Source organism: Periplaneta americana, chromosome 16, assembly GCF_040183065.1.
Source record: "Periplaneta americana isolate PAMFEO1 chromosome 16, P.americana_PAMFEO1_priV1, whole genome shotgun sequence".
NCBI classification, from domain to species: Eukaryota; Metazoa; Arthropoda; class Insecta; order Blattodea; family Blattidae; genus Periplaneta; species Periplaneta americana.
In genome coordinates, this window is record NC_091132.1 from 160,402,335 (window position 1) to 160,690,692 (window position 288,358).

Here is a 288,358-nt window from a genome sequence, read left to right on the forward strand (position 1 = left end):
TGACATAATTATGAATATTAAATCCAGACGTTTGAAATGGGCAGGGCATGTAGCACGTATGGGCGAACCAAGAAATGCATATAGAGTGTTAGTGGGGAGGGCGGAGGGAAAAAAGACCTTTGTGGAGGCCGAGACGTAGATGGGAGGATAATATTAAAATGGATTTGAGGGAGGTGGGTTATGATTGTAGAGACTGGATTAATTTTGCTCAGGATAGGGACCAATGGCGGGCTTATGTGAGGGTGGTAAAGAAAATCCGGGTTCCTTGAAAGTCATAAGTAAGAAGAAGCATGTAAATAACCTGCGTGATAACCGTCCCTTTGTAAACACTCGTCACAACAGTAATCATAAAAATTAATTAATTTATTTAATCAATATAAAGTCTACAACAAACAAAAATAGCAAGGAGAAATTCGCTAACATAAAATATATTATAAACTGATTAGAAGCAGGCTAGTGAAAATTACTGGATAATTACCTCATAGGTATAGCCCAAAAATATATCAAAGTTTCATTCTATTGCAGGCGATAGTTTTTAATAGTTCTACTACTGAGGCACAACTCGTTTATCTTCTATTCAACAAATTTATAGAATAATTTCAGTTTTACTTTACACTGTAAAACTGTGGATATATATTTTTAATGATACCTACCAATGGGCAGCGATAAAAAGGTGCATGAATGCAATTATTCACTACATCAGCAAAACAAGCAGTAACTAGAATAGTGTGAGATATGCGTCTCTATATTGTGTTATTTACAAACACTTCATGCTCTGCGATGTAGCTCACAGAATTTTCATTAATATTATCATCACATTAGCATTTATTTTCATTAAAAAATTCAGCGCATGTCAGAATATAATGAATAAAAAAATTATAAAGTTCACCTCTCACTACTATATCAAAATGTTACAAAGATATCTCTCTCCAGATAGGAAATATTATTATGCAAATGATGATAACGTTACAAGGGAAAGTCAAGAGGCGGACGTGACGAAACTTATAGTTGAATGTAAGTGCGATGATAAAATGAAATGCAATGTGGCTACTTGTAAGAACAAAAAGGAATGATGATTTGAAAATTAACTTAGAACTTCAAGAAACATTAAACGGTTCTCAGCAGTAAGAAATAATTATAATTAATATTATATAATTCTGAAGCACACGAAGAAGAAATAGCTTCTCAAAATATCCAAAAGGTGCTCAGCAGCAGATACAAAATATGAGAAAAAATTCTTGCAGACATATCAAAGGAACGAGTTCTATCGTGTGTGCAAACGAATTACTGGAAGATACTGGGTATGTTAAAAATATTTTCCCGCAGAGAATGGATTTCAATTATTTCTTCCCAAACGCACTTATATGCACGTTCAGTTCGAGATGGCCCTACTGTACGAAAATATCCCTCAAGCATCGCAATTTCAATGGCTCAATGGCTTTTCGTAAGAAGACGTAAGACTAATCCTTGTAAAATTGTATCACTCTACAAAATATTTCCCAGAAACATTGCAAGTGAAGGACTAATCGCCGGAATGCGTTCGTGAATGTCTTATGAGGTTTCCCGACTGTACGAAAGATTTTCCACAAACATTGCATTTGAATGGTTTCTCGCCAGAATGCGTCCGTGAATGCATTGAGAGTTTCCCAGAGTCCACAAAACATTTCCCACAATCATTACATTTGAATGGCTTTTCGCCAGAATGCGATCTTGAATGTATTGTAAGAGCGTAGGACTGTGCATAAGACTTGCCACAAACATCGCATTGAAATGGCTTCTCGCCTGAATGGATACGGGCATGTACTGTAAGAGAACCGGACTGAACAAAACACTTACCGCATATTTCGCAGTTAAATGGCTTCTCGCCAGAATGTGATCGTGAATGCTTCGTGAGCAATCCCTCATCTACAAAGCATTTCCCACAAACATCGCATTCAAACGGTTTCTCGTCAGAATGTGTTCGGGAATGTTTTGTGAGTTTTCCAGACTCTACAAAACATTTCCCGCAAATATCACATTTAAATGGTTTTTCGCCAGAATGTGATCTTGAATGCTTTGTGAGGTCATATGACCTTGCAAAAGACTTCCCACAAACATCGCATTTGTATGGTTTCTGACCAGAATGAGTACGTGCATGTACTGTCAATGTGCTGGAGTTTACGAAACCTTTCTCACAAACATCACATTTAAATGGCTTCTCGCCAGAATGTGAACGGATATGAACTGTGAGGGACCCAGAATGTGTAAAACACTTACCACAAAAATTGCAAGTGAACGGCTTCTCACCAGAATGAGTACGGGCATGTACGGAGAGAGCACTAGACTGAACAAAAGATTTTCCACAAACATTGCATTTGAATGGCTTCTCCCCAGAATGTCTACGGGCATGCACTATAAGAGCACTCACATCTCCAAAACACTTCCCACAATCTTTGCATTTGAATGGTCTCACGCCAGAGTGTGTACGAGCATGCACTGTGAGAGCACCAGACCCTACAAAGCACTTCCCACAAACATCACATTTGTATGCCCTCACGCCAGAATGTATACGGGCATGAACTGTGCGAGAACTGGAGTCTACAAAGCATTTCCCACAAACATCACATTTGTATGGTCTCACGCCAGAATGTCTACGAGTATGCACTTTGAGAGCAGTGCTATCAATAAATGATTTTCCACAAATATCGCATTTGAATCGTTTCTCGTCATGATGCCGAAGTACATGGACTTTAACAGCCCCTGATTGCGAAAAACATTTCCCACAAATATCGCATGTGAATGGCTTCTCTCCGGTATGCGTATGTTCATGCATTTCGAGATGACCTAATCGTAAAAATTTTTTCCCACAGGTATTGCATTCGAATCTCCTTTCGGATGTAGGGGATCGAATATCTATTTTATGGCTTTCGAGAGGCTGTGACAACTTCAAAGAACTTTCGTAAGTATGATGTGATTGTGACTCCAAATTTATGTCCCTTTGGAGAAACTGATCGTGAGTCAGGGGTACAGGTGTGCCTATTCCGACAGGATTCTCTGCTGGGGACAAACAATTTTCAGGTCTTGTGCATTTCACCTGTTCTGTCCCATTTCCGTCCTGGTCCAACGTGCTGTAATCAAAAGATCCCGTTAGTCAAAATTACGACCATCACTACAATAAAGACAATCAATATCGTCACGAAACAAGTGCACTGTCTTATGTTATGAAAAGTTAAAAAATATATGAACTTTCATAGAAAATACAGACTGGACTGTTCTCAATAGAGGTGGGGGAAAATATAACGTAACGGTTATTTTCCTTACTTGGAACTGTTCCAAAACGTAAAAGCACCTTGAAATACTACGTTCCAAAATAACGCTAGTACGAAATACTTGCGGTTACAAAATACTCGTTTCACTTTGGAACTACATAATTACAACGCCTGTTCCACAGAACGGAATGTTCGGCATTGTTGAAAGCAGTGGCGCTAACTTTTAGAAAACACATGCTGGGTCCTAACATTTGAGGTATATATTAAATAAATGGCAAAATTATGACAACACGATAAATTGAGTGGGCTCGGATCCCACTAGCCACTGTTTGAAAGCAGAACTGGGATTTGTTTGTGACACTGAAATAAATGTTGGAATATAAGGTGAAAGATAAATAGTAAAGATATAAAAAGCTCTTTTCAAAATGTACACATTATCTTGAAACTAATGTTATTGAGTATAGATTCTATCAAACAATTATTAACATAATGCCAGTGTTAGAATATAATAGATACACTGTGAATTTTATCAAGGGAGATGAAAATATATATATTATGTTTTATTTATTAATATTTTACATTTCTAGTTTCATTAGAAATTCTTGAAATTAAACTAAATTCTGTTGAAACATAACTATTGTCGAAGTTTTTTATTTACAAAAATACAACGATAAATTTTCATATTTCATTACAATGAGATTATTACTCTTCATGACGGTATTAATATGAATTTCAGCATGGCCGAAATGATTATAGACTCTATTTACTAATTTTTAGAGCAATTGAACACTACTGTAAACTTGAGCTGAGCAGAAGAGAAAGAATACTGTAGGTTAGATTTTATTTAGCATAGGGATCCACTTCGATTTCGTGGCCAACAAAATGTAAAATTGCATTACAGTTCCTGATTCGAACAAACCTGATCTATGAATTCAATTTGGCAATAGAAAACATTTATTTTCCACGAATTCACATCTCGGCTCACTATGACATCATACTGAATCATATGGCATACAGGGAAGTATGTGATCATTTAGCGTTATAAATACCACTGTTATATTACATACTTCTCATACGTGCACTATTGTTCCATCAGATACTAGTCAACAGTTCGGTTCCAAGATACTACTGCGCATCTTGTAGTTACACACAAGTTACTTATGGTGCTGTTATTTCGGAACTGTTATTTGGAACCTAGTATTTTCAAGGAAATGGAACAGGTGGAACTGTTACGAGAAAATAACTTTTCCCATCTCTAGTTCACAAGTCAGAAGCTCCCCGAATTAAAACAAAACAGATACAATGAGAAGTACCTGATTGTGAAAATGAAGGTAAGTATGACAATAAATTTAGATGTGAGGACAGTCTACTGTGGAAATAAAATACATTTCATTCAATATTTATAAATTTATTCTGCTTCCCCTTTACATGTGGGCATGTACAGACTACTGATTCCACATACTGAATATTGATAATCATAATTGTACCGACTGTATCCTAAAGTATCAAATAGTGCAAATAAGAAAATATCAATACTGAAACGAAAGAACCAGTGGTAGCTAGGTAGAACATATTTTATTTATATATAACTTAACTTACGAAAAAAATACATACATATCACATCATGAGATATACCTATGTTTATGTAAATAAGCGCATTCCTACATTTTAATTGAAGGATTCCCTGGGAACGATGTAACCAACAAATCTACTATTCATGTTTTAGGAGGAAGGAAAACAATTTCAGGAACATTTTTATTAGGTCCATATTTACTAGCAGAAACACTCGACTATTTAGTACAAAAGTTTATTCAGCAACTGAATGTAAAAATTTATTATTATAAATTTATTTATTTAATTATTTATTCGAATGACAAGTACATAGATAACTTATCTTGACCTAAACACAACCTCAAGATTAAAACAATACAGCTTGATGCAAATTAAAATTAAATCCAATAAAGTGACTAAACAAAATCCTTAAACAACTAAAAACTAAGAACTAAACAGAGGCATGAGTCTTCTCGCGTCCCAGTATCTGGCACATTCTGTCAGTGATTTTAGAGCTGGGCAGCGTTGGAGATGATCCTTATTCATCGCTTGAAGGTCACAAAGGGTACAGGTGGGATATTATTATAAATTAATGCCAGAAAATTACTTTCTATACTTACGTCACATATTTCAATAATTTAATGTTATATGCTTTTACCGCAGACTTTATCAGTTCTAATTCTATCTGCGTCACTTACTCTGCAGCATACAAAGTCTGATGAATTTCCGAAACCACGCAAACATTCGCAAATTCAAACGAAACACTTAAAGTAAAAAGACTAGGAAGAAAGGAAGAAATAAGGTGAAAAAAAGAAAGCTAGGAAGAAAGGCAGAATTAAGGTGATAAAGAAGGCTATGAAGAAAGGAAGAATTAAGGTGATAAAGAAGGCTATGAAGAAGGGAAGAATTAAGGTGAAAAAGAAGGCTACGAAGAAAGGAAGAAATAAGGTGAAAAAAGAAGGCTATGAAGAAAGGAAGAATTAAGGTGATAAAGAAGGCTATGAAGAAGGGAAGAAATAAGATGAAAAAGAAGGCTAATAAGAAAGGAAGAAATAAGATGAAAAAAGAAAGCTAGGAAGAAAGGAAGAATTAAGGTGATAAAGAAGGCTATGAAGAAAGGAAGAATTAAGGTGATACAGAATGCCTCGTATTAAGATTAATCTTGTTTTATTCTATGCACTGTTCTGATCGAAATGTCAAATTCTTGAAGGCTATGAAGAAGGGAAGAAATAAGGTGAAAAAGAAAGCTACGAAGAAAGGAAGAAATAAGGTGAAAAAAGAAGGCTATGAAGAAAGGAAGAATTAAGGTGATAAAGAAGGCTATGAAGAAAGGACGAATTAAGGTGATAAAGAAGGCTATGAAGAAAGGAAGAATTAAGGTGATAAAGAAGGCTATGAAGAAAGGAAGAATTAAGGTGATAAAGAAAGCTATGAAGAAAGGAAGAATTAAGGTGAAAAAGAAGGCTACGAAGAAAGGAAGAAATAAGGTGAAAAAAGAAAGCTAGGAAGAAAGGAAGAATTAAGGTGATAAAGAAGGCTATGAAGAAAGGAAGAATTTAGGTGATAAAGAAGGCTATGAAAAAGGGAAGAATTAAGGTGAAAAAGAAGGCTATGAAGAAAGGAAGAATTAAGGTGATAAAGAAGACTATGAAGAAAGGAAGAATTAAGGTGAAAAAGAAGGCTACGAAGAAAGGAAGATATAAGGTGAAAACAGAAAGCTAAGAAGAAAGGAAGAATTAAGGTGATAAAGAAGGCTATGAAGAAAGGAAGAATTTAGGTGATAAAGAAGGCTATGAAAAAAGGAAGGCTATGAAGAAGGGAAGAAATAATTTAAAAAAGAAGTCTATGAAGAAAGGAAGAAATAAGGTAAAAAAGAAGGCTACGAAGAAAGGAAGAAATAAGGTGGAAAAAGAAGGCTACGAAGAAAGGAAGAATTCAGGTGATAAAGAAAGCTATGAAGAAAGGAAGAGTTAAGGTGATAAAGAAGGCTATGACGAAAGGGAAGAAATAAGGTGATAAAGAAGGCTACGAAGAAAGGAAGAAATAAGGTGAAAAAAGCAGGCTATGAAGAAAGGAAGAATTAAGGTGATAAAGAAGGCTATGAAAAAAGGAAGGCTATGAAGAAGGGAAGAAATAAGGTGAAAAAGAAGGCTATGAAGAAAGGAAGAATTAAGGTGATAAAGAAGGCTATGAAGAAGGGAAGAAATAAGGTGAAAAAGAAGGCTACGAAGAAAGGAAGAAATAAGGTGAAAAAAGAAGGCTATGAAGAAAGGAAAAATTAAGGTGATAAAGAAGGCTATAAAAAAAGGAAGGCTATGAAGAAGGGAAGAAATAAGGTGAAAAAAGGCTACGAAGCAAGGGAGACATAAGGTGAAAAAGAAGGCTACGAAGAAAGGTAGAAATAAGGTGAAAAAAGAAGGCTACGAAGAAAGGAAGAATTAAGGTGATAAAGAAGGCTATGAAAAAAGGAAGGCTATGAAGAAGGGAAGAAATAAGGTGAAAAAGAAGGCTACGAAGAAAGGAAGAAATAAGGTGAAAAAGAAGGCTACGAAGAAAGGAAGAAATAAGGTGAAAAAAGAAGGCTACGAAGAAAGGAAGAAATAAGGTGAAAAAAGAAGGCTAAGAAGAAAGGAAGGCTATGAAGAAGGGAAGAAATAAGATGAAAAAGAAAGCTACGAAGGAAGAAATAAGGTGAAAAAACAAGGCTAAGAAGAAAGGAAGAAATATGGTGAAAAAGAAGGCTACGAAGAAAGGAAAAAATAACGTGAAAAAAGAAGGCTATGAAGAAAGGAAGAAATAAAGTGTAAAAAGAAGGCTATGAAGAAAGGAAGAAATAAGGTGAAAAAAGAAGGCTAAGAAGAAAGGAAGAAATAAGGTGAGAAAAGAAGGCTAAGAAGAAAGGAAGAAATAAGGTGAAAAAAGAAGGCTAAGAAGAAAGGAAGAAATAAGGTGAAAAAAGAAGGCTACGAAGAAAGGAAGAAATAAGGTGAAAAAAGAAAAGAAGGCTATGAAGAAAGGAAGAATTAAGGTGATAAAGAAGGCTATGAAGAAGGGAAGAAATAAGGTGAAAAAGAAGGTGAAAAAGGAGGCTACGAAGAAAGGAAGAAATAAGGTGAAAAAAGGCTATGAAGAAAGGAAGAATTAAGGTGATAAAGAAGGCTATGAAAAAAGGAAGGCTATGAAGAAGGGAAGAAATAAGGTGAAAAAGAAGAAGTCTTAAGACCAGTACTAAATCAAAATAGTTCTCTTCTAACTAATGTAGTCACTATCTATATCTTTCTGGCTGGAGGCTATTTGGACATATTCATAAACAAAAGTAGGAGGAATTCACCCTAAATTATTTTCACATAATACGATTGCTTATATATAGGAATGCAAGACTGTTCTTTTCGCATTTTGTCTTCAAATTATGAAAGAAATAAAACAAAATCTCTGGCGGTCATTGCCTTAATAACTTCCTCCTTTCACGATCTCCATGATCATTTTGATTAAACAGACGAATCATTCCATGTTGTTACAGATTGCAAATGAACGTAAGTGACAATTTTAATGAAGCAGTGAAAGAAAGAAGACAATGTGAAGATTCTCAGACCACACTCACCTATTGATCAAAATCTCATTCTCCTCTGCCGTATCTTCCAGTTTCTGCTCTTCCTTTACTGTGTCAACATCACAAAACTTTTCCTAAAATATAGAGACAATAGAACAGAAGTGTTCACGAATAGTGCATTACCTTTTCATGATATAGGCATGCATTTAAATCCTACTGAGTCCAAGTACAAAATTGAATACCAAAAGGCCCTCCTTGAAATTCTTATTTCATAAGGTCTTTCTGTTTTTAATACACTGAAGTCTGAACTATTATAAGAAAAAAATGCAAGAAAATGTATCTTTATCGAGATATTAATTTAACGAAATCTAACGCATTTCAACAGTGTCTAAGAATTTTATTGTCTGGCCCAAAATTTAACATTAAACCAAGCTTGGCATTAAACATTGGACTAAATTGTAAAATCGAAATGAAAATGTACCCCTGAGCACTACATCAAAGCACACTCATTCTAAGAACATGTCCCTTAAATTAGTAAGTGCTGAATGTAGTACAATTCAATAAAATACATATGAAGATAAAATAATATAGTTGAAATTTAGTGTATACTGATATCAAGGAGAAGTAATTTTTCATAGAAAATATTAATGGCATCGTCATATGCTAAAATTTTTCTGGGTTCAGTCATACAGTAAAGTTAAGTGTTCACTACATCCTATCACACTCATCGCACGAATCATGATTTTACCGCAGACTTTATCAATTGTTATCTAACTGCGTTTATTACATCTATTATTGCAGTATTGCATGCATCGGCTACCGGTAAAACCGTCCATGTTTCTCAGATGAGCAATTTTTCTGATGCGTGCGATCATGACCTTCTTTAATAAATCAATTTTAATTGTTTAACTGTTACCATCATGTTGTGCCATGTTCAGTGTCACTCCAAAATGGCAGACGGAAAAGTTATTTCGCTTGTAGAAAACTGCGAAGAATTATATAATTTGAGGCATTCCCATTACAGTAATCAAGTCGTTTCTTACATATGTATTATGTAACCAATATCTCTTTCGTTTATTCCTCTTCAATTAAGAAGCATGAAACAATTACAAATTCTTATTCGCTAACAGTCTTAGCCTAACAATCACGATTATTAGATATTACCTGTATTCAGCAATGTCAATACAGTACGTTACATGTTTTAAACAGCTGATAGGAATCTGATGAGACAATGAGAGAGAGCCGTTACAGTGAATGCACTCCACTTAAAATATTGGTTGCGTGTGATTCGTCTAAGGAGTGTAATACGATGTAGTGAACGCTTACCTTTACAGTGATAACTGTGTGTAACGAAAAGAATATAATATTAATATTGAAAGAGGAAGAAGAACCAGCGCACTTCATGGGCTCCACTTACCTCAGCTTTACACTCTGTCGCAACAAAATTACATGGCACTGCAGGTTCCTCAATTTTAGTCTCTGATGTGAAATCATAGCTGTGGTCCAAGCATTCCGTCTTTATTCCAGTCACGTGGAGATCCAATATATGCCCTTCCTACAGAAAACAGAGACATAATGCATATGTAACATAACAGCTTGTGAGAATGTGGAACCAAATGCTATATGCTGCTCTGCAAGCTAAACATTGTTGGCTAATTAATGCACACGTAAAATACAGTAAAACCTTTCTAAAATCTACACTCTATAAAAAGTAAACCTGCACAAAGGAAAAATAAATTTGGGAACGGAATCATTTTCTATGTAAGATAATACTTTAAAACGGAAAATTGCCTCACGCGAAAACGGAATCATTTTTGGGCAACATTTAGATTTAAAAAAAAACCTGACTAAAACGGATAATTTTAAGAGTAACTGTTGCTAAATTCTTTCAAACCATTTTTAATTTTTCGATAATACTGTACGAAGCATGGCATAATTTTTTGTGACTGTACATGAAATGATCTGGAAGACTTTCGCTATTCTTTGTCAGGCGTTGGGGGTGTAGCTTCTCTAACCATGTAACTATTCTGTGCTTATTGTCAAGGACCCGGGCAGGTTACTGACCTCCTGAACTCTTACTTCTTCCAACTCTCTTGCATTTTTTTTTTTTTTTTCATTTATTCTCAGTTCTGTGGTAACAAGACAATTCAGTGATAAAGAACAGTGCCAGTAGAATAAAATTGCAAATAATATTGAAGTGTAGTGTCAATTTAGTTTCACATTACTGTTTATTTATTCTGAGTTTTGTGTTAATAGACCAATACAGTGTTAAATAACAGTGCGAATAATGTAAAACTGTGCGATTTAATAAAAAGACTAGATGATCATTTCTATCATGGAAGAGTGGCTTCATAATTTTAATAGAGCAATGAAACGTCAAGGTCGTAAGGTCATTCTGTTTTCAGACAATGGTACCTGCCATCCAAGCACTGATTTGTCTAACGTGAAGTTAATCTATTTTCCATCAAACACAACTTTAGTTACACAACCGATGGATTAAGGCGCAATTTACACTCTGAATTGATGCAGGACGCGAAGGAAATCCTACAAAGTTCCCTTCAATAAAAGTCACGGCAATACACTTTAAAAGAAATGAGGGGGCCAATAAACTAGGGTGCAGAGAGAGAGGCTGCAATTACATAAGTTAATAATTATGAAAATAAAATTCACTTTGCATGTAGTAACGTTTATCTTCCTACAGTGAGCACATTGTAGTAGTCTATTCTCAGTTTTACCAAAACTCAACCCTTTGTAAAACGAAAATCTGTGAAAACGGAAAAAGAATTCTGGAACGATCGCGTTTGTTGAGGGAGGTTTTACTATACATTAGTCTGAATATATCGATAGTAAAATAACAACAATGCGCTATTTATAAATATTCATCTACAATTTTCATCGCATCTTTTCAAATGCATTTCATGTGACAATTGAGGTAAAATGAATTTAAATAACTACCAATGCGATCTCGTGTGAACCACTGCTTTGGAGCATGTGCAACGTAATGTATCTGAAACTTAAAAGATCCAGGCTGGTGTTTTTTTTTTTTTTCTGAACTGTACTTCAATGCAAGTAAACGTTTCAAACAGAATCAATGATAACATGGCCACATCTTTATCTGGCACAGGCGCAAACAGAAGAAAAATAAGTGTATATTATAGAGGGTGATTCACGAGGATTTAACGTCATTATGGAGCTTATGTCCGAAGACATTCTGAGCAAAAAATGACATATAAATATGGATCCTATTCTCAATATTTACAGAGTTACGTTTCGTTATTTGAACGCATTGCTGTGAACGCGTGATCTTGGTCAGTGAGCAGTCAGCAGCCAGCGCGAGTGCTATGGAAATCAATGCAATTACATAGAGCGACAAGTGCTATTCACAAGTGTGCAGCCAAGTGTATTGAAGCGGATGGCGACATTTTTTACAATGTGTTGTAAACTCTCCAAGACTGTAAATTAGGATGCAAAATTGAACTGTAAATAATTAAGACGATGGAAGTGGTGTGATTTGTAATAATTGTTGTGATAACTGCGTATCAATAATGTAATTTTCTATAGTCCCATCACTCTAATTTCTGGCAGCCAATCACGTTGCAGGTCGGCTACATTTAAACGTGTGCGTCTTGTTATTCGCTGATGAAGTTGTTAAGCATTTCCTAAGGCTGCATAAATACTTCATATATAATCGCTCTCCATTTTGGGTCTTTCATTGGCGTTCGCAGAAAGCACACGAGGACGTTATTTGCTGCTCAATTATTTGCTGAATTACTGTATGTTTCATTTATTATCATAGGAGCTACGACATGATAATGTTTAACGGTGTGGCAAATAGATCCCTCGTCTGGTAGCTCGGCAACGAAAGAACAAAAATGGCGAACGATACTACCTATCTAGACTTTATAGAGCCTTGACTTCCTAAGACGTAAGCAAAGAGGAAGAGTCACGCCAGGAATAACAGCGTCGCGACTATAGTTAAAAATAGAAAAAAGATATCTGTATGAAAGAACTAAGGAGTTCACAGGACATTTTTAGCTTCATAATACTTGCCAATTAAAGATATGATACTTCTGAATGGATCATTCTCTATTTGTATTAATCTTATACCTTCAAACTAAAGAAAAAACGTATTTTACAAACAATTTTAAATTACTATAACTCTGAAAATATTGAGAATAGGAACTATATTTATATAACATATTTTGCTCAAAATGTTTTCAGAAATAAGCTCCGTAAGTGGCGTGAATCACTCTGTATACAATTCCGTTAACCCCTGTTATATTTGCCTTATTATGAATTATTACTCTTCAATCGTGAAATTTTGTTCCTTCTTTCAAAACCACTTTTTCTTTTCTTTTGGATTTTTCCCTTCAAATATCCTTTCCAAAAATGTCTAATGGTTACCAAATAGTGTTCAGATCACATACTATGCCTCACGCTGCACTGCTGTGGAACAAGTTAGCATGCCTGACCATGAACTGAGCATGCCTAGGTTCAAATCCTAGTTGGGAGAAGTTACTTAGTTCAGGTTTTTTCCAGGGTTTTCTCTCAACCAATTATGAGCAAATGCGGGTAAATTTTGGCGTTGGGCCCTGACTCATTTCGCTGGCATTATAACCTTCATTTCAGAAGCTAGATAACCATAGCAGTTGGTAAAGAGTCATAAAATAACCTATTAAAATGTGTATCAACTGCTCTTAAATAAGAGAAGCAGAGTGCTAGTACGTATTCTGTCAAGGAGTGTAAAATACTTCATTATTGCCACTATTTCATGTGGAAATACTTAATTAGTACATTTGTATTAACATGAATTTATATTGCATCTAAATCACAAACCTAGCCAGCAAAGTGAGACAAGGTAACGGATTTGGAATGTTAAAATCACCTCAGCTAATCTTGAGTAATTATTAGAAAATACAATTAAATAATAATAATAATAATAATAATATTAATAATAATAATTCTTTATTTAAACTGACAGAGTTAAGGCCATAGGGCCTTCTCTTATACTCTACCAGGTCACAAAGTATACAGGCAGTTCAAATTTAACAAAAAGTTAAAGAACAGAATACTAACATATTACAAATAATAATAATAATAATAATAATAATAATAATAATAATAATAATAATAATAATAATAATAATAATAATAATAATAGCATAATAAAATCGACACTAAACAACATGAAAATAACACCATAATAGGAAAAAAAAAGAAAGTAAAATACATTGGAATATAGTGAAAGCAACTCATTTAGTACAAATTGTTAATATGGAAAAACGTAAGGAAGAATATATCAAAATGGAATGTAATAAAATAATAATAAAAAAGAAAAGAAATACGAAAATTAAATAAAATTCACGATAAAAAGGCTATGATAATAAATTCATCAGCTGATAAAGAGAACAAAACGGGGAAAGGAAGGAAACAGAAATATATAGCCTATATTTTTACAAAACTATGGCAGAGAAAAGGGCTTATAACTGAAAGGAATCTAATTCAAAAAGTGCAATTTTAATTTATTTTTGAAACTAGACAATGTCCGACAGTCTCTGACATGTTGTGGTAGAGAGTTCCAGATATGAGCTGCAGAGACGGTGAAAGATGACGAGTAGGATTTTCTGTGTTTAGGAATGGACAGTGTGATATGGTGTCGTGAGTGAGTATCTATTTCGTGATATGAGGACAAATGTTGAAAACGAGAAGCTAGGTAGCTAGGGTTAGAGGTTTGAAGAATATTGAAGAGTAAAGTGAGAGAGTGTATAGTTCTTCGCTCTTTGAGACGGACCCAGGACAGCATATTTAGTGAAGGTGTGATACGGTCAGATCTACGGATGTTGCAAAAAAATCGAACACATGCATTATGAACACACTGTAGTCTGTCAGTCAGTCTCATGTTAAGGTCAGTGTAGAGAGTGTCACAGTAATCAAAATGAGGCATCAAGAGCGACTGCACTAAATTCTTCTTGAGAAGCAACGGAAGGAAATTTCGAATTCTTTTTAGTGTGTGAGTTTTCATAAAAATTATTTTACATATGTGTGTGATTTGAGTATTCCAACTTAAGTTTTTGTCCATATAAATTCCTAGATTTTTTACTCTATCACTGTAAGGATAATAGTTTCACTCATTATCTTGTGTAAAGAAATTATTGTAGATAGATGTAGTTTTAGTAATAGGTCACTGACATATTGACAAGGGTTCATCTATGTTCGTTACGATGGTGCTATACTGGGGCTATATCAGGTCTACCACACGTATTTGAGAGCTATGCAAGTAGCTACTTACTTGTAATAAAATATACTTTTTCATCTTACATACTATAATCATTAAAATATAGTAAGGCATTAACAAATTAAGAGGATTTAAGAAAACTGAATCTTGATAATCAATTTAAACCAGCACTCAATGTCAGCTCTTAAAATTTTATGAAAGAGTAAAAACAGAAGCAGCAGGTAACATAGAAAATGAAGCCAAACATGACAAATTACTCGAGATTTGAAATTTCTTCATCTATACACTGATAGTCTATCTGGTAAATACTGTATGCCCTTATATCATATCTCTAATATTATACATGTCGGATATACAAATTAGAACCAGAGACTTTCAATTTACCTCTGATAAAGGCTTCTTCTCATCTGTATCAGTGTTATCACTTGTTAGTATAGCCAACGGATCGACCTCAGTTTCCATCTTGATCAAATCCATCACGACTGTAAAAGACATTTCAGTATTGACACATATCTGGAGAATGTAAGCTGCTGAAAGAGACTTATTCACAGTGTTACATATATATGTACAAAATATTATTTAGCTCAAACTTTAGAATTCGTTCTGAACTTACTATATATCACACTAACATACATACAGTATCTTTGGTATTCGTGAGTATGTCGGTATGAATTCGATTATGCACATTTCTCATGTTCAAAATAATATCCCAATCCTGCATAAACTCTCTAGGCAAGGTTTGGTTTTGTGGTGCGTGAGACTATAATGCACCACCACCACCACCGCCAACCCCACCACACCTACTACTACTACTACTACTACTACTACTACTACTACTACTACTACTACTACTAATAATAATAATATTGAACTGCCCCCATTGAGGGCAACCCTTACGGATTCAGTATATCCTAAAAAAAATTAATATACATATGTAAATATAGATAGGCCTATTACATTTTAAAGAAGGGAAACAAAGAAAAGGGCGTGAAAAATTACAATTGCTATTAATGTGGCACCATGTGATTAATTAGGATTTGGCAGGATTTTTTTAACACAATTATCACAATGTCATCCCTCAGAGATGTTGGCAGAGCAAACTGGAGTCGAAATTCTTCGAAAAAAGCTCGTATAGTCCCTCGAGCACCTATGAATAACTCAACGTGAATTAAGTCATATTTCAGCTTGAAATAGTTGACTGTAGGCTCATAGATGGACTTCTTCTCAAGATGGACCTCGGCTGACTGATGACATTCTATTTCAAAACGTATCGTGCGGTCCACAATGATGTCCTGTTTAGTGTCAGCATTGTACGCTAAAATATCTACTCGTCTCGTTGACCCATTTTCAGCTAGACAGGATATTTCTTCTTCTACTATCCAGCCCTTATTTCTTAATGCGGCAGCAATTTTGGATCTTATATGATGTCTAGAGTTCGCATCTCAAAATAACGGCGCGCAGGATGTTTAGGGCCTGGAAGTTTATTTCCGATTTACTATTAGTAATACGTCATCTTGTTCATTTAATTAATCATTACCAGAGAAAGGTATTGGCACCACGTCTTCATTATGAGCTATGAGTAAGCCTCAATATTGTCCTCTGCGTTTCAATCAACAGATTTCAAACTAACCTAACCTAAAACCTAATCTGTCACAGATTCGTAGGTGAAACGAGGATTGAGCGGATTCCGACGATTTTGCAATACAAAATGTTCGAATTATAAAGCGAATTTGATGGAATTTTTTGTGGAGATGCATTTTAAAACTTAAGCATTCTATTGGTAATTGTTACAAGTAAAATAACTGTAGAGATATGTGGCAAATTACCTGTGAAATGAAACGTCCAACGTAATGTGAGTGCAAACGTTCTGTTTTCTAGTCAGTGAAACGATTTTAGTCACATGAAACACACGATACGATGTAATGTGAAGAACGCTGAACTGTTATTAATTCAATACGCACTGAAAAACACTCCGCTGGAGCATATAATACTACAATAAACACATAAATTTCACAACTGAACTTTCTTTCGAAGCCCGCCATTATGATACACAATGACGTCCTTCAACTGCCAACGTAAAAAACAAAAAATCACTACTTCACGACAGCCACACTCAATCGCTTGCGTTTTCGATCAAATTCGTGCATGCACCGCTTTCCGGATCAATAAAGTTGAGGCTCTGATTCACAGTCAAATGACGGAAATTGTTAACATCCAGGCCTTCATATCCCTTCCAGCATTCCGTCATTATTGTGGTTTGAGCGGCGACATGTTTCCGAATAACACCAAGAAAAGTATCTTTGTCCCTCTTATTATTCGGACAAATCTCCAATCGCACTTCCTTCGTCTCACGATCTATCATGCCCAAAACCCGAGAACCCTCCACAATACGACCACCAGCCTAAAATTTCCTACGTCCAATCTTGCATTCATCAATTTCTACTATATGATTCGGCCCTCCAATTCTAGGTTCGTTCTTCTAACGGCGATCCACATTGTCTGAAAGAAAATAACACTTATAGCAAATAAAAGCCTACAAAAACCTAAACTAACCTAACCTAACGCATCATAAAAGTCTAAACTAACCTAACCTATTTCACTAAACTCCAAAACTAACCTAACCTGTCAATAAAACCTAAACTATCCTAACCCAACATTGCACAGTTTCGTATATGCAAAGCATAACAAAAGCCTAAACTAACCTAACCCAACTTCTCAACAAAATACTAAACTAACCCAACCTAACCTGTCACAGATTTGCCTACACAAAGCATAAAAAAGCTAAAACTATCTAACACATAACAAAAACCTAAAATAACCTAACTTAATCTAAACCCTAAACAAACCTAACCTAACCAAAACCCTAAACTAACTTAACCTAACCAAATTTCTAACCTAACCTAACATAAACAAACCTAACTAAAACCCTAAACTAACCTAACCTAACCAAAACCCTAAACTAACCTAACCTAACCAAAATCGCAACCTAACCTAATCTAAAGAAAACCCTAACCTAACCTCACCTAACCTATCCTAAACCCTAAACTAACCTAACCCAACCAAAATCCTAAACTAACCTAACCAAATTTCTAACCTAACCTAACATAAACCTAACTAAAACCCTAAACTAACCTAACCAAAATCCTAAACTAACCTAACCTAACCAAAACCCTAAACTAACCTAACCAAAATCGTAACCTAATCTAAACTAACCTAACCTAAAGAAAACCCTAACATAACCTCACCTAACCTATCCTAACCAAAACCCTAAACTAACCTAACCTAACCAAAATCCTAAACTAACCTAACCTAACCTCATCAAAACCCTAAACTAACCTAACCTAAAACCCTAAACTAACCTAACCTAACCAAAACCCTAAACTAACCTAACCTAACCAAAATTCTAACCCAACCTAACCTAACCTAACCTAACCTAACCAAAATCCAAAACTAACCTAACCTAAACCCTAAACTAACCTAACCTGTCACAGATAATTATGCTTCGTATCATAAAAGTCTAAACTAACCTAACCTGTCACTAAAATCCTAAACTAACCTAACCTGTCACTAAAATCCTAAACTAACCTACTTGTCACTAAATCCTAAACTAACCTAATACGTAACGCATCATAAAAACCTAAGATAACGTAACCTGTCACTAAAATCCTACACTAACCTTATCTAACCTAACCTAACCTAACCAAAACCCTAAACTAACCTAACCTGTCACAGATAATTATGCAACGCATTATAAAAGTCTAAACTAACCTAATATGTCACTTAAATCCTAAACTAACCTAACCTGTCACTAAAATCCTAAACTAACCTAACCTGTCACTAAAATCCTAAACTAACCTAACCTATCACAAATCCTAAACTAACCTAACCTGTCACAAATAATTACGTAACGCACCATAAAAACCTAAGCTAACCTAACCTGTCAATAAAATCCTACACTAACCTTATCTATCCTAATATTATTTCAATGTACCGAAGTACATATGATATTTCCATGCAGATATTCTGCGTCATCATACGATACGTTCCATTATTCTTTCATCGTTATCTATCCTAAGCTAACCTGTCAGTAAAATCCTAAACTAACCTAACCTGTCAGTAAAATCCTAAATTAACCCAATCTGCCATAACAGTTCATTTTCTTACCTCTACACACTTCCCTCAAGTATGAAAACCAATCCGTGATCGTTGATTCCGCTACATCTGGTACATTAGTCTCATCGCACTCCCTTATTGTTTGGGAGTACGAAAACTCCCCACAAAGTGGACACTCCATATTTGCGGGAAGCAGACCTTTCTCCCGGCACCACTGTTGCGCTTCATTTTCACTATTAATAATGCTCAGCTTTCTAATATTAATACGATCCCCTACTGCAGCCATTTCCACAACTACGAATTCCCGCTCGAACATTAGAAACTAGCGCGAAACATTCGTTATGTTATATCGATAGCTATGAATTTATACATTTTAAATACCCGCGTAACCATCCCGCTGCAATATTGCAAACTAGCGCGGAACGTTCGTAATGCCTCGTAAGTTATGTTGGTATGACATGTAAGATGGCTGGAAGTGCAGGAAGAGAATACGCTCAATCCTCGTTCAACCAAATTCTGGTTGGAAGTTTCCGTGCCGTGTGCTGTAGAAAAGCCCAAATAAGTTCAATGATAATTATACCGAAGGCAAAAACTTTCATATTTACTGATACATACTTATACCTGTTTTTGACGTATGAAAATGAACACGTAAGCAATGTAACTTCCACATACAGAACTGAGTCGATAGATGTCCAGTGTCCAGAATGTAGAATACACGAGTTCAGTCTTGAAGATCAAATATGCCGTGACCACGGACACCAAGCATAAAATATTGAAACCCAAATAAAAACTCCTGTTTTTTCTTTTTATTTATTAGACAATTTTTGTACATTGGTACTATCAATTGTGCTTAAATAATTAACATTTCAACAATATGAGACTTGTGGAGAGGGTGGCGTCCATTAACGTTCCTCAAATAAAAAATAAAAAAAAAAAACTCCTGTATAAGCTGCACTCTACCTATGAACAACCATAATATACTGTACGTTCTGTCGATGATAATGTAGTGTAGATCTATCACATACATAAGTGAAATATTATGGAGAATATCGAGGAGCCATGTCTAATATGAACGCAACATAGATGATATGAATATTAATTTTATGACAGCAAGCAAAAAAAAAGTAATAAAATTTGCAACCACAGATGCCTAGGCCTATAATATAAGATTTTTTAGAAGCATTCTGCCTGTTCATTGCACATAAATGAAAAGTCTGGAACCATATAAATATCTTCCATATGCTTGATTTTCGAATATTATAGGTGTTACCAGTATTTGTAAGACCAAATGAAGACATTTAAAAAGAGTCCTTGCCAAAAATGTCGATTTTTCAGGAAACAAAAAAACAATCCCCAAGCCCATGTAAATTATAACATTGAAATAAAAAAGGTAGACTCTTTCTTCAGGATATAAGAATCAGATATATGATAAACACATTTAAGTATTTAGATATTAGAGACCTATTATTGAATGTGGGAGCATGTGGGCTATTTTTATATTGAAAATAATGTAAATGAAGATTGTGATAATATTAATTCAATATTTAACATTGTATTGTAATATTAGTAAATTATCAAGAAATCACAACATATATTAATAACTTTCTTCTCCACTGCTGTTATCGGACCCTTTAATATCTACAACATGTGTATTGGTAGTTTCCGTTTCTGAAACAGGTTGGAGACTTTCAAAGAATCGGCGAATTTCTGGAGACAATAGTCCATACAGTTTTTTCAGGTCCTCCATTTTTCATTGCTTTATCTTCAAGGGTTCATTGTAAAGAGTGGCAAACATTAGTTCTTGAGGTACTGATACCCTTTTATGGATATGCACTGATCTCCATGGCCCCGAATAACTGTTCCTTACTCCTACATGTGGGGAGTCTCTGTTAACCTTATACATTCTCAGTTGCTTTAGCTTCAGTTGACATCTACAAGACTGAGCAAAATAGGGCTCCATTGTAGTCTTCATGATGTTGAGAAAATCTGGTGTATGAACCCTCTTCACTCAAAAGGTTTTGGATGAACTCTGCAGCTAGCTATTATATCATCCCACTGATTTGGAGTTTGCACAAAGACAGTTCGTTTTTTCTTTGCAATTAAGAAAAAGTCCTGATCATTTGACAAAAATGCGTGGCCCCTTATGAGGAACAAGTGAGTATCTCGTTTGAACATTCGAAAACAGTGTACTAGCATGTACAAGAATTACACCATACCAAAATTTTTATTTTAGTCTGGACAGCCGTCTGATATTATAATTAGGACTCATTTTTTAGATCATTTCTTTCTTTTAGGTGACCAAAGAGCAAAGACATGAATTCATTTTGTCCCTTCTTACCAACTGTTTCATGATAGTTAAACAATGTTACCTCATCATTTGACAAATCATGTACTCCAAAACAATAATGCTAAAGCTGACGAGAGTTGTAGATTACATTGGATCTTAGATATGGGACAGGCAAATCCTGGACGTAATCGAAACTCAATACTGTAGCTATGCCTCTACGAGCTCTTTGTCTGTATGATCGTTTCATGTCATACAGTAGAAAGCCTCTGTTTGAAAGATGTATTTGTTTCTGGTCTATGAGTTTGACATTTTTCATCATTGCCTTCACAAGCTTCTATCTGTTGGATCATGGTATCACATATAAGGTTCAGGTATCAGATCTAGGTAGTACCAAGGAAATATTAAATTTTTCTGTCAAAATATACCAGTAGATATGGTAGGATACTTGAATGTGATGTAACTCCATAAAGATATTGTGCATTTCTTTAACTGAAAGCGTTTCCAGCACGTACAATTTATGAGGATTTCTCCGTATAGAGTAATGGGACTGCCGGGGTTTTAATGAACTAATATGATGCATAATCAGCATTTCAATTTTCTTTCGAACTGCCTTGGGGCGATCAGTGTGTTTATCTCTGGAGTCAGGAGGAGATTTCTGATAGTTCAGCAATGATGCCTATACAGTACGAAGATGCTCTTTTGTTATTTTTTATTTATTTATTTATGTCTATAACAGGGCAAAGCCCCAATTACAATAGACAGTACAGATATTTGTTAAAATAAACATAGAATTGCATATAACATGAAAAAAAAAAGAGATAAAACAGATACAAATGCAAGATACAAGTGTAATTACCGTACAAATAATAATTTAAAAAAAAAACAAAGAAATAGATACTACCTAAATAAAAGACACATACCTACAGAGATATAAATAAAAAATACCAAATAAAAGTAAATTAGAAGAGTTAAGTATAGATATCATAGCCAAAAATGTAAAATTTAGCTATAATTGGCAAATTACAGATTAAATATAACACTATGTTAATATATTCAATATACAGTATTATATAGTAGGCCTAATAGGCTTAATTTATTTAAGAAATTCACTACTACAGAAATGTGCTCCAATTAGTAAGATATCTGATTATAACTATAACATGCAACTAGAATTTAACATATCATAAAACCTTTGCTGTATATAACTTTTTCTTGTACATATTGTACGATAACGAGAAATCTAAATCTTGTTTATTTGATAGATGATTGTACGTTCGAAGCATTAATAAAAGTGGAGACATTTTATGAGATTATATTTTTGATGTCTGTAAATAAAAGAGAGATCACTTTCTCAAATTTGATTTACCAATATTGAAACTAATTAGCTGCAGAAGATCAGGGTTGTCCATTAAACCATTTATGGTTTTATCCCATGCCAGCTCATAAACACATTGCAACAAACAGGCACATCTTTGGATATACCATCTGAACTTATTCTCACCTTATAATACAAGCTGCCACATATTTCCCTACGTGATTAGTATGTTATTTTTCCTGTACTTGAATTTTCTTAATAAAATCTTCCTGTCTGCCCTTTCGTTTTCTTTTCTAAAAATTTAATCCACTTCCACCATTACTAGCCATGATGTACAAGAGACTAAAATGGAATGCTCAATGCCTGTTCATTGTTGCAATGTGAAACATTTAAATATCTATTCAATTTAACGCAATGCTGCCAATAATAATTACATAATGCATAATGTACCCAATCAATCCAGTGCTGAAAACATTTCACAAAAGAACAACCCATGTCAGCTAACATGGGTAATTTTTGTTTGAAAGCAGAATGGCATGGACTATTTTTGTAGAATCGGTGTTTTTTCTTATGGCCACTGCACCTGACACAGGTCGTTTTTGGCTTTTAAACACATTTCAGATTGTGGCAAAAATACGCCTTCACGAGATGGTGCTCTTAAGTCATTTTCATTAAAAATTGACAAGGGCTGTTTTTTGTAATAATGTCATGCTCTACCAGTGACACATTCGATTCTAGCCTTCAGCTATCTCAAAAGCCGCCATTTTGGATGGAAATTTGAAATGGAAAGAGGATCATGTAGGTACTCAAAATCATGTGAAATTTTCTGAAAAAATCAAAGCCGCAATCCGTTTTGAGATATCTCTAATCATTTTCAAGTTAGGTATTTAAAGATAACTGTCATAATGACACAAACATTAGTTTATGCAACTACAGACATTTTTATAAACGTTTTTTGGTCCAAGTAATGTTTTGAACTCTATATGTAATTTAGTTAATAATTTATTCCATAAAATATAATGTTGTGATGGAATTAATCAGAATCTTATTGGAATGATAAATAGGCCTAATAGAGTACTAATTCAATTTAATGATAAATTGATTATGGTACAGTACTAAGGAGGCTTTGGAAAAGTTATTTTTTCCTGCTTTACCATTTAATTAACCTGTGACAGTTTCATAGGATTGTTGTGATTATTTGAAGCTTTCTTATAACAAATTTCTTGATTTTTATGATGGCATTATCGAAAGAGGGAAGAATTGATATCATTCTTCATTCTGGTGGGTTTAGCCACAGAAATGTTGCAGGAGACTGGACGAACAGTTCCCTGGACATTGGATTGGTTGGCGTGGACCAGTACAATGGCCAGCCAGGCCTCCAGATTTAACACTCCTTGATTTTTTCTTTTGGGGTTACATAAAGAGCTTGGTATATGAAGAGAAAATTGAGAATGTGGAACACTTGGAGAACCATATCATTGAAGCTTGTGCTAAAGTCACCCTGGAAATGCTACAAAATCTTCTCTGCAGAGGGCACGCCATTAGAGGGAACCCAAGAGGTGGAACATAAACTGAGACGATTCGATCCGACACCAGGATGGGAATCCAGTGTGGCTTAGTGGATAAAGCATCAGCACATAGAGCTGAAAACCCGGGTTCAAATCCCGGTGCCGGAGAGAATTTTTCTCCATTCCACTATTTCATTGTACGATGACGCAGAATATCTGCATGGAAACATATATACTTCGGTACATTAAATAATATATATATTGTATACTATAAATTTAATTCAGTTCATTATAACAAATTATGTTAATTCGAAATATTCCACTATAACTGCAGATTTATCACATTTATGGCACACGTAACCAGAATCATTACTAGAAAACTACTTATACTACTACTTATACATATGTTCTCTGCAATACCTTAGCCATCAGCTAAAGTCATCACAAGTTACGGTAAGTGACAGACAGACAAGAGAGATTAATCAAGATTCAAGAAAGCGAGGGCTTGAGAGATTGAAGACACTATCACCCAAAAAGAAGAAGTTTGATGTTGGTACAATTACAGACAGTACTACTGACTCAGAAAGACAGTTGAAAGCACGGTTAGACAAATTAGAGGAAGATAATAAACAAATGCAGACTCAAATGAATAGGTTAAAACTTAAAAATAAGTTGCTGACCTTGGCTTTGAGCAGGAAAAGTAAACATATACAGCAACTTGAGAACAAAATCAATGCAAATGTATAAGAGAGAGATTCCCTTGTTTTGAGAAAAAAATTTACAGATAATCAGATCAAGAACTCGTTGGGGACAAAAAAGATGTCAAAATGGACAAGAGAAGATATAAGCAGAGCCTTGACACTCCACTCAATATCGAGGAAATGCTACACGTATTTAAGACAAAGTGTAGGAATCCCCTTACCATCACTGTCAACTCTAAGGTGCTGGGTTTCCAATATGCAGGCCTGGCATATTAAGTGATGTTTTATTTATAATGCAAACTCTATGCAAGAATTTGAGAAAAAATTAACTTCTGTGTATCCTGAGGTTTGATAAAATGAATGTGGATGCAAGAGTGTGCTATGGCCAAGATGACAACAAAGTTTATGGGCCCCACAGCCAGACACAAGTTGTAATGGTTCGAGCGCTATACAGTAATTGGAAGCAGCCAATATTTTTTGATTCTGACATTCCAATGACAGGATCACTGCTAAAACAAATCATTTTAGAAGTGCAAAAGGTGGGTTTTGTTATTGTGGGAGTTCTAAGTGACATGGGTGGGAAAAACAAGAGAGTCTGCAAGAAATTGGAAGTAGATTACAAGAAAAGTTGTTCTGATAATCCCAGTGATGACACCAACCGCATCTGGGTTTTCCAAGATGTGCCACACATGATAAAATTATTGAGAAACCACTTCATTGACGATGGGTTTACTTTGCCCAGTGGAAAGGTAATTAACAAAACCATTATCGAGAATATTTTATCTATGGATGGAGGTGAAATAAGAATATGCCCAAAACTGAAATATAACCATGTCCTGCATGTGAATTATTTTCAAATCACGTTGCAAAGGCCATTAGTTACCTTTTGTCCAATGAACATGAAACATCAGAATATTTTAAACTTGTTAATGATGTTTTTGATATTTTCAATTCTAGGATTCCAGACAATGAACAAATTGCCGTTTCAAGTGGTTTTGGCAAACATTTTGAAGACCAAGAGAATATTCTAAGGAAATTTCATACCATGTGTGAAAAAATGAGAGTTGGCAAGAACACTTCATTGCTTCCTTTTCAGAAAGGTTTTATGATGTTCATTAGATATTTATTAGGTTGTTTTTCTAACCTCAGAAAATTGTATGGGCTAAGCTACATCTTATCTGCTAGATTGAACCAAGACTGCCTTGAAAATCTTTTCTCTCAAAAAAGAGCATTGGGGCGCATTTACGATCATCCCCTTCCAGTAGAATTTACAAACCGTTTGAGGCTGCTTATAATGAGCCACAACATTTCAGACATTCGGTCAATTCCTCAGCTGCTGAACTAGAAGCAGACACAAATGACTATCTTACTTCTAACCTTTTTGCAGGACTTCTACCAGACCCAGACATGACAGAGATATTGGAAATGATAGAAAATGATTCTGAAATTTCAGAAATTACTGTTGAAAACCTTCATGAAGTAAGAGTCACACAAAATGTTTCTGAATTTCCCTGTTGAGGTCTACGATATTTGGCTGGGTATATTGCCTTTCGCTGTTGTGAAGTAGATAGATCATTAGGGGATCCTGCAGACCAATTAATTAGTGTTACACCAGATGCATTACCGGTACATCAGGGCTGGATAGAAAAACTATGCAGAACACATCACAATTGCCAACCACACCTACAGAGACATCTACACAGACATGGAAATGCTGCACATCCAACCAAAAAGCCAGAAACTCAACACACTAGAACAATATGAAATATACAGACATACGAAAACACACCCCAACGATATTCTCAACACACAACTCAATTTCAAAACACATATACTCTTTGACTCTACACTACGAACGCAACCTCACAGGAAACAAGAGGCGCCAAGACCAACAACGACCAGTTCTGAAGATGATCCAAAATAGGTCGAAACATGTTAACAAGGTACGTTAAAATTTAACACAAGTAAGTTCTTATCATACATATTCCGAAGAAAAACTGTCTTGAGGAGGTCTGCTCAAACTATCAGATGAATGGCTATGCAAGTGAAACAGTTTGAAGTAGTGTTTGTAAGTGTGCATGGTGATAAATTAAACTGCTGCAACGTCATTAAGGGCATGTGTAACTTTTTCGCACAGAAGTTCTCACTTGTACATTCATTACTAATTAAAATATACACAAAGGACATTTATCCGCATTCGTTTGCTGAATACGGCAGTGAAGACTGAGCAGCGGAACTACAAAAAAAGAAGGCGCGTAAATGGCAAGCTTCTTCTAGGCGCTGACAAGAGAGAATTCATTCAAATCTTCAGAGGGGAGGAAAAGGTATGTAATATAAATACCTAAATAATAAATACTGTGTTTCAAAATATTCAGCCTATTTTCAAAAATAATTAAGTGTTCACGACTTGACATATTCATAGTCAATGAATGGCATGAGGTGGCTAGCTTTATTCTCTGACCAACTTCACCCCGTGGAGTCATGGTAATATTAAATCAGGCTGAAAGGGCTCTAGGGCCAATATGGGTCCAAAGATGTCAAACATAATATGTTTGTAACATTTAATACGGTTTATAGATTTAAGTGGGTTATGTTAATAATCAACTTAATGTTTATTATATCGAGTGTTTGAAAATCTATGATTAATCATATAGTAGTATACAGGGAGATTCACGAGGAAAGGTAAAAAATTTAGGATACGATACCTTAGGCCATTTTGAGTGAAAAAGTTCATATGAACATAGGTCCGTTTTCGAACGATGGCGGAGATAGGTGCATTTTTTGGTAAAATGTCTCACCCCAATGTGAATCAGAAGTTACCATATGCTGGTGACGTGAGACAAGGTCTCTGATGAATGACGTAACATTGGAATCTCATTGTAAGCGATGTAGACAAGAAAAGAGAAACAAATCGGGTGGTGGGGCATTACAAATGTCACAACAAATACACTATCACTTACCGGTTCACAGCAGTTCTGTCAGCTATCTGCAGTACAGTAGTTATACAGGTACAGTTATCGAAAGTGTTAAGTTCTGTTTTCCAAGATGCCTTATAAATTTTCGACTGCAGAATACGACGATATTGTGTATGTTTATGGTTTGAGCGATGGAAGTTCCTTGCGTGCCATCACTGAATATGAAAGATGCTTTCCGAACAGAAAGGTACCATATCGAAGAGTATTTACTGTCTATGGAGTTGGATGAAAGACATGGTATAGCAAAGGAACTGGGAAATGAGAGAGGTGCTGATCGACCGTATTTTGGATCGCTCCCGAGGGATTCACGCCCGAGCGCAACAGTGCATTGAAGCACAAGGAGGTACCTTTGAAAATTTGCGAAAACATCGACTCCGACTTCCAGAATATTAGGTATGTATGCATTATTTATAATGCAAACTCAATGCAAGAACTTGACAAAAAATGAACATTTATGTATCCTGAGGTTTGATAAAATGAACGTAGATGCAAGAGTGTGCTATGGCCAAGATGAGAACAAAGTTTATGTATCCCACAGCCAGGCACACGTTGTAATGGTTCGAGCGCAATGCAGTAATTGGAAGCAACCAATATTTTTTTGATTCTGACATTCCAATGACAGGATCACTGCTAAAACAAATCATTTTAGAAGTGCAAAATGTGGGTTTTGTTATTGTGGGAGTTCTAAGTGACATGGGTGGGAAAAACAAGAGAGTCTGGAAGGATTTGGAAGTAGATTATAAGAAAAGTTGTTTTGATAATCCCAGTGACGCCATTAAGCGCATCTGGGCTTTCCAAGATGTGCCACACATGATAAAATTATTCAGAAACCACTTCATTGAAGATGCTTTTACTTTGCCCAGTGAGAAGATAATTAACAAAACCATTATTTAAGAATATTTTATCTAGGGAAGGAGGTGAAATAAGAATATGCTCCAAAACTGAAACATAACCATCTAATGGTATCAGGTAGAGTCCGACAGCATGTCCGTCCTGGATGTGAATTATTTTCAAACCACGTTGCAAAGGCCATTAGTTACCTCTTGCCCAATGAACATGAAACATCAGAATATTTTAAACTTGTTAATTATGTTTTTGATATTTTCAATTCTAGGATTCCAGACAATGAACAAATTGCCGTTTCAAGTGGTTTTGGCAAACATTTTGAAGACCAAGAGAATATTCTAAGGAAATTTCATACCATGTGTGAAAAAATGAGAGTTGGCAAGAACACTTCATTGCTTCCTTTTCAGAAAGGTTTTATGATGTTCATTAGATATTTATTAGGTTGTTTTTCTGACCTCAGAAAATTGTCTGGGCTAAGCTACATCTTAACTGCTAGAATGAACCAAGACTGCCTTGAAAATCTTTTCTCTCAAATAAGGGCATTGGGAAGCATTTACGACCATCCCCTTCCAGTAGAATTTAAAAACCGTTAGAGGCTGCTTATAATGAGCCACAACATTTCAGACATTTCGTTCAATTCCTCAGCTGTTGAACTAGAAGCAGACACGAATGACTGTCTTACTTCTAACCTTTTTGCAGGACTTCTACCAGACATGACAGAGGCATTGGCAATGATAGAAAGCGATTCTGAAATTTCAGAGATTACTGTTAAAAACCTTCCTGAAGAGTCACACAAAATGTTTCTGAATTTCCCAGCTGAGGTCTACGATATTTGGCTGGCTATATTGCTTTTTGCTGTCGTGAAGTAGATAGATCATTAGGGGATCCTACAGGCCAATTAATTAGTGTTACACCAGATGCATTACCGGTACATCAGGGCTGGATAGAGGTGGCTAGCTTTATTCTCCGACCATCTTCACCCCGTGGAGTCATGGTAATTTTAAATGAGGCTGAAAGGGCTCTAGGGCCAATCTGGGTCCAAAGATGTCAAGCATAATATGAGGAATGCCTGGCTATTCGTGAGTCAGCTAAAGCTGCAGACAACACCTGAAGCCACGAAGAATTACCAAATCAAAAGAGGACTCAAAGAAAACGTGACCTGCGAAGAAATAACTACAATCTTCAGCACGAAAGCATTCAAAGTGGGTATCCCCTATGAACACCTAACCAGGGTCAACGTAGGGAATTTCTGGCCAGCAAGAATAGCCGTCAGACGCTTCCGATTTCGCCCTTTCGTACCTAATGGGATTATGAAGATTAATCCCTCGAATAACATACAAAACGAGTCCTTAAAAAGAAGGAACCAAAAGGGAAAAGGCTCACCAGGATACCTAAAAATCATGTTATGAAACATAGAAGGAATAAAAAGTGCAATGAGCACGAGCCCGGGAAACTTCCTAAAAGGGTACGACATAGCAATCCTAACGGAAACATTCTTAATCGAAAACTGGCAACAACCAGAGTTTTACAGAATATACCTCAAGGCTAGACAGGGCAAAAAACGTAGACCATACAGGGGATAACTATCCTCCTAAAACCGCACTTGAGGCCAATTATAGCAACTAAGAAACACACACTACTAATAGAACCAGAACATCTTGCAATAGTAGCCGCATATTTCCAACCGAATATGATAGCAATCGAAATAATGGACGAGCGAGGCCAAACGATCACCCAGAAAAACCAGGTCAAACCAGTAATCATCGCGGGACGTCTAAACTGCAGAACAGACACTCAAAACTATAAAACAAAGGTAGTGCTGGAAAAACTGCAAGAGGGCTTCACCTTACTAAACAAACCTACGATACCTACATACATCTCTCACAACGGGAAGAGCGCAATAGATTTGCTCTCACAAAAGGACCTATAACAGGAAACATAACTACGTCATGGACAGCAAACCACGCAGCAATGAGGAAGCATATACCTCTAGAAATAAATATCCAAGATGAATGGGAGAAGACACAGGAAAAGACAAACACAACCCCTCATAAGGAAGCTAGACATCGGGAAAGTAGAAGCCAAGATTGTGAATGCATATAGAAACTCTAATAGAAAACGCGAGGCTGGAGGAAGCCACTCAAAACTGAGGCGAAATACTCAAACAAGTCGCCAGTCTCCGTCTCAAAAGAAGAGGAAAACCGTGGTTCAATTGGGAGTGTTACAGGCTAAGGAGAGACACCTTAGATACCTTGCAACAGCTGAGACAGAATGCAAAAAACGCCTCTCTACTCCTCACATACGCTGAAAAAAGGAAGCACTATAAGAAAATAATAAAAGAAAAGCTCATTAAGGGCAGGATGTTAGTGGAGGAAACTAGGAATGACCCACATCTACCACTCCGCCCAAAGAAGCAAACACATACATACTACTTTATCATGAAAATATGGGAATCACACTTCAGCAACATACTCAACAAAGAAGGACCAACAGATGCCGGATAGGAATCACAAGAACTCACATCGCCAATAGCTACAGACTGGATGCCCCTGACCACGGAGGAAGTCGGATATGCCATCGGTAACTCCAAAAACATGAAAGCCATGGATCCAGACAGAATATACAATGAATACGTAAAAGACCAGCACACCTGTTAGCTCCGGTCCGGACAAAGTTATACAACAAATGCATAGAAACAGCCTCCATACCTGAACAATGGAGAAAATCAACTGTAAAGGTATTATATAAAGAGAAAGGAGACCCCCAAAGACCATAACAAATACAGAGGCATCGCACTGGAAAAATGCCCTTTCAAAATTTTCACCAAAATAATAACAGGAAGAATAAGTGAGGAAATAGAAGAGCACCTGCCAGAAAACCCGTTAGGGTTCAGGAAAGGAAGATCAACCCTAAATGCAATAGAACTCTTCTTAAGGCGTATCTGGGAAGCCTTGGAGGAAAAAGAGAAATATTACACTGTTTTTATAGACTTCACAAAGGCCTTCGACCTACTAGACAGACAACTAGTGAGAGCAAAACTAAAGGAGACACTAGGGGACAACAACATATGGACAAACATCATCAATACACTACAGCAGACATCTCAATAGGGCCTTCTCGGAGCACTTCTTCCTCTATCTCTTTTTTAATGTAAGAGTGGAACAAGATGTGGGAGCAGTTCATGTATCTCCGGATGAAGTTACTGACTGCGACGTTTGAATAGACATCTACCACTACAATGTTGTCTCCATCTCCGAGGAAAGAATGACCTTTTTCACCGCATATGTATGAAGAAATGAAAGCTTTCATAGGGAAAGTGAAATTTTGGGAGTCGCAAGTTTCATTGGGTAAACTGTTACTATTTTATTAATTTAAAATTGTTAGCTAATTTGAATCAAGACCAGTGTAACAAATATAATGAAGTACTGAAGAACTTGAGAAAAGAATTTGAGACCAGATTTATGTTTTGAATAGTTCTAATTTAAAATAATTGTGAATTCTGAGATGTTTTGGTTATTGTTAATTATTGAAAACATTACGAAACATATTATTTAACTATTATTGTAATTAATATATTAATATTGGCGTATCATAAGAATACGTACCTTGACATCCAACAAGTTTAATTGTAATTTAATTATTATTATTTAATTGAATTTTACTTTATTAAATATAGTATTAACTTAAAAAAAGAGAGATACCAAAAACTATTTACTAGAAATGAAGTATTGTTGTAGTTTAGTCAACTGTCCAAAGAAAGATCTGAACCCCAGAAATGATACCAACCAGGCAACACTTATGAGAAAACTAAGCCAGGAGATAATGGGGTAGGACAGCCAGTTCCTTGTGCTTAAATAATTACGTAAAATGTATGGTTCTTCATGCTTCAGATGTTTTCTTTTTACTCATTAATATATAGTTATAAAATGAATTTATTATTATTATTATTATTATTATTATTATTATTATTATTATTACTACTACTACAAACTACTTAAGAAATTTTATTCTTTCCGAAAACAACCGTCTGTTGTGACAGTACAACTCAAAAGTGCAGCTTTGTGGAATTTCTCCCGCGACAGTTGCAATTGAGCTCGATCATGCATGCGACATAAATCAGCGATTGGCTATCTTCGGGTATTGCACTTATCTCTTCAGCTGACTACGCTATCTAGACTTGCTCTCTGTAACAACTTTTATGCATTGGCCTTGAGACGCCTGCACTACAGAGTTGGAATGAAATACGCGTCTCAGATAACCTTGCCTGTCAGAACAGATAACCCAAACAAATGGAGGCCTACAGGGCGACCCACTAAGCCCCTATACTAGCAACCGAAGAAACCCTTAGGATTACCCAAAGAGGGGGAATATTCTCATGCGCATACGTGGACGATATCGTAATAGGCTCAAAGGTCATAACAAAACTGCAGGAGATAATAAACGAGTGGAAAAATGGTGCTCCAAGAACGAACTAGAAATCAATATATCAAAAAGATACAATGATCTTCAGAAACGGAGGAAGAGCCCCCAGCATCGGTGGAGATACACATAAATGAAAATAAACTGAAAATAGTACCAGAATTCAAGTATCTAGGCGTCACGCTGCAAACGAGTGCAAAGTGCTTCAAGACACAGATCACAGGAAAGGCAACCCAAGCAATAATGACAATGCATGAAATAAGAAACATCAGATCCCTCAACCTAGAAACGACAATGCTATTATTGAGAGTAAAAATTCTGCCAATACTGACATACGGCATAGAAATCATCCGGATACACTTGACAATACAGAACCTATCCACCCTGGAAAGTGTGAAAGCAAGATATGTCTTACTATGATCAAAATCAATGGAAAAATAAGCTAATAGAAAATTTGTTAGAAACAGCGTAGGTGTAACTAAAGTGAATTTATATTACAGTGATACTTTACTTAACAGACACTTCCCAATAACGGACTACTCTCAATGGCGGACATTTTAAAATTCCCCTGCAAAATAACATTGGCCCTTATGATAAAATTCTTTCAAATAGCGGAAATTCTCAATAACGGACGCGGACACTGAAATGTATCTCCCAACAACAATTAAAACTTCCAAATAACAGACAGCGTGAAAGAAAAAAAAGAAAAAGACGGTTGTAAATTAAACGAAATTCTAACGCAATTCTTTGCAACAATCATTATTGTGCGTTTGAACGTTCTTGTACTTTATTGAAGGTAAGCAGCACAGTTGTTAGTTGTGATACTGTAAGTGAGCAGTCCGTACTTTCTTAGTTTGTCAAGTTGAGTGTTCGGAAGTACAGTCACATTAAAAATGTCACAAAAACGTTAATGTTTGTCACTAAAAGAGAAAGTGGATATTGTAAAGCATAGTGAGAAGGAGAAATTAAGTGTTCGTGAGCTGGCCACAAAGTTTAATGTGAGAAAAACTCAGGTTAGTGATGATTATTTCATTTACTGCTACGATTTCTCTCTGGATGAAAACTGTAAACAATCTCACAGTCTCACTGTCTACTGTACTGCACCGTAAAATATAGTGTTGAATATGTATGAGAAATTCTAATGTATTGTATACATACTAACGATTTTCTACATAGCGGATACTTCTCAATAACAGACATTAAATTTTTCCCCGGCGGTGTCCGCTATTGGGAAGTTTCACTGTATTACTATCTTAAAGTTTAAAAGTGTTTATGGTATCAACATTAGTTTTTCTTTAAAATCTGTGGCAACAAACCCTGACCTAATGAATTGTACAACATATATAACAGTTAGGAACACTTTCACAATCCTTATGCATACATAGAATGAGACTGCGTTATGTGCCGACTGAGGGTGGCTACATACTGGAAGAACCCAGTCAACAGGGCCATATACTGAAAGTGCAGAAATCTTCTTCCTGTTAATTTCAAGGATGGTTTGTAAATATGTGGCTGTGTGTGTTCGTTGTGGAAATTGTGTGGTAATGTTTTTCTCTTCTGCCTTTCACCTCTGGAATTCGTTACCTAATGACGTCAGGGACTGCCGGACTTTATCACAATTCAAAATTAAATTCGAAAATTTTGTCTTAGTTAATGTTTTTAGGTATTGCTAGAAGTATTCATTTGTTTTTTTTTTTTCCTTTTTTATTGTAGATTAAAATTCCAAGTTTCTTGTTTATGTTAGTTAATTAGTTAGGAAACAATTAATTATGATACTTAATCACTCATTTAAAGTTTGTGTTACTGCAACCTGTGTATATTTTTGTGTGGCTTTACTTTGTTTATAATGTTTTTTTCTCTCTCTCTGTCTGTACATATTTCTTGTGTAGCTTTATTTTGTATATAGTGTATTTTTTTCCCGTTTATTTCTATTATTGTATTTGTACTCCTGGTGTTGTGGAAGAGAAGGTCTAATGGCCTTAACTACAGCAGAATAAATAAATAAATAAAAGAAAATCAGACAAGTTACTAAAATCGAACCTTAGAGGATAAGAGCATTAATAAGAAATTTTCTATGCACAAGCCAGAATTATACAGCCACTGACAGGCATAATTTTTATAAGTAATTTCCTATGATTATCAGTTTTAAATACAATATCGGTTTATTCTTTCAGAAAATATATGAATACTAACTAGAAATACAAACTTTACACAAGGCGATTTAATCTCAGTTTTTCTGATTCTGACTGCTGCACTTCCCCGATAAAAAGCGAGGGTCAGGCAGCGCGTAAATAAAACATTCTTGCTGTATTTTTGTACAAAAACTCCCAAATTTCCAGCTGAAATATACTTAGACGATAAATATAAAATATTAACGCTGAAATACGTGTAAACACGCATACCGTTTTAGCTTCTCCTCCTACGTGAAACATATTGCGCACATATTCCATTTGAAAGTTATTCCGCCTATCTAAAGAAACATATATTTAGACTTCCCGATCCCAGAAAATACCAGTTTAGGTGGGCGTGCATCTTCAGCTGACGAGAATCTCAGAAACACTTTCCACATATCTCGAACTTCAAAAGTCTTTCGCCTATGTGAATGTGAGCATGTCTGCTGAAAAATGCTGATACTGAGATACACTTTCCACTCACCTATTACCTCGCTTTACATGCAAACTTACTAAAGACTTTACTAATAAGCAAAAATGTATTTAAAAATACCCTTAAGGACTTACTAATAAACGGTAGTATATTTAAACACACTATTTAAAGGATGTGATATTTTGTTATTGAAGTGTTGTATCAGTGAAGAAGTGTGTTGTGTCAGTGAAGCTTTGTAGTTTATAATGGCAGTGCAAAGTATTTGAACAGCGAAACGTTCTTGAAGTGTTGGTGAAATCAGGATAGAATCAGTGAAATGTGTCATAGTTCCAGTTCAGTGGTTGTCAGCGAAATGAATGTAGTGCTGAAAGGTATTTGTGAAGGTATGAATATATCATATTCGTGGGTTTTAGTTCGAACTTGGGGTTAAGATCCAAATTAGATTTAATTTAAATGTTATTTTAAGTAACCGTGCTTAATTTAAATGAGGATGCTCCCTGTTATTATTATTATTATTAATAGTATTAATAATTAGTATTAGTATTATAATTAATTTATTATTAATAGTATTTTTTATTAATTGTTTATTATTATTTATCATTATTGAGTGTAATTAGTTACCAATGCCACCAGGTATATACCCATTTGCAGTGTGAATAAATAAATACATACATACATACATTATTTCACAGGCCTTCCGCCTGTGTGAATTATTGTTATTATTATCATTTTTATAATTATAAATAATTAATTATTAATTGTATTTTTTATTCATTGTTTATTATTTATCATTATTGAGTGTAATTAGTTACCAATGCCACCGGGTATATACCCATTTGCATTGTGAATGAATAAATACATACATACATTATTCCACAGCCCTTCCGCCTATGTGAATTATTATTATTACTAATTAATTATTAATTGTATTTTTTATTCATTGTTTATTATTTATCATTATTGAGCGTAATTATTTACCAATGTCACCAGGTATAGGCCCATTTGCAGTGTGAATAAATAAATACATACATACATTATTTCACAGCCCTTCCGCCTGTGTGAATAATTATTATTATTATTATTATTATTATTATTATTATTATTATTATTATTAATTGTATTTTTATTCATTGTTTATTATTTATCATTATTGAGTGTAATTAGTTACCAATGCCACCGGGTATATACCCATTTGCAGTGTGAACGAATAAATAAATGAATACATATATATATATATATATATATATATATATATACATACATACATTATTTCACAGCCCTTCCGCCTGTGTGAATGCGAACATGTTCCTTTAAGTGTCCCAGTGGTAAGAAACACTTTCCACACACATTTGAATATCTTTTACGGTGTGTGTTTGCGTAAGTTTTTAAAAATCTGTTAATCCTAAGAAAAACTGTAAACACATCTCGCATTTGAATGGCCTTTGTGAATGCGATCATGTTAGGAAATATTTACCTAATCTTAGGAACATGTGTCACTTCAGTGACCTTTTCCCTGTGAAAATACGTATTCCTTCAATTATAAAGATTGTGAGAAACACTTTTGTGTATATGTGCATGAATGTTTAATAGTGATGGTGCTGAGAAACACTTTCCACACACCTCGCATTTGAATGGCCTTTCGTCAGTGTGCAAGCGTTCATGTCTGCTTAATACTGACGAGTCTGAAAAACACTTCCCACACACTTTACATTTGAATGGCTTTTCACCTGTGTGAATGCGCAAATGTCGCTTTAAATGTGCTAACACTGAGAAACAGTTTCCACAGACATCGCACTTGAATGGCCTTTCGCCGGTGTGAATGCGTTCATGCCGCTTTAAATGTACCATTTCTGAAAAACACTTTTCACATATCTCACACTTGAATGGCCGTTCGCCTGTGTGAATTCGGACATGTCCCTTTAAGGGTCCTGATTCAGAGAAACACTTTCCACACACCTGGCATTTGAACGGCCTTTCGCCTGTGTGCATGCGAGCATGACGATTTAATTTCCAAGATGATGGGAAACACTTCCCACACACCTCACATTTCAATGGCCTTTCGCGAGTGTGAATTTTTACATGTTGGTTTAAGTGTCCCAAATGTGAGAAACACTTTTCACACTCGTCGCATTTAAATGTCTTTTCCTCTCTGTGAATGTCTTTATGTTTGTTTAAATTTGCCGAATCTGAGAGACACTTTCCACAGACGTCGCATGTGAACGACTTTTTTATTGCATGTATACGAAAATGAACTTTAAAAGATTCCGGTGTTAAAAAAACCTTGTCGCATATATTACACTTAATATCGCTAACGTTTGAACAGTCTGGTGTGTTGCTACCACATTGTGTGAATTTCTCTTCTTTACTATCAATGCTGGTGCACTCTGGTGACACATTCTTCTCAACATTATCCACAATCCTGAAATGAATATAAATATTTATTGGTCTCCACAATAATCAATGTGGTGACATTAATAAAAACACACACATACGAGCAGGTGAATTGGAAAACTGTGCTTATCTATCATAGATCATTTTCTGCTTACCATGAAGAAGATGACACAGGACAAAAATAAGTGTTTAATGAAGAGGATCCTCTTCCGATGTCAAATTACAAATTAAACGTATTGTCTTCAGAAGTTTCATAAATATTTTATTAAAAGATATAGCGTTATTTGAAATTATATTTTGGAAAGGGACAGTTTTAACAAGGTTATTTTACGCTTTATCAACATCTTAGGTTATTTAGTATCTAAATGAGATGAAGATGATAAGTCGGTGAAATGAGTCCGTGGTCCAGCACCGAAAGTTACCCAGTATTTGCTCATATTGGGTTGAGGTAAAACCCCGGAAAAAACATCAACCAAATAACTTGCCCCGACCGGGAATCGAACCCGGGCCACCTGGTTTCGTGGCCAGACGCGCTGACTGTTACTCGACAAGTGTGGACCAGTTTTAATAATAAGCTCGTCGGATTAAGTTAGTTTTGAAACAGAAAAATCAGTTTCAAATTATATTTAATTTGATTTTGATAATGTTACACAGAAAACACGTAAATAAGAATGGAACCTATTAAACAACTCTTGTCAACCTATGCGGTTTTCTCCTGGCCTAGTTGCCTGATCTGAGATGTTGATACAGTCGTAAAATAACCCAATAAAAAAAAAGTTCCCTGATAAGTGACGCTATCATGGTATCATTTGTGGGGTTGAGACCAGTCTTCGACAGTTGAGAAAACAACGAACAGCATTAAAATAAGTTCTACTTCATTGTCCTATTCACCTTCATTCAACGAATTTGCATCCATCTTTAGTTTCTGTGACTGCAAACTCTATCTGATTTTAAAGTAGGAGGCATGTAGAACTTGCATAGGTTCTGGGAATATTCAAACTTATAATGAAATTGTAATTTGTGTCTGAACAAGTTGTATTTTATTTCATGTTCGGTACCATATGACTTGTTATAAACTTTCTAAAGTTTTTTTAGCGTTTAGGCTACAATCAAGATACAGCCATTTACTTTTATCTCTAGTATGACAGATCTTGAGCTGGGTGAAGTTTCTTAATAAATTCTTTAACCACATTTCTCTCTGTTTCCTTTAGGAGAAAAGCACAGTACTTCAATTTTTCTTGCATTAAATTTTGGACACGGTATTTAGATATCCCCAACATAGGCAAGAACGTTTTGGCAAATATCTGTGTTGGCCCTTGCTTAATACTAACGTAGTTAGTACTTGTTTGGCCATATTTTACGGGAACTATTTTGAACTTTTCTCGAGATGTTCTCTGTGGAATACCGTGAGGAGTGTACTTGAAAATATAACAGTCTTCATCCACTTTGTTCGAATTCACATAAAAAGCATAACAGAAGTGTCCAATATACTGCATATCTAGAGTTCCACCCGTGAATGTGTTTACCGTCCGCATTTTGTACTATGTTCTAGTGACGAGACATTATCATATTCTTTGTTTGTTAAGAGTTTACTTCCAAACCTATCTCCTTACTCGCTTCAAGTAAAATTCCCGTGTTTTCCCTAATCATTTGTGGATATTCTTTTAAGATATTCACGTCATCCGCATAAACAAGCAGCTGATGTAACAAGTTCAATTCAAAATCCTGTTTACCTGGAGTTTACTAACGGCATATTCCACAGAAAAGTTAAAAAGTAAATGTGACAGTGCTTTAGACTGCAGTGAACTGGGAAAGCATCAGACAGAAACTGGCCTATATAGACTCTGTCGTACGTTTTACTGAGACATATTTTAATTAATCGAACTAGCTTCCTGGGAATTTACAATTTAATAAGAATATTATATAGAACTTGCCTCTTAATCCAGTCATATCCCTTCTGAAATTTATGAATAACTGACGTACTGTTCCCTTATACCTCCATTTATTCGCTAATATATGTCGGATACAAAAAAATTATGAACAATAGTCGATCTACTACGCCTAAAACACATTGATGATCCCAAATAATTTCATCTAGAGAAAGACTTAATCTTCTCAAAAGAATATTGGACAAAATGTTGTATGACATCAATAAAAGTGCTATTCCTCGAAAGTTACTAGTTAGTCTTTTCGCCATTGTTAAAGACAGGTACAATTATGGACTCTTTCTATTAGTCGGGTACAATTATTTCCTTTTCCCAAATAGCAAGTACAAGCTTATAAATTTCAAGAGCTAATGCGTTTTCACCCTCATGTATTAATTTTGCTGGAATTTGACCTATACCTGGAGACTTGTATTTCTTCACTTTTCTATCGCAATTTCAACTTCAGAAACTATGGGTTCGAGTAGAAATGTCTCAGAATGATGTATTTATATATTGTCTCAATCATATTATCTATTTGGCGTATGTACATTTAGTTGTTGTCCAAAACAGTTTTTTCATCTGCTTAAAATGGAATGAGAATCTGCAAGCAAGTCACCATTCCCATTCTTGACCGGCTTTACCCTCACCTGATGATTTTCGTTAAATTCATTTATGTCCTTATATAAAACCCTAATGTGTTCATTCAAGTAATCTATACCTTGTTTCTAAATGTACAGCTGTTTACCATCTTTCATTGAAATAATTATCTCTATGCGCCGGACTTGATTCTGTAAGAATTTCAATTTTGTGTATTTCCTTCTTTCTACTATCACTGCAAAATCATCAACACATGGTTTTTTTCTCTTAGATTCATAGTAACCTATGCTCTGCTCAGCTGCAATTTTGATATCATCCATGATATTTTCCCACACGCTAGTAATATCTAATTCCTGCTCAACTTCGTCGGAATTTCCTAAAGTGGCACTCTATTTGAAAATTCAACCTTGTTTAGTTTCCTTTTCTTTTGATTTTGAAATGCTGAATCTCCTAAGATTTACTTGTTGCTGTACTCGTTTGACTACTCATAGTCTTCCTCTCAATTTTCCAATTACCAAATAAAGATCAAAAACACAATCTGAGCCTCTGAAGGATGCAAAGTCTACTCAGTACGTCTTCGTTTATCTATCAAAATGTGATCTATTTGGTTGTATGTCAATTCATCTGGGGAAGTCGAAGCATATGTATGAATATCATTATGCGGGAATGTACTTTTGTCAATTAAGTTTTTTGATGAGGCAAAGATGACTAACATAACTCCCTTATCATCACTAGTTACGTGTAAGCTCTCTTTTCCAAGAGTCAGTTTAAAAATATTCTCCTGTCCTACTTTAGCACTGAAATCCCCCAATAAAATTTTCATGTGATATCCTGATTCAAAGTGTGTTCCAATTCCTCATAGAAGCTATCCTTCATATGATCGTCTTTCTCTTCTATAGGGGCGTGAGCATTTATAATAATGATATCGTACCACATATCCGTAAGTATTAAATTCGATAACCTGTCACAGATAAATTTCACCATTTTTACAGCTCATTTTGTTCTTTTATTAATAAAGAATCTTGTTCCTAATTGATTGTTCTTTACTTCTTCATTGTACAGCAATGACTACTGAACATGAATTAAAAAATATATATATGTTTTCCCGTAATATATTAAAAAGCAAGAAATAGACAGGGTTCTTCATAAGTAAGAAATAATTCAAATAAAACTAAAATTAATTCATTTAAAAAAAATGCTCGGACAGAACATATTTAATATTTTGAAGAGAAAATTTTACAAAATTTTCAGCCATTATTGTGCAGCATGTGCCATCATCGACTATATTTTTAAATGGCAACATTTTTTTTTTTTCTGAAAGGTCATCTCATTTAGTCACTTATTTAGTTTCATACAAAACGTATCGTTGACATGGGAACAGTTTCATTGTTCAATGTATTTTGTATGAAGAAAACTTTCATCTGTGACATAAGTCTAAAATAAAATGTTTTCAGCAGAAACTGAAAGGATTAAAATTCTGATGATGATGATGATGATGATGATGATGATGACGATAGGAGTTGGCAACAAAAGACATATGCAACAAGAGGTATGCATATCTTTTAATGAAACTCATCCAGAACAGCAACCTATTTCACAAGCAACCGAGTGTAAAATAGAAAAAAAATTCAATGAACATGGACATGTCAGGGATATAAAAAGGCTTAGATGACCGTCCACAAACGATGATGTGCAACTTAATGTTTTACTTTCAATTCAAGACAAACTACATGCTTCTCTCAAAGAATTAGAAACTGCATTTGATATCTCGAAAGCAACTGCCTGGAGAATATTGCATCGACATAAATACCATCCTTATAAAGTCCATCCAATGCAGTAGTTGATGAAAGATGACTTATATAGAATGTCAGTTCTGTGAGACAATGATTGATCTCTGCGATAGCAATCGACTTTGTATGAAAATATGTCTTTTTCTGATGAAGCTTCATTCTCTCTCAAGGAAAAGTAAACAGACAAAATTGCTGGTATTGGTTAACCAAGAATTCACACTGGATGGTAGAAACAAAGACACAACATCCTCAAAAAGTAAATGTGTAGACAGGAATCGTGGGAACAAGAATTATAGATCCTTATTTCTTTGACGAGACACGAGAGACTGCTATTTGGAATTCTTGTGTGAAGTTCTAATACCATCCCTTACTGTCTTGTATCCAATTTATGAATATCCAGACGTTCCTAATGATTCAATTTGGTATCAACAAGATAGTGTTTTCCCTCATTATGCTGTCCATGTTCGAGAATATCTGGAAGATGTTTTTCCAAATAGATAGATCGGAAGAGGATTTATACAGTGACCTCAGGATCACCAGATCTCTCTCCACTTGATTACTTTTTATGGGTATTTTTGAAATGTAGAGTCTTTGATACGAGGTCTGCTAATATGAAAGAGTTAAAAATAAGAATCAGGAAAGAATGCAGAGATATATCACCAGCAGTGACTGAAAATGTTCAACAAGAATTCACTGCCTGATTGTAAATGTGGAGCATTTTGAACACCTTATTAAATTATTAGAATTTCAGTCATTGCAGTAGTTGGTCAAATTGTAGAGAAAATACGTGAAACAAGCCACTCTTCCCATAGCAACCAAACGTTTTGTATAAAACAAATGAAACAAAATAAGATATCAATCTTTCAGAAAAAAAAATTTATGTTGCCATTTAAAAATATTGTAGATGATGTCACATTATGTATAATAATGGCTGAAAATTTTGTTTCCTTTTTTTTTTAATTTTCCTTTAAAATATTAAATCTGACGCATCCGAGCATTTTCTAAAAAATGAGTTAATTTCAGTTTTATTTGCATTGTTCCTTACTTATGAAAAATTCTGTTTATAAAAAAAAATTATACAGTTCCTAGTTTTAGTGCTGTTCCTAATAAGTCATTTATTCTTTTATTGCAAATAAAGTTCTCTGATTTTTCTTTATAATTTCTTTACAATTTAAACTAATGTCAAATAATCCGCAATTGTTTACATATACGTAACTAGATTTTATAACATTTTATTCCAACAAAATAATCTATACGGTATGTGACTAAAAATTAAAAGATGTCCAGGAAAATGCCAGATATGTTTTCATTGTTATACTAGAGCTCTCCTTGTAGCAGTGTCTAAATCTATTTCCTGCACGCTGAATTTGATAAAATATTACACACTATTCCTAAGTGTGTGGAAGGGCATGGTATTGAAATTAAAGACACAGGAGCCATGCTAGCACAATGGATGTAAATTCAAGGAGAAAATTATGGAAATATTGGTGACACTAACAATTCGCGAAACAGATGCGAAAACAAAAATGTAGAGACGCAGTAGGTGGGACATTTGAAAATATACTAAAAAATACACTCACCTATCAGGAAACACTTCATCGCCCTCTGAAGATACTTGGACTTTCTCTTCCTGCTGAACACTGCTCAGGTCGAGAAAATCTTCCTAGAAAAGTCAGCAAATAAGGATGAGATGACCATCTGGATCATAGGTTCCTGAAGATTACTTATGAACCAGTCACTAGAGAAAACTGTTAAAATATCTTGAAAATGCGTAGGATTTACAGTATGGACTAGTGGAAACTGGATGTGATCACTGGGAGAGCTGTATGACCACCCGGCCCACCTAAAATACTTACTTTACTTATACATAAAATTCTTCGTGCGTGAATGAAAAACATAGCCATATTTCTTGAATGTGATGGGGTTTTCAGTGTCGCCAACACTTCTCTCATAATACTACACACCTAATGTAACCTTTCACATAATACAACACACCTAACCAAACCTAATTTAACTAGTCACATAATATACACATAATCTAACCTACCTATCCTGTCACATATTACTAAACACCTGTAGTAACATCTCTTCACGTTTAGCATCATTTCGCTTGCAAATGTTGAAGAAGTGGAATGCGATGGCGACTGACTCTTGTTTTGATTCTTCATAATTACATTAATACATTCAGTTCGTTAAGGGTGTGTTTTGTGCATTAATCAATGTTAATGCAATATAATTATATATACATATACTTATTTGTTTGATATACAACCTAAAACTATCATAATTGGTGACTTTAACGTCCACTCCCAACTTTGGGGCTACGATAATGTAAACCAACCTGGAAAAATGATCATGGACCTCCTAAATACTACAACCACAGAACTTGTCTACAGAAAAGAAGATTCCCCCTACTTTCATTCATTATTCTGGTTCTGGTACAAATCTAGACTTATTACAAGTAACATCAGATATCCATCACGAAACCAAGAAAAAAATAATTGAAGACCCTGGATCTGGCCATAGAATCATCACTGCCTCTATTCATCTCCACCAAAACCGAAGAAAAGAACCCTACAATAACAAAACAACAATGAACTTTAAGAAAGCGAATTGGAAACTATTTACAACAGAACTCGACGAACACCTCAAGGTCAACACACCACTAATGGAAAATACAAACTCAGATAGATTGAACAAATATTTCTGTGAATATCTTCTTAAAATTGCAAAAAAGCACATTCCACGAGGCAAATCAAAAAATACACCCCATTCTGGACAGAAAAACTGAATTTATTGAAACAAGATAGAGATAAAGCAAGAATCAAAGCAGAACATAGCAGAACACCATACGATACTCAACATTGGAGGAAGAAGACTGCCATTCTTAAAAAAGCAATCATAACAGCAAAAAAGAAATGTTTCAATAAATTTATTGAAAATATTAATTACAGAACCGATAGCGCTAAAACATATAAATTTCTGAAGAATATTTCCAATACACAAGAAAATACTAGCCAGCCTATTATTCATAATAACAAAACACTAACAGATAGTAGAGATATAGCAAACGCATTTAATAAACAGTACTCAAACTCTCACAGATTACATCCCAATACCAAAAAAACTGACAAATTTATCAAAAGAGAATTACATAAAAATAATAAAAACAATATTACTAGTACAAAACCTGAAATATTTCATCAAAATTTTACATCCAAAGAATTAACTCTAGCTTTACAAAATTTAAAAACCAAGAAATCTCCTAGCCTCGATAACATTCATTCCGAATTTTTTAAACATCTGGGGGAAAAAGCCAAGTCTGTACTTTTATCCATTTTCAATTTATCATGGAACACCTTAGTTCCTGCAGCTTGGAAAAAAGCAATCATTGTACCAATTCACAAAAAAGGGAAACCTGCTCATGATGTTAATAGTTATCGACCAATAGCACAATTAAGCATGATAGCAAAAACCATGGAGTCCATGATCTCCAACAGATTAACTTGGTATTTAGAATCCCAAAATCTTTTATTGTTCAAGAATTAAAACAGAAAATCAATATCCCGAATTTAAAAGAAAACCTACAAATTAAACCAAACCCTTTAACTCTATTAAATATGGAATATAATCTAAATTTAACAGAAGAAATACTGAAATCAGAAGTAAACACTGAAATACTAAAACAATTGTCTTTAGAGACAATTAATATTAGATACCCTCCACAAAACTGGCTTCATTTATACACTGACTGATCCTTGATCTCCAGAGAACAAGGTGCCGGTGCAGGTGTTACATGCTGTCTCTTCTCACTTTATAGATCTCTTGGGTATGGAACAACAAGTTTTGATGGAGAAATCATTGCAATACTAAGAGAAAGTCTCAGGAAACTTCTATGCCACATCAGTAAATTTAAAAATGCAGTTATATTGTCAGACTCCAAAGTAGCTATTCTATCAATAGTCCCTAAACACACACCTTCATCTCAAACAGCAGAAATAACTAAAATGCTCTCTCAATTAATATCACTCAATAAAAGAATTGTATTCCAATGGATACCATCCCATTGTGGAATCCTGGGAAAAGAGAATGCGGATGCTTTAGCAAACAAGGGCAGCACTGCTACTTACAGATCTGTTACTAAATCTACATATTACTCTGTGAAAAGATTTATTAAATCTACATACTTAGACTTCAACAAACAACATTTGATAACACAATCCCAAGGGAAAAAATGGAACTCTCTGCATCAAAATCCACAGTTAATTCCCGATTTACCACGAAAATCGTCTGTAGCTGCATTTAGATTGGCAAAAGGCCATGATTGTTTGGCCAAACACCTGCATAGAATTGGAATATATCAGTCCCCTAACTGTCCATTGTGCAACTCAAACCAAGAAATGGATTCGGAACACCTCAAAATCTGTCCTTCAGTGGCTGGTCATGATAATATCTTTAAAAAATATTGGAGTGCAAGAGGTCAAATGACTTTACTGTCAAACGCCTAGCATTAGTAAACAACAACATATATACATATGAGCCGTTCAGAGCAAAAGTGGTGTAAGTCAAAATTGGGTAATGAGGTTTAAAGTAAAATTTCTGTAAAATACAGCGCAAAGTAGCAGTTAATATGTCCTTCGTGCTATCCACTGACTACTAACAGTTTAAATAATTTGAATACTAATTGCTACTTTGAGCTGTATTTTACAGAATGTTTACTTTAATCCTCATTACCCATTTCTGACTTACACCACTTCTGCTCTGAATGGCTCATATAGTGCAATAAAAATTGAATTGTGTTGTGCTTGTAATAAAAGTGTTGAAAATTGCTTTAAAGTGCCGCATTGGCAATGATAAAAGTGTGCAATATTCGTTCAGTGGTGGGTGGATGCTCTATCTTGAATCGTACGTTTCCCATGTCAGAAACCTAACTTTTCAAACCAAATAAATCCAGTCTGATTTTTCAGTAAGGTTGTAATGACTTCTATACAAAATCGAATTGACTCCCACAAACTGTCCTCAAATTACATCCTTCAAGTATTATTTAAATTCAGACGATTTGCCTGTACTGAAAGACATTGGAATCAAGTTTAAACCTTGAAAATATGTGCATGAAATGTGTAATTAATCTGAAAAGTTATCAGAATTTCCTACAACATTTGATGCATATGAACAGTAAAAATGTATTTACTGACATATTAATAAATTTCACAGTATGCATCATTGTTCAAAGTTTCATTTTCTCAAAATGCAGATTCCTGGGCCTTATTCAGCATAACTACAAAATAATGTGTAATACAGATAGCTCCAGCTTACTGAAAAGATTCACATCTCAAAATAGATTGAAGGGTGGAACCTGAAATTTGTAGTCATTGTGGAAGTTTGTAAAATATTAAGAAACAATAGTTTCGTGAGAGACAAAGAAAGTTAGAGCAGACGAAAGTCTGTAGTAAATGGTGTTAATGCTGATTTTATAACCGAAAGTACAGAAAATTATAAAAAATATTCTGAATGAGGAATATTTATTATGAATGAAGTTGCGAGGGAACAGCAGAAGAGCTACTCAACAATATGGCGTATTTTCACAGATTTGTTTGGAACAAAATAAACCCAACTCTGTTACAAAGCACCAGCAGCATCTTTTGTGTAAAATTACTTCTTGACACAGAAAACTTCTAAGTCCCTCGTGAGTTTTGAATAAACATATATCAGTTTGAACCTATCGTGAATTTCTAGCACAGTAATTGCTACACCAGCACCACAAAAACAACTTGGAGAGTTTAAATGAAATCCTGTCCCTAGGCATAATAACCTTCTCCATACATTCGAGATAATTCTCTGTTACTTACGATTAATACATATTTGCGAAGTATTATACTACACTGCTCAAAAAAGTCTAAGGGACAATTAGAACTTGCGCCACATTTCTTTTTATACTACATTTCTGATTATGACATAGGTAAAATACTTATTCCTTGGCGTTGCCAAGACAACAATTCGAACAAATTAATCATTTCTTTTATAGATTTTTATAGATATTATACCGTTGGTCTTCATGTTTGGTTCTCAGATGTAACATTTTTTAAGATATCCTCTTATTTTCTTACTGGAATCATAGAAAGTCATTTTATTTAATCATGGAACATCGTCATTTCACAACTTCTGAAATCCTCGGAGCTGTTGGAATGATAAAAGGTGGTCAAAGCCAGGCTCATGTTGAAAGTGTTGAACACATCACGGAGTGTTATTTTTTTTTATTTTATTTATTTTTTGTGTTATTTTACGACGCTGTATCAACATCTAGGTCATTTAGCGTCTGAATGAAAAGAAGGTGATAATGCCGGTAAAATGAGTCCGGGGTCCAGCACTGAAAGTTACCCAGCATTTGCTCGTCGGAGTGTATTAACTGATTATGGCTACGTTACCAAATCCCAGGTGAGGTAAGGAACGTCATCAAGGCTGAGGAAGGAAAACAACAGCACGGCAGGAACGATTTCTGGTTCTGCGCACTAAGCGTCAGTGGACTATCACTGTCTGGCATTTGTATCTGTCCTCCAGTACACTCATGGAGTTGTTGTAAGTGACAGAACTATAAGAAACCGACTTCATGAAGCATCACTCTTCTCTCGACACCCTCTCAGAGTACAGTAGAACCCCGATTTTCCGTCACTCTATTAACCAATTGGTGGATTATCCGACTCTCTTTCTCTCTCGCTTTTTTTTTTTTTTTTTTTTTTTTTTTTTTTTTTTTGCTGCAGAAAATAATTAGTGCGAATTTCTTCTACAAAATGTTTTTTACAAACTTTTACCCTGATACAGTATGGTCTACTTTTCAAGGGACCTAAATTCTATGCAAAATGCCTTCCACAGGTGTCAAATTTTCTTTGTTTTGTTACGAAAATTAATGCAAGTAATTGAGTGGTTTGAGAAAAAAGAAACTGCGGTTCATCTCGCATCAGAGTACAAAACAGAAATTACAACTGTGCACGATTTAATTAAAAACAAATATAAAGTGTAATAAGTATGTAAATCTACAACATGAGGCCTGGACTATTCTTATATTTTCACAGACAGTCGTCACAAGGTGTTTCCTTGGCTCTTGCAAATCCGTCATTGAAAATCAGACTTAAATTAGTGAACTTCTGATCCACTACCTGCGATATTAAAAACACATGGAGGAAATTAGGAAACTGTATTATGCACTTAATTTATGAAAATGTTACATGGTACGGATTATCCGATTTTTTCGGTTAACCATTCACACCACATCCTTCATTACCACGGATAATAGAGGTTCTACTGTACCAGCCTTTCGGAGAAACAATCAGGCAGCGAGTCTAACATGGGCAGAACAAGATGTCAATTGGGGTTATAAAGAATGGGCTTTCTGATGAGTCTAGATTCTGCTTTCACCCCAATGGAAGCATATCAGGATTTGACATCAACCTGAGTCAGCAGAAAGTCTTTGTCATGTTCAGGAAGTCCATAGCTGCGGAGGTGGTGTTGGCAGAAGTAATGAACAGAAGAACACGGCTCGTTTTCCAGGAAGGGACAATGAATCATAATGTGTACTTAAATTCTGTCCTGCAACCAATTGTGAGACCATTTGCTAATGCCCTGGAAGAAAGTTTCATTCTTCTCTCGCTAGTGGTTTTATATTTTATTTTATCAGTCTTAGTATTTATTTTATTATTGTAAATATTTTTGTTTTATCACTATTATTATTATTATTATTAATATTATTATTATTAATGAATTATTTTGTATTACAAACTTTGTACTGTATCATTTCTGTCACTATTATTATTATTATTATTATTATTATTATTATTATTGTTACTATTATTTGTATCACCAGCATTATTATTTGATCCCTGTAAAATTTATGTAGACTACTGGACTGTACCCGAGCACGAGCATATGCTCATTTCGGGTATCTATTCATATGTATTCATTTCACATGTAAATTGTAAATAAATTTGAATTTATGCATGACAATGCCCATGCTCATACTGCTCAAGCGATTTGTGAATGGTTTCAGCAAGGGGAGATTTCTGTACTGTCTTTGTCTGCTCAGTCCCTGGATCTTAATGCCGTAGAATATGCATGGGGTCAACTTCAGAGGGCTGTAACACCACGTATGGAGAATATAGAGAACGCTGGAAACTTCTATACTGCTCTAATTCAGACTTGGGATAATCTTCTGCAAGCAGACATTGAACATCTGATTTCAAGCATGCTGAGTCGATGCGAAGCAGTGTTAGATTCACGAAGAGGTGATACTCGTTACTAGCAATTTGATTGATTTCAATCTGTATGGAATTATTCAGTGTTTTCCTGTCAAAATGTTTATAATATTATACTCAACATGCAGCATTTCAGTTATTGTTTAGTTTTCAACATAAAAAATAAAAATAATCATTTAAATGTACTTGATTTATTTGCTAGCAAAAGTAATTTATTTCTCATATCAAGTAATATGCATTTCACTCCTATGAATAATAAACTGAAGCAAATAATGTACTTGTCCCTTAGATTTTTTTGAGCAGTGTATTTCAAATCTAAAAATTAAAGGCGTCCAAGTTTAGAAACATTGGAAACAAGAAAACAGTTAATATTGCATACTGTTAATGGATTTGACATAATTAAAATTGCACTACCTGTATATCTGTATACTCATAGTGAACAACTTACATCAACTTCAGATTTCACGACTGGAAACATAGTAGGCACTGGAGTGTCTTCAACTTTTATCTCTGATTTGATTTCATAACTCTGGTCCACACATTCTGTCTCTTCCAGATGGGATAAATTCACTTCCTACAAAACAGAGAGATCATGAATGATTTTAATTAATAGTTTTAAACTTTACTTCATTAGTAACAGTCGTTAATCTGATTGTACATGGTCGTTATCGGCTAACTCAACACAGGCAACAAAATAGAAAAGAAAATTGAAGACAAAAAGGGAACAAGAGCTTAGGGGCATAAGAATGACTGATAATGGGCCAGAAGAATGTAAGTTACATACTAAACAATGTATGCAATTGCCTTTTCGAATATGATATATTCTTAATCTTTACTCAGAATAACAAATAGCCTATAAGCCTATTATCCTCTGGCACTTTTAAACAAATAAAAAAAAACAGAGAGACTTTTCACTTTACCTGCGATGAAGCCTTATTGTCTTCTATTTTGTATGTGTTATGTGCTTCTAAGTCCAACGGATCTATTTTAAGTTCCATCTTGATTACATCCATCACAACTGAAAAAAGAGGTTATGTATAGAGTGATTTACAGATGCTGCGTTGAAAAACTTTCATTACAAGTTGCTATGATCTAATTCGCATGACACTTCTCCATACTCATCTTCTTTCACAACAGCCCTACCAAGACCCTGGAATTCGCTATCTGCTAAGAGTATGCTGAAAAGTAATGCCTCCTCCTTTTTTGTCGCAGTGAATATAGTTAAAAATATTAATGATAGTACATTGTATTCAGTGAACTTTCTGTTTTCAGTGACGCAAGTTTCGTATCTCTGCTAGTAGAGAACTCTGAATTATAGCCTGAAACATGGCGGCGTGTACCAGCACTATGTCAGTGCATGTGAAGCAGCGAGCAATGATCGAGTTTCAACAGCAGAAAATGTGCCCCCGATAGACATTCATTGGAGATTGAAGGCCGTTTATCGTGATCAATGTGTCGACATCAGTACGCGCGACGTTGGTCTGCTCGTGCTCGTAATGAACCTGGTGCAACTTATACTTGTGTGACAAAGGACGCAGTGGAAGACACTTATTGCAACTGATGACGCTTATTGGAATCATGTCAATGAACTCATTACAGCGAATCGTAGAATAACGCAGGAACACCAATCAATCCAGTGTGGTATATCAAGGAAGTGTGTGCAGGCAATAATTGCAGAACTGGGATTCCGGAAAATTTGCGCACGATGGATGCCTCGAATGCTCCTTTCTCACATGAAACAGAAGAGATTGGACATTTGCCAACAACTGCTTCCACGCTAAGAATGGGAAGGCGATGAATTCTTAAAGAACATTGTCACAGGTGACAAAATCTAGGTACATCACTTCGATTCCGGAAACAAGAGGTCATCAATGCAGTTCCGCCACAAAGGATCACCAGCGAATAGGGATTATAAAGAATGGACACTTCGCGTCGGTACCTTTGATGTAGCCGGACTGATTTCAATGACCTGCAAGCCAGCTAAAGCGTCAGATTATGCTTTCTCCCTAGAGTTGGCGCTGACATCACACCAGCTAGCAGTCGACACAGCGGAAATATAACATACATAATTAATACATCTAGGTACATTATGTACTCAAATAAAATAAATGGGATCCATAGAATAATAAATCCTTCATTAACTGCAATGTCTAGACTCTAGAGTTCCTTTATAATCAGAGTTGAGCCCAACAACAATTAAAATATATAATGATTTGATAGCGCTGAAAATGGAAAAACAAAACTCTTACGAGAAGTAAAACCATATACCTATATTATATTATTATACAAATATTAAACGAATTCGATACTTAATTTTATAATGTATTATATTATTTTATAATATAATGTATTATATCTGAAGTATAAAATATTATTATTACAACTAGTTTGTCACTGAGAAATAAGGAAAAGCTGTTAACTTGAATTTATTTGAAGCAAAGCGTTACTGGATTATGCAATAAGGTAGGCGATTTTTGGATCCTGTGCCTTAACTCTATTTTCAATTATTATCTTAGCGTAGGCTCGATTACACTAACCTCTAGCGCTTGAAAGTGGAACTAGCCGCTGGCGCACAGATAAACAAAACACAGGAACATTCGCTCAGTGTCCATTCTTTATAATCCCTATTCACTGGGATCACCTGCACCAAAAAGTTATTACTTGTCAATTTACAAACTTTCTAATTGTCATTTATACAGGTGGCTTCAAGTAATGTAAACTATAACCTACAAATAATGCATCCTACTTATAAATTAGAATGAACTGTAAAATTCTGAAACGGAAGTAGGACTGAAGTGATAAATACAACGAAAGTAAAAATTGGCAATACACGCAATCACAATTACCTCTATGAAGTATTAAAATGAAAACAGAGCAAATTCCTTTTTCAGAATGTAGAGTACAGGATTCCAGCAAGACGAACAGCTTGCTCTGCGATCAAGGGAGCCGTGAACACGGCCATCAATCTAGAAGTATACTACGAAACCTACATAGATCCAATAATAATAATAATAATAATAATGATAGAGGAAGTGTGCCTGTTCTAGGTTTAATTACATTGGACAACAAAATTTTTTTTTCAATGTTTCCTGCACTTCATGAGTCAATTCTTCCTAATTTTGGGTTGAGAAAAACGAATATGATAATAAAAATTTTTTCTTAGCTCTAGTTTCTGTGATATACAATATGTGGAAGTATTTCAGTTTAACTGATTAAGAGAAAACAACACATTTTAATTACATATGCCAACAACATTGAAAGTGCATTTAATTTTTTTTTAAATGGCAGTTACATTCTAAGAGTTCTAAATTTATGGAAGAATACCTGGCAGATGGTTGGGTCTGAAGAGAATCATGTGTGGCTGCATGAGATCGTCGTCTTTTAGATTGCCTCTTTTGAGTTCCGGAGCATCCCTACGCAAAGACCAGCAGTAATCCGCAAGCATTATTTCATTCCAACGGCCCTTATATCTTTGTTTCACAACAGAAATATCGTGATGGAACCTTCCTCCGTGTTCATCACTGAAAGCTCCACAACTAGGAGGGAAAAAGTGTAGGTGGGAATGGAGAAAATGGATTTTAATGGACATGTTGCATCCGAGTTGATGGTATTTTTGCAGGAGCACCGTCACCAACTGAGCGTAGTTATCATCTCTTTTTAACAATCCATGAATAACTCCCTTGAAGACTTCTCAATCTTCCTTTTCTTTCCCCTCCAAAACTTGGTCAAATGCAGGATCCTTTAAAAGTTCTCGAATTTGTGGCCCGTCAAAAATACCTTCTTTGACTTTGGCATCACTTAATTTCGGAAATTTCTCTCTTACATACTTAAAGGCCTATCCTTCTTGGTTCATACCTGTGATACAATTTTTTATCAAACCCAGCTTAATATGAAGGGGTGGAAGAAGAACATCTTTTGGGTCCACGAGAGGCTCGGCAACAACATTTTTCTCGCTAGGTTATGATTTCTAGCAGGCCAGTCTGCTTGAATATAATGTGATTTCCTATCCCTGCTGTCCCACATACATAAAAAGCAGCAATATTTTGTGTACCCCAGTTGCATTCCTAAGAGTACAGCAATGACTTTTAGATCACCACAGATTTTAAAGTTGTGTTCATGATATTCAATTGATTTGAAGAGGGCTGTCATATTGCATAAGTCTCCTTCATGTGACCTCCATGACCAAAAGGAATAGAAGTAATACAGCTTTCAAACTAAGCTTGGAGGAGTCTATGAATAGCCTCCATTCAGTTGGATCATGGTTCAAATTCAAACATTTCATCAAGCCATTAATGTCGCAGCAAACAAGATTGTTTTTCTTCTAAAAAATTGGGAAGCAGATCCCTGTGACATTGTCTGTACTGTGAGACCCTGCCACCACGTTCGAGAAGATTCCATTGCTGTAGTCTAGACCCTAGAATTTCTGCCTTCTCCTTTGACAGGTCAAAGTCTCTAATGAGATCACTCAATTCCGCTTGACTCAGTCTGTGCGGTTTATCATCTTTTTTCCTCAAAATCAGGGTCATGGGATGTGGAAGGCTTGTTGGGTTCTTCTTCTTGTTCCACACAGTCTTCATTTTCTACTTCAAACACCAATTTTCGTGGCATTTTTACAAATTTTACACTTTAAAAACACTTCCGAACCAGAAATGCTGCATTAATTACAGCAGAAATAATATGTAATTCACAGTCACAGCAACAATATCTATGTTTGTAACTGACAAACAGCTGAAGAACATTCGTGTTTTGTTGACAGGTGTGCCAACTCCCAAAACAAAATTTCCCCCAAACTGAAAATGTTGAGTCTAAAAACTGAAATGTCACTTTATCTCCAAAGCAACAGCTGATCTGTCATTTTTATGGTGATTTTGAATTCAGTAGGTGGAAATACATAAGAATTAGCTATTTTTGAGCCCGAAACATTTTCATTGTTGACCAGTGTTATTATAGAAATGCAAAATATTTAACAATGGTTTTAATTTCTACAATAAAATATAGTCTACTTCATTCTTGAATACACTCTTTTAACAAATGTTAGGCTAATATGTGAGTCTGGTGTATGGAGACATGTTTTACTGACTGTATAATTATTCCATATTTAATTTGCACTTCAGTTACTCGTACTAAGTTCTTCATACTTGTATTGTACAATCACTGATGAACTATTAAGTTATTTAAATTAAATAAATAACGACTTCACAATAATCAGGTTCTATAACACCATAATTCAAATTGTTAAAAGTGATGTCGCTATTTATTTAATTTAAATAACCTAGTATCGGTAGTTCATCACTACATTGTCTAACATTTACTAATTATATAATATTATAATACTTGTGTTATATTGTAATTGTAACTTTAATTGTATTCAGGGTATTCTAGTTTTAATCTCCTGGAAGAGGAAAAGAAAATACGTTATTTCTACTAGGCTACATACTAAATAATTTATTTAAAATTTCTAAATAATTTTGAAATCTCTGTCTTCCTTTCCTTGCTGTCTATCTTATATTTTATTTTATACTCTATTTTACAAAATACAGTTATATTTTATCTGACCTAGACTAAATCTGGGGCAATTCCTAATGAAAAAATAGGAGTACCGGTAATTGCTGGTCCATTTACTTCAAAACAGTAATATAGGCTATTGACAGATATGAAATGAAGAAAACGAAAGAGCTGGTTTGAGACATAATGGCAGGGCATGAAACTAGTAATATTCCGGAAGAAACTGTAATAGAAATGACACATGAACACAACACACAACAATGTAGTATACAAATACAATGTGAAATTGGTACTGAGGTGTTCAGAAATTATTCTTCATTGCCCATGCTCCAGTCTGTTAGTGATTCAGATTCCGGTGGTGATGATGTGGCTGACAGCTTTCAGCACTGATATGTATGTAAGTTAACACATTAATAATAATAATCCGTGACGCTACAGCCCGTGAAGGGTCTAGACCGACCAGCCGGCTGCTCACCTCACGCCCACATGTCGAAGCAGAGGTGGACGATCATCCAACCAGAATGGAGGTATCGTGTGGTTAGCACGATGATCCCCCCAGCCGTTATAGCTGGCATACGCAACCGGATTTCGCTACCTATCGTAGCTCCCCAAGTGCATCACGATGCTGGGTGGCACTGGTCCCATACACTGGCCGAAATTTCATGATAAAGTTTCTTCCCCCATGAGGACTCGAACCAGCGGGCATTCCGTAACGCGAGTCCTAGGCAGGATGCCTTAGACCATGACGCCACAGCGCAGGACTAACATATTAATACTGTAATATATTTTTTCACTTAATATTATGATTGAGTGTTAAGTCAATTAGAGTATTTTGAAACCAGCTTAATTTCCACTAGTTTCTGGAAAAACGCGTCTTATTGAATTCTTGACACAAAATTCTTGACTCCTATAAATGTACAACAATTTATCCAACTTGTAAATTGAATAATTTCAAGGGAAAAATTGTTCCGGGGCCGGGTATCGATCCCGGGACCTCTGGTTGAACGTACCAGCGCTCTACCACTGAGCTACCCGGGAACTCCACCCGACACCGTCTCAACTTTTCCCTTTATATCCACACAACTCGCGTGGGCTGACGAAACGCCAGAGACCCACAACAAGTGCACACACTCTCTGTGTGACTTGGAATTGTGGTTTTCTGTTGACGTACACAGTAACGTATATATTATGCAAATCTAGTCTTTCAGGTGAAGCTCCCTGTAAAGCAGATTTGAATAATTTCAAGGGAAAAATTGTTCCGGGGCATAATATATACGTTACTGTGTACGTTAACAGAAAACCACAATTCCAAGTCACACAGAGATTGTGTGCACTCGTTGTGGATCTCTGGCGTTTCGTCAGCCCACGCGAGTTGTGTGGATATAAAGGGAAAAGTTGAGATGTTATCGGGTGGAGTTCCCGGGTAGCTCAGTGGTAGCTGGTACGTTCAACCAAGAGGTCCCGGGATCGATACCCGGCCCCGGAACAATTTTTCCCTTGAAATTATTCAAATCTGCTTTACAAGGAGCTTCACCTGAAAGACTAGATTTGCAACTTGTAAATTGTTTATAAGCCACATAGCGCCAGGCGTTTCTAGTAAAAGTAGACGTTATTTTGCATTAATTTTTGTCTTTATGACTAAATTATCCCTTGCCATATGTATGATTTCTTAGTCCAAAATAATTAATTTACTGAAAGAAGGATGTAATGTGATACAAAAATATGTATCAGTTTTAAGTGTTTTAACATTTTTCACTTCCACGAAGCAAACATATTCATCACTAGACATTTCCCTGCAGTGATCGCATTTGCACCAGCTCTGCCTGTTGTTATAACACTATCTAATTCACTTTCGGTATCATAATTTTCAGAATCAAATTTTTACGATTCAGACTGATAAGGTTTTAAGTCATAGAAAGCCATTTCATATACGTGAAAGAAATGTTAATCCCATGAGTAATAATGTGCTTTCAAGACAAGGCAGTGAGCGAAGGAGCATTATGACGTCAGTGACTTTTGTTTGCGTGTATAGCGCACACCCCGTTTCACCAATTGACCTCACACTTGAACAGAAGATCATTGTATTTCATAATAAATCATAATCTACTCCAACTAAATTTCGATTTTTATCTAGTGATCCCTTTAATACTGTAGAAAGATACAGATTATGACGTACAGCTGGAAAAAACGACACTTTTCTAGTTCCGACATTAACCAATGGAGAACACTTGTATCATTTTTCTGTTCGGCCAGTCTGTAGCCTATATCCACAGTGCTGCAATCCTCTGCGCTGAAAAATTATTATTAGCCATCACACAAATCGTATTTCAAGATAACAACAAATCTTGATACATGAGTCGTAGCTATAGCAGAACATATTATCAGCTCCAAAATGTTAAATAATGCCGCTCTTTTGATCGATTCATGAAAAGCAATACAAGCGATCGCCTAAAGGAATGGTTCCCAAAGTGTGCTACGGCGATCCCTGGGGATCCGCTAACAATTATCGGGGGATCTGCAGTTGGTATATACACATTTTGAACAGGATCGGATTTCGGTATAGTGCCGCCCCTATGCAGTGCTAACATTTGCTGACGCCCAACTACCACAGTTTATAAGCAACTATTATACAGGTCATGTTTAGTTTAAATTAGTTTTAAATGAAATTCTACAATTCACAACGCAATAAATTACTGGAATCAAAATACCTGCAACTTACTTGTAAATTATAGAGATTTCCTTCGCACTTTCTTCGGAGACGCTAAATAACCTAGATGTTGATACAGCGTCGTAAAATAACCCAATGAAATTTAAAAAAAAAAAAAGCATTGCTGATCACATCGAAGTCGATCTGACGAGGCACATCAGACTAGATGCAAAGAAACATATTCCAACTTATTCATAGTTGAAACAAAATTGATTTGTGAAAGGCAGGCTATTCTACATTTTTAAGCATTAGTTTTGATAATATAATAATAATAATAATAATAATAATAATAATAATAATAAACATTTCAAGCAAGAATCACCTTTACTTTTTAACTTTGCTCTAGAGTATGCCATTAGGAAAGTCCAGGATAACAGAGAGGGTTTGGAATTGAACAGGTTACATCAGCTGCTTGTCTATGCGGATGACGTGAATATGTTAGGAAATATCCACAAACGATTAGGGAAAACACGGGAATCATACTGGAAGCAAGTAAAGAGATAGGTTTGGAAGTAAATCCCGAAAAGACAAAGTATATGATTATGTCTCGTGACGAGAATATTGTACGAAATGGAAATATAAAAATTGAAAATTTATCGTTTGAAGAGGTGGAAAAATTCAAATACCTGGGAGCAACAGTAACAAATATAAATGATTCTCGGGAGGAAATTAAACACTGAATAAATATGGGAAATGCCTGTTATTATTCGGTTGAGAAGCTTCTATCATCCAGTCTGTTGTCAAAAAATCTGAATGTTAGAAACAGTTATATTACCGGTTGTTCTTTATGGTTGTGAAACTTTGACTCTCACTTTGAGAGAGGAACATGGGTTAAGGGTGTTTGAGAATAAGGTCTTTAGGAAAATATTTGGGGCTAAGAGGGATGAAGTTACAGGAGAATGGAGAAAGTTACACAACACAGAACTGTACGCATTGTATTCTTCATCTGACATAATTAGGAACATTAAATCCAGACGTTTGAGAGGGTCATGGCATGTAGCACGTAATGGGCGAATCCATAAATGCATATAGAGTGTTATTAGGGAGGCCGGAGGGAAAAAGATCTTTGGGGAGGCTGAGACATAGATGGGAAGATATTAAAATGGATTTGAGGGAGGTGGGATATGATGATAGAGAATGGATTAATCTTGCTAAGGATGGGACCCATGGCGGGCTTATGTGAGGGTGGCAATGAACCTCCGGGTTCCTTAAAAGCCAGTAAGTAATAAATATGTCTACACCCTAGGGTAGCGAATTTCCGAGTAACTGTAACTTTCATTCCTAAATATGTCTACATCCCACATTAGCAAATTTGCAAATAACTGTAATATTCATTTCTAAAGATGTCTACACGCCACCATATCGAACGTCTGCGTGACCGTGTGTATGAATTTAGCCAAGCAAGAAAACTTTCTCGCTTCTCGTCGATTCCGTAACTCTTTGCTGCCGCGACATATAAGAATATCAGGAATGCAGAGCGAAAAATTAAAAAAAAAAAAAAAAAAAAAAGAATTGTATTTGTATTTTTATTTCTATCGCATTTGACATGCAATGTCCCATATACTGTACCTTTTTACCTTATCCTTAAACGTGAAACATATTCGCAGATATCACATGTGAAAGGCATTTCGCGTGTGGGAAGAACCTTACTTTTTTTTTTCTTTTTTAACACTTTCCGATTCCGTATCTCTTTCCACATACGTAGCACTTAAATATTCTCCCTCTCGAATGTAAGCGAGCATGATTGAGTTGACGGCAATTCCAGAAACACTTTCCCCAAATATCATATTTGAATGTCCCTTACACTATGTGTAGGCGGAGATGACTGTAGAAATGTCCCGCTTGTAAAAGCCAGCTTCTACAGGCATCGCATTTGAATGCCTTTAACCTGTGTGAATGCGTACATGTTTCTTTACGTGTCCCAGTTGTGAGAAACACTTTCCACACGTATCGCACTTGAATGGCTTTTCACCTGTGTGAGTACGTACATGTCGCTTTAAATGTCCTAATTGTGAGAAATACTTTCTACAGTCTTCGCATTTGAATGGTCTTTCGCCCGTATGTACGCGTACATGCCTTTGAATGGCCTTTCGCCAGTGTGCATACGTGCATGTATGATTAAATGTCCCGAAACTGAGAAACACTTTCCACACACTTCGCATTTGAATGGTCTCTCGCCTGTGTGTATACGTGCATGTATGTTTAAATGCCCTGAAACTGAGAAACACTTTCCACACACATCGCATTTGAATGGCATTTGGCCTGTGTGCATGCGTGCATGTCGCTTTAAATGTCCTAATTGTGAGAAATCCTTTCTACAGTACTCGCATTTGAATGGCCTTTCGCCTGTATGTACGCGTGCATGCCTGTTCAAAGCTGCCGATGATGAGAAACACTTTCTACACTCCGTGCATTTGAATGGTCTTTCGCCTGTATGCATACGTCTATGTATGGTTAAATGACCTGAAACTGAAAAACACTTTCCACACACATCGCATTTGAATCGCATTTGGCCTGTGTGTGTGCGTGCATGTCTGTTTAAATATGCCCATGCTGTAAAACACATTCCACACTCGTTGCATTTGAATGTATATTCGCTTTTGTGTATGCGTGCATGTCTCCTAAAATCCCATGATCTTCTGAAAGACTTCCCACACACTTCGCAACGAAATAGCATCCCACCTGTGTGTAGGAGCGCATGCCTCTTCAAACCACTCAATTTCAAGAAACACTTTCCACAGACATCGCATTTGAATGATTTTTTCCTTTTATGTATATGAAAATGAATGTTCAAAGATTCTCGTGTTAGAACCTCGTTGGATGTATTACACTTGATAGAATTAAGGCTTACGTCACTAATGTTTGAACATCCAGGTCTGTTGTTATCACACTGTGTCAATTTTTCATCTTCATTATTAATGCGGACATGTTCTTGTGACACATTCTTCTTAACATTATGCACAACGCTGAAACGAATATAAGAATTTGTTGGTCTCTACTATACAGAGTATTTAAAAAAAAGTATCGAATATTTTAGGAGGTGATAGTATGCATCAAAACAAGCCAAAAATATTCAATAAACATGTGTCTTACAGCACATTTTTTCTGAAATCTGAACACTTATTTATAGGAGGTGTTCAATGTGCCGTCCATTTATGGCAATGAATTTTTCTGACCTACAATACAGCAGATTACCAGATAATCATACCATAGTTGAACCCCTGGCATGGAATACTGAAAACAAAAGTTTGGTTGCAGATATGAGCAGGGTTCAGCAGAGATGGTGTTGTGAATTTTCGTAATCAGCATCTGTGGGCTGAAGGAAATTCTCATACAGTTGAAGAAATAAGGCATCAGCACCCATTCTCAATCAATGTATCGGCACACGTTCTTAACGATAGGTTAAGGGTCATACATGCTACAACAGATATTAACTGGGGCTCGTTATCGAGACTTTCTTATTAACGTATTGCTGCCTTGCTGGAGTATGTGCTATGTCAGCAAAGACTACAGATGTGGTTCCTGCATGATGGCACAGCAGCACATTTTTTCCGCAATGAGCGTGAACATCTGACGCTGACATTTCAGGACCCCTGGATTGACTGGGGAGGCCCCACACCTTGGCCTGCTCGTTCCCCAAACGTAAATCCCCTAGACTTTTGGTTATCAAGAAATGGCATGAAATCGGAATACTTATTCATAGGAGGTGTTCAATGTCCCGTCCATTTATGGCAATGAATTTTTCTGACCTACAATACGGCAGATTACCAGATAATCGTACTGTAGTTGACATTCCTGGCATGGAATACTGAAAACAAAAGTTTGGTTGCGGATATGAGCGGGGTTCAGCACAGAAGTGTTGTGAATTTTCGTAATCAGGATGTGTGGGCTGATGAAAATTCCCATACAGTTGAAGAAATAAGGCATCAGTATCGATTCTCAATCAATGTATGGGCAGGTGTTTTTGACGATAGATTAAGGCCATACGTCCTACCACAGAGATTAACTGGGGCTCATTATTAAGACTTTCTTATTAACGTATTGTCTGACTTGTTTGAGTATGTGCTATGTCAGCAAAGACTACGAATGTGGTTCATGCATGATGGCACACCAGCACATTTTTTCCGCAATGAGCGTGAACACCTGACGCTGACATATCAGGACCACTGGATTGATTGGGGAGGCCTCACACCTTGGCCTGCTCGTTCCCCAAACCTAAATCCTCTAGACTTTTGGTTATCAAGAACAACCAGGTCAATTTCAAAGAGTGCGTGATTCCTTACGCCGAAGGGCAGAGGAATGCACTGCCATGAATGGACGTCACATTAAGCACCTCCTATGAACAAGTGTTCAGATCTCAGAAAGTATGTGTTGTAGGACCCATGTTTATTAGACATTATTCTCTTCTTTTGATGCATGCTACCACCTTCTAAAATATTGGATAGGCTACTTTTTTTTACACCCTGTATAATCAATGTGATGAAAAGGAAACATATACACGTACGCATGTTTGCGTGCACGCGCAAAGACACACATTAAAGCACATGTGGGAACATATGGCAATGAGCTGGCATACGTGTTGGCAAAACAAGAGGTATGAAGAAATGACACTGAGTTGTACTATAACAAAATTGCCAAAAAAGCGCCGTACTCTAGCAATTGGAAGAGGAGGGCACCACATATGGTAGAATGAATGAAGCACGACAATGAAAGGTGGAACAACAAAAACATTCTTCCCAAATGTAATAAACAGACTAAAAACTCATACATATCACTCCTAATATCGCAGCAATTATAAGAGTACATGAGAAAACAAGGGCCTATCTAAAGAATTTTAAAATAATTGAAAATTCCATTTGTGTTTGTGATATAGGTGAAGACAGAGTTGAACATTTATTCGAATGTCCTATCCTAGAGAACAAAAAGCAAAATCTGAAAATAAGAGTATTCGAAAGAATGGCCAGTGGACAAAAGTGTATTAGTACAAAATTATTTAAAACCTTTTATGCATTTTATCAATTAAAATCATTTTGAAGAACTTTAAAAACAGATACTTCAAATCTAACACAGTGAATTAAATATCTAAGTCATCAGAAACAATATTAGTCAGAAACCCAGCACTAGTGTGTAAATGTGTAGATATATATATATATATATATATATATATATATATATATATTTTAAATTTAGTACACATATTCGGCATGCTTCGTTACTCGTGTGTAACACTACATGCCTATCTAAACATTTAACAATCATTATTAAATACTTAGCCTAGCCTAACATGTCCTTTCGTTCTCTATAATTATATGATTCAGTTTCTCAAAGTCTATTGAATTAACAAATTGTATGAAACTGTTTCTATAGTTCTTTATTAACATATTTTTTGATACTGGCCAGTTTTCCCATTTTAGAGCACTATTCACTAGTTTCAGGAAAATGGAGAAAGTTACACAACACAGAACTGCAAGCATTGTATTCTTCACCTGACATAATTAGGAACATTAAATCCAGACGTTTGAGATGGGCAGGACATGTAGCACGTATGGGGGAATGCAGAAATGCATATAGAGTGTTAGTTGGGAGGTCGGAGGGAAAAAGATCTTTAGGGAGGCCGAGACGTAGAAGGGAAGATAATATTAAAATGGATTTGAGGGAAGTGGGATATGATGATAGAGAATGGTTTAATCTTGCTCAGGATAGGGACCAATGGCGGGCTTATGTGAGGGCGGCAATGAACCTCTGGGTTCCTTAAAAGCCAGTAAGTAAGTTATTGCAAAAAAGGTAGTCAAAGTTGATATTGGTCTCAGGAGATTACAGATGTATTTTATGTATATCCCGATAAATACTGACAACGAGTAAAGCCATCTGCAATTAATATCATGCAGGTTGAGCCAGCGAACGAGACGGACGTATTGTGTACTGCTCCGCACCAGTCATGGGTCCTCAGAACAACTCGTCTAGCACTGTATGCTGCAAGCGCTGTAAAGCTAAGCTGGTGAATGGTTTGAAATGTTCTGATTGCGAAAACAGTTACCATCCTAGTTGTGCAAAGTCAATTAATTCTATTCAATTTATTGATGAAGAAACCATAAAGTGCTGCAAAAATAGTGAAGCTAGTGAAACTGTAAGTATACTTGAACACAGTTCAGAAAATTCAGTGGATTTTGACGAAGATTTCCAGAATGCTCTATCAGAGCTTTCTGATTCTGATAATAAAATTGATGTGCGCATTTTCAATTACGTGATTAAACAAAAGGACGAAATAATTAAGCAGAAGGACATAATTATTAGTGAGCTTCAAGACAAAATCAAGTTGTTAGTGAAACAAGCGGAAATGCCTGCAAAATCAAAGATTGTTTACGTAATTACTAATAGTAGTGAATTCGACGACTTTGATCAGTGCACGTCAGCAAATAAAGAACAAACTAATATTATTAAACTTGATAAATTGGAAAGTGTTGCTTCTACGAGTGCGAACTTAAATAATGTATGCACATCTATCGAGTCGGGAAATGAGTTAACTGATAAATCGAGGTTAAAAACATGTGAGGTTATACGAAATGACGAATGTAAGATACAAGATAGTTCAGAACAATCTATATCTGTTCGGACCAATACAAATTTGTATAGTGATATAGTTAAAGGAGCTCTAGATCGACCTAATACTGATAAAGTTGTTCATAGTCATGTAAGAGATGACTATAATAATTCGAGCAATGAGTGGAATACTGTTCAACCGAAGAAACGTACAAATTCTCGTGTTCAAATAGTGGGTAATAATAAGTGTAGTGGCATAAAAACAGTACCTAAATGTGTTGATCTACATGTATATAGAATAGACCCTGACATTACCGTAACTGATATAAAGAGAATGTTAATTTCAAAATTTCCAGAAGTAATATGTGAACAATTGTTCGGAAGAAATACAAAACAATATTCTTCCTTTAAGGTCACAATTTATGAGAGTAATTTTAGAAATGCCATGAATCCTTCAATATGGCCGTATGGCGCATGTATCGGCAAGTTTTTTCACATTCGTCAGAGGTTGCCTCCAAAAGAGTGATATTTGACCCGGATTTATTGTTACTTAATATTCGTGGTATTTCTTCAAATAAGATTAACGATATTGAGATTGATTTTTTATCTGATGCCAGTAATTTAAAATTCTTATGTTTCACTGAAGTTTGGGTCACTTCAGATTCCATTCAATCATGTAATTTTAATAACTTTACCTTGTCTACTTTTTACTGTCGGGATGAAGTTTTACATGGTGGAGTTGCTATTTGGACTAAGTTGGGACTGGACACATGTGTTATCGATTTAAATGCTTTTTGCATTGATAAACATATTGAAATTTGTGGTCTAAAATGGTTAATTAATGGTGTTTCTTATATTATTTTGGTTTGTTATAGATCACCTAGTGGTAAACTTAATATATTCTTCGATGGTATTTACAATGTTTTACATAGTTTATATACACCAACTGTAAATATCATTTTATGTGGAGATTTTAACTTGAATTGTTATCAGCCCTCAAAAGATTTTATTGATTTTAGTAACTTATCTGTCTTTGGCCTTACGCATAGAGTTCAATGGCCTACGCGTGTTTCCGAAAATAGCGCTACTACGATCGATAACATTTTTACCAAGGTTGATGCTAGGGACACCTGCTGTGTCATTGACAATACGTTTTCTGATCATCGTACTATTTTATATGAATTTTATTGTAATGATGTATTTAGAAATAATTCTGTATATCCTAAAAGAATTTTTAATTTAACCAATTGTGAGAAATTTTTAAATATGGTGGCTGGAGAGGATTGGATAGATGTCTTTGAACTATCACATTTCTATCATAAATTTAGTTATTTTTATAATGTATTATTTTAACATATGTTTTCCTGTCAAATTCTGTAAATCTTCTGAATCCCCTAGATACTGGGTTAACAACGAAGTTAAATATTCAAGCATGTATCTTAAGAAATTATTTTTTCTATCTAAAGTTTATCCGGAATGTGATATTGTTTATAAAAATGCTAAGCGTAACCATAGAATATTGGTTAATAACACCAAACGACATTACTACAGTAATATGTTGGATAATGCACTGAATAAAGGTAGTATGGCTTGGAAAATAATCAGAAAGGTAACAAATCGTCAAAATATACATGAAAATATTTCTCTGAAAATTGATGATGTTATCACGAAAAATCCTCAAGATATAGTTGATAATTTCAACAAAATTTTTAAAGATGCACCAGCACAAGTTATCTCTCACTTAAATGGTTCTAATTTTGAACACAATGCTAGTAATTTTAAGTTTACTGACAAATCCATGTATTTGAGTGAGTTTTCAGAGTCCGAAGTTCATAAAATTATAAAAACTAAACTCAAACGTAAATTCTCATCCGGCCCTGATGAGTTTCCTTCTATGTTAATTATTACAGGTAGTGAGTTTATAATTAAACCACTTACATACCTTATTAACATGTCTTTTTGTTCAGGTATATTTCCAAATGAATTAAAACTTAATAAAGTTATTCCAGTCTTTAAAAAATCTGATAAATTGAAAGTGGAAAATTATAGACCCATTGCAATTGGTAATACTATTTCTAAGGTTTTTGAATATTGCATGCTAGACAGACTACTCAAGTACCTGGATCGTTTTAATATTTTAGTCAATAATCAGCTTGGTTTCAGACCCTCAAAGTCCACCAATACTGCAATCTATAGCGTATTCAATGAAATTACGTCTGCTCTTGATAATGGTAAGCCTCCTGTTGGAATTTTTTGCGATCTTAGCAGAGCTTTCGACTGTGTGAATCATAACCTTCTTCTGGTTAAGCTTGAAAGATATGGTATTCGAGGGATAGTTTTAAAATGGTTTGCCTCTTATCTTCAAAACAGATATCAATATGTGGAAATACTACACAAGGATCATAAAATAAATAATTTTACACATAAATATAGATCCAAGAATGTACATATTGATGTGGGTGTTCCTCAGGGCTCTGTTCTGGGCCCTGTATTGTTTCTTTTATATGTAAACGATTTACCCATGTATGTAAGAAATCATTTTATGTGTATGTATGCTGATGATACTTCTGTCATTGTAAAAGATGGAGAGGAACTGGATTTAGAGACAACCTGTTGTGACCTGTTAAAAGATCTCAAAACATGGTTTGATAGCAATCTGCTTCACTTAAATGTTAATAAGACCGGATATATTTACTTTCACAATTCTCAAAAGAGAAATTTGAAGGACATCAATATTTCTATTCAAGATCAATACTTATGTAAATGGGAAACTACTAAATTCTTGGGCGTTACATTTGATGATTGTTTGTCTTGGAGACCCCATTGCACAAGTTTAATTTCTAAGCTCAATAGCATTTGTTATCAAATCAGAATTTTGAGGACGATAATAAATCACGATGTATTAATGTCTTATTATTTCGCACACGTCGAGTCAAGGCTTTCATATGGTATTTGTTTTTGGGGATCTGGAACCATGCTGAATGATATATTTATTGCTCAAAAGCGTATTGTCAGATGCATAGCGGGTGTTGACAGTAGGACCTCTTGTAGGGAACATTTTTACAATATAATATTCTTACTGTTTATGGTTTATAAATTTTTAATGTTTTACTACTAATTTATAAAAATCTGTCTGATTTTCATCAAAATTGTGATTTCCATACCTACGACACTCGTAACAAAAATAGTTTAACTATTCCAGTTCACCACCTTGCAAACACTAGTAGAACATATATGGTCTTTGGTATTAAAATATACAACAGTTTGCCTGATGACATCAAATATACAAAAAATTCTCTGAAATTTAAGAATTATATAAAAACGAAATTAATAAAATTGTGTCCCTACAGTCTTGAGGATGCACGCATGGGCCGTTGAAATGAATAATGTTTTTTTTTTTATATTTGACTTATTTTACATTAAATTGTAATTGTATATATTTGACCATGTCTATGCATACATTATGCCATCGACAATAAAGTTCTATCTATCATATCTGCCAACAAACTTATTGCCACATCCAAGTCGTGACTACTGAGCAATGCAGTTATTAGTGTAGCAGACGGGGAAGGATGAAGGCAAGTGTCCAGCGCCTTAAATCTGGGCCAAATCAAATAAGGGAGTAGACCCCCACAGAAAATCCTTGGTCCTCCTAAGTAAGGGGGTTGTACGTTGGACTAACAACTCAACTATGTAAAAAAATGTATAGTTACAAATATATCACAAAATAAGCGTCAGGTGGAAGCATTGTGTGAAATCGACATCAGAGTGCTCCATTGGAGTTAAATCGCTCGCTTGAACTCGGTCGAGTGTAGCACCCTCGACTGAGATACAATCGGTCGTGATATGCTCGTAATAAATAGAAGCACAGTACAAGGTTATCTCACCGACATGTCTTATCTTATATGGAAGGCGACAGATAAGATACACATATTTTTGCTTACACGGTAAAAATAAGGCTTTATTTTCTGCGTTTATGACAAACGTCTAATGGAATGTACCAAAACAGTAACATGGAATTATAAATAATATAGTATGAAAAACTTCCATATACAGTTATAACTGTTAATTAATAATTATTCAATATTTGATTTACCACATATATAATATGATAGGACCTATCATATTATATATGTGGTAAATCTTCCGCCTATATACTGTGACAATGTAGAAATGTTATACAAAATATTACTGATATAGCGGTAGATTAATAATAATATTATTAGTACAGAGATAACGTCACAGAAAATATAACAAAACGAATAATCATGCTGCACAACTGTTACAGACGCAAAGATTGATACACTATTTGTTAGAGATTATTATTATTACTAGAAAACTTGATACGGTTCTTGCATTATCATGATTGTGTTCTCCGTTTATAATAATTACATTCACATCCAATAAGATCTATCAGCTGTGGCAAAAACAAAATCACTGCTATGTGTAAAAAAAAAAAAAAAAAAAAAAAAAAAAACATTTATCTACAACATTTATATTACATTTTAAAGCAAGTTTTGTAGTTGTACTACGGAGAGGTTAGTTAAACACTGCAAAGTTTTGAAATGATAAACATCTATGATGTTACTACACAGTTCATCACTGTAACAAGAACGAATGTCTAACGCTTGGCTTATACCATTCAAGGATTTATCGCTCGTAACAATTTTACCCATCATGCATGTGCCCTACCTATCGGATTATGCTATGAACTACTTGGCGCTCAAGTGAAAACGTCTGATGCAGACCTCTGGTTAATTTTTTTTTATTTTATTGGGTTATTTTACGACGCTGTATCAACATCTAGGTTATTTAGCGTCTGAATGAAATGAAGGTGATAATGCCGGTGAAATGAGTCCAGGATCCAGCACCGAAAGTTACCCAGCAATTGCTCATATTGGGTTGAGGGAAAACCCCGGAAAAAACCTCAACCAGGTAACTTGCCCCGACCAGGATTCCAACCCGGGCCACCTGGTTTCGCGGCCAGACGCGCTGACCGTTACTCCACAGGTGTGGACCCTCTGGTTGACATGCTCCATAATGTCCTTTAATTAATCGATTGTAATGGAAAAAACTGCATCTGTAAATCACTGGAAATCCTTTAACAAAACCTAGTTCACAGCACACCACCTTTTTTACCACTCTCGACTTGTTTGATAGCATTAACGTCCTTACCTTACAGTATCGAAAGTTCCCTTTTTTGCTCTTAATCCATAGTTGTTGTTTGCCAAAGCTCAAGACGTAATTTAATCCATTTCCTTGCGGGTGTCTCAGTGGGTATGTTGTAAGTTATATTGATATATCAGCTTCTATATACTTAATTGTTGTGGAACTTATTAGATGGGTTTTTATTCATTACAGGGTTTGGATCCTTGCAAATAGTACACTGGGGTGATGAACATATGTTTATGATGTTAGAGTCTTAGAGTCTTTTAATATAACGTTTCAGGGTTTATCTTGACTGCTATCATGTAGTTCTCTGAATTTTGCCTCAAATATATAATTAATCCCCAATCTTACATTATGAAAGGGAACATTTGTTTGGGGGCTCTCTATAATTTTTTTATCTTTTTTTGCCAAGGAGTCTGCTATCACATGTCCTTGGATTTTAGGTATCCATTGAAATGTCATTTTTTTTTTTTTTTTTTTAGAATTTTAACAGTATTCTGAATTTCATTAATTTTTTTCACTTTTAGACTCAATTTACATAAAATTACTTGTACGATTGATTTGGAATCATTTAAAATCATCATCTAGTTCAAAATTTTATGTGAGTTGGGAGTTATCTAAGAGCTAGAAACTAAAGAATTTGTTCTAAAATCCAGCACCTGGATTACCATTTTTGTCTGTAAGTGATCCATCTCTGTAAATATGAATCCACTCTGTTTCAGGGCATCCTGTTTGAATACCTTCAATGCAGTTTGGTTTGCATCTCGTTTACCTCGCATATTTTGTGTTCATTCAAATTCAAATCTAACTGTAAAATATAATAGTGCATGATTTGGAAGTGGGAGTATTTATAATTTATTTGGAAGTTCTATATCATATTTCTTTTGGATTCTTTTAATCTTTTTAGAAAGATTCTTCTTGAGATTCCAGATAAGGTTTTTTATCCTAATAAGATACCCAATAGTCATTGTTTGAAAGTGTCCCTACTAGTTACTCAAACAGTGTAATACTTGGTTTTTCTATTTCTTTCATAATGGCGATATAATGGTTAACTATCTGCATGGTTGTCATTGGAGTAGATATATCACCTGTTATTAATCTTAATTACTATTTCTAATTCTTGTCAATGTTGCTGTAAGAAAGAACTCTGCTTCCTCTTTTCTTAGAATTCCAGTTCTTTGTTGTAAAATGCACTGTTCACAGTAAATGAAAACAGGATTGGTTTCCAATGATATTACTGGTTGCCAGCAAGTTTCTCCCAACAGTCAGGACCGGATTTAGGTATAGTGCCGTCCCTAGGCAGTGCCAAGATTTCCCGCCCCTCAACTAACACAAGCAGCTATTTAGTTTAAATTAGTTTTAAATGAAATGTTAAAATTCAGAAAACAATAAATTACCAGTACTAGAATCAAAATACATGCATCTTATTTGTGAATTATAAAGATTTCCTTCGCACTTTCTTCACAAAAAAAAAAGCATTCATGATGTCATCAAAGTCGATGTGAAGCACATCAGACTCGATGCAAAGAAATATACTCATACCTATTCAGTGTTGAAACAAAATTGATTTGTAAAAGGCTAGCTGTGGTTTATTTTTAAGCATGGTTTTGTTGGTGATATAATATTACGAGTATTTCTTACTTCGATAGAAAGTATAAAATAAATTGAAACACAAAGTCCAACTCTTTGCTGAAGAAACCTTTCATATCGAATTCTCTAGTGCACATGCTGGAAAGTGATTAAATAGTATTTTTGACGATATATTATATTGCAAATGTAACTGAGAGTTCTGGTTACTATTCAGAGCTATAATATAATAAACACATCCAATGTGATTTTCAAAAATGCATTCTTGTTTACACAAGCACTTAAATTTAAGCACCTTCATAGTATAAGAACGTGGTACTGGCATTACAATATAACTATGCAGCTGCACACTTTTCTTTTACACTCGCCACGACCACGACAGTGCAATAACAATATCCGACTTCCACAAGGTGTTCAAGAACAAACTTCAGAAAAGATTTACCAACAAGTCTTTTAAAAACAAATTTCACTGTAAAATGCAAACGGAAAAAAGGGAAAACAAATAGGAAGAGAAAGAGAGAGAAACTGCCACCCCATTGAAAATTGCCACCCTAGAAAACTGCCTAGACTGCCTAGACCTAAATCCGGCATTGCCAACAGTCTCTGTTTAATGTATGTGATTGTACATTAAAAGAGATCATGGATCCCAAAGGACAGCAAAAGAATAAAGCAGTAAAAATAGATGTTACTTGTCATGTTAGGGGAGACTGTTGTACCTTTAGTATAGTGTACCTCTGAACATTTTTTTTATTTTTTTATTTTTGCTGCTACCTAGAGGACTCAAACTGAAGTAGATTGTAGAGAAAGGCGCTAAGTAGCTCTGATCGTAGTTTCAGTTTGATTTATTACAAAGTGTGAGTTCTGTGCACAAAAGAATTTTTTTTAGTACCAAAAGTAAACATTTCGTTCATTGATATATGATTTCTACCACAAAACCAAATTGTATTTGTTACTATCCATCAAGTACAGTGTGTTCCCTACCATCTGGTGAGTAATAACATATTTTAATATCCATGATTTATTCGAATCTCTAGTTTTGGTATCCATATTTGTTTAAACGTGCACCCTCTTGTACCTTTGAACACACAATATCTTGTACTATGGAACATGTTCCAAGGTACATGATACTATCGGTCTTTGTTTTTCTTTTATTTTAAGATCATGTCACGAAGTAAGTCTGAAGTTAAGAGAATCACAATTGATCCGGATTCCTTGAAGAAAGCTGTTGAAGCAGTTATTGCTCCTCCAGGAATTAAAATCTCAATCAGAAAAACCTGCTCTGGTTTAGGATTGAAAATACATTTTAAATATGATTGTCAGTTCTTACAGCTATATTCCCACCTATATTCCATGTGTTCCAACCTACAAGAGGGTATGTTCCAAAGTACATGAACCTGTTGTACCTTTGAACATATTACATATCCATTTTATTTTTTTCCATGCTTAATAGATCTGTAAAAAAGGAAAATACATACAGAATGTTGTAAAGGAATCTTCAATAATTATTTCAAGCATTTTTTCATTTAAAAATTTCATTTCCCAAAATTCAACAAAATAAAATGTGAAAAGTGTTTAAAGGTACAACAGTCTCCCCAATGATAATTTTAGTGAATCATATTATTTCTGCACAAAAACCTATGGAGCCGACAATATAATTAACCACACAAATATAGTATATACAACACAGTGTCATACATTATAAAATGTATGTCCTTCGTCATTAAATGAAGCTGTAAAAAACTGGAAGAAAAGCAAAACCACCACAATACACTCACCTCTCAGAGATCACTTCATCCCCCTCTGAAGATACTTCCACTTTCTGTTCCTCCTGAACTCTGTCCAGATAGAACAACTCTTGCTGAAAAAAAAAAAAATCGAAGAGAGCTCTAATTCACAGCTTGAAATCAATTTCAACCTCAAAAATATGTGCATGTGATTCATACAGATTCTGCAAAATGCGTAACCACAAATTGCTACACTGCTGTAAATAAACGTTAAAGTTTACATATTGAAACATTAATTACTTCGTATACATCATTGGTGAAAGTTTTATTTCCTGGAAATGCAGAATCTCTAATACGACTTATTCTTTTCATGTAAGGGAGCAGAATTTAAGGGGAGACTGTACTTCTATATATTACAACGTTAAATTTCTCGATTTTGGGTGCACTTTTCTCCGAAGTTATAAAAGATGCAAATGTAAAAAAAAATACGGCATATGTAAAAAAAACACACGCACGCACGCGCGCGCGCACACACACACACTCGGTTGAATAAATTTTCAATTCCACTGAGCGGTTGACAAGAAAAAGTGTTTTTCATTGATAACATTTCTTGCATTAAGAATTACTACGAATTAATTTTTTTATTTTTGCTGAAGATAGAAATAATCTTAATTCTTTTAACCTACTGTGTAAAATGCCATCACATTGATATTGTATATTAATTTCAACCTTCTGGATACAATATTTTCTGAGAAAAGTGCACCAATGTCACAAAAATAAGAAAGTGCAAAAAATGATGTCAATCATATCATGCAATGTTAAATTCCTCAATTCCTTCAGGCTGAAGAAGCACTTTCTGAAAGAAACGGATTTCACAGGTCGATTTATTGCTACAGAAACAGAAGGAATCCGTTTCAAACAGCATTTATTCTGAGGATGGACTGAACTCATTTTGATTCAACATTCCTCAATGTGCTTACAAAGGTAGGAGATCGACACTGTATTTACATATTAAAATAGTGGAAGTGTAAAATGGAAGATATCAGCGCGAAGATTGAATATCTGATACGGGATAGTGAGCAAATGAAAGAGGAATTTAACGTTCTTCAAGGTGGAAGAAGAGGATCATGAATACGAAGTGGATACTTATGAGACTGTATGTAACGTGTGCAATAAGATTTTTGGTATCGATGTGAGATTAGGCCATACTGAACAGACTTACAGAATTGGGAAAGGATGATTCAGACCTATTTTAATAACATTCGTAAGCATGAGAAGAAGAGAAATAATTTTAACAAAATTAAGGAACATGAAAGTAAGGGTTGTTGAAAGAAGCAGACGCAAATCACTAATACTGTTCATGAAAGCAGCTAGAAATAAGGGACATTTTACTAAAATATATGAAGACAAGCTGAAAGTCAACAGGAGGTACTATGACCTGGAGTTTTGTAAGGAGAACGTAAATCATCCGGAATTTGGATTAAATAACATGGCAGAGAAACATCAGAGGCAGATGGACAAACACGCGCAGCGGGAATCGAAAGCAGAAGAGGAGAATGAAATCAAGCGAACAGAGCAACCGTCTTCAAAGGACAACATTGGAGTGACTGTAGAATATGTCGTGAACCAGGGGATGTGCAAGGTAGAAACTAAAGAGAATAAAAATTTCGCAAAACACAATATGGAAAATCAAGAAATGTTGGAGAAGCAATGGTTTGGTTTAATACAGAGTAAAGGGATGAAACAACTGTTACAATCCGAACGTGACGGGAAGCATGGAACGAAAAATGATGAATCAAGAGTCGGAGCAAGAAAGCAATACACACAGAAAGAAGGCATCGAACCAAGAAGCAAAAAACAGAACACCAAGCAAAATTTTACCAAGCTAGCAGGCAATGAGAAGCACACTTCAAATAAGAGTAGAATAAAGGATACAGCTGCAGAGAAGTATGTGAAAGATAAGAAAAAGAAAGGTTTCATTTGTGTAATAATGAATGAGTCTAGTGAAGAAGGGTGAGCTATTGACGGACATGAAACAAGTGAGGGGATAATAGACGAAAGAAGAAGGGAAGAAGGGAAGGGAATCCAGAGTTGGGAATAATAGGAGAATCTTCTAAGGTGAAAATGGAGAGTATAAGGAAAGGAGTCTTTGCGAGTGCAAGTCCGAGTGTAAGTTACGAAAGAGAGTGCGACGAAGAAAGGAAAGAAGTCGAGAATATAACAGACAACGAGAGCGCAAAGGATCCAAGTCCAGCAAACGTAGGAGATATTGATAGGGCACTAAAGATATGCGAAAAATTAGAGGAAACTTGTATAAAAGTTCACAGAGTTATGTGATAGTTGAAGAAACAAGTAAGAGTAAACAAAGACGTGTAAAGTGTAATAAGTGAACTAGAGGAGAAATTTTAGTTTGTGGTATTGGATGCGGTCAAAAATGTGAGGATTAGATCATTTAGTGTATCTGAAGTGGAACTGTGAATAAGTAGTGAAGTGTTAATGAGAAGATGAATAGAATAAATCAGTGAGAAGAAAAGCAATAAAGGTAGTGAGACTAATAAGAGTTAGAAATAGTAAGTAAATAATATTTAGGGTTGCACGTATTCGAGAGAGGAAGAATATGGGAAGTGGAGGAGGTATAAAGTGAGTGCAAGTAGTGAGAGTGAACCATAACAGTTATCCTATAAAGTGAAAAACAGTGATAAGTGAATTGAACAAGTATAGGCAACCAACAAAAAAAACTCAGTGCGCAGAAACCAGCAGGCATGACTGTCTCGCACAGATGATGTATGCTCCCATTCCTAGCATGCTCTCGAGCCTACTGCAGGGGGGTAAGAGGGGTATAGCATGTGCGACGCGAGGAGTTCGAGCTGAGTTTTGCTTGTAGGATACCTACAATAGCAAGGAAGTATTACAAACATTAGAACATTGGAACAATAAATGAGACAAATAAATATAATACAGTAATGTAGATGATAAAGTAGAAAAAATAGTGAATACTAGTCAGAGATAAAAAAAAAGCTTTAAGATAAACAAAAAAATTAGAGATAACAGTAATGAAAGATGACAATGATAGTAGTAGAGATGGATGAGTAGATGTAGACGAGAATGTTTGTAAATAAGAGAAAGGTAGTATTGCATAGTATTTGGGGATGGGATTGAGGGAAGATAAAGAATGTGAAGAGTTGAAAATGCTGTACATCAGAAAGGATGAAGAAATAGACAGAAATAAGGTTTAACTTTATGTAATTGGAAGATATGGGGAGATATAGATGACAGGAGAAATATATTAGGATATGTGATTGAATGTAATAAAGGGTAGTGGTGGACCGTATGCAGAAATGTGAGGGAAACCACTATATGAAAGCCATATGATGATCATGAATATGAATATTAAAATAGCAGATGGAGGAAGACAAATTAGAAAATTTTAATTTTCATGGTATAAGAAATATCCCTGGCTAACAAGGTGATATGAGACAAATAAGTTACACTGCCTTATCTGTATTCTGTTTGGGAGTGAAAGTGAGTGGTCATCATCTTCTTGTGGGGTCTATATCACAAAATATTTTGATAGAAAAGCTGATAAAGATGTACTCTATAAAAGTATACAAGGTAAGCCGATTTTTTCAGCCTAGCCAGTATTTACACGTTAGCTTCGCCACTGTCATTAACACTATTAGAAATTGTTACTGGTAATAGCTCTGATAAATTTAAAATGGACTGCCAGTATATCTGTATATTGATAGTGAATCACTTACATCAACTTCAGATTTGACCATAGGTAGGCTAATAGGCACTGACGTGTTGTCTTCAACCTTTATCTCTGTTTTAATATCATAACTCTGGTCCACACATTCTGTCTTCATGGCCGCCACTTCCAGATGCGATAAATTCCATTCCTACAAAACATAAAGACATCATGAATAATTTTATTGAGTTATTTTAAATTTGACGTCATGTCCGTCAATCTGGTTCTGCATGACAGTTAATTAACTCCCTGAACTCAGGCGACAAATTAAAAAAAAAAAAAAAAAGAAAATTTAACAGAGAACAGGATTGAGCCCTTAGCCACACAGGAAACTATTGGTAATAGGCGAGGTGTTCTTTCTGGAAAAATGTACACACTGTAATATATGTAAATGAACCTCACCTCTATTCTACACCATGGGTGCAATTTTTTTTTTTCGAACAATATTATATATTGTGATATGTCCCACAGGGGTCTAATTTAGGTCCTCTCTTCTTCTTACTATTTATCGATGATCTACCAAAACATATACAACATTCCAATTGCTTATTATACGCAGATGATGTTAAATTATTTAAAGAAATTACAAATGAATCTGACTCAGCTGAGCTACAACAAGATATTAATAGTATTTTTAGGTGGAGCATTGTTAACAAACTCAACTTTAATATTAAAAAATGCTCACACATTACCTTCACTCGTAATACTAACTCTCTGGATTACACGTATAGCATAAATAACACAAAATTAGAAAGGGTCACTTCAGTAAATGATTTAGGAATGGTAATCTCTCATGACCTATCCTTTTTAACACATATAAAAGAAATTGCGAATAGAGCCTTCAAACTGGTAGGTTTCATCTACAGAAACTCAAAAGATTTCAGGAATGTTGAAACTGTCTTAAAAATATATAATAGTTTAATACGAAGTAAATTAGAGTACGCATCTATAGTTTGGAACCCTCACGATCACTCGCAATCGGTCATTCTAGAGAGAGTACAGAATAAAATCCTAAAACTGCTATATGTGAAAAAACATTCATGTTACAACATATTCCAATCTTATGAATCCATGCTGGTTGAATTTAATGTGCCATCTCTCAGTAGTTGCAGGATAAGAGCACAACAACTGTATTTGTTCAAAACCATAAATGGCTTAATAGACAACCCTGATCTTCTACATATAATTAGTTTCAATATTGGCAAATCAAATTTGAGAAAGCGATCTCTCTTTTATTTACAGACAACAAAAACACTATCTCATAAAATGTCTCCACTTTTATTAATGCTTCGAACTTACAATCATCTATCAAATAAACAGGATTTAGATTTTTCGTTATCGTACAATATGTACAAGAAAAAGTATTGTAAAGCATTACTTGAAACACATGTCTGTGTTGGTGAGTTTTTTTAATAAATTAATTGAGCCTATTGGGCCTGCTGTGTAGTGCTGTATACTGAATTTATTAACATGGTGTTGTATTTGCTCTGCAATTTGCCAATTATAGCTACGTCTACATTTTGCATTTTTGGCTGTGATGTCTGTACTTGGCTCTTTTTGATTTGTTTTTATTTGGTGTTTTTCATTTATATCTGTATGTGTCTTTTATTTAGGTGGTATCTATTTTTTTTTTCTCTTTTCCATTTTTAATTTGTAATTACACTTGTATCTGTTTTACCTCTTTTTTCGTGTTGTATGCAATTCTATGTTTTTTTTATCTGTACTGTCTATTGTAATTGGGGCTTTTCCCTGTTATGGACATAAATAGATAGATAAATAAATAAATAAATAAATAAATAAATAAATTACTCAGGGCAGTACCAAATTCGAATTATAAAGCACATTAGAAGGACCAAATCCTGAAAGTGTTGAAGTTCATGGCTGTTAAACGTACAACATGCAAATATTTTCACTTTTATAAACCACATGAAAATATTGAGCTATATCTGAACATTATACTGGTATTCATAGTCGACACTTTCGATTAAAGTAGCATTGAGAGACCTCACGTGCCTGCTTTCTAAGCAGATTCCATAATAACATTGGGTTTAAAATGATTTTGATTTTCGTTGACTACCTGTATTTTGAGATAAGATTTATCCGGATGTTCATATAATCATTACTATTTTGATAACATATATTTTCAGGTGGAGAAGTTCAAATATCTTGGAGCAACAGTAACAAATATAAATGATACTCGGGAGGAAATTAAACACAGAATAAATATGGGAAATGCCTGTTATTATTCTGTTGAGAAAATTTTATCATCCAGTATGCTGTCAAAAAATCTGAAAGTTAGAATTTATAAAACAGTTATATTACCGGTTGTTCTTTATGGTTGTGAAACTTGGACTCTCACTTTGAGAGAGGAACATAGGTTAAGGGTGTGTGAGAATAAGGCGCTTAGGGGCTAAGAGGGATGAAGTTACAGGAGAATGGAGAAAGTTACACAACACAGATCTGCACGCCTTGTATTCTTCACCTGACATAATTAGGAACATTAAATCCAGACATTTGAGATGGGCAGGGCATGTAGCACGTATGGGAGAATCCAGAAATGCATATAGAGTGTTAGTTGGGAGGCCGGAGGGAAAAAGACCTTTAGGGAGGCCAAGACGTAGATGCGAAGATAATATTAAAATGGATTTGAGGGAGGTGGGGTATGATGATAGAGAATGGATTAATCTTGCTCAGGATAGGGACCTATGGCAGGCTTATGGGAGGGCAGAATTGAACCTCCGGGTTCCTTAAAAGTCAGTAAGTAAGTAAGTACCTATATTTTCATGCCGGTAAGCAATACATCTGATATGACTGCTTCTGCTGAGATACTGTCTCTAGTTCATGTGCAATCATAACCTCACCATGAAAAGAGATCTCATACCATTAGGCCTAATTTGTTTTGCGTTGTAGAAAAATTTTTTCATTCAAAATATTCCTGAAGAGCAGACAATAATGGAAACAAGAAGGAAAATTTCAGTATACGGATTCCTCACTGACAATTATATCTTAAAATACTAAAAAGAACAGATCTGTCTGCGTTTGTCAACTGTGCATCATCATGTTTACGGAAAGGCACTTTTCAATGCCAATAATTTATTTTGTGTGCACAAGGTTGGAATTTTGAAGTAAGAGAGAAAGGACGGATTCCGTGTTCTGAAATTTATCCACAAAACCTAACTTAACGATTTAAATCAATCAAAAAGATATGTACAAAACCTAACCTAACTATATAAATTAATGGATCAGCTACGTACTGTACAAAACCTAACCTTAGTAAGTATACTTACTTACTTACAAATGGCTTTTAAGGAACCCGAAGGTTCATTGCCGCCCTCACATAAGCCCGCCAGCGGTCCCTATCCTGTGCAAGATTAATCCAGTCTCTATCATCATACCCCACCTCCCTCAAATCCATTTTAATATTATCCTCCCATCTACGTCTCGGCCTCCCTAAAGGTCTTTTTCCCTCCGGTCTCCCAACTAACACTCTATATGCATTTCTGGATTCGCCCATACGTGCTACATGCCCTGCCCATCTCAAACGTCTGGATTTAATGTTCCTAATTATGTCAGGTGAAGAATACAATGCGTGCAGTTCTGTGTTGTGTAACTTTCTCCATTCTCCTGTAACTTCATCCCGCTTAGCCCCAAATATTTTCCTTAGCACCTTATTCTCAAACACCCTGAACCTATGTTCCTCTCTCAGAGTGAGAGTCCAAGTTTCACAACCATACAGAAGAACCGGTAATATAACTGTTTTATAAATTCTAACTTTCAGATTTTTGGACAGCAGACTGGATGATAAGAGCTTCTCAACTGAATAATAACACGCATTTCCCATATTTATTCTGCGTTTAATTTCCTCCCGAGTGTCATTTATATTTGTTACTGTTGCTCCAAGATATTTGAATTTTTCCACCTCTTCGAAGGATAAATCTCCAATTTTTATATTTCCATTTCGTACAATAGGGATACGTAACAAGCTGTTTTTTACGGTGATGGGTTGTTAGCCCTTCGCCCAACCCCCAAGCTGGAGGACCACCCCTTATCGGCTGTCCACGACTGCTTATTCAATATATTCGCAGCTACCCTCCATATCTGGAGGCCGTCTCCTCTATCCGCAACCTGAGGACGCGCCATGCCGTGGTGATAGGGACCCACAATACATGGCCTTAGTAAGTATATAACTACAAAAATTTCACCAGCAGTATCACTGCCTATTTAATAAAATATTATATATCAGAACTGACTGAAATAATCTAAACTATCAACAACAAAAACGAAAAACTGAAACAAAACAACTTTAAAAATATATTTTCTTTCTCGCACAGTCAATTAGGCTCCCAACTCAAATCACATGGGCTATAATCTGTGGGTTACACATTAATTTGTTATTGTTTGTTCACTTGTTTTGAAAGGCATTGTGGAACTTCTGTTACCAACTAAATTATAACTCACTAGGATGGTATCACAGTCTAATACTTACAGTCACGCAACTCATACGTATAAAATATGCCAACATTTGACAGCTGGCGCGACAGTAGCCCTCTAGTGGCAGGCAAGTTAACAGTGTGCACACGACATTATGATAACACATCAGAAAACGGGTTTTGCGTAATTTATTTTATATTTTTATGCTATACAGTAAGTGTATATGTTCTTATTAATTTTACTTTAGAATCCTAGAAGAATTTCACACGCAGTTAATCTACAAGTTTCAGAAGCTGGGAATAAACGTAATTCTTTCTGCTCCTTACAACTGAATCTTGGCCCTGATCACGTATAATGCTTCGAAATAATATAATTGTTCGTACGTGGACGGTTAATTCAATTAATTCCTAAATATATTTATGAATCATTGGAACTCTATATTTACTGTGAGAAGAGTCAAAATTAGTAGCTTCAAAATTGTAGGCCATATCTCGTACTAGTGGTGAACTCCTCTCCCTATTTCCTGAGAAATTAACTATTTTCCATACCACAAATTGGGGTAAACTCGGTCGCTGAGGTAAACTTGAAAATAAAAAAGAGGAGGATTTAAACCTTAATATGGCATTGATTTATGAAGTTCATTATTTTTCCATTTCTTAAGAACCGGTATTTCCTTTATTATTTTGAGTCACAAATAGTGCTGATATTATGGTGTAAATTTTTATGGCAAGTTTACCGCATTTTACATTACATTTCCAGTTTTCACACATAAGCTTAATTTTAACTTAACCTGCCTATATAATACATAATTTACATGCACTTACTGTTAATATGACGTAGGTGAAAACAAATAAATGAACACACAATTTTGTTCAAAAAATTGTAACTTCAATATTAACTCCGAAAATGTAGGCCTAATTTTATTTTCAGAGCAGAAGTGGTGTAAGTCAAAAATGGGTAATGAGGGTTAAAGTAAACATTCTGTAAAATACAGCGCAAAGTAGCAGTTAATATTGAATTTATTTAAACTATTAGTAGTCACTGAATAGCACGAAGGATATATTAATTGCTACTTTGCGCTGTATTTTACAGAATTTTTACTTTAACCCTCATTACCTAATTTTGACTTACACCATTTCTGCTCTGAACGGCTCAAATAATCACTGGGAATGTAAAATCAACACCAATAACAGTTAACAGTCATGCAAATTATTACAGAAAAGATTGCTTTTTATATTAAATTTAAAAAGGCTCTTTTATTTCTTGAGAACTTAATACGTCTGCCACATGAATCTACAGCAACTCACCAGAAATTTTATCGACACAGTCCGGATTTATTCAAGAAGTGAATATTTCGCAAAAGGATTACAATACTCCATGAATTCTTGAAAAATTAACACCATGATCCCTACTTGAATGCAATATAACATTCAACTTCTGAAAAATATAAAGAAATAAACACGAATACAAAAATTATGAAATTACTTGCATTAAAAACTCTAGATACATTATCCAAAATCGGAATGGTTACACATTTACACATATGATCTCTGCAAAAAAAATAATATACTGTAACAGGTATCTACTTTGACATACAAATAGGTAACTGATAACTAATAAATGTTTTATAGAACACAATATGTAGGCTACCTACAACGTGGATTATTGGTTATGACTGATTTATGATTTTCTCTTAGTCTTTAGGGAATCTGAAAAACGACAAATTCGGAGATTTAAACTTGTTACTGCAATTTTCGTCATTGCACACATTGCCTTTGTTCCGACGCATGATTAAAACGTTTATAACATCTCGCATCCCTTTAAAGCACGTGCTGGCTGAACGAGATTGTATCAACCCTATTACCAGTGCCTTGCCTGCCGCTTGGGCGCTAGTGTCGCGAATGTTGGCAAAAAAAGTGTTGAAGTTGCGCGACTGTAAGTATTAGACTGTGATGGTATTCAAAGTCGACACTTTCGATTGTACATCCACATTTGTATTGTGCAATGTTATGAAACAGTACCACTGATAGGGGTCCCAACTATATTTCCTATACATACAAGTACAAAATGCTTATAACTCATTGTCTTAATTTTTATATCTCCACCAGTATCAATGTTGTCATTTATGACAAAAATAATTCGATTAATGCTTGCTCACTCTTGCATTTGGTCTTTAATACTGAAATCTACATTTATTCCTTCTAAGCTCCTTCAGCTCTTTCACTAAACTGTCACTGTTTTATTTGTAAATAAGTAGATACTTGTCAATATGTTCAATGATATTTTTTAAACTATGATTTTTTTAACGATGCTCGCAACTGCTGAGGTTATATCAGTGTCACAGGTGTGCCAGAATTTTGTCCCTCAGGAGTTCTTTTATATGCCAGTAAATCTACTGACATGAGTCTGTCGCATTTCAGCACACTTAACTGAGCACACTTAACTGCCATCGACCTGGCAGGGATCGAACACACCTCAGGCAGAGAAGACAAGCACTATACCGACTGCGCCACCTAGACCGATATATTATATTCCATCAATGCCGATTAACAAACAGAAATGAGTTTACGGTTGTGGGACATCACAGAGCATCTTGGTTAACTTTATTATTAAATCTTAGAAATTATAATTATTCAAAACAAAATGTATGTTGCTTGTATAACCAAGATACAGAGCATAAGCTCACTGACATGAAATTCGAAATTGATCTAACTTAAGTTTACTACAGAGGTGTCAAACAGAACTACAGCTGTCTTGCGATATTTTACTCAACTATTTAGGTGACTATTGATTTAAGATAATCCTCTACTTGTAAACTTATAAATCCTATTACTTAAAGACAGGAAAAATGTCTTATGTTTCACAAAACATAAGAAAGACATAGTGGCAAGACCAGCAACTTCGGACTTCTACAGTTTAATTGTGTAATAAAAATAACAATAATAATCTTCGGAAAACGTATTATGTGTCTTTCTCGTGTTAAATTTTACATTACCTAGTTAACATGTTTCAGCCTGTTATCGGCCACCTTCAGAACTGGTTGTTGCTGGTCTTGGCGTCTTTCGTTTGTTCTTGCTGTGGGGGTGTGTTTGTGTAGTGTAACGTGGAGTCAAAGAGTGTGTGTGTTCTGAAATTGAGTTGTGTGTTGAGAATTTCATTTGGATGTGTTTTTGTGTGCCTATATATTTCGTATTGTTCTAGTATAATGTACGTATAAGATGTATAATAAAGACAAGACGAATCAAGATGTATAATAATAATCTATGGGGCAAAGTTCCTAATAGTGCCAATGCCTAAGCGCTGACAGCTAGCCTTATGTGAACTTACCCATAGAAGAGGTGGAAGATTCTATAAAAAGTGCTGAGGTTAAGGTGTAGTCAGAAAATTGATAGCCTGTGCAGTTCAAGCTCGTTTTTGAGAGTAATGAACCATCATAAACCATTGAGTCATATGCTGGTTTTATACTCACCTTATTCGTAATTGCTGTCTGTTTTTTCCATCGTGCTTTTGCCATAGTCTGTGGTGTATTTCTTTGGTTTTTAATGGTGACTTATCGTACATTGGAAATACACGACTTATCCTCTTTACAAATTCCCTACATTGTTAACCATGTGGTATGTTGATGAACTGTATTAACAGGGATTATTTAAGTGACAGCTCTCAACATTTAAGTAATACAAAATATGGCAAATAATATTATTACATCATATCTCTATTTATTAAGTCAATAAAATAATTCAATTTTTTTATTTAAATTTTACGTCTCACAGATTCATTCCATTCCAGTAAATTAATCTCAATGGCAGCTTTTTTAAATTTTATTAGGCACTAGTAGGTGTTTGAAGAAGAGAGTCTGAAGTGGAGAAAACATAGGGGGCATTACCTCTCCAACAAATACAAAATTACATTCTGATTTAGACTAACGAAGCAATTTCTACTCACCTTACAACTATTCCAGGAAGTGGCATTTAACCTTGCATCGTCCAATCAATGTGAACAAATACCTAATATTAAGTGAAATAGTTTCAAGTCAAACTTTCAAATCGGTTTATAGTGCAATGCTACAGTGTGTGACTATAAATAGAACGATTCTCTGATCACACGTCGGCAATTGCATGTAAGGTAATGTAACATAAAAAAACGTACTGGAATTAAATGTGAAAGGATAAAGTACGTACGGAACAGGTCAAGCAAGATAAAGAATAGATAAAATAATAACAAAAAGGAGATAATGGAGAGACATAGGGAGCTAAAAGATAGACTAGAGTGCAAAAACCACTCATTTTCATGTGACAACAAAAGCAGCATATGTAAGGCAACTGAGTATTATGGTTAATTACCTTTTCGAGACCTGATTATACTAAAAACTGTTCCTCTGCAATTCTCGATCATGATGCCAGGTCAGGACCATTCCCACAGAATAGCAAAACTTCATATGAAAATTTCATCCTACATGGAATGGACACTCGAACCAACATGTATTTCATATCAACAGTCCAAACCATGGTGACTGAAGGTAAGCGCTCACTTACTGGAACAGATTCAAACGGCGCATTCGGAGTTTTATTCTTTGCATTGTTTTAAATGGAGTATCGCTCACTTGGCAGTATAGCCTCTGTCCACATGACCGGATTCCCATCGCGAATTCTGGGCAGAAAATTCTAAACGGAATTCCTTACGGTCAAAGCTTGAAATAAAGAATATCATGGCAAATATATCGATTGCAAGGCTCCAATCGCGATAATATTGAAGGTACAATGAAATGAATAACGCGAACCTTATTTTATTATGTTCAACAGTATGAAGAGCTCTACAATAGATCTATATGAAATTAGAATTACATATGAGGTTAGTTGAGGACGCTAGAGTTTTCGTCCAGAGCCAGCCTGACTATCAAAGCTAGGCTCTGGACGAAAACTCGAGCGTGCCAACTAACCTCACTGTAGCAATATGGAGAAAGAACATGATGAGACTGGAAAAATACTAAATTAACCAGGTAGGCCTACGTACATCATAGTTTATTTCAATTACAGAGCTATTCATTTTATTTCCAGGTTCAGTTCAAACACTCCAATGAAATAATCCGCTCTAACTGCAAATTACAACACTATTTTATTTTTAATTCGGAAATGCGGATAAGTGAACGATACTATAATAAAAAACCGGAACGCAAAGAACGAATTTTTTTCCGGTAAGTGGGCGATTACCTTTATATCATACAGCTATGGCGTGGGACTCTAATTTAGTCTACTGAATGTGAAGTGTGAAAGATATTTTTCACTAGCACTGTTAGAGAAAAACATGAACAAAGCACATTCTAAGTCTATGCAATTTACCTCTGATAAAGTGTTATTCCCTCCGATTTCATAAATGTTATCCTGTGGTCGTAGGCACAATGGGTCAACTTCAGGTTCCTTCTTGATCACATCCATCACAACTGAAAGGAAAGGTTGCATAATTGAGAAAAACTGAGCAGAAAGAAAAAAATTAATTCAATTTGCGGTTGAACAAGCGTTGAGCCACTGCCATCGTGATCTAGCACTGCCATCGTGGTCTAGATCACGATGGCAGTGGTTGAGCTCCCATTGTGTCTACCATCTTACATATCGTACCAACATAACTTACGTGACATTATTTTCACGCTAGTTTCCAATGTTTAGCGGGAATTTTAAAATATATATTTTGTCCACATAGTTCTTATTATGATGTACTGGTTTGCAGTTATGTTTCATATATATATATATATATATATATATATATATATATATATATATATATATATATATATATATATATATATATTTCCACCAAGACAGTTCTTATTGTGATGTACAGGTTTGCAGTTAAGTTTTCGTACTACCAAACAATAAGGGAGTGTCAATCATTGTGGATCGGTTTTCATACCCCAGGGCGGTATGTAGAGGTAAGATTAGATTAGGTTAAGTTAGTTTTGGCTTTTGTTATCCTTGGATATACGAATATGTGACAGGTTAGCTTAGTTTAGACTTTCATTATGCGTTGCATATACGAAACTGTTACAGGTTAGGTTAGGGTGGTTTAGGATTTTTTATGCCGTCTGTGACAGGTTAGGTTTGTTTAGGCATCCTCGAATTTACGAATATGTGACGAGTTAGATTAGGTTAGGTAAAGTTACGTTAGGTTAGTTAGGCTTCTATTATACCTTGCATATAGAGGTTAGGTTAGGGTACTTTTGGCTTTTTTATGTCTTGCATATACGAATCCGTGACGGTCTATGTTAGGTTAGTTTAGGCTTTTATTATGTCTTGCATAAACGAATCTGTGCCAGCTTAGGTTAGTTTAGACTTGTATTATGCCTCGCATATACGAAACTGTGACAGGTTAGGTTACGTTAGTTTAGGCTTTTGTTGTTCTTGCATATACGAATCTGTGACGAGTTAGGTTAGGTTAGTTTAGGCTCTTATTATGCCTTGCATATACGAAAATGTGACAGGTTAGGTTAGGGTAGTTTAGTATTTTGTTATGTCCTGCATACATGAATCTTGTAACAGATTAGTTTAGGTTTGTTTAAGCTTTTGTTTACTAAGTTTTTTTTTTTTTCAAAGAGTCTGGATGCCGTTACAAGAACCAACCTAGGATTGCAGGGCCGAAACATGTGAAAATTGTTAAATATAAGATTGGGCTTAGAAAATTTTAGGCTGGTGGTCGTGTTATTGAGGGCTCTTGGGATTTGGATAAGCTCTTAAGCTATGGTTCCGCTACGGCTATCATCGCTGAGCGAAAAATGCTGACGATGATTGCTCAGTGCTCAACGTCGACTATGCGGTTTCCTTTAACAGCGAACATCGCCGTCTTTGCTGTAGAAAATAATCGATTTCTAAGAAACGACAATCAATCGATCGAGGACATCGCAGATTAATATTGTCTCCAGCTGTTTAACAAAGAACTTGAGAGTTTACAAATTCTAAAATGGCTTTAAGAAAGGAAAAAATAATGACTGTATTACTTCTTGCGGAAGAAGATGATCGAATGAAATGTATGTGCACCAATAGACAGTGACTACAAACCAATGATATGTTCAAAAACCAGATATACATAAGGATGTTTCAGTGCGCTAATGTATATATTTATTGATCAAATTAAATTCAAAGAATATTTTATATTTAGCATAGAGCAGTTTAATTTTATTTTATCTTTAATTGAAAGTGATGTGAAGAGAAATCCTACCTCATTTGTTGAAAAACCAATATGTCCAGCAGAGAAATTGTCTCTTACTTTAAGATAAATGCAATTATTATGTTAGAACAATTATTCATGTTTATTAAATTCTATAATTTTTAGAAATATGTAATCTCCCTCCGTCTGCTTGTTATAAATATAATACTCGAGAGGTCCAGGAGCAATAGTAGGGAACTGACAACTTCACAGTAATACCACAGTCTAGTATATAGCCTACAGTCACGAAGCTCAATACGTAGTAAATATGCAAACATTAGATGCTCACCACTAGGATCGATAATATCGCCTCATTACAGGCAATGCAAAATAGTACCGGCACAGTCTATTGTTTCCAGCACCCTCAAAACTCAAGCTTCGTGACTGTATATAGTAGACTGTGGTAATATCGTCCTGGGTATCTCGCATGTTATGTTGGTAATTATTAACAAGTGAGATAGGGCTACAACAGTGCAACGAATTTTATACGGAATTGAAAATCTTTCTGGCTGCGAACTAAAACTACGTGTATATCAATATATGTACCTACATCTCACAGAAGTCAGTGAACGGAAAGAATATTGTGCCCTCTTTGCTATAGTTTTTCTGGAAATATATCTTTATTTTACGAGCTAGCAAACCATGGCAACAAAATAAATTACGCTGTTCATTATCAATTTTAGTGGTTACAATATTCAAGCTACCGCCAAGCGATTCAACTGGAATCTAGTGACAAGACACACTTAATTTGAATTGTAAAATAGTCTCAAGTAGGCTAATAAATTATGAAGGTTGAAATTTCATGCAAAAGATACTCTTGATACCCCATTCATACGTCCCTGCTTTAAAAACACTCAGTTCAACATTTTTATAAACTCTGTCATTAAAAAGTTCATTTTTAATATTGTTTTTCTAATGTATTCGCATATTTTGAAAACAAGATACTTTACCACTCTTCTCTATAATTTCACTAACTTCCTTCCATAACATGTCTTTTTATGGGCATCTCTATATCCTTTCGAACCCATATCATACAGGGCAGGATGACTGGAAACAAATTTAATTAAAATATCGTCATTTATTGTTGAGAAGTTTCTAAATACACGTTTTGAAGCCATATTTCTTTATTGTCATTCTTTTGTTTTCTAAATGAACGACGATCATCGCTCTCAATTTGAAGCTAAATCAATCCAGAGCGATGAACGCCAACGCACATCGCTGCAGCCAGCGATGAACGTCATGTGAACCTCGTAAAGAAACCAGCTCCATATATTTACTCGTAGAGCTAATCGAGCGGAATTGTTCGCTCGACGACGATCGCCGTAGCGGAACCATAGCATTATAGAAGACGTGAAGGCACTCTATCCCGGCAGTGTATGATAGTGATCTCAACATTTTAGTATAGAGCTCAATCGTCGCCTTTGGCTCAATACTGTACGATGATAGCCATTGAGTGGAGCAACAGTCTAGTACATAGTCATGAAGCTGGAGATGATTTTTTTTTTTTTTTTGCATATCTCGTGATACAATGCTCGAAGCGGTTAGCAACTGAGAGTACTAGGAACAATAGACTGTGCGATAGTAGCGATCTTAGTGGCTAGCAACTAAAATTCAACTGTCATTGGTTGCATATTCCCTAGTATTGAGCTTCGTAACTGTACGTATGTACCACAGATTACATGTATGCACTAGATTGTGGTGGGGCGCCCTACAAAACTTGTTTTGATTTTTTGTTTTTCATGTTGGCAGTTCGAGTGTGTCGTGTAACGTAATGGCGGGGTTTGAAATAATGTTACATTGTGATAGGCTATTTGTGTGTTTATTCTATTATTATTTGTTCTAGTTGAGTGTTTTACAGCGGCTGTTTAATTAATAAAAGTTCTGTGTTCTTCACATTATATCGCATAGTATGTTTCATATCCCCACGTTCGTTTTCTTCACTACAAAACTACAACGTTTCCACTTACATTACGACGGAAGTCTGATTTTACAGGTAATCTGCTATTTATTTCCAAAATTATTTTCTTCACCTAAAATAATTACCAATAGATTCAAAGTTTTAAAATACATTTCCACAAAAAAAAAGTCTCTTAGAAATTCGACCATTTCACTTCCAAAAGCAACGGAAGTAGCTCAACGCCCGTTATTCCCAATTTGCTATGACATGCCTTCTTATAACATAAATTTCCAAACCTATCTGTAACTAGTAATAATGCTACACGTCCATATGTTCATGTTTAGTATGGGTATAATTATGGCGAAAAATCTACTACATTTAGTTTATGTAGGTCCTACAGACAATATAGTCTACTGTAGATATAGTATTTAAATCACAATGTCTTTACTATTTTTGGGGCTAATTAAAATGTCTGTTCTAATACATTCATATCATAGCTGCCACGTTTCTCTGCGCTAGAACAACAGAGTCAGTTACGCTTATATGGTATGCAATGAAACATTATGGAGTTTTTTTGTGGAAGGTAAGGTCCAACTCCGGTATCTCCCCACCGTTGTTTACGAGATAATCTCGTAAGCAACGCTCCCCACACAACTCACGGAACTGATGTCTGACTTGCATTGATTAAATGAGAGGATAGAAAAGTAACATGAGGCTGAATATTATGTGACAAGGTTAATGGATTGAATGAGGGTGTATTCAAGTGACGTGAGGCCAAGGAATGTGAAAAGGTTTTAATGATTTAAATAGTCCGTACGTTCTCACTACCGTCCGTAGTGCAAGGAGATTTAAAAAGTTATATTTACTTACCGTACGCATACCTGTTTTCATTCCTCAGTGTTAAAACTTTAGCCACTTTTAATATTACAGCACAGACCAATATTTTATATTCCTAACAATGTAACTTGATATATTAAGAAATAAAATCGCACAATGAGCAAGCGTAATGCAACTTCGTAATTCATATTACTTAATGTTCAGTAAGACGTGGATCTGGAATGCCGTGCTACATTTTCTTGACGAATTCTCAAAAGCCTTTAACCAAAGACGTTATAATTGTATACTACACTCACACAGAGCGCTGGTGTGCTGTCCAAAATTGAAACCAGTCTGCGCATGTTTACGCCGCCATGCTACTGGTAGAAATAGAGCGGTAAACACGATTGTCATACTTGTCCTTTGTTTTCTCTCGGGTGTTTTTAGTGAACAGTGTGAAAGTAATGGCAATAGAATTTTGAAAGATGATATATTATCGCCGCGGACTCATGCTTAACATGTCGGCATCATACAATAACGTGCGGTGTGCTTTTAAAACATAATTTTGCCGCCCGATTGTTGCTCTGTAGGTTTCACTCTATGCGTCACGTTGTCACGTCTACTTCCACGATAAGAATAAGCACTAGTTTGTTATGTTGGCTTTCTTAACTCTTAATAATAACTCTTTAATAATAATTTTTAATCACATACCTTAATGTTCGTCCTCAGCACAAGACATTGCAACCTCGGTTTTAGTCCACATGGATTAGACAAGTAAGTGTCATTTAATAATGGAAGAAATTGAAAACAATAATACAATTAAATTTGAAAGACCTGCCGAATGTTAGTGCATGAGGCCGCTCAAAAACCTGCCGAATGTAACCATGAGAGCGTGGCGATAATACCATCCCTGTTTAATTTTCCAAGCCATTTGCAAAAGGTACGATATAATATTATCTCTGTTGTAACAATATTAATATAATTAAAATCAATCAGTAGTTTACGACAATAAAGAATACTTATCAGACTGTAGAGAAATCACACTGAGTGAATTATTTAGACTTACACATCATATGTTACAATATTAGTGGAAAGATAAATTTTTGTTTTTATTATGTAAATGAATTTATCTGCAAGATTATAAACTTTCATTCAAGATCCATATATGGATAAATAAATATACAGATAAATAAATAAATAAATAGCTATAATAGCTAAGCCTTCTTTGTGAACTTATGATTCAGAGTTCACCTATAAATAACTCTTTTACATTTTGCCGGACATATATTTTATTAACAAAAGCAAGGAATGGCATCTTATTATTATTATTACATATGTGCATACAAATTATGTACCATCACTCCGCAAGCAATGATAATATATCTATTTTATTTATTTAAAATAAAAATACAATATGTAAAAAATCCACACATAAAAAATGTGGTTTTTTTATCTTGCATAAAGTGATTGTTTAGTTTTTAGGTCTTCAAATTACCTATTGTTTGCAATGTATTAGGTACCGATACTTTTTATAATTGATAGCATTCCCTTTATTAATTGAAGATTTTTTTTATTGATCGATCAGCGCATTTAGCGCTATACAGATCAATTGAAGAATGAATTCAATGTAATTTGGCTACCTTCGCACATTATATTTTGTCAGATTACTTATGTCCTGTGGCCTAGAAGTATCGGTAATATAATTTTCGATTCTCTAAAACTTAACAACAGGTCTATACTGATCATCACATATTTATTTCACTTAAGAATTTGATTATAATAAGAACTTGTGTAATCAAGGTGCATACATTTATGTCTTGTGATCTAAGAGTAATGTATGTTAATATAATTTTAGATTCTCTGAAACCTAACAATATGCTGATTAACGTAAAATTATACAAGCTATAATGTGTATTGTGTAGGCCTATTTATGGATGTATGAGTATGTTTTCTATAAATTGCTGCGTACGTATTTTCTTTTCTTTAATGTTCTAACGCATATCAATGAAACTTTGAATATGTTTATTTCGTCCTAATTTTACATTAAATGTCGAAAATGGCCATAATCTGTCAATTTTAGATCATCACAGCGTTAATTTGCGTGATTTACGTATTGCTATTGTGCGTCTGCTCTCCAACAATATGGCGGCAAGCGCAGCGTTCAATTTGCCCCTGTTTCCTTGTTTCGCGCAGCCGAGACTGTAGGGGCTTGCCTTTAACAGATAACTTGAACCACTCCGATTGTAGTTTTTGTGTCCAAGGAAAAAAAATAAATAAAAAGATTTCTATAAAAATAATTACTATTTTAGAAACCAATTTTCTTGAGTCTGCAACAAAGATAATGCCTTCAAATTAGTTTCTTTTGAGCCTAAGACTACCAGAAATGAAATGCCATATCAGTTATTTGCTGTTGAAATACTTCGTTGCAGGGATGTGACAAACGGTTATTTTCTTGTAACTGTTATAACTGTCTCCGTTACTTTTGTTCAGTAGTTATAAATAACGGTTACAATTTCCTGCCGGAGACAAAATAGCAGAAGTTATATTTAACGGTTAAATAACTAGCAGAGGCACACAAGCAGTTAGTTATCCACGAACAAGTTATATTTGGATGTTAAATAACTTATACGGTTAAATAACTAGCAGAGGCATAGAAGCAGTTAGTTACCCACGAACAAGTTATATTTGAATGTTAAATAACTTACTGTTAAATAACTTACATAATGATTGAAAACGTTGACAAGTACATTATTTTGTAACAGAAATACTGTACCATAAAATATTGGTTTGATTGAACTTCAAAAGTAAAAATATTAACAGAGAGGACAGTAGTGAAGATTTCAACACTCGTAACAAACACATAATAATAATAATAATAATAATAATAATAATAATAATAATAATAATAATCATCATCATCAATACGCCACAGAACCGACGTTATTTAACAAACACAATCATGAATCATATTATACCTCAAATATTATGTACATTATGAATTTATTTATTATAATAAATACGCATATAGCGTAGATCAGTGATTTTCAACCAGAGGTCCGCGGCCACCTGAGTATCCGCACAGCTATTAATGGGGGATCGCGAACAAAATAATAATAATAATAATAATAATAATAATCATCATCATCATCATCATCAATACGCCACAGAACCGACTGCTATTTAACAAACACAATCATGAATCATAATATACCTCAAATATTATGTACATTATGAATTTATTTATTATAATAAATACGCATATAGCTTAGATCAGTGATTTTCAATCAGAGGTCCGCGGCCACCTGAGTATCCGCACAGCTATTAATGGGGGATCCCGAACAAAATAATAATAATAATAATAATAATAATAATAATAATAATAATAATAATAATAGTAAAAATAATAATAATCATCATCATCACCAATACGCCACAGAACCGACTGTTATTTAACAAACACAATCATGAATTATATTATACCTCAAATATTATATATATTATGAATTTATTTATTATAATAAATACGCATGTAGCGTAGATCAGTGATTTTCAACCAGAGGTCCGCGGCCACCTGAGTATCCGCACAGCTATTAATGGGGGATCGCGAACAAAATAATAATAATAATAATAATAATAATAATAATAATAATAATAAATAACTCTTGATCTTCAAAATAGCTCCACCGATGCGATGATTTCTCAAACAGAATAGCACAAACTGGAACCTGTCCCTTATTTCACAGATTTGCCGATAGTTTAATTGTCATTAAACTGGACAAGTGGGAGATTGTAAGCTACTTCTTTCACAAGTGACAATGTCATTCATTACAAGTCTCTTACAGCTTCCTCACTGCTAATGGTGATGTAATTCGTGATTTATTTTGGCTTTGGCTGTAGTGAATGACAAAAGGGCAATTTTTTCCTATTAAATTATCCACGAAATCTCGGAAATCATAATAAGCTGTAGAGAGTCTCCAACAAGTAGTGCAAAAGCCACTAAATTTCTGTATTTTCAATCGATCGCTTTAGCAGAATGCAGAATAATAGCTCATTACCTAAATTAGAAAAATGCGTTTGATTGATTTTTTCCTTGCGAGTTATTTTAACAAAGATCTTGTAACCAATATAAATATTTAACAAAGGGCTCGCGCGAGCCTTTGCGAGTGCCCTCCAGCACATCCCTGGCTGTGGTACAATGTTGGTGACTTCAGAACGGGGGGATAGTAACTGAATAGTATGGATTCGTGTCACATAGTTTCATTTTAATATTAGACAGGTTTTCTGAAATGTACCTTGTTATCAGTTTACTTTTTGTATTTATTCAGTGCTAACATATATTTTTTAAATTTTCTTTTGAGATTTAGGAAGCCAAAGCCTCTCCCTGACCTACCCACTTGCTTACGCCCGTGAAAGCATTGTAAAAGGATAAGATATGACGACTTTATAGAAGTGTAGACAAAGTCTAAGAAATTATTTAAAGTAGTTTTATCGGTACCTATATAAACAAGCTCCAATTTTCTCCCCCCCTCCCACGATATTGAAAGGCTAGATCCACCTATGAAATTAGTAGGCCCCTAATGCGACAAATCATGCAATAATAGTTTATTTTAAATATTTGAAAACTTTATATTATTACGAAGGACATCAATAGCTTATGATCAGGGAACGGATTTATATGGACTGAAAATATATGAAATATGTAAATATATATGTAGTTATTTTTACCAAAATATGGAATTAAATATGGATTTTTACCAAAATATGGAATTAAATATGGACTTAAAATTATAAAAAAATGACTATGTACGTTAAATATTGGTACATTTTAATCAAACTAAACAAAAAATATAATGGACGTACCTTATCTTCCAATGTAGTTTCAACAAAACACAATTTTTATTGTCTGTTACCATAACAATAGGTTACAAACATTTCTTTCAAGTGCTGAAAAGTGAATCTTCTTCTATTGTCTCTGAGGATAGATTTATACTGACTAAAAGAGCGTTCGACGTCACAAGAAGTAACTGGTACATAATTCAATTTCACAATGTCTGCTGGGGATAAGTCCAAGTTAATCTTCACTGTTGATTCACCACTCATCACAGCAACAACCTTTTGTAGTTCTTCATATCCAGGGTTTTTTGAAAGTACAGTGTCCACCTTAGCTCTTACTGCATCTGCAACTTTACCTCTACCACGATTCAGTTGTTCCACAGTACTATTTATAATTTCAAAACTTTCAGATAGTGAAAGGTGCCTATTTTGGAGACTTTTGAGCGTTTTTATGATGCATGAAAATGTATGCTGAATGTGAGCTAAGTCATTCTTCACACTTATGTCACAGGTAACTGTTTTCGCAGTATCAATTGAGACTGCATCTTCAGAGTCCAATGCAAGGAGAACATTGTTAATAGAGTCTATATGTTCGGCATAATATTCAACTGCTTCTAGCCATGTACCCCATCTAGTTAAAATTGGCTTTGGTGGCAATGGAATTTCAGGGTACATTTCTTTCAACACGTTAACTCTACTGGGAGCTTTGAGAAATACTTTTTTCACTGATGAAATCAACAAATCTACTTTAGGGAAATTGTCTCTGACCACTTCTGCCACACGATGAAATGCATGCGCCACACAAGTAAAATGAGTCAATTTAGGATATACAACAGATAATGCTTGTCCAGCTTTGACCATATAAGGGGCAGCATCGCTAATAAAGAATAACACATTATCGTACATAATACCCTTTGGCCACAGGATACCCATAGCTTCGTTGAACAGTTTAACTATAGTTTTGTTATTGCACTTTTCTAGAACATCACAATGTAAAAGAATTCGTTCAGAATATTGTTCACTTAACAAACCGATAACTACATTACCAACAAGTCTACCTTCTTTGTCGGGAGTCTCATCAATGGAAACCCAAATTGAACTATCTTTAATTTCATCTCTTATCTTCTGTATTGTCTCATCGTAGATGGATGGAGCATACGTCTTCCTAAGTGTTGACTCATCCGGGATTGTATGTTGAGTATATTTTTCAAGGAATTCCCTGAAGACCTTATTCTTTAGTTTGTAGAGAGGAATATCAGCAGAGATGAGAGAACGGCACAGGTCGATGTTAAACTCAGATCTTACATTCGATGTTGTTGGTTGTGTTAAAAACAATTGTCTCTGCTTGGAATTTAGTTGTTTGTTGGCCTGATGTTTACTAGTTGTAATGTGTTGTTGCACCAGGAACTTTTGTGTAGATGATACTGCACACTGACACAAATTACAAAATAATATTTTATTGTCAGTTGATAAACCATCTTCTTTAAATTCTGAAATGTAACTTGTTAGTTTTGATTTTAAATTGACTGAATGACGTACTTTTGGCATATTTACCGTCTTTATAGTATGATTTACAAAACTGAACCTATGTGTACTCTGACTGGCATTTAACTGTTGAGCTGCACAACTGAAGTCTGTTAAAAATTTTAAATTAAATTAATACAGTTTTGTAACTTACTTTCCCATTGTTGATAGGACTGCTAATTTTCAAATAACTCTGATGTTAAAGGGATTACTGAACATGTGTTTAAATCTCTATTGTTGAAATGTATTTTTAAAAGTTAATGGAATTTTGTTTTGTTTTATTGTTAAACCTAATATAATATGGACTGTTTTATATGAAATATGGAAAATATATGGAAATTAACGAAAATATGTACTAAACTCTAAAATATGGAAAAATATGGAAAATAAAAGTAGGATTTTTCAACCCTACACATTGTGAAACATAAAGATAATGCAAAATATAAATTATATTAGCTTTATAAGTAAATATGTATTTACATATAAATCCTTTCCCTGCTTATGATATATAACAAACTAAATTGATTTATTCATCATGACTAGCTTTTGTGATGGTTTAGCTTGCATATACACATTCCACTTCTGGTAGAAATATTTTATTAAGAGAATAGCCCTTTTTAATACATTTTCTTACAGATTTAATAACAGTAACATTGTGAAATATCACATTTTCGGCTCTGATCAAAACCGTGCTCTGAATGCTGTGCTTTAGGGAACGGACTTAGTTGATATTTTTGAAACCAGATGGTGAAACACATTAGTAATGCCGCGCTATCTCGTGGACCGGTTGAATACTACGTAATGACGTTATTTTAACTATTTTCTTTTGCAGAAGTTAAATCCAAAGACGTTAAATCCAGACGAAAGTAACAGTGTAACAGCGAGTAACTAGTTATTTCGTGTCCAAGTTATTTTTGTAACCGTTACAATTACAATTAAGTTAAGTAACTGTTACAAAGTAACTGCTACGTTATTTTTCGCCCATCCCTACTTCGTTGGCAAGAACACTAACTAAAATCTTATAATGTTTTATTTCACTGCCTGTATTAAAAATCTCTGCTTTCTTAACACTAATAATACCTGAACTAAAAATCAACATCTCATGCACGGATCGTTATGGGTAGTGTGCGAATTTTCAATAATTTAAGTGGAGGGATTCAGCTGATATCTTATTTGTAATATCATGGAAGAGGAAAAAAACTGATAAGCTGTGAAAACTTATAACGCATATACGGGTAACGAATTTAATAAAGATTTAAATGTAATAAATGTATTTTTCATCTCACCAGGGAAACTCGGTGCTGGACCCCGGACTCATTTCACCGGCATTATCACCTTCATCTCATTCCGACGCTAAATAACCAAAGATATTGATAAAGCGTAGTAAATAACCTACTAAAATAAAAATAAAATAAAATAAAAATAACAATTCATCTCACCAGAATGTTCCGTATTGTCGGCATAAAGTCCAATTTTGGTGATTTTGAGTTATTTATACCACTATAAGGTATTTTTTCTGCTCAATCGGTTGGTAAAATCCATTAAGTCCTGAAATAATAACTAAACGGGCTACCGAAGAATTCTCATTTTTACAATAGTCGCGACGCTGTTATTCCCGGCGTGACTCCTCCTCTTTGCTTACGCCTTAGGAAGTGAAGGCTCTATAAAGTCTAGGTAGGTAGTATCGTTCGCCATTTTTGTTCTATTGTTGCCGAACTACCATACGAGGAATCTATTTGCCACACCGTCAAGCATTATCATATCGTAGCTCCTATGATAATAAATCAAACGCACTGTAATTCAGCAAATAATTGTGAGGCAAATAACGTCCTCCTGTGCTTTCTGCGAACGCCAACGAAAGAGCCAAAATGGCGGGCGATTATATTAAGTATTTATCGAGCCTTAAGAAATGAATAACGTCTTCATGAGCGAATCACAAGACGCACACGTTTCAATGTAGCCGACCTGCAACGCGATTGGCTGCCGGAAATTAGAGCGACGGGACTATAAGTCACAAATCAAGAGATGTTTGACAGAAGAAATCCATTATTGGACTTCGTGTAAATTCCCAAATTCTTTGTTAAACAGCTGGAGACAATCGATATTAATCTGTGATGCCCTCTATCGACTCATTGTCGAAAATTGTTGAAAATTTTAGGCTGGCAGTCGTGTTATTGAGGGCTCTTGGGATATGGGTAAGCTCTTAAGCTATGGTTCCGCTATGGCGATCATCGCCGAGCGAGCAATGCTGACGATCATCGCTCAATGCTCAACGTCGGCTATGCGGTTTCTAAACAGCGAACATCGCCGTCTTTGCTGTAGAAAATAATCGGTTTCTAAGAAACTACAACACTGTTCTTGGTTAATTCCATTTGTGACTTACACGACATTTGACACAGTTGAAGGAAGTGAAAATGTAACTACATAAATTGTATTTAATTAAAATTTTATTTCAAGGTCTTAAACTATTCATCAAAAAGTTATTTTTTGCTCATATGGATAGAAATGGTTAATATAATATGTGAAGAACATTATAAGAAAAAACAGATTGTGACTTACGCTACATGAAAAAGACAGGTAGTTCTGCGTCAACATAAACTTTTCTGAAAATCACGCTACATGAAAAAGAAAGGTAGTTCTGCGCCACCATAAACTATTCTGAAAATCACGCTACATGAAAAAGACAGTTCTGCGCCAAAATAAACTTTTCTGGAAATCACGCTACATGAAAAAGACAGGTAGTTCTGCGTCAACTTAACTTTTCTGAAAATCACGCTACATGAAAAAGACAGGTAGTTCTGCACCAACATAAACTATTCTGAAAATCACGCTACATGAAAAAGACAGTTCTGCGCCAAAATAAACTTTTCTGGAAATCACGCTACATGAAAAAGACAGGTAGTTCTGGTTCAACATAAACTTTTCTGAAAATCACGCTACATGAAAAAGACAGTTCTGCGCCAACATAAACTATTTTGAAAATCACGCTACATGAAAGACAGGTAGTTCTGCGCCGACATAAACTATTCTGAAAATCACGCTACATGAAAAAGACAGGTAGTTCTGCTTCAACATAAACTTTTCTGAAAATCACGCTACATGAAAAAGACAGGTAGTTCTGCTTCAACATAAACTTTTCTGAAAAACATGCTACATGAAAAAGACAGGTAGTTCTGCGCCAACATAAACTCTTCTGAAAATAACGCTACATGAAAAAGACAGTTCTGCGCCAAAATAAACTTTTCTGGAAATCACGCTACATGAAAAAGATAGGTAGTTCTGCTTCAACATAAACTTTTCTGAAAATCACGTTACATGAAAAAGACAGGTAGTTCTGCTTCAACATAAACTTTTCTGAAAATCATGCTACATGAAAAAGACAGGTAGTTCTGCGCCAACATAAACTCTTCTGAAAATCACGCTACATGAAAAAGACAGTTCTGCGCCAAAATAAACTTTTCTGGAAATCACGCTACATGAAAAAGACAGGTAATTCTACGTCAACATAAACTATTCTGAAAATCAAGCTACATGAAAAAGACAGGTAGTTCTGCTTCAACATAAACTTTTCTGAAAATCATGCTACATGAAAAAGACAGGTAGTTCTGCGCCAACATAAACTCTTCTGAAAATCACGCTACATGAAAAGGACAGTTCTGCGCCAAAATTAACTTTCCTGGAAATCACGCTACATGAAAAAGACAGGTAATTCTGCGTCAACATAAACTATTCTGAAAATCACGCTACATGAAAAAGACAGGTAGTTCTGCGTCAACATAAACTTTTCTGAAAATCTGCTCTACTACTATAGTTACATGGATGATGATGTGATATATCAGTGGTTATAATTAAACTGACGATGATCAGCCTGGTACAGCACGAACTGTAATCATCGTAGAAGTATGAAACTTCGTAGATATGCTAATTAAGTAATGAGCTTGCGAATTATAAAAAAAATAGTTCCATATCTTGCCACCAGGTGAAAATATGGTGCTGTAAGCAGTCAGAGTGTGGCATGGCTTTATTTATTTTATTGGGTTATTTTACGACGCTGTATCAACATCTAAGTTATTTAGCGTCTGAATGAAATGAAGGTGATAATGCCCGTGAAATGAGTCCGGGGTCCAGCACCGAAAGTTACCCAGCATTTGCTCGTATTGGGTTGAGGGAAAACCCCGGAAAAAACCTCAACCAGGTAACTTGCCCCGACAGGGATTCGAACCCGGGCCACCTGGTTTCGCAGCCAGACGCGCTGACCGTTACTGCACAGGCGTAGACTGTGGCATAGAGGCAGGAAAGATCAATCACATGATAACGGTGGTTCTGGCAAGTTTATTAAAAACTATGATTACAAACACTGTTCAACATGGCCTCCCACCTCAGCAACATGTTGCATCCGTAACACGACAGTTTCTTGCAACGTATCTGGTGAAATCAGAGCGACATGTTATATGCTAGCCTTTAGATCAGGCAGAGTTCGGATATGTCCCTGATAGGCACGATCTTTCAAATATCCCCACAACCAAAAGTCACATGGATTTAGGTCGGGGTATCTTGAAGGCCACACATCTGAAATTGCCTAGAGATGATGTGGTTGTTACTGAAAGTTTCTCGCAGCAAATCTTTCACCTGGCGAGCGACATGTGGTGTTGACCCATCTTGCATGAAAGTAATGGTGTGGTGACAGTTGCGTCCTTGCAAAGCTGGAATCACAATTTGCACAAGCAAGTCCCTATAACGTGCAGATGTCACTGTTCACCTAACAGGCCCGCGAGGTGTTCATGTGTTTGATCTTTTCTGCCTCTTTCCTACGCTCATACCATGTTTGAATGCTTACAGCTCCATATTTTCACCTGGTTGCAAGACTTGGAACTAATTATTTTTTACTAATTCGCGAGCGTATCGCTTAATTAGCATATCTACGAGGTTTCACACTCCTACGATCATTACTGTTAGTGCTGTGCCATGCTGGACACGGTCAATTTAATTATAACCACCTGATATGTTAAAGTACAAGACACAGACTGTGTAGTGTGTACATACACACCATGTTCTGCTTAGAGGGATCGAGAAATAAATGCTCACCATTTAAAATCTGATTAAGATATTGTTTTGCTTTACATCTCACAAGGTGCAGAAACTGTCCAAGTTTATGTACCAATGGTTTAAAAACAGTTTTTTTTATAACTTACAAATAAATGGTGTGGATTGCACCAATTTCAATATTCTGCCCCACCTCATAAGGCTAAAGTCTAGATAGAGGTGGTTCGAACTCCATGTTGCTAATTTCATATCAACTAGTAACAGGCCTTGTGGCATGGCTTACCCGACCTCAAACCTTTGGACTTGAAAATGCGTGCAGAGCTCGAGGGAAATGTCTGCAAGTAAAGGCACTTCACTGTCAAAGATTGAAGTGGTGCTTGGAGGCAGGAATGGCAGAATTTCTAATTTAAAACATCCGTATTGCAATAACTCATTGGCCGAAAGTTTTTGAGCATTAGCGTAAATAAGGTGGGCAATTCTGATAACAAGTGATGTGCTGTGTGTGAATAATGTGTAGGTATTACATATTAAAAACGAATTTATAATCTATCTTCAACGATATATATTATTATCGTCCATAAAATTGCAGATATTAGTATTCTATGAGTAAAATAAGTGTAAAAATAATAAAATATACAATTTTCTGGAAATAATGTACGTCCAACTAAAACTGAATTTGTATTGTTACTGTCTCAATGTCTAAAATTGTGTATTGTGTAAACACTTATTTTTTTTAAATCTGTGATAACAAACCCTGGCCTAATGAACTTTGCAATATATGGCGAGGAAACACTTTCACAATATTTTCACTCATGAATCAAGGTATATATAAAATAAGGTTGAGTACCGGCTATCTGAGTGCGACTGCGTACAGCGAGAATCCAGACGTCAAGGCTGTGTAATGGATGTGTAGGTAGGTACATGTAGTTAGACTGAGGGGCGATTTGTCAACAAATGGCTGTATGTACGTGCGTTACTAGATGCGTTCATTGTGTCGAATTGTGTGCTAATTGTTACTGTTCTTCCATTAAAAGAAAATATCAAACAAGAAATTGAGAGTGTCACCGCAATAGCAGTCTAACCTTCCTCATTAAAAAAAATTAAATATTGAGCCTTATGTTGATTTTGACGTGAACTATCTTCCTACGAAGTGGAATAGACCAATCCATCATTATGTAGCTTGTTAGGAAGTATGTAATTTTTTCCCTAAAATAATATCACTTATAAATATATACAACTTTAACTTGTTTTTTCTACATTAAAAAAGTGGCTTAGACCATTGTAGAGCTGACTCCCTCAATATCAAAATATCACAGCTGATGTGCTTATGAGAGTTAACAGGAAATATCCTATGCTGATGCCGGGAAAGTAATGCTCCTGTGAAGGCATTATTTTCAAATGTTCTTGCCTACTGTAATCAGTTTTAATTACAATATCATTTTCGGTTTCAGTAAATATATAAACAGTAAAATAAAAATTCTAAGCTTACGCACAGTAACTCTTATCACACTTTTTCCAGTTGCAGCTGCAGGACTTCCCTAATACGGAGCCGCACTCAAGAGGTTCATAACTAAAAAAATCCTCAATGTACAGAATGTGCCAGAATTCACCATCGGATAGTTTATATTGAAATAAAGCATTAGGCTGAGAGGGATATTTTTTCGTTTCATATACTGTTTGTGGCAATAGTTTGTCACTTTTCCGATAGAGTGAGTGAAGTTTCATGTTTTGGTTACAAGTCAGATCTTTTCCGGCACGCGCGTTTGTTAGTTGATTGTCGTCTATATGAAACATTGTGCTGTAAGCAATATACAGGTTGTTTCCGAGGTGATGTTACAAACTTTCAGGGATGATGACGAAGGGCACATGCACCAATTTGAGAGGAACCATGGTCCGGAAATGACTGAGTCGAAAGGTATAAGCAAAATTTGTTGTGTGGAAATGGAATTGTAATTTGGCACCACGTGCCCTCCTCCCCTTAACCTTTGGAACAATCGTGGAAAGATGGCATGGGTCAGATGTCTCCTACGTGGGTACTTGTCCCGATACAATCTGTGAGCTTGTCTACTGTTACCATCGGCTCATCCGTATTCGAAAATTAGGTCTGCTTATTCCGCTCTCGTGTACTCCTTCATTTTACTAGGATTGATAGACTGGACACTGCAACTTGTACACATACACTGCTGTCTACAAATGTACATATCAGGACCGACCATGTCCGTTACACATTACGCTATCTGCATTGCTTTAGTGTAGTTTCCTGTCCCCATCCCTCAGACAGCGCACTGAATGGAATACTGTAAGTATACAACGTAAACAACGTCAGATGAATACAGTATGTGTAAGATGTACAGATAAATACACATTAAGAAGGTATACAGAGGAATGAAATTATTTCATTTCCACCCAACTATTTTTGCTTGTACCTTTCGATTCGCTCATTTCCGGATCAGGGTTCCTTATCTCAAATTGATACATGTGCGCTTCGCCATTATCCCTGAAAGTTTGTAATGCCACCTCGGAAACATTCTGTATACAATTGAGGAATGTTGCATCGGTAGTGTGTGGGTTCATGAAAAACAACGAACTGGTGAAACATACGAAGAAATCAGAGAAAACTTATTTCACCTCTTTAAATAAAGCAGCTCCAATTGAAGCCAATCTTCGGAAACTCTATGTTGTTTTTTAGTTGGTTATTTAAAGACGCTGTATCAACTACGAGGTTATTTAGCGTCGATTAGATTGGTGATAGCGAGATGGTATTTGGCGAGATGAAGCCGAGAATTCCCCATAGATTACATGGCATTCACCTTACGGTTCGGGAAAACCTCGGAAAAAACCCAACCAGGTAATCAGCCCAAATAGGGATCGAACCCGCGGCCCGAGGGCAACTTCAGATCGGCAGGCAGGCGCCTTAACCGACTGAGCCACGCCGGTGGCTTTCTATTTATTCAGTTGAAGAAGCGAAGAGAGAGATTTTTCGAATCTTCAATACGATTACTCCCAAAATGTTCAGGTGGGCAAGCAAACGCACATGAGCATGCCGCAATGTTAGGCGTTTGACGATGACAACTTAAGTTTTTTTTTTTCCTTTTTTTTGCATATTTGCATCCATTAATACTGGCGAGTTCAATACATAACGTTTTTAAGTAGCTTGTGGTATTACTGTATTATTTAATGAACTAATATATTACAAACCCGATCATGACTTATGGCCCATTCGGTACATATGTATTACAAATGTCCTAAATTTCCAGCACAATATTAAAAAGACAATAAATATAAATTAGCGTTGGTCTAAGTGTAAACACATATGCCTTATTAGCCTATCCTTCCTCGTGAAACATTTCCCACAGATATCACATTTGAAAGGCCCTTCGGCTGTGTGTAGGAGTTTATGTCTTCTTAGACTTCCCACTTCCACATAATTTTTTCCACATTCACTGCATTTAAAAGATGGTCTCTCGCCAGTGTGTAGGCGGCAATGACTCTTGAGGTTACCCGATTCTGCGAAACACTTTCCACAGATATCGCACTTAAACGGCCTTTCGCCAGTGTGTATGCGTGCATGCCTATTTAAAACTGCCTTTAATGAGAAACACATACCACATACGTCGCATTTAAATGGTCTCTCACCAGTATGAAGGCGGGCATGAATCTTGAGATATCCATGTACCGGGAAAAACTTCCCACAGACATTGCATTTGAATGGCCTTTCGCCTGTGTGTTTGCGTACGTGTTTCTTTAAAACTTTCGAATCTAAGAAACACTTTTCACAGAAATTACATCTGAATGGCCTTTCGCCTGTGTGTAAACGTGCATGTCTGTTTAAAACTGCCGAATCTGAGAAACACTTACTACACACCTCGCATTTGAATGGACTATCCTCTGTATGCATGCGTGTATGTACCTTCAAATTCCATGATCTTGTGAAAGACTTCCCACAGACATCGCATTTGAATAACTTTTTGCTTGTATGTATGTGAAAGTGAAGTTTCAGAGATTCCGGTGTTACAAAAACCTCGTTGCATATAGTACACTTGGTAGGATTATAGCTTATGTCACTAATATTTGAATAGTCTTGTCTGTTGCTACCACACTGTGTCAATATGCCTTCTTCATGATCAGTGCCGTTATGTTCTTGTGGAACATTCTTCTCAACATTATCCACAATGCTGAAACAAATATAAAAATTTATCGGTTTCCTTCAAAATATAGTAAGCATTATACAGAATGTAACTGAATGACTTTCAAAATTTAGGGGGATATATTTATTTATTCTGGTAGAGTTAAGGCCATGAGGCCTTCTCTTCCACACTACCAGAAGTAAAGTACATAATGAAACAATGACAAAAATAGGAAAGCCATACTTAAATATAAAAATAATTTTCATGCACATTAATAAGCTTACATGGGCTATAATGAAATATTAACTGAACATGATACATAATTAAGTGATTTACAATTCATATCCTAATTCTACTTCATGATAGACCTAAATGACAACTTATATACACACAGAATAACCTATAAAAATCGGCTAACACTCACAAATCAATTTCATGTAAAAGTGTGTAATTCTTAATTTAAATAGATTAACCGTTCGGCAAGGAGTTCCATAGGCGACAAACTGACACCATGAAAGAGGATGAATAGAAAGAGGTACGGTGACGAGGAATGGATAATAAGGCCTGATGTTGATTCTGTAACGTTGTAAGATATTCAAAGCGGATATAAAGGGTGATATGGTGAAGAGATTTTTTCCTACGAACCCATAACCTGAAATGAGAATTGGAGTATCTATCAAGCATTGTGAGATGTTACTTTCCCTGTTCCTTGTGATGGGAACTTTCTACTCATTCAGTAGGTTAAATAAAACATCAGAGTAGTCTGAAGTACTTCACTGACTCACATTTATAATAAATGTTCAAACTGAAGACCACCAATTTCGTTACATAGCGTGCAATGATGAATCATGTTTTGTCTTACTCTCTGGTAGATTCCACGATCCCCTCTCGATATCGAAAACTATAAATGTGAGCTTAGAAGGGAAGTATCACATCCTGCATGCCGAAACCTGGCTCGAAACTTTAGTGACATAACTGACATGCTACGAGAAGAACACGTGCAAAACATTATCTGCCTGTTTCCACCGCAAGGCCCCGAAATTGAAGCTGGAATCCTTTTGTGGTCGGACGCTGGACATCCCTGTCTCATTGGCGAGTGGAGTAGAATGCGTGTATGTATGTATGTATGCATTTATGTATGTATTTTATTTCGTCCTAATGATCATACAGGATGATGTTGGACACGTCAAAGAAATTAAAACTAGAAACAGTTCTAAAACTAATACATATTTGCAAAATAATACTGATATATACAGAGTGAGTCAGAACTTTCTCCGCACTAGTGGAATAAGCGACAGCATGCTAGATACGGAGAATGGAGTGGTACCACTGGCTACGCTAGTGGAATAAACGAGAGCGCGCTAGGTACGGAGAATGAATATGACATCATTATGAAGCGAAAATCCTAAATTTGGCAATAATATAAAAATAATATTGAAATACCAATATACTTACCTACTCTACAGAAGATGTTGAAAATGTCTTTCATTTTCTTGAAGACATAGGTCTACCCACTTCATCGTATTTTCAAAAGCCTTATTCAAAGTTTCCTTTGTCACTGAATTGAAAAAGTTTGTTTGTTATTACATATTTTAATCCATCGATCGTCGTAGGATTGGTCTGGTACACTTCAGATCTCCCCAGAAGAAATAGTCAGGAGACGTTAGTTCGGGGGATCGCAGCTGGCACAATTATTATTCCGCGAAAACCTCTTCTAAAAATTGCAGAGATCGATTAGATGTATGAGCTTCACACCATGTTATTCAAAGAAACAGCTATTTAATTAAATTTCATTTAATTGTGCAGTAAAAGGAAACAATATGTCTGAGCAATAAACTTCAGAGTTTACTTTGTCTTTAAAAAATGTCCTAAAGGCCTAATGTGTGCTCATGATATGGACACCATACCCCAATTTTCTGGGATGCAATGGTGTTTAATGTATTGCATAATGGTTTTCGTAGGATCAGACCCGTGTATTCTGGGAATTTACGTAACCTGAAAGATGAAAGCAAGCTTCGTTTGAAAAGAATTTCCTGTTTAACACGTCAGCACCATGACGACAAATAAATCTTTGAAACCAAACACAATAATTTAGTCTTTTCTAATTATCTGTGGGTTTTAGTTCATGCACGACCGATACCTTGAAAGACTGTAATCCTAGGTCATCCTTTAATGCTCTACACTTATGTCACTTTACTGTGTCAATTTTCTAACCGATTTGTTAAGGCTTTTTAATATTTGATTAGAAATATTTAACAGTTTTTCTTTCATTAAAACTGTGGATCTCCCACACCGTGGAGCATCTTGCACGGAGCCTGTCTGGAGAGATTTATTTAACAGATCACGCACTGTATCCCGATGAGGTAAATTAGAGTTTGAGAAACGTTCTCTAAATTTATGTTTCACTTTTTTAGTGTATTTGTCACCTTCTCGAAAAATATATTCCATTAAAAAACTCATTATTTAAATGAAAACATTTTACAGAATGAATGCACTTGCTGGCTGCAGGGTTTGTGTATAACCTTGACGAGGATGTGCTGGTATTGTTTGAGTGGCTACCTGCTAAGGCTAGGGAGAAATACCAATCTACACCAGAATATAAGAGTGTCTGCCACTGCGGAAAAAGTTCTGACTCTCTGTGTATAACAACATAGTGTATAATACTGACAAATGATTGAACACTACCACTAAAATTGTCAAATCTTCACACAATAAACCTAAAATTAATAATTATCTATGAAACCTTTATCATCCACTATTAATAAATATATACGTACAACTTAACAACATTTAATAACTGTAAATACTAACATTCAAGATATTCTTGTACTGAATAAAAACAACCATCCATAAGAAATTTCTTTAATTCTTTTTTTAATTTAACCTCAGCATTTAAGTGTTTAATAGACCTGGATAATTTATTAAATAGAAGACAGAAGTGACTGGTATCGAATGAATGTTGAAACAATTCTTTTTATACATAGGTTTTTTATGTTCTGTGGGATGTGTCGATATATTTTCTACCTATTTCTTCCATAAATACAGTTGTCGCTCTGATGTAACGCGACGGAAATTCCTGCGAATGTATGATATTGAATGGCACTTTTTACCACCTTCATTCAGCCAGAATTGCACAGCTTTCCTCTTGTAGTCCATGCTGACACCTACATTTCCAATTTTTACAGGGCTTGCGACACAGCCTTAACTAGGCGATTTGCAGGGAGACTAACTGTTCGTATCACTGGCTTCTGGGGATTCACTGTCTGACTCAAATATCGAACTCAGGCCTGCAACATTATTTGTGGCAGGAGCAAGGCTCTTCCGATCGATATCATTATCACTTGCTTCACATACATCGAGAGTTTTCCTCATACCGGTTCACTCTTATACAACTACTTATTTTCAGTCAGTTCAGTAATAAACTGGGCTATTTTCTTTTCTTTCGTGTTTATGTTCCCCAAAGACGAAACACCATTTTTACGGAAAGTGGCGAACTCGAGTATATTAATCGGATTTACGTCTTGCTCCGTGGAACTCACTGTGACAGTTCTAATTTTTACACAACCCTCAACATCGTACTGGATACATTTAACATTAACCCTGTAGCCGTTGGCTTGTATTACTGACCTTGACTCATGTGCTTTCGTTCGCTGCTGGTTGCCACCGCTCCACTGGCTTGCACACAGGAAGGGCTGTTCATTCCAACCTGTAGCGACTAGTATCCACTTGCCTATTGCTTATATGCATAATTCCGGGTTTATTTCGGGACCTTGCAGTGGAAACAGGCGGCTAATATTTTTCACATGGTCTTCTCGTAGCACATCAGTTATTTCACCGAAGTTTCGAGGCAAGTTTCGGCATTCAGGGTGTGATACTTCCCCTGTTAGCAAGCCAATTTACTGTTTCTACTGGTGTTGCATATGGAATAACCTTCACATACCTCTACAGTAAAAAGTCAAGAAGCCACCGGTGTGGCTCAGTCGGTTAAGCCGCTTGCCTGCAGGTTGCGCTCGGCCGCAGGTTCGACCCCCGCTGGGACTGATTACCTGGTTGGGTTTTTTCCGAGGTTTTCCATAACCGTAAGGTGAATATCAGGTAATCTATGGCGAATCCTCGGCCTCATGTTGCCAAATATCATCTCGCTATTACCTACTTCATCGACGCTGCATAACCTCGTAATTGAGACAGCGTCGTTCAATAATCAACTAAAAAGAACAAATCGGGGGGGGGGTTAGGAGAGCGCACAGGCCAAGGGACTGGACATACCGTTCCAATTACTCATTTGCCTGAATATACTATGATATGAGGACCAGGCGCTTTAAGTGTGATAGATCAGCATTATGCTGGTGTCACACACTAACATGCAATTGCAAGGGAATGTCCTCGAGAAGTTTAGGCAAGGTATGCTGTACAAAATACAATTCTCATTTTTGGTCATTAGTTCATGGTGAAAAATTCTTCACCACATCACTCTACATCTCTTCAAATTTTGAAAAAAAAAATCTTTCAGTCACATCATGTATGTATGGTCCCTACGAGACACACACATACATAAATATATCGAAGGATCCAGATTGCAACATCAGGTAATAACACAGGGGAATCAAAAAAGCGTTTTTCTTCATGCTTTGTCTTTTAGACCTGTTCTTGGGGTTATTTAGGTGCCGATTCACAAAATGGCATTGAATAGTAACAACTCTAGTTTCTTACATATTGTTGTATTTATGTAATTAATACAATAGGTTACAATTCAGCATATGTCTCCCCTTTATAAGGTTGTAACTATCTCTTTCGGGCAGGAAGCTGTTTGGACTAGAGATACAAGTAGAAGGAATAAATTATATATATATATATATATATCGTCGTTGTTCCTGCAATAACTCCTATGTGACATATTTATCGATTTTCAGATTTTTGCTCTGTTAAATAACTTAAATAGTGATACAGCAAATAATAAAATCTCCTATATGTAATTATATTTCTTTGTTTCGAAAATAGAAGAATTCACAATATGGCTGACATAGGATGAATAAATGTGTTTTTTCTTTCTACTCAAAAATGTTATATATTTGCACATAGGAGTTACTGCAGGAACAACGACGATATGATGATTTGTATGAATGCAAGACTACTCTTAACAGTTGTCTTCATTTTATCAGTAAAATAAAATAAACTCTCTAGCATTTATTGTCCTCATAACTCCCTTCGTCCATGATTTCCGAGGTCATTCTTATTAAATGGACAAAATAATCCTTGCCATAACAGGTTGCAAGTTAACGTCATACGTGATCATTTTAATGAAGTAATGAAAAAATGATAATGTGAAGACTTGCACCCCACACTCACCTATCAGGCAAAATCTCATTCTCTTCTGCCGCGCCTTCCAGTTTCAGCTCGTCCTTTACTGTGCCCAAATCACACACCTCTTCCTGAAAATGAAGTCACGAAAGTTCAGAGAGATGGTGTAGGTTTACATGAAGAGCGCATCAATTCTTCATGACATAGGCCTGCATTTAAATCCTACCGAGTCCAAGTACAAAACTGAGTAGCAAACGATATTCCTTGGAGGTAATATTTCAAAGGTTTCCAATATACTTCGATTTTAACTATTATTTCAAGACAAATAGATAAGGAAATATATCTTTACTCAATCATTAACTTAAATGCAGCCTAACTCAATCCAAGATGTCTACGGATGTTATTGTGTGAGCACAATATTAAACATTAAACCATGCTTTCTATTAAACATTCCATATTTGACATTTCGTAGATATTTTTGCTATATTTCATCTAAAACTTTTTATATCCCCGAACCAAGAGTTGTAAATACAACATTTAACTCTTGCGCACATTTCGGTGAAATATTAATAAATATCGAAACTCAATTTTATACCAAATTGGAATAGGAGTAAAGACAGGCGAACTATAAGGGAAGAGGGTGCAATTATAATGTAATTAAAGAATTACATAAGAATATTTGAAATGAAACTAATGTAAATATAATTAATGTTGTGATGGCATTGTACATAGGAATGAGGGCCAACAGTACATGAAACAGCTGTCGATAATAAATATGCGTACTTCATATTCATAAATATTTATATTCATTCACATTTATAAAACACATATGGACTAAAAGAAGAAAAATGGTGTTACTGACACTGTAAACCTAATTACGTATCCCAGTTCAGTATGACTTACATGAATAATTTATTCTGCATAAAGTTACATTTCCTCCTTTTGTCTGGTTTTAGTGTTCGTAAAGCCTTTATACTGTAACAATTTAAAAAACTGCCTAACTGAATGAAAATATCGACATATTTTTAAAAGAGTTTTTGCGGCAGTAATATTTTCTGGATCTCCTAAATTATTCCTGGGAACTCTCAATCTTTAGTTGAACGCTCTATCACTGAGTTATCACTACCTGCTTTTAATGTGTCTGTTATACTTTTGTTACGTCATACTACTTTTCACCAATAAAACAGTACGAAAGGATGTTTTTCAACCAATCATGGCTGTTTATCGCTACAATTTTATCGCTTTCCTAGCAATTGTTTGTTTTATCACTTCCCTAGCATTTGTTTCTTTTTTTGTCAACATTTCAAATAGCAAATTCATTACAGTACTATAAAACATGCTTTCTGCTCGTCATTTGTTTCCCGCATAGATATTCAACTGAAAATGGCGGCTCCATTCAAACATTTTGGTGAAGCTAGCATTAGTGAAGTATAATTTTATTAAGTCAATTAATAGGTACATATTTTATTGTATTACAGTACTTCATTTCTTCTAATCTTTATATACTGTTTCTGTTTTTATCACCTCCCTATCATTTGTTACTTTGTTTGCCAACATTTCAAACTGCAAATTGTTCACGGTACTATAAATCATACTTTGCGATCGTCATTTGTTTACCCTATACATAGTCAACTGAAAATGGCGGCTCCGTTCAAAAGTTTTGGTGAAGCTAAAATTAGCGGAAAAGAATTTTAATGAGTCAATTAATATTTTATTGTATTGGAGTACTTTATTTCGTATAATATTTATATTGGTTCTTCAAATCGTATAATAGTGAATTAAATCCCATGCGAGTTTTGATTTCCTCTGGATACTTTTTTTCTGTTTTTATCACCTCCCTATCATTTGGAGAAGTTGGGGGCATTATCTCTATAGCTTTCCAGCATGGACGAATGGCTGTCTAAAACACAGTTACAACACATGTTGAAAGTTATTATATTTTGTTCGAAGGTTGCAACACTCGATCTGCGCCTAGTTTCAACATCCCTATCACGAAATAAAATGCAGTTTTCAACACTTGTATCATAAGTAACTCCTTTTATGAAAACACACGTTCCTCTAATTCTTACAATTTTGCATATGTTAAATATAGCCTATAATTCCGTGAACCAGCTTATGGATAACATCAATCATGAAGAGATATTCAAGATGGTAATTTTACTCGTTTCACTCTATATAGCAAGATTTCATACTTTAAGAAAAATAACTGTATGGTCACTGAAAGAATATTCTTCAAGACTTAAATAACAGAGCCATATTGCACTTCAAATTTAGGTTATTTCGCAACAAAGAAATAAGAAATAAAGAACATGCAGACAGTCTTACTGTCCCCACTGGAAATCAAAATTCGCTATCACCATAGCTGTACAGAGAAGGTTTCTGTGACGAAGAGAGTACAAGCTAAACATCAGAAAGAAGAGCCAGTACAGCCAAAGAGCTCCACTCACCTCGTCTTCACACTTAACTAGGGGAAAATTATTTGGCAATATAATTTCTTCAAATTTTATCTCTCGATTGTGATCGTAGCTGTCGTCCACGCATTCCTCCTTTATCCTAGTCACATGCAGATCCAATAAATTCTCTTCCTGCAGAAAAAAGAGGAATAATCAATGAGTAATATATTACAATGTAACAGAAGCTGATCACAAGTGTTACAGGTTGCACTCTGGGTCTGCATGCCAGTGCTTCAATAAAGAAAAAATGGATAACAGATTTTAAAAGCAGCATAATGTCGGAGAAGAGGTGATACTTAACTTGTGAGAGTGATTAGAATAAAGTCAAATCTGTTATGATATCCATTTCGACTAAAAATATCCCAAAACGTGTTATTGGCGCTCAAGTGTAATGGAAGAATCATGACTAATTTGTGTCACATCATGGAAAATTTGAACCATGATGCAATGCATTTCATGATACATTTTGGTACCGGAGTCTCTAATCTATGACTTTAACTCTTCAGTACACTGTCCTTCCTAATAAGAAATGTACTGTTACATAATGTCTGTATAAAATCCAATGCCAATATATTCACTGGTGACATACGAAACAATCTTACTGTGCTTGTAACCTTCCATGTCTTACAAGAGCGAATTTTCATAATTCAGTAAGAGTCAAGGCAATAAAAATATATTAGATTTTATAAAATCAAATAGAAGTAATTCTATATAATAGCGTTACCACGTTAAGGTACAAATTTATTTACGTACTTGAGTTCTAGTGCAGTCAAATGTACCGAAAAAAAAAAAAACTGTGTGATGACACTAATTTCGCACCAAAATATGGTTGAAACCCGCTGTCAAAATGGGGTCCGTCAAAGAGGTGCGGACAGGTGGGATCACTGCATCGAGGTGGAAGGGTTAGGAAACAGAGATAGACCATCACATACTTGTCATTTTCGTAAGGGCGAATCAGTGAGAAGTTAGGTTAAGTTAGTTTAGACTCCTTGTATGCTCTGCATATACTTACAACTGTCTAAGAATGTATGCTTTCTCCCAAGACGTACCAAAAGCATAACATAACCTAACCTGTCACTGATTCGTCCTCACGAAAACTCGCTTTGGTCGAATCAGTCACAGGTCATATTACAAGTTAGTTTAGGCTTTTGCTGTGCGTTGCATATATTCACAATTGAAGAGTCCACTGCAAGAATGATGGATGTCACTTTCTTGTCGAAAATGAACCAAGACTGTCAATGCATAGCTTAAGACATATAGAATGTACATAGAGAGTTATATGGTATTAACACTGATAGTCATTGTCTAGTAATGATCGAAAAATCTCAGTTAAGCTTTGAGCGCTAAGCATTTCAAACTTTCAATTGCTTCTCCTGCAAAATGTATTCCAAATGACATCCATCATTCTTGCAGTGGACTCTTCAATTGTCTAAGAATGTCAGTGGCGAAGTTAAGGTGTAAATACTGAGTAGACTGAAAAAATCTGCTTAGCTTCTATCTTTTTATAGAGCAGTTGTTTACCCACTTTTCTATCAAAATGTTTTGTGACACCACACAAGAAGATGACGATCACTTATCTTCACCCCCAAACAGAATACAGGTAAAACAATAGAACTTATTTGTCTCAGAGCACCCTGTTAGTCAAGGATATTTCTAATACCATGAAAATTGAAATTTTTATTCGGTCTTTCTTCATCTGCTATTTGAATAAGTAAACTTGAAAACGCTTTTTTCTTTTAATTCTACAAATAATGATCGCAATGTTGTTTCAGTATGAGCAATTTTATACAAAATAAATATGTAACACTCACACGCATGCACTTTTGATTAAACTAAAGTCAGCAATGCAGAGCTTTCAGACGACATCAATATAGTGCGACGTAATACTATGATGGAAGGCTAGCCTCCTTTCGTAAGGAGATGTAGTGAATCGATACCTCCTCCCTGGTCCAGCCTCAAGCTTGTGAGTCAAGATCGTAGCCATGCCTTTAGAGGCTATTGCCGCAAGCCTCGCGGCTCAAACTCCTGTCTCCATACTGGAATGACTGCCAATAGTTAACTTAATATGTGGAAGGGTCGAACTGCAACCAAATGTTATGCTACATCGTTATTACGAACTCATAGACCTACTTGAATAATTTCAAGGAAAAAAATTGTTCCTGCGCCGGGTATCGATCTCGGAATCCTTCGCTTAGCGCATGAATGCTCTACCGACTGAGCTACCCCAGGAACCATACACGACATTGTCACAATTCTTCCCTTTACGTATATCCACACAACTCATCCCGATTTAAGTTGTGTGGATATAAAGGGAAGAATTGTGACGGTGTTGTATGGTTCCTGGGGTAGGTCAGTCGGTAGAGCATTCGTGCGCTAAGCAAAGGATCCCGGAACAATTTTTCTCTTAAAATTATTCAAGCCTGCTTCACAGGGAGCTTCTACCTGAAAGTCAGATTTGCATATCAATTCACTGTTTGCCGAAAAGTTTTGATTTCAGGAAATACTGTACGTGAGTTTGAGATTTTGAATGATTTTGCTGTGCACTACACAAGTGATTGAAGTCAGCAAAACTATACTTACTCCAAACCTCATTTTTGTCACAAAAAATAAGCGTGGCCAGCAAAATAACCTGTGTGAAATTTCACAACCCTCTAACCATTCTACATTTTCATATTGTGAAATAAAAAAAATGTCTAGTGTATTGTCCGCTTTTGTTTTATATTGTTTCATTCAATTGTTGCATTAAAATGAGATTACCGAATTTACAGGGTGTCCAGCGCACACTTTGAACACCCACAATATACGTCCCTGATCCTAATCCTACTGTAGGCCTACTTTGTTTGCATACAGAGTGTCTTATTGTTTTCAGGTTATGGTATTGATATTCTGATCTACACTTCGATTCATAATGGTATACTCTTGCTTATCCTTTTGTAAAAGTGGAGATAAAAATGGAAATGACATCACTTTCCATCAATATCCATGAAATGTTGACTTGCGTGAAAAATAGGTTAAATGAATATCGCGGCAGGACTTGAACAAAAGTAGTTTTTGGCAACTTTCAAAAAGATCTGTGCCAGTTAGTGTGGAGTTCACATTTCGACATAATTTGTTTCAGTATTTCCACTAAAAACAAGCGACTCCTTCCAAATTTCCTTCTCGACCATTTTTTAAGATTATCCATTCCATCATATCTTCAAGGACATGACAAAGGCATTCGCAAACATAGGTAATATCGTGGTTAAAAGAAACTATGGTTCTGCTTTTCCAAAAACAAGCTGAATTTTGGAGTCAAGGTCAGAACCAGAACCAACAGGGCCAGAGCCAGAACCAGCGTGTGACGAAAACCAGGTTTCTGTAGCCATCCAGGTTGATAATGATAGGCATACCGGTACTGGCCGTAATTTGAATAACATAAAATTGTAGAAAATTGATCGTAACCCAATTTTTCACATAAATCGCACTTAAAATAATATATCTAGGTTATAACTATTCAAATTCTTAATTTTATTTCATGCTGTGTCGTGCAATTAGATTAATTTGACAACTACACCATTGAAAGCACTGGATAAATAGGGTGTAATCGCCTGCCGTCTAGTGGCGCATTTGCAACTACGTCTATGGAGCCAATTCTGAGATCGATTATCGCAGCAATGCAGAGGCCTTCAATACTATAGTGTAGGCAACGGTAGTACTGTAAATTTAAGAAAAATAGGTTAGAGTTATCCTTCTTCCGAAAGATCCAGGAAGGTGAGTTTATAGAATATAATATATATTTTATGAAAATAATATATCAACCTTATGTATTTCATATTTCAATAGTGGAAGGAAGGTGTTAATTTTTTCAAAAGAACACGATATCGAAAGTACAATACATTTTATCGTCTGCTAGGGAAAGATTCTGTGATGAGGCGATAGTAGCAATCCTGGTGGTGAGCAACTATCTATGTTTGCATATTTAGTAAGTATTGAGCTTCGTGACTGTATATACCACTGTGGTAATATAGTCATAATACTGAGCAGCTAGATGCGTCCCTAGATTTGAGGTAAAAAAATCTGGAAACCTTAAATTATAGTGGCAGTGTAACTTTATATATTTGAATAGTAATTAGTAACATAAGAATGAAAGAGTAGACATGGGGATAAAAATGGTCTTACATCTGGTGACGGACTTGCCTCTTCTTTAACTGCGTCATCACATGACTGTACTGTCAAAGGGTCGACCTCGGGTTCTGTCTTGATAACATCCATTATAACTGAAAGCACAGTGCCAGAAAATTACCTGTTTGGTGCTTATGAGCTGTTAACATAACTACACGTGTACCTTACATGGTAATTAACTGTAATGCGCCATTGAATCACATGTTGGTTTTGTACTCACAACAGGATTTCCATGGAAATGGGAGATTTTAGTGTTAATACTGATAGCAGTGTTGTGTATTATATCTCTTTTTGACTGTTTACGCATAATATATTTTTTATTTTAGTAGGTTATTTTACGACGCTTTATCAACATCTTAGGTTATTTAACGTCTGAATGAGATGAAGGTGATAATGCAGGTGAAATGAGTCCGGAGTCCAGCACCGAAAGTTACCCACTATTTGCTCATATTGGGTTGAGGGAAAACCCTGGAAAAAACCTCAACCTCCCGACCGGGAATCGAACCCGGGCCACCTAGTTTCGCGGCCAAACACGCTAGCCGTTACTCCACAGTTGTGGACGGCATAATATAGGTACAAAGGTTGTGATGAAAGCATAATGGGTTACAGGGAAGGGTTGCAGGTAGAGCAAGTATTAATGAATAAATATAAAAATAATATACTGTATTATCTTATATTTTATTCAATATATTCACTCGTACTTTTGTCCATTAAAAGGCAGTTACTAAGATATAATTAAAAAATGGCTTTAAACACGTTTGGCCATATTCTGAATAAAGTCTGTGAATGTCTTATAGCAACAGTTTGTCCATATTACTCTATTCGTATTTAATCAATGAAATGTTACTGTGAAGTTTTGAAATATAATAATACCCTATCCGGATATCATTCGTAAAATTTAGTTGTAAGTTATTTCAGTAATGAATTAATTGATTTTTATCGATAGTTGGACAAGGTAGAGTATTCACCGGCACTGAACGAATATTGCACACTTTTATGACGGCCAATGTGGCACTATAAATCAATTTTCAATACTTTTATCACAACCATAACACATTTCAATTCTTATTGTACTATATATATATATATATATATATATATATATATATATATGTGTGTGTGTGTGTGTGTGTGTGTGTGTGTGTGGAATTATCACTAATTTAATACATCACAAAGTCCACATCTTTGGAGTAACGGTCGGCGCGTCTGGCCGCGAAACCAGGTGGCCCGGGTTCGAATTCCGGTCGGGGCAAGTTACTTGGTTGAGGTTTTTTCCGGGGTTTTCCCTCAACCTAATACGAGCAAATGCTGGGTAACTTTCGGTGCTGGACCACGGACTCATTTCACCGGCATTATCACTTTCATTTCATTCAGACGCTAAATAACCTAGATGTTGATACAGCGTCGTAAAATAACCCTATAAAATAAAATAAAATAAAATAAAATATATCACAAAACATACAATGAACGAACTAAATGTAATTATTATGAAAGTCGTCATATTTTCTTTCTGGCATTACGATTCATTTCCACTAGATGGCTCCCGATACGTGTAGCAAGGTTGGCAATATATGCGAACAAAATGATACTAAATTTGGTGAATGTGACTACAAGTGTGTAGTATTATGTGACAGGTTAGGTTAGATTAGGTGTGTAGTATTATTTGAGCGTTGAGTGACTTCTCTTACTATTGGGGATAAGCACCAGCAGCCATCTTACATGTCGTACCAACGTAACTTATGAGACATTATGAACGTTTCGCGATAGTTTGCAATTTTCTAGCGGGAATTTAAAAATACATATTCATAGTTATCAAAATGGCTGCTGTTGGTGGTTGTCTTAATCTTATTAAGCTCAGCATTGTGAAAACTGAAAATGAAACGCAACTGTGGTGCCAGGAAGAAGGTCTGTTTCCCGCAGATATGGAGTGTCTACTTTGTGGGGAATTGCTGTATGCTCAATTTCCCAGAAGAGTCAAATACGGTTTATTTATTTGTAAAAAAAAAAAAAAATGCGTCGGGCATGAGGTTTATGGAACGTTTAAGTTGTCTGCTGGAAATAACACATTTTTCACTCATTCGAGATTGTCGACCAAGAACGTTCTTATTGTAATGTACGGTTTTGCAGTTAAGTTTTCTTACTACCAAACAATAGGGGAGTGTATCGAGAAGAATGTAGCAGATGTACTGGTAACGGAGTCAACGATCGCGGATTGGTTTTCATATCTGAGGAAAGTGTGTAGAGGTAAGAATATAGAGTTATGACAGGTTAGGTTAGTTTAGACTTTTATTATGTTTACGTAATTATCTGTAACAGAGTAGTTTAGGGTTTTGTTATGCCTTGTATAGGCAAATCTGTGACAGTGTGACAGTTTAGGATTGTAGTGACAGGTTAGGTTAGCTTAATTTAGGATTTATTATGCTTTATATAAATGAAACTAACAAGTTAGGTTAGGATAGTTTAGGCTTTTGTTATACGTTTTATAGGCGAATCTGTGACACGTTAGTTTAGGTTAGTTTAAGATTTAATGGCAGGTTGGGTTAGGCTTTTATTATTCTTTGCATATACGAAACTGTGATAAGTTAGGTTAGGATACTTTAAGCTTTTGTTATGTCTTGTAAATAGGCGAATCTGTGACAGGTTGGGTTAGGTTATTTTAGACTTTTAGTGGCACGTTAGGTTAGGTTAGTTTAGGATTTTATTATGCCTTGTATATAGGAAATGGTGACAGGTTAGGTTAGGTTTCTGTTATGCCTCATATAGGTTACGTTAGTTTAGGCTTTTATTATGATTTGCATACACGAATCTGTGGCAGGTTAGATTAGGTTTTGTTTGCTATAAGTTTTATTTTTCTTTCAGACAGTTTGAATCGCCGTTAAAAGAATGAACCAAGCATTAGAGGACCGAATCATATAGTGGAAATTGATGAATGTAAGATTGGACGTAGGAAATTTGAGGTCCGTCGAGTTGTTGAGGGTTCTTGGGTTTTGGGTATGTTAGATTGTGAAAGGAAGGAAGTGCGGTTGGAGATTTGTCCGAATATTGAACTTTGCTGCGTCTTATTCGGAAACATGACGCCGCTCAAACCAAAATAATGACGGTGTGCTTGGCGTGCTCTTAGACGACGTCGTCTCGGGGAGGCGTGCGCAAGGAAGACCTCAGTGATCACCTTTGTGAATACTTATGGAGGAAGGATTGTTCGCAGCATGCAAGATCCTTCCAACGCGTTGATAAAGCAGTTAAGGCACTCTATCCCGGCGGTGTGCGTGATGATGAAAGTGAAAGCGATTGAGTATGACCAGTGCTGTCATAGTAACATTTTTCTTGGCCATACGCTACACTCTTTTCTCCCTTGAAATATATTTTACTCTCCTCTCTCTACCTCTCCAACCATTATTCAATGGTTCTTTTAATATATATTTTAGGACGCTTCATCAACTGCGATGGTTGCATTTGCTGTTAATGTGTCTGTGGAAAACCCCGGAAGAAACCTCAACCAAGTAACTTATCCCAACTAGGAGTTGAACCCGGTTCCGCTTGTTTCACAGTCAGACTTGCTAACCGTTACTTAGAATCTTTTGAATATAAAAAGAACTAAAGAATTGTTGTTTTCATTTACATTTTTATAATTAGAAAATAAGCTTGATTTAAAGAATATCCCATTAAGTTCTCACAGTAGATGTACACGTGTATTGATAAATCATGAAGCGTGTATCGGTGTCCATATAGGCAGAATTTTCTCTTCCCATACGATTCATTAAAACTTGTAGGTTCCCATACGCCGTATGCTCCCGTATGACCCCTATGATAGCACTGACGCGTGGCCGTTTCGAACAGGTACAGTAGTGCTTTTTTGTTTTTTTTTTATGTTGGCAGTTCAAGTGCGTCGATGTCTACCATAATGGCGGTCTTGGAAAGAAAGTTACGTTGTGATATTTGTGTGTTTATTCTAGTATTATATGCTCTAGTTGAGTGTTTTTCAGTGGCTATTGAATTAATAACAGTTCTGCGTTGTTCACATTACATCGCATCGTGTGTTTCATATGACTACAATCCTTTCATTCTCTAGAAAGCACAACGTTTGCACTTGCATTACGTTGGACGTGTCATTTCAGAGGTAATTTTCCACATTTCTGTACAATTAGTTTAGTTTAAACAATTGCCAATAGAATCCTTAAGTTCTAAAATGCATCTCCACCAAAAATCGCTTCGAAATTCAGTCATTTTCTATTCCTAAATCGGCGGAAGTCACTCACGCTCGTTTCTCCTTAGGCCTAAGTTTGAATTGTAATAATAACCCCCAAATGCAATAATTGATTGCAAACTGAAAATATTTCAAACTTTAGTTGTTTGCACAGTAACAAACACGCGCACATCATTGTGAACTTAACGTAGGAACGGGACATAATCCGCCAACCTTGCACTGCAGTAACATTTCAATACCGGTACACATGTACAAAAAAATAAACATAACAAGAGTATATCTTGGTTTTCATAAAAGTGACAGATCAATGAGCATTCCCAACAATGAAAATATTCCACATTCAACTTATACACACCTATGCTAATGAAGTCGCTAATATTTCAGCTCTTCAGTCTACAATGATGAAGGAAGAACCTCTGAATATTGGATACGTTAAAGATGCACTCATGTGTTACAGAATTAATGGTTTCAAAGGTATGTAAATGCTGTAAAGCATGCAGAAGCAACAGGCAACGTCATTATAATGAAACCTAGCTCGTTGCTTAAATCATATAGTCGTGCATCAAGAAGACTGTGGAACCGCTTCCTTATTATTTTTTTTACTTCGTTATTTAACGACGTTATTTAAACTACTAGATTATTTAGTGTCGATAGGATTTGTGATAGCGAGATGGTATTTGGCGAGATGAGGCCGAGAATTCGGCATAGATTACCTGACATTCTTCTTACGGTTGAGGAACATCGCGGAAAAAAAAAACCAAGCGAGGAGAGAACAAACGCTCGAGCGCTACTCCGCGTCGGCAGTTAAGGACCTTAGCCGATTGTGCTACAGTCTAATTCATACAGTAAGGAAACTTCGCCACTTTTTCTGCCTGACATATGCGCACGCATACAGCTAGCGAACCAAGCGGCAAATAACTAACAGTACTGGGAGGTTCTTTCGAAATACTGATTTTTCTAATAATTCTTTAGCTCCTGTATTATCCCCATAACTTACAGTATAAACAGCTGACAAGTAAACATTCTGATGGGGGCAGATAAAAAAGTTGAATTTCTTTCTTACACCATGTTAATAATGTCAAAAGAAGTGCTTATACAAATTTTGGCCACTCGACCGTAATTACGAGGGCTGTAAAAAAATAAGTTCGCCAGGGGCCGTTAACAAAAGAGAAAACACAATTTCATTGGACACATTTATTGGAACAGACGCAGCATTGTTGAGTTATTTTTCAACATATTCCCCACCGGAATTGAGACATTTGTCATATCATGGGATCGACAGAGAGGTGCTGGTTCCGACCTCAGGTGGGTGACTTCTACGACACCGTCCATACCTGTGGAGTAACGGTTAGCGCGTCTAGCCGCGAAACCAGGTGGCCCGGGTTCGATTCCCGGTCGGGGCAAATTACCTGGTTGAGATTTTTTCCGGGGTTTTTTCTCAACCCAATATGAGCAAATGCTGGGTAACTTTCGGTGCTGGACACCGGACTCATTTCACCGACATTATCACCTTCATCTCATTCAGACGCTAAATAACCTAAGCTGTTGATAAAGCGTCGTAAAATAACCTAAAATAAATAAATCTACGACACCAGGATACAAAAATTGATCCCATAGTATAACAAATGTCTCAATTCCAGTGGGGGATATGTTGACAAATAGCGCAACAATTGCTGTATTTGTTTCAATGAATCTTTTCATGCAATTGTGTTTTTTTAACGACCCCAGGAAAATCACTTTCTGGACGGCCTCGTAATTGCAGTCTAGTGGCCAAAATTTGTATAAGCACTTGTTTTGACATTATTAACATTGTGAAAGAAAAAGATTTAACTTATTTATCTGCCCACATCAGAATGTTTGCTTGTCAGCTGTTTATACTGTATGTTATGGGGATAATACAGGAGCTAAAGAATTATTAGAATAATCAGTATTTCGAAGAAACCTAATTGTTCAGGCCTTAAATTGCAGCAACAACAAAAGAAAACCAGAACGGAACACTTCCAGCCAGAACACGCAGTTCATGAATTTCAATAACATTTTAATTAAAACTTCTATAATCCAGCAAGGTGGCTAAGATGGTAACATTTGAGACTCGCATTCGGGAGATCTCGGGTTCGAACTCCATAGCCGACCAATCTGACTAGGTTTTTTTCATGTTTCCCTCAATCACTAAGCTAATTAATATGGGATTGGAAATTTACATACTATGATTTATCACTGCTTTAATCGCCAATATACATATTAAAACAAAATGTAAACCAGTTAAATACATGAATACAAGTGATCTGTAACACACGACAATAAAAACAGAATCTCAACAATACTCAACGGGCTAAAGATTCTATACAAGCGTTATAACATTGATTTTAAAGCTTGTATAAATCAATGCATATGAACATAACTAAGCTGCTGTACCGACGGTATTCTTGGACGTCTGCATATTGTGTATATATATATATATATATATATATATATATTTTTTTGCTCCCAGCGTAGCCTGTAAGCTACATGCTTTTTGAAAGCCAGAAGCTCTTATGAAATTGTAGGCCTACATACAGTATGTCAATCAGCTAGTAAGCTACGGGTCTCTGGTATATGTTGCTGCCAATTTTTTAAAACATACTAAAATTCATTTTAAGATATTAATTAAAACTATAAATATAGAAAAAGTTATTTTTTCTATCGACAAAATCTTTTGGTTATGAAAGGGTTAACATTGCAAACAAAGGCTTTCCTACCACGGGACTCTGTAAGCCTACTATACATTATTTACATTTTCCAATTGGGGTATTGAATACTAGGCCTTTATGACTTCTTAAAGATCATAATCTTTGCTTACCTAAAGTTCCAAAGGACTCAAATGTTAAAAAGTGTGAATTACTATTTTAGTGTTAGTCTTATTATCGGTAATATTACGGTATGGGCATTTACCTATGTATTGTTCATGATTGTTGAATTGAATTTACTATAGGCTATAATAATGATATTTCTAGTCTATTTATGTATTATTTACTATTTTTAATAAAATCAGTGATATTAACCTTCGAATGTATCATTTTGGAGTCATTAAACCTGTAACAGTAGGGCCTGCAGTACATTTCATTACAGGTTAAGTGGGATTGGAAGTTAGTGCCAGTTCTCAAGTAAAATTCTGTGTTTTCTACAGTAAATTGTTCATTTGTTTAAATTTATTTAAATTCAATGTGTCAGACATGCAATAATGTGCATCTTATATACAGCTTATATATATTATATAATTTTATTCTACTTAACAAATATTTTGATGTTCTGTAATCCACTCTCCGCTAAACTACATTTAAGCTACCATACCTTTGTTTTTTTTTTTGCCTCATATTTCTTTTGGAATATAATCCCTTCTTAATTTATTTTATAGATGTCATCTCCTTTATTCCATTTTCTTTTCTTAAATCTTTTGCTTCCTATTGAAGATAAATAATAATTATAATTTCCCCAAATTCAATATAGTTAAAGCAATAAATTAACTTTTTGGAAAAGAGGTGATACAAGCTTTTCACCATAAAAGACTGAATTTAATGATCTCACATAGTTAATTGGTTTTCAAAAAAACAATCTTAAATGTACCCAGTTACTGCAGACAGAAAATGTTACCTCTCTTGTACTATATTGATTTGAATTTCATATCATGATCTAAGAAAATATAGTTACTTGAGGAGTCTGACATAATTATGGGATACAGAAATAATTCGTCAAATATTTATACCGACGTGGACTGGGTCATAAATGGATAAGACAAACGTATTGTGGACGTCAACACCTAGCAGTCATTGCTTTGTTCATATTTTAAAACAAACTAGGTATTACCGTATTTACTCGAATATTCCCTGAACCCTAATTTTATGGAAATAAATCTCTATTTATTATGAACAAAAGTTGTTACATGATGTATTTATTATATTGGTCATGTTACAATACAAGCACCTGCAATACAAGAAAAATAATTTTACGTCTTGCATGAGTAAAAACAGCAAAATATTGGTAGGAAAATAACTTACCTCATTCCTCATCACTTTCGTCGTTGCTGGCAAAAGAGCTGTTGGCGTCGGAATCGTCATCATTGCCATCTTGCCACAGCATACTGTCTTGTGTTCCAGCCAATGAATTGCTAGTCCCACACATCTTAAAGCTACACATTCTATCGCTTCAAGGCCAGGGTACCAATCTTGCTGCAAATAATACCCGCACGCCAATTTTTGCAAATGATATGAGAGTATTATTCGAGTATATATATGGTAATAAATGTTTTGCTAATATCATACAATTACACCTTCATAAACTTAAAATTTTTGTAATTATAAAGCTGTTTTAAATGTTTCAATTGTGCCCTAACTTTCTGTAAAAGTCTTTAAATTGACCTATTTTTGAAAAGGTATTTCGACTGATTTGGTACATTTCTTACTTTTCTGAAGTTAAATTAAATTTCAAAGCCCCTGAGCCCATTGAAGGATGATGCGATATGAACAATGATATTCATTATGATTATCTTCCATACCTTGTATATTATTATGCACTACTCTATTTTCTTCTACACCTAAATTTCCAATTCTATTTACTCTGAGCGAATTCCCCTTCAGGGGACATCACCTTATCGTAGCACTGTCCGTGCGGGTGAAGGGGTTTGCGTGCTTCAATGAAGTTGGGGGCAGTGCCGATGGTAGCTTTGCTACTAGTAGGGCCTCCCTTGTTGGACAGGCCCCCAACCGAGAAGCCAGACAAAGTATGTCCCACAACGACCCATCATATTTTATTCCTATCCCCATCCTTTTCCTGCCATTTCCCTTACGGTTGAGTGAAAGAATGTAGAGAGGAGCAAAACACCTAGAAGCACCCTGTGAGCATAGGCACAGAGAAATGGCAATCCCTCTAGTATGCTAGGGTGCTGTGGGCCAATCACTCGCACACCTGAAATATCATAGATTAAAGAAACAGCAGCAATGGAAAGCTGGACAGTCTCTTTGTTGACAACTTTTGGAATGAAGAGGAAAAGAGAATTGGAATATAAGGAGAGATGTGGGAAAAGCTGGAAGGAGGTGAAATAGATGGCTGGCAACAGAGTTTGCTGAGGAACTTCACTGCTGCCCTATGTGCCATCTAGGAACAACAGGATGTAAGTCGAGTCAAGTGAGCGAATTCATACCATTTTTACTAATTTCTGAACTCCCGCCAACAAAATCACTCTGAACATGTATGTAGTCTATATCTGGAATAGGTCTACAGAAAATACAGTTCCAGATTTTGAGAGAGAAGAGCAGGATTTAAACTCTTACTTACAAATGGCTTTTAAGAAACCCGGAGGTTCATTGCAGCCATCACATAAGCCCGCTATCGATCCCTATCTTGAGCAGCATTAATCTAGTCTATCCAATTATTATTATTATTATTATTATTATTATTGTGACGGCCACATCGAGACTCGATCACGCGTCCCGCAAGAGGGCAGGTCGCGCGGGAGTCGACACGAGCTCCACGGAGCACTGGTTGGGCGGTGCGCGGCGTGGAGAGGAGAGGAGGTGACACGCTGTTCCGCGGCAGAGAGGGGGAAGTAATCTAGAGAAATCGAGAGGCGCCATCTTCTCGGCGTCTTTAGATTGATCGCGAAATCGTACTCTATGGAAACTATGGTTTAGTTATAAATACGACACGCGAGTGAACTTGAGCAGTTGGTTAGTTGCAGTCGTTGCTAGTTTTGGACAGCAAGGCAGTCTTGTGTAGCAGTGAAGCCAGCTTCGAGACCGGAGTTCGACTTGAGTTGTGTCCGTAACTGTGGGAGCCGGAAGTACTGAGTTTGAGTGCAGTGGACCGCAGTTGGGGGACCTGAGTTCGAAGTTCAGTGGACTGTCTCTGAAGGTCTGGGGTTCGAGATACTGTGAACTCGAGTGACTGAGCTAGAAGAACTAGCCAAGGCAAACGAACTGTGAACTGAAAACTGACAGTTCTGATTTGTAAATAGTGCTTTGTGAACATTAGTTAAGATTAGCAGTACATTGTTGTTCTCGATAATCCAAGTAAAATGTCATTGTCGTCTGTGGAGTGCAATAACGAATACTGTGTTACTGTGTGGAGTGGAAATCCCATTGTTGACGAGAGTGTTTACATTCAATTATAGAAAGTGATTATTGTCGTAACAATAAAAGTTACATACTTGTTTTGTATTAAAGTTACATTATTATTAGTTAAAAGTACTGTTACATATGGTGCTGAAATGTGAACTTCATAAAAGTTAGCATCAAAACTCATTGCAATGGAAACGGATTTTGCAAGATCAGCGAGACATTCAAAATTATAAAAAATTAGAAATACAGTTATACGAGATAAAATGAACATTCAATATTCTGTTTTGAATTATGTGAGATATAAGCAATTGACCTGGTATGGACATGTGAGAAGAATGGCAGAAGAAAGGTTACCGTACCTGAAATGGTGCTTACATGGTTACAAGAGATAAGAACAGCAATGAGAGACTGCATACATGGGATGGACAGAGAAAAGTTTGGAACAAATAACACTTTAAGACTTTAGGCACAGAAATATGTATAAACACGAGAAATCTGTATATAAAAGAAAAAGATTTTTATTGATATTAATACAACCATTATAATGCATCACACTACTAGGAATTCGCATGTATGAATATTATTCCACTTTTAGTGATGTGAGATTTATGCGTCTTTCTAATTGGCATCAAATTTTTTGAGAATATTCTCTCACAGAAAACTGATACGGCAACAACATGGAAATGTTCCTTCACAATTTTTGCAAGTGTATGGTGCACAGTACACGCTGGTATGTTTTCCACCATGATATAGGGTTCTGGGAAAAGCAGATTCTTGTAGGTCCACTTCAACAATTGAAGCTTCGGCTGGAACAATGTTGTAAGTTACAAAATTTTCATTCGGCATGTTTCCGTGCATATGTCATGTTACCTTGCTATAGTCCTTGGCTTGCAACTGTCCATCAATGCAATACGTGAGATTTGTCCACCCAAAAGTTTGCTACCCTGGAACAACATTGTACGTGTACACATTTTTTCAGCTCCTGTAAATTTTACCAAATGTAACTTATAACATTGTTCCACCCGACGCTTCAACTGAAGGGTTCAGAACCATAGTGGGCCAAGCGCCATTTACTAAAACCGTAGAAAACAAGGGTTAAAATTAAATTATTATCATAATTCAAAGGAAACATATAGCAAGTAATAAAACTAAATGATATATCAATCTTCATTAAACTATAGTATTCACTTAACTTGAACCCTTGCTTTCTCCGTTTTTAATCAATGGCGCTTGGCCCACTATGGCTCTGAACCCTTCAAATGCTCCTGATAGAGCTACAGTTTGAGGCTGTGCTAGTGCCAAAGCTATGTCAATTTCTTCCTACACAGAGAAGTGGCCACTTGCAGGTACCTCACTCATCAGATTGAGAACACCCCACTTTGCCTATTACTTGTGTTGCGAATTCCATATCAAATGATCGTATGGATTCACCAGCCTGGGGATTTGAAAATGCCTTACATTTAAACTGAAGGTCCAATAGTGTGCACAGATTTGAAGTTTTGTCCACTAAATTCTGGAAGCGTTTATTTATTCCAGTATTGAATTGTTGAATCAGAGAAGTTATAGTGGAAAGAAAATTCTCAATCGATTAGTTGCACACTGATGACAATCTCGTTACCATCACTTACCCATGTATTCAACAATTTCTGGTTTGAAGATGTAGTCCTCTTACAGTGACCAGCTAAAATTTATTTTACCTTGGACAGGTTTTACTGTTTTGTGTTATGTTTATTGCTCTAAAATGTACAACTTACTAAGAAAGTATCACATTTACGTTGTTCTTGAAAACTGTTATAGTGGACCACAAGAAATATTCTCAATGGGAACGGGTTGAATGACAGAAATTAAAACAGGACAGATTATAAAATAAAATCCTGCATTGCTTAATGCGCAGTTACTGCCATGTAGCTTTCGTTGTTGCTGGAAGTAAAACATTCTGTTTTAAGCAAACTCCCTGGGCCCAACACAATTTCAGATTTATTTGATAAATTCTTTTCATATGCAGCTGGTAACATGGCGTTAAAAATTATCTTCCTGTTAGGAATTCATATGTTGAATTAGAGCGTGAAAGAAACGTACAAACTCTCTATCTTCTACGATTAAAAAGGTTTAAAATAGAAATAAACAGTCACAGAAGACAAATATTAATTGTTTATTAATGTAATTATTGTTTTGGGACGTAACTGGTGATTGGTGTCTGCTTACTGGTAGTAGTAGCAGTAATAATAATAATAATAATAATAATAATAATAATAATAATTTATTTTATTTATTATTTATTAATAATATGTGTGTGCTGAACAACACCCAGAGGCCAATTATAGTTCAGCACAAAACACAAACAGAAGTTACAAAGGTGCAAGAATAAATAAAATAATATCTTAAATCAAGATAAACATACCTAAATAAAATTATAATAATAATTATAATAATAATAATTATTTATTTATTTACTAATATTTATTATGCTGTACAACAGCCTGTGGCCAATAACAGTTCAGCACGACACAAGATAAGAGTTAGCACAAGATTTACAATGTACAAGGAATATGCATTTTGAATCTTGCGTACACTACTTTTAACACTTGAATATAATTAATTGATTAACTAGTGGACTTACTCGTGTTAATTATGTAAGCCGCACAAATCTTACATAATTAACACGAGTAAGTCCACTAGTTAATCAATTAATTACAAGGAACAACCAAATAGTACATACAAATAATTATTAAAATTACATACAGACAAATTCAAATAAACAATAAAGACAAAATGAATAGATAACAAAAACAGTGCATACAAATAATTATTAAAATTAGAGAAAAATACAAAAAAAAAAAACAATAATGACAAAATGAATAGATAACTGCAAAATACATGATACAGTAAAGCTAAAAACAACACAAAGGAATGAAGTTGAAATGAATATGCTTAATATATGAATAGCCAAACAATAAACTATACATTAAGCGGATCTCAATTAATATAATGTAAATTGGCAGCTTTCATGCATCTGACAACTGAAGAGAGAGAGATTTAAGCTTATAGGTATAAAAAATTTTTTGAAATCTTAAACCACTCGAAGGGGCCCGAAGGTAGATACAGCTTATGAAGGATTAACAATCTGACAAGGTCTTACAAAAGAATAAGTAGTCAAGTTGAAGACGTCAAGCATAAAGGCTAGAAAAGTTAAAATAATTACAAGTACGCTCATAATTGAAAACAGATGAATTTGGTAAAAACCTGAAAGCACATAGGCACATAAATTTTCTTTGGAAGATTTCCAATTTACCCCAATCAGTAGAAGTAATAGAATTCCATGCGACAGATGCATATTCTAGTTTAGATCTGATTAATGTATAGTCAGTGGCGGCTGGTGACATTTTTCAATGGGTGTGCAGTTAGGAAACAAGTAATAGGCCTAAAACAAACATAAACTTTGGTACTTATATGTAATTAATAATTAACTACGTTTATATTAGTATGGCGGGGTAGAAAATCCATTCTTCTCTCCTTTCTCTGAGCGAATCTGTCGATTACCCTCTCGTTGAAGTCACACATGTCACTAATCACTTGCTTTTCAATGGACAACATTGCCAAAGCTGTTAGTCTGTCTTCCCCCATGGTGCTACGTAGAAATGTTTTCACACGTTTTAATGTCGAGAAACATCTTTCCGCTTCACTGGTAGTCATGGGTATTGTCACTAGAACCTTCAAAAGTTTCACACTTTCGCTGAATGTACACTCCAAATTGTTTTCAATAATAAATTTCAATAAAACACTTGCACTGGAGGTGTTACTAAAGTCTTGACGCATGTAAATGATTTCTAACTCTGTTCGGAGTCTAAGTACATTAATGAATGGATAGGCTTTGTGGATTTCGTTTAACAACATTTATGGAAACTCCTTGTTGTATTTGTTGAATTTCTCTGTAACGAAAAGCTTAGATGCCGTGAGATGCCCGGTAAATTTAAACCGATCTACAGCTTGAATAATGACAGTGTCACATATTTCTTTCGCAGCAACTTTCCTCGTATCGGACGTTTCCACTTTCCGTTTCTTTTCAGATGGTGGATTTTCGTTGATCGTACCAATGCTATCTCTGACCTGTTGGATGTTGTGCTGAAAATTTGTGACTGCTTTATTCGCTGAAACAGAGTCTATTTGCCTTTTCTGCAGTTGGTTATACAGAATATCCACATGAGGCATTATCCGATGAAACACTTTCAACCAAAAGAGAAAGAATGGCTGCTGGATTCGAAGAAGAAGCCCTCTTGCTTGAGTAATTGTACTCATTTGCTTGCTTTGTTCTTGTATTTCTTCAGGACAGTTTATCAGAGATTCCCTATGCTCATATACAGTTTAGACCAATCTTGATTTGAAGTTCCACCTTATGTTTGAAATACCAGGAAATCTCTTGCCTACGATGTCATCAAGTAATCGTACACGTTGTGGTGAGTTGGAAAAAAAAGCTGGAATTTCATTAATATCAGAAAAAAAGATCCTCACTTGAGTATTTTGACTAGTGGCTTGCGCCATAATTAAATTCAGTTTATGAGCATAGCAGTGGACGTAATGCGCATAAGGATAGTCCTGCCTGATTAAAACGTGAACACCAGCATTTCCGCCGCTCATAACGCTAGCTCCGTCATAGCTTTGTGAAATTAGCTTATTTTTGTCATGGATTACTTGCGACAAAACATCTTTAACACAGTCTGACAGACACCGCATTACAATTATTTGGGTTCACAAATGATCAAAATCGTTCCACAGGCTTCCCATTGGATGAAAGATAACGCAACACTATCACCGTTTGTGTTAGGGATGATACGCCCGTAGTTTCATCTGCTATGACTGATACATAGTCTGCTTTTCCTATTTCTTCCTTCACCTTTTCATGGTACACCTCCAACATGCACTGTAACAGGTCATTTTGTATGTCTTTTGAAGTGCCCTTAAACACAGTTGCTTCTTTCATGTGCTCTTTAAGTGCGGAATCCAACTCAGCTGTAAAGTTTATTACTTACTTACTTACAAATGGCTTTTAAGGAACCCGAAGGTTCATTGCCGCCCTCACATAAGCCCGCCATCGGTCCCTATCCTGTGCAAGATTAATCCAGTCTCTATCATCACACCCCACCTCCCTCACATCCATTTTAATATTATCCTCCCATCTACGTTTCGGCCTCCCTAAAGGTCTTTTTCCCTCTGGTCTCCCAACTAACACTCTATATGCATTTCTGGATTCGCCCATACGTGCTACATGCCCTGCCCATCTCAAACGTCTGGATTTTAAGTTCCTAATTATGTTAGGTGAAGAATACAATGCGTGCAGTTCTGTGTTGTGTAACTTTCTCCATTCTCCTGTAACTTCATCCCGCTTAGCCCCAAATATTTTCCTAAGCACCTTATTCTTAAACACCCTTAACTTATGTTCCTCTCTCAGAGTGAGAGTCCAAGTTTCACAACCATACAGAAGAACCGGTAATATAACTGTTTTATAAATTCTAACTTTCAGGTTTTTGGACAGCAGACTGGATGATAAGAGCTTCTCAACCGAATAATAACACGCATTTCCCATATTTATTCTGCATTTAATTTCCTCCCGAGTGTCATTTATATTTGTTACTGTTGCTCCAAGATATTTGAATTTTTCCACCTCTTCGAAGGATAAATCTCCAATTTTTATATTTCCATTTCGTACAATATTCTGGTCACGAGACATAATCATATACTTCGTCTTTTCGGGATTTACTTCCAAACCGATCGCTTTACTTATTAATCCGCGAAAAATTCCCGGATTTGCGGAACTGTCCCTTTCGTCGTGGCTACGTAGAGCTAACTCAAATGCACCACAAAACTTTATACAGTTTATTATAGCACATACCTATTTCTACTAATTTGCATATTTTTCTGCTCAGTATTTCTTCTGAACGCAGTGTCCAATTGTTGTGCAATGTTACTTCTACCGAGCATTTTTAAGTCCAATTCTGCATTCAAGTGACATCTGGAATTTTCATGCTTAGCTTTTTGTTTTAAGTGACTAATATTTCCGAAACCAACTTTCGTCCACGTACCGCTTACATCCTGGCCTCGCGCAAAAAGTAAACATGGGAAGCAATAGAGAAAATTAGTTTCGTCACAACCACATATCCACTCATAAGTCGAGTAGACATTACAATTGAATTTTCTTTTAACTTCTTTTCCTTTGCACTTCGTTGTTTGAATTAGTTTAATATCTGGAACAGGCCTACCTCTCTCCTTTATTCTAAGCTTTTCTTCAATCGTGAGATTAAAGAAATTCACTACTTTCAGGTCTCGAACGCGGTTCATTTTTGCAATATCTATACACAGTGACAATAAAGCAAGACTGAAGATTCACACTTATATCACAGCATGGTGCTGGCTCCTGGCTGCAAAGTGCGAACTCTTTGAAATTGAAACGATTGAGAAACCAGAGTCGATCTACAGTATCGCAAACTTCTGCCTGCAGAGAGTTTCTAAACTTTTTTTTAACAGTCCGGTATTTAAATGAAAAGTTTATGTTTAATCATCTACTACGTGACATCGAGTTGCTAAATTACAAACATACATTATTTAAACCACCAACATAAGGATTACAGCAATTTTATAAAGATGAAATATCATGATGTTCGCCAAGGAAGAAAGTTGTTGATTTGGCCATACCGTATGTTTGAAAAGGAGAGACGAGAGAGCGCGAGAGAGCAACTGGGCCGAGTCGGCTGCGTACGCGCATTCGCATTCCTCTTGGCGATCTCCTCTCCACGTATAAAGAAACACAATCCTCCCTTCTCACTCCTCGCCGCACCTTCCCTTCATTCTGTAGCAAAACCAGGAGTTGTCTCTTGAAGCCTGTTACACCAGCGCGATGCGGCAGAGGCAAGAGTAAACGGCGGCAGATTTAAATTCGTTTAAAATTGTTTCTTGGTTCACATGCTCGAAATTTGACAGATAAATGAACACTCAAGCAACGTATTTTTAAAACTAAGTTTCTTAGGGTGTGCATTTGCGATCGTGCGAATACCCAGCCGCCGCCACTGTGTATAGTATAGAATTACAAGAGTATCTGGTGCAGAGAAAGAATAAGTTATAGACCTTATAAGTCCGAGCATTCTAATGGAATGATTATAAACATGTTGGACATGATTATGAAAATGTAATTTGGTATCGAGTAGAACTCCCAGCTCTGTAATACAGTCTTTCCTTATTATGTTGATGATTATTAAGAGTGTAATTAAATTTAAGAGAGTGGTTTTTCTAGAGAAGGAAATGACAAAAGTTTTCGATTCATTAATTTTCATTCCATTATCAGCAGACCATAGCTCAATAGCATTTGTATCATTTTGCAAAGTTATACAGTCTGCCAGACTATTTATTTTGCGAAATATTTTAAGGTCATCGGCAAATAAAAGGCAGTTAGAACTTACTCTTTTACAGATATCATCTATAAATAATAAAAATAGTAGAGGCCCCAAAGTGTAACCCTGTGGAACTCCGCATAAAGTAATATAAGGATCAGAATAAGAATTTCCAAGTCTAACACAGGATTGTCTATTTTTTTAAATAATTTTCAAACTAGCCCAGGTCATTAGTGGTAAGACCAAAAGAATTTAATTTACTCAGTAACACATTATGGGGAACAACATCAAATGCTTTGCTGAAGTCAAATGGCATCAATTTGACCCTGAGTTTCAACTATAGGCATAACATAATTGAGATAAGATACTAAATTAGTAGTCGTAGATTTTCCTTTTGTAAAACCATGTTGGGCCGAATTGATTTTGTTTTCCACGTGAAAAGAAATATGTTTATGAATTATTTTTTTTTTTAATTTTAGAGAAGTTATTAAGTATGGAAATAGGTCTATAATTACTTAAAATAGCTTTATTACCACTCTTAAATATGGGAATAATAGAAGCTTCCTTCCAAAGAGAAGGATATACGCCTGTTTTTTAACTCAAATTGAAAATGTAGGTTAAAACAGGTACGAGAATTTCAGAGCATTCTTTGATAATAAAATTAGAAATGCCATCCGTACCCATAGATTTATTAGGCTTGACATTTTTATGGCCTTCCTGTCATCATCACAAGAGATTACAGGAAGGGGTAAAAAGTTATTAAAGTTAGAATAACAAGTGAGAAAATTAGAGTTCTGGTAGATCTGAATTGATTTAAATTGACTAGCAAATGCATTAGCAATGATTTCTTGATCAGCAATGTGAACCCCATTAATAATAAATTCATTAGGAATGTTTTTCGATTTCCGAAAATATTCTACATATTTCCAGAATGTATTAGGCTCTTTTTTTAAATTTTCATCAATGGACTGTAACCATTTAAATTTATCAGACTTAATCAATGCCTTGACTTGTTTTCTATAATGAGAGAAAATTTGATAGTGGTGATCAGATTTATATTTTTTTTAATCTCTATGTGCTTTGTTTTTTTCTTAATGAGTAGACTTAGGCTGTTTGAAAACCATTTAGGATGGTGCTACTTTTTCACAAAGGTGACAGGGACAGCTTTAGATATAGCGTCATTAACTATTTTTGACAGAGAGTTAGTAGCAACATTGACATCAATAGTAAGATATATACAATTCCAATCAAAATTGTGTAGAGTGGAATAAAGACAGTGATTTTTATTTCTGTAATTGTGATGGTGAGTGAACTCCCAGATCAATACAAATAGATGGGTGATGAACATCTTCCGAAACTAGTCAATGATTAGCAAGATTAACTGAATAGTTATGGACATTTGTAAAAACAAGATCAAGAAGAGTTTTACAATTTCTCGTAAGATTAATTTGGTTTAGTCCTAGAAGACAAGATGAGAAAAATAAATCCTGAGACTTAATTTCTGCGTAGTAATAATTATCATTAAGTGTGCAACCAGATGACCAATCCATGCCAGGAGAATTAAAATCCCCGAGAAAAACGATTCTAAAATTGTGGGTATCAAGATTGTTTTCAATAAAATTGAGATAAGACCTTAAATATTTGTGATCTGTGTCGGGTGGAAAATAATGATTACCAATTAGCAGATTACAACCATCTGACATTTTAATTTCGATCCAAACGCATTCATCAATGAATTCTAAATCATATCTCCGACGTGTATCTGGTTACTAATAGCAGTTAAGACACCCCCACCTTTTACTTTGTTGGTGTCTTCAAACAACCTGTCAGCAAGAAACACAGTATAATTATTAGGAAACAAATTTGTGTTAAAAAAAGATTCGGATAACCATGTTTCAGTGAGACAGATAATGATATCATTATTACTCACTATATTTTGGAAAATTTCATCACATTTCGTATTAAGTCCACGAACATTTTGATAAAAAATCTCAAGATGATTATTGGAATTGCACATTAATAGTTAAGTGATAGCAGATAAGACTAAGAGGCATTTCCCTGAGAATCTGAATTCGTTGAATGCGAGAAATGCTGTTCAGGTTTGAGCTTCCCAAAAAAAAGAGTAATAAGGCAACCAGTAGGCCAAACTTCAGGATTATTTATCAAATCAAAATCCCTTTCATCCACAGCTACATGGAAGGAAGAATACGTTTGAAATTTGTTTTAAGTTTAGTTACCAAGAGCGACCTAAGTTCTAATTGATTTTTGAGAGAGTCGACTATACTGTTAGAGCTAACTTTGGAACTGAATCTCGAAACAAAGAGAGATTTAGTTCTGATTCGCTCAGGGGCCATTTCAATGTTGCTAGTAGAAGAGGTTCCAACTTCGGGTTGTCTTTTTTTTTAATTTCTTTCTAGAAACTAATTGAAAGCCTTCGTTATCGGTCTGAACATTAGTAGCATTGGCCTCATTCATTTCCTGATTCGCATTATGTTTCACTGTAACAGGAGTCACACGTACTGGTTTACCAGTTGCTGAGACTGCAGAATGTAAAGTATTTGAATTGTCAGCAGCTAAGTTTTCCGACACAATCTTGCTGTAAGATTTCTTAGGGTCATTGGCTTGCACAGATTGTTGACCCTCAGAAGAAATATTTTGACACGATTTAGGGGGGCAGCACCCCTTTGATAACAATTCTGCAATTTGTTCTTTTAGGGCAAAACTTTCATATTTCAGTTGATTAAAGTCTTTTTGTAAATTCTTGACATACATCAAAATGTCACTAACCATGTCCAATAAAGAGACACTATTTAGTCTGACAGTTTCGATCTGAACTGCAAGAGCATCTTTAGACAAAGGGGTTAATTACTATAAACAAGCTTACGTGTAGGTGAGATCACCTTCTTCTCTCCTGGAGTAATAGGACGCATTGGCGTGTTGACCCCCTGCATTGATTTCAGAACACTTACACACTTCTGGCACTTATAAGTTGAACTGCCACTCTGCATGAAGATATCATACTCAGCTTCTCCAATATTTAGCCAGTCTAGATGATAGCGAAGACCACAAGGCCCAACATATTTCAGAAATTTTTGCCTTCCAAAGAAAGGCAAGTTACACAAAAGACAGACGTCTTTACTAGGCGCCATATCCACTTACACTTCGATACACCTGCTGTATGCTGTAAGTTCGGGAGCTACACGCACACATAACCGAACAGCATGATGGGTCGCGACCGAATAATATAATAATAATAATAATAATAATAATAATAATAATAATAATAATAATAATAATAATGTGGGTCGTCCTGCTAAGAGATTGCGTGAACATTTTATGTGAGACCGTAACAGGCCTTGTGGCCTAACACCTGTCAGGTAGAAGAAGAAGATAATAATAATAATAATAATAATAATAATAATAATAATAATAATAATAATTCATGAACTTCTGTGATCCTTTTAAATATTTTGCAGAAACAATAACTATGTGTGGTTAATGCTTACTATATACACGTAAAACGAGTATTACCTTCCTTCTCATTTCATATGTACTGCAACATTTCACCTAAGTTCGAACTGAACTTGCGAGGGTGATCCAAAACGTAAGGAACAAACTTATTTCATTGGTACCGGTACATATTTACATGTGTAGGCTACATAATATAGGTTATTACACCTCCATTTTAATTACCACACGGTAGAAAAAAGAATTTGGACCAAACCTTCACAAGTAGCCTATACTACAACAAATAACTTATCCTAAAGCGTACCGGTAGCTAACTTGTATGATACTTTTGAACTCAAATATTTCTTGTCCATTGTAAGGAAGTAAAGACGAAGTTAAAATGAAAACATTCAATACTGTGCAACTGTTGAACTGAGCAGGGTGATCGACTTAGAACTGCATTCAGGAGGCTTGTGTTCAAATCCCGAGGTGGGCCAAATTCAGGATTCGGGGATTTCCACAAAGCAAAGGCGATGGAGAATTTGAATTTAATATCTAACTATCCCGATTGTTCTGTCCACTGTCTATTTATGTCATACAGTTTTCTTTACATGGCACTGCATGATTACCAACTAGGGGAGGTCCCCCACTGTTCATGTCTCGTGTATGATCCATAGAATTATCTCTCCCCTAGGTGTAACACTGTTAAGACTCAGAAAGGGAAGCTCTTTTTTTAGTAGGTTATTTTACGACGCTTTATCAATATCTTAGGTTATTTAGCGTCTGAATGAGATGTCTCATTTATGATCCATAGAATTATCTCTCCCCTATGTGTAACACTGATAAGACTCAGGAAGGGAATTTTTTTTAGTAGGTTATTTTACGACGCTTTATCAACATCTTAGGTTATTTAGCGTCTGAATGAGATGAAGGTGATAATACCAGTGAAATGAGTCTGGTGTCCAGCACCGAAAGTTATCCAGCATTTGCTCATATTAGGTTGAGAGAAAACCCTAGGAAAAACTCAACCAGATAACTTGCCCCGACCGGGAATCGAACCCGGGCAACCAGGTTTCGCGGCTAGACGTGCTAATCGTTACTCCATACGTGTTGACGCAAATGGCTGTAGGCCTATGTACGCGTGTCACTAGATGCGTTAATTGTGTCAAATTTTGTGTTGATTGTTTTGTTCTTCCATTAAAACAAAATATCAAACAAGATATTTTAAAAAATCACAGCTGAGGTGCTCATGAGAATCAGATGATGCCGGGAAAGTAATGCCGTTGTGGAGGCAATTTTTTCCAAATATTCTTGCCTATCAGTTTTAAATATAATATCATTATAGCTTTCAGTAAATATATAAATACTAAAATAAAAATACTAACGTTACGTGCAATGACTCTATCACCGCTTTTCCAGTTGCAGCTGCTGCACTTTCTCAATATGGAGCCATGCTCAGATGGTTCATAACAAAAAAATGCTCAATGTAAAGAGTGGCCCAGAACTGACCATCAGATAGTTTATATTGAAATAAAACATTCGTCGCAAGCGAAAACTATTTAAAAGCTAGTCCTAGGCTGAGAGGGATATTTTTCCCTTTCATATACTGTTTGTGGCAACAGTTTGTCACTTTTCCGATAGAGTGAGTGAATTTTTATGTTTTGGGTACAAGCCAGATCTTTTCCGGCTCGCGTCTTTTAGTTGATTATTATCTATGTGAAACGTTGTGTTGTGTTTGTGTTGTAAGTAGTGTTGTGGGATTTAATTGATTAATCTATCAATTTCTGTTGTGAGATTAATCGATCAAAAATATTTAATCGAATAATCGAGTCTACTGAAATTAATCGCCTGTAGTTATTACTATTTTGTTAATACAAATTCATTCCAAAAATTCCAACAATATTTCTCTCTTGGAAATTGCTTACTTAAAATAAAAATAGTACTGTTATTTTTTTAATTGTAAATCTGGTAGAGTAGGAAAAATCTTTGCAAAAACACTTCAGAAAGAGATGGAAATATGAGGACAGTGACCTAGTGTACCTCTATTGAAAGTTGAAACACAATGCAAAACCCTTATTAAGTTTTATGGTTTTCCAAGAAAACTTCCACATTGTTGTCAGCTCATCTTCCTAGCATTTGAAATACGCACTTTTCTGGGATTCGTCCCTCTCATCCCTTATAAAATAGCCATGTCTACACTGTGTGCAAGTGAGAGCATAACTATCTTCTTATCTTTCTAAAATCTGGTAATTCAATTACAATAGGGGCCAGTCTTCTGTTTCGAACGCTGTACTGCAATTTCAGTTTCTGTACTAAGTTTGCATATGAAAGTTGTATATTTAGTTTGATAAAGTAAAAAAAAAAATTTTCTGTGGTTTGTGAAAAGTGTAAAGCCCCATTCACAATGAAAATTAAACATAACCGTAACATAAACACAGAAGTTTGCGCCCAGGCTACCATATGTGATCACATTGATTCACATAAGCATTGACATAAACATTACCATAAGACGTTAACATGAAAGTTTGTAAACTCCAAACTTTCATGCTTATGCGTACGTGATTTGCAAACAGCACACAGTCGTGGAGCGCTGAAGTATACGACAGAATATGAGGAAAGGGCGTCGTTATGTTTCCATGGTTACCAAGTATGTTTGCTGTTATGTTTATGTTCCCATCGTGATTGATGGTATGACTTCTTGATTTTACCGACACGTTTATATTCTTAAGTTAACACTTACTTTATGTTTTTCATTGTGAATGAGCCTTAAACTCCATTATGTAATATGAGAATTTGAGAGGTAAACTCGGTGAACCGTTTGGATTTAAATTAGAACAATCGTGAAGAAGTGCATGACAATAAAAGTTTTTTCGTGTTTAGTGATGCAGGAAACATAAGTAACGTAGAGGGGCACTTAATTTGGAGCATGTGAATATGTTTGTTTAAAAAAATCACGAAGAAATTGATATAATAGATGATAAGCCTCATAATAAATATGTTAGTAATTAATTAAAATAGCTGTTTTGTAATATAACGATACAATATATACAGAGATACAACATTTATGCTTATCACCGAACACAAATTAAATTTAACAATAATTGTGTATGAAGAATATTAAACATTTATTCAACTATCGATAAATCGATTACATTCAAATGGTTAATCTATTAAATATTTTGATTGATGAACAGCACTAGTTGTAAGCAATGATGGATATAAGCATATATAAGATTAACGTCTCATCGTTTGTGTGTGGGTTCATCAAAAACAACGAACTGGTGAAAGAAGAAATCAGAGTAAACTCCTTTCATCGCTTTAAATAAAGCAGCTCCAAGTGAAGCCAATCTCGGAGATTCTATTTACTCTGTTGAACAAGTGAAGAAAGAGATTCTCTGAATCTTCAGTACGATCACTCCCGAAATGCTCAGGCGGGAAAGCAGACTCACATTGCGTCGCAATCAACTGTGCATGAAAAATTATGCTGTGCATACCGAAATGTTAGACATTTGACAACGATACCATCAAGCCCACGTAGGTTCTTTTTTTTTTTTTTTGCTTGCAGATTTTCATCTATTAATATTGGCGAGTTCAATAAATAACGTTTTTAAGTAGCTTGTGGCATTACTGTATTATTTCATAAACTAACATATCACATATCTGATCGTAACTTATGACCCAGCCTGTACATGTGTATTACAACTGCCCTAATTTTCCAGCAGAAAATTAGAGACAAGAAATATAAATTATCACTGGTCTAAATGTAAATACATATGCCTTATTAGCCTATTCTTGCACGAGAAACATTTCCCACAAATATCACATTTGAAAGGCCCTTCGGCTGTGTGTAGGAGTTTATGTCTTCTTAGACTTCTCAATTCCACATAATACTTTCCACATTCATTACATTTAAATGACGGTCTCTCGCCCGTGTGTAGGCGGCAGTGAGTTTTGAGGTTACTCGATTCTGCGAAACACTTTCCACAGACATCGCACTTAAACGGCCTTTCCCCGGTGTGAATGCGTGCATGTCTATTTAAAACTGCCTTTAATGAGAAACACATTCCACATACGTCGCATTTAAATGGTCTTTCACCCGTGTGTAGGCGGGAATGAATCCTGAGATAACCAGATACCGGGAAAAACTTTCCACAGACATTGCATTTGAAAGGTCTTTCACCTGTGTGTTTGCGTGCATGTCTGTTTAAAACTGCCGAATCTGAGAAACTCTTACCACACACCTCGCATTTGAATGGACTCTCTTCTGTGTGCATGCGTGTATGTACCTTCAAATTCCATGATCTTGTGAAAGACTTCCCACAGACATTGCATTTGAATAACTTTTTGTTTGTATGTAAGGGGAAGTGAAGTTTCAGAGATTCCGGTGTTGCAAAAATCTCGTTGCATATAGTACACTTGGTAGGATTATAGCTTATGTCACTAATATTTGAATAGTCAGCTCTGTTGCTACCACACTGTGTCAATTTGCCTTCTTCATGATCAGTGCCGTTATGTTCTTGTGACACATTCTTCTCAACATCATCCACAATCCTGAAACGAATATAATAAAATTTATTGATCTTCTAAATCAGGCCTGCACAAGGTTTGCGCTCTCCGAGCCAGCTCACAGCTCATCAGCGGAATGCAGATATTAGCTGTGCTCACTATAAGGGTGGACTGGAAGAAGGGGTGGATCTCGTACAAAATGTACACAAAAGGAAATACAATACTAGTAAGAATGTTTAGGAAATGAATTCCCATTCAGTGTTTGCAAAACTGTCTTGGACTATTATTAATTAATAAAGAAATATTTATTATACAGAAATAATAGAAATTCTATAGCTGCTTAATTGTACAATATCATTTTGTTATATTTTTATTTATCAGTACATCAAAACGGGGTTTTATGCTGTTGGCAGCTGAAAGGAGTAATGGAACGGAGAAAAATTCTCTCTGGCACCGGGATTTGAACCCGGGTTTTCAGCTCTACTTGCTGATGCTTTATCCACCACTAAGCCACACCGGATACAACCCCAGCGCCAAATAGAATCATCTCAGATTAAGCTCCAACTCTTGGGTTCCCTCTAGTGGCCGCCCTCTGCATTACGTCATAGATGTCTATGAACGTAGGATCGAAGTCCACACATGTGCTGAGGTGCACTCGTTATGAGTGACTAGTTGGCCGGGATCCGACGGAATAAGCGCTGTCTTAAATCACGAAGTGATTTACGCATATCATATATATTATTTTAATGTACCGAAGTACATATGATATTTCCATGCAGATATTCGGCGCCAGGGTTGTATCCGGTGAGGCTTAGTGGTGGATAAAGCATCAGCACGTAGAGCTGAAAACCCGGGTTCAAATCCCGGCGCCGGAGAGAATTTTTCTCCGTTCCATTACTCTTTCATCGTATGATGACGCAGAATATCTGCATGGAAATATCATATGTACTTCGGTACATTAAAATAATATATATGATATGCGTAAATCACTTCGTGATTTAAGACGGCGCTTATTCCGTCGGATCCCGGCCAACTAGTCACTCATAATGAGTGCACCTCAGCACATGTGTGGACTTCGGTCCTACATTCATAGACATCTATGACGTAATGCAGAGGGCGGCCACTAGAGGGAACCCAAGAGTTGGGGCTTAATCTGAGACAATTCTATTTGGCGCCTGGGTTGTATCCGGTGTGGCTTAGTGGTGGACAAAGCATCAGCACATAGAGCTGAAAACCCGGGTTCAAATCCCGGCGCCGGAGAGAATTTTTCTCCATTCCATTACTCTTTCATCAGCTGAAAGGAACAGTAGCCTACTGATCGTAATGAAACATCAGTTACAGATCTTCGATGTCTGCCTTTATTAAAGTTGGTTATAGAAAACAGTTGCTCGTAAATATAAATGTTGAGCCAAACATAGCAATCATTTTCACAGCCAGCTTGTGTAGTAGTGGATATTATTGCTAAGGTTTAGTCTTGTAAAACTCAACGAGACTAGTAGTATTATTCAAACGATCTTTAGCCCTTAGGTCACATTGAAATCAATAAGTTCGAAATGTTAAATGTTAAATGTTACGTTCCGTCTTTTAGATTCCTCCATACTGTACTGTAGCAGTAGTTAAGGAACGTGAAACAGTTACTGAGAATAGGCCTATACACTGCACTCCACTAGATAACTGAGTGGTCGTTTCCCTCTCCTCTAATTATAGCAAGTCTATGTCATTCCGATGTATCTTCCTCTCCGTTTCAGCGAGCGGTAAACACAGTTTTCCCACTCCGAAAGAGCGCGCACGCTCGTTGAGCGCTGTTTTTGCAGGTATGTTCTAAATAATCAATGTGGAGAGATGAAAATACATGGGTGATTCAATAATTAGTGGCAATATTTGAAGTAACAAAGAAAACATTTTTCGAACAGTCACATTGTTGCAGTGCTCAGTGCTCCAACATGAAGAAATTGTCTCCACACCTCAGGGAGAGAACGGAAACACAGCATCTTGTTGTACTAATATTCAAACAGACTGTTCTACTGCTGCTATAATTGCCAGTCTGGTTGTAAAGGGAACTCCTCTAAGTGGTAATTTCATTTTCGCGAAAATTTCAAAATCACATGGGCTCATAATTATCTGGGGAGTATGGAGGATGCTCCAGAATTTCCCAGTTCCATCTGTGAAATAAATTAACCACAGGGGCACCTATGTGAGAGCGAGCACCAACATGTAGCACAATAGGATGAGAATTCAGGAAATTTGATGTTAGGGACGTATAGCTGGTCGTAAACGGTGTTCCAGAAAGTAACTGTAATATGCACCATTCACATGATTTTCCACAGGAACTGAATGAGTGACAAGGACGTCGTCAAAATCATAAGCAGCAATGAACATGACTTTAAGTGGATCCTGTGAAGCATCTTCGTATTTGCCAAACATTTTAGACACTACAGATAACATTCTACAAATTAAACTCACTACAAACATCTTATAAATGAGATTATTGTGTTCAGACTCACACATAACACACATCAGATGCTCTTCTTTCTCATTATCAGCTTGCATCATTTACCGCTGATAGCCCCAAATACAAACATTGTTGCCACTAATTATTGAATAACTCATGTATATTAAGCATTATAAGGAATACAACTGATTACTTACTTACTAATGGCTTTTAAGGAACCCGGAGGTTCATTGCCACCCTCACATAAGCCCGCCATCGGTCCTATCCTGAGCAAGATTAATCCAGAGTCTATTGTCATATCCCACCTCCCTCAAATCCATTTTAATATTATCATCCCATCTACGTCTCGGCCTCCCCAAAGGTCTTATTCCCTACGGCCTTCCAACTAACACTCTATATGCATTTCTGGATTCGCCCATATGTGCCACATGCCCTGCCGATCTCAAACGTCTGGATTTAATGTTCCTAATTATGTCAGGTGAAGAATACAATGCGTGCAGTTCTGTGTTGTGTAACTTTCTCCATTCTCCTGTAACTTCATCCCTCTTAGCCCCAAATATTTTCCTAAGGAATGTAAGTCATTGACTTTCAAAATTTGGGGGGGATGTAAAGAGTGATATGGTGAAGATTTTTCACCTAGGAATCCACGACCGGAAATGAGAAATGGAGTATCTACAGCATTGAAAGGTGTTACTTTTCCTGTTTTTTTGTGTTGGCGAACTTTCTTCGCATTCAGTAAGTTAACTAAAACATCAGAATAGTTTGAAGAGCTTCACCGACTTTTACATTTACAATAAATTTTCAAAGTGACGACTACGAATTTCGTTACATAGTGTGAAATGACAAACCATGCTTTGTCTTACTCTCTGGCAGATTTCAAGATTCCCTCTTGTGATATTGAACGCTGTGAAGATGAGCTTAGTAAGCCCATTTACTGTTTCAACTGTTATTGCATACGCAATAACCTTCAAATACTTTTATAGTAACAAGTCAGGAGAGGTAAGTTCGGGAGAGCATACAGGGCATACCATTCTAATTACTCGCCTGTGATATGAGGGCCAGACGATCTATGCATGATAGAGCAGCATGATGCGGGTATCACACACACTAACATGCAATTGCAAGGGAATGTCCTCGAGAAGTTTAGGCAAGGTATGCTGAAGAAACTCTAATTTTCATTTTTGTTCATTGGTGGAAAATCTTCACCACATCACTCTGTACATTGCTTAAATTTTGAAAAAAATCTTTCAGTCACATCAAGTAAGTATGGCCCCTACGACACGCACGCACGCACACACACACACACACATCGAAGGACCCAGATTGCAACATCAGATAATAACGCAGGGGCAAGAAAGAAACGTTTTTCTTGATACTTTGTCTTTTAGATCTGTTCTTGGGTTATTTGGGGTGCCGATTCAGAAAATGGCACTGAATAGACCATAATAGCTCTAGTTTCTTACATATTGTTGAATTTATGTAATTAATAAGATAGGTTACAATTCAGCAAGCCTTAGTAGAAACATTCACAAAAGTGAAAAAACCATCTGAAGCATTTGATCTCATAATAAATGAAAATGAAACTAAGTATTTGAAATGTGGTAACCAAAATTCTATTACAAATAACCTGAAAATCAATGATATTCAGAATGCCCACATCAGTTAATTTAAATATCTGGTAACAATATTAAACGGCAATAACTCGATAGAAGATGAAATTAAAGAATGAATTACCAATGGCGACAGAGCCTATTTTGCCAACCAAAGCTTATTTAAAAGCAAACTAATAACAAAAGAAGCCAAATTAAGATTATATTGGATCATAATAAGGCCAGTTGTCACGTACGCCTGTGAAACTTGGGTTTTGAAAGAATCAATCAAACAAAAATTGTTAATTTTTGAAAGGAGGATTTTAAGAAGAATCTTTGGACCCTGCAAGGATAGAGATGGCAACTGGAGAATAAAAACTAACAAAGAACTAAATGATTCAATACTCAATCAAAATATAATACATTTCATCAGGGCTATGAGATTAAGTTGGTTTGGCCATGTTAAAAGAATGGAAGATGAGAGGCTAGTGAAAGGTATATATAAATGGAAACTCCTGGGAACTAGAGCAGCGGGTAGACTGAAAAGCCGCTGGGAAGATGATATTGTTAATGATTTGAGGAAGCTAAGAATCACGGATTGGATGATGGTCGTACAGAATAGAAGTTCCTAGAAAAAAATTGTTGAGAAAACCAAGATATTCAATTTTGAAGTTATAGTGCCAGAAGAAGAAGATGAAGAAGGTTACAATTCAGCATATGTCTCCCCTAACTAAGGTTGTAACTATCTCTTTCGGGCAGGAAGCTGTTTGGACTAGAGATATTCATACAGAAAAGTAGGAGGAATAAATTCTAAATTTTATTTTTATATATGGATTTGTAATTAAAACAGGGATTTCGTTTTGAATATTCTATCATATCATAATGCTACAGAGAGAAAATATTTATCTTGTTGATCTATTTAGTTTTTCCGATGTGTTTGTACATTGAAATAAAGTATATAGTTGTTTTCATAGCTGATCCTATGTGACATATTTATGGATTTTCAGATTTTTGCTCTATTAACTAACTTAAACAGTGATACAGCAAATAATAAAATTTCCTATATGTAATTATATCTCTTTGTTTCGAAAATATAAGAATTCACAGTACAGCTGCCGTACGATAAATAAATGTGTTTTTTCTTTCTAATGAAAAATTTTATATTTTGCACATAAGAGTTATTGCAGTAACAACGACGATATGATGCTTTGTATGCTTGCAAGACTACTCTTAATATTTGTCTTCATTTTACGAGTAAAATAAAATAAACTCTCTAGCATTTATTGTTGTCATAGCTCCCTTCGTCCATGATTTCCGAGGTCATTCTTATTAAATGTACAAAACAATCCATGCCATAACAGGTTGAAAATTAACGTCATATGTGATAATTTTAATGAAGCAATGAAAAAATAACAATGTGAAGACATGCACACCACACTCACCTATCAGGCAAAATCTCATTCTCTTCTGCCGCACCTTCCAGTTTCAGCTCGGCCCTTACTGTGTCCAAATCACACACCTCTTCCTGAAAATAAAGTCACGAAAGTTCAGAGAGATGGTGCAGGTTTACATGAAGAGCGCATCAATTCTTCATGACATAGGCCGGCATTTAAATCCTACCGAATCCAAGTAGAAAACTGAGTAGCAAACAACGCTCCTTGGAGTTCTTTTTTCAGTAGTTTCTTCCGTTTCCTATATATTTAGATTATTTCAAGGAAAAAAAGTAAGGAAATATATTTTTACCCAATCAATAACTTAGTGCACTCTAACTCAATCCAGAATGTCTAAGGATGTTATTGTGTGAGCACAATATTAAGCATTAAACCATGCTTTCTATTAAACATTGCATACATGACATTTCGTAGGAATTTTTGCTGGATTACATCTGAAACTAGCCAGAGCTGTATGCAATGTAGGAAGAAAGGAATTGGCCACAGTACCCCATTATCTCCTGGCCTAATTGCCTCATGAGTGATACTTTGTTGGTGTCACTTGTGGGGTCCGGACGTGCCTTCGGACAGTTGACTGAACAACAACAATTTTACTGATTAACTATATGAAAAACTTAAGAATTAAATGTAATTATAAAAATTAAGGGAACACCCAGATTCCTGGGAGCTCTCAATCTTTACTCCGATGTTCCATCACTGAGTTATATCACTACCTGCTTTTAATGTGACTATTACACTTTTACTACGTCATACTACTGTTGACCAATAAAATGGTACGAAAGAATGTGTTTCAACCAATCATGGCTATTTATCGCTAAAATTTTATCACTTTCCTAGCATTGTTTGTTTTTATCACTCCCCTAGCATCTGTTTCTTTGTTTGCTAACATTTCAAACTGCAAATTCTTCACGGTACTATGAAACATGCTTTGCGGTCGTCATTTGTTTCCCGCATAGATAGTCAACTGGAAATGGCGGCTCCATTTAAACGTTTTGGTGAAGCTGGCATTTGTGAAATAGAATTTTTAATAAGTCAATTAATACATATTTTATTGCATTAAAGTATTTTATTTCTTCTAATATTTATATACTTTCTTCTGTTTTTATCACCTCCCTATCATTTGTTTCTTTGTTGGCCAACATTTCAAACTGCAAATTCTTTACGGTACTTTAAAAAATGTTTTGCAATCATCATTTGTTTACCCTATAGATAGTCAACTGAAAATGGCGGCTCCGTTCAAATGGTTTGGTGAAGTTAAAATTAGGGAAACAGAGTTTTAGTAAGTCAATTAATATTTTATTGTATTAAAGTACTTTATTTCGTCCAATATTTATATACTTTCTTCTAATAGTGTAATAGGCAATTAAATCTCACTCGAGCTTCGATTGTCTCTGGATAAATCAAAACCTTTAGTGAGATTACTGTTGATAAAGTGTCAATAATACGATGAGATGAAAAAGAGCATTGGAGAAGTTGGAGGGATGTTCTTTATTTTTACCAGCATGGAGAAATGGCTGTCTAAAGCACAGGTACTACACATGTTAAAAGTCATTATATTTTGTTCGTAGGTTGCAACACTCGACGTGCGTCTAGTTTCACAAACATTGCTACTCACGAAATAAAATGCAATTTTCAACACTTCTATCATAAATAACTTCTTTGTAAAAACAGACCTTCCTATAATTCTTGAAATCTTGCATATGTTAAATTTATGCGCCTAACTCTAGCCTTTAATTCCGTGAACGAGCTTATAGATAACATCAGTCATTAAGAGATATTCAAGGTGGTTATTTTATGCGTTTCACACTATATAGCAAGATCTCATTGTTTAAGGCCCAACTGTATAAAACTCCCCGACTAAAGATCAACTTTGATCGAAGATCGAAAAGTGAACCGAGTTCAGACACTTCTTCTATTGTATAAAACTTTTCTGCGATCAAATTACCTTGGTTCAAATGCAATCTAAGTTCACGTGAAAAGGATTTGGCAACATCGCATAAACAGGTGAAATACGTGATGCGCGGACAGGTTTGTTCAGTGTTGCCAATCTAGCGACTTTAACTCTTTTTCAACAATTTCTTTTAATTTTTATATTGCTTAAATAGGGAGTTAGTGACCTTTTTAGCACCCCATACTGACAAAATTTAATCTTTCTTTGTCGATAATGAGAAATCTAGCGACTTTACAACTACTTTTTGGCGACTTTCCGTACACTCTCTTGGAGACAGTGGTTTTTGTGCAATGTAAATAATGGCGGACAATAAGAAGAAGGTTTACTGTTTTCCGAGTTGTTATCATGTTATGGTGTTTGATACTGCTAAACATAATAAAGCTTTATAAAACGACAATTTTCGTTTAGTAATACAGTTAATTGAAAATTTATGAATGTACCTATCATATCCATTAATAATTAATGGTTGTTATAAAGATAATATAATTATAGGTTATGTTATTTGATACTGCTGAACACGATAGAACCTTATAAAATATAAGATTGTTTGTGTGTTAAGGCAAGAAATTGAAAGAAATATATATAAATGTACCTATCATATCTATTAATATTAATAATAATGGATATTTTATTTGCACAATCTGTCACTCGTATATTTCAAACAGAAAAGAAATAACTGAACTTGGATCATCTGACTTAATCGGAGAAATTTCTTCAGTCAAAGTTGACTTTAGTTTGAGACAAATTAATCTCAGATTAGATTTTATACAACACAAAATTCCAAGTTCAGCTGAAACAAGGATCAATTTAACCTCTGATCTAAGATTAAATGATTTATACAATCAGGCCTAAGAAAAATAACTGTATGGTCACTGAAAGAATATCCTTCAAAACTTAAAGATAAGAGCCATATCGCACTTTGAATTTAGGACATTTTGCAACAAAGAAATAAGAAATAAGGAACATGCAGGTAGTCTTACTGTCTCCTCTGTAAACCAAAATTCGCTATCACCATAGCTGTACAGAGAAGATTTCTGTGACGAACAGAGTACAAGCTAAACATGAGAAAAAAGAGTCAGCACACACAATGAGCTCAACTCACCTCGGCTTCACACTTAAGTAGGGGAAAATTATTTGGCAATATAATTTCTTCAAATTTTATCTCTCGATTGTGATCATAGCTGTCGTCCACAGATTCCTCTTTTATCTTAGTCACATGCAGAGCCAATACATTCTCTTCCTGCAGAAAAAAGAGGAATAATCAATGAGTAATATATTCCAATGTAACAGAAGCTAATCACAAGTGTTACGGATTGCACTCTGTGATTACATGCCAGTGCTTCAATAAAGGAAAAAAAAAAAAAAGATAACAGATTTTAAAAGCAGCGTATGTCGAAGAAAAGGTGATACCTAACTTGTGAGAGTGATTAGAATAAAGTCAAATCTGTTATGGAATCCATTTCGACTAAAAAAATTCCAACACATGTTATTGGCGCTCAAATGTAATGGAAGTAACACGACTAATGTGTGTCACATCATGGGGACTTTTAACCAAGATGCAATGCTTTCATGATACATTTTAGTACCGGAGTCTCTAATCTACGTCTTCAACTCTCCACTACATGTCCTTCCCAATAAGGGACGTACATAATATCTGTATAAAATCCAATGCCAAGATATTCACTAGTGACATACCAAACAATCTTTCTATGCTTGTAACTTTCCATGTGTTACAACAGAGAATTTTTAGTATTCAGTAAGAGTGTAGAAAATAATAATACATATTAGAGTTTATAAACTCAAACAGAAGTAATTCTATACAATAGCCTTACCACGTTAAGGTAGAAAGCATCACATACTTCTCATTTTCGTAAAGGCGATTCAGTGACAGGTTAGGTTAGGTTAGGCTACTTTAGTCTTCTCGTATGCCCTGCATATACTGACAATTGTCTAAGAATGCACGCTTTCTCCCAAGACATGCCAAAAACAAAATAACTAACCTGTCACTGATTCGTCCTCACGAAAACTCGCTTTGGTCGAATCAATCACAGGTCACATTAAGTTAGTTTAGGCTTTTGCATATATTCACAATTGTTTAAGAATGTCAGTGGCGAAGTTAAGGTGTAAATACTGAATAGGCTGGAAAAATCTGGTTACGTTCTATCTTTTTTTATACACTATTCTATCAAAATTTTTTGTAACACCCAACAAGAAGATGACATCACCCATCTTCACCCCCAAACAAAATACAGGTAAACAATGTAACTTATTATTTCTCTCAGAGCACCCTATTAGCCAAGGATATTTCTTACCTTGGCGAGTGCTTATAGTGGCATTGGATTGGGCACAACAATCCTAAGAAATTAACTTGAACATCTTCTGATCTTATACCATTACAATTGCTTCCACTAGGTATATGAAGAAAATATACAGGGTGTTTAAAAATTGTGGCACATTTTTACAGGAAGTACCATAAGTCGAAACTAGAAAAAGAGTTCCTATAAACATGTATCCGGAAATAAATATCTGTTGAGATATGGGACATGCCGTATTCTGGCCTATGATCGCCATTCGTTTAAAAACACAAAACAATGGTGTAGGTTTTGAGAAGGAAACAGAGAATGTAGTAGTAAATAAAGGTTCAGGATACTACGGAGTCTGTCATTTTACTTGTGTTAGTAAGCACGTATACAGTACATACAGTATTCAGTAGTGTAGGCGGTCTTTCTGTTAATGCACGATAGGGCACCATTTCATTTTCTATGCCTCGTGCGACAATACTTAACCCAGAGGTTTAATGGGCGATGGATTGGTCGAGAAGATCCAGTAGCCTGGTCTCCCATATCACCTGACCTAAATCCTTTCGATTTCTGACTATGGGGGCATTTAAAGACATTGGTGTATGCCACACCCATCCACAACGTAAAAATGCTACAGGAGCATGTATCCAATGCATATGAGCAAATCTGACAACAGCCGGATGTAGTAGCAAGAGTTCGTGATTCATTGAGAAGAAGGGCTGAAGCATGTGTAACAGTGCGTGATAAGGGCATAAAAGCACCTTCTGTAGTGTCTACGTAACAGACAGGTGCGTATCATAGGCCACAATACCCGTATCTCAACAAATATTTGTTTCTGAACACGAGTTTATAAGAACTTTTTTTTCTACTTTCGGCCTATGCTACCTCCTGTAAAATATGCAACACTTTTTTAGACACCCTTTATAGTTGGCCCTGCACTAGCAATACTGGAGAAGTTGAAAATTAGGGTTTTGCAGAGTATCATAGATGTAAACACATCCACCATTTTTGAGCTTATCAAATGAATCATACGAAACGAAAGAAAAAAGAAAGAAGAATCTAAACTGTTGGATCTATTGCCAAAATGTGATGTCCAGTACTACAAGTCTTATAATTGAAGTATGCTGTGAATATATTTGAAGAAGAGCGCTGATACTGGAACAATATCACAGTGGCTGTCATGAATAATCATGACAATCTCTCTCCTATGAGGAAGGGTAATATAAAAAAATACATAACGCTGTTGTAATACATGAAATAAACCTTGAATAGGTGCTTCCCCCCCCCCCTTTCATTTCAACTCAATTTATTTAGATGTCAAGACATAATAAACACTGCAATGATTATTATAAGCTGCATTTAAAGAACAGAACGATGTCGCTAAAACATAATTATAATGGAGGGGGCTAAAGAAATTATGTTGCAATATCATCACTATCATCATAATGATCATAACCATTTCACGTATTAGATCTAGGGATCTCTTATGGTCTCTCTTCAGCACATTTTAGGTCTTTCCAAGTTCCTTCAGTCTCTAGCAATACGGCATAAGATCAGTTTTGGCAAGCAGTTGGAGGGCATCCTGGCAACATGTTCTTTCCAGTTCAGTTTGTATTGTTCTATGTACTGGGTAATTGAATCTGCTTTTAATTCTTTAAGAATGTCCTCATTTCTTTTATGGTCAAGGAGGGAGTAACCAGCAGTTCTTCTCATAAATCGCATTTCGGCTGTTGTAAGTCTTATTTCGTCAGCCTTTTTGATGGTCCAGGCTTCGATTCCATATGTGAGAATTCGTCGAGGAAGAGTTTTATATATTCTGAGACTAGCGTGTCGCTGAACTTGAGAAGGCTTAAAAACCTGATTGATTACACCTACATCTTGGTGAATTTGGAAATTTTAATCTTAATATCTTTTTCGTCAGGAAATGAGAGATTGTAGCCAAGGTAATTCTATGAATTAACACATTCTATTAAAATATAATTTACACAAGTTTTACTCTGAATTTGTTCTGTGTCTAAAAATGCTATTACTTTCGTTTCCTGTGTTGAGATTGGCATATCAAATTTGAAACCATTCTATATCCTTATCTAAATACAACATACTTTAAATACTATGTAATACAGTGATAATACTGTGCACCTAAATGTGTCACCGATTTGAGGTAAAAAAATCTGGAAATGTTATGTAACTTTATACATTCGAATAGTAATTAGTAACATAGGAATGAGAGAGTAGACATGGGGATAAAATAGTCTTACATCTGGTGACGGACTTGATTCTTCTTTAACTGCGTCATCACATGACTGTACTGTCAAAGGGTCGACCTCAGGTTCTGTCTTCATAACATCCATTACAACTGAAAGCACAGTGTCAGAAAATCACCCGGTTGCCGTTTATGAGCTGTTAAAATAGCTAAATGTGTGTTCTACATGGTAATTAACACTAATACGCCATTGAATCACATGTCGGTTTTGTACACAACTGGATTTGCTTGGAAATGGAAGATTTTAGTGGTAGCAATGTTATGTATTGTCTGTTTTTGATTGTTTAAGCATAATATAGGTGCAAGGGTTATGGTTAAAGGATAATGGGTTTACAGAGAGGGGCTTGTTGGTAGTACAAGTATTAATAAAGAAATATAAAAATAAGGAACAACTGGATAATACGCATGGTAGATCAACGCCGACTACGCTGGCCACTAGTAACTGGGCTGTACCGAGCGTGTGAAACAAAAGACAATCGAAATAGTGGTAGTAAAATTCGCAGCTATATTCTTAAATAATTGACTCCACTAGTCATAGAATAACTCTTCTCGGGTTCTCAGCCAGGTGAGTTGGAGATTTGCTTCCAAGCTTTCGATGGCTAGCTCTGCCATCTTCTTCAGGAAATAAAGTGATGTGGGACCATGTCTAGCCGGTATATATGCAACTCACCTGGCTGAGAACCCGAGAAGAGTTATTCTACATCAAACGCCGGGAAAGCCTCAAGTCATATGTCCACTAGTCATGTCCAAGGTTTACGGAGCATAACGGCAGTGTTTTGAATACACTGAAAGAAATACAATTACAGTGGGTTATCACAACGAAATAAAGGAAAAAAAGAGCGTGGTCCAGGGAATATTTTTTAAATGAATGACGTAAATTTGGGATTAATGTTCACTAAAGCGTTAACTAAGTAATTATGAGTGCGTTGTTGTAGAATAAAAAATTAATCATTACATAGATTCTTTGCCCAACGGTGCACATACTGTGGAATCCCGGCCACCAAGTCACTCAATTGAGTGCACTCCTTGTATAATGGCAGTTGACTTAATATAATATGTCAACATATATGTCCAACATGGAGTAAGGCCACAAAGGGGAAAACACTGGAGGAGAAGGTTCGATCCGGAGCTGTGAATTGAACTTGGGCGTAGCTCTGTGGTTAGAGCGCTTGGTACGTAGAATCAAGAACCCGTGTTCGACCCCAGGAGGCGGAGCGAATTTTTCTCTTTTAATAACAATTGCTACCATAACAGATTCTGTAGCATCAAAAATTAAACTTTACGTATACAAACACAGAAGTTTGCGGCCAGGTTACCAAATGGGATCATTCAGAATGATTCACATAAACACTGACATTAATATTACCATTAGACATTAACGTGAAAATTTGGAAACTCCAAACTTTCATGTTTATGCTTACGTGATTTGTAAACAATACACAATCGTGGAGCGCTAAATATGACGAAATGATGTCGTTGTTATGTTTCCATAGTTACCAATTATCTTTGCGGTTATGTTTATGTTCCCATCGTGAATGATTGTTTGCCGTTTTGATTTTAAGGTAACATTTAGGGCTCATTGACAATGAAAAAAAACATAACGTAAGCGTTAACTTAAGAATATAAACGTTACGGTAAAATCAAGAAGTCATACCATCATTCACCATGAGGACATAAACATAACAGCAAACATACTTGGTAACCATGGAAACATAACGACGCCATTTCCTCATATTCTGTCATATACTTCACGCTCCACGATTGTGTTCTGTTTGCCAATCACGTAAACATAAGCATGAAAGTTTGGAGTTTGCAAACTTTCATGTCAACGTCTTACGGTAATGTTAATGCCAGTGTTTATGTGAATCATTGTTAATGATCCCATTTGGTAGCCTGGCCGCAAACTTGTGTTTATGTTACGGTTATGTTTAATTTTCATTATTAATGGGCCTAGAGTCTTGGCTTTCATAAGAATTGCAGATAATGAACATTTCCAATAATGAAAATGTTCCCAACTCAAATCATACACACCTATGCTAATGAAGTCGAATTTTCTAATACTTAAGCTCTTCAGTCTACAATGACGAAGGAAGAACCTCTGAATATTGGATACTTTAAAGATGCACTACATTAAATGCTACAGAATTAATGGTTTGAAATGCTGTAAAACGTGGACAAGTAACAGACACCGCCACGATGATAAAACCTTCTAGCTCGTTGAACAAATCATAAACGTCGTGCATCAAGAAGACCGTGGAACTGTTGGCTTATTGTTTTTTTTTTTTTTTTGGTTGTTTTTTTTTTACTTGGTTATTTATAACGACGCTATATAAACTAATGGGTTATTTAGCGTCGATGGGATTGATAGCGAAATAGTGTTTGGCGAGATGAGGCCGAGGATTCGGCATAAATTACCTGACATTCTCCTTACTATTGGGGAAGATCTCGGAAAAACAGAACTCAAGCGAGGATCGAACCAACGCCCGAGCGCAGCTCCGGATCGAGAAGCAAGCACCTTAACCGACTGTGCTACGGCTAATTCATACAGTAAGACAGCGGTGGCGAAAATGTAATCGTGCGTCGAGCCATTGTGTAACCTGCGAAGTGCATAGCACCTATGGAGGGATGCGGGCACCCGAAGGGGAAGTGAAGCACAGTGTTGCCAACACATAAATTGTATTCCCGTCAGTATAACACATGAAAATCCGTCACAGTTAAAAAAAAAGACCCAATAAATAAATAAATAAAGCAAATTTTAACACAACTTGCTTACCAAACCTGATTAAAATAATAATTCGTCAACGTCTAACTTGATTACGAGGAAATCTGAGCAGGGGATTCTTAAACATAGTTTGGAACAGGCAGGGCTGTTCAAATAAAAGTAAAATCTCCCAAAAATTAAACAATTAAAAATGACAGCAGCTAAAAATGCCAAAAGACGATGTAAATCGTAATTTCCGCCAGAAAATCCGTCACCCGTCAAAGCCATTTTTTTCCCGTCCGCTATGTTGAAATTCCGTCAGTTTTTACTAGTGGTTAGTACGTGTAACGAAGAAAGAAATGAACAATATCACAACCTAAAATTAAGTCTTCAGAATGTCTCTGCGACAAAGCTTCAAAATCAGGAATTATGTCACTTACTGCCAGTTGTAGTTGATCACGAAGGTATTTTGTCTGTCAGTCGTGATCTAAATTTGGTTTTTACTATTTTCATCGTTGAAAATATTTTTTCACAAACGTAAGTTGTAGCGAACATGGCTTCAAAAGAGCAAGTGAAAGAACGAAGCTTCGGATATTTATTTTTTGGCAAAGATTTGAAAGTTTAACATTTGTCAAGTCCTTTCATCTAGCTTTCATTTGACATCACATAGTAAATCAGTGAGTTCAAATTGAAGAGCTAACCACATTATTCGTACATCTGCTGAAAAAGGGTCGACGTACAGAGATGATGATGATGATGATGATGATGATGATGATGATGATAACAACAACAATAACACTTAACCTTTTAATGTTTCATCAGTAACATGTAGTATAATGCCGTTTTATGTTATACAACCGTTTTCCTCGTAATACTTGTGAACAAATCATACATTTAATATTCTCATCATATTGATAGCAAAAAAATGCCTCCTCCCATCCTACTTGGAACTTCCGTACATGGTTTCGAGAGAGACATATGCCACTCGCAGGTCAGAGACAAAGACAAATGGAACGGAGTTTGACTCCAGTGAGTGAGAGGGTGGGGGTTGGCGGAGGTAGAAGCAAGCAAAATGCACAGCTATCACTGCAAGCCACAATGTCTCGCGAGTCACGTTGTCGCCACGGCTGCAGTAAGGAAACCTCGCCACTTTTTCTGCCAGATAGACATGCGCACGCATACAGCTAGTGATCCAAGCGGCAAATAATTAACAGTAGGCCCACTGGGAAGCATACAATAATACAAGAGCTAAAGAATTATTGTTTCGAAGGAACCTTTATGTTCAGGCTTTAAATTACAGCAACAACAAAGAACGAAACCCAAAATGGAACACTTCCAGCCAGAAAGCCAGTTTATGAATTTCAATAACTTATTAATTAAAACTACTATAATACAACAATATGGCTCAGAAGGCAACATTTGAGACTTGCATTCGGGAAGTCTCAGGTTCTAATTCCGTAGCCGATCAATCTGACTAGTTCTTTCCCCCTCAGTCACTAAGCCAATTAATATGGGATTGGAAATTTACATACTATGATTTGTCACTGCTTTAATCACCAATATACCGGTACATATTGAAGGTTTAGGTACAGCTTACAGCAGTAAAATTTTGGAAATATTCAACATTTTTTTCCTCCATTCCTGTACCTTGTACAATAATGAAAATCAGTATGTGTAAAACACTGTTCTTCTGCTATGTGAAAAAAATAATTTACATTTTTTTTTTCAAAATTCAGTTCACTAGTGCAGTGATGAAGCGTTCCCCACGTAACTAAAAAACTATCCAACATTCTGTGATGAAATTGTTTGTGTGTATTTTTGCATATCATATCTACAATATGATGCAAGATCACTTCTCTACCTTTAATAGATTTTCTGATAAAAAATAAATTAATTTTAAAAATAGTGAAATATCAGCATTTTCTTCTAACACAAAATAAAAAATATATATTTATTAAAGAATGTAGTTGAAAAAGCATAATATTGAAAACATGAGTTTCAACAATAAAATGAAAAAGAGAGGACATGAAAAAGTTAACAAGGTTATGAGTTATGAGGGAAATGCTTCATCACTGCTCAGTGAACGACCACAATTACGAATTTTGAAAAAAAAAAAAAAAAAAATCTTATAAATCGTAAAAATATTTTTTTCATATACCAGAAGGACAGTGTTTTACACATACCAATTTTCATTATTGTATAAGATACAGTAATGGAGGGAAAAAAAATGTTGAATATTTCCAAAAATTTTAATGCTGTAAGCTGCACCTAACCCCTTAAAACAAAATTCAAACGAGTTAGGTACATTAACACAAGCGATCTGTAACACACGACAATAGAAACAGAATCTCAACAATACTCAACTGGCTACTGACATACCCGAAGATCCTACACACGCGATATGACATTGATGTTAAAGCTTGTATAAATCAATGCTTATAAAAATAACTAAGCTGCTGCTGCTGTTGTTATTGATGTTTAGTCAACTGTCCGAAGACAGGTTTGAACCTCATAAGTAACACCAATAAGACATCACTCATGAAGCAACTAGGCCAGCAGATAATGGAGTAGGATGATCAGTTCCTTTCCCCCTCCAATGTATACATCGCCGATTAGCTTCATATTCCACTAATCAGGTCCACACCTGTGGAGTAACGGTCAGAGCGTCTGGCCGCGAAACTAGGTGGCCCGGGTTCGAATCCCGGTCGGGGCAAGTTACCTGGTTGAGGTTTTTTCCGGGGTTTTCCCTCAACCCAATACGAGCAAATGCTGGGTAACGTTCGCTGCTGGACCCTGGACTCGTTTCACCAGCATTATCACCTTCATATCATTCAGACGCTGAATAACCTAGATGTTGATATAGCGTCGTAAAATAACCCAATCTATATATATCCACTAATCAGACATCAAATGCATACAAACAGTTTTATTGTTTTTCCTCTGACACATAATATGCCAAGTGAGATGTAGGCCTACTGCCTGATAATAGATATACATCAGTGGCGGTTCCTCGGGGAGGGAAGGGAGGAACGTCCTCCTCACATTTTTTTTTTCTTTTGAAAGTACATATCAAATAAAATATGTGTCTATAAATTCGAGGAAGATTCGATAATTTTTAAGTTCACAGCTATCAGAAAACCTCGGTTGATCGAGTTTTAAACGACGTGTGGTCATGTGCTGCGCGAAAACTGTAAGAAGAATGCGAGATTGTTTGTGAGGAGGAAAGTCAATTCTTTCCTCCTTTACTGCAGTTACACACACAGACAGCAGCGCACTACGGCCAGAGAAAGAAAAGAGTTTTAAAGCAATTAACTGAACTGATAGGGAGGAGATCCTCCTCTGATTCTGCACATGGACGGGAAATAGTGTAGCAGACAGAAACTGACTGGTCGTACAACAAGCCAGAGTCCGTGGATGTAGCAGAGTAGCGAGTCGGCCGCCATTGTTACTCCTTTTCAACACGCGTGGGATAGGAATGTTTAAAGTAAAACTTGGATATTTTTAATTTGAAGGGAAGAAAATTCAAAAGGATATTCGTATATTTCATAACATTATTGTCAGTCACCATACTGATATACAAAAACCTCATTTAATAATATTATTACAGTATAAATATGCATTTAAGTATTTAATACATTCCTTCATATAGGCTCACATCACAATTATAGGTATTACAGCAGCATGGACTTAATAAACTACAAGCAATAAATGAAAACAGCAATGTTGCGTGTTAGTAGCTAGTCTCATTCAACACGTGTGATGCTGCAGTGTGTGCGAAAATGCTGCAAGGTTGTGCATTTCCCTGTAATTGTTAATTTGTGCAATTATTGAATAATGAATGGAAGTGAAAACATATTTTGGACAATTTAGGAAACTCAGTTTACAAGAACAGATTATTGCTATGCAAAAGAGAAGGCCAACCTCAACACTACCTGGTCTTACATGTATGCATGTAGGCTAATTTATAGCATGTTATTTCAAGAAAGTCTTGTTTTGTGCTGTTAACTTCTTTCCTCCTCTTACAAATATGCAGGAGCCGCCACTGATATACAGAGTGTAACAAAAGTTTCTGGTACAGTTTGTTAAAATTATTCTCTTGTTTAGTTCCCATTTTCTCAGGAATGATGACCAAATTTTATGATGCTGGAGTTGTTACTACTTGATTGTGGTGTGATCCAATTCTTTATTAATAATTTGGAGGGAAATGTCACATTGTTGAAGACAGGTGTTCAATATATTAACAGTGTGAGTTAATTTGTAGTAAAATTAGGCAGTGTAAATTACGAGGTCAAAAATTTTTCCTGTGATTTGTGATTTTAATTCTGGTGAGTATTGTTTTATATTATTTAATCAATAAATTATCGTGTAGTATGATTGAAATTAAGTGTCATCTTCTTTCAATATTAATTATTCGAACACAAAAATGTAACAAAAGTTTCTGGTACGTACCAGGAATTATTGTTACATCTTTAGTTTTCTATACTTTTCGGATAATAAACCAGTTAAATGTAATTTTTAATGCGTAATTTTAATAAACGATACTGACACTTATTTTTAATCACTCAGGTCACCATGGCACCAACAAAACGTGAGCATGCTCGGTCTCAGGTTCAAGCCTTGGTCAAGACTGGAAAATCAGTACGTGATATTGCCAGGTTGTTGAAAATGTCACCAACAACAGTTTTAAAATGGAAGAATCAAACGGATGGTTCTGTTTCTGATGCTAAACGATCAGGCCGACCAAGCAAGGTGTCACCTCAAACAAAAAGAAAAATAAGGGAGTGGGTGAAGGACAAGGTTGGTGTAGGAACTCGGGCTGCTCTAAAAGGCTGAATTTTTCGGAGTGTTACTGCTCTATAAACAAAAACATTTCACACATGACAATCAGTAGGCATTGTCGTAGTCAGGACTGATGTCGGAGGTCTTATGTACCAAGAATCAAGCCAATGCTGAGTGAAAGGAACATATCCAATCGAATTAAATTTTGTGAAAGGTTGCTGAAAGAAGGATACACAGAGGATGCACCTGGTGCCAAAATTCTAAGGGCTCATATTCTGTTCACGGATGAGTCGCTTGTGGAACTTCACTCTATTCCGAACCGTCAAAATGCCAGAATTCGAACAGCGGATCCATCCTCTATAAAGCCTACGCAGGTACCCAAGTTTGGCGTTAAGATTATGGTGGCCGGAGGAATCTCACATTATGGAAAGACACAACTTGTTATAGTGAATGAGAAGAAAACTGTGAATGGCGAATATTACTGTACACACATTCTCCCAGCATATTCTAAAGTTCTAAGGGATACCACTAAATTTCCAAAACAACATATTGCGTTCCTCATGCAAGATGGAGCCAGAGCCCACACAGCTAAGAGTACACTGGACACAATAAAGAATTCTGGCATCAAAGTCTGGACAGACTGGCCTGGAAATTCTCCAGATTTAAATCCCATAGAGCACCTGTGGAGCAGATTACAAGAAAGTGTGTTTCGAACACCCAGACCAAGAAATCGCAATGAGTTGATTGCCCGAGTGTTGGAAGAGTGGGAGTCCATTAGTCAGGAAGACATTTTCAGACTCACAGATAGTTTTGGTAGACGTGTGTTGCAGTGTCTTGAAAAAAAAAAAGGATGTAATACCGACTACTGAAGAACAGTAATGAAAGGACTGTTCACTAAGCTATAAAGTGGCGTTATTTTGTGATATTTACCACAAAAAATTAAGAAATAAAGTAAAATTTTCACTGTACCAGAAACTTTTGTTACACTCTATACATTTCAGCCAGAACCTCAATCAGAGGTGTAAGCTGCTGTACTGACGCGACGGTATACTTGGACGCCTGTATATTCTAATTTTTTCTGCCTTTCGCTTCCACCATAGCCCGTAAACTACAAGTTCTTTTTTTTTTTTAAATAATCTATAATCACTTGAAAGCATTTATTCAAAGCACAAATATAGAGAAAGTAATTTTTTCTACTAACAAAACCTATTGGGTATTAAAGGATTAACATCGTAAACAAAATCTTTCCTACACAGCACTATGTAAGCCTATACACTATTTACATTTCCCAATTGGGGTGTTGAATACGAGGCTTTTATGAGTTCTTAAAAATCGTAAACTTTTGCTTGTCTCAAGTTCCAAAGGTCTTAGGTGTTGTTAAAGAAAAGTGTGAATCACAACTTGTCTTATTATCGGTAATATCACGGTATGAGTATTTACCTATTTTTTGGTCATGACTGTTGAATTGAATTTACTGTAGGCTATAATAATGATATTTCTAGTCTATTGATGTATCATTTATTATTTTTAATAAAATCAGTGATATTAACCTTCCAATGTATCATTTTGTAGTCATTGAACCTGTAACAGTAGGGCCTGCAGTACATTTCATTACAGGTTAAGTGGGATTAGAAATTAATGCCAGTTCTCAACTAAAATCCTGTGCTTTCCATATTGTTCGTTTTTTTAATTTGTTTAAATTTTAAGATGTCATACATGCAATAAAGTACATTTTTATATAATTTATTATTAAATATTTTCTGATGCTTTTATTTATTTTTCCAAGGTAATAGATACGATGAGCATGGAGTTAAGTTATTCGCCACCAGTCGCGCTAGTAAAATGTTGCCACTTATCATAGCCCTATCTAAGACGTTATAATAGTATACTAGACTTACACAGAGCGCTGGTGTGCTGTCCAAAATTGAAACCAGTCTGCGCATGTTTACGCCGCCATGCTACTGGTAGAAATAGAGCGGTAAACACGATTGTCATACTTGTCCTTTGTTTTGTCTCGGGTGTTTTTAGTGAATAGTGTGAAAGTAATGGCAATATAATTTTGAAAGATGATATATTATCGCCGCGGACTCATGCTTAACATGTCGGCATCATACAATAACGTGCGGTGTGGTTTAAAAAAATAATTTTGCCGACCGATTGTTGCTCTGTAGGTTTCACTCTAAGCGTCACGTTGTCACGTCTACTTTCTCGATAAGAATAAGCACTAGTTTGTTATATTGTTAAATGGCTATTATTATTATTATTATTATTATTATTATTATTATTATTATTATTATTATTTCATATACGAGTACGTTGGCTTTCTTAACTCTTAATAATAACTCTTTAATAATAATTTTTAATCACATACCTTAATGTTCGTCCTCAGCACAAGACATTGCAACCTCGGGTTTAGTCTACGTGGATTAGACAAGTAAGTGTCATTTAATAATAATTGAAGCAGCTTATTGGTTGCATTATTGAAATTGAGGCGAGTGATTGGAGCGCGACACAAGAAATTGAAAACAATAATACAATTAAATTTCAAAGACCTGCCGAACGCATGAGGCCGCTCAAAGATCTGCCGAATGTTAACCATGAGAGCGCGGCGATAATACCATCCCTGTTTAATTTTCCAAGCTATTTGCAAAAGGTACGAATAATATTATCTCTGTTGTTACAATATCAATATCATTAAAAATCAATCAGTAGTTTACGACAATAAAGAATACTTAATTGTTAGTACAGGTATATCAGACTGTAGAGAAATCCCACTGAGTGAATTATTTAGACTTACACATCAGATGTTAAAACATTAGTGGAAAGATAACTTTTTGTTTTTATTATGTAAATGAATTTATCTGCAAGATAATAAACTTTCATTCAAGATCCATATATGGATAAATAAATATACAGATAATAAATAAATAAATAGCTATAATAGCTAAGCCTCCTTTGTGAAGTTATGATTCAGAGTTCACCAATAAATAACTCTTTTACATTTTTCCGGATATATTTTATTAACAAAAGCAAGGAATATCAGCTTATTGATATTGCATATGTGTATAAAATTATGTACCATCACTCCGCAAGCAATGATAATATATCTATTTTATTTATTTAAAATAAAAATACAATATGTAAAAAATCCACACATAAAAAGTATGTGATTTTTTTTATCTTGCATAAAGTGATTGTTTAGTTTTTAGTTCTTCACGTTACCTATTGTTTGCAATGTATTAGGTACCGATACTTTTTATAATTGATAGCATTCCCTTTATTAATTGAAGAATGAATTCAATGTAATTTGGCTACCTTCGCACATTATATTTTGCCAGATTATCTATGTCCTGTGGTCTAAAAGTACCGGTAATATAATTTATTTTTGATTCTCTAAAACTTAACAAGTCTATACTGAGTATCGCATATTTATTTCACTTAGGAATTTGATTATAACAAGAACTTGTGCATATATTTATGTCTTGTGATCTAAGAGTTAATATGTTAATATAATTTTAGATTCTCTGAAACCTAACAATTTGCTGATTATCGTAAAATTATACAATCTATAATGTGTATTGTGTAGGCCTATTTATGGATGTATCAGTATGTTTTCTATAAATTGCTGCATACGTATTTTCTTTTCTTTAATGTTCTAACACATATCAATGAAACTTTGAATATGTTTATTTCGTCTTAATTTTACGTTAAACGTCGAAAATGGCCATAATATGTCAATTTTAGATCATCACAGCGTTAAATTACGTGATTTACGCACTGCTATTATTTGTCTGCTCTCCAACAATATGGCGGCAAGCGCAGCGTTCAATTTGCCCCGGTTTCCTCGTTTCGCGCAGCCGAGACTGTAGGGGCTTGAGCCCTATTAACATAGTTTCCTTACAGAATAGATACCTATACTCTGTGTATATTGTCGTCACAGAACAATATAACAGACAGGCAGAGAACAACCGATGCGCTCCTGGTGGCCTGGCTATGAAGCTTAACATTTTAGTGCGAAATTGGTTTCCTTGTCAAACCTAACGATGTTACTAGAAATTGCAGACTCGTAATATATTTACGAGATCAAAATAATAATAATAATAATAATAATAATAGTAATAATAATAATAATAATAATAGTAATAAATATAATGTAATATGATACCATATAATATATTGTGACAGCTGCGTCGGGATTCGAACGCATGTCCGACAGGGCGCGCGGCAGACGAAACGTTGGTCGCTTAGGTGTGGCGGCGAGGGGAGGTTGCGCGCGCATCTGGTGCTTGCCGAGAGGGAAGGAAGCAAACTGCTGCGGGGTGAAGGGGGGGACGGACCCTCCCGAACAGAATCGTCCAAGTCCGTCGAAGTGGAAATATCGAGAACTCGTACTTTCTCGCAACTATCGTGTGGGTATAAATTACGACACGCGGGTGAGCAGTGGAACAGTCAGTCAATCAGTAAGTCAGTGTTGTTACAGTCAGCCAGCCAGTCTTGTGTACCGGAGTTAGACTTGAGTGTGTGTCCGCAACTGTGTGAGCAACCGAAGACCTGAGTTCGAGTGCAGTGGACCGCAGTTGGAGGGACCTGAGTTCGAAGTTCAGTGGACTGTATCTAAGGTCTGGGGTTCGAGATACTGTGAACTCGAGTGACTGAGCTAGACGAACTGTGAACTGAGAACTGACAGTTCTGATTTATAAATAGTGCTTTGTGAACATGAGTAAAAATTAACAGTTCATTGTTGTTCTCAATAATCCAAGTAAATTGTCATTGTCGTCTGTGGAGTGCAATAACGAATACTGTGTTACTGTGTGGAGAGCAAATCCCATTGTTGACGGGAGCAGAATTAAATTGTAGAAAGTGAAGAGTAATTGTTGAAATAATAAAATTACATTGCTGTTTAGTATAAAATTTACAATATAATACAATACAATTTATAAATATAATATAAGGTGAAACATCGGTGAGCTATCTCCTCATACTACAAAATTCCTCGGCATCATATCACTTAAATAATTCCCTCAACTAACTCGCTAACCTAGTCACATACCTCCGCTTAATGTTACTTAGCTATCAACTCATATAACTCAACTAACTCATAAACAAGCTTAAATTGGACGATTAGTCCCACGTGTTGTGTGCGGCGATATCAAATATTGGACTAATTACAAGAAAAAAAAACAAATGTGCTAATATTGATAAAATATCCTTATATCATTAATGTACGATATATATATATATATATATATATATATATATAATTTTATTCTACTTACCAATTATTTTCATGTTCAGTAATCCACTCTAAACTACATTTACAATACCTTTTTTTCTTTCTATTTCTTCTGAAACATAATTCCTTCTTATTTTATTTTATAGATCTCATCTCTTTTCTTCCATTCTCTTTTCTTAAATATTTTGCTCCCTTACTTACTGGCTTTTAAGGAACCTGGAGGTTCATTGCCGCCCTCACATAAGCCCGCCATTGGTCCCTATCCTGAGCAAGATTAATCCAGTCAGAAAATGTTACCTCCCTTGTACTACAGTGATTTGAATGTCTTAGCATGATCTAGGAAAAGATAGTGATTTGAGGCGTCCGACATGTGGAATACAGAAATAATTCGTCAAATATTTATACCGACGTGGACTAGTTCATAAGTGGATAAGGCAAACAACTTGTCTTGTGGACATCTCCTAGCAGTCAATGCTTTGTTCACATTTTAAAAGTAAGTAGGTACCTATATTACCGTATTTACTCGAATAATTCCCGCACCCTAATTTTATGGAAATAAATCTTGAAAACAAAAAAACAAAAAAAATACATTTTTTTTTCTTTTATTACAACACAAAAATTGTTACAGTATGTAATTATTATATTGGTCATGCTACAATATAATCCAGGACCTGCAATACAATAAAAATAATTTCATGTCTTCCATGAGTAAAAACAGCAAAATATTGATAGGAAAATAATCTATCTCATTCCTCATCACTTTCGTCATTGCTGGCAAAAGAACTGTTGGCATTGGGATCGTCATCATTGCCATCTTGCCACAGCATATCGTCTTCTGTTCCAAACAATGAATTGGTAATCCCACACTTCTTAAAGCTACACATGCTATCGCTTCAACGTCAGGGTAACAATCTTGCCGCAAATAATACCCGCACGCCAATTTTTGCAATAAGATATGCGAGTATTATTGGAGTAGGTCTATATACGGTAATAAATGTTTTGCTAACTTCATACAATTTCTCCTTCATAAACTTGAAATTCTTGTAATTATAAAGCTGTTTCAAATGTTTCAATTGTGCCCTAAGATTCTGGAGAAGTTTTTAAATTTACCTATTTTTGGAAAAATATTTTGATTGATTGGTACATTTTTTACTGTTCTCAAATCAATGGCACAGCAGACGTCCTATCTGTATTCCACCTCTCTCCACGTGTTTTGCAGCAATGCAGGCGTAACATCTGGTTGTGTTTGTTAACCTTCCCGGAAGTGTGGAATAGCTCCTTACGTGCTCGTCGGATTGATTTACGGGGGCTCCGCTGGAAAGACGTACGGATTCATTCGACATCAGCCACTGGAACAGTGCGCTTTTTGTGATGGCCCGACTTTGAAACCAAACTCCCAGTTTCACGAAGGCATCTTCCCATTTCATGATTGTTACGTACGTTGGAACATAGTCAGTTGGTCGCAGTTATATTCACGCCGAAATCGACTTGTATCTGCGTAACAGATTTCAACTCCGCGAGAGAAAGCACATAGAATGCATTTTGTCGTAGAGTCCACATGGTTACTGACAGTGTATATTTCTTTTTCGTATGAACGAACAATGCGAAAGTATAAAGTTGTTTATCACTGTTCTACATTTTGTAAAATGCAAGTTTCAATTGTTTGCTGAATATGACTCGGCAAAGACCAGCAATATAGTACAGAAATTCAATGATCCAGGGAAGCAGAATTTGTTGATGGCTTCTCCCCTGTGAACAAGTGACGCTTTTATGGCTTCCGTAGTAAAAAAAAATAATAATAATAAACAAAAACAAAAACTTGCGGCAAAAATTACAGGTCGGTAACTTCTAATAGATTTTCCTACATAAATGCCTTCTTCTCATGCACTTCCATACAATTTCAGTATTCCCGAATCCGAAAATTGAGTCACGAAAGGCTGGTTCACAATAAACCGGGAACGGAAATGAAAACGATAACGAGAAAGGAAATATTGTTAAAATAAATGTATTTAAATGTGAGCATTCACAATTAACTATTGTGAAAGCTCACATTTAAATAGACTTATTTTAACATTATTTCCGTTCTCGTTTCCGTTCCCGGTTTATTGTGAACCAGCCTGAACATCGTAGTTGTATGACTTCTCGGGTGGGTTTACGATTACTATATTGTGAAAACTACATTCAATACACAGGGTGATTTCGTTGAAAGTGTACAAACTGCAGGAGATGGTTCCTGAAAGGATAAGGAACAAACGTGATATAATGAACATACGTCCGAAAATACATAGCTTCTGTGCTATAAGCATGTACTTATTCATTCCTTCAACAATACTACAATGCAATGCACGACGCATTGTCATGAGGCTACAATTAGAGGAGATGTTCGAAGTGACTCCCACGGGCCTCATGGCATGCGTGTACGCGCCGTAGCAGAGACTGCCGCACACGTTCAAATATTCCAGGGTCCATTCGGATGGCGTTAGAGCAGCGTGAATATGTTGTTCTAGTGTCTGCACGTCCGGGATGGGTTCAGCATACACGACTGTTTTCAGATGCCCCCACAGGTAGAAATCTAACGGGTTGAGGTCAGGTGACCGAGGAGGCCATGGAATTGGACCGCCTCGTCCGATCCATCGACCGGGGAACGGTAATATGAAAATGGGCTGGAACACCATCATGTAACAGCCACACAAGCATTCGTACTGCACAAGGAACTTCTTCTAGCAGGGGAGGGAGGGTCACCCGCAAGAAGTTGAGATATGCCTCGCCTGTGAGGCGTCTGGAAGGACGACTGGTCTATTTTTTTTGGGTATTAAGATTTATTTATTTTTATTATTGGTTTAAGTGTATTAATTTAAGTAAAGTTAATAGAAGATTTTAACTTCTTTCTTATGCTTTCAAAACATATGCTTTTCTTTAAAGCTTTTTAACTTTAATCATTTATATTATCTCAAATATTTGTTATTAATGAGACGGTCGCCTATAATGCCCGCCTACACTCTGAGGCTAAACCAGTGCTGATGGTTTACTTCCATCATAGCACGGGGATTCTGCATATCTCATACATGATTGTTGTAGCGGTTGATGATGCCATCCCTCGTAAACGTAGCCTCATCTGTGAATAGGATTGATGACAGGGAGTTCTGATTAAGGGTGACCTGTCCAAGAAACCAGCGGAAAAACCGTTCCCGCAGAGGAAAGTCCTGCACACGTTGCACGTGATAAGGGTAGTAACAGTTCTCATGGAGAATGTTCCACACAGTCGTCTGGCTTACCCCGCATTGGCGAGCCACCTGCCTGGTGCTGATACGGCGATCTTGTTCCACAGTGGTTATCACATCTTTCTCCAAGGCTGGGGTACGTATCTGGTGACCCAGTCCCGTAAACGAGCCTGTCTCACCCAAACAACGAAAAATTCTTACAAATGTTATATGTTGCGGGTGCTGTCGATGGGGGTACTTTTCCTGGTACAGTCGTGCAGCTGACCGTCCATTGCCATGTGCTTGTCCATATGAAGGGTACATGGGGAAAATGAACAACGTCACAATGCTGTTAAAGGTAATGTCATTATCTAATGCACTGTATTACTACAAACTTCAGTGTTATGTTTACCAAAAATGGTAAAGCAGAATTAAAACCACGGATACATTCATCATTTCCTTCATTTCAAGTAGAAACAACAATAAATTTAGCAGTAATATACCGAAATAGATCAATATCTCAACCTTAATGGAAATGTGACATTGTTCGTTTTTCCCGTGTACCCTTCATATATACATATTAGAGTTGGGCAACACGATTCTTTTTCAGAAGTCGATTCCAACGAGGTTATATCAGCGTCGCCGGATGTGCCGGAATTTTGTCCCGCAGGAGTTCTTTTACATGCCAGTACGTCTACTGACATGAGCCTGTCGCATTTAAGCACACTTAAATGCCATTGACCTGGCCCGGGATCGAACCCGCAACCTTGGGCATAGAAGGCCAGCGCCATACCAACTCGCCAACCAGGTCGACTGCAGTTTGTATAGTTTGAACGAAATCACTCTGTATATTCTAACTGAAGGACGCAAATCGCCATTGTAGCTGACGCGCCCTTTTTAAGTCCCAATATCTATAACTCAGTCCCGCGCCGTGGCGACGTGGTCCAAGGCATCCTGCCTAGGACTCGTGTTACGGAATGCGCGCTGGTTCGAGTCCTCATGGGGGAAGAAATTTTCTCATGAAATTTCGGCCAGTGTATGGGACCGGTGCCCACCCAGCATCGTGATGCACTTGGGGAGCTGCAATAGGTAGCGAAATCCGGTTGCGAATACCAGCTATAACGGCTGGGAGGCTCATCATGCTAACCACACGATACCTCCATTCTGGTTGGATGATCGTCCACCTTTGCTTCGGCATGTGGGCGTGAGGCCAGCAGCCAGCTGGTCGGCCTAGGCTGTAGCGCCACGGATTATTATTATTATTATTATTATTATTATTATTATTATTATATCTATAACCCAACAGAATGATTTCTCGCCTTTATGTACAACTGCAAGCTGTTTAAAATTACTTTTCACATATTGTATCACAAATGATTGTCTACTCCCAAATGTATACGTATTTATTCTTCTCTCGATTACACTTACTTACTTACAAATGGCTTTTAAGGAACCCGAAGGTTCATTGCCGCCCTCACATAAGCCCGCCATCGGTCCCTATCCTGTGCATGATTAATCCAGTCTCTATCATCATATCCCACCTCCCTCAAATCCATTTTAATATTATCCTCCCATCTACGTCTCGGCCTCGCCAAAGGTCTTTTTCCCTCCAGTCTCCCAACTAACATTCTATATGCATTTCTTGATTCGCCCATACGTGTTACATGCCCTTCCCATCTCAAACGTCTGGATTTAATGTTCCTAATTATGTCAGGTTAAGAATACAATGCGTGCAGTTCTGCGTTGTGTAACTTTCTCCATTCTCCTGTAACTTCATCCCACTTAGCCCCAAATATTTTCCTAAGCACCTTATTCTCAAACACCCTTAACCTATGTTCCTCTCTCAGAGTGAGAGTCCAAGTTTCACAACCATACAGAACAACCGGTAATATAACTGTTTTATAAATCCTTTTAGATTTTTTCACAGCAGACCAGATGATAAAAGCTTCTCAATCGAATAATAACACGCATTTCCCATATTTATTCTGCGTTTAATTTCCTCCTGAGTGTCATTTATATTCTCGATTACACTGCTAACATTAATTTTCTAAATACATCACAACTGAAATGCATCTTGCCTTAGTGTACAGGTACCTCCGTGCTTTTTTTAAGCTACCAGATTGCGAAGATTTCTCTCGAAATATATCATAAGTGAACGGGATCTAGGTTGTGTACGAGTGCATGTTTTTTCAGACTATGAGACTGCTTGAAGTTCTTGCCACATATACCACAAATGAATGGCTTCTCCCCTGTGTGTACGCGTCTATGCTTTTTTAAATCACTCGATTTCGAAAACTTCTTCCCACATGTATCACAATTGAATGCCTTTTCCCCTGTGTGTATGAGTGCATGAGTTTTAAGACTACCAGATTGCGAAAATTTCTTTCCACATATATCACAACAAAATGGCTTCTCGCCTGAATGTACGAGTCCATGTTTTTTAAAAGAACTAGAAGCCAAAAATGTCTTTCCACATATCCTACAACTGAATCGTTTTTCGCCTGTATGTATGCGAGCATGAGTTTTCAAATTACTCGAAGACAAAAATTTCTTTCCACAAATTCCACAACTGAATGGCTTCTCGCCTGTATGCACGCGTGAATGCTTTTTCAAATTATTCGAAGCCAAAAACTTCTTTCCACAAATTTCACAACTGAATGCCTTCTGCCCTGTGTGTACGCGTGCATGAGATTTAATGCTACCTGATTGCGAAAATGTCTTTCCACATATATCACAACTGAATGGCCTCTCCCCTGTGTGTACGCGTGCATGGGCTTTAAGACTTCCAGAATGCGACATTTTCTTTCCACATATACCACAACTGAATGGCTTCTCGCCTGTATGTACGCGTGCATGCTGTTTCCAATTACTCAAATTCAAAAATTTCTTTCCACATGTATCACAACTGAACGGCTTCACGTCTGAATGTATCCGTGCATGCTTTTGCAGAAGACTAGACTCAAAAAATTTCTTTCCACAAATATCACAACGGAAAGACTTCTCCCCTGTGTGCAAGAGTGCGTGTCTTTCTACATGACTGAACTGCAAACCATCCTTTCCACTGACATCGCAAATGAATGGGATTTTGCGCGTGTGTAAAAGAGTGTGGCTTTTGAGCCTAGCCAAGTCGAAAAACCACTTTCCACAAACATTACATTTATGTGTCTTCTCGACTGTTTGCAGGCACTTATCTTCTATAAAACTCTTGTCAGGTGCTGGTACTCCAATGCTGTGAAGAAATTGTACGTAAGTTCGAACAATAAAGATTTAAGCAGAATAAATCACAAAAACAACACTACATCCAACATAAATATAATTATTAGGGCTAGGATTTTGATGACCTATAAATCATGAAAAGATGTCTTAAAAACAATGCATTTATGACCTAAAAATCTTTCAAAAATTCCCTACAAATTGATCTTACATAATTGGCTTAGTAGGAAAAGAGGTTTTGTACTACTTAATATTTAGTAATTAAATTAAATTCTAGTACCAACATTTAAGTTTATTTAATTTTGCATAATTTTTTCTAAGTAGTACACTTCAATTAATTATTTTACTTGATGTAGTTTCCATGTAGTCCACCACAAGGCCACACTTATCCGGAACTAGCAGGCATAGAGGAGTCTTTATTGAATGGGTGGTTGGACTTATCCATTACATGGGGTATAGTACGTTAAAATGGCAATATTTGTGTAGGAAAACGATTAATATATTATACAAAATAATGGGCAAAATATGCAGAGAAAATATCAAAGGAAATAAACATTATTTTATATTAATAAAGGGGATTTATGGCCAAAATTAAATGAAAATGCACAAAATATGACCGAATAAAACAAAAAATGCTCTAATGAGTTGAAACACGCAAAAATGCAAAAAAAAAAAAAAAAAAAATGCCCCAACAAATATGTCTTAAAACACTCAGTTTATCATATAACATATAAATACTAAAGCAGCTATGTTTCTGGCTTACTAGAAAAAAGATGCAATTTCAACAAACTCCAAGTCCTAATAATTATACTTAGTAAATAGCAAGCAATGCCGAAAAATATTTCGATGTATATAAATCTACTCAAGTCAAACCTCATATGTAGTGTTAAAATTCTATCAATTCTTACATTGATATTTTAACACAGAGGTTCGCAACCAGTGTGTCACTCAGCCCCATGGAGTATGTGGCAAAATTTTGAAATTGAAAAAATAAATTTTATGCTATCTAGAAAGTCTCTTTACAACGTATTTTTTATTTACAACGAAGTCTTTGATATGGTACACTTTATTTTGAGACAGACTTGACCAATGAAACCTGGATACTTGCAACAATGCACAGTTTAATTTTTCTCCCTGGCGATAATTCGAATGAAAGCGAACACCTGCAACAATGTTTAGAATCGTCAGAACATATTGGTCAGTTTCAGTATATATACGTGTAAGTGGGTGATAGTGCGACTATTTTATTAAAAGTGCTTTATTTAGATTTTACCATGGAGAAATTTTTAATTCGAAAAAGACAATCTTAATCAAGTTCTGGGTTAGTTGACAGCACTGCTAATTCAATCAATGTGAGCGAAAATTCCCTTCGGGTTTCACAAAAACGCACTGCGTTTCGTTAATATAGTGATGAATACTTGCATACTATTATACTATACGTGGCATGGAGATGAATATAAACAAAATCCCAAGTGTTTTATATGCGGAAAAATTTTTTTGTCAAGTCAGTCGATGGTGCGGAATAAACTAAAAATTACATTTAGAACAGCTGTTTTCAACATCATACTGATGTGAATCAGAACTTTCTACCATAAAAATAATGAAATCTAAACAATAAAACCCTAACGAATTCCCTTATTTGTATGATCAGTAGCCATTACAGCAGTATTATTATTATTATTATTTTTACTACTACTATCTTTACCAGTGCTGCATTTTGAAGATGATTTACGTGTTGACCTCTCAAAAATAAGCCCACTTATAGAGAAACTATGTGCAATCCACGAAGCGCAGACTTCACTTCAATTTAAATAGATTTTTTTTTCAAAAGTTACAATAAAAATCTTTTATTGGACATTCAGCATAGATAGGTTGGGATTTTTCTATCCTTTGCTTTTTTCTAATGCCACTCTCGTTCCTGCTTGTTGTTTTTAGAATGTTCGATTGCGCGTTAACATCGACCTATTTACAACACTGGATGTTCGACACTACATACAAGTTATCAGTGCTTCTTTTCTGGTGGAACGTGCTGGAGTAGTGTTCCGGCACTTTTTGTTGCATTCTTCATCATGAAACCGAAATAAGTGTCAATAACTATGAATTTAATATCATTTTTCTTTGATTTCCACTTAGAGTTTGAAAGTCTTAGTTGAATGATTTAATTATTTTATTTTAGTTGGTTATTTAACGACGCTGTATCAACTACTAGGTTATTTAGTGTCGATGAGATTGGTGATAGCGAGATGAATTTGGCGAGATGAGACCGAGAATTCGCCATAGATTACATTGCATTCACATTACGGTTGGAGAAAACCTCGGAAAAAACCCAACCAAATAATCGAACCCACGCCCGAACGCAACTTCAGACCGGCAGGCAAGCACCTTAACCGACTGAGCCACGCCGGTGGCTAGTTGGACGAAAAATAGGTTAAAAACTATTAAATTCTCGTGCAGTGAACAGTAATCATCTCCGCATCTGCTATAAAATATTCTAGACAGAGTTCCATCATCTTTTTCTCCAAAAGAAAAGCATTGGTTGTTGTTATTATTACATTATTACTATTATGACGATTATTATTAATAAAAACAAATAAGTGTGTCGAGATATCGTAGGCGTTCAGTAAAGTGTGTCGTCAGTCAAAAAAGGTTGGGAACCACTGTCTTAGCAATACTCTACTTCTGATGCATTTGAGATGTGAGGGAGAGCGACTACATTTGTATTTGCCTCGATGTTTTATTGTTGTTTAGAATATGGATCTATGATATGAAAAGTAATTAATAAAGTGCATGCAATTATTTTATCTTCAAGCGAAATTCCGATATTAATTCCAGCTCACATTAAAAATTGTTCAATATGGTTTACTTTTCCCGAAATCGCGTTTGCAAATCAAACGAGTGGCAGCACATGTCTTCGGTTGCCGAGATAATTCTGAGAGGCCACATCACAAGCATATTCGTATCCGCAATATAAGATTGCTAATACCTGTAGCGATGGGTGGTGTCACAATTTGGCAGGCTCTTACTAGTTACATTGTTTGATGGCTTAACTACAGATAATATTAAGATACGTTTCTCTTTTATAGTCTTATTAATGTAAACATTTTAAAATCTGTGATTTTTTTATTATAGATCACGAACAGGCACCCATATTTGGTGCGTGGAAAAATGTACTATATGTAAAAAGCACGAAAAGGTCTTATATAGATAAAATAATGCATGGATATCATTCCTTATATCAGTAAATTAATATAAACAAAATTACATAATAAACACCTGATTTGCATAAGAGGCAAATGTTCAGTTACTCAGCTAAAAATTAAATTATGGTTTATTTAACGACGCTCGCAACTGCCAAGATTATTTCAGCGTCGCTGGTGTGCCAGAATTTTGTCCCATAGGAGTTCTTTTACATGCCAGTAAATTTACTGACACAAGTCTGTCGAATTTAAGCACACTTTAATTCCACTTAAAGCCTGGATCGAACCCGCAACCTCGAGAATACAGAGTCGTTCATTTGAACAACAATCATGTTGAAACTAATTAGAAATTTCCATTTTTCATCATTATGTAAATAAAGCAGTGACACCAACAACATAGTAAAGCCTCATACACTTCACTTACCTCTCAGTTAAGACTTCATCCTCCTCTGCCGTTATTTCCAGTTTGACCTCCTTCTCCACTTTATCTAACTCACGTGCCTCATCCTGCAAAAGATAATTAAAAAGAAGCTATGAGACAATAACAGCTGAGGAATAAATGTATGGTAGATTAAATGCTGCAGACTTGATTTTATATCCTATTTAACTCAGTAAACACTTGAAGCATTGTATGTGTAAATGCAACTGAATTTAAAAAATACAAAAAAAAAAAGATATGGCATTTTCTAAGAAATATAGCAGTTTAAGTGCCAATAGGGATATCTTATGCGAAGTTTTACCGCTAGATGGCAGGAGCGTTCCATGCAGTGCAACATGTTGTAGGGCTATGTTATGTCATATGCTACAGTTGATTACGTTTTTCCGCTTGTTGGTTTTCTGTGCGTGTCAAAACTATATTTACAATTATTTTGCATAACCTAGTATAATTTAATATAAGTCAATATTTTCTACCTCATAATTTAATTTAATTTACAATAAATAATAACGTAAACCTGTATAATATTGAGCGATTCCCCGAGATGGGTGGGGAAATCTGCAGTATGCAGAATATAGATACGAGTAAATTGAATGTTCATGAACCTAAACGAGAACTTTGAGAACGAGGTGCATGAATAAAAAAAATAGGAACTATCGGGATGTCGAAGGTGAATATTGCCCTCTTTAATCATTAGTATTTAAGAATCGTACGCTAAAAACAGGATATGCAACCACGTATGTGTGTTTCTTTTTATAGGGAAGAGACTATCGATATTGATTTCCTTGTATTTTTTTCTGTAGTTGCAGAAAGATCAAATGCAATTTTTAATAGGATGATATAATATGATCGCAGTAGTATCACGATTAGTCGTGCGTCTTGTAGGTTAAGAACATGCAGTTTGAATACTATGTAGGATGAGTTTGAAAATTTGAAGTTAAAACATGGTTTTAATAATTAGGGTACAGTACTTTAAAAATATTATTCACGAAATGGGTTCCACTACGGGTAGTCCTGGATAATAAACATCCCAGGTCGAGAGTTTACTGCAGACGTAAACTTCGGAGACTCCTACAACTACTGCATATAATCTAAGCTAACAGAGCTCGCTGTTGAGGTTGCATAGGTTTTTATTAATTTTTCTTTTTCCTCTTCCAAAATGAAACTGTAGTCAATAATTCCTTACTTGAAGTAGTTACTTTTATTTAAGAGCTAGCACTTTCGAGGCACAATTTAATTACTTATATTTTTTAAGATTTAAAGCATATATTCAGAATATTTCGGGATCTGATTGATAGCGAAAAGGTTTCCCTGGTGTTTACATATAGGAACGTAACAAAAATTTCCCATTTTTAGATGTTTTTAAGAGTCCTATTTAATATACTAATACACTACGTATATCCTCATTGTTTATATACCGAAAAACAAATTCACACGCAAAGCGCATCCCTCAAGTACTTGTGTGCTATCTGTTGGTGCTAGTTCAGGATATCCCTATTGCATAAACGATAAGTCAATTGGAAGAGTAAATAAGAATGACACTCGAATCATATTCTGAGTTGGTCATAGATGAGTAGGATTCAGGAAGACAAAGTTGACAACTGATAAAAATGTTATGGTAAAATTTGTAGGACAAATGGAACATTTTTAGTAAGGTAGTTAGAAAATATTTGAGATATTTCAGGATTTAAAGTAAGCATAAAACTAAACTAAACAAAGGAAAGTTACTAAAACTCTGAAGCGATTTGAAAATCCACGAAAAATACTTTGCTTAGTGTAAACAGAATGAAAGAAATTATCTCATGTGTGGATATTCTGTTCCTTCACTTACGGGCTTTAAACTTTTTACATTTGCAGAGTTTCAATTGATATTATTGTTTCCAATACAGCCTGTTGCTTTAATGGAGGAGTTTGGACTCGACATAATTAAAGGGTCCTACACATGTAACAGTCAGTGTGAGGTTGCTACTCCAGAGGAGAGGAGGATGGCAAAGGAACTCTGAAGTACTCTTTGTGAATTGTGACGTTCATGCGTATTATGAACAATGGTTCTAAGGGAAAACATCAATCATAAAGACATTACCTATAAAAGGAGTATAAAACGAAAAATTACAGGGAACATAATTAATTGCATTTTCTATAATAGGCACAAACCTAGGGAGACCAGACGTCCTCTTTTGTCCGGACATGTCCTCCTCTTTAGGCCTTTGTCGGGGGTCTGGGCGGATTTTTAAAAACTCGAGAAATGTCCTCCTTTTCGTAACTTGTATGCCTGATATTTTGAAACTATCTGATTTGACGTCTTTTTCAAGTAATTTGCCTGGTAGCAGCATCGACGGAACATACTCTTTGACAATGATCATAACTCTCTTTGCTTACAAGGTAATATTAAATTCACATTTTGTGCTGCCTTTTTATGTATTTTGATAATAGTTATAGTCCCTTGGCTTTCATATGTAGTTAACTGTAAAATCATTTTATATTATTAAGTTTTATTGTAAGTATGCTCTAATAAAATAGACCTAAGACTAAATCTAAATATTTTCTGTCCTCTTCAATAATTATAGTTCCTTTGAATTTATATGTAGCTAACTGTAAAATCATTATTATCAAGTTTTATCATAATTATTTTGTAATATTAATATACTTTTAAGTAGAATTAGGTTATTTTACAAAGCTTTATCAACATCTTAGCTTATTTAGCGTCTGAATGAGATGAAGGTGATAATGCCGGTGAAGTGAGTCTGGGGTACAGCACCAGAAGTTACCCAGCATTTGCTCATATTGGGTTGAGGAAAAACCTCGGAAAAAATCTCAACCAGGTAACTTGCCCCAACCTTGGAATCGAACCCTGATTTCGCGGCCAGACGTGCTAACTGTTACTCGACAGGTGTTGACTTTAAGTAGGATATAAGCCTAAATCTGTACTGTAAATATTTTGTAAGAAAATAGATAGTGACGTAATTTATATTATAGTATAGGTCTAAGCCTAAATCTAAGTACATATTTTCTGTCCTCTTTTTTACGAACAATGTCCTCTTTTCTATTGATCTGAATCTGATCACCCTACACAAATCACAAGCTTACTCTCCTACCATTGGAATAATTGAGATTGACCCCCACTATGGTGGGGTGACGCATTAAATTAGAAATAGATCTGGTAAAAATTATCAGAGGTGATTAAATAATTTAAACTGGATATAATTTAGTAAATGTTCAGCACTGGAGTTTCTATGGCAAAATTGGTATGGAAAAGATTCAAGAAAGATAAAGGATGAAGAAATGGACAGCATGAGAGCTACAATCATCTCCCGGGTCACCTGAATGTGCCAGTCATATCAGCCATTACATAACAGAGGGAGAAATACCGACCAAGTCACTTCATAAACTGCACTCACCTCAACTTCACTTTTCACTACAGGAAAGTCGACCGGCAAAGGAGCTTCATCAAATGTCATCTCGGTTTTTATAACATAGCTGTGGTCCATACATTCTGTCTTTATTGCAGTCACTTGCAGATTTGATACATTTCTTTCCTGCAAAACACAAAACATAATAATTATGAAATGTATCATATGTAATTGTTCACGAAAAACCAGTGAATGTTTCTAATATCTCTCCACTCTATTAATAAATCCTGAAGTCAATAAACGCATGTGTACACATTTCAGAGACAGTAGTGACATAATTTGTATGAAAATCCTCGTAATGCTGCAAGTAAAAGAATAGTTCTATAATATGATATTGTTTCATTCAAGTACAGTAAAATCCCTCATATCCGGCACCCAAATAACCGACAACACCAAAACAATGGCACTTTTGGCTACGCCAAAAAAAATAATCATTCGTGCGAAAGACAAGAGTCAGACGAAGATGCAAGTGGTTTTCGTGAATCGCAAATGCCGCATATTGTGTTTACTCTTTACATTGTTCACGCGTGAAAACATAGATAGAAAACCCGTTATGTCCTTGGAGTAGATCGGGTAGCATCAATAAGCTGTCACTTGGATCTTGCAAACATGCGCAACACAGAACAAAATGATGTGCAGAGACAATATCTTTAAATTTACCATTTGAACTCGCTCGTTTCGAATGGGTGTTGGAAGAGTCTGATTACGAGAAGCTATATTGTTATAAACTACATATTTAGAAAATATAATAATTAGTAATCACTCTTAATATAGGATACCTCAGATAAAGGTTTCTGTTCTTCTACATCTGTGCGATTACTTCCTTCTATTGCCAGAGGGTCGATCTCACGTTCCTTTTTGATCACGTACATCACGACTAAAAAAGAAAATAGTAAGAAACTCAGATTGACATGCAATATGTCAGTTATTTTGATATAGGCCTACAGTACTTACAACAATGTGAATAATAATTCCACATATCCTATTAATACAAAATCAAGGAATTGAACAAGTAACTTAAGTTCCTTTATACTTTTGGGGTGCGATCTATCATATATAGGAGAGATAGATGCAGAAAAGAAGATGTATGTATTTATTCACACTGCAGTGGGTATATACCCGGTGGCAGTGGTAACTAATTACACTCAATAATGACAATAATAAACTTATTAATTAAAAATACAATTAATAATAATACTAATAATTAATACTAACAACAATTAATAATAATAATAATAATAATAATAATAATAACAACAACAACAGCAACAAGAACAGGGAATATACTAAATTAAATGAAACGATCACTTGAAATAACATTAGAAATAAATCTAATTTGTATCTTAAAACTAAGATCGAACTAAAACCCACGAGTATGATATGTTCATATCTGCACAAGTACCTTTCAAATTACACTCATTTCGCTGTCAACTCACTCACTGCAATGGAACTACGACACATTTCACTGATTCTATCCTGATTTCACTAACACTTCAAAAACATTTCACTGTTCAAATACTATCCACTGCCACTATAAACTATAAAGCTTCATTGACAGGAACACGTTTCACTTACACAGCACACTTCACTGACACGACATACTTCTTCACTTGCACAACACACTTCACTGACACAACATAATTCTTCACTGATACAACACTTCAATAACAACATATAATTTACACCCTTTAAATACTGTGTATAATTACCGTCTATTAGTAAGGTCCTAAGCCTATTTTTAAATACATTTTTGGTTGTTGGTAAAGCCTTTAGTAAGTCTGCAGGTAAAGCACTCCAGTCCCTGATAGTACGATTGAGAAAAGAAAACTTTCCAGTGTCCGTCCTCTGCCTTCTTTCCCTCAATTTATATGAGTGGTCGTTCCTTGAAGAGTAATTTGGCGGCTGCAACCTATTTTTTATTTCTCTCCAGGCAGGCTCACTTCTGTATGTTTTGAACAGTGCGCATAATCTAATTCGCGTTCTTCTGTCCGTGAGTGTGTCCCATTTTAATGGTGAATTTTTCCGACAACACTTAAGAGCCCGTTTTTGAATATTTTCCAGTGTCTTAATATGTTCTAATCTGTAAGGATCCCAACATGCAGCACCATATTCAATTACTGGACGTACTAGTGATTTATATGCAATCTCTTTGGATTTATCAGAACCTTTTCTTAGTACCCTCATCACAAAGTGTAACGCTCTCCATGCTTTTCCCGCTGTGCCTGTAACGTGTTCCCCCCAGCCGAGATCGCTGCTAAATGTTATTTCGAGGTATTTACATTTGTTAACTTCCGGAATGGTTTCACCCCCTAACGTATACGATGCGTCTATTTTATTTCTTTTCCTTGTAAAGCTGATGGCTTTGCTCTTTAGAGAATTTATTTTCATTTTGTTGGCTATTGCCCAATCGTTTATTTTATTGAGGTCATTCTGGAGAAGAGTAGTATCTTCATGGCTTTTTATTTCCCTGTATACCATACAATCATCCGCGAATAAGCGAACCCTAGACAAGATATTAACTGGCAGATCATTTACAAAAGCCAAGAATAGAAGAGGCCCCAAGACACTCCCCTGCGGGACCCCGGAAGTAATTTCAATTGCATAGAAAAATTTAATCGAATTTGTGGAACTATTAGGAGAACTCTAAAAGGCAAAGTTAGAAAGGAAACATACATGAAATTCTATAAAAGAATGGCAGTTCCATGCGGATTATATGGTACTGAAACTTGGACCCTTGATACAAAAATACAAAAATACGTGGTAAAATACAAGCAGCAGAAATGAAATTTCTGAGAGGATGCCTAAGAGTCACAAAAAGAGAGAAACTACGTAATGAGGACATCCGAAATATTCTAGAAATATACGAATTGAATATAAAGTAGATGATTATAGACAAATGGAAAGACCACGTAAACAGAATGAACAATGAAAGACTAACTTACCTAAGAAGATTCTAAATTATAAACCGAAAGGTAAAAGGGACATTGGAAGACCCAAAAGAAGTTGGTTGGATCAAAGAGACGCAACAGACAGAGAGGTCTAATGCCTGAAGTAGAAGAAGAAGAATCCTAAACGATAGAGATGAGGATGTTGATTCTAGGATGTTACAGTATTTACCGTACAAAGCTGGAGAAATGAAGACGGAAGTCAGAAAGACATTAACTGCCGACATACGTACGTATGCTAGTAATTCAAAGATAATGCAAAAGAATTGCATAGCATAGACGTAAATGTAAATACGTCTTCTTGTTCTTCCAATCTTTATACACAAGTGCAAAGAATGATATAAATTTCTGCACTATGAGTAGACGTATTGAAATGCAGGTCGAAAATGCGTGGTTGCTCTTTAATCTCAAGGTTCTATCCGTTTGTGAAGAACTGATCAGTAACTTACGCTGTGTGGAATAATATAATGGATTTATGTATGTTTCAGCGGTCAGTCTGTAGCATTAGCCACGTCAAAAGCTAATACATAGTTGCAAATTTACTTACCCGCATGTGCAGGAAGACATGATCAAGGAAGCCATGACAGCTGTAATTTATAATATTGACACAGTGGAAAACGAAAATATAGGAATTTTTTTTATTTTACACAAACCTGCAAAATATTTCTTGCCCCTGTCTCTACTTTAACACAGCTGTACTACAGTAGAGGAGACTGATGTACCTTGAAACACTTTTCACATTTTTTTTTTTTTGGGAACAAACTTTTTAAATGAAAAAATGCATCCGATTCCTTTAAAACTTCCTGTATGTATTTTCCTGTTTTACAGATCTATTAAGGAGGGAAAAAATAAAATGAAGGGGTATATAATGTGTTTCAAGGTACAACAGGTTCATGTACCTTGGAACATATGGAATATAAGTAGTAATGCAGCTCTAAAAACTGACAATCATATTTATATTGTATTTGTCATCATATACCAGAGCAGGCTTCTCTGATTTAGATTTTATTTTCTGGAGTAGCATTAACTCCTTCAACAGCTTTCTTCAAGACATCCGGATCAATTGGGGGCCTCTTAACTCCAGACTTACTTCGTTACATGATCTTACAATAAAACAAAAACCGTTAGTATCATGTAGGCTAAGTACTTTGAAACATGTTCCATGGTTGTGTTCAAAGGTACAAGAGGGTGAATGTTTAAACAAATATGGCTCCCAAAACTAGAGATTCGAATAAATTATGGAAATTAAAATATATTACCCTACTTGATTGAGAGTAACAAATACAATTTGAATAATTTCAAGGGAAAAATTGTTCCAGGGCCGAATATCGATCGCGGGACCTCTGGCTGAACGTACCAGCGCTCTACCAAGTGAGCTACCCAGGAACTACATTCGACACTGTCTCAATTTTTTCCTTTATATTCACGTAACTCGAGTGAGCTGACATGATGCCAGAGATCCACATCGAGTTCACACAAACTCGTGTGACTTAATTGTGGTTTTCTGTTAACGTACCTACAAAAACGTATATATTATGCAAGTCTAGTTTTTTTTAGGTATATCTCCCTGTGAAGCAGACTTGAATAATTTCAAGGGAAAAACAAGCTAATAATTTTTCCCTTGCAATTATTCAAGTCTGCTTCACAGGGAGCTTTATCTGAAAAACTAGACTTGCACCATACTGTAGGTACGTTAACAGAAAACCACAATTCCAAGTCACACAGAGATTGTGTGCACTCGATGTGGGTCTCTGGTGTAATGTCAGCTCGCTCGAGTTGTATGGATATGAAGGGAAAATTTGAGACTGTGTCAGGTGGAGTTCCTGGGTAGCTCAGTTGGTAGAGTGCTGGAACTTTTAACCAGAGGTCCCGGGATCGATATCCGGTCCTGGAACAATTTTTCCCTTGAAATTATTCATGTCTGCTTCACAGGGAGCTTTGCCTGAAAAACCAGACTTGCAAAATACAATTTGGTTTTGTGTTAGAAAACTTATATCAATGAAGGGGGGCTGCGGAGCTGCAGCACCCCCAGACATTTGTGGCTCTTATCTCGTTTTATGTTGTGAAATACATTTATTATACAGTCTCTATTTAGCGGCTCGAATTTTTTTATAAAATTTCGCTCTCATTGACATGCAAGCAATCAGTGAAGTCACTTCCTCCCCTGGTGCTGCCAGAGCGAAACCAGGGACAAGGAGTATAGGATGAACACTTCCTCCTCTGGAGCTGCCAGTCTCTTCTCGGATGCTTTGCGCGATAGTTTTACCCCTCCCCCTGCTGTCCCTGGCCATGAATCCAGAGTCACCAGGTGCTGCAAAATTTGCATCAACGTGTCAGTAGCACGCAGTTTTAAATACATTTTCTTGAATGTTGTGAGTATAACAAGTGCAACAATGTTTAATTCTGTACAATATTTACAGTCTATTCAGTTCAGTACCTTAACAATTCAGGAGAAATGTGAAATTAAGTGCCCATCAGTTGAATCTCATAATGGAAAGAGCCGCTAAACAAAATACAAAGGCTCGCATATTTTTTGATAATTTATCCAGTATCCCTGCTTTCTTCTCTCGATCTCCTCACAGTCTGTATTAGATTAATGTGTTTCAAAGACAATTCCATCAGCTGGGGCAACAAGATGGAGTTTTAAAATAAGAACAGTAAATGTTGTTCATGAGAAGAAGGAGCCATTGCTAGAATGTTTTCAAACCTTAATGGAATCTGAAACATCTAACAACATCACAATAAATGAATAGTGCACAGTTGAGCAGCGACATATGTGAAAATGAAAACCCTAAAAAGCGTCGTAAAGTCGAAGGGATTCAAATAAGGGTTGCGGTAGCCAAAGAAGTGTGTAACCTCATTATCGCACAAGCTAACACCCGATTCCAGTTCATAGTTCATCTGATATTATCTTCTCTTCTGTGTCAAGAAAAATTTGAATGCTACAAAAGTTCATTTCCTTAAAATGAGGTAAATGTATGTGTGAAGCTTTTTCCAATGTTCGATAAAGACAAACTAAATCTTTAAATAAGATAAGTTGCTTGGTTTATTTGAAGAGAATGTGTAGAGACCGGGAAAAATGGATGAAATGGACGGAGAGATGCAAACCCGACGCTTAGCAGCAGAAGGGACTGAAGAAGAAGAAGAAGCTTGGTTTATTTTTTGTATGCAGCCCCCCTTAATTCAATACCCACGAGCCGCCACTGTCAATGAATAAAATGTTTACCTTTGGTACTAAGAAAATTTGTCCACAGAACTCACACTTTGCAATAAATCGAATCGAAACTACGGGCCAGAGCTACTTAGTCGCTTTCTCTTCAATCTACTTCGGTTTGAGTCCTCTATGTAGCAGCAGAAATAATTTAAAAAATAAAAATGGTTAAAGATACACTATGCTGAAGATACAACAGTCTCCCCTAATATTACTATTTTATTTAATACCATACTCAAATGTAGGTGTTAATATTCGTTGAAAATTAATGCACCAAATTATTTCTCTCTCATCAGTAACGAACACAGAATGAATATCAGACAAGGGGTGTTATTTGGTTGAGAAGAATTTGTCATCCAGTCTGCTCACAAAAAAGCCGAAAGTTAGAATTTATAGAATGGATTACCAGTTGTTCTGTATGTTTGCGAAACTTGGACTGTCACTTTGAGAGAGGAACTGAGGGTATTTGAGAATAAGGCGCTGAGACGTTCACAGCATACATCCATGAAACCACACTCTGATAACCATATGTGAAACGCCTTACACAGCATATTGGTACGTCTACTGAGTCAGATATAGAGTGGGATTAGGGATTTAACCAATATGGCGCAAGGAAATGAGCAGAAATAAATCTATTTGGTTATTTTACGACACTTTTTCAACATCTAGGTTATTTAGCGTCTGAATGAAATGAAGGTGATAATGCCGGTGAAATGAGTCCGGGGTCCAGCACCGAAAGTTACCCAGCATTTGCTCGTATTGGGTTGAGGGAAAACCCCGGAAAAAACCTCAACCAGGTAACTTGCACCGACCGGGATTCGAACCCGGGCCACCTGGTTTCGCGGCCAGACGCGCTGACCGTTACTCCACAGGTGTGGACGAGAGTTAATATTAATTCTCAGTTGAGTTGGAACTTACATTCATGAAACAAGTTTGTCCTTATTTTAACCCATTTATGCCTGTAACTTTATTTTTGTGCAAATGTTGTGAATGTCACACATAGTTTTTGATTTTATACATTTTTAATTGTAAATGAGCGAACACAGATGAATCTTTACATTTAGGCCCTTTTTCAGGGTGGGTCGTTAACGACCCAGTGGGAAAATCTGATATACATTTTTTCTTTCTTTTCATTTATATCTAAATTACTACATGTAACGACAGTAATTGTGAATATTATTTCTTTGTGTTATGGAATCAACATATTATTGATGTTTTACATGTAATATTTATAATTTTACAGTGTACAAGTAAATATTCACATAACGTTTAGTCATAAAAATACGTATAATAAAATATAAATGACTCAATATTATCGAAACACATAATTACCGCGTTATGTATGAAACTCTCTGACGCACTTGTCATGAAGCGGAGCCGGGCATGAAGGTTTAGAACAGCCTTTAGTAATCTTGTTTTTGCAGATAGCGCATCGGCAACGTGGCTGACCAACCGCCAGCAAGTGTCCAGCATTGCAACGTGCTGGACCTACGACAATATTTCCCAGATTCAAATGCTTTCTGGGCCCCGGTGAAGATACTGGTGTTCCATATTTCTGCATCATAGTGATTACAGTTGTCCGTCTGAATGACAAATTATCCAAGGAACTTCCTTTTGATCTTGCTGTTAACCATGCATTATTCATGGCGACATCAAACATCCACAAAAGAATTGGAACATACCACTTTTTCCCTCTTATTCCAATTCTGTATGCTGCTATGTTTTGATCCATCTAATCAACACCTCCCATAAAACTATTGTATTTCTTGATGAGGTGGATTGTGTAATGGATATCCTCTTCTCTTCTATGGCTGAGTACCAATCTGCTGTTCCTATAGGGTGCACGCCAAACTCATTTGAAACAACTGTCAAAATATTCAGCTGGATCACTGTCTTTAGAAAGTGATAATGGATGACTCGACTGGACAGGATTATAAACTTGTGGAAAATTAGGGAGGGGCTGACTCTTCTTCCACTGCGGAATATATTTTGTATTCAGTACAGATCTTGGATTATAGCTTTTATCCCCTCTTGTTTTAGTTGTAGTCTCTACCTCAGCTTCTACTTCCAACAATACCGTAGCCTCCAATGTAGACTCAGGAGAATCATTTTCATCATCTCTTGTTTCATTTGAAAACCTTACCTCACCTTCTGCTTCCAAGAATGTCCTCGTCAAGCAGTCAGGATTATTACACTCCTCATCTCCAGAATCCCCATCGCTTTCTCCATGTACAGGTGGTGCAATATAAACATCAATTTCTCCAGATATGCTCCTCGTGTCTGTTACTTCAAGTTCAGATATTATTTCATGAGTTTTCAGTCCCTTCCTAGTATATCAAAACAAAAATAAACTATAACTAACGAAAAAGAATCATATAAACAGAAATATTACTAAGCGACCAAATGGTACCTCTCATTTTCCCACTGGGTCGTTAACGACCCACTCTAAAAAACTATTGTCATTGTTGCTATATTACTATAACTGTTACAATGCTATCAGGATATATTGTATTACTTACATTTTGATGTTTTATATTCGTATTCAGAAGCTCGACAATGCGCCACACTCCATGCCAACAAATAGAAATTATTAGCTATGTGCTGCAGAATTCTAGTCAATTACGCAAGCTGAGAGATAGTTTCAAATAAAATATGAATGGTGCAGCACTAATCAAACACAGATGTTTATAACTCAAGACAACACTCTCAGTTACCAACCTAACTTATAGAAGTCACAATATAACACTACCGGGATATTTTATACAAATTATAATCACTGGGTCGTTAACGACCCAGTGGGCATAAATGGGTTAAGTGTGGTAAAAGTATTTTATAAAGGAAACATGCCTCGAAATACTATATAAATCGCATAAACAAGTTTTGTTGTTTACTAAAGATTTTTTATTATTTTAATCATACAGAATAATATCTGTTATGGTAACAATTAATATTTGAGGAGAAAACTTCTCTCCAGCGCTGGGGATCAAACCCGGGTCCTTGGTACTATGTACCAAGCTCTCTCGCCATTGAGCTATGCCGAAGTCCAATCCACAGCACCGGATTGAACTCCACTCCTCCAGTGTTGTTTTCCTTAGTGCTTAGTGGCCTGACTCCAAGTTGGGCATATGTGATGACATATATATTCAAGTCAACTGCCATTGTACAAGGAGCGCACTCAGCTGAGTGACTAATGGCCGGGATTCCACAGTAAAGTGCACAGTAATCTGTACAGAAATATGCACTGTAGCTAGATGAATTTACTAAATTTTTTTTATTATTTTAATCCTACAGAATAATATCTGTTATGGTAACAATTAATATTTGAGGAGAAAACTTCGCTCTGGTGCTGGGGATCGAACCGGGGTCCTTGGTTCTACGTACCAAGCACTCTCACCATTGAGCTATGCCGAAGTCCAATCCACAGCACCGGATCGAACTCCCCTCCTCCAGTGCTGTTTCCCTTAGTGGCCTGATTCCAAGTTGGGCATATGTGATAATGTATATATTCAAGTCAACTGCCATTGTACAAGGAGCGCATTCAGCTGTTTGTTTACAAACACATAATTCCAAGCAACATGAAACAAGTAAAACCAATCAAACCAGAAGCACCTAAACTAAACGCACTACCGAAAATACATAAAGAGAACATACCCCTCAGACTATTAGTCAATCATCGAAATACACCAACACACAAACTAGCCACATACATGGACAAAGCCATAAGGAACAACATAAAATTCGAAAAACAAACAACAATAAAAAAACAACATAGACCTAGTGAATAAAATAAAAGACAAACCTATCCCACACAGTACAACATTAGCGACTTTCGACATAACTAACCTATACACAAACATACTCATAAAAGATACACTACAGATACTAGAACAAATGCTCAAAAACAACAACACACAACAAGAACACATTAAAGAAATCATCCACACTACAGACATCATCACAAAACAAAACTACTTCACATACAATAACAAATATTACACTCAAACCGAAGGCCTACCCATGGGATCACCCATTTCCAGCATACTAGCAGAAATATTCTTACACACACAGAACAGACATACATACTAAACAAAGACAACAACAAACACACAGACAACATCATATATTGGCACAGATACGTAGATGACATACTAATACTATACAAAGGAAACAAAAGACAGATCCAAAACCTGCATCAACACACAAACAAAATACACACAAAGCTACACTACACATTAGAAATTGAAAACAACAAATCCATAAATTTTCTAGACATCACAATAACAAAAGTAGACAAGAAACATACATTCAAAGTATAAACAACAACAACAGCAACAACCACCTGCATTCCGAACAATGGTACACAGACTACTCAACATACCAATGAACCAACAGGATTACAACGAAGAGCTAAACACAATCAAATACATATCACAAGAAAACAGATACAACCCTAACATAATAGAGAACATAATATGTAAGACAAAACATAATTACAAAAAACGTAAGAAAACAACATAAGCACAACAACACAAAAAAATACATCACAATAACATACAAAAACAAAACCACACACAAAATTGCAACCTCATTCAAGAAATTAAATTACAACATCGCATACGGAACAAATAACACTCAACACACAAACAACACACAAAAAAAAACAAATACAACCACACAGGCGTATACAAACTCAAATATAACACCTGCAACAACTTCTACATAGAACAGACAGGCAGATCATTTCAAACACATTACAAAGAACACGTCACAACCATAACAAAATTACAAAACACCTTCACATATGCAGAACACATCACAAATGCTAACCACACCTACAGAGACATCAACACAGACATGGAAATACTACACATCCAACCAAAAAGCCAGAAACTAAACACACTAGAACAATATGAAATATACAGACACACAAAAACACACCCCAATGAAATTCTCAACACACAACTCAATTTCAGACCACACACATTCTTTGACTCCACACTACACCACACAAACACACCCTCTCAGGAAACAAAACAAGAGGCGCCAAGACCAACAACGACCAATTCTAAGAATGACCCATAATAGGTCGAACCATGTAAACCAGGTATGATAGAATTTAACACAAGAAAGTCATATAATGCATATTCCGAAACTTTAATAGCTGAAAATGACTTGAAATTCGTCGCATATCACTCTGGAGACGAGATGTGATAACACTGATAAACCCAAACTGCTCCAAATACCTTTTTTGTCTAATACCAAGTCGATGAATTGCTGTGATGTTTTCATATGCAAATAACCAGTTCGTACTGGAGGACATGTCGGGTAAAACCCAGATGTATGGCAACCCTAATATAGAGTGTTAGTTGGGAGACCGAGACGTAGATGAGAGGATAATATTAAAATGGATTTGAGGGAGGTGGAATATCATGGTAGAGAGTGGATTAATCTTGCACAGGATAGGGACCGATGGCGGGCTTATATGAGGGAGGCAATGAACCTGCGGATTCCTTAAAAGCCCTTTGTAAGTAAGTAAGTACCTATACTTTTACTTCTTAACAAGGTTAGAAAATATTTTACAATTCATTTTTAATTTTCAGAGAAGTCTGTATTGTATCTTAAAAGTATTTATTTCAGTCACTGACTTCACAGCATATGTTTAAGGTGCTACACCTTTACATTACATGTTTAAAGGACGTATGAACGTTTTCGTTGGAATACGCTAACATCATCAGAAACGGAGTACATTTCAGCAATATCAGTGCTCTCTACATAATCTCTACAAATACAAAACATATTTAGTGGCATGCAAAATGAGACATATTAAAAACTAACATTGCTGTGATACACATTGACATTCTTATATGACTGTCTTGATTGTCACTTACTTAAAATACACGTATAGATTACAAAATATATATGATTGCAAGTCTTCACATATGAGATAATAAAATGACATGATGTAAAAGTGATAAAAATAATAAAATATAAAACTAAGATAAAAAGTATTATGAATGTGAAGAGTTACAAAATTACAGTAATTGCATTTATTATATTCCTATTTCTGTTTCACAATAATATATATATATATATATATATATATATATATATATATATATATATATATATATATATATATATATATATATATATATATATACATATTTCCACCATTCAGAAATGTATGCATCATGGTTTGTGTCACGTAATTATTTGAATATTTTTCAAATTTATATGGTTTTATTATAAATGCCAATATATTATACGTTGGGTTGTTTGATGTTGATTAATAATTAATATTTTGTAATCTATACGTGTATTTAAGTAAGTGACAATCAAGACAGTCATATAAGAATGTCAATGTGTATCACAGCAATGTTGGTTTTTAATATGTCTCATTTTGCATGCCACTAAATATGTTTTGTATTTGTAGAGATTATGTAGAGAGCACTGATATTGCTGAAATGTACTTCGTTTCTGATGATGTTGGCGTAGACCAACGAAAACGTTCATGCGTCCTTTAAACATGTACCGGTAATGTAAAGGTGTAGCACCTTAAACATAAGCTGTGAAGTCAGTGACTGAAATAAATACTTTTAAGGTTAGAAAACTTTGACATCATTCGTTAGTTTAGAATATACTGTGAATCCATTTTGAATCTTGCGTACACTACTTTTAACACTTGAATTTAATTAATTGATTAACTAGTGGACTTACTCGTGTTAATTATACTGTGTCAATTAATTATACTGTGATGTTAAATTGCTTAATAATTCGTAAGCACAACATTTTTCCATGCATTCGAAGAGATTCTTTGTTATCTTTTTTTTTTTATTTTACTAGGTTATTTTACGATGATGCTTTATCAACATCTTAGGTTATTTAGCGTCTGAATGAGATAAAGGTGATAATGCCGGTGAAATGAGTCTGGGGTCCAGCACAGAAAGTTACCCAGCATTTGCTCATATTGGGTTGAGGGAAAACCCCGGAAAAAACCTCAACCAGGTAACTTGCCCCGACCGGGAATCGAACCCAGGTCACCTGATTTCGCGCTAGCCGTTACTCCACGGGTGTGGACTTCTTTGTTATCTACCAGAAATCTATGTTTGAGAAGTATTACATACTTCAAACGTCAAATGAATGCATTTTAAATTTAGAGAATATTGGGAAAAAAAAAAAAAAAAAAAAAAAAAAAAAGAACAATCCTGACATTGTTAATAGTTTGATATACTAAAATACACTGCCAATATATCTGTATACATATAGTGAAACTCTCATCTTAACTTCACACTTCACCGTAGGAAAGGTAATAGACATTGAATGATCTTCAACCTTTATCTATGATGTGAGATCATAGCTGTGATTCACATATTCTGTCCTAATGCCCGTCACGTGCAGATCCAATAAATTGCCTTCCTACAGAACATAAAGCCGCCATAAATTAATAACGGTAAGTTAAGTCACTTATTTCTAAGTTGACTTCATGTGTAATAGCCGTCACTCTGTCCTGCATGGCTACTTCTTTCAACACAGGCTACTCATTACAGAAAAAATTGAAGGTGAAATGGAAACTAGACCTTAAGAGCTACAGGCAAGGACTAATAATAGGCCAAGCATTTCTTCTTTAATATTACATACTATAATATGTGTAAAAAAAAGTATGATTTACGCTATGTACAATAAGTGAAAAAGAATTCTTTTGCAATTATTATATTACCGAGACGTTCGCGGAGTTGGCTCTGTGGTAGCGTGTCTACCTCCAGACTAACCGGTCCAGGTTCGATCCCTGGCAGGGTCAGAAATTTTCATGTAAAAATTGTGTACCAATATGCCTGGGTTAAATCCCATATCTCCCCACAGTGCATATGAAGAGAAGGCATATGTCACTGTTGATAGTGATTCGTCTGTCGGATGGGGACATTAAGCCTGGTGGCCCCCTTGGTGCTATTCAACAGAAGTAGGCTACATGCTGGCACCGAGTTTCCTCTTCTCCCTTCCTCATCATCACCCATTCCATTCACTACACCACACGAATAGTTACACATACACTCACCCTAGTACACGACCTAACTATCAACTGATACACACCATGTACAACGTGGCCTGCCGAAGTGGTGTGCAACTAGAAAATGGGTCGCAGGGAACCCGAATCACTTAAAGTGAAGTGGTTAGGCATTGGATACATACATACATATTACTGAGAACAAGTTCAATGTAGAAATTTAAAACACATTTCAAAAGAAAGAAAAACATAAAATATTCAACCACATGTCTATTCAATACCTGTATATAGTGTGTAATAAGTCTTAGCTTTCATAACCTCGTAGAAATATTGGGATGTATCCAGGGTGCGAATTAAGATTTCCGATGAGGGAGGAGTGATGGAATCCTAGATAGAGAATACCATACGTAACATTATTATTATCCTCATTCCATACGGTTCAATGCTTGGTCGCACTGAGTTGCTTGCCTTGTATCTTGATCATAATAATAATTATATCCATGAGCAGCTTAAAATAAAATGTGTAATTCCTAAGTTACTTATTGTTGTCAGCTTGCCAGTAATGGTAATACTTTAATATTATTTTCTTTGCTTACTTTATACTTTATAAAGTATACTCATATTAAAACAATTATATTTCCTATATATATTTATATATATTTTTTATATTTGAATGAGAAAATTTAACTATACATTCATTATTAATTCCAGATTCTTATATGAAGAAATTTCTTTTGTGTAAAGATTGATATTGTTGCAATATGTAGAAATGTCTCAATATAGCGCACTGATCCATATTCAGTGATAATAATACATTGATGACTTATTTGGGTGAATGGCAGGTAAATAATGAAGTAATTTGTTTCGAAAGAATTAAGAATACTTACTGGCTATTGATAAGAACGCAAATCTAATTCTTGTGACAGAATCAGTGATTTGCAATCATGCTGATACCAATAAAGTGGAATAGTATTCCCTATGCCGCTACATAACCGAGGATTGTCTGCAACGAGTGTCATAAGGCAGACATTTTCTAACATCTCATTTCCATTTCACTAACCAAGTGTTAACCATTTAGTGAATGTACCTAAACCTCTAGCAGTCAACAGACAAGGAAGGAGTGAAATTGTATATCTGACAAGTGTGTGTTGTTTAGAAGTAAATGGTAGTTCACTATGTAAAGACTTCTAATCAAATAAAGTTCGTCAAAAGTTTCATTGTGAAGTAGTCCACGATGGAAAGCTAACTCATCCAATGCTGATAAGTGTATATTATTACCCATCAACATTTTAATCACGGTGGACCTGGTCATGAGAAATGCATCATTTGGAGCAAACACTGGACTCCACTGAAACTTTACGTAACACCCAGAAGGGATTGACTTTGCCAATGATGCGTGTTAACACTCCTCCTCCTCCTCCTCCTTCTTCTTCTTCTTCTTCTTCTTCTTCATCCAATCCCTGATGCTGTTAGACATCGTGTTCACCTCTCTCCATTCATCTCTTCCAAATCTATCTTTTCACGTTTTCTTTATTTCAACCATTGTCTTTCCACGTTGTTGTGTTATTTTCTGTCTAGTATTTTTCCACTTAAATCTTGGTCTACCTCTTCTATCCTTCCTTCCACTCGCATTTCCATTATCTGTTTAACTTTTTTTTCCCATCTGTCTTTCTATAAACATGTCCGAACCACTTTAGTTGCTTTTCTTCTATATTCTGTATTATGGATTTCTTTAGTTTTACCTCTTCTCTTACTTTTTCGTTTCTTATTCGATCCCTTCTAGTTTCTCCTATCGTTCTCCAGAAATACGGTACTTCATTTCCATAGTAGTTATCTTGCTTTTGTATTTGTCAGTTAGTGGTACACTTTCTGTTCCATATTGTAGTATTGGTTTTATTATCGAGTTATGTATTTGCATTTTGGTCTTGGTATTGATCTCTTTCTTTTCCAATTATTGTGTTAGTTATTTGGTAGTAGGCTGTTGTTGTATTTTTAATTCTATTTAGTATCTCTTGTTCTGTTCTTCCATCACTGCTGATAATAGAACCTAAATACTTATAACTTTCTACTCTTTCCAGTATCTGATCGTTGCAGACAATATTTAATTCTTCATTGTGTTTATTTTCTTCAGATATCCACATGGTCTTACTCTTATTAATATTAATCAGCATCCCTTTTTTTAATAGTTCTTCATTCCATTCAATTATCATTTTTTGTAGTCTTTGTTGTGTGTCTGCTATTAATGCAATGTCATCTGCATACAGTAGTGCTTGGAGATAAATTGGTCATAGTCTCCAATTCCCAACTTTAGTTCGTACCATTCTCCATGTACATTTCTTATGTATTTCATTCATAAATATGATAAACAGTAGTGGACTAAGGCTATCTCTTTGTTTCACTCCTTTTCGCATTTTAAATTCTTCTGACAGTATCCCATCCATTCGTACTAATCCAGCCATCTCTTCATATGTGCTTTTAATAGTGTTAACTCTCCCAGTACTTTTATTATATGGTGAACAAGCAAAATCGCTTCGACTGCAAGAAAACAAAGTAGATGCGAGTAAACAGTTCCATCATTTACAAACCACTTGTTTCTAAAATGGAGACATTGAAACTGTGGCAGAATTTCAGTATTTGGGCGTTGTATCAAAGGATGGAGTAGCCAGTGAAGATGTTGAAATCCGCATAACTAAAGCCAACGCTAACGCTATCTTTGTTCACCTGTATCCATTATGGAAAACATGAGATATTTCATTGCGAACTAAATTCAACATTTTATACAGCATTGTCAGACCGATTCCCTTGTATGGTTGCGGAACGTGAAACATAAGCACAGAAATCATCAATAGTCTCCTAGTGAAATGGAGTCTATAGAATTATATATGTTAATTGGCGGGAAACCATCAGCAATAAAAAATTATAGAGACCACCGGAGGAGCTAATAGTCCTACAAAAAGAATGGAATTGGAGAAGATATAGTCTGAGAAAAGAGAACACATGTAGCTGGAAGTCCTCAGATGGAACCGCAAGGAAGTCATCACTGAGGCAAAAGTCTGAAGACTTGGAGGAGAAAAGTAAAGAAAGAGATGTGAGAGGTTAGAAAATTCCGGGCAGATCTAAACTTACTGGACAAAAATAGGGCAAGGTGGATAATATTTTGTTGCAGCCCTTTGCTTCAGTGAGACAAACAGGATGCAATTGATTGAATTTCTAAATAAATTAGGATTTTCTTTTTAAATTTGCATATACCTATTTTTTATCAATGATCAAGCGCTTCGCATTGTGAATTTTGAGGGGTAGGGCGTAAGTATGTAGTAAGTGTGCTAGATTTAATCAAGTTTTTTGTCCCCCCCCCCCTTACCCCACGTATTTTAAACCATTTTGGTTGGCTAACACAATGCATCTCTGGCGCAGTGAGCTCTGTTTGGGAAGGGAAGCGTCACATTCACGGCACAATGAATCTTTTTCGTTCTTGTGAGTCCAGTCCGATGCAATAAAGTGCTCTCTTTTGGTGGATATAACTATACGTACGTAGTTTCATATTTGTTTCATAGGATTGCAATTGTGGCAGGGGTAAGTTGCAATTTTTTACCTCTAATACTTCAAACTCGAATATAACCTTCATTCTGTTTTCTTGCTTTACTATTATCGCTGTTTCGTGGAACGTTTTGGTTTGCGGAACTGTACCACAGTTTACTATATACAGTTGCGAAGCTCAATATGTAGTAAAAATGCAAACATGGGTAGTTGCCCACCACTAGGATCGCTACTATCGCCTCATCATCGCAGATCTCTCTCCTAGCAGACGACAAAATATATTACACTTTCGTTGTCGTGTTCTTTTGGAAAAATTAACACCTTCTTTCCATTATTGAAATATTAAATGCATAAAGTTAATTTATTATTTTAATGAAGTATATTAAATTCCACCATAAACTCGAAGATACCTGCAAGAAATAAGTAATATAATTTTTGTTTGTTCAAAACGAACTGAAATTTACTATAATAGCTTCACTCATTCAAGATTATAGCGATAATTAACTGTGAAACCAATAAATATTAATTTTCATTTCCCTTTACAACAATAATAATGGAAATATGAATTAATGGAGTAACTTACGTGTACCGGTACTTGTAGTGTAGGCTTACATAGTTAACAAAGTGGGATGAGGTTAAGCAATAATAATCACACCAGAATTGGAAATAAAACGTGATAAATAAATTTTATTGTAACAGACTTTTCCTACGTCTCTAGTAAAGCAACAAATAAAAATAACAACAAAATTAACAGCTATAATTAAAAACATATCCTTTGAAAAAAATAAGCCTAAGCAATAATAATTCCACCAGAATTGAAAATAAAACGTGATCAATAAATTTCATTAAAACAAACTTCATTTTTCTACGTCTTTAGTAAAATAACACATAAAAATAATAACAAAATTAATAGCTACAATTAAAAATATATCCTCTGAAAAAAAAGTAGACCTAACCTTTATTTCTCTGGAAATTTAGCAGCCTAAGTGACAGAACTTTAACCGGTATCTAATGTCCTTTCGGTTAGACTGAAACATTTCATTGTGAAATTTAAGGATATAATGTATTCTAACAGTCACAAAGAACTTCAAAATTAAGAGTTTTGTTTCTGCACAGTATTCTTGTGGAAACCCATGAACCTTTCTGAATCTTTCGGAAATCGGACAAAGGATAACTCTGGCCTCTTTCTCTTACAATTTATAGCACTACAAACCTCTCCTCCTTGTCCCATATTATTATTCCAATTATTATATTTTAGCCATTAACATTTTCATTACAACCAATAACGAACATTTCACAAGCATGAATGTGAAATACGCAACTAGCTAACACTCGATAGAAATACGACACAGTCCAAAGTCGACCATGGACATCTATTGTTTCTAGTTGCTAACCGCTTGGAGCGCTTTATCACGAGATTTGCAAAAAAACACCTCAAGCTTCGCGACTGTATATAGTAGACTGTGACTGTACTGTAATATTAAACGAGAGGGGGGGGGGGAGAACTGGTCAACGTACTTCATTACCGGTATCGCCTTGTTTAGTTGTCTCATGAATGTAGCCTTATTTGTGTCATTTATGAGATTCCAACCTGTTTTCGGACAGTTGACTAAACAATACAGACATTATAAGACGATGTTTCCTTAAATCACTTTCAGTTACAGAGTCTCTGCTTTCAGTTGTGATGGATTGGATCAAGATAGAACCTGAGGTTGACCCGTTGGGCTTACAACCACATGATAGCACACATGAAACAGAAGATAGCAAGGCTTTAATAGAGGTAGGCTAAAATGAAAATTATTACTTCGCGGGGGGTGTGTGTGTGTGTGTGTGTGTGTGTGTGTGTGTGTGTGTGCGTGCGTGCGTGCGTGCGTGCGTGTGCGCGTGCGTGTTTTTTTTTCTAACAGTGGGAGACGTGGCTACATTTTCCACTTTATATTGAGTAGACCAAATTAGATTCCCAGGCTGTAATTAGCTTTGTGATGTAATGTTTCATCGTTTGGACTAGCAATAAGAATTGCACGTGAATTCGAGATAGCAAACAATTTTCACATGAAATGCTGCTATCTGTTTAGTTCAGTCCAGTTTATTTTTTAAACCAATGAGCATATGCATGCAATAAGATTTGTCAATATGGAATTATTACATTAAATTACTTTCCATATAGTCACATACATAGTAAAAGTTCTATTCTCAGTAATAATTGCGGAGAAACGAGCGTTGAGTGACTTTCGCCTATTTTGGAAGACACTGACGCACTTGAATTGCCAACATAGAAAACAAAAGTCACTACCTGTTCAAGAGCACCACACTCAATCGCTTTCACCTTTATCTTGACGAGGATGATGAAAACATAAACTAAGCTAACCTAACCTGTCACTAAAATCCTAAACTAACCTAACTTGTCACAGGTTCGTCTATACAAGACATAACAAAAGCCTAAACTATCCTAACCTAACCTGTCAGTTTCGTATATGCAAAGCACAATTAAAGCCTGAACTAACCTAACCTAACCTGTGACTTAAGTCCTAAACCAACCTAACCTAACCTGTCACAGATTTGCCTATACAAGGCATAACAAAACCCTAAACTACCGTAACCTAACCTGTCACAGATATGTAGGCCTACGTAAGACATAATAACAATCGAAACTCTCCTAACCTATCATAACACTCCATTTTCTTACCTCTACACACTTTCCTGAGGTATGAAAATGGCCGAATTTCTATCCCGCTGGAACATTGCAAACTAGCGTGAAACGTTCGTATTCTGTCGTAAGTTATGTTGGTACGACATGTAAGATGGCTGAAGATACATATCCGCAATAGGAAAAGAAGTCACTCAACCCTCGTTTAACCATAATTTACTTAACCCTATATCGATATTATTTTCTAATTTCGAAAGGCACTTTTTTTTTATAAAACTAGATGCCCATAATATGATGATTATTTCGGCCTAAAATTTTCTAATCTACAACACGAACCAACCGAATTATGTTTACCTCGTGTTGTATAAATGCACAGATTATTATTTTGATAGCCTATATAAATAAAATGATTGATAAAACATAAAGCGATGTCACTTTTAATACATTAAGTTGTGTAAAAATGGGTTTGTAATGTTCACGTTGACCACATCCTTTCACATTTCGTTTTTTTTTTTTTTTTTTTTTAGTTTAAAATATCTTGGACAGCTAAACTATTACCTCAGAGTAAAAGATCATAATTCACATATGTATGAAACAAGCTAAGATATGCATTTAAAGAAGTACCAGGAGGAATTAACTGTTTCAATCTTCGCATATAAAAATAACTTACGTAACTTTTTACACAGTTCCAGCATATGATATTTTCATGTCAGTTTTCCATCCAACCAAAAACAGCCCTTTCAGACTCAATGTTATACCTTAAGACTGAATAACAATATCTGAGTCTTACTAATATTTAGACTTAAAACATAGCTAAAACCATATTTGCATAGAATTCTGTGTGTCACTCATACCAAATCATCATTAACCACTTTCAAAACCTTAATGTCATCTGCAAAAGTTTTCTCCTTAATTGCAGCTGGTAAATTATTAACAGCAATAATAAAAAGAAACTAACCCAAAATTGAGCCTTGAGGAACTCCAACATTAAGATATGTTCGCCAAAAAATTCAACAAATTGCTGTTTATTTCTAAGATAGGATTTAATTAAGGAAATCTCTTTTCCTTCTACTGCATATAATGAAATCCCTTACTAAAATCACATAAAAGCCATTGCATTTTGTTTTAATTCACATACATTTATCACCTATGAAACAACACTATCTACTATTAAGATCACAGGATAGGTCTTGCCTCCCCTACAATAGTATAGCTCACCTCAAAATTAGTTAAATGGCGCTCGGTAGAAAATATCCTGAGTAAATCTGTGATCGGTCGAGCTGCCATACAGCATCTTAAGTACCCGCTTTGAGGACGACATTATCTACTATGTGAAACAATAACCACTTGCCAAAGAGGATAGACATTTATTTTAAAGACAATTGTAGGAGCAGGATAAAAACAAGGACAAAGACGAGAACGACGATAAGGATCACGACATGAGTTGCGACAAGCACCACAACAAAGATCACGATAAGGACCACATAATTAACAACGATAAGTATCACGATAGTGAACAAGACCACGATAATAACCCTGACAAAGAAAATAAGGACCACAATAAAAACCACAATAAAGACAATAATCGTCGCTATAAGGACCATGACAAAGACAAGGATCAGAGTAAGGACCACGGTAAAGACAACAAGGATCAGCATAAGGACCCTGACAAAGACAACAAAGATCACGGTAAAGACTACAAGATCAACGACAAGAACCATGATAGACCTAAGTGTCACGACGTGGATAACGATCCTTGTCGTGAGTCTTGTCATGATCTGTGTCTTGGTACTTGGTATTTGGTACTTGTGACCCTTGCCGTGATCCATGTCATGGTCCTTATCATGATCATTGTCGTGATGTTTATCCATGTCGTGATCTTTATCATGATCCTTGTCTTCATTGCAACCGTTAGAGCGTTCCTTGTTTGCTCCATGGTCCTTATCGTAATTTTCATTTTGTTGGTAGTTTTAACTGATAAGCAGAAATACCGTAGGTTTGGAATGAATGGGGCCGTCTATTGCTTATCTTACTCTGTAGTAATAATATGTTACATGTAAAATGCTTATCTTACACTGTAGTATTAATATGTTACATTTAAAATGTAACATATTAATACTACAATGTAAGATAAGCAATAGACGGCCCCATTCATTCCAAACCTTATCGTAATGCTTGTTGAAATTGTAATGTTCTCTATCGTTCCACGTTTTGTCCTTGTTATGGTCTTTATAGTCTTATTTTTGTCATGGTCCTTATCTTTGTAAATTTCGAAGTCCTTAACATGGTCCATGTCGTGGTTCCTATCATGATCCTTCTTTTGTTTTTCGTGTTTGTCGTGATCCTTATCGTGATCTTTGTCGTAGTGTTAATCATGGTCCATATCTGTGATCCTTATCATGGTCCATGTCGGAGTCCATATCATGATCCTTGTCATAGTGCTTGTCGCGGTTCACGCTCCTTATCCTGGTCATTATTGTGATTTTTATCGTGGTCCATGTTGTCCTTATCGTCGTCCTTGTTGTGAACCTTATCGTGGTCCTTGACGTTATCCTTATCGTGGTCTCTATTAAGGTCCTAATTATGATTCTTATTTTGAAGCTTGTCGTGTTTCATATTGTGGCCCTTACCGTGGTCTCTGTCGTAGTCCTTATCGTGCTACTTGTCGTGGTCCATGTTGTGATCCTTATAGTTTTCCTTACCGTGGTTCATGTCGTGATCCTTATTGTGGTCCTTGTCGTTTATATTTTGCCCTTTTTGTGGTCCTTACGAAGGTCGTTAATATATTTGTCGTAGTCCTTATCATGTCCCTGTTGTCTTTCTAATAGTCCTTTTCGTGGTCCTGGTCCTTGTCATAATCCTTATCGTGGTCCATGTCATTGTATTTATCATAATCCTTGTCTTGTTGTTTGTCGTGTTTCTTGTAATATGTTATCGTGGTCCTGTTCTTTGTCCTAGTCGTGATCCTTACAATGTTCCTTGCTGTCTTTGGTGTGGGTCTACATTTGTCACTTCAAAATTAATATTGTTCTCCAACTTTGACGAATGACTTTCGAGTTACACGGTATATTTCAAACTTTCATGAAAGGTAACCGATCAAGGATGTAAGAAGAGACCTACACCAGAAATAGACAACTGATAACATTTTGCACTGCTGTGTACTTTGGAGTAGGATGAAAATATGCTTATGCATGCACAATCAGATGTGTTCTTCGCTATGTCAATATTGCATGAACTGTAGAACTTTAAATTTCGACGACCAAGAGTCGTCTCATTCTTTTTTTGGGAAATTGTACTTTATTTTCAGTAGGAACACTTGGCCTATTGTTATTAATCATTACTTGTCTTCCTTAAGGTTTAATTCCCATTCTGCCTTCAGTTTTCTTCAGAAATTTGTAGCAAATGACTGCCATGCACAACCAATTTGATAATTAGTACACATGAAGTGAACTTTAAAATAGATAAATGAAGTTATTTCTTGTGATGCCTTTATGTTCTGTAGGAAAGAAATGTATCGAATCTGCAAGAGGAGAGCATGAAGACAGAATGGATGGGTCACAGCTGTGTTCTCACATCAGACATAAATGCTGAACACACACCAATGCCGTTTAGCTTTGCTGTGGTGAAATGTGAAATTGAAGATGCTCCAAAGGGTACCAGCTCTCCTGTGTTGAAGTCTGAAGTTGATGTAAGTGGTTCACTATGTCTACAGATATACTGACAGTGCATTTTTAAGTACCTTATATTAGAGCCATTAATTTAGAATATTAATAATTGTTTTCATTTGTTCGATATTTCCTCAACTTAACCTGCTTCGATTTTAGATTTGAAATAAACTAGTAATACGCAAACATATACTTCTGATAGGCAACAGACAATAATCTCGAAAGCATGGAGAAACTTATTCTTCGTAGGAAGAGGATTTCATTGTAACTTACGTGTATATATATGACTCAGATGAGCAGTCAACCTCTTTTCATTTATTCACTTTTGCAGAAAGATTTGTTCCATCTGGACAGAGTTCAGCAAGAACAGAAAGTGGAAGTATCTTCAGATGAGGATAAAGTGTTCTCTGAAAGGTGAGTGTAGTATACTAGTTATGCCTTTTTCAGTCTTTCATAGATTCATTTAACGACGACGTAGAACAAATTTTATAATGTGTAGTATGGTTTTATTTCTAATAGCCTATATAGGGTGTTAAAAAGAGTATCCAATATTTTAGGAGGTGATAGTGTGCATCAAAACAAGAAAATAATGTCTAATAAACATGGGTCCTACAACACATACTTTCTGAGATCTGAGATCATAGGAGGTGCTCAATGTGACGTCCACTCATGGCAATACATTCCTCTGCCCTTCTGTGTAAGGAATCACGCACTCTTTGAAATTGATCTGGTTCCTTCATATGTCCCCATAACCAAAAGTTTAGGGGATTTAGGTTTGAGGAACGAGCAGGCCAAGGTGTGGGGCTTCCCCGATCAATCCAGCAGTCCTGAAATATCAGTGCCAGGTGTTTATGCACATTGCGAAGAAAATGTGCTGGTGCACCATCGTACATGAACCTCATCTTTGGTCTTACTGACATGGCACATTCTCCAGCAAGGCAGGCAATGCAGTGACCCTATTAATTTATCACCAAGAATGCCTGCCCATATGTTGATTGAGAATCGGTGCTTATGCCTTGTCTCTTCAACTGCATGGGGATTTCCCACACATGCTGATTACGAAAATTCACATCATCATTTCTGCTGAACCCAGCTCATATTCGCAACCAGACTATTGTTTTCAGTATTCCTTACGATGTATCATTATTCCATGCCAGATGTGTCAACTACGGTATGATCAGCTGTTAGTCTGCTGTATTGTAGGGCAGAGGAATGCATAGCCATAAATGGACGTCACATTGAGCACCTCCTATGAACAAGTGTTCAGATCTCAGAAAGTATGTGTAATACGACCCATGTTTATTAGTCATTATTTTCTTGTTTTGATGCATCCTATCACCTAAAATATTGGATACTTTTTTTTAACACTCTGTATAAGTGTTTATTCATATTGGCGCCTTAACACATTTTGGTACTGCAATGATATTATAAGTTTCACTAAAATTATCATTACCATGACAATTAACATACTACAATTCATACCATATCATGTTTACGTATTATTCTGCTGTCCTTTGAGAACCGTGATGTTTTTTAGTGTGTGATCACGTCACTACTACGACTGCCAACGTTTCTATTGCATATGCAATCCCTGTGCATTGTGCTAGTTCGCTGCTTTTCATTCTGCGCAATTCGAGTGCTGTTAATGTTGCCACAAGCTTTTACGTTTTTATTATGAAGCCAAAACTAGAAACTAATAGCACTATATTCCTAAGCAATGTTAGCAACTCTCTTGTTTGAAGTTATGCTATGTAAAGTATAAAAATTAATTGTATCGTCATCATATGTACGTGTATACATCTTTTCTTTAGCACTTCATGAAAGAAAACATCAAGACGAAGTTTTGTTATTTGGTAGTTTCCGAGTTGCATGTTCTGTATGCACAGAAGAATGAGAGTTCAATCTCCAATTTTCTTAGCGATCTGCCTCATTTTTAGGAATATTTTGAGAAAATTAGACATGGGAAATAAATGTTTAGGAATATTTCTGGCTTTGAAAAAAGCTTTTGATACAGTTAATCATGATATCTTTCTTAAAAAATTAGAAAACATTGGTCTTAGAGGAGTTGTACTCAAACTTTTTCGTTCATATTTAGAAAATAGATATCAAAAAGTCAAAATTGACAATTATAATAGCAATTATAAAGTGATCGATATTGGAGTTCCACAAGGTACAGTTTTAGGACCAATCTTATTTATAATATATATTAATAATTTGTTGAAAATTGATCTAAATAAATATGGTGGTAATATATTTTCTTTTGCAGATGATACTGTACCAACATTTAATGGGAAAAATTCAGATAACATTTATTTAAATGCTAGAAGTGGAACTAAATTACTGAAAAAATGGCTTGGCTCTAATCTCCTGTCCTTAATTACTAATAAAATTACTATATTCCATTTTCTTTAAGAACGAAACGTTTTACCTCCACCTGTGAATAATTGAGGAGCTCCGAAACAAAATCCGTTAAGTCCACAAATCATAAATTTTCAGCAAAGACGAAAAACTTCTACCGCTTAAACTTGTGAATAAAAAAATAAAAATAAACCACTGTTGTAAAAAGGACTCTTTCTTGATAAGAATATGACTAGCACTGAAAATCAGTTGCATCTAAATTAGGAATAATCGCAACTTAAAAAAAATATCGGGTGGACTTAACTTGTTTTGTTCCATACGGGTGGACAAAATGGCTTTTGAAACGGAAACTAACGAAATACAAGTATGTACTTTAGGAAATCAAGTTTACTAAATAAAAATTAACTCTTACCAGTACATGTTAATGGATTATTTATGAAAGGACCAAAGTCGGTAATTTTGTGAAAATGAGTGTATAATATAATACTGCTCTTTTGGTGTAGATACATCGATTTAGATATGAAGAGGACTAAATTTCACACTCTAATGCTTAGTAGAATTTATGATATAATTTTTAGTTCAGCGTTAATTTAAAAATTTCGGCCTGTAAGCAGTTTTTCTTAAATTTCTAACAATTTGGTATTCAAGACTTCGGCCCTTTCATAAATAACCCACTCATGTTATAGTGATTGTTAATGAATTAATGGTCTAAAATGTATGACTATTATGTATTATTCGTCTTCACAAGCAAATCAAAACACAAAAGAATATGCTATATCATTCCTAAACCTTCTTCATTATCAAGACAATCATATCTTTCATTTTCCTCTTCATTCTGAGTCATCTTTCTGATAATCAACAATGTTTGCGTAAAACTGTAGTTTTGCCATGTTACTTCACTCATCTCCAAATCTTTATTTCAACAAACAGTCCATATCAGCCTTCTTTGCAGTTTTTACATTACTTGGGCAAAATGGTATGTTCAAGGGCCGAGTTATATCTTCCACCTGACAACCTCTCTTTAACAATGATTTCGAACGTCTAGAATGATCAAGTCGATATGACACATTCATTGCTACATTTACATTCGTTTTACCTACCTTTATTTTCTTCATCAGACGTATCGTTTTCATAGTACTGATCCCTTCCAACTTATGAACTTTGGAGGTAAATGCCTTGAAGTCTTGAACTTTCTAATCTATCCCCAGAACGGAAACTTTGTCGACATTACGACAGAAATTGTGGTAGTCTTCAAGCATAAATATTTCAGAGTGCCTTCGCAATGCGTTTTCTATTATACCAAACTCCCTACCTATTGGGAGGACATGAATGGCCTTGACCAGGAAAAGTCATACATATGTCTTTCACAGATTGCGGTGATTTTTCCAGATGCCACCACTACAGAGCATGTACAAGAATGGAATTTCGATTTTATCTTCACATCCGTCTGGAACTAGCCTTTTAGTGGAGACAGCTTCATCAAAATTCTGTCTGCTAAGAAAATTTTTAAGAGCTGAAACTACTTCTTTTGCTTCTCGGCGTGCCTGATTTTCAGTTCTGCAGTAAAAGTTAGGGGATTTGTTCTCAACATCTGTAATACAGAATGCGCAGAAACTAATCTAGCATACTTATTGGTACTTTCGGCCACGGCTGAACCTGTTGTAAATCAAAACAAAGAGTGTCAGAATTTTGTGGTGTTTCTTTCAACATTTCGTAGAATTTCTTTGCTTTGATTTTGTGGGCGATGAATGCAGCACGAGTTTCTTCCTTCTTCGTACTGCTGACGAAGGATTACACTTCATGATGCATTCTTGCACAATATCTACATGTGTCCTTAGCAGGTGTACCAAACCTCAAGTTGAATTCAGTGGAAAAGATGTAAAAGAACCACCATTTTCCTTTCAAAGAGTTTGACACACTGGAATTATAAATGTTGTGTAGTTTGCTTATACTGAGTTTTGAAAGAAGGTACAATCTCCTACTTTTTCTGCGAGAGTAGTGGCTTTCGCATGCTTTCAAGTTTGATATAAATGTAATAACAGATCGTCTCTTTTTTTAGACTGTTTTGACCTACGATTGTCACCTATTCTTTCCATAGTGGGTTTTCCAGCCAGTGTGTTGGATGCTATAATAATAATAATAATAATAATAATAATAATAATAATAATAATAATAATAATAATACATTTTTTAATCTGGTTGTAGTCGCTCTAGCAACTTGGTTATATCACTACATAACCACTTGTAACATTGAATTGAGTATCTTTAGGGTAATATCTTTGATGTGATGTGGGTTTTAGAAATTTAAAATCCACCAACTGGGTCGGGTTTGATCACACAACCTTTGAGTTCATTGGTGGGCACGCTACCAATGTGCTAACCAGGTCGGAAATAATATTTTTGAGACACTTACAAATGCATAAATTATTATGTAGGCTATCATGAACATGATTACTACATTCAAAAACCTTATTACCATATATTTTACAACAAGACTGTTCAATTTTCCGAAATCGTGTTTTTGTTGATGTCTCCTCTTCGTGGATGAAACAGACATCAATGAAGCAAGAAGCCTGTCTTATTTCACTTTGTTATGATGTGCATAAACCCTTTTTCTGGCCTTTATAAAACTATATGAGGGGATCGAACAGCATTTGAAGCGCCCTTCCTTGCGACTGAAGGGAGGTTCAAATTCCATGATACCATAATCCTTGTCATAATATCTAGAATAAAATTGTAGAGACGTATATCCATCACATTTTTACCAACACTTTAAATCAGGACCACATTGTTTTCATTTAATTTGCAGCTTCATATTCTTTCTTTCGCCTTGTCTCCGATATTCTTTTCCTCTTTCTGGACCCTGAAGATCCCTTTAAGACAGACACAATTCCCTCCATGGCACCTACTACTAGAACAGTATTGCGAGACTTACTTATTTTCTATGAATACAATTTTATTCTCCTGCTTAAATCATTAAAAATGTGTGATTTATGCACCAACAATGATGACATTACAGTAACACTGATATGCCTCCAGCAGCAGATGCAGGTGCAACAATGAACTAATAAAATTATTAATATTATGTGGCTGCAGAATAAACAGAAGTCTGAGTCTGTTAACTTAACGGGGTTTGTTCCGACTGGAGCAGTGGACTGAAAGGATTATGAAACAAACACTCGATTTCGACCGCATTTTTAACAGGGATGCAACGGAGTTAGAACAGAATAGAGACTGTAGATCGATGTAGGACATTTCGTAAGGTAAGAATCCGTTTCAAACTCAATTTCGATCGGAGGTGGACTTAACGGGTTTTGTTTCGGAGCTCCTCAATTATCACTTAGTAATACATAATATTTCATGTAATGAATTAACAAATAATTATTGTAATTGCCCATATATAACACCTTCCACACAAGTTAAATATTTAGGAATTATTATAGACCAGCATTTACGTTGGGATGAACAAATTGATTTCATGTGTACAAATATAAGAAAGACAATTTATAAATTCGTAATATTTCGAAATTTTATCACTAAGGAGGCATTGAGAATAATATTTTTAGCTTTGGTACAATCATTAATACAATATGTTATAATAAATTGGGGTGGAGTAGCATAATTTGTATTTAATCCATTAATTTTATTGCACAGAAGATTAATAAAAAGTTTATCTGACCAAAAATATGGATTACCCAACAAATTAAATTTATACAGATTGTAATGTATTAACTATTGAAGAAATTTATAAATATAGTTTAGTAACTTACTACCACAGAAATCAAATAAAACATAAATCTAATCGACATGAATATCGTACTCAAAGACAAAAGTCTACTTTCCCATTAATTGAGCCTAAATGTCATACAAGTGCAGCTCTTAAACATGGTGCTAGTTTCGGCCCGAGATTTTATAATAAAATTACAAACCATTTTCCAAATTTGAAATATTTTAAAATTGAAGCTTTTAAAAAATAAATTTATAAAATTATTCATGATATATAATATTAAAAAATGTATTTTTTTTTTTTTTTACCTTTTATTTCTGTCGACTATATTTATGTTTTTATTGAATATCATTGGGTTCTGTCTGATTGTCAGTTTATATTAAATGTGTATTTTTCTCTTTTTTTTCTCTTTATTTTATTTTATTAATTTTTTTTTCTATTATGTGTTATTTATTGGTTTGAATTAAGTTCCTTACTGTATTTAGTAAACTGCCCTTGAAAATTTTATGTTATATTATTGGATAAGACCACACCGTACACACGCCTGGCTCTTACGGTAGTGGTTAGAAACATTTTTGTTTTATAAATTTAAATTGTACTCACTAGCTAGCTAGTTAAATAAATAAATAAATTTGTTCGTTGGAATTAATATTTTTAATTTCTAACTACCTATCTTACTCGACCTTCTGACTGGTTGTATGCTATCTGCTTTAAAATTGCAGGTTGTTCAGCCTTACCACATTACTTAGGTACCTATTCCAGTGATCTTTCGGTTTCTCATTTCAACAGCATCCTATGTTTCTTTTTCTCCTTCACTTAAAAATTGTCTTCTTTAACCCTTTTAACATTGGCACAAGAACGAACGTCCACATGAGAAAAGTAATGTTGCTTGGTCTGTAAACATATTTCTGTAGGACTATTCACTGTATTTGTTATTGTTTCTGTGTATTATTCAGCATTATATAAGTGTATCACATGAAGTTTACAAAATGGTAACGTGGATCTGGGTAGAGTTGTCAACTTTTTTTTTAAGAAAATACGGGAGATTAAGAAATCGACAAAATTTCACATAGAAAATTAGCAAATTATTCGAGTCACTTACTAAAAAGCAACTTTATTCTACACTTAGGCAGCTAGGCTTAAATTAAGTGTCTCTTGAGATAGATCCTCCCTGACGTAGTAGTTGAAGTCAATTCAGTTTTCAGCTTTGATTGGTGAGATGTGTCCTATGCCTGTTTCGAACATCTATCCAATTATAGTTCAAGAGGTAAAACATCTTCTTTGTGTCCGCCGAGTTAACTCTGTGGTAGCTAGCTGGCCCGTGTCAGAAATTTTCATGTAAAATTTCTATCTCGCGACTAGTAGAGATGGCGGTGCACAACTTCTAACCAATAGATTGTGCACCAATAAGCCTGGGTTAAATCCCAAATCTCTCTGCAGTGCATATGAAGAGAAGGCATATGTCACTGTTGATAGTGATTCGTCCGACGGATGGGGACGTTAAGCCTGGCGGCCCCCTGGTGCTATTCGACAGGAGTAGGCTACGTGCTGGCACCAGATTTCCCCTTCTCCCTCCCTCATCTTCATCATCATCACTCATTCCAGACACTACACTTACACGAACGCTTACACATATACTCATCTTAGTACACGACATAACTCTCCACAGATACACATCATGTACAGTGTGACCCGCCAAAGTGGTGTACAACTAGAAAATGGATCACAGTTCTGCCATCTATTCACAGTATCCGGAACCCGAATCACGCAAGTGAAGTGGATGGGCATTGGATACACACATACACATCCTCTTTGTATGAACATCACTGCTTGGTATTTATAGAACAATATTAATATTGTTTAATTTTAAACAGTCCACACCTGTGGAGTAACGGTTAGCGTGTCTGGCCGCGAAACCAGGTGGCCTGGGTTCGATTCCCGGTCGGAGCAAGTTAAGTGGTTGAGGTTTTTTCCGGGGTTTTCCCTCAACCCAATAAGAGCAATTCGACCTGGTTGGCAAGTTGGTATAGTGCTGGCCTTCTATGCCCAAGGTTGCGGGTTCGATCCCGGGCCAGGTCGATGGCATTTAAGTGTGCTTAAATGCGACAGGCTCATGTCAGTAGATTTACTGGCATGTAAAAGAACTCCTGCGGGACAAAATTCTGGCACATCCGGCGACGCTGATATAACCTCTGCAGTTGCGAGCGTCGTTAAATAAAACATAACATTAATATGAGCAAATGCTGGGTAACTTCGATGCTGGACCCTGCACTCATTTCACCTGCATTATCACCTTCATCTCATTCAGACGCTAAATAACCTGAGATGTTGAAAAAAGCGTCGCAAAATAATCTACTAAAATAAAATTAAAAAAAAAAATTAAACAGGACAGTACTAAAACCTATTTTGGCAAGCATTACCTTCCGAAAAGACTCTGCATTTCAATACATCTCTTGAACAACAAAATTCATCATATAAACAGTCATCATTCACGGTGAAATCAAATGTGTAGAATAATGACTTTACATTGCAAAAATAAGGGAGAAGAATAATATGGGAGCCGGTAGACTGTTAAAAGTTAGAGGCAATTACAGGAGATCCCTGAAAATACGGAAGGGTTGGCAACCTTAGATGTAGGACACCTGCAAGAATTTATAGTTTTTTTACGACAAAACATAATAAGTTTGTTGAAGCTGTTTTGGGTATGAAAATCTTGCTGTGTTTGACACAGCCAAAGATTGATTAAATGTTTCTCCATTCAAAAGCCTTGTTGGTAAAATATGTAGTAGGTCTAATTACCTATCAGTTGGAAATTCTAAATCACTTTTTATACTATTGAAATAATCCTTTTCTGATATTCTGCTTAATCTAAATCGCATTTAATAATCTTTTTCGTCTATTGTACTAAATCATCTCCTCTTTGGGAAATTATCCTCGCTCTTCTTCATAAGAAATCAGCATCTGTAAATATCAAGTCCATTATTCTCCTCGCCATTTTGAAAATTCTCGTCGTTAATGCAGGATTAATAATTTAAATGATCAAATACTGACCAATTAACTTAAATGCAGTTTAATGAGAGCTTAAGGCTCAATTTGTTGGTGAAATGTATTACCCCATTAAGTGTTAATGAAAGATACTTTAAGTCAGGGCTGGGCACCAAGAGCAAATTCAGTACTTTCACGTGGAGCCATATGACTTCTCTTCAACCCCTTTCTTCCCCTCTGAACACCATGCGACATTGATGCCATGACAAATGAATATTAAAGTCCCTGTTTACAATCTGGATTCACTCACAGTGCCCAGCTCTGCTTCAAATGACAAAGTTAAATATATGTGGTGAAAACGGCCCTAGTATCGAAATGTCGTTTGAAGAGAATTTCCATGCACTTCATTAATTACATTTCATATCATAGATCCATATTCTAAACAAAATACATCAAGGCAAATATAAATGGAGTAACCATTCCTGATAACTCTAATGCGTCAGAAATAGAATACTGTTATGTTATCGATGTAAGAGCTGATTGAATTTTAACACTGTGACTTTTAACTTACCTAGATTTATATGTGTCCAAACATTTTTCGGCATTAGTTACTAATTATTATGGCTGAAACTTTTCTTGATCCTTCGGCTCCATATTACTCAATTGGTAAGGCTCGGTTGTCTTCTTTGACAAGGAGTGGCAACTACTAAATGCTAAAATTGAATCGCATATGCCATGAGATCTGATAGTATAATTGCAAAGGGTTAAATATTATTATTATTATTATTATTATTATTATTATTATTATTATTATTATTTTAATATTCAAGCACTTGACATATTGTCGTTCGCTGTCTTGCTTCTCAATACATTCTCATTAAGTTCTGACCACAATCATTTAATTTTGCAAATTTGGTTAAATGTTCTTTGTTCATAATGGAGCCACTTTAATGACACAGGAGACACTCTGATGATGGGAGGATATAAATTCGGTGTAAGTGGGCAGCCAAACGGTGGAACCCAGTAGTCTTCCAGAAGATTGCAACAGTCTCTTTTCTTGGTCCGTTTGGTACTAAGGAGTTGTCGTCTATTCGAATTTTCCAAATTTTTCCCTCACAAGATACTTGATTGAGGTGTTTCAGTTCGTCTTTGAATTTGCCATTAATGATATGCGTAATTCCGAAATAAGAAATCGTTTGTTTACTTAATTGTTGAATTTTGGTTTCTTTTTTGGCAGGTGTATTATATCTATTGCTACGGTTCTCATGGATTAGTTCATCTATTTTGCTCTTTTCAAACACTCAGTCAGTTCTGTTTCACATGTAGACCTACTTGTGGAAGTGCTATTGGTGACAATGGGTAAATAATCTTATCACTGTAGGGATCGGAAGTTTAGGAAAATGCTTATTTTTTTTTAATATACACATTTTAGGGCTGTATACAAATCACGAAAAATCAAATGTTATTTTATATTGGAAGAGTGGAACAGAGAAAAATTCTCTCCAGCACCAGGATTTAAACCCGGGTTTTCAGCTCTACGTGCTGACGCTCTATCCACTAAGCCACACCAGATTCCCATCCCGATGTCGGATCGAATCCTCTCAGTTTTAAGTTCCACCTCTTGGGTTTCCTCTAGTGGCCTACCCTCATGCACTGTGTTATAGATGTATGACAGTGGCACAATGTCCACACATGTGCAGAGGTGCACTCGTTATGAGTGACTAAGTGGCCGGGATCCGACAGAATAAGCATCATATGATGACACAGAAATTCTGCACTGAAATATCATATGTACTTCGGTACATCGTAATATATGATACGCGAAAAATAATCACTTTGTAATTTAAGATGGTGCTTATTCTGTCGGATCCTGGCCACTTAGTCACTCATAACGAGTGCACCTCTGCACATGTGTGGACATTGTGCCACTGTCATATATCTATGACGCAGTGCATGAGGGTAGGCCACTAGATGGAACCCAAGAGGTGGAACTTAAACTGAGAGGATTCGATGCGACATCGGGATGGGAATCTGGTGTGGGTTAGTGGATGGAGCGTCAGCACATAGAACTGAAAACCCGGGTTCAAATTCTGGTGCCGGAGAGAATTTTTCTCTGTTCCATTCTTCCATCATCATATGATGACGCAGAAATTCTGCACTGAAATATCATATGTACTCCGGTACATCATAATATATTGTTTTATGTTGCCTATATTTGCCTTTTTTGGTTTCGTATGTTCTTTTTTCCCTTTTCGGTATAGCCATATAGTTAACAGTACTCATTATTAATTTTTTTGTTTGAAACTTAAAAAAACTGATAGTTCTTATAATATACAAAGATTTTGGACACCCTATTGTGGTGGAATTCTGAAGACCCTCAACCTAACTAGTTCCGTCATTCATACCGGCCATTCACCATCTTGAGTTCGGATAACGGTTTACTTTATTATCTGCCCTTCTCCTGCATAACATAGACGACGTATTTGCACACAGTCTAGGATTACCTTTGTATTTAGAGAGAAGTTACCTGACACTCCCGTACCCCTGAGCCTATTGTTAGGAGGTGGGGTACATGGTTGAGAGCAGTAAAATGCTATGTGAATAACTTTGAACAAATAGCACTAATTGTTAAGGAATTTTCAGAGAATAATTCTCTGTCAATCAAAGAAGCTTAGTGTTTCAAGAAAAAGGACTTAAAGAAGATGTAGCATATGAAGGATACACGGGAATAACGAACAAGGTATATTTTAGGACGTTTCGAGGAAAACGAATTTTAAAGTTTAAGTACTTAATACTTAGTTATGTGTGTATTTAATGGAAATTGACGTAGTGGAATGTCAAGAATGATGATTTCTTATTCTTAGACCACATGATAGTACTTTCTTTCCACTATAAGATAGCATTATTAACTGAATTTCGATTTTTGATGGACCTTGATCGTTTTTCCCGTGTACTCTTCATATATCGATGCACATTTCACTTTTGTAGCACATACCATTCAACAACTGGAATCCAGCAGTCTGTCATTTTGTGAATCCATGTCCCTGTTTTTGAATGCAAAGAACAGATTATATGTAGCTCTTGGCAAGTATGCTGCTCAAATATATGAGAAGCTAAGAAGTGTTATTTATAGAAATCCTGGACATGAAACTATTGATTCTGTGTATTAAGTTCTACAAAGGACCGGTGGTGAGCTTCATGAGGAGTTTAATGTAGCCGGGATGATACTGTATACGCACGTCCCAGTCACTTCAGTGCATGTTGAGAGATCCTTTTCGGCATATAAACATATTTTGTTCCAATAGACGTCACAAAAGCAAGTGTTTTAATGTTGAAAAGTTGCTTGTTGTGTATTGTCATTCAAATTATGAACACGGAGACAAATAAGTGCACTCTAAGTTAAACATTCTGTAGGATAAATACCACTTATCTAACTTTTTTAAGGGTCATGCAGTGTTAACGTTAATTTGCTGTGCATACGTAATGAACAAAAAAGCGAATACTGACATTTAATTAAAATATCGTGTAAGGAAATAGGCCAAATTAATTATTGTGTGTGGAACAATTTATCACTGGTTAATTTTCCCTAAATTTAAATTTTTATGTTCTTCGGGTGCCTTTTTAGGAGCCTAAAACACCATTTTTTAGTGCCTTAACTTCCGATCCCTAGAAGCATCAGCTCTAGGTATATCATATTGTACTCTTAAGTCTTGAACTTTTTGAATAAAACCCAGCTGTGTTTTCAGTTGTCTGCTATTGTTATTATCTTTATTACTATAGCTCGCGCAAGAAACGATTACCGAAAAGCAATGGTGGCGTTGTTGTCTGTTTTGACGTGTGTATGTAGGCACGCCGAGGGGGTGAGTGGTGGGGGCCGATGGAAGTACTGTCTCTTCCAAGAAGATGAAGAGATGAGGAAATCGCTGTGGAAATAAAGAACGCAGCAAGATAAAAATTCGAAGCTAATTAAACGCGCAACATATGTTTACGATTGAAATAATAATACCATGCGATACAAGACACGTATTCACATGCAACGGATCAAACTAATGTCGTAATGTAACTATCACAACGCGACTGATTCTATCGATGTCATTTCTCTTCTAACTGTACTCTTGAATATCATTCAAGCTATCTCGTGACCTTTCCTGTTGCCCGCCCTTCCTTATCGCATTGGTTGATTCGCATTCCTTCCATCGGTATTCCCTGCTTGCGAGACCTATGTACTGTAACCATTTTGGCTTGAATATTGTAGTTACTGATTGGTGTTTAATGTGTACAGTAAAGTAATATTGTGCTAATACGTTGGAAAATGAATTTTATTTTCAAACCTAGGCCTAGTATCCTGCTTTGTTTCTATCACAATGGCTGAGGAATTACCAGACACATCACAGGAGCACCTTTGAACTCCTCTTTGGAGACGAACTATTCACAGTAAGGCAGAGAAAACAGTAACGGTTCAGAATAGGTTACAGTCTATTCACTATTTATTTCATTCATTATTGAGTTCCCTTTGGTTGGCAGCACTACCTTAAGCAATGCGGGAATTATTCCTTCTGGCCCCCACGCTCCATTAAAAGAAAGATGAAGAAAAGTTTCGCGGATAGTACTAGCACATTCTAGTATATACAGTAACGAAGCTTGAGTTGTTGAGGGTACTAGGAACAAAAGACTGTGCTAGTACTATTTCGAATTGTCTCTAATGAGGCGATAGTAGCGATCCTAGTGGTTAGCAACTATGTATGGATGCATATTCCCTACGTATTGAGCTTCGTGACTGTATATACTAGACTATAACATCTTTGTAGTATTGTTATTGGTGATTTATTCTCCTTTAGTCTATATTGCTTGAACTAAGCGCATTTTCTTAACAGTGTTGGCGTGCCATCTTCCTCCGACAGTATTGCAGAAGATGAGTGTCTGCAGATAGACGAAAAGACATTCAGATGTGATGTTTGTGGAAAGGGGTATCTAGACTTGGCACAACTGCAAAGCCATGCTGTTTTACACACACGCAAGAGGGCATTCATTTGCGATGTTTGTGGAAAAGATTATTTGCAGTTGGATCATCTGAGAAGACACGCACGGGTACACAGAGGCGACAAGATATTCACTTGTGATAAATGTGGGAAGAAATTTTTCGAATCGAGTGATCTGAAAAAGCATTCACGTGTACACACTGGAGACAAGCCATACACTTGTGACATATGTGGAAAAAGATTTTCGCAAGCTGGTAGCTTAAAACTGCATACACTAATACATACGGGAGACAAGCCATATAATTGTGATGTATGTGGAAAGAAATTTTCGCAATCTATTCATCAGAAACAGCATGCACGTGTGCACACAGGGGAGAAGCCATTTAGTTGTGATACTTGTGGAAAGAAATTTACGCAATTCATTCATCAGAAAGAGCATGAACGTATACATACGGGGGAGAAACCATTTAGTTGTAATGTATGTGGAAAGAAATTTTCGCAATCTAGTAGTCAAAAAATGCATGCACTAGTGCACAGAGGAGACAAGCCATACAGTTGTGATATATGTGCAAAGAAATTTTCGCAATCTAGTAGTGTAAAAATGCATGCTCTCGTACACACAGGACACAAGCCTTATAGTTGTAATGTATGTGGAAAGAAATTTTCGCAGTCTAGTAATATGAAGAGGCATGCACTCGTACACGGAGGCGAGAAAACATAAAATTGTCTTGTCTGTGACAAAAATTTTCGTTTGCAACTCGTTTGAAATTGCATGCAGGGAGTCACATGAGTGAGGTGCCATTGAAGTTTGAAATATGTGGTAGAAGCTACTCTCAGTATTGCGAAGATTAAGAAATTGTACACGTGTACATCCCTGGATGTAATTTTTGAGATAATGATTTTTTCGTTGTTCAATGTAAAGAAGCATGTATGCTCACATGGGCGAGAAGAGATTCAGTTGACATTTATGTGGAAACTAAGGGATTATTTGTATAGAGGAGACTGTTGTACCTTTAGCATAGTGTAGCTTTGAACATTTTTTGCTTTTTAATTTTTGCTCCTACCCAGAAGACTCAAACTGAAGTAGATTGTAGAGAAATCCGCTAAGTAGCTCTGGTCGTAGGTTCGGTTTGATTTATTGCAAAGTGTGTGTTTTGTGGACAAATTTTTTTCAGTATCAAAAGTAAACAGTTCGTTCATTGATATATGCTTTCTAACACAAAACCAAATTGTATTTGTTACTATCAATCACGTACAGTGTGTTCCCTGTCGTCTGGTGAGTAGTATTTATTCGTATCTCTAGGTTCCAAGGTACATGATACTATCGGTTTTTGTTTTCGTTTTATTTCAAGATCATGTCACGAAGTAAGTTTCGAGCTAAGAGGCCCCCAATTGGTCCGGATGCCTTGAAGAAAGCTGTTGAAGCAGTTACTGCTCCTCCAGGAAGTAAAATCTAAATCAGAGAAGCCTGCTCTGGTTTATGATGGAAAATACATTTTATATATGATTGTGAGTTTTTACAGGTATATTCCGACCTATATTCCAGGTGTTCGGGGGTAACAGAGAGTATGTTCCAAGGTCATGAACCTCTTTACATTTGAATATATTACATATCCTTTTTATTTTTTCCATTTTTAATAGATCTGTAAAACAGAAAAATATATACAGGAAGTCGTAAAAGGAATCTTCAATAATTATTTCAAGCATTTTTTCATTTAAACAAATTTCATTTCCTAAAATAAAGAAATCAAATATTAAATGTGTTTCAAAGTACAACAGTGTCCCCTATATGGATATTATTAATAACTGTAATACTGTACGCTGGTGCGCATTCTTCTGTGAGAAAACCTAAGCGTATTCCAGTGTCCTTATGAATCATGCATTGTTGTTATGTGTGTGATAAAAATGTTTCACGCTTGGAAAGTATAAAAATCCATGCACTTGTATATAGGCCAGAAGGAGTTCAGTTGCTTTATTTGTAGGAAGCATTTCCCATTTTCGCGAGATCTGAGAAAGTATGGCTGTAAACACATACGTAGGAGGGAACCGGTACCACTGCCATGTTTGTGGTTAATGTTTCTTCTATTCGCAACATATGAACGGACATGCAGACACGCACAGGCAACAAACCAGTCATGTGCGATTTCTGTGGGAATACCTATGCGTATTCCAGTCTTATAAATAATGCACTGTTATGATGTGTGTGATAAACATTTTTCGCGCTTGGATGTCTAAAAATGCATGCACTTCTACATAGGCCAGAAGCAGTTCAGTTTCTTTGTAGGAAGCATTTACCATTTCGTCAGATCTGAGAAAGTATATAAACACATATGCAGGAGTGAACTGGTACGCCTGCCATATCTGTGATTAATTTTCTTCTCTTTGCGGCATATGAAAGGACATGTAGACACACACAAGCCACAAGCCAGCTATGTACCATTTCTGTGCGAAGACCTATGCGTAGCCTATTCCAGATTTCTCATAAACCATGCACTATTTTGATACAATATGTGTGATAAAAGTTTTTCGCGCTTGGAAATTAAAAAAATGCATGCACTTGTACGTAGGCCAGAAGTAGTTCATTTGCTTTATTTGTAGGAAGCGTTTCCCGTTTTCGCAAGATCTGAGAAAGTATGTAAACACATACGCAGCTGAGAACCAGTACCACTGCCATGTTTGTGGTTAATGTTTCTTCTATTTGCGACATATGAAAGGACATGTAGACATACACAGACCACAAACCAGCACCTATGTACGATTTCTGTGGGAAGACTATGCGTTTTCCAGTCTCATAAACCATGCATGTTAAGCATGACACACACAATCATGCTTTTCAGTCATTTTGCTTGTACAGTCTTAAGTTGTAATGCAAGACGGAACCCAATGGAGTCCATAGACATTTTACGAGATCGTCTTACAGTCAGTTATGAAAAATAAACATTGCTGACATATAGAAGTTATCGCTGCTGCAATGAGTGTTCTTATAATAAAACAGAAAGGGAAACAAATAATTAGAAACATTGTGAAAACAGTGGTTGTTGAAGGAAACGGAGTTAGTCATATTGGAATTGTTACTCCACATATTGAAAGGCAAGATACTGGAATGAGTAAAGGAATAACACCTCATGAATATCTTAGTCCTACAGTACAGTATGTCCGGGAAGTTCGTATACCCTGTACCTTACTAGTTTCATTATATTATATTATATTATATTATATTATATTATATTATATTATATTATATATTACATTACATTATACTATACAGAGTGATTTACATAGAACTGACACATTTCTTTCTTTAATTATTCCGTTGGAAATTCATTCAATGACCCAATTTTAGCACCAAATTAAGCAGAATGTTCTGGAGTTTCGATTCCTTGTCACTAGATGCGTAGATGTTTATGTTATATTCCTATTGTTGGCAGCACTAGATGCTCAGATGTTTATGTTTTATTCCTATTGTTGGCAGCTGTTTTCGACATTTTGTGTCAACGTGAAAATGCAGTACACATTAAATCAACGACTCTTCCTTTTGAAGCAATACTGGGTTACGAATTCAATTACAGCTATTCAGAGGGCATACCAGAGAGAATTTGGTGTTCGCAATCCTCCCAAAAGAAACACAATACTGGGACTGGTAAACAAATTGGAAACAACTGGATCTCTGGTGAGTGAAAAGGGCAAGCATCGTTCATCTAGGCTTCCCACGGTTGTTGTTGACGTAAGAGCACGACTGGAGCAGTCACCCAAAAAATCATTAAGACGTTTGTCGCAGGAGACAGGGTACACCTACTCAATGTGTCAGAGAGCCTAAAGCCATATAGGGTTACGGTTGTTCATCAGCTACAGGAACCAGATAAGGATAAAAGATTGAATTATTGTCGTTGGTTTCAGACGTTCATTGTGCAAAATCCTGCCATATTGTCCATCACATGGTTCACAGATGAAGCATGGTTCCATTTATCCGGTTATGTGACGACCGAATAATTTCCAGGAACCTGTGGCCACCGAGATCTCCGGATTTGACAACGCCGGACTTCTTTCTATGGGGTTACTTAAAAGACAGGTTTTACGCCACACGTCCCCAGACATTGGACGATCTGAAGCACATCACACAGGAGATTCAAGCTATTGACAACAGAGTCCTCCGAGTGGCCAGTAACATGGAACGACGTGTTGAGTTGTGCCTTATGCAGGATGGAGGACATTTTCAACATTTGCTATAGAGGTAAATAATCTCCCAAAAATGCTCTACATTTTAGGTATAATAAGTTGTCGCTAGCACAATTCGTTTTGAAACAATTAATGAAAGAAATGTGTCAGTTCTATATAAATCACTCTGTATTATATTATATTATATTATATTATATTATATTATATTATATTACATTACATTACATTATATTATATTATATTATATTATATTATATTATATTACATTATTAATATTCATAACTGTAGTTTTTGTTGGTACATTGTTGTTATGTCGGTGTACCATTGTTATTATTGTTGTTGAATTCGCCTCACTCGATCGTTATTTTGTGATTTGAAATGGCGGACACAAGTTCGTCCCTGAAGTGTTTTCGTATGATGCTAATTGGGGCGGTTAGAAGCAAAGGAGTGTGACATTTCTAAAAACATGTAAGTGCATCCAGGGTAAACTAAAGCGTTTAAAATTTCAGTGGTAAAGGGATATATTTTTAACTACATCGCGCATTAACATTTAAAATTAAAACTTCACGGAATTTACGAAAGTATTTTATCGAAAATAACGTAAGTGCATTTACACCCCTTTGCCTCTCACCACGTCAATTGTCTCTCCTGTGTGAGGACGTTCATGTATCCATACACTCGTGACTAACCTCTCTTCAAGAGAAAACGAACTTGTGTCTGCCATTTTAACTCACAGAATAACGATCGAGTGAGGCAAACTCAACAACGATACACTGACATAACAACATTATAAATCAATAAATTCGGCGAGAAATTCACACGACAGTAATCTGATGTCTGTCATTTTCTACTGAAAAGACTAAATGCAAATCGTAAGTACACCCACAGACTCCTTCTTGCATGACAACAAGTTGGAACACGCACAGAAAAATCAATTGGACTCTGATTGAGTTCAAGCCAAATAACTGATAGAACGCAATAACTAAGTCGACTTGTCCCCCTCCCCCATACATACACACATCTTGCATTACAACTTAAAACTGTGCAAGCAAAACGATGGACAGGCATAAGTGTGTGTGTCAGGGATATTCAAGTGCAACAAGTACAGGAAGTTGTACGCATATTCGGGTTTTCTCAAAATGCATGCCACATACACACACTCAAAAAGACAAGGGCGTTGTCTGTGAGATGTACTACTCTGACCAGTCATTTATAATACCTGATTTGATGCTATAAAACAACCTTTAAGTAATTGTAATGCAGTGTGTGAACAAAATGTTTCTCGTTTCTGGAAGTTTCAAAGTCCATACACACAACCAGATAAAAGACAAATGTCATGCAATATGTGTAGTATGTGGTTGAGTCTGGAATTCCAGACTTCATTTTTTAAGTTCCATCTGTTGTGGCTGTGTTATGTGGATTTAAAATAATTCTAATTTCTATGTATCTATGAAAGAGGTCTGGATGCATGTATTGGGAATATCTTGTCCCGTAGCTAAATACAGTATTAGGTCGTAACAGTGTAGAAACAAATTGTGTATGTCTCTGCAAAAATTTAGCTACACGTCTCTGATGTAACATCTGTGTTTATATAATAAATATACTATTCTGTTGCGAATTTTTATGTCTGTTTCCCAGATCTGTATTGTGGCAACTATGTTGTAATGAAATATGTGGAATATTTTCTTTACATAATGCATAAATATCTACATTTTACACAGTGTTTCGTTGTGATACTTATTATTTTAGGGGTTTAATATTGGCGTAATTCTGCATCTATGAAACTCAGAATACCTTTAATCAGAGTTGAGTAATTACAAAAAAATTCCAAAACGCAATTTCAGCTTGGTACAGTTAAAAAAATTGTATGTTTAACTGTCACATCATAATTATAGTCGAAAAATGTATAAGAACCTACAAAGTTGCCATATATCTAAAGACGTTTTGTAGGTAATATATGAAGGTTGAGTAACAGTAACGTATAATGACGTAAGAAACGTGCCATCGTATATTTAAACATTAAAGCCGAAGCTTTTGTTTTATTACAGGTTTTCAATGGAATGTCATTTATAATGAATATTATTGCACACTGTACAGATCTGTATAATGAACCTACTCATTTGCAACTCATCATGTAAGTACCTACTTGTCATTGTCACTTATAACCTTATAATGACTTTATAACCTAGTTCCATAAGGGCTGAAGGCACAAAACAATAGTTCGGAGATAATTGAGTTTTGTCAAGCTTTATATATTTACAAATTATCAGACATATGCTGAAATTGTATATAAAGTTACTGAGAGGATAGCCTAATACTTAAAGAAAAATGATAAGTGCATGTTTCATTATGAAAAATGTAAGTAATTTCAATTTGAATGTATGTAAATACAAAATTTCATTGTGAGTTTCAATTTTTTTAAGTAAAAAAAGTCAGCAAAAGAAAACTGCATTAGTTTTAGTGACTCAGATAATTTAATACATAATATGTCTTATTACCTTTACACATTGAACACCAACATCAGGATCATTCATAGTTGGTCGCAGAATATGAAAACACATCTTTTACCATTTAAGGCATGAAATCCAACAGTTTCATAAGCTCTCTCAGCTTCACATTTGAGATCTCCCTTGTACGGTAAAGTCCCTCGTATCCGGCACCCAAATAACCAGCAATACCAAAACAACGGCACTGTTCGCTAGGCCAAAAAAAAAAAAAAAAAGTCATTAATGCGAAAGGAAAAAGTCGAAGATGTGAGTGGTTTTCGTAGATCGCACATGCTGTATATTGTTTACTCTTTACATTGTTGACACGTGAAAACAGAAAACCCCGTTATGTCCCTGGAGATCAGTAAGCTGTCACTTGAGCCTTGCAAACAATTCGCAGAGACGATGTCTTTAAATTTACCATTTGAACTCGCCCGTTCAAAGAGATATTGGAAAGTCTAAATAGAAAACTGTGAAATTCTCTGTTCCTACAGCGCATAAAAGTTTCATTCGAGAGATAGACAGTATATAAACAAGACGACATTAGAGATATGTTAAAGAGGTTCAAATCATTGAGTGCCCCCCCCTCATGCCTCCCCATAATTCCGCCTATGCTCTACAGGTAGATATTTCTTTTGTGTACTGCCTCGACAATAGTCGAAGGCACTGCTGGCAGCTTCTTGATGGTTTGTCACCTTTTCTTTGTTATCTTGTGGAGTCTTGTTTGGTGGAGTTTTTCTACTCCATGCATCAGGCTTAGGTACCCTATGTTCAGGTCTGTTCTGTTATTATTAAGTACTACACCATTCTTTTACTTATATCCAAAGTCTTTAGAAGGAACTGATGGAAAACTCATCACGTCGCCGATACAGATATGGTTCTTCTATTTCGCAATTCAAGCTCTCTACCCGACTCGTTCGGAAGATCCCCTGTAGTGAGTCTATCCCATGATGATGGATAGTATCTAAAAGACGTAATCGATTTATTTGCTGAGCCATAAATAAAACAGCAATAATCCAGCTTTGATCGGATAAGAACTCGGTAAAAGCATAAAAGCACTGTACTGGCTGCACAATACTAGTATATGTGTCTGCCACATTACTGTATAATGAAAGATAAGGCCCAAAAATCTCGCAGTGTCTATGGATGCAGTCCACGAAGATTGTAGAAGTGGACACACTGCGTTTTCAGAGTGGAGAATTTAAAGCCCTTCCAAATAGCCCATTCTGATAATATGGCAATTACAAAAATCTTGCACTAGACTCACAACCTTGCACTTTCCACAAAGGGATTTCGGCAGCAAGGAAAGCTTTACATAAGTCGAATGCTAATTGAGATTTTCGACTCGATGTCGCAATTACCGTTGGAAGCAAAGAAATCTTCCCAGTAGCCTTGTAAAGTGCATGTTTGTGTTTGGTTGTACTGATATGTTGCGATATGAAATATTTAGCTAGGCTAGCTACAACAACGTCGCAATGAAAACTGAAAGAAAAATAACGTTACACCCGCACTCATTGTTGCCTTGTAAAATAAACACAAGCAATAATTAAAACGCTTACTGTTATACATTTTTGCATGGCAGCACCCGTTGTTGCAAAGAGAATATGAACTGACTAAAAGTCAATAATATACATTCGGTGAAGTCACTTTCATTGTAGTGGTTATACAAATAAATTAAAATATACCTGTAGGCAATTTTTAATAATAAATTAATAGATAATAGATAAATAATCAAATAAAGGCAAAAAATGCATTCATTTTGTAAATTAGGCATTTAGATTTAAAAACGGAGAAAAGTGCAACATAAAACTGTGACGTTTCAATCACAAAGGTATAATTCGTACAGATTTACTTTCAAAATGAAGATACTGTTCAAATGTCACGAGAGGATCTCTGCGAGGGGAGTACGGTCCTTGCGGGGTAAGAGGAGAGAGTAAGCAAGCCAGTATCTCAGCGTTCTTGAAGGAGCAGGTGGATGGGAGTGGTGTCATTGGCCGGCTGGGACAAACAAGACTCAGTCAATAGTCGGCTGGTTCCATGTCGGGGAAGGTTATAAGAGTAGGGGAAAAAATCGCATTCCTTGCTCGGATCTTCTTGTGAAATGTGGACAATAGATGTAACACATTTAAAAAGGCATTCTGCAAAAATTCTGGTCTCCGCTTATCACTTTTCATAACCTCATATTCACATCTGGTGAGACAAATTGGTCTGTAGCTTCCACACAGCCTACAGAAGAATTCTTTCCTGGTTTCTGAATTGGGATTACAATGGCGGAATGCCAAAAGCAGATGGAAATGTCCATTCAGTCCAGATTCTCTTGTACAGGGTCAGCAGGAAGGATTTTCTAGCTCATGTGAGGTGGCGAAGCATGTGGTTATGGATGTTGTCAGAGTCAAACGAGGTGTCAAGAGATGTATCTATACTAAAAGCCAGGCTATGAACGGACTAAACAGGAAGTAGTTGGCATGGCGAGAGGAAAGTGCGGGTTAGAGCGGTAGCCTGTGCAGCGATGACACGTTGAGTATGGCGGGGTGGGAGAACAGAGCTTTTCATTGGACCTCATGTGAAAATGTAGTCTGCTAACGAAAAACTGGCAATGGAATCACGGAGACAGTGTAGCCAAACTTCCCAGTTCATTTGCAGTAACACGTGCATTACGAGTCGCATTTCGTACCAGCGTCATTAGTTCGTGCTTTCTTAAAAACAGTAATTTTGATTATTAATGTTGTTGATAGTGTTATCGAGAACTGTAGACAGTAGTTATTTTAAACATATCGGTGACAAACGCTGAACATTCTTTGAATCTCGCGCCACTATGTGGCAATAGAGCTCAGAAAGAGAGTAACAGAACGTTGCTTCCGGTTTAGTCTGTTCATAATCTGGCTTTTAGTATAAGTGCTACTTCCAACTCCCCGGATGTGAACAGTTCATTGTAATAATGTGTTTTTAGATATCAAATTTAGATTAGGTACGGTTTTTCCGCAGCGTCTTTCATTTTCAGAAATTCCGGATCATAATTCCTTAAGCTGCTTATTTGTGCTAAATTATTGGAAAATATTTAAACAACTTCTACAGGACTGGTGTTCGATTCGCCATTGTTCAAAATGCCTGGAGAGACAGAGCTATGTTTCCCCATTACTGGCTATGCTTGTCACAGTCCACACCCCCTGCTCTTTTGGTCCAGGCAAAATACTCTTCTGTATTTGCACAAACTTTCTTTATACCCTTGGTGTCTAGGGAAAATATTTCTTATTCACTGTAGACTGTATGGAAGGATGCACTAACAGAAATCGTTTTGGTACGTCGCAGCTTTCATGGTGTAAGAAAACAAAGAATAACTAATTTCAAGTAGGCCTATCGGTAGGGGTTGAAAATGTAATGTTACGAGCTTTATGCAATGAAGTCGAGAAATCGAAATAAAAAATTAAAAAAATGAAAGTGATTTCCCAATGACGAAAATGTGAGAATAAAATTATAATCAGTAAACCTCGGGTGTGTTGACCCGATAATGGGGATTTTCGGAAAAACGAGAGTTGATTGACTTCCGCCCATTTTGGAATAGAAAATGGTCGAATTTCAAAGCGATTTTTTTGGGGGGGAGGGGGAGATGCATTTTTAAAACTTAAGCATCACATCCCATTGGAACATTGCAAACTAGCGCGAAACGTTTGTAATGTCTGGTAAGTTATGTTGGTACGACATGTAAGATGGCATAAGGTGCAGGAAGAGAAATCTCTCAATACTCGTTTTAATCTTATTTTGATTATTTATTTATTGGTAATTAAGGCGGTATGTAAATCTTCAATTTACATTTGTGACAGGAAAACCATGAAAAATCCCAATCAGAATGGCTGCCACGGGATTTTTACCCAGGGACCTCTGTTTCAGCCACATCGCTGTGTAAAAAAGGACATTTCTTTATATAGATTTAATTCAGAAAAATGCGGTTGGTTATAGAAATTTCAGCAACTAACTGTAGATCTATTATTTAAGGGATTGTAATAAGTATATTCATAATAAAAAAAACAGAAAAGAGAAAAAATTATGACTCACTGTTATTGACATCAATTTTGTTGTCTCCAATGATGTCTTAATATTCCGCGACATCGTAATTGAATGTATGTTTCATGACAATACCATGCATGACGAGGTTAAAATAAAATGTTTTATTTAACGACGCTCGCAACTGCCGAGGTTATATCAGCGTCGCCAGTGTGCCGGAATTTTGTCCCGCAGAAGTTCTTTTACATGCCAATAAATCTGTTGATATGAACCTGTCGCATTTAAGCACACTTAAATGCCATCAACCTGGCCCGAGATCGAACCCTCAACCTCGGGTATAGAAGGCCAACGCTATACCAACTCCGCCAACCAGGCCGACTGCATGAACAGGTATTCCATTCATCCATGACAATACCTTACGCTGTGCAACGCGGCAACAAATACCTTACTATAATAATAAGGTATTTTATGGCAGCATCCGTGGCTTCCTTGAGAACTATTACAAAACAGGTCAGTCATCGCTCTAGCGGAGTAATAAGACATCATTGGCGCTATTCCATTTTCATTCAAATTCTATTCAACAAACTTCAGGCATATTCATTCTGTGGTAACCATTCTATAATCAGGATTTTGTAAATCTACTGTAATTTATACTGTAATTTTTCTTCTGACCAATCTTCGATATTCCCCCATGCCGCTCACGGGACTAACGTCTTCTAACTGAAGTTTCTCCATGGGTTAAATGAGCGTATAGCTGAATGATAAGTCGAGGCATGTGACAAGGTTAGCGGGTTAGTTGAAGGGATTATTCAAGTGATATGAGGCCGAGGAATGCGAATATTATTTAAGTACGTTTCCTCCCCCTTGTGTAATGTGGGGAGATACCTTAGTTTCATTTCTTTATATACGAGCAGGATACATATAATTCTTTAGTGGTTCTCTATTTCGCATCGTTTTTTCAACAGGTTTCCGTCATCACGGCACACTTGATCGTAGTAACTTCATACCTATGAAAGTACACAATTTACATAATATATTGGGAATGGGAGAATCACTAAATCACTAGTAAAATTGTGATTTATTTTCATTTTAATACTTCATAGAGGTAAGTCATTATCTGTGAATATTGCCTCTTTTTGTCTTTGGCGTAATTATCATTCGAGTCTTATTTGTTTATGTTCTTATTGTGCGGTTGCAGGTATTAATTTTATTATCATGCTAGAAGTTATGGGCCTATAACTTGGGAGCACTTGTGGAAATGATAATCTGAAAGTGGGATATAGTTAATATAAATTACTTTTTCAATGCAATGTGGCCCTTTATATAATCTACACAAAATGTAGTCAACAGAAAATTATAATTTTCCTTGCTTGAACTAATGTCCCCGTACAGAGCCTTCTTCAGTTACAAGCCGGATCATGGGTAGGTTTGGCAACGCTGACTGGAGGCGGGAGATTCTAAATTGATATTCATGTAATTGTGCTTTCTCATTGCTTTCGTTGTACGTAATGTGTACTTTTTCAACATTACTTTAAGCACAAAGTTAAGATCAAGATTCAGAGTAGTGATGTTAATTATTACGGATTCGAAAATAGTGTTTTATTGTAATCAATTAGCTATACTTCAGAATACGGCGTAAATAGGTTACTTACATGCAGAGACTGCCACTTAAAATAATTACAAAAAAAATATGTTTTTATTGATAGTACAAAGATAAATAAATAAAAAAGATATTCCTTGCACTGAATATAATAAAATCAACAATGCAATAAAGACGTAAGTTCCTACGCAGTATTCTTAAGTTCTATTCAATTAACAAATTTGTGGCTAGGAAATTGACAATGTTTTGGGACTTTATGGTGTTTCACCTGTAACGTGAAAGGTCTAGGATACATTTTAATATTATCTTATGCGATTATCTATCGTGCTTTTCTATAAATACCGTATTTCGGATGCCCAGGAAGCCAGTTTTAGTTTGAATCTGGCCAGTCACTATAACAATACTGTTATTCTAAATTATTTGTTATAAAGTTTTTAAAATATAATTTTAAATAAATATATATAACTACAGAAAACAAGCTAAGGATGTAAATTATGCAAATAAAATAAAAATGTAAACAGAGGAAACTGACATATTATAATAAAGTATAAGGATGTAAATGCAGTTAGGCCAAGTATAAAGATCTATGGAAAAAATAAAGAAACATACCTTGAACATAATAGGTAACAAAACACATCATTATCTATTAAGTATGTGGCAATTAGCGTAAACGCAGTGAACTTTAAATCTTGTAAATACGAAGTGAAAAGAAACATGTTTATAACTAATTTATTACAAAAGGAATAATATTATTAAACAAACCTTGAAAGCCAACAAAGTGAGTGTATGCATCTACAAATTATAGTTAGTTCTGACGTATAGCAGGCATTCCGAATCTTCAAAACTGCAACTTATTTTATGGGATCACAAAACAGCTGTTTACAATTAACTTGAAAATCAACGGAGTAACTTTATTGATATAGCAGGCCAATCCCAACAAATTGGCTAGAATTATGATACACCACAAACTACAAGTAACTATAACAATGTAGTTTATACAGTATTTAATATTTAAAAGAATAGTTAATTACTTTGTCATCATTAACCGTAAAAATTGACAAAGACTGCAACCATTTTATTTTCATTTATCGTCTTGTTTCTATTGCCAACACGCACTTAGTTTATAATACATCAACAATTAACGTTTGGTACGACCGCGAACATAATTCCATCGACACACACTTATATTGTAACATTAATTTACATTGAAAATCGGCAACACAAACACGTGTTCTCTATGGCAGGCCTCCAGTTGACAGTTAATTACAGTATTGCCGACGTATGGCTCCGGCTTGTAACTGAAGAAGGCTCCACCTGTAGAATTACTACTAACAATGGCTACATTTCTGACACGTTTTCAATGCCATGACTGTATGTGTCGAGCCATCAACCAGAAACGGGTTTAAGTATAGTGCCGCCCCTAGGCAGTGCTTAAAATTGCCGCCCCCAACTACCACATTCAGTTTATGAGCAGCTATTATACAGATCATATTTAGATTAAATTAGTTTTAAATGACATGTTATATAATTCAGAAAACAGTAAATTACTGAAATCAAAATACATGCATCTTACTTGTGAATTATAAAGATTTCCTTCGCGCTTTATTCATAAGAAAGCATTGATGTTGTAACATGCAAAAAAACATATTCAAACTTATTCATTGTTGAAACAATATTAATTTTAGAAAGGCAGGCTGTGGTTTATTTTTAAGCATCGGTTTTGTTGGTGATACCTATTACGAGTATTTCTTACTTCGATAGTAAGTTTAAAGTAATTGAAAAAATAAACTCCAACTCTATGCAGAATAAACCTTACATTTCAAATTATGTAGTGCACATTCTGGAAAGCCATTAAATATAATATATAATTATATTGAAAATGTAACTAAGGATTATGGTTACTATTCCTAGCGATAGATAATAAACACATCCAATTTGATTTTCAACAATGCATTCTTGTTTAGACAAGCAGTTCAATTTAAGCGGTTTCATTTTTATAATAACGTGATACCAGTATTAAGATATAATAATTATGCAGCTGGACACTTTTCTATTACTCTCGCCCAATGCGATAACAAAAAATATCCGATTTCCACAAGGTATTGAAGAACAAATTTCAGAAAAGACTGTAAAATAAAAATTAAAAGGAAGAGGAGAGAAAGAGAGAGAGAGAATGCCACCCCCTGGAAATTGCCTAAATCCAGCACTGTTCATTAATTTTATTATATCTTACACTTCTTGATGCACTTGTAGAAATGACAAACTGAAAGTTTGCATATAATTAACAGGAATTACTTTCTCAGTGCAATGCGGCATTTTATATAAGCTACAGAAAATGTAGTCAACAGAAAATTATAATTATTTGTGCTTGAACTAATGTCCCGGTAAAATTGTCACTAACAATGGCTGCATTTCAAGGCCATCGACTTTTCAAACGCACGTCTTATTGTAACCACTGAGCATAAACCTTTCAGTAGCTTACATTCATCAGATATAAATAAATAAATGAAAGCGCACTAATGTGCATTGATGTGGTGGTTATCTACTGTTCCCTGCTATACTCTGTCAGGGATCATGTTCTTTTGGTGCAAATCGAGAAGTGGTATCGTTCACATTGTTTCCCGCACAGGTTGCACACACAATTGTCCGCTGGCTCGTGGTATCCTTGTTTGATACACAGCTTGTGGTGGAAACCATGTACCGACAGTCTTGTTAGGGCGCTGCGTAATTCCTGGTTTGGTCTTATCCAGCTGCGATCGACCATGGCGTCTGTGAAGTAGAAGTCTTCCCAGATCTCGTCTCTCTTTCTCCGTCGATCGTGTAGAACTTCTTCTGATTTTTCTGTTGATGGCAGTAGTAGTTGCGAGCGTAGATCCTCAATGAGAAAGGCTTCCCTTGCAAGCTCGTATACTAGGCGCGATGGTGTGTGTATAGATAGGCCTGGAGTTTTCTTTAGGAATCTCGCCTTTGTTGCTTCTATGATTTCTAGGGCCTTTTTGGAGAGGTTCGTCCAGGTTATTGCTATTCCATAAGTCAGGATTGGTAGGATTTTTGCTGTGTATAAGGCCATTGCAGTTTCCAGGGATAAGCTCTGTAGTTGTGTGATGTCATATACTGCTTTTGTCGCGGCAATTTCTCTTTCTCTTGTGTGCATATGGAAGCATATGCTGGTGGTTTGAAGAGTCATTCCTAGATATTTGAAGTGGTTCACAATCTCTAACTTCTTTCCGTCGAGCATGATGTGTTCTTTTTCTGCTATTTTGCCTCCTTTTCTGAAAATCATTTGTACAGTTTTGTTTTAATTTATTTCTAGGCTGTTTATACCTACCCAGTTTGAAAATTTGTTTAAAGCTTTCTGAAGTTTGTGGGGGTCCTTTGACCCCAGTAACATGTCATCGGCATACATGTAGAGGGTGATGGGTTTGTCTTTTAATGCAGCTACAATATCTGATGTGGCAATATTGAAAATGAGAGGGAAGTTGCCACTGTGTCGTTTATTGTGATTTTATTTTCTGCTAGGATGCTTCTGATAACTATTGTGATGTGATCATTTTCTCCCAACATTTGCTCTAGTTTTTTGACCAGGATTCCCATGTCGATAAGGTCAAAAGCTTTCTTATAGTCTATAAAGACGGCGTAAAATTTTCCTTTCGGGGGCTTCTGGGCATCTACTATATCTCTCATTAGGTTTTCAATGGCTTGTAATGTGGACCTTCCTTTCCGGAAGCCAAATTGGCATTCTGGTATTTGGTTGTCAACTTTCCAGTATATCCTGTCCGTTAGGATCTTTGTGAGAACTTTGAAGATGTTATTTCCAAGTGCGATGCCCCTGTAGGAGTCTGCGTTGTCTATGGGTCCTTTTCCTTTGTACATAACTCGCATTCTTGACGATCTCCATTGGTCGGGGATATTTCCAGTCTCCATACACGTGTTGAAGAGCTTTGTCCAGGTGCTACTGAGTATCGCTTTCGAGCTTTATAGGTGCTCATTATATATGCTATCCGGACCGGCTGCCTTGTTTTTTCTGAGACTTATTATTGTATTTGTCACTTCTTCTTCTGAGATGGGGGTGGAGTCTTGACTAGGTGTGTTCCTGGCTCTTGTTACAGTTGCATTTTGTCCGTTTCTGTTTAAGATTAATTCAAAGTGCTCTTCCCATTTCCCTATGTGAATTGTGTTTGGTGACTTCGTTTTCCTTTGTTTTAGTGCGAGGAAAGGATCCGATCTTGCATTTTTCGCCACTTTTCTTCCTTCCATTTCTACATGTTTTTCTTTTCTGTGCTTTATGAGGTTTTTGTATTCCTTGCTAGTGGATGCTTATCTATGTAGGAGCTCCTCCGTCTGTTGTTCTCTTAGTTGGTGTAGCAGTGATAGCACTTACTGTCTCTTCTGGTAGCATTCTCGGGCGAACCACGGCTTTCCCTGCTTGTTTTTTGCTGGCATTATTGCTTTTTCTATTAAATTCGTTAGTATATCTACTGCTGTGTTTGGATCTTCCTCTGTTATGTACTGGTGTGCGGTTTTGATTGTGATCTCTTCCTCTGATAGTAACTCAATGTTGAGTTTCCTTGTTCTCTTAGGTTTTTTCTTTTGGTGTTTGCCTAGATTTGTTTTGATGAAGTGCATTTCTGTGACGACTGGTACGTGTTTTCTGAAGGGTGTTGTTCCTGACTTCCATTCTCCTGTTTGTCTTCCGTGTTTGATATTGTGTCCCCTGTATAATACTAAGTCAATTGCGCTGGAACCGTTTATGGCGAGGTAGGTTTTCATTTCTGGTTTGTTTATTAACACAAACCCTTCTTCTGCTAAGCAATTCAGAACTTCTCTGCATTTTTGGTTTGGCTTGTCGATTCTGCAATTTAGGTCTCCTGCGATTATTGCAGGCTTGTCTTGTTGCATGTTTGATATTGCAGACATCAGCTTCCCTGTGATATCTGCTGGATCTTCTTGTGGCCTACAGTATATTCCTACTATGTAGATTCCTGTGGTTTCTAGGAAGATCATATTTTCTTCTGTGTGGCTTTTGACTGTTTTCCCTATGGTTGGTTTGTAATAGCATGATACGCCTCCTGATGGTCTCCCTTCTAGCCCTTGCGTTGCTATTGCGTGGATTCCATAGTAATCTGTTATGTGTATTGGTTCTGTGGTGAGAGTTTCTGTTAGAATAATAATTCTGTGGTTTTCAAATAGATTTCCCGGTGCTATGTTTAGGATACTTTTCAATCCTTCCACATTCCATAGAAGCATAGTCCATTGTATATCTCCGGTCGTTCCTGTGTAGTTTCTTTGGTGTTTTTTGTTCCTACCGAAATCGAAATGTTTTCACGATTATTCCTTCCTCCCAGATATGTCCTTCATCAGATATGTCAACACTTAAATATCTGTTACAGTCGCGATGGATGTAATCAAGAAGGAACCTGAGGTTGACCCTTTGGCTATACAGTGGAGTGATGAGACTGATACAGCTGAGAAGAAGCCCTTATCAGAGGTAAATTGAGTCACTGGTTGTAATTTCTGTGTGCGACATGTTTAACTTTGTAGAATATCACTTGAAGTTTTATCAAAATATGTCCCAGCGGACTCTCAGTATAGTCTAAGAAATTTCAAACGTAAAGATGTTTGTCATGTTTGTCTATATGTCGCGTGTTAAAGCTTGTTTTATACTTTTCCATAGTATTTTAATGTGGAGTGGTTTGAGTTTTAAGGTAACTCAAAATGCTTTTCATAAATCCTCTTACTTATTAATGTGTTTTATTTTTTAATGAATATAGTTATGTAAGATCAAAGAGTTGAATTCTGTTACACCTGAGTAGCTAGTGCATATCTCTGAAATGCATGCAGTAGGGCAGATACATCTCCAGAGTAGACCATCGCAACGAACACACTGACGTGAGCCCTTGTGACTGTAACTGTTACTGAAACGGGACGCGTTTTTGAATAATTTCTCTACACAAGATAATTTAATTGTAATTTCTTGTAGTTACTTGAGAGTGGCAGATATTCCAAATCCGTTACCCTTTTCCACTTTGCTGGTCAGATGTGTGAGCTACATGCAATATAAATCTATGTTAATACAAATGTAACCACTTATTTTCAACTGAAACCATAGCAATAATAAAGCATGTTATACTGCTTGATAGTATATTATATATTAGTGTTCTGCACTATTTATTGCATACCAGTTGATATGCACTGCCGTGTTAATGTGTTGGCGAGGAATAAATGGTATGGTACCTCAACTCTATTTGGCAAGGATTCGACATTTTTTTTTTTTTCAAACGGATAATTGAAGTAAAAATGAAAAAGTAGAATTCACATAATTGTCAACAATTCGAGGGAAATAAAACAATAATGATTTACTTAATGACGTAATTAATGGAAACATAAAAATTGGAGATTTATCCTTCGAAGAGGTGGAAAACTTCAAATATCTTGGAGCAACAATTGTTCTGTATGGTTATGAAACTCGGACTCTAACTTTGAGAGAGAAACAGAGATTAAGAGATTTTGAGAATAAAGTCCTTAGGAAAATATTTCGGGCTAAGAGGGATGAAGTTACAGGGGAATGGAGAAAGTTAAACAATGCAGAACTGCACGCATTGTATTCTTCACCTGACATAATTAGGAACATTAAATCCAGACTTTGAGATGGGCAGGACATGTAGCACATATAGGCAAACCCAGAAACCATATAGAGTATTAGTTGGGAGGCCGAGATGTAGATGGGAGGATAATATTAAAATGGATTTGAGGGAGGTGGGATATGATGATAGAGACTGGAATAAACTTGCACAGGATAGGGACCGATGGCGGGCTTATGTGAGGGCGGCAGTGAACCTGCTGGTTCCTTAAAAGCCATTTGTTAGTAAGTAAGTGTTTTTTTTTTTTTTTTGCGTTGAACGCTAATATAAACCTAAACTGTATTGAATTAATTTTAATGTACAATTTTTTTTAATGTATAAATATGAGAACATCCATGTCAAATATGTAATAATCTGAAATAATTTTGTTTAGTAATAGACAGTTACAGTGTAAAAAAGTATCTTATGTAACAGTTATTTTATTTATTTATTATTTATAATCTGAAATTTAATTAAACCACTATATAAGATAAACATTTTGTCTAATATTTTGTGTTAAGTTTAGAAACAACGTAACGCCTGAATTTTTGGGCTTAAATTTATTACATTACATATTATATTTAGTATTTGCATTATATGTTAAATGAGCCGTTCAGAGCAAAAGTGGTGTAAGTCAAAATTGGGTAATGAGTTTTAAAGTAAAAATTCTGTAAAATACAGCGCAAACTAGCAATTAATATGTCCTTCGTGCTATCCACTGACTACTAATAGTTTAAATAAATTGAATATTAAATTACTTTAACTCTCATTATCCATTTTTGATTTACACCACTTCTGCTCTGAACAGCTTAAATAATCTGTTTAACAGTTCCTTTAAATATGCAAAAATTCTATTGAAGTAGCTACCTATATATTTTTATAAATTTTTGTCATTTGTGGAAAATTTATGTTTATGGAGTTACGTTGTTTCTAAAATTACCTATTCATTTAGCCTTGCTTATTTGTTTGCTTCTACTGCGCAATACTGGTTATACCCAAATCACCTTTTACACCTGACCTAGTAGTCGTAACCAATATTCTGTGAAGCATTTATTTATTTAGTTTTCATAGTTTACCCAACAACCATAAGGGTACACTACTTACAAATAACAAAAGGTAGCAATTAAAAAAAAACTGATACCGGTACAAATTAAAGTAAACTAAATTGCATATAGATTGGGCTTTTTGTACAATGGCAGGTATAAATGTACTTCTTGAACTAAAAATATTACAATTGTTAAAATACTTATTATAATAGTAACAACTTCTATATAGATGGTATTGTTTGTACTGTAATTTGTCCGGGGACACCTTAAAAAAATGTTTTATTAATTCTATTACTATAATTAGGAACTTCAAATTCGACTAGATTAATTAACTGATTACAATTACATTCATTTACAATTGAATGAAGGTACATGACGTCGTAAATAACCCTACGTAATTTTAAAGTATTATAATTGTACACTTTCATAAGCATAGTATATGGAACAAAATTTTCATGTAGTGGATATTTGTCATTTTGTCTATAAGAAAGTAACCTGAGAATTTTTTTTTTTTGTATATTTTCAATTAATGTATTATATTTAATAGTAGTGGGAGATCAAACAACTGATGCATATTCTAATTTAGATCTAACAAAACTTGAATGTAAACATGTTAATACCTTGACATTTTAAAAACCTATTGTATTTCTAATATGGTTCTGAGAATTAATTTTGAATACGTGCATGTGGAAAGTTTTCAATATATACCGCTCACTTCTAAAAGTAAACATTTGCATTTGTATATCATACGTAGTTGTTAATGTCTTGTTTTTTATTATACTGCATTTCACATGTGTCTTAATTATTAATCAGCCCCTAGTATGAGGATCAGAGTGCAGCATATAGCACTTGGAATCACATCTATACAAGTTGTTGTATGTTACATATGCATTATGTATTTGTCTTTTGCAGGAAGGGAATTTATTGGATCTCCACGTGGCTGGAATAAAGACGGAAAGTGTGGACCACAGCTATGATCTCACATCAGATATTGTAGTTGAGGAAACTGCAGTGCCTACTAATTTTGTTACAACAGAGTGCAAAGCTGAGGTATGTGGATTTCATAGTGTTTGCCAGCAGTTGTTCTTTCAGTATTAATCTTGTATTCATTTCGTCGCAGGCATTTACTGTCTCAATGAAGCCTCAAGGATTTAGCATTTGAAAGGACCATTAATATCTTCTACATAAAATTATATAGGTCCTACTCGTTTCTTTAAAAATACCTTAAATTCAAATTATATACAGGATGGAAGTGAGATTAACTTGCAGATTGAAATGAACGTTAGGGTACACGTAAATGAATAGAAATTCCATATTATGTTTTGCGATTAAATCCACGGTTAATTAGAAAATTAACTTCGAAAGTTTCAGCAGTCTGCAACATCGGTGCTAACACACACTACTCTTGATACAGATGCAAGGTCAACGAACTCGGTGTGTCTCGACAAGTGAGCTGTTCTCTGTCAAGATTTTGCCACTTGCTTGCATCGTGCATTGGCTTTAAATTAGAGGTTTTTTAAAATTAAATTTACACTAAAACCGACCACGAAATACGCCAGAGAGATAAGTTATTCTTTATTAGATTTCCTATCGATACGGACAAAAATCACAGTCCTACTCGTAATAGTCACCGAATAAAAGATTGTTAAATTTTGGGGGGGGGGGAAGAAAGCTATGAACTTTTCACCAATATGATGATATAGTTTTTGTTACATTATTCGCTCCCGAAATCTGCAAGGCTATTTCACTTCCACTATATATATATATATATATATATATAGGGTCCACACATGTGGAGTAACGGTCAGCGCGTCTGGCCGCGAAACCAGGTGGCCCGGGTTCGAATCCCGGTCGGGGAAAGTTACCTGATTGAGGTTTTTTCCGGGGTTTTCCCGCAACCCAATACGAGCAAATGCTGGGTAACTTTCGGTGCTGGACCCCGGACTCATTTCACCGGCATTATCAACTTCATATCATTCAGACGCTAAATAACCTAGATGTTGATACAGCGTCGTAGAATAACCCAATAAAAAAAATATATATATGTATATATAGGAGTATTACGAATATCGTGCAGTACTATGGGATTTTAGTTTTGACGTCTTCTGGTGGAAAAAGTTCGTATGAACACTTCATACTCTTAAACTTTTGTGAGCTACACCCCGTGAAAATTAAATATAAATGTGAACGCTATTAAAGTTCAAATTATCTACGAAAATGGTATTTATTGTGTTATAAATTCATTACAGAACACTGACATTATTGCTCTCATAAAAAATCAGCATTACACCGATTTTCAAAGACTCCACCTTCTGCAGCAATACATATAGTCTATATTTGGTAGAGTGTGAACTGCACACACCACAGTCCCTAACTTTCGTTGTTGGCCGCGAATCTTCTTGACTGCTGAGTAAGTATGTTGTGCGAACTCTTCTCAGCTATGCACTCTCACACTACACACAATAACCTTAAACCATCCCTCATGCTGGGGCTGGATGTCTCACGATGGCACTGGCATGCTACAGCGCATCGATGGCCAATTTCGGGCACCAAATTATCTGCATATTTTGGAAAACGTGCTTCTTCCTTCGACCTGAGTTAGGTATTCTTAAAGAAATTTAATATTCCAGCAGGATAACCACTCCTCACATACCGCCATAAACGTTGAAAGATGGTTCGTGGGAAGGCCTGAGATCGACCTCGTACCTTGGCCTCCCAGAACATCTGATCGCTCGTCACTTGTCTAAGATTTGCAACACCAAGAGACACGACAATACTTTTTTCAAAGACTGGTCATATGCAAATATTGCGTTTTTAGTTGCTGTAACTTAGAGGTATAAAATGGAAGTACAACGGTGCAGTACATCAATTATTCATAGATTTCAGAAAGGCATATGACTCGGTTAAGAGAGAAATTTGATATAATACTCTTATGGAATTTGGTATTCCCGAGAAACTAGTTCGATTAATTAAAATATGTCTCTGTGAAACTTACAGCAGAGTCCGTATAGGCCAGCTTCTGTCTGATGCTTTTCCAATTCACTGCGGGCTAAAGCAAGGAGATGCACTATCACCTTTATTTTTTAACTTCGCTCTAGAATATGCCATTAGGAAAGTTCACAATAACAGAGAGGGTTTGGAATTGAACGGGTTACATCAGCTTCTTGTATATGCAGATGACGTGAATATGTTAGGAGAAAATCCACAAACGATTAGGGAAAACGCGGAAATTTTATTTGAAGCAAATACAGCAATAGATTTGAATGTAAATCCCGAAAGGCAAAGTATATGATTATGTCTCGTGACCGCAATATTGTATGAAATGGAAATGTAAAAATTGTAGATTTATCCTTTGAAGAGGTGTAAAAATTCAAACATCTTGGAGCAACAGTAACAAATATAAATGACACTCAGGAGGCAATTAACCGCAGAATAAATATGGGAAATGTCTGTTAATATTCGGTTGAGAAGCTTTTATCATCCAGTCTGCTGTCAAAAAATCTGAAAGTTAGAATTTATAAAACAGTTATATTACAGGTTGTTCTGTATTGTTGTGAAACTTGGACTCTAACTTTGAGAGAGGAAAAGAGATTAAGGGTGTTTGAGAATAAGGTGCTTAGGGAAATATTTGGGGCTAAAAGGGATGTAGTTACAGGATAATGGAGAAAGTTACACAACACAGAACTGCACGCATTGTATTCTTCACCTGATATAATTAGGAACATTAGATCCATATATTTGACGTGGCAGGGTATGTAGCACTTACGGGCAAATCCAGAAATGCATATAGAGTGTTAGTTGGGAGGCCAGAGGGAAAAAATACCTTTGGGGAGGCCGAGACGTAGATGGGAGGATAATATTTAAATGGATTTGAGGGAGGTGGGATATGATGATAGAGACTGGATTAATCTTGCGCACAGGATAGGGACCAGTGGCGGGCTTATGTGAGGGCGGCAATGAAACTCCGGGTTCCTTAAAAGCCATTTATAAGTAAGTAACTTAGAAATAATTGATGAAGGAACATTTTTTTTTTTTTTTTTTGCTGATTCTTTTAGTTTTGCTGTTTAATATAATAATGATGATTAAGAAAATAATTATACAGTTAGGACAAATTTTAAATTTATTCCTAAAGTAGTAAAAGCATTAAATTTAATCTTTGATATGCGCCAAACCCCAAATAGCATTTATATATAGGGTCAGAGTACCAAGTGGTCTTATGAGACAGTGTGAGTGTAATTTGCTTAATTTGAAATAATCATAACTTCACAAATAATAGATAATTATGGAAATGAAATAATACATGTCTATTAATTTGATGCCTGGAATTCATAATAAAATGGACCACTTGCGAAAAGGTATTCTTTTGTTGGTGAGTGATTTAACATGGAATGACTCATATTGAAACTTCCATTGCAGATAATTTCAGCTTCGTCACTAAACAAAATGGACCAATGCAACACAAGATCACTATTTATCCAAGCAAAAAACTTCATCAGTGTAGCATTGTCCTCTGGCTGTAGATGTTGAACTCGCTGTAAATGATAAGAATACATTCTCATGTAATTCAATATATCCACATTCTCTTTTCACGAACATCCAGTCATCTGGATATCTGGTGGTATTTGTGAGTGGCTTTGTTGTACCATACGAAGAATATTTTCGCGTTCTTCTTTTTTAATTTTAGCAACTACATGCTCATATGCCATCGCAGCATTAGGTACTGAACCAGTATCCCTCAGTGATTGAAACATGCGAAACAGTACACCATGTGACAGCATTCTGTGATATGTAAGTTTTGTTTAAATCCGTCCACAGCTTTCCTAGCATTCCTGTGAGAAAATCAGTACACATATATCATATCTGCATACTCGATATTTGTAAACTGAAATATCATTTTTGCTAACCACATGCAGTGGATGACAGTGACTCACTACGACTATGGTGATCTTGCTTTTGTTATCGTTGTTGCGTTATCGCTGAGCCTGACCCTGTCACAAGACCCTGCATCACTGCTATCAAGTGTACAGCCAGCTGTAACACACGTAGCTCGTGAGGAAAGTTCACAAGGTCGTGATACAGAAGAAAGAACTGGAATCTTAACGAAAAATATTCAAAATCGGATCACTGTAAATATGATAATTTTCTTTAGAATGATATCAGAAATCAGATCTTCGTAAATCTTCCCACATAGCAACACATACTGTTGTAGCAGAAATCTGGTGGCTATGTTTACAGAATCTGTTGTGTTAGTGGTTGTATGGATGAGCATATTAAATATTTTCCTGTTTGTAAGTCTGCGTTTCTCAAAACTCATGGACAAGCAATACTAGTCTGTACAGTATTATTATTAGTTTATTTTACAAGTTTGTGTTGCTGCAAACTACAAGGGTAAAGTAGTAGTTACTAGTTCACAGACTAGTAGTATTGGTCGATTTTACCAGTTCATAAGTGATTGTTTCTCAAAATGCTAATCTAGTTGATTATACTAGTATTCAACAGGAATATTCCTACAAGACTTTAAAGACTTGTGATTTGTATATTATTAGTTACCAGTGACAACCTTTCTCAGATAATCGAAACAAAATATTGTAGTTATTTCTTTTTAATATGTGGTTTAGTGTTTCCGATTGAAGTGATGACGTTATTGTGAGAAGAGCTAAAACTATATCGAGAAAGAACAATTATTATTCCTTTATGGGAGCATTGTTTAAATATAATAAACGGTTTAAATAAATGTGGTTTAGTGATTTCGATTGAAGTAGTAAAGAAGTTGTTGTGAGAAGAGCTAAAACTATATCGAGAAAGAACAATTATTATTCCAATGCCATCTGGTTTTTCTGTCCTAGACCAGCAACACTTGCAGAATTTTTTCCTAATAATCTAATACCAATTCATCAACTGCAGTAATGTTTGCTGGCTTTCCTCCTCCACTGCCTGTTCTTCTGACGCTGTCAACTTTAGCCTACAAATTAAATATAAAACGACAATAATTTATCAATATATCAAATTTAAAAAAAAAAATGCGTATTTTTCATCAAGTCATAAGCGGCATTCATGTCGGCAATATACACACTAGCTATATAACATCTACTGTGAACTGATACTTATCGAAGTTGCTTTCTTATTGTCGGGCCAATAAGTGTCCCTAACGTGTGCATAATCTTTGTTCTGAGGTATCAGTTCTATAAAATTTTTTGTCCATTCGTGTACTTATCAGTTTTTGTTCATATGCTTCATTAATCATATTGAGTATAGTTAATTTGCTTTCAATTCATGGAATTTCACCGAAAAGAGAAATTGAAACCAAAACAAACAACTTAGCTTTCTAACCTCAAATAATAATACTTACCAATGACTATAAACAAATGAACTCAATCAGCTGACTAGTGAAAGAGATCATGTGACTAGTGAAAAATTGTCACAAGTTACTAGACTGGTGAAATAGTTTGAGAAACAGAATCTACTAGAGCTTGTGAAATATACTCTGGTAACTAGTAACTGGTGAACTACTAAACTAGTATTTTTGAGAAACAGGCCCCAGTTCACAGACTAGTAATATTGGTCGATTTCACCAGTTCATAAGTGATTCTGTTTCTCAAAATGCTAATCTAGTTGATTATACTAGTATTCAACAGGAATATTGCTAAAGACTCTAAAGACTGGTGATTCCTATATTATCAGTTACCAGTGACAACCTTTCTCAGATAATAAAACAAAATATTACGGTTATGTGGTTTCGTGATTCTGATTGAAGTGATGAAGTTGTTATGAGAAGAGCTAAAACTATATAGAGAAAGAACAAATATTATTCCTTTAAAGGAGCATTTTCCTAATAATCTAATACCAATTCATCAACTGCAGTAATTTTTGCTGGCTTTCCTCTTCCACTGCCAGTTCTTCTGACATTGTCAATTTTAGCCTACAAATGAAATACAAAACGACACTAATTTATGAATAGATCAAACGTAAAACTGAAAAAAAAAAATAACCATTTTTTTCAAATCATAAGTGGCATCCATGTCGCCAGTAGACTCACTTGCTACATAATGTGTTCATGTTATGATACTGTGAACATGAATTGGTACTCGTCAAAGTTGCTTTCTTAATGTTGGGCCAATAAGTGTCCCTAACGTATGCATAATCTCTGTTCTGAAGTATCAGTTCCATAGCCTCACTTATTACAATTTTTTTTGTGCAGTCGTTTACTTTATCATTTTTGTTATTATGCTTGAAAACGCACCGAATGATATATCCTTTGATTCATTAATCATATTGAGTATAGTTAATTTGCTTTCAATTGATGGAATTTCAAGAGAAGAGAGAAGTAAGAACCAAAACACAAACAACTTAGCCTTCTAACCTCAAATAACAATACCTACCAATGGCTGTAAACAAATGAACTCAATTAGCTGACTAGTGAAAGAGATCATGTGACTAGTGAAAAATTGTCACAAGTTACTAGACTGGTGAAATAGTTTGAGAAACAGAATCTACTAGAGCTTGTGAAATATACTCTGGTAACTAGTAACTGGTGAACTACTAAACTAGTATTTTTGAGAAACAGGCAATGCCTGCTCTAGTGTTTACATTGCCCCGTACAAAAAGACAAATTGCCGCTCTGTTAAACATATACTTTTGTAAAATATATCTTTTATTTAAATAAAAATCAAATGGTTTTAAATTCTAATAAGAATATAATATATTTAAACGCCGGAACAACGTTGTATATCACTTTTTGGCGAAATTGAGTTGTCAGTGTAGAAATGTTGTACATCAAGACTAGAATTCACTGATGCAAGCAGTATGTTGCTATGCCATCTGTTGTTAATTTTGTAGAATTTAAAAAAATCAGCCTCTCTGGAACAACATTTTATAGCATTACAATATGGTGGAAGTGAATAACATTATCGCCGCTGCCTCATGCTTAACATGTCAGCATCATACAATAACGTGCAGTGTGCTTTTAAAACATAATTTTGCCGAACGATTGTTGCTCTGTAGGTTTCACTCTAAGCATCACGTCACGTCTACTTCCTCGATAAGAATAAGCACTAGTTTGTTATATTGTTAAATGGCTATTATTATTATTATTATTATTATTATTATTATTATTATTATTATTATTATTATTATTATTATTATTATTATTATAGCGGTCGAAACTCGAATATGCATCTGTAGTTTGGAACTCGATTACAACTACGGACTCGGCTAAATTAGAAAATATACAAAGAAAATTTATATCCTTATGTTCATTCAGATTTCTGCCCATTAATTCTGGGTATAGTTATGAGAGAAAATGTGAATATTTTAATTGTCAAAATCTATATGCTAGACGCCATGAGCTAGATTATCTGTTCTTTTGTAAAGTCCTCAAAGGTGATATATCCTGTGACTCTTTCTTAAACAATATTACCTTACGTATTCCAACAAAAGATATGAGAGCCCACAAACTTTTCTTATTAGAAATTCGAAATTTCTTTCACCAGTCTCCAGATGCATTAAAAATGCCAACATGCATGGCTGCGAATTCGATCCCTTCAATGTATAGACTTTGTTTGCTCTTGGCAATGATTTATCATTTATGTATTCTTTTAGGCAGTATACTCAATTAACATTGTCTCATAGTATTCTTAGTTATCCATTCATCGTCATTATTGTAATTGTAATTATATTTATGTGTAATAATTATTTTTGTTTTATGTTTTTGTTATATTTGTGCTGAACTGTAATTGGCCACTGGCTGTTGTACAGCACATTAAATAAATAAATAAATAAATAAATAAATAAATTATTATTTCATATACGAGTACGTTGACATTCTTAACTCTTAATAATAACTCTTTAATAATAATTTTTAATCACATACCTTAATGTTCGTCCTCAGCACAAGACATTGCAAGCTCGGATTTAGTCCACGTGGATTAGACAAGTAGGTGTCATTTAATAATGGAAGCAGCTTATTGATTGCAATATTGAAATTGAGGCAAGTGATTGGAGCGGCGACATAAGAAATTGAAAACAATAATACAATTAAATTTCAAACACCTACCGAATGTTATGCATGAGGCCGCTCAAAGACCTGCCAAATGTTAACCATGAGAGCGCGGCGATAATATCTTTCTCCAAGTGCACTAAAAGCGAGTAATAAAGGGAAGAAACGTAAAGTGAACGCCGAAAAATGGAATTGTAATTTAAGGAAAATCCTAAAGAATGGTGGCAAACCATACTTCGAAAAAAAGGAATACAGTTCGAAGAGAAATCGCATCCAATTGAGGTAAGTGGAAGAACGTTGTATATCAATCATGTGCTACCATTGTATGTTTTTTCTTTGTTTCGTTCTATTTGGTGAAATTAATTAATTATGTTTCTTACAAAGCTACATAACATCTTGTCTGTATAGATACGACTATAATACAATGAAAAACAGGATGTGAATAATAACAATTAACTAGAACTAAGTTAATATAGGTTAGGTATCTTTGATTTTTCTATTAGCTTTTCATATATTTTGATCCAGAGCATTTTATCACTTTTTAGATAGACGTTTTAAACTCCGTAGTAATTGCCCTTAGTTGTATTATTTTATCTTATATTACAGGGGCGTCCATACAACCCTAAAGGATGCTTCAAGCGGAGTTGTGCTGTGCTTTCCAGTCAACAAAAAATGGCATTATTTGACGAGTTCTATGGCTTCGACTACAATGAGCAGTCCCATTTCCTGTATAAGTGCGTTCAGATTATGGAACCAGTGAAAATACGAGGAAATAACTGATGAAACCTTAAGAAGAAAATGTACTTTCAGGTATTTCATTACAGTGGACCATAACCAAATTGAATTGCATGATATATTTTCTGTAACATCACGAAGATTACAAGTTCTTCAGGGTAAAATGAAAGAAGGAATTCAAATTCCCACAGATAAGCGTGGTAAACACACAAACCGCCCACATGCTGTCTCTGATAAGTTGAGAGATATGATAAAGGTACTCATTGACACTTTTCCTAGACAAATGTCACTACAGCCGTAAGCAAACTGATTCTCAATATTTAGCTGCAGACTTAAATGTGTGCAAGTGTATAGATTATTTAAGACAAAATATCCTGATATTAATGTAAGCAAAGATTTTTATAGATGTTTTCAGATAATAATTTAATTTGTCATTTGGTGTTCCACGGTCCAACACATGTAAATATTGTGAGCAATTATTTATTAAGCTAGCTGCAGCTGATACCGATGAACAAATCAAGGCCATTCAGGTTAAGAGTGATCTCCATCATTGTAAAGCTGAGGCAGCTTACGGAATGCTGAAAAGGGACACAGATTTAGCTAATACAAATGAAAATGTTATGATTTTACATAAAGATTTACAGCAGGTTTTGTCGTGTCCCACTTTAAAACATTTCAGTCAGGTTCGAGGCACAGGAACAACAGCCCGCTGAAGTCCACGCAGAAAAATACAGAATTTATGAGCCCACAGTTCCATTCTATTTGGAGAAATATCACCTCACCTCCATTGAAGTAGTTGGGCTAATGGTTGGCACTAGGGGCACAATACCTCGCCTCTTTGTCAGTTTCTGCAAGAAGTTCCAGCTGAACAACGACTTCATTCGTGATGTTTCCCTTACTGCTATCAGAGGATCACTTGCCATTTTAAAATACCACCTGTACTTTGTTCCCTAAAAAGGAAGAACTTTTGTTTGAACGTCTAATCCATTTGTTTATTACGTTTAGGCCTGTTATATGTATGCTATTGTCATTCCTGTACTCAATTTCCCTTTCTTGTTCGTTCCCCACATCTCTCTTTTGTGGTCTGTTTTTGTTTTCACTCTGTGTGTTATGCTTTGTCCAATGAGGCAGTCCTATTATTGGGAAAGCTGAAAGAGTGTCTTTCTATATATATATGGGTAAAGGAGAGGCCACAATGTACCTGTGGCATGAATGTCTAGCAAAGCGAGGATCAGCTGAGGTTGCATCTTGCATGTTAAATTATATTATAGATACATTTGAAGCAGTATCTCCTAATCAGGAAAGAAAACTCATTGTGTGGTCAGAACTTTGCATAGGACAGAATAATAATTGGAGAATGATTGCATTTTACAGATATTTAATACATACAGTTATTTTTCTCAAATTGAGCAAACATTTCTGATCTCAGTGCACAGTTTTTTTGCCCTGCGACCGAGATTTTGCTCTTATAGAAAAAAAAAAAGAAAAGAATTGCTGATATAATAATACCAGGCGAATGGAAATATGTAATAGGTGAGGCATGTGTAGTAAGCTCTTTCACTGATAAAGAGATGGATCAGTCAGACTTTTTAGACTTGAGTCAGATAGAATCAGACATGCAACAGAATCCTGAACTGAAAATACCTCATGTAATGTGGTTAAAGCTTAGTTCAGATGTTTTTTTTTTTTAGTGGGTTATTTTGCGACACTTTATCAACATCTTAGGTTATTTAGCGTCTGAATGAGAAGAAGGTGATAATGCCGGTGAAATGAGTCCGAGGTCCAGCACCGAAAGTTACCCAGCATTTGCTCATATTGGGTTGAGGAAAAACCCCGGAAAAATCTTCAACCAGGTAATTTGCTCCGACCGGGAATCGAACCCGGGCCACCTGGTTTCGCGGCCAGATGCGCTAGCCATTACTCCACAGGCGTGGACAGTTCAGATGTTCCAGAGACAATTTTTGTGAGGGCTACAGTTATAGCATCGCTACTCCCTCTAGAACATAGATGAACATCATGCCTCACTTAAGAATTAGTGCCACACTTACCTTCACAGACTTTATCGCTCTGAGTGACATCATCTTCATAGTCCCCGTTCCTCCCTCACGCAGCTCCTTGGCATGGGCAGGTTCTATATCAGTTTCATAACCAATATCAGTGGTGGCATAATGACATTATCAAAGCAGTGTGTACACATTAGAAAACGATTATTTCATGAGAAATGGGAGGAAGAGTTTTTTTGCTGTTTAGAAGGGGAGAACATACGATGCATGTTATGATCGAAAATCCTATTAGGCATTAATAAATTTAATATACAACGACATTGTTGTTTATGTCATAAAGAACATGCTGAATTAGAAGGTAAGACAAATTAAATGTTATTTTTCGTACTATTCCGAAACAAATTTATGATCTTAACATTTGCGTAGTATACTAAATACGACATTATATCTTAAACACGCTGCATTGAAAGGTACGAGGAATTAAATGTTTTTTGTACGTATTATTTCCAAAAGAAATTTATAAAAAAAATATCAAATGTGCGTAGAAAACGAAATATGATTTTCTGAAATTATTTTAGGTCGAGAACATGCAAATCTATTAAGTAATCTTGATAAACGCCAGAATATTAAAGAAAATAAACGTAGACAACGTGATGGAATATTATTGGCTAGTTACGCAATTTCTCGCCTGTGATTTAAATCAATTCAATGATGGAGAAATAGTAAAGAGGTTTATGATTAAAGCTACCGAATTAATTTGCCAAATTGAATAAAAGTTTTCGAGACTCACATTAACCAAGCACTTTCCTAATAATTTGCCATGACCGCCTTAGCGATTACGATAATTTGACGCAGGTCAGAGCAGTTTATATTTCCCATCCTACTCTGCAGTCTCTTCTCCAAATAAACTATTTCAAATCGAGTGCCTTACATAACCGAAAATTGTGCCGCCCATGTATGCTCTAGAAGAAGAAACGGGATAACCAGGCACATATTAGTTTCCCCAAACCAACTGTAAATTTCCTTCCATTGTACTCAGAATGGCTCCATATTTCAGCTGAGAAAAAAAAAAAAAGGATCTAATAGCTGTGAGTGAATATCTCAAGCCATGTTATCATGGATTTTATGAATCATTTCCAACAAAATAAAAAATACTGAACGTAGATTCTAAAATACCCCCCAATTGCTTTAGGCCTAGATACTGTATAAACTAATTTGTGGTATTTTCTTTGAATGATCGCTATTCTTTTATTTTCATAGTTTAATTCATATAAGTTTTTGTTTAATTGATATAATTACAAAAATCATGCCAGTCTGGGCATATGGTGGAAAAGACCAATTGTCTTTAACTTCAATTTTTTATTGTCTCATTGAAAAATTTCTGTATGGCATTTTATTGTAGGTGTAAATATGATTATATTTGTGTGTAAAATGTGATAATAAAATGATTTTGATATACAACGTTTTGTGTATCTTATTGATATCCAACATTATTCCAGGGAAACTATAGGTTTTGGCTTCTTGTATGAGAAATATGAAAACCTGAAAGTGACAAATTATCTGAGGTAAGACGAAAAGTGCTTAAAAACATTTTCTGGCCAATATAAGGTAAAATTTAAATGTTTTATACGTGCTATATATTTTTTTTAATTCCTGTAAAGTTGTGAAAAGTGATATACGACGCTGTTCCAGGAAACCCTTCAAAGATACATTTGTAACATAAAATTTACAGTCAAGTAGTACAAAACAGTAATAATTAAAAAGTACCTGTACCCAGTTACAAAATGTTAAGCAGATTCTTTTTTAATGCTTATGCTATTACGAAAATTTATATCCTATAAAAACTGAACGAAAGTAACATCAACTATGCCAAAATCACAAACTTTTTTTTCATCCCTTTTAATTCTGCAATTTTTTTTACTGTCTCTTTTAAGTTAATTTGATCCGCAATTTCATGCACAGTTGCCAAAATGGCCAAAACATTAAGACGATTTTGCATGGTAGTGAAACGTAAGTAGTTGTTAATTAATTTTAATTTAGAGAAACTCCTTTCTGTATTTGTTACAGTTATTGGTATAATCAGCAATATTCTTACGGAAACACTGAGGTTTAGGGCAAAATTTAACATTGTTATTAATCTTAGCATGTAGGTTTTCACAGCCGGTGTCTAGTTGAAATGGATCTTCCGGGCTAAGATGCCGTGGTCTACTGGTGGTCCATATAATATTAGGGTGAACAGATTCACATCAATAGAAAAGAGGATACAGAGCTTCAAAAAGGACATTTTTCGAAAAAAGAGGACAAAAATATGTACTTAGATTTAGGCTTATACCTGCATTATACTATAAATTACGTCAATATCTGTTTTCTTACAAAATATTTACAGTACAGATTTAGACTTACATCATACTTAAAAGTATATTGTCCACACCTGTGGAGTAACGGTTAGCACATCTGGCCGCGAAACCAGGTAGCCTGGGTCCGATTCCTGGTCGGGGCAAGTTACCTAGTTGAGGTTTTTTCCTGGGTTTTTCCTCAACCCAATATGAGCAAATGCTGGGTAACTTTCGTTGTTGGACCCCGGACTCATTTCACTGGCATTATCACCTTCAGCTCATTCAGACTCTAAATAACCTAAGATGTTGACAAAGCGTCGTAAAATAACCTACTAAAAAAAAAATAAAAGTCTGTTAATATTAGAAAATAATTGTGATGGAACTTAACAATAAGATTTTACAGTTCGCTACATATGAAAGTCAAGGGAACTATAGTTATTGCAGAGGATAGAAAATATCTATTTGGATTTAGGCTTAGATCTATATTATACTTAAAATTATGTCAGTATCTGTTTTATTACAGCATATGTACGATAAAACTTAATAATATAAAATGATTTTACAGTTAACTACATATGAAAGCCAAGGGAACTATAATTATTACCAAAATACATAAAAAGACCGCATAAAATATGAATTTAATATTACTTTGTAAGAAAAGTGAGTTATGATCGTTGGCATAGAGTATATTCCGTCGATGCTGCTGCCATGGCATCTACAGGCAAATTACTTGAAAAAGGCGTCAAATCTGATAATTTCAAAATATCAGGCATATCTACAAGTTACGAAAAGGAGGACATTTCTTGATTTTTTTTTTAATCTGCCCAGATCCTGGACAAAGAGCCAAAACAGAAGACATGTCCGTACAATAGAGCTCGTCTGGTCATCCTATATAATATAACATTTGTGAAAGTGTGCGCCCCTTCTGTATTGTGGTGAAACAAAAAAATCCTTAAACATTGCGAAGCTGATGTGGTTCGTTATTGGTAATGAAGCAGATCTGTTCTTATAGTATAAGTTAAAATCTTAAAGCATTAGAAACAGAAAATCCCTATGAAATATGAGGTCAAAAATCTGTCTTTGTCTTACTGAAATTTGTGTTTGTATTCAGAAGGATTTTGAAGTAAGTATATGGCATAATTCAAGTGTAGAGCTGCCTCACGTTTCTGTGCTATTCCGTCTTTATATTTCAGGAAGAGTTATATCACCTGGACACAGTAAAGGACGAGCTGAAAGTGGAAGTTACGGCAGAGGAGAATGAGATTTTGACCGATAGGTATTGTATTGTATTGTATTTATTAACATTCCATGGTATTCATACATTGCTTACAGCTAGAATACGGAACAAGTCAAAAAACGTAATACTATTATAAATCTTAATTTATAGTCACAGTTTAGATGAAATATATACAGACGAGATTTACAATATAGTCTATAGTACAACACAAAGTTTTAGTATCAATTTCATGAAGTGTTATTGAATGTAATGAATTCACCGACAGAATAGAAGGCATGAGAAATTAGGTACTTTAATTTGGCCCTAAATAATCTTATGTTTTGAGTTTCATTTTTTTATATCAATAGGGAGGCTATTAAAAATTTTTACTGCCATATAACGCACTCCTATTTGATAGCACGATAGACTTGCCGATGGAGTGTGAAAGTCATTTTTTGACGTGTATTTATGCTATGAACTGTTCAATTAGTTACAAAGTTCTCATGATTACATACGAGGAAGATTATTAATGAAAAGACATACTGACAAGCCATGGGCATTATTTGTAGTTTTTTGAAAATAGTCCTACACAATTCCCTAGTTTTGACACCTACTATTATTCTAATTACTCTTTTTTGTAATAGAAATATACCGTTACTATCTGTGGAATTTCTCCAGAATATTATTCCAAAACTCATTACCGAGTGGAAGTATGCAAAGTATATTGTTTTAAAGGTGAGTCTGGAATGCGAATTTTTCACTTTGTTGTTTCTTTTAATGCTTCATTACCATAATAGAACATCAATTTCAAAACGTTATGATATCAGATGGCTTGGCCATGCACTAAGAAATAGTATGAAAGAAAGTCAAGTATGATTTACAAATGGGAAGCAGCAGGACGACACAAAAATGACAGATCAGGGAAATCGTGGAAGGAGAAAGATTTTATGAAGGCAATTCGGGATATAGTTATGTACTAGGGCATATGATAAGTAATGACAACAATGCTGTAAATGAGTTCTCCTAGTGTTGACCATTGAAATCTTGTACGATGTAATAGAGCAGCAATTGTTTCATAAATTTCAAATATTGAAAGTCTCGAAAAATCCGTATTTTGTAAGTACAATGCTGTTTCTGATTTTAATAAACAATACAGCCCTAAAGGCACGAACAAAGGTGGTTCATAAAAATCCAAGTTGCGAGAAAAAACATGCAACTTTGTGCTTTAGGATGTTACAAGAAGCTTGTGGGAGAGAAGTCCTATCATACTGAACTATTGCAAGTTGGGTGAGCAAGGCATCGGCTTTCAATCAAGAGTTGATATCCGAAAAGTTTTAGATTGATGAGAGAGAGAGAGATATCCAGAAATGCTGCTGCAAATAGAGTCCACCGTCTTCCAAGAATTCGGCAACGCATTGTTGACATGGCAGGATACTATATCTGAAGTATCTATGTAATGTCAAAAGTAATCTAAATAAATTTAATGTGAAACAGTAACTATGTTGCCATTAGTTTTCGTGTCCCCTAGTACAGCAGTATAGTTTTGTAGTTAGGAGACACACAAAATCGACAAATCTGAAGATTGGAAATGTCGATATTGCAGTCTACTGTTTTAATTTGGGTAGATGTCACTGTTGTTGTTATGAAGACTCAAGATATTTTGACATTTGAAACACATATGTTACATTAACTGAGGACTGCTCGCGCATATTGTTGTTATGCGATAACTCCCGTGTTAGATTTTATCTAACAGATATCATTTTTCCATTTCTTAGTTTATATTTCCATTAGCAGATATATTACACACACACACACAAGAATACTTTTTACGTTATATCTGTTTCTAACAATATACATCAATAAATGTAACTTTTTTATAACTTTGTCACCAATAGAACTTTTTCATAAACAGACTGCACAAAACTGAATATGTGTTCGAGATAATTCTTGTAGGAACACTATTCGCTGAAGCAAACACTAATTTGAGAATTGAAGATATATTTTTATAACTTAACTTACTCTTCTCAGTACATATATAATTATATTTGTTATTTTATAATGAAAATAACTTTTATATAAACGAAATAAAGGATATTGAAAATTTGTATTTGAAAGCTGGATCAAACAAAGAAGAGAGTGGTGAACAAGGAAGTGAAATAAGGGCGGGGAATAGAATGGGAAGTATTGAGAGTGTAAATTATACTAGGAGTGCGAAACGAGGGGGCAATAGGGAAGAAGAAACGGTGTATAATCTGAGGAAATGGTGTGTCAATGGGTTGAAATAATAGCAGGTTTAGTTAAGAAAGGATAAATGGAATTGAACTGTTGCACATTTTCAGTGTTTTAGAGTAATAGTTTTGTTTGAATAATGTTATAAATAAAGTGAAACGAATGTTCTAGGGTACGAGCTTTAAATGTGTTTTGTAAGAAATATTTAGACAGCGAATTTAATAATAGGTTATATTTTTAGTGAAATAGTCAACAAGGGTTAGGTCTTCTAAATTAAATGAGTTTAAATGTATCATGTTATTTACAAGAAGGAAGTATTTAGTTAGTTAAGAGAAAAGGGGAATGAAGTTGAATGGAGGAATAGTTTTTAAGGCTATGGATCGGTGAAATTTCCAACTTCTACAATTTTACACCAATTAGTTTGATAGTGGGTTGCAAGAACGCATTTATTCCTTCATTAGCCGCTAGCGGACCAATAAGTTCCAAAGACACATTGCAAGAAACATCTTTAGTGTTATTGATTCGTTAAAGTATTCACTAACTTAGAGATCTGATTTCCCTCCTATAATAATATTTATTCCTCCGTTAGACAGCCATCTTACGTACATTTTGTGTATTGGCGAATAGTTTAATATATTTGGTTCATCATAATGTTGCCTGTGTGAGATTGAGGCATGCGATATTTTTTTAATATACCTATATAGGCCTACACGATATTATAATAATATTGCATATCGATTGCTAAGAAGTGATATCTCGTACTTGTACATTTGTAAGCAAATAAAAAGAACTTCGAAATTATTTTTTCAAATGAGACAAACTTCTTATATATGTTTCTGCTTTGCGAGATCTTCTATTCGAGAACAAAATATTAGTTAACTGTCCAATTTTGTGAACACAATAATAATGTAGTTAATAATAATAATAATAATAATAATAATAATAATAATAATAATAATAATAATAAAAATAATGTAGTTAAACTAAATTGTCTTGCGCTGTGGCATCACTGTCTAAGGCATCCTACCTAGGACTTGCGTTAAGGAATGCGCGCTGGTTCGAGTCCTCATGTGGGAAGAAATGTTCTCATGAAATTTCGGCTAGTGTATGGGATCGGTGCCCACCCAGCATCGTGATGCACTTGAGCAATGCTAGGTACCGAAAATCCGGTTTTGCAAGCCAGTTATAACGTTTGGGGAGATCATCGTGCTAACCACGTGATACCTCTATACTAGTTGGATGATCGTCTATGTCTGCTTCGGCATGTGGACGTGAGGCCAGCAGCCGTCTGGTCGGCCTTTGCCCTTCGTGGGCTGTAGTGCCATGAATTTACTTTACTTTTACTTAGTTAAACTAAATTATCATTTTTGTAGATAGAAGTATCTCTTCTTAGCCATCGATATACGATAATTTGATTACTTGTTTATTTATTTACTTATTTATTTATTTATTTATTTATTTATTTATTTATTTATTTATTTATTTATTTATTTATTTATTTATTTATTTCTTTCTTTATTTATTTATTTATTTATTTATTCAGTAATTCTTCGAATAGCGAAGTTATTACTTATTTCTTTATTACAGACTCTAGTTCATCATCTGACGACGAGGTTATGTGCTCTGTAGACTGTCTTTTTATTTTCTATAAAATTAATGTATTCGTGCGCTATTTCTAATAACAAATAGGCATATTTATCTTTCTCACTGAAACTTCTATTCCTAATTTCTTTCTGGTTCGTATTAGTTTATATTTATTGCAAATTTTGACAACAATAAAAGCAATGCCTCACATCAGTCTAGCAGCCGATGTTCACTTTTTATTAATTCATGCCCTATTGAGTCACTTGTGAAATCCAAAGATGCTTGGTTAACGATTCAATAACTAGTGACCTGTTAAATTTCTCTTCTGCAACCCGACATTCCACTAACTTTAAAGATCCACTAATTAATGGAGGAATACATTATGTATAGATCTGTTTTCTTGCAACCCAGCATCAGACTTCTACCACATATTTCTTGCAGTGTGGACATGCAGTACACAGATTTTCACTTTGATATTCCAATTAGTTTATTTATAATAACCTGAATCAAATTTCTTCATAGGCGAATAAGTTTGGACTTAGGTTAAATGTTAGTAAGTCCTAAGTTGGACATAAGAGACTACTGAACACAATGAACAACAGACATATCCCAATTATTACAGTAAATAATGCCACTATTCCGTACTATTCTGTCGTCAGAAACCTCTGCATTTACTTAGATGAAAATTTAAATTGGGAATGCCAAATAAAGGAAATTTCCAAACGAGTGTATGCTATACCTTGCATTATCTTAAGTCGCTAAGAAATTTCTTCCCGCCAGAATGAAAGCAGACTTTAGTGCAAATCCTCATATTACCACTGTTTGACTATTGCGACGCAATACTTACAGATTTTACAACTGAACTTTCAAACAAGCTGGAGCGTGTGCCACAAAATGTGTGTCAGATTCATCAGCAATGCTCGCAGATTCGACCATATTACACCCTCTTTCAAGTATTTATCCTGGCTGCGACTCGATAACTATGGAACACTTCATTCGCTATCTCATCTGTTTCGAGTTATCCACACTTCTAGTCCAAATTATCTACGTTCTGGGTTTAATTACTTATCTGCCAATCACAGTCTAAACACCAGGTCACAGGAGAGCCAAATCTCAGCAATTCATCCTCATTGGACATCCCACTATTCATCCTCTTTTACTGTCTCAGTTCCCCCATGAATGAAATTTTCTACCTCACAAGATTAGGGTCAGCCAGACAATAACTACTTAGAAGAAAAGGATAAACTATTTCTTACGGACGTAGTGAAACCGAAGTTATAATCATAATTGTGATTGAGTTTAAAAATTTCATTATATTTAGGTATGATTATGAGTCTTATTATTGAATAATTTCATGGAAAAATTGTTCCAGTGCCGGGTATCGATCTCGGGACCCTTCGCTTAGCGCGCGAACGCTCTACAGACTGAGCTACCCCAGGAACCATACACGACACCGTCACAATTTTTCCTTTTTATATCCACACAACTCAAATGAGCTGACAAGACGCTAGAACTCAACTATGGGTGCACACAATACTCTGTGACTTAATTTGTGGCTTTCTCTTAACGTATCTGCAGTAACGAATGTATTATAGAAATCTGGCTTTCACGTAGTAGCTACTACCTGAAAGCCAGATTTGTATAGTATTATTATTATTATTATTATTATTATTATTACTACTACTACTACTACTACTACTACTACTACTACTACTACTACTACTACTACTACTACTACAACTACTACTACTACTACTACTACTACTACATAATTATTTTACTGGTGTGTTAGGAAGATAAAAGGAATTGTTATTGTATTGTGTGTGGTATTTTATTGTATTAATTATGTATTGTTTATAATAATGTAGTAATTTTCTACCAAACTGGTTGAGACGGCTGAATGACCTTAACTTTGCCAGTTAAAGTAAACCATTATTATTATTATTATTGTTATTATTATTATTATTATTATTAATTGCTTGTTGTTTTTAATACTAAATTATAATTGTCCCAATTTTCAAAGTTTATAAAATATTTCTTTATATTTATATGTAATTTATTCCTGATGCATGTAAAATATGACACGCGTTTTTCATATCCTTCCAATTACTTTTTGAGAAAAAAATATATATTTACTCTTTTAGTTGTTAATATTTCGGTTTTTTAAAACTTATCACATCTTCAACACATGGTGATTTGAATATTTTCAGAAGCAGAATATAACACATGTGTCAGTTTACTTCACATACTTTTGTGGACGTATGTAAAAAATTTCACTGGGATTGAGAAAAAACTTCTTTCTTAGAGCATTTTGAATGTTACAAATGTTGAAAATAGGAAAGTCGAGAAAACAAGTGTCAAAGTACAGCATGTATATTATAGTATACAATATCGCTCTGGTCCCTTTATATATACCATATCATATTTATCCTTATATTCAACTAACACTGCATTGAGCTTAGAGTGACTATTACACTATTACTACGTCGTACTACTTTCGACCAATAAAACGGTACGAAAGGACGTCTTTCAAACAGTCATGTCTGCTTATCGGACATTTTTATCACTTATCAAGCTTTTGATTAATTTTATCACTTCCCTAACATTTGTTTTTCTTTACCACTACCCTAGCATTCGTTTCTTTGTTTGCCAACATTTCAGACTGAACATTTTTACAGTATTATAAAACATGCTTTGCGATCGTCATTTGTTTCCCGCATAGATAGTCAACTGAAAATGGAGGGTCCGTTGAAACATTTTGGTGAAGGTAACTTTAATGGAATACAATGTTAGTAAATCGGTTAATGTGTGTTTTATTCTATTGAGTACTGTACTTTATTTCTTCTAATTTTTATATACTTTCTTCTATTTTTATTATCTTCCTACCATTTGTTTGTTTGTCTGCCAACATTTCAAACTGCAAATTGTTTACGGTAGGTACAATACAACATATTTTGCGATCGTCATTTGTTTATAGCATAGACAGTCAACTGAAAATGGCGGTTTTGGTGAAGCTAACATTAGTGAAATATAATTTCAGTAAGACAATTAATATATTATTCCATTAGAGAACCTTATTTCTTCTAATCTTCACATATTTCCTTCTGTTTTTCTGAACTCCCTACCATTTGTTTCTTTGTTTGCCAACATTTCATACATATCTTTACGGTAGGTAGTATAAAACATGTTTTGTGATCGTCATTTCTTTACAGTATAGACAGTCAACCAAAAATGGCGGTTTTGATGAAGCTGACATTAGTGAAATAGAATTTCAGTTAAGTCAATGTTTTATTGTATTAGAGTACTTTATTTCTTCTAATCTTTATATACTTCCTTTTAATCATGTAACAGTCAATTAAATTACAATTGAGTTTTGATTTACTCTAGATAAATCAAACCTTTAGTGAGATTACTGTTAATAAATTTTCGTTTCACCTTTTTGGATTATGTTGAGAAAACTGTGTCAGAATGTGAAGGGATGGCTGGTGAGGAAAACACTTTGACACAATGCGGCATTAAAAATAAGATTTTACTCCAATTAAAAGAACAACTTCGGAACACTGGTAGTACTTAACATAGTATTTGTCTACTTGGAGAAACCAGTATTTGAACTGAGGTTATCAGCGTGGGAAGCATTCCATCTAGCCTTTAGTCTGTTTACCAAGATTCCACAGCACTTGCAGTTATTATTCGATGTATTTTCTCACATGCAGTTTCTTCGTAGTAATCAAAAGTGTAATTTTCATAACTTGCTTCACATTAAAGTTTTTTAGCTTCGTGAGATTCATGTATTCGTCGACCTCTAATTACTTCCTCGTGTCTATATTTTGCTTTGATGTGCCGATCTGAGTCCTACATTCATACCTTCCCAATATTCGTAACCGCATATTCTATGCACATCTCTTACACTTTTTTTTTCATAGTTTAGCATTTTACGACGGTTCCCTTTATGAAGATGTTGATACCTTTTGTTGTAGTGATGATTGAAACTACGACTAAAAGCATCTTTTCTTTACAGCTCTTTGGACACTGAGGGAAGTAGAGTGCCAGACGTGAACCGCAACACTAAAAATGGTCTCTCACGGTCAGACGGTCGCACAGACGAAGGTCCGTTTAAGTGTAAATTTTGTGGCAAGTTGTTCCAGACTCTGCAAATCCAGAGAATGCATTTGCGCAACCACCACAACGCGGAGAGGAGATTTGAATGTCATATCTGTGTGAAGAGTTATTTACGATTGAAACATCTCAAATCACATATCCGAACGCACACAGAGGAGAAGCCATTCAAATGCAGTGAATGTGGGAAATGCTTTATACACTCCAGTGCTTTGTCTGTGCATTCGCGAACACATTCCGGCGAGAAGCCATTCAAATGCCACGTTTGTGGAAAATGTTTCATGCAAATGGGTCATCTCACAGTGCACGCACGTTTGCATTCCGGGGAGAGGCCATTTAAATGCGATTCATGTGGGAAAAGTTTTGTACGTTCGGGTCATCTCAAATTGCATGTCCGAACTCATTCCGGCGAGAAGCCATTTGAATGCAATGCTTGTGAGAAAAGCTTTTCACAGTCTAGTGCTCTCACATTGCATCAACGTACACATACTGGGGAGAAGCCATTTGTGTGTGATGTTTGTGGGAAATGTTTTTTAGAGTCACGTGGTCTAAGCAAGCATTTACGCATACATTCTGGTGCGAGGCCATTCGAATGCAGTGTTTGTGGGAAATCTTACATGAATTCTACTTCCTTATCACTGCATGAACGAACTCATACTGGCGAGAAGCCATTCAAATGCGAGGTTTGTGGAAAGTGTTTCATACAGAAAGGTCATCTCTCTGTGCACGCACGTGTTCACTCAGGTGAGAAGCCATTCAAATGTGATTGTTGCGGGAAATGTTTTCTACGTGCCGGGCATCGCACATTGCATGCCCGAATACATTCTGGCGAGAAGCCATTTAAGTGCAATGATTGTGGGAAGTGTTTTGCACAGTCAGGTGCTCTGAAAATGCATTTACGTACACATACTCGCGAGAAGCCATTCAAATGTGAAGTTTGTGGGAAATGTTTTGTGCAGTCTAATGGTCTTCTCAAGCATGTACGTACACATAGTGAGAATCCATTGAAATGTACTGTTTGTGGGAAGATATTTTCAAGAAAAGCAAAATTTGATGATCATGTACGTATGCACGCAGGCTAGAAGGTTTTCAGTGCGATGTGTAGGAATTTTTTCACATACCTAAAACTGCAATTGAGCAAAACTTGGAGTCTGAGCAGTTTCTCGATTACGTTTCTTAGAGTGTTATTATTTTAAAATTTACTCACTGCTGACAAACACTTAAATATTTCTTAAGTTTTATCACAACGATATCATAACAATATGGGTCATTCCATGAAAATTGTGACATGACACTAAAAATTAAAATGTATTAATTTGTACATGATTTTGCTATCGTAAGGTTGGCGAAACTTCAAAATATCTCCAATAATATATAAATATGAATATATATTGCGATTATCGATTTTATAAGGTCATGAAGTTGATTGAAAATAAGTATGGATAAATAAACACAAATTCGTGATTTTCCCGGGCTTATGCAACTAAAGTGAACAAATTTAGAACATATTAATAAACTTTATATAAAAGGACTATTACGGGTGACTATCTTTATTAATGTTTATTCATTGTTACATTCTATGATTCGTTTTTGAAACATATTCACGGTTGTAACATGAGTCACGAAAACATAAATATTTTATATTATTTGTTTTAAACGGAACTTTCCTTTAAAAGTACTTTGTTTATTTCTTTCCATGGTGATGTCTTAACATGATAAAACTAATAAAACTCTGTTTCCCTATTGTAATATTCTATTATAAGTAATCTAATATTGTAACGCGAGTCACGGTACATGTAGAGTGTAACGTGAGTCATGTAACTAGATGATGTAAGAATGATGTCTGTGGGACGAAGAGATACAATTCGTGATGGTGAGGGTAATAAAACAAGTGCGATACATGATATGCTCTATATCAGAAGCATTCCAACAGATCAAGGAACAAAATCCAGACTTGCCTGTTGGAAAGAGTACATTTGAGGAGCTGCGACCATCACACGTGTTACTAAGCAGTAAACTTCCACACAATGTGTGCCTATGCAAATACCACCAAAATTTTGCTCTGGCGTTGGAAGGATTCCATAAAATTAACTGGACATTCCAAAATGGAGTATCAAATTTCCAGAGAGTATTATATGCAGTGATGCCACCAGAAATTGCTGGTTCAATAAATGTGATGAGTGTAACGATGGGAAAGGATTTCTGAATTTTATAGGAGATATAGAAGAACAGAATCTGGCATGGTTCATTTGGAAGAGTGGTCAATCTGAACGAATTCATAAAGTTCTGGAAGAAGGTTGTACAACAGAGCTTGTTGTAAAAATCATAACACTTCAGCGTCAATATAATTATTTTTTAAAAAAGAAAGGGAAAAGTTAGGCCTACTTACAAATTATTAAATTATGAATTCAGGGAAATGGAAGACAATAGAGTACTTTAATTCACTTGAACATTATTATTATTATTATTATTATTATTATTATTATTATTACAGTGGCAAACGGTGGTTTTGAAAGTTGAGGACGCCAAGATGTGATTGATGAGAGTTTGCATTACCGGTACATGTATTAAAATATAAGGCTTGTGACGTACCTCATTACCAAATGCAGAATTTATAGGTTTTAAGAAACTAAAATTAGGTTTTTCCAATCTTTTAAATCTTTTGTTTAGGAATTTGTATGATTTTACGGGGGGGGGGGGGGGAAATAAACATCATACTGTTAATACAGTATATTCGTTCTTATTGGCGTAACATTGTAAATCTAAAAAGTAGCCTGATGATTCACGTGGTGGTGGTTTTATGCAACTATTTGCCAATATTAATACACATCAATAGTCTATTATGTCTACAACACTGTATCTTTATTAAATTATTACACCCGCAAACCACTCATTGAAGTAGTGCTCCTAATATGAATTAGATCTCGTTATGCCATTTTAAGACCTAACCTAGGCATTAGGTCCTTTTAGGTAATATTAAAATTAAGAATGTTATTCGTTGCTGCATAAAAAGAATAAGAAAAGCAATATTTCCACAGTAACGAGATAGCAACAAAATTGACTCGAACCTAAGAATCCGGGGCTTGCTCATTACTATTACATAACCTACTTGCACAGCAAATTCACTCGACGATTCTCTTTCATCACAAACCAAACAATTAAGTCACAACATACTGAACAATTGCTACTAGAAGAAGCTAGAGACAAATCTGCATTTGTTTCTAGACTCTCGATATATTTAATATAAGTTACTGTATAAATAAATATATCTCGTACAGTAACACAAGTCCACACCTATGGAGTAACGGTCAGCGCATCTGGCCGCGAAATCAGGTGGCCCGGGTTCGATTCCCGGTCGGGACAAGTTACCTGGTTGAGGTTTTTTCCGGGGTTTTCCCTCAACCCAATATGAGCAAATGCTGGGTAACTTTCGGTGGTGGACCTCGGACTCATTTCACTGGCATTATCACCTTCATCACATTCAGACGCTAAATAACCTTAGATGTTGATAAAGCGTCGTAAAATAACCTACTAAAACAAAAATACAGTAACACAAAAGAAAAAAATAACAAGAACACCCGCAAACAAGAGAAGAAAAAATCTACCAACATAAAAGAAAATTTTTACGCAGGGAGAGAAAAGTAACAACATATGACCCAATTTTCTAATCCCAAGAAGAAAGAAATAGAGAGAGCTTACCAATACAAGCCGAAAGCAGCCGTGAGTAGTAGTATAGTTGTCAGCGGTGGGTAGGACGTCTCCAAATTCGGCTCCCCTCGCGCGTTCTAGTTAAGTTTAAACACTCCGCTAACCAGCTATCTTATTGGTTGAACTGCTGTTGTCATGGTTACCGGGGAGTAGAGTGATGTAGCTGTCTCCTCTCGCATAGACACTGCACTACAGGCTGCTAGATGTCGACTAGACAGGTTACAGCGCTGTTATTTTTCGGTACGAATTATTTGTACTGTCTATATACACACAGTATAGCGAGCGGGCATTACCAACTGGATGAGGTCGACTTGACGTGCAGTAACTTACATCTTAGTCATTGTGAATAGTAAAATTAATATAAAAGGAAAAGTGTCCGTCATTTGCTATAGGCGTAACTTATTGAAATTAATTCAGCTGGATTTAATACTGTCAATATATTCTGGTAAAATATTATGGGAGGCACGGCCTCTCTTGCCTGCCCTGAAAATACGCCGCTATGTTATTATTATTATTTATTATTATTACCGGTATTATTATTATTATTATTATTATTATTATTATTATTATTATTATTATTATTATTATTAATAAACACGTGAAAAGGATAGACTACAGTGTTCATGTAAAATGTATAAAGTTTCTTTTATTATTTCCGGAAAGGTATGGTGTATGAACTGAACAACAGGAAGGTAATGCCTTAGGCTAGTTTATAATATGTAATACTGTATCTTTTAATATCAGGAATGACAGCCATTTCTTTTAATATAACTGAGAGGTAGCAGTTTTGAAATTACGTCTATTGACCATAAATATTGTACGAAGTATTTAATAAGCACCTGGTTGGCGAGTTGGTATAGCGCTGGCCTTCTATGCCCAAGGTTGCGGGTTCGATCCCGGGTCAGGTCGATGGCATTTAAGTGTGCGACAGGCTCATGTCAGTAGATTTACTGGCATGTAAAAGAACTCCTGCGGGACAATATTCCGGCACATCCGGCGACCCTGTTATAACCCCTGCAGTTGCGAGCGTCGTTAAATAAAACATAACATTAACATTTAATAAGCAACGGTGGGGCCTTTAAATTTCCCAAATGTCAAAGTCATTTAAGTGTTCTACGAATATCTAGAACCGAACAACGATCTGAGCGGCAGTTATGGCGTTACGCGGGAACAACAGACCTGTATTTCAAGCGCCAGCTTGTATAATCTCGTAAGCAACGGTAGTTACCAACGAGTTATATTACAATAATTACTATTAGCAGAGCGTTTAGAGTAGAAAGTGTTGTAACTCGGCAAGGGTCTAATGGAACTTTTAAACCCTCTAGTGTCTCCACGGCAACTTAGCAAAATATTGACGTGGCAATCGTTTTGAGACTCCAGTTTTCCTCTTAATACTGTGGACAGAACAAATATAACTGGCTCTGGTATGTAATTAAACAGATATTTCTTGCGATGTTTGGGTGATTTTTATTGTGCCGTTTATGTGAGCGAGTAGTAATATGCCTAATTGTTTTGTTCTTGGTGTAAATCCGGTTATATAATCTGTATGGAAGTAAGACGTTTCTTTTTTCCACCCAAAGACTAGGCTATTTTTTAAGAAGTGCTATAGAGCAATTCCACGGATATAGAAAACTATATGCTCGTTCTTATATTTGTAACATCCATTTTTCTGCGGTTTTGATAGTAAAAGCCGATAAATTTATTATTGACGGTGAAGAGGTAGGACTTCCCACGAAAGGACTTGTGACCAAAACCGGATGACATATCACATATTTTCCCGAACTTGCCTCGATACCTTAAAAAATTAAAAGAAGAATAAATCTCCACCCAATCTTTTCTCATAACAATGTACCCTTACCAAATATTACCTGGCTATGACCAATTCCATCGATGCTAATAACCCAGTAGTTGATACAGCATCGTTAAATAGGCCTAACCAAGTAAAAAAGAATTGGACGTGATATCCGAAAATCAGAAGAACACCTTAGCTGATCTTGCGCTTGTGTGCATGTATGTGCCATTACTCCACACCTGGGTGTCCAAAATTGTCTAGTTACTTTGACTGTAATCTCTTTTTTTTACTTGTTTATTTAACGACGCTATATCAACTACGAGGTTACTTAGCGTCGTTGGGATTGGTGGTAGCGAGATGGTATTTGGCGAGATGTGGCCGAGGATTCGCCATAGATTACCTGATATTTACCTTACGGTTGGGGAAAACCTTAGGAAAACCCAACCAGGTATTCAGCCCAAGCGGGAATCGAACCCACGCCCGAACGCAACTCCCGATCGGCAGGCAAGCTCCTTAGCCGACAGAGCTACGCCGCTGGCTCGTAATCTCCTCCAGTGAATGAACGCCAGACCAGCATTTCAGCTGTTTAGTGCGAGTTTTTCAAAATTGATACATTTTTAGAACCATAAACTGATGGGTTCGAAGGAAGTGAAAATAAAAAGGAATTCACAAGGTGAATGAACAGTCCTGCAGATACAATGAACTCAAAGGCTCCCTCCTCTGCCATGTACAAAGAATTCTAACACTTCAAGATTTTAGAAAATATATTACACGTAATTGGCAACACAAACAACACGTTTGCCTAAGAAAGAACCCTTGAATTATTTATAATGACAATTCAGAGCACTCACGAAATATATTCATTCTTGTGGGATAGCAGATTTAAATATATTCTGACAGAAAAAATTTAACCAGGATCCTCTAGAGCGACATTTCGGAATTATAAAACGATTATCTTGCGATGATTACCATAGACTTTCTACATCTGAACATTTTTCAATCTCTGTGCCGGTTAAAAAATGTGTTAATGCAAGTGCTAATTGTGAACCCTTAATTAAACCCAAGCACTTAGCTTTTACTTCATTAAATGTACATATTTAATTATTAATTATTTTACTTTTAATAATAGCACTTCTGTCATGATCAATGAAAAAGTTATTTCAGTAATAAAAATACAGTATAATGCTGTTTTGTATGTATGCTACAGGTTAATCTGATTTACAGTTTTATTACAATTATTTATTACGTTTCCACATCATAGGAGATTTCTGATGAAGCATATGAGAAAGTAAATTGATCTCATGAAAGAGTCGTTAATTTAATATTCTACGATAAGTAGCATACAGCAACCTAATACAGTGCTACTATTTTTTTTTTTTTTTAATTTTATACAACACAAAATAACCTAGATAATTCTAAAGATCAAAACTTGAATTGGCATTGATATAATTTCGAAGCTAATTTGTGAGGCTGAGTTACAGTAATATTTCTTGTTCCCCTTGAATTACTATAAACCAGATACAACTGCAACTAATGACTTAATAGGGGATAAAAACTATTGGTGGAAATAAAGTGTCTCCTTTTTTATATTACATTTTTTGTGGTGTACTAAAAACATAATTTCATAGCAATGCGTCCTTTATAATGCCAAAAAATGTTCATTTTTGTGAAGCTGTACTTCTTTTTTGCGTACTTCTGGTAGAAGCCGGTACAATGTTCAAATTTTCGGTTAATTATTATATTTACTCTTCAGGGGTGTATTATATAGCTCACAATTTGTTAATGTAGTAATATTACATTTCTTAAATAAGTAAAATATTGCGTCAGAGTACTCTACAATATATACTTATCTAAGGAATTATTTTTAAAACCTTTTGCATTCGCTCGAATAGCGATCCTGAAACTATAAAACTAAAGGTTGCGTCAATTCCTCTTCTACCCGCTCTAAGAACGAGTTAGAGATTCCAACTCGTTGGACGAGTAGTTACATATGGTACTGTTATTTCGTACCTGATATTTGGAACCTAATATTTTGAACGAACTGGAACACATGGAACTGTTACGAGAAAATAACTTCTCCCCATCTCTACGATACCGGTACAACCTGAGAGGATAAAAAGAACTTAACAGAAAAAGTGCTGGTTACAAGTGCGCCACACCATTTGGTTATATTACTTTTCTATATCTCCTGCCCTAGTTGCCTCATAAGTGGTGCCTTGTTGGTATTACTTGTGAGGTTCAGACCTGTCTTCGGACTGTTAACTAAACAACTACATAACCGATAGTTACGTAGGAACGTGGGCTCACTGAGCTTAAGCCGCTCACCTTTCTTCAAGAAGTATTTAAACATTACATTAGATTTATAGCATGCAGGAACAATCAACCATTGACGTTGCGAGTGCGACACTTAAGAAAAATATTGTTTGACTATTATTACAACGACTATATTTAAATTAACAAGTCCTTTATATTTCCGCTGACTAGTTAATGTGAATTGACCCATGATTTTCAAATAAATTATAAAGCTACAGTTCTCAAAACAATACTGGCAACTAGATAAGTACCGGTAATTTATTAATTTAGGGTCGATGCCTTTTCTATTGATTCATTTTGCAAGGGCAGAGACTGCAATTTGTTGTAACATCCTGTCAGGTCGTAACAATTATTTCTGGGGAGTTGGGGAATTGATTTTAAATTTGCGTGGCCACGGCACACTTGATGGTAGTAGAAGCTCCTAAAGTCTTCATACTCAGTGTTGCCAATGCAGCGGTTTCTCCGCTAGGTCTAGCGTTTTTCTGTGATTGTTTAGCGGGTAAAATTTATGAAATTTGTATCCCTGATATAGGAATTTAGAGGGTTTTTTAGCACTCACAGCGGGAAAATAATTTCACTTTACATTGACAGTATAGCAATTTTACGGTTTCTGCACAGTATCATAGCCGGTTTTTCAAAAATCGAGTTGGCAACACTGTTCATACTTTGGACATGTGTGTATTTCATTGCGAACTGGGGAGAGAGAGGTTATCGTTATTAAAATTGTGATTCATTTCATTTTAATACTTCATAGAGGTAATTCTATATCTGAGAATATTGCCACTTTTTGTCTTTGCTGTAATTATTATTTTCGTTCTATCTGTTTTACTTGTTGTGCGTTTACAGCTATTTTATTTCCATGTTCTTTTGTAAGCTGGATATGTTATTTATAGGTTATAGGATACACTACATCAGGGCACTTGTAGGAATGACATAGTGAAAGTTTTCATACAGTTAATAGCAATTACTTTCTCAATGAAATGGGACTCTTTATATAAGATACACCAAATGAGGCAACGGAAATTATCATGCTTGTGATTGAACTAAGCCGTGGTAAAATTACCCCTAATAATGGCGGCGTTACAGATCTAACTTTCAGGTATAGCACCCTGTGAAGCTGTCTTGAATAATTTTAATTGAAAAATTATTGGGGAGGCCGGGTATCTAACCCGAGACCGATTGAGCTATCCAGAAACTGTACCCGATACCAGCTCAGTTTTTCGCTTTATATCTACATACCTCAAATGAGCTGACTAAATGCCAAAGACCCAACGTAGAGTGACACAAACTCTGTGTGCCTTGAATTGCGGTTTTCTGTTACGAACAGTGAGATATATTATGCAAATGTAGCTAGCTTATAGGTAGGTCTGTGAAGCAGACGTGTATAATTTCAAGGGAAAAACTGTTCTGGGGCTGGATATGAAACCCGGGACCTTTGGCTGAGCGCGCCAATGCCCTACCGACTGAGCTACCCAGGAACTGTAGCCGACACCGGCTCAGTTTGCGTTGTAACATTGGCGACATTGTTAACACGATTTCAATACCATCTATATGTCAGGTCATGAACTTTTCAAACGCACCTCGTATTATAACCACTGAACTTAAACTCTTTCAGCAGCTTACTTTCTGTAGATATGGCAACACTTAAATATCTGTTACAGTCGCGATGGATGTAATCAAGAAGGAACCTGAGGTTGACCCTTTGGCTATCCAATGGAGTGATAACACTGATAGATCTGAGAAGAAGTCCTTATCGGAGGTAATTTAGTCATTAGTTGTAAGTGCTGTGTGTGACATGTTTAACATTGTTGAATATGACATGAAGTTTTATGAAAATATCTCCCAGTTTATAATTAGCACACTTTCAGTATAGTCTATGAAATTTAAAATCTACAGTTGTTTGTCACGTTTGCTTTCATGTTACATGATTCTTTTATACTCTTTGATAGTATTTTAAATGATGATGATGGCCGCTGGTGTAAACAGAGTTTTAAAATAACCTTCAATCAAATTTCTTTTCATATATCCTCTTATTTGTTCAAATTCCTTTACCAAATACACAATTTAAATTTTATAATTAACCAGGGAAAACTGTCCATCACATACTTGGAATTGAGGGACTGTAATATAATATTCCAACTATGGAATTAGAAGATCATTTGCACAACCTCTACTAAACTAGGAACGACTGCGTCAGAAATAACAATCCTAATGCACTGTTGGATTTCGGCAGGCTCGTACTTGATGATTCCTGTCTTCTCATCATAAAAAGTGGAAGTCTTAGTGGCTATTTGTAGAATTCCTGTTGGCACATCTCAAAGTCATGACCTTGTCTTATGGAAAGTCATTAAAACCTTTGTCATGGATGACCTATCACTGAATTATCACAGTCTAGTATTATACAGTCACGAAGCTCAATACGTAGTAAATATGCATCCATAGATAGTTGAGTAAATATGCATCCATAGATAGTTGCTAACCACTAGGATCGCTAATATCGCCTCATTACAGACAATGCGAAATAGTACCTGCACAGTCTATTGTTTCTAGTACCCTCATAAACTCAGGCTTCGTGACTGTATATACTAGACTATGGAATTATTCTGTAAAATAATCATATTGAACTAGAATAGTTAGGCTACCAGTGTTAGTAACACTACTTTTTTTCTTCTTCCAGCTTTTGTGTTGTTTTTATCTTTTAGTATATATCAGCTCTACTCCAGGTACGTAATGACGATATATTTCTCAATTTTAGAAGTAAACATTTCCATTTTCGTGTCCATTATTTTCTTTATGCTGTATTTCACATTGTGTTAATTAACAGTCAACCTGCAGTATGAAGACCAGATTGCAGAATGTAGCACTTTGAATCACGTTCTTATAAGCTGTTATATGTTACAAATGCATTATATGTCTATCTTCTGCAGGAAGGGAATTTATTGGATCTCCACGTGGCTGGAATAAAAACGGAAAGGGTGGACCACAGCTATGATCTCACATCAGATATTAAAATTGAGGAAACTGCGGTGCCAACTAATTTTGTTACGACAAAGTGTAAAAGTGAGGTATGTTGGTCGCAAAGGTTTTGCTGGCTGTCCTTCTTTATTAATCTGTTGTTCTTTTTGTCGCAGACAGTTCCACACACCCATACACACACATAAGTGCCTTATTCTAGAAACTCATATCTGACTTCATTCTGATGGAAAAGGTTCAAGCGTTTAAATTATGTAAGAAATTGATAATTGATGTATTATAAAATTATTGCAGAACTACCATGTTTCTATTCACCGAGGAATCTGTATTAAAACCTGGTTTTGAAAACCTCCACCTTGTGCAGAAGTACACGTAGTTGCCCGACTCTGAACTGCACCTGCTGCATTCCCTATCTTCCATTGTAGAGTCCACACCTGTGGAGTAATGGTTAGGACGTCTAGCCGCGAAACCAGGTGGCCCGGGTTCGATTCCCGGCCGGGGCAAGTTACCTGGTTGGGTTTTTTCCCAGGGTTTTCCCTCAACCCAATATGAGCAAATGCTGGGTACCTTTCAGTGTTGGACCTTCATCTCATTCAGACGCTAAATAACCTAAGATGTTGATAAAGCGTCGTAAAATAACCTACTAAAATAAAAAAATCCGTTGTAGACCACGAATCTGTTCGGCTGCTAGGCTGATACATTATGTTAACTCTTCGAAGGTGTTCACCCTCACTTTATACAAAATGTCTTTAAATCAAGCCCACAAACAATATTCTAATTGAATCAATATCGAAAGATCTAGCTGGGCAAGCAAAGGGACCACCACACCCTATCCAACATCCTGGGAATCTATCATTTGTACAATGGACTACTTCCCCTGAAAAGTGAGGCAGCTGGCCATCATGCTCGACATACATTATTCCTCGCATTTGCTATGGTATTTCTTCAAATAATGGAGATATTTTCTTTAGCGAAAAGTGCAAGTACTTTTACCCCATAAGGCTGCCCTCGAAAATGAATGGCTCAATTAAATTATTACCATGCCACACTCGACATCCCAACTGAAGCAACGCTAAAACTTACTTATCACAGTCTCATGGCGATTTTCCTCGGACCAAAGCTGTCAATTTTGCTTCGGTATCATTCCATCTCAAATTGGAGACAAAATAGAACGAATTTTGACTTCTATAAGACTAATTGCGTTTAACTCTTTTATTAACTCTGTTTAATAAACTAAAGCCTATATCTTTATTTCCACCTAAGTACCTCTGTTTTAAAAAAATATTGCGTTACAAAATTTGTTAAATTATGTGGAATTCAACATTTAAATTATCGTATTTATGAGCACTTTAGTGTAAAAATTCTTATCAAATATGATTGTAAGTGCTTCAAAAAATGCCTTTAGTTAATGTTTACTAACTGATTTTAACGTAATTATTACATATACAGTGAAACCCCGATAATACACGCCCGTTTGTTACACTGTCCCGTATTATACGCTCTTTTCATCTGGTCCCTTGACATCCCTATATAAAATCGTGTAAAATATACCGCTTAATATGTTCATGATCCTGTTTAATACACTTTTTCAGCTGCTGAAAATTCTAAAATATCGTACTTTAAAGGATACTGAGAAAATTTTCCTCGACTAATACATTTACCTGCCCGCATATTCAAGGATTTGTAGGAATTTTTGTTTGGTGAATACAATAGAATGGAATGCGACCCTTGAATACCTTGACGAAGTGGAAGTGGTAGACATTCCAAATCTTCCTCGCAATGAAGCCCTTGCCGCAGTGTCTTTGATTTGTAGATTGATTAATGTTTCTAGTAGTCAAATTGCTATGTCACTTCCAATTTAAATCACGTGGAATATGAAATTATTCACAGTACTGGATCAAGTGTAAAACAGAAAACAACTTGTGACATTTTCAATAAAGAGGGCACTTTAATTGACAATTTTCTGTTAGGAATGAAAATAAAATAACTTTTATCGTAAATAATTACAATATTTAACCCTTAAATTTCTTCACAAACGTGTATGCTGATTCATAGCCTTGTGTCAAAATTTAAAAATATCCAAAAATGACCCACTCTTCATAATACGCTATTTTTATGAGGTCCCTTTTTGTGATTCAATTTAAAAAATTTAGATACAATATATGAAATAACACTAAAATCCTAAAAGCATGCATACGAAGTGCATTGAAGTATTCCTAATAACTCCATAATGGCTTGATGGAAATTTAATCACTTACAAAACATTGTGCAGCAGCAGTGTAGTGCAGAACTGTTGACCATGTGCTGCTGGGCGGTTTGTCAGTGATATGCTGTAGCTTTAGCTCGCGAATGCGAGTTTGCTTTCAGAAAAGAAATTGGTGCAAATGTATGTAATGCAGATACTACAATTTCGTATGCTGTAGTTTATAGATAAATTCATCAAGAAACAAACCTACACATATATATATATATATATATATATATATATATATATATAAAATTTTATTTTATTGTGTTATTTTACGACGCTGTATCAACATGTAGGTTATTTAGCGTCTGAATGAAATGAAGGTGATAATGCTGGTGAAATGAGTCTGGGGTCCAGCACCGAAAGTTACCCAGCATTTGCTCGTATTGGGTTGAGCGAAAACACCGGAAAAAACCTCAACCAGGTAACTTGCCCCGACTGGGATTCGAACCCGGGCCACCTGGTTTCGCGGCCAGACGCGCTGACTGTTACTCCACAGGTGTGGACTTATATATATATATAGCCACCGGCATGGCTCAGTCGGTTAAGGCGCTTGCCTGCCGGTCTGAAGTTGCGTTCGGGCGCGGGTTCGATCTCCGCTTGGGCTGATTACGAGGTTTTCCCCAACTGTAATGTGAATGGAAGGTAATCTATGGCGAATCCTCTGCCTCATCTCGCCAAATATCATCTTGCTATCACCAATCTCATCGACGCTAAATAACGTAGTAGTTGATACAGCGTCGTTAAATAACCCACAAAAATTATATATATATATATATATACACATACATACATACATACATACATACAGTAGCGTGCAAATTAATCCGAACAACGTAATTACTTATGCAAAAACACTCAAACGGGATAAAAAAAAAAAAGGATCTAAGACATACCTCAGTAATCAATGTGGCCTCCCTTGTTCCTAATAACAGCTCTGAGACGATTTGGCATGGATTCCACTAATTTCCCACAAATATTCTTCATTTCTTCATCGCGAAACCATACACCAATGAGGGCAGAAATCATCTTCTACTTTGTAGAACAATCCATTTTTTGCATTCTTCTTTTCCAAATTGACCACAAGTTCTCAATGCGGTTGATGTCGGGTGAGTTGCCTGGCCAGGGGAGTACCTGAATATTCTTCTTGTTGAAGAATTCTGTAGTTTTTCGAGACGTATGGCATGGTGCCAGGTCTTGTTGGAACACACCTCTGCCATCCGGAAATGATTTTTGCAGCTGGGGTACGATTCTGGTTTTCAGTAAGTGAATATATTTGTCAGAATTCATTATTCCCTTGATAGGTATTAATGCTCCAGGCCCTTCATGTGTAAAACAACCCCAAAACATTACTTTAAGGGGGTATTTGGGTGCTTGTTGGCGATGAGCTGCTGTTACTTTTTCGGATCCTTTTCGTACGGTGGCCGTGGACCTTGAAATGAGACTCATCGGAAAAAAGTACATTCTTCCAGTCATTCACTGTCAAGTGTTAATGTAATTTTACCCACATTAAGCGTTTTTTGCACATAACAGGGGTTAGCAGTTGTTTCTTAATAGGCTTACGAGCCCTTCGTCCAGCTTCCAAAAGCCTACGCCGCACTGTTGTGACGTGAATATTCGCCCCAGTGGTAGCCATTAACTCGCGGGTTAAGTCAACAGCAGTTAGTCTAGGATTTAATTTAGTTTTCCTGACAATTAAACGATCATCTGCAGGTGAAGTCTTCCTTTTCCGGCCAGAGTTTCCTTCTCTGGGGTGTGATGGATCCAGTCTCCCTGTATCATTTTATGATCGAATTAACAGTAGCCAAAGCGATGTGACATTCTGCAGCAATTTGCCTCTGTGTCATAGAAGAATGTTATAATTTTAGACCGTTTTCGTGGAGTTGTATCCATTTGTGAAGACGACAGAATGTACACAGGATTGCAGTATTAAGTCGTCAACACAACTCAAATGCTTATAAGTACAAAACGACAGGCAAAATGTCACATATATTATAAAAAAACTAATAACGACAGACCTTCAACAATGGAATTACACGTACTACAGATGCCAATTAAAGCGGTATGAGCAGCTGTGAGGCCAACAATGATAGCAAATGTAAAAATATGTCGTGTTCGGATTAATTTGCACGCTACTTTATATATATATATATATGTGTGTGTGTGTGTATTATAAGGTTTTCTTTTTCTTTAGATATGCATACTGAGCTGTTAAGCGTAGTAATTTTTGATAGAAATATTAAAAAGTCGGGACAAATTTTAATTTTGTTTTTGATAGTAGTAAAGTAGTAAAAATATTATTAAAAACATAAAATTGTTTAGTCACACATTAAAAAGTGTTAAAATTAAAAAAAAATGGTATATACCTTGGACAGACGGCCCGTTTCGACGTGTTGTTACATCTTCATGAGTGTCTCCTGAACTACAGTAGTTCACTCATTGTCTACATAAATGTGAGGACTTCTTGCAGCCCAGTACATACAATAATGGTGATTTACTGCAACAATTCACCTTAGATTATGTTTTCTTTAGACGAATTCCTTTTATTCGCAAATTTCTCCTACTCTTGAATAAAAAATAAGCAGCAATATTTTTTTTACTATTCTGCAAGTTGCACTGTTGTCTTTGACATTAATGCAACTAGCATTGTCATTTTATGGAATGGAGATTCCAGGTCGACTGACTTCTTGAGACAAAGAATCGCTATTGCTATCCAGCGTGGGAATGCTGCCAGTGTTATGGGGACATTTCCTCAAACACTGGCTTGGAGGAAATATTTTATTTTTGAAATTCAAAATACTGGCCTAATACCGGAACTACTGCGTTTGTTGAAGCAGCATGACTTGAAGAGTCTTGAAGGAACTCTGTTGGAAGACGTTCAGGAATCTCTGCTACATTGTGATAAAACCCTCAACGCTTTGCAGAATGAGATCATTATACATCTCGCGACTGATTGACAAGAAGAAGATTGTGTTCTACAAAACAAGACAGAAGCTCTGCCAGTATACGGTGAGTTCCAGAAACTCTGGCGTTCTGTGGCAGTTGAGAGCACGGATAACCTGAAGATAGAGAAATATCTGGAGAAACAGGGAATCCGCTCCATGCAAGATCATGGACCCAAGAAGTCGATACCCCACAAGTGTAAGAAACCGAACCAACGCAAAAAGCCGCGAGAAAACGAGCACTTGGCTGACACCCTGGAAAGTACGATGACAAGTGAAGATCGTAGAAGTGAAAGTGGGATTAATTATTAATTGTGACGTTGGTAGAGGAGACTGATGCTGTTGACTGAACACGAAGACCGGTAGACAGTGGGTGTGCATTGTGTGCGACTCAAATGATGACGAAAAGGTGTATGTTCTATCATATATATTTAAGTATCAAATATATATATCAAACAAATGAGTGTGATAATTTTATAGAATATCACAACTACATGTTCCGACAAGTATTTGGTTAAACTTTTAGAATCCATATAATATAACAATTGTGAAAGTGTGTATACATCCTTTGCTTCCCCTCTGTATTGTGAAACGAAAGAATCCTTAAACATTTTGAACCTGAGTTGGTTCGTTATGGTTGTGAAGCAGATCTGTTCGATGAGAGATTGCTTTTACAGTGTAAGTTAAAATCTTAGGACGTTAGAAACAGAAAATCGCTATGAAATATGGGATTAAAAATCTGTCTTTGTCTTACTGAAATTTGTGTTTGTATTCAGAAGGATTTTAAAGGAAGAATATGGCATGAAAATAGATATACTCAAAGTGTGGATCTGTGTCACCTTTCTCTGCTATTCCGTCTTTATTTTTTAGGAAGAGTTATGTGACTTGGATGCAGTAAAGGACGAGCTGAAACTAGAAGTTACAACAGAGGAGAATGAGATTTTGACCGATAGGTGAGTGTGGTGAGGAGTTTTCACACTGTTGTTGCTTTTATTGTTTCATTACCATAATAGAACATTAATTTCAAAATGTTATGATCAGGGAACGGATTTATATGGACTAAAAATATATGAAATATGTAAATATATATGTAGTTATTTTTACCAAAATATGGAATTAAATATGGATTTTTACCAAAATATGGAATTAAATATGGACTTAAAATTATAAAAAAATGACTATGTACGTTAAATATTGGTACATTTTAATCAAACTAAACAAAAAATATAATGGACGTACCTTATCTTCCAATGTAGTTTCAACAAAACACAATTTTTATTGTCTGTTACCATAACAATAGGTTACAAACATTTCTTTCAAGTGCTGAAAAGTGAATCTTCTTCTATTGTCTCTGAGGATAGATTTATACTGACTAAAAGAGCGTTCGACGTCACAAGAAGTAACTGGTACATAATTCAATTTCACAATGTCTGCTGGGGATAAGTCCAAGTTAATCTTCACTGTTGATTCACCACTCATCACAGCAACAACCTTTTGTAGTTCTTCATATCCAGGGTTTTTTGAAAGTACAGTGTCCACCTTAGCTCTTACTGCATCTGCAACTTTACCTCTACCACGATTCAGTTGTTCCACAGTACTATTTATAATTTCAAAACTTTCAGATAGTGAAAGGTGCCTATTTTGGAGACTTTTGAGCGTTTTTATGATGCATGAAAATGTATGCTGAATGTGAGCTAAGTCATTCTTCACACTTATGTCACAGGTAACTGTTTTCGCAGTATCAATTGAGACTGCATCTTCAGAGTCCAATGCAAGGAGAACATTGTTAATAGAGTCTATATGTTCGGCATAATATTCAACTGCTTCTAGCCATGTACCCCATCTAGTTAAAATTGGCTTTGGTGGCAATGGAATTTCAGGGTACATTTCTTTCAACACGTTAACTCTACTGGGAGCTTTGAGAAATACTTTTTTCACTGATGAAATCAACAAATCTACTTTAGGGAAATTGTCTCTGACCACTTCTGCCACACGATGAAATGCATGCGCCACACAAGTAAAATGAGTCAATTTAGGATATACAACAGATAATGCTTGTCCAGCTTTGACCATATAAGGGGCAGCATCGCTAATAAAGAATAACACATTATCGTACATAATACCCTTTGGCCACAGGATACCCATAGCTTCGTTGAACAGTTTAACTATAGTTTTGTTATTGCACTTTTCTAGAACATCACAATGTAAAAGAATTCATTCAGAATATTGTTCACTTAACAAACCGATAACTACATTACCAACAAGTCTACCTTCTTTGTCGGGAGTCTCATCAATGGAAACCCAAATTGAACTATCTTTAATTTCATCTCTTATCTTCTGTATTGTCTCATCGTAGATGGATGGAGCATACGTCTTCCTAAGTGTTGACTCATCCGGGATTGTATGTTGAGTATATTTTTCAAGGAATTCCCTGAAGACCTTATTCTTTAGTTTGTAGAGAGGAATATCAGCAGAGATGAGAGAACGGCACAGGTCGATGTTAAACTCAGATCTTACATTCGATGTTGTTGGTTGTGTTAAAAACAATTGTCTCTGCTTGGAATTTAGTTGTTTGTTGGCCTGATGTTTACTAGTTGTAATGTGTTGTTGCACCAGGAACTTTTGTGTAGATGATACTGCACACTGACACAAATTACAAAATAATATTTTATTGTCAGTTGATAAACCATCTTCTTTAAATTCTGAAATGTAACTTGTTAGTTTTGATTTTAAATTGACTGAATGACGTACTTTTGGCATATTTACCGTCTTTATAGTATGATTTACAAAACTGAACCTATGTGTACTCTGACTGGCATTTAACTGTTGAGCTGCACAACTGAAGTCTGTTAAAAATTTTAAATTAAATTAATACAGTTTTGTAACTTACTTTCCCATTGTTGATAGGACTGCTAATTTTCAAATAACTCTGATGTTAAAGGGATTACTGAACATGTGTTTAAATCTCTATTGTTGAAATGTATTTTTAAAAGTTAATGGAATTTTGTTTTGTTTTATTGTTAAACCTAATATAATATGGACTGTTTTATATGAAATATGGAAAATATATGGAAATTAACGAAAATATGTACTAAACTCTAAAATATGGAAAAATATGGAAAATAAAAGTAGGATTTTTCAACCCTACACATTGTGAAACATAAAGATAATGCAAAATATAAATTATATTAGCTTTATAAGTAAATATGTATTTACATATAAATCCTTTCCCTGGTTATGATATATGATGGCTTGGCCTCACTAAGAAATAGTATGAAAGAAAGCCAAGTGCGATTTACAAATGGGAATCACTAGGACGACAAAAAATGATAGATCACGGAAACCGTGGAAGGAGAAAGACTTCATGAAGGCAATGCAGGATATAATTATATACTAGGCCATTTGATAAGTAATGGCAACAATGCTGTAGATGAGTCGTCCTATTGGTGACCTTTGAAATCTTGTACTACGTAATAGAGCTGCGAGTGTTTCATAAATTTGCAATATTCATAGTCTCGAAGTAGTCATATTTTTGTAAATACATCAGCTGGGTATTACAAGAAGCCTGTGGGAGAGAAGTCCTACAAGTCAAGAAGGTTTAGGTCTTTTAAATTAAATGAGTTTGAATGTGTTATGTTACTTACAAGAAGGATGTATTTAGTTAGTTATGAGAAAAGGGGAATGAAGTTGCATGTAGGAATAGTTTTTAACACTATGGATCGGTGAAATTCGTAACTTCTATAATTTTACATTAATTAGTCTGAAACTTTTACCAAATATTTCTTACAATGTAGACATGCAGGGCACAAAAGTTCACTTTTCAATTAGTTTACTTTTAATTAATGTTTGTTGTGTTTTTAATACCGAATTATAATTGTCCCAATTTTTAAAGATTACATAATATTTCTTTAAATTTATATTTAATTTATTCTTGATGGATGGTTGTTAGATATGACACACGCTTCTAAAATTCTTCCAAGTACCTTTTGAGAAAAAAAATATATATTTACTCGTTCAGGTATTAATTTTTCAGTTTTTTAAATCTTATCACCTCTTCAACACACGATGATTTGAGTACTTTTAACAGCAGAATAAAACATATGTGTCAGTATACTTCACATGATTTGGCCACGGTTGTGAAAAATTTCACCGTGACATTGAAGAAAAATTTGATTCCTAGAGCATTTTGAATGTTACAAAATTTTGAAAATAGGAAAGTTGACGAAGTGAGTGTCAAAGTAGAGCATGTATATGATATATTGTATCGCTCTAGTCCCTTTTAAATGCGTCCTGAGGGACTTTAAGTTGCCACAGGGCCAACATAAGCACAGATATAGAAAACTTTTTAGAGTTAAAAACAAAATTTCCCTTTTTAATAATTTTTTCGTATTCTTCGCCAATCCATAGGCTTCAGTGTAGATGAAAGAGAATGGAAGTAGGATCAGAAGTGGATAAAATAGAACAATGGTTCAATGAAATTGAAGGGACATAATAGACACAGTAGGAACTGTCTTCAAAGGTAACAATATGCCTCTGTATAAATATGTAAATAATGTAAGTAAGGACCTGCTGGCCCGAATATAGAAATGTGAAGTGTAAGCAGGACGGAATATATATATGAAATCATATCATATTTATCCTTATATTCAACTCGCACCACATTGAGTCTAGAATGATAAATTTTCATTTCAGCTTTGTGGATATTGAGAAAACTGTTTCAGAATGTGGTGGCATGGCTGGTGAAACAGACACTTTGACACAATGTGGCATTAAACATATCATTTTACTCCAATCAAAAGAGCAACTTCGGAACAATGGTAATACGTAATATAATATTTGTCTACTTGGATAAACCATACTTGATCTGAGGTTGCCAGCATGGGAAGCCTCCCTTCTAGCCTTTAGTCTAACTGTGCACCTAGATTCCACAGCACTAGCAGCTATCATTCGATTTTTTTCTCACATGCAGTTTCTTCGTAGTAATCAAAAGTGTAATTTTCATACCTTGCTCCACATTACATTTCTTAGCTTCGTGAGATTCATGTATTCATGCGGCCTCTAATTACTTCCTCGTGTCTATACTTTGCTTTAATTCGTCTATTTGAGTTCTAAATTTGAACCTGTCCAATATACTATGCACATCTCTTACTTTTTTGCTTCATAGTTTAGCACAGGGATGCAAAGCTGTGCTACAATTGTGGAACACGTTACAATCCGAAACACGTGACTCAGCCCTTCTTTTTACGCTGCACGTCATTGTAGAGTGGAGAGGAGATATTCAGTGTGCTTGCAGAACGTCACAAGTACTTAATTCAACGTCGAGGGATTGTAGATGGGGTACAAACTCCCCACCCTTCCACCCCACTCTTCCTCAGGTTTACCATTTTACGACAGATTCTTTCGGGAAGATGTTGATAACTTTTGTTGTAGTGATGGTCGAAACTATTATTAAAGGGATCTTTTGATTACAGCTCTATGTACACAGAGGGAACTAGAATGGCAGAGGTGAACCGCAACACTGAAAATGGTCTCTCAGAGATTCCTGTCTTAAATAATTCATCTGAACTTCAGCTTTACGATGAATCCATCACAAGATGGGAGATCGCGGAGTCACAATCAGACGGTCACAGAGGCGAAGGTCCGTTTCAGTGTAAATTTTGTGGCAAGTTGTTCCAGACTCTTCTAATCCAGAGAATGCATTTGCGCACCCACCACAACGCCGAAAGAAGATTTGAATGTCATGCCTGTGGGAACAATTATTTACGATTGAAACATCTCAAATCACATATCCGTACGCACACAGACGAGAAGCCATTCAAATGCAGTGTATGTGGCGAATGCTTTATACACTCCAGTGCTTTGACTGTGCATTCTCGTACTCATTCCGGCGAGAAGCCATTCAAATGCCTCGTTTGTGGAAAATGTTTCATGAATATGAGTGATCTCACAGTGCACTCAAGTTTGCATTCTGGGGAGAGGCCATTCAAATGCGATTCTTGTGGCAAAAGTTTTGTACGGTCGGATCTTCTCAATTTGCATGCCCGAACTCATGCCGGCGAGAAGCCATTTGACTGCAGTGATGGTGGAAAATGTTTTATTCAGTTAAGTTCTCTCGCTTTGCATCAACGTACACATACTGGCGAGAAGCCATTTGTATGTAATGTTTGTGGGAAATGCTTTTTAGAGTCACGTGGTCTAAGAAGGCATTTACGTACACATTCTGGTATAAGGCCATTCAAATGTAGTGATTGTGACAAATGCTATACAAATTCAACTTCCTTATCAGTCCATGTTCGAACTCATTCTGGCGAGAAGCCATTCAATTGCAAAATTTGTGGAAAATGTTTCACACAGATGGGACATCTGTCCGTTCACACACGTATGCATTTTGGTGTAAAGCCATTCAAATGCGATTATTGTGGTAAATGTTTTCTACGGTCGGGTCATCTCAAGTTGCATGTTCGAACTCATTCTGGCGAGAAGCCATTTAAGTGCAGTGTTTGTGGGAAGTGTTTTGCACAGTCAGGTACTCTTAAAATGCATATGCGTACTCATACTCGCGAGAAGCCATTCAAATGTGAAGTTTGTGGGAAATGTTTTGTGCAATCGAATGGTCTTCTGAAGCATGTACGTACACATAGTGAGAATCCATTGAAATGTACTGTTTGTGGGAAGATATTTTCAAGGAAATCAAAGTTTCATGATCATGTACGTATGCACACAGACTAGAAGCTTTTCAGTGCGATGTGTAGGAATTTTTTCACATACCTAAAACTCCAATTGAGCAAAATTTGGAGTCTGAGCAGTTTCTCGATTACGTTTCTTAGAGTGGTATTATTTTACAATTTACTCACTGCTGACAAACACTTAAGTATTTCTTAAGTTTTATCATATCGAAATCATAACCATATTGCCATAATCCAGTATTGAAAATCGAAGAAATTTATATCTGTTGCATAACATTAAGCTTGGTATAGGGTTCATAGAGAGCAAGACATTGAAACCGATTGTCGGCCTGGTTGGCGGAGTTGATATAGGGCTGGCTTTATATGCTCGAGTTTGCAGGTTCGATCACGGGCAAGGTCGATGGCATTTAAGTGTACTTAATTGCGACAAGATCATGTCAGTAGATTTACTGGCATGTAAAAGAAAATCCTGCGGGACAAAATTCCGCCACACCGACGACGCTGATATAATCTCGGCAGTTGCGAGTTTCTTTAAATAAAACATAACATTTGGAACCGATGTTATGTGTTGTTAAAAGACAAAAGAGGAAACGTCTATTCGAAACAGTTAGTTACGTGTACTATTTTAGAACATTTAACTCTCTCGAATGCACGAAGTAACTCCATTTGCGACGCAGTTACTGGGAATTTCGTCTCTGTGCTTTCAAGAATAGAATTAGTAATTCTAATTACACCAGTGTATTATTTGTTTTTACTTCCATTATTTTATATGAATAAAGTTCGTTTGACACGAGTCTATGAATTTCCATGCTAAGTATCCAACCAGTGAATTCCTATTGCGATCACCTGAGCCATTTTAATTGATGTCTGCAACAAGTCATCGCGTCCTATCAAATCCTCAAACTTCATCACGATACTCTGCAGCCATTAGTCCCATTTGCTGACCGAAATGTAATAACTCTGTGTGACTTAAATTGTGGTTTTCTGTTAACGAACAATGACATATTATGCATATCAAGCTTTCAGGTATAACTCCCTGTAAAGTTGATTTGAATAATTACGAGGGAAAATTGTTCCGGGGCTGGGTCACACAGAGTTAGTATGCACTCAATTTTGGTTGCTTGACAGTTGTCAGTCCACTTTGAGGTGTGTGGCTATAGAGGGAAAGATTCGATCGGTGTCTGGTGGAGTCCTCGGGCAGCTCAGTTGGTAGAGCGCTGGTACGTTTAACCAAAGGTCCTAGGTTCGATACCCAGCCCCGGAACAATTTTTCCTCGAAATTATTCAAATCAACTTTACAGGGAGTTATACCTGAAAGCTTGATTTGCATTTCAGGTTGTTATTTTTTAAAACCCATGTATGGTACCATGTGAAATAATATATTTTTTTAACTGTTACTACGTTCTTTCAAAAAGTGAATTATTGCTTTAACTAAAGGTATGTGGGGTTTGGGGGAATTATACTTATTCACTTCAGTAGGGAGCAAACTATTTAAGGAAAGATAATAGCGTTAAAGTGTTTACAGCTATAAATTAAGAAGGAATTATATTTTAGAAGAAACATGAAGTACCGGTACAGTATAGGTTTCGTTTAGTGGAGAGTGGATTACAGAACATGAAAGTAATGGGTAAGTAC

General features: G+C 35.7%; 6 protein-coding genes and 1 non-coding gene across 19 annotated transcripts; 3 read left to right on the plus strand and 4 right to left on the minus strand.

The window, feature by feature from the left end:
- Positions 1-344: 344 nt before the first annotated feature.
- LOC138691617 (zinc finger protein 93-like) lies at positions 345-50,850 on the minus strand. Of its 2 annotated transcripts, XM_069813772.1 has the most exons (6): positions 50,750-50,850; positions 43,636-43,718; positions 14,969-15,066; positions 9,767-9,904; positions 8,401-8,483; positions 345-3,107 (listed from the first exon to the last, which is right to left on the minus strand). In XM_069813772.1, exons 2-6 carry the CDS (start codon positions 43,652-43,654, stop codon positions 1,523-1,525), a joined length of 1,923 nt encoding a protein of 640 aa, XP_069669873.1. In that variant the 5' UTR covers positions 43,655-43,718; positions 50,750-50,850; the 3' UTR covers positions 345-1,522. The 2 variants fall into 2 exon arrangements, with proteins under 2 accessions (XP_069669873.1, XP_069669872.1); XM_069813771.1 differs by lacking the exons at positions 43,636-43,718; positions 50,750-50,850 and adding an exon at positions 19,319-19,415.
- Positions 50,851-60,025: 9,175 nt separating this feature from the next.
- LOC138691618 (zinc finger protein 695-like) lies at positions 60,026-91,850 on the minus strand. Of its 2 annotated transcripts, XM_069813774.1 has the most exons (5): positions 91,674-91,850; positions 87,049-87,149; positions 77,292-77,432; positions 73,585-73,667; positions 60,026-61,479 (listed from the first exon to the last, which is right to left on the minus strand). In XM_069813774.1, the coding sequence occupies exons 2-5, from the start codon at positions 87,142-87,144 to the stop codon at positions 60,519-60,521; spliced, it is 1,281 nt and encodes a 426-aa protein (XP_069669875.1). In that variant the 5' UTR covers positions 87,145-87,149; positions 91,674-91,850; the 3' UTR covers positions 60,026-60,518. The 2 variants fall into 2 exon arrangements, with proteins under 2 accessions (XP_069669875.1, XP_069669874.1); XM_069813773.1 differs by lacking the exon at positions 91,674-91,850 and having other exon boundaries at positions 87,049-87,245.
- Positions 91,851-102,964: 11,114 nt separating this feature from the next.
- LOC138691620 (zinc finger protein 235-like) lies at positions 102,965-123,808 on the minus strand. Its single transcript, XM_069813777.1, has 5 exons — positions 123,618-123,808; positions 119,056-119,153; positions 114,892-115,029; positions 112,493-112,575; positions 102,965-107,194 (listed from the first exon to the last, which is right to left on the minus strand). Exons 2-5 carry the CDS (start codon positions 119,146-119,148, stop codon positions 106,306-106,308), a joined length of 1,203 nt encoding a protein of 400 aa, XP_069669878.1. The 5' UTR covers positions 119,149-119,153; positions 123,618-123,808; the 3' UTR covers positions 102,965-106,305.
- A 19,879-nt stretch (positions 123,809-143,687) lies between these two features.
- On the minus strand, positions 143,688-186,356 carry LOC138691621 (gastrula zinc finger protein XlCGF57.1-like). 3 transcript variants are annotated; one of them, XM_069813781.1, is made up of 8 exons: positions 186,256-186,356; positions 183,641-183,738; positions 182,850-182,987; positions 179,440-179,522; positions 156,688-156,785; positions 153,232-153,369; positions 150,170-150,252; positions 143,688-144,731 (listed from the first exon to the last, which is right to left on the minus strand). In XM_069813781.1, exons 2-5 carry the CDS (start codon positions 183,731-183,733, stop codon positions 156,755-156,757), a joined length of 345 nt encoding a protein of 114 aa, XP_069669882.1. In that variant the 5' UTR covers positions 183,734-183,738; positions 186,256-186,356; the 3' UTR covers positions 143,688-144,731; positions 150,170-150,252; positions 153,232-153,369; positions 156,688-156,754. The 3 variants fall into 3 exon arrangements, with proteins under 3 accessions (XP_069669882.1, XP_069669881.1, XP_069669879.1); XM_069813780.1 differs by lacking the exons at positions 179,440-179,522; positions 182,850-182,987; positions 183,641-183,738; positions 186,256-186,356 and adding an exon at positions 158,724-158,908; XM_069813778.1 differs by lacking the exons at positions 143,688-144,731; positions 150,170-150,252; positions 153,232-153,369; positions 156,688-156,785 and adding an exon at positions 170,006-175,834.
- On the plus strand, positions 145,872-145,946 carry TRNAY-AUA (transfer RNA tyrosine (anticodon AUA)). The gene has a single exon. It is a non-coding gene; the product is annotated as a tRNA-Tyr (tRNA).
- A 14,091-nt stretch (positions 186,357-200,447) lies between the features above and the next one.
- LOC138691624 (zinc finger protein 135-like) lies at positions 200,448-265,805 on the plus strand. Of its 9 annotated transcripts, XR_011329929.1 has the most exons (8): positions 206,855-206,891; positions 207,200-207,282; positions 227,142-227,227; positions 238,572-238,669; positions 241,760-241,897; positions 250,449-250,652; positions 256,110-256,192; positions 263,964-264,008. XR_011329929.1 is itself a non-coding variant. In XM_069813786.1 (7 exons), exons 3-7 carry the CDS (start codon positions 227,200-227,202, stop codon positions 265,141-265,143), a joined length of 1,527 nt encoding a protein of 508 aa, XP_069669887.1. In that variant the 5' UTR covers positions 206,855-206,891; positions 207,200-207,282; positions 227,142-227,199; the 3' UTR covers positions 265,144-265,805. The 9 variants fall into 9 exon arrangements, 8 of the variants coding, with proteins under 8 accessions (XP_069669894.1, XP_069669892.1, XP_069669889.1 ...); XM_069813786.1 differs by lacking the exon at positions 250,449-250,652 and having other exon boundaries at positions 263,964-265,805; XM_069813793.1 differs by lacking the exons at positions 238,572-238,669; positions 241,760-241,897; positions 250,449-250,652; positions 256,110-256,192; positions 263,964-264,008 and adding exons at positions 200,448-200,592; positions 202,236-202,336 and having other exon boundaries at positions 206,706-206,891; positions 227,142-227,180.
- Positions 265,806-272,545: 6,740 nt separating this feature from the next.
- Positions 272,546-287,516, plus strand: LOC138691622 (zinc finger protein ZFP2-like). Its single transcript, XM_069813782.1, has 5 exons — positions 272,546-272,630; positions 273,536-273,633; positions 274,802-274,939; positions 280,908-280,990; positions 285,509-287,516. Exons 2-5 carry the CDS (start codon positions 273,541-273,543, stop codon positions 286,764-286,766), a joined length of 1,572 nt encoding a protein of 523 aa, XP_069669883.1. The 5' UTR covers positions 272,546-272,630; positions 273,536-273,540; the 3' UTR covers positions 286,767-287,516.
- The last annotated feature ends 842 nt before the right edge of the window (positions 287,517-288,358 follow it).

Excerpts from the sequence above, each read along its gene's own strand:
- LOC138691624 (XM_069813786.1), top strand. The coding sequence starts at position 227,200 with ATGAACCTACTCATTTGCAACTCATCAT. Across the intron at positions 241,898-256,109 it reads CAACAGAGTGCAAAGCTGAG|GAAGAGTTATATCACCTGGA; the intron begins GTATGTGGATTT and ends TTTATATTTCAG. Across the intron at positions 256,193-263,963 it reads AATGAGATTTTGACCGATAG|CTCTTTGGACACTGAGGGAA; the intron begins GTATTGTATTGT and ends TTTTCTTTACAG.
- LOC138691618 (XM_069813773.1), bottom strand. The coding sequence starts at position 87,168 with ATGCAACCTTTCCTTTCAGTTGTGATGGATGTGATCAAGAAGGAACCT. Across the intron at positions 77,433-87,048 it reads GGAATAACACTTTATCAGAG|GAATGGAATTTATCGCATCT; the intron begins GTAAATTGCATA and ends TATGTTTTGTAG. Across the intron at positions 73,668-77,291 it reads TGGTCAAATCTGAAGTTGAT|CAAGAGTTGTTCTATCTGGA; the intron begins GTAAGTGATTCA and ends TTTTTTTTTCAG.
- LOC138691622 (XM_069813782.1), top strand. The coding sequence starts at position 273,541 with ATGGATGTAATCAAGAAGGAACCTGAGGTTGACCCTTTGGCTATCCAA. Across the intron at positions 273,634-274,801 it reads AGAAGAAGTCCTTATCGGAG|GAAGGGAATTTATTGGATCT; the intron begins GTAATTTAGTCA and ends TATCTTCTGCAG. Across the intron at positions 280,991-285,508 it reads AATGAGATTTTGACCGATAG|CTCTATGTACACAGAGGGAA; the intron begins GTGAGTGTGGTG and ends TTTTGATTACAG.
- LOC138691620 (XM_069813777.1), bottom strand. The coding sequence starts at position 119,148 with ATGGATGTTATCAAGACAGAACCCGAGGTCGACCCTTTGACAGTACAG. Across the intron at positions 115,030-119,055 it reads AGGCAAGTCCGTCACCAGAT|GAAGAGAATTTATTGGATCT; the intron begins GTAAGACCATTT and ends TTTTTTCTGCAG. Across the intron at positions 112,576-114,891 it reads TAGTTAAGTGTGAAGACGAG|GAAGAGGTGTGTGATTTGGG; the intron begins GTGAGTGGAGCT and ends CTTCATTTTCAG.
- LOC138691621 (XM_069813778.1), bottom strand. The coding sequence starts at position 183,733 with ATGTACGTGATCAAAAAGGAACGTGAGATCGACCCTCTGGCAATAGAA. Across the intron at positions 179,523-182,849 it reads TAGTGAAAAGTGAAGTTGAG|GATGAGGCACGTGAGTTAGA; the intron begins GTGAGTGCAGTT and ends TATCTTTTGCAG. Across the intron at positions 175,835-179,439 it reads GATGAAGTCTTAACTGAGAG|CATTGGAGTACCAGCACCTG; the intron begins GTAAGTGAAGTG and ends ATTTCTTCACAG.
- LOC138691617 (XM_069813771.1), bottom strand. The coding sequence starts at position 19,367 with ATGTGGAAGTTACATTGCTTACGTGTTCATTTTCATACGTCAAAAACA. Across the intron at positions 9,905-14,968 it reads AGAAGAAGCCTTTATCAGAG|GAAGGGCATATATTGGATCT; the intron begins GTAAATTGAAAG and ends TGTTTTCTGTAG. Across the intron at positions 8,484-9,766 it reads CGACAGAGTGTAAAGCTGAG|GAAAAGTTTTGTGATGTTGA; the intron begins GTAAGTGGAGCC and ends TCTATATTTTAG.